Raw genomic sequence first — 288,358 nt, 5'->3', positions numbered from 1 at the left:
ACATAGGCTGACTCTTAGACTGTGTTTCTTTGACCTGCTTATCTGGGAGGGAGAGTTTCTGTGTTTGTTCCCATCTTCTTGCAGCTGTAGGCACCCCCTCTAGTCTGCTTTTAGCTTCCCTATCTTAGTGTGCCCAAAGGGAAAAGAATGTGCTTATTAAGGGCCACTGTTTTATTGGGGGGTCCATTGTACAAGTGTGAAGTTTGGTAATTACCCAGGAGACCTTCCCCCCTCCTTCTGTGCCGAAGCTGTCTTATCTGTTTCGCTGTCTGCTCTTTTAGGCTGCTTGTTAGAAGAGAAGTGATTTCCTTGAACTGCCTGGGGTTAGAAAAGGAGCTATCTTTGAGCTGCTTTTTTTAAAAGGAAAGTTTTCTGCTGGGGACTTGCTTTACCCTAACTGTCTATCTAAATAATTTCTTTCTGCCTCCTATAACAATTTTAGTATAGCTGAATCATCTGAACTACTGCATAGAAGTAGCATCTTGCTTTTTCCTCAAAAGTTAAATCTCTAATATGTATATGGTTCTTTCATATTACTTTTAGGCTCTTTGGTTGTTGCGCCTACTTTTGTTACACTGTGGATAATCAAATTGCCTCTAGGCATCATTTTTAAAAAGGTATGTTATGCTGGTGCGGTGGCTCACGCTTGTGATCCCAGCACTTTGGGAGACTGAGGCAGGAGGATTCTTTGAGCCCAGGAGTTTGAGACTGGCCTGGGCAATGTAGCAAGACCCTATCTCCAAAAAAAATTATTTTTTTAAATTAGCTGGGCATGGTGGCATGTGCCTGTAGTGCTAGCTATTTGGGAGGCTGAGATGGAAGGATCCCTGAAGCCCAGGAGTTCAAGGTTACAGTGAGGTTACTGATTGCGCCACTGCACTCCAGCCTGGGAGACAGAGGGAGACCCAACCCTGTCTCAAAAAAAAAAAAAAAGGAAAATAAAAAATAAAATAAAAATTTTAAAGGTATGCTTTATAAATTTAAAAATGAAAAGGACTATGAAACATTTTAGTAGGAAAATATTTTTAAAAAATGCCTTCCTCACAATTACTAACATTTACTTCAGTTTCCTTTAGGTCAGATCAAAGTCTGGGAGGCTAAAGTGGAAGAGGTTGACAGATCTTGTGATTCAGATGAAGATTATGAAGCCAGTGGACGTAGTCTGTTATCCACACATTATACTATCGTTATCCATCCCAAAGACCAAGGTCCGACTTACCTCCTAATTGGATCCAAGCATGAAAAGGTATTCAAAGACTTATTGGTTGATTTAGAATGATGTAGACTAATATTATTCAGATATTGGTAATAATTATCAAATCAATTTAATGGAAATAAGGAAGAAAATTTTGCTATAGACTTTCAGCTCTGTTTTCAGAGATTCTTTACCTCCCCAGAAATGAGCCTTGTTCAAATATGTCATTTTCTAATCCTGTTGGTAAGAGTGGTATCAAGGCTGAAATTAGTGCGTGAAAGTGGAGGGCTAAAGGAACTTATGTTAAAAATGTGGATCTCTCAGATTGAACATTTTTTGGTAAATCTAAGGACTCTGTTTTATATTTTTGACTAATCTTTAATAAAATTTGGGCTTAGATACAGTTGAAAATTAATTATTTTATGTATTATATGTACATGTCATTTATGTCATTTATGATAAAGGAGGTATCACAAATTAATGGGGAAGTAATATATCATTCAATACATATGATTATGTATTTATTATATATTGAGGAAATTGGCTACTTAGGAAACATTAGTTTTTCATCTCATACAGATAGCAAAATAATTTCCAGATGAATTTAAAGAGTTAAAAGAATTCAATGAAATTATTTTTTAAAAAGGCCTTTATCTGATTTCTGAATCAGAAGTACTTTCTAAGAAAACAAAAAGGCGGGCCGAGTGCGGTGGCTCACATCTGTAATCCCAGCATTTTGGGAGGCCGAGGCAGGTGGATCACAAGGTCAGGAGATCGAGACCATCTTGGCCAACATGGTGAAACTCTGTCTCTACTAAAATACAAAAATTAGCCAGGCGAGGTGGCGCGTGCCTGTAATCCCAGCTACTTGGGAGGCTGAGGCAGGGGAGGCTGAGCCAGGGGAATCGCTTGAACCTGGGAGGCAGAGGTTGTAGTGAGCTGAGATTGCACCACTGCACTCCAGCCTGGTGACAGAGCAAGACTTCATCTCGGAAAAAAAAAAAAAAAGAAAGAACGAAAACAAAAAGGCAGTGTAAGAAATCAGAGTGCAAATGGTTGACAGATTTGACTATACAAAACTGAAATAATTCTTTATGTCAAATATTATCATAAATATGACTAAAAAGGTAACACAGAAAACAAAATATTTCATGGATGGCTACTGTATCCTTAACAGATAAACAACTCTTTATAGATTATTATTGTTACTATTGATCATTGTTTTTGAGCACATGTATCAGGCCAAGTGCTAAGTATATCTCTTCTTCATCCTTCCAATTACCCTCTGTAGGAGGTGACCTTATTCCCATTTATAGATGGAAAGACTGAAGCACTTTCCTGTGGTCACACATCTGGCAAGAGGCAGAGTTGATATTAGACCCCTATCTCTAACCACAGAGCCTGTGTTCCTGAACACTTGCCTCTGCTACCTCTGATTTGATTGGAAAACGACTATGTTTCTAGTAGAAAAATGGAAAGGGTCTGATGAACAACTTACTGAGGAATTTAATGGCTAATGAATCTTACACTCATCTGTAATCAAAGATACGCACATTTAAAAATGATAAAGCTTTTATTGTCTCTGAGATTATCAAAGATTTAAAAAATTATGCTAGTGAAGCTATGAGGAGGGAAGCACTCCTATACACCACTGGTGGGAATAGAAATTAGTGTAAATGCTTTGGAAAGTACTTTGAAAATATGTTTCAAGAGTTTCTAAAAGTTTTTATGCCGTAGTAATGACTCATAATTCTATTTCAAAAAATGTATACTAAGAAAATGTTGGCCAGGCGCTGTGTCTCACGCCTGTAATCCCAGCACTTTGGGAGGCCGAGGCAGGTGGATTACCTGAGGTCAGGAGTTCAAGACCAGCCTGGCCAACCTGGTGAAACTCCATCTCTACCAAAAATACAAAAAGTAGCTGGGCGTGGTGACAGGTGCCTGTAATCCCAGCTACTTGGGAGGCTGAGGCAGGAGAATCACTTGAACCTGGAGGCAGAGGTTGCAGTGAATCGAGATCATGCCATTGCACTCCAGCCTGGGTGACAGAGCAAGACTCTGTCTAAAAAAAAAAAAAAAAGAAAAGAAAAAGAAAATGTTAGTAAATGCAGCCAAAAAATTATGTATCGTTTGTTCGACACAATACTCTTTTTTTTTTTTTTTTTTTTTTAAACAGAGATTCACTCTGTTGCCCAGGCTGGAGTGCAGTGGCGTGATCTCGGCTCACTGCAACCTCCGCCTCCCGGGTTCAAGAGATTCTTCTGCCTCAGCCTCCCGAACAGCTGGGACTACAGGCATGCACCACCATGCCCGGCTAATTTTTGTATTTTTAGTAGAGACAGGATTTCACCATGTTAGCCAGGCTGGTCTCAAACCCCTGACCTCAGGTGATCCACCCGGCTTGGCCTCTCAAAGTGCTGGGATTACAGGTGTGAGCCACTGTGCCCGGCCTACAATACTCTTTTTAAAAATAATCTTATTTTTGAAGTATTTTAAACACGGAAAATATAACATTTTCTTTTCAGTTAACAAATGATAGCTGTCACAGTATTTTTTATTAGTGAGAAGTTAGTAACCATCATAATGTTCAGCAATAAGAAATTGATTAAATAAATATGGTACGTCCATATGTGTCGTAGAATATCCTGCAGCCATTAAAACTTGTTTATAAAGAATTTCTAGCAACAAGGGAGTGCTTGTACTATATTACTAAAATTCAGAAATTATCCTCTACTTTTAGAATAATTCAACTATGTAAAAATTTAACCTACATATATATTTTCATAGAGAAAAAAAGACCAGGAATCTTTGGTGAATGGGATAAGATGGGTATTATGTTTTCTTTAAATTTTCTGGATTTCCAAAATATTCTGAATGTATCACTCTGGGAGCCAGTTTTTTAATTTAATAGAATTTATTTATTTTGTAAAAGAATATCAGCTAGTTGTATTTAGTCTCTTAACGTGTTATTCTTCTTAATTTTGTCATGCTTTTCTAAGACGCATCTGAAGAAAATAAGAAAAATGTAAATAATGGGAAAAGGTAATATAAACACAGTTCAAGTTAGCATGCCTCAGAATTGTTTGAATAAATGGCTTTTCATTATTATTTAAAAATTAAAGCAAGTGGTTCATTTCCATCTCAAAGTTTTCTAATGTTTATGCAAGTTGTTTTTTTTTCTGTAAGTAATCAAAACTGTGTCTTAACATTTCATTAATGTGTTCTGGTTTTAAGGACACTTGGCTTTATCATCTGACTGTTGCAGCTGGAAGCAACAATGTAAACGTTGGATCTGAATTTGAACAACTGGTTTGCAAATTGCTAAATATAGACGGGGAGCCTTGTAAGTTCATAAACATATAAATAAAGCTTTATGGTTAATGAGATGGACCTCAACCCGCTTAGCCTAATGGAGTTTTCACTTAATGGGTTCCTGTTTCCCTGAAATATACCCACCTTTTCATTGCCTTTGCTCATCATGGGAGAGAATTCTCTCTGTGGCTCTTTGGCTGCAGGGACACCATCATTCCTCATTAGGCTGTGTCAGGTCACCTCCCTCTGCCTTTGCTTCCATTGCTCCTCTGCTTGGAATGCCCCCGTCCTTGGCAGTCTTCACCAACATAATGAAACCCCACCTAGCCTTAGGAGATCCCCCAGCCAGCCCCCTGCAGCTCAGCATCTGGCTCATAAAAGGTGCTTCATCAGTGTTAAAATTATGTCCTAATGCGCTCTGTCACTTAATTCTTTTATAGCAAGCTTGTCCAACCTGCAACCCACAGGTGGCCTGCAGCCCCAGATGGCTTTGAATGTGGCCCAACACAAATTCATAAACTTTCTTAAAACATTACAAAATTTCTTTGTGAGTTTTTTGTTTTTAAGCTCATCAGCTATCATTAGTGTTAATATATTTTATGTGTGGCCCAAGACAATTCTTCTTCCAATGTGGCCCAGGGAAGCCAAAAGATTTATAGCATTTGTAGTTTTGCATTGAAATTAAGTTGTTGTTTTGTTTTTGAGACGGAGTCTCACTCTGTCACCGAGGCTGGAGTACAGTGGCATGATCTCAGCTCACTGCAACCTCTGCCTCCTGGGCTCAAGCAATCCTCCTGCTTCAGCCTCCTGAATAGCTGGGGCCACAGGCATGCACCACCATGCCCGACTGATTTTTGTATCATTGGCAGAGATGGGGTTTCTCCATGTTACACAGGCTGGTCTCGAACTCCTGAGCTCAAGTAATCCACCCACCTCAGCCTCCGAAGTGCTGGCATTACAGGCATGAGCCACTGTGCCTGGCCTGAAATGAATTTTTATGGCTAAGGTTTCCCCACTCAGAGTCTAACTTCTATCCTATGCTTTATATACTAAGAGAGACCACATTTTATTTGCTGTGTCCAACACAGGAATTTAATAAGTGTTGATTTTAGGAATGCCTTCAAGTTCCTCTTTATCTTTGTATCTCTTTCTGCTTTGGCTTCTCCTCCCTAGAGAAGTTCTAGATCTTTCCCCAGCTCTTTCTCATATATAGTCATGCCCCCTACCTAGGTCACCAATCTTTAGCACATTTAAGCAATGTGATAGTGCCCTGGTAGACTTATTGCAGCCTAGTAAATTAGGACCCAACTCTTCTAGATTATCCAAAACAGGAACATGTCTCACTCATAAATGGGAGCTAAACTGTGAGGATGCAAAGGCATAAGAATGACACCGTAGACTTTGGGGACTCGGGGAAAGGGTGGGAAGCGGGTGAGGCAAATCAGGTTCAGTATATACTGCTCGGGTGATGGGTGCACCAAAATCTCACAAATCACTAAAGAACTTACTTGTATAACCACATACCACCTGTTCCCCAAAAACCTATGGAAAATTTTAAAATTAAAAAAAAAAACAAAACAGTAACACGAGAATCCCAGTGGCCTGGCTACCAAAATAAAATAATGTTGCCAAAGAGTTTTTTTCTGACCTTTGTGACTTAAAGTTGTGAGCCAAGCCTGAATGAGCTAATGTCTAAAGGATTAATTTAATAAGAGGCCAAAATAAGTGGTTTATTCAGTTTTCTGTTCATATTTTATTCTGCATTTAGCCTCTCAGATATGGAGACACCCCACTTTGTGTCACAGTAAAGAAGGAATCATTTCTCCTCTGACAACTCTACCTTCCGAAGCCCTACAGACAGAAGCTATTAAATTATTTAAGGTAAAATATTTATATGTTGTTAAATGATTTAAGGTAAAATACTTATATGTTGTTAAATAATTGGAAAAAAATTAAAAATAACATTTTGGGTTACAAAATTTTACTCCAAGAAAATTCAAAATGTGTTTATTATTGTTATTAAGAATATCCTTGAAATAAAATTAGGTGAATTTAATATGCTTTCTTAGTGAGGATTTTGGATTTACTGAAATAAACTATTAATATATATGGTTTGGGCAATGTGAAATACTTGGTATCAGATGAATTATTTCCCCTTTAACCTCTAATTTTCCACATCACACCAGGCACAGCCCTGGGAGAGGGGTCAGCACTCTCTTTCCTCTCTAGTGTTACTCTCAGTTTCTTATTCCTCAATCTCTATTAGAAATCCCAGATCACTCAAAACTTGCCATGCAACTTCGTACTCTTTATCCTTCTATCCCTATCATCAGTTACCTTCCAGTAACTCTTCAGATTTCTTGAAGGGCCAGGCGTGGTGGCTTACTCCTGTAATCCCAGCACTTTGGGAGGCCGAGGAGGGTGGATCACCTGAGGTCAGGAGTTCAAGACCAGCCTGGCCAACATGGTGAAACCCCATCTCTACTAAAAACACAAAATTAGATGGGCGTGGAGGCGCATACCTATAATCCCAGCTACTTGGGAGGCTGAGGCAGGAGAATTGCTTGAACCCAGGAGATGGAGGTTGCAATGAGCTGAGATCACACCACTGCACTCCAGCCTGGGCAACAAGAGTGAAATTAAGTCTCAAAAAAAAAAAATTATCTAAGAATTTTAGCTCCCAACTCACATTCTCTACCTGAAATCTTGCAAATGACTGTTATCACTTCACTCACCAATGCCATGATTTTAAGATTCTTGACCTTCTAAATTCCAGTAAGCTTCACCTCTGGTCTCCTTCATCATCCCATTTGCCATGTCCACACCTGACTTCACCATTCCTCACAAGTATGTCACCTCTAAAAGCTTCAATTCGAACATCTCTTTCTTTAACCAGAATCCTAGCCTACAAGCTCTTATTTTTTTTTTTTACTCTTCCATTTTTTCTTCATCTCTAAGACCTTTGTTTTGAACCATTAGCTTTTTTTAAGATCATGATAACTGCGTCTTGGCTTTTCTTCCTTCCTTATCCAGTCTGGTTTGTTGCTATTAATTCTCGTAGTCCCTTGGGACCCATGCTTCCATGCACTCTTCAGCCAAATCCCAACCTAGATCAGTGCTAAGTTTTCTGCTCCCAGTAAAACCAGATGTGCAATGCTGCAGAGCATCAAACAGCCATGTCGTCTGACACCAATATAAATTCAGGGTCTTCCTCTCTCACAGCCAACTTTCTGCCTTGTGCTTGTCTTTGGTCACATCCCCCTCAAACTCTCTACTTAAGAATACAGCAGAGAAACTTAACCTTCTATTTCACCGAGAAAATTAGAGGACATCAGACATGACATGACCACCTCAAAGCCCTCCCCTTGCAGCCAGGCGCGGTGGCTCACGCCTGTAATCCCAGCACTTTGGGAGGCCGAGGTGGGCAGATCATGAGGTCAGGAGATCGAGACCATCCTGGCTAACACCATGACACCCCGTCTCTACTAAAAAAATACAAAAATTAGCCGGGTGTGACGGCATGCGCCTGTAGTCCCAGCTACTTGGGAGGCTGAGGCAGGAGAATCACTTGAACCTAGGAAGTGGAGGTTGCACTGAGCCAATATCGTGCCACTGCACTCCATCCTGGGCAGCAAAGCAAGACTCCGTCTCAAAAAAAAAAAAAAACAGAAAGCCCTCTACTTAATAGACAACCCTTTCGCCTCCACTCCTCCAGCCTCAGAATACGGTGGACCTTCTGTGTTTCCAAGTCTGGACTCTACACCAGGATCTTGGTACTTCATTTTTCCCTAGTCTCTTGGAGCTCCATCTCTTTCTTTTGGCTTTGTCTTGCCTAAGTTTCTCCCATCTCAAAAAATCTATTTGTTTATTAGATAATATGGAATTATTGTTAATTGTAGGGTCATGGATGGCTATAGAAAAAATCTTTATCAACTGGAGATCCAGCCTGAAGTATTTATTGGTAAAGTAATATGATATACATTAAAACACTCCAGAGGAAAAAAAAGTAGAGGTGGGGAGGTGGTGAAGTTTGGAAAAATGCTGATAATTATTGACACTGGGTGATGGGTACATGGGTGATTATTATGCTGTTCTTTCTACTTTTATACATTTTTTAAATTTCTATAATGGAATATTTAAAAATACCTACCTGTAGAGTACACCAATACCTAAGGCAAGAAAGACTATACAAATATATTTGAAAATCTAGATGATGTGGTCAATTTTATAAGAAAATATAAATGACCAAAATTGATTCCACAGGAAAATGAAAATCTAAACAGAGGAGTTTACCAAACATTATGTGTAGATAATTTCAATGCTGTTTAAATTGTCCCAAAGCATAGAAAAAGAAGGAAATTTTCCAAATTCAATTTTTCTTTTACTTTTTACTTGGGACAATTTCCAACATATGTGAGTAGAGAGAATATTACAATGAGGCCTAAAGTACTCATCTTTCAGATCTACAGTCATCAACACATGGCCAATTTTGTTTTATTCTTCCATTTCCCACTGTACCCTAACTTTGGATTATTTTGAAGCAATCCTCAGTCATTTTATCACTATATTCTCTTGGTTAAATAAGTATTGCTTTCATACGAGAGTGCAGCAAAGATTGTACAAAAATAATAAAATATTAGCAATCAGAATCCAGCATCATTTTAAGAATATTAAATCATTCAACTCAATAGCAAAAAACAAATAATCCAATTTTAAAATGGGCAAAAGATCTCAATAGACATTTCTCAAAAGAAGACATACAAATGGCCAAGTATATGAATAAATGCTAAGCATCGCTAATCAGGGAAATGCAAATCAACATCATAATGAAATATCATCTCACCCCAGTTAAAATGGCTGTTATCGAAAAGGCAGAAAATAACAAATGCTGTCAAGGATGCAGAGAAGGAGGAAAACTCATACACCATTGGTGGGAATATAAATTAGTACGGCAACTTTGGAAAACAGTATGGAGATTCCTCAAAAAACTAAAAATAGAACTACCATGTGATCCAGCAGTCTCACTGGGAGTATATCTAAATGAAAGGAAGTCAGTATATTGAAGAGATATCGGCATTCCTGTATTTATTATAGCACTGTTCACAAGAACCAATATATGGAATCAACCTAAGTGTTCATCAGTAGATGAATGGATAAAGATGGGCCAGGCCAGTGGCTCAGGCCTGTAATCCCAGCACTTTGGGAGGCCATGGCAGCCAGATCACTTGAGGCCAGGAGTTCAAGACCAGCCTGGCCAACATGGGGAAACTGCGTCTCTACTAAAAATACAAAAATTAACTGGGCGTGGTGGTGCATTCCTGTAATCCCAGCTAGTTGGGAGGCTGAGGCACAAGAATCGCATGAACCTGGGAGGTGGAGGTTGTAATGAGCCGAGATCGTGCCAACTCCAGCCTGGGGGAAAAAAAAGAAAACTTTTGCTAAAAAAAAAAAAAAAAAAAAAAAAAAGGTGGTATATATACACAATGGAATATTATTCAGCCATTAAGAAAAACAAAGCCCTGTCATTTGCAACAACATAGATGGAACTGGAGAACATTATGTTAAGTAAAATAAGCCAAGCACAGAAAGACAAATATCTCATGTTTTCACTCAGAGGTAGGAGCTAAAAAAGTGGATCTCATAGAGGTAGATGGTAAAATAGAATGGTGGTTACCAGAGGCTGGGTAGTAGGGGGTGGAGGGATGAAAGGAGGTTGGTTAATAGGTACAAAAATACATTTATATAAAAAGAATAAGTTCTAGTGTTCAACAACACAGTAGGGCAACTATAGTTGACAAGAACTTAGAGTATATTTCAAAATACTTAGAAGAGAAGATTTGGAATGTTCCCAACACAAAGAAATTACAAATATCCCAATTCCCTTGATTTGATTATTACATGTTGCATGCATGTATCAAAAAATTCATATACTCCAATAATATATGCAGCTGTTATGTGTCGATAACATTTTTTAATGTTAGAAAATATTAAATCATGACTGAAAGGGATTTATTCTGGGAAATCAAGGATGGCTAAGTATTAGGATATCTATTAATATTACTTATTATTAGGGAGATAATCATATCTGTAGATGCTGAAAAGGCATTTGACAAATTTAACATTTATAGAATAGCAGTATTGCTATTTCAACATGATAAAATATTCCTGTTTTAGCTAAAAGCAAGCATCATGCTTTACGGAGAAATTTTAGAAACATTTCCACTAAAGTGAGAAAAAGACAAAGATATGCCCCATTATTTTTAAAATTTTTCAATTAAAGTATAAATTATATAAAGTTTGTTATTATTATTATTGAACATTCTTTTAGGGAACTAACCTATGTTATTAGGCAATAAATGAAAATATTTACAGATGATATATTTATATACCCAGAAAACCCAAAAGAACAAACTAAAAAACTACTACAAACAAAAAGAGAATTTGATAAGATAGTGAGAGGTACAAAATAAGCAAAACACAGACGCTTTTATGTGTGCAAGCAACAACCAGTTAGAAGATAAAAAGGAAGAACTACTTTGGGCCATGATGGAGCCACAGGGACTGGATTTGCCCTGCCAGTGGTTTTCAGATGTTGAATGTAGGCAGTACCGGACAGATTCTTCGGAAAACTAATGACATACGCCCTCTGATTGATGCAGCTTACTGTCTAGAGAGATTCAAGACTGCTATGCAGAGAGGGAGCACCCAAATAGAGCCTGGCAGTCTTCCTGAGTTGCAGAGACAGAGTTCAGAATTTGAGAAGGCCAAGGTATTTAGACTTCACAGGGCTGATCGGGCGTGGTGGCTCACCGTGTAACCCCAGCACTTTGGGAGGCTGAGGTGGGTGTATCACCTGAGATCAGGAGTTCAAGACCAGCCTGGCCAACATGGGGAAACCTGTCTCTACCAAAAATAAAAAAATTAGCCAGGTGTGATGGTTGGTGCCTGTAATCTCAGCTACTCGGGAGGCTGAGGCAGGAGAATCACTTGAACCCAGGAGGCAGAGGTTGCACTGAGCTCTGTACTCCAGCCTGGGCAACAGAGCAAGACTCCGTCTAAAAAAATATATATATATCACAGGGCTGAGAGGAGAGAGCTAAAGAGAGGGAGGGAGGGAGAGCTCCGGAGATTCGTGTTTTCACATGAGAACTGATAAGCATGTGTGTATGTGAGGAAAGTACCTGAGGCTGAGGACAGAAAGACACAGGCAAAAAAAATTCCAGCTCACACAGAGCTGGAAATAGTTTTCCCGTCTTTTAGAATGGAAAAATCTCTGATACATTGGACATCAAATAGAGTGCACAGAAGGTGATTGCCTCTGGAATGGGGCCCAGATAGTCCTAAATATAAGGCTGTTTTGGTCCACTCTGAGAAATTTAAAAGAGACCTTGGAAGAACCGAACCATTTCCAAGTAATTTAACTGTCATCTCAGAGCAAAGCTAAAAAATATTTAAAGCATACCAAAAAGTCCAGTGCCAAGAATATAACATTCACAACATCTGCATCCAGTCAAAGATCACCAGGCATACGAGAATCGGGTCAAGTACGACATACAATGGGTAAGAAAAAGTAATCATAGAAACATATCTAGAAATGATGCAGGTCATGGTAGATAAGGACATTTCTGTGTATCTGTTGTCTATTGTTACATTTAAAATTTCCCCAACACTTAGTGACTTACAACATTTGGTATTTCACACAGTTTTGAAGGGTCAGGAATCTAGAAGCAGTTTAGCTGGGTGGTTCTGACTCCTAGTCTCCTGGCAGTACCATCAAGCTGTCAGCGAGGGTAGCAGGCATCTGAAGATTGGAATGGGGCTGGAAGATTCCAAACTCTCTCACGTGGCTGTTGGCAAAGAAGCCTCAGTACCTCACTACATGGGCCTCTCCAAATGAATGCTCAAGACATGGCAGCTGCCTTCCCCAGAGGAAATGATCTAATGGGGAAAGAGAGAGAGTGACCAAGATGGAAGTGCATTGTTTTTTATAAGCTAATCTTAGAAATGGCATGCCACATGCTAAGAGTCACACAGACCAACCCTTGTAGAATACAGGAGGGAATTACCTATGGATCCGAATGTCAGGATATGGAGATCACGGAGGACCACTTTGGAGATTGGCCACCACACTTCACATGTTCAGGAAGGTAAAGGAAAGCATGAGCATTTTAAGAAGAGTAAGAGAAGATATTAAAAAGACTCAAATTGAATTTTTAGAGATGAAAAATGCAATGACTAAAATGAAAAATACGCTGGATGAGATTCACCTGTATTCTGAAACTCTGTTATTAAGTATGTAGATGTTTGGGATTGTTATGTCTTCTAGATGAACTGACCCCTTTATCACTATAAAATGACCCTGTTTATCTCTGGCAGAATTCCTTGCTCTGAAATCTGCTTTGTCTGCTATTATTGTAGCGATTCCAGATTTCTTTTGATTAGTGTTATCATAATATATCCTTTCCCATCATTTTAAACAAAAACTACTGCTGAAAAGATAATCGATATAATTCATGCAGAATAAATCTAATCACTCCTCACCTTGAATATATCTTTTTTTGTTTAATTCAGACCTGCCAGCTTTTTATAAATGCTGCAGTTGACTCTCCTGCAATTGATTACCACATATCTCTAGCCCAGAGTGCTTTGCAAATCTGCCTGACACATCCTGAGCTGCAGAATGAAATTTGCTGTCAGCTTATTAAACAGACAAGACGAAGACAGCCACAGAATCAACCAGGACCATTGCAGGTAGATATTAATATTGATACATATACATGCAATTTAAAGTGATATTGTTTTTCTGATTGTAAGAATGATACACATTCAGCATAGACATTTGGAGAATACAAAAAGTGCAGAAGGAAAAATAGGTATTAATATTTTGATGTCTACCTTTATGGTTTATATATTTATATGTTTATATATAAATGTGTGTATGTTGGTGTGTGCACACTCACAGTTTTTTATATTGCTGGAGTTACAGTATGCATACTACTTTTTTAAACTATAGAAAATAATCATTTCCCCTGTATCCTTAGACATTCTTCAAAACATTAATGGTCATGTTAACATTAAGTACTATACGTTTCTATATTTTTTCTATAATAAATACCTCTACAGTAGACATCTTTGAACCTAAATGAGATGGAGTTTCACTCTTGTTGCCCAGGCTGGAGTGCAATGGCACAATCTCGGCTCACTGCAACCTCCGCCTCCCGGGATCAAGCAATTCTCCTGCCTCAGCCTCCCAAGTAGCTGAGATGACAGGCATGTGCCAACACTCCCGGCTAATTTTGTGTTTTTAGTAGAGATGGGGTTTCACCATGTTGGTCAGGCTGCTCGAACTCCTGATCTCAGGAGATACGCCCACTCTGGCCTCCCAAAGTACTGGGATTACAGGTGTGAGCCACCGTGCCCACCAGGAACCTAAATCTTGTGGACAGGCCCAGCGAATTCCTTTGAACTCATTTTTAGAATTTTCCTATATCTTCAACAACATTCAGTATATTTTAAATTCTTACCAGGTAAAAAATGATATTTCACTATTGACTCAGGATGCATTTCTTTATTAGTGCAGTTGAATATATTTTTCAGGTGTTTGGTAGTCATCTGTGTTTACTCTTCAGTGAACACCTGTTTTTATCTTTGTGTATTGACTCCCTGTTAGCCACAAGATAAATCAGAAATTTCTTACCTTAGCATATAGGACTCTCAGGGTTGGATCCAGGTTTTGTGAGACTGAAGCTTATACAGTTTGGGAAATGCTCTTCAAAACAAAGACTTGAAAATGGATTACTTTTGCACATTTTAGAAATCATATGACCATGTAAACACAGTTAATAAGCCTTTCCCAGGACCTGTGCCCAAGAGGGAATCTGAAGCTTAAGCTTCACCTGCATCACGAACACTTCGTAATCTGGCTCCACTGGCCCCCTCTTTCTCCACTTCCTGCCTCCAGCAGACAGTGAATGAATAAATGCGCCCCATCCTTTAAACACACTCCGCCTTTGCAATATTCTCCACCTTGCACCTGATGGTATTCCTGTTACCTGGATCCCTCCTCTTCCTTCCCTTCCATAAACTTTATAGCCCAGCCCAAGCAACATATTCCTTGTGATCCCTTCCCTGACTCCACAAGAAGTTAGTCATTCCTTCCATTGGTTGTGCTTTAAAAAGTTAATACATGGTATTACCATGTTGTATTATAATTTACTGTTTAAATATGTAACTGTCTCCTACTAGACTGTAGGCTCCTTAAGGGCAGGGACAATGCCTATTTCTCCCTCTTTTTCAATATAACATTTTAAAAATGACTGAAAATTATATATAACAAACAAAGGCAAATAAGATCTCTATCCAACTTTTTTAATATAATGTTTTAAAAATGACTAAAAATTATATATAACAAACAAGGGCAAATGAGATCTCTATCCTACTTTTACATTTACTTACTCTAATGAGTTTGTCTAATGCTTAACATTTTTTAACAAATGCAGTGTTTTATAGGATAAAGAAATAAAAAAATTTTTTTTGTAGTTTGAAGACATTTTTTTACCTTGTTTAGTGGTTGAGCATTAACCATGTTCTTCAGAAGAGAATTCTGCTGTAACATGTTTTATACTTCCTTGAAAAAATATAGAAAGAAGAGTACAGAACAGAGCAAAGGAAAAATAAAAATCACATATATTGCTGCTACCTAAAGATAACCTCTGTTAATATTTTTATACTTGTCCCTTATTTAGGTATGTAGATACATACGTATGTGTAGGTAGATTGATTTTGATTTAGGGCATGTGTTGTCTACTGTTTTGCAATCTGCCTTTCTCAAAACTATTACTTGTATTTTAAGGAATGAGTAAATACGTAAGTGAACAAAAAAGAAACAATGTTCCTAATCTTTGAGTGTGATGTCAAAAAGGAGCACCTTGTCTGCTTGTGCTTTGGTTCCTCAGTTGTAGATAACCATACGCACAACTAGATGGATCATAGATCTGACCCATTGTAGAGTGTTTTGTTTTTAACCTATGATAAATGCTGTAAACAGATCATGCATATGTGAAAGAAGCAAAATGTTTTTGGGTTAAGATAGACTGTCATCAGCCCATTGCACTCACCCAGATGTGGATCTCTGACTGGCACGTGGTATCTAACCTATGGTGCTTCTCCCTGCCCAGGGCTGGCAGCTCTTGGCACTCTGCGTTGGGCTGTTCCTTCCCCATCATCCTTTCCTGTGGCTCCTCAGGCTTCACCTAAAGAGGAATGCAGATTCCAGGTGTGCAGAATACTAGCCAGCTGAACTGTTTATGTGGTCTCTGAAAGTCTACGATAAATCATAAGTATTTAATGATCTGCCAGGTACATTTTCAGAAGAATGTATGAAGCAAATATTGGTACAGGAAGACTTTGGTTATCATTGATGTGGAGCTAGGAAAATATTTCCTTTGTTAAATCTCTTAGGGAAGATTGCAATAAATACTTGAAAAACTGACAGAGAATATTTTTAAGTGAAAAGTGTATTTGCATTTCAAGTATGAATGACTTAGCATTAGTGGGTGTTCATTCAATAAAAGCAACTATTTTGTTTCCTTAGTTTTCCCTTTTACTATTTTTCTCCACATTGAATTCTTCTATGTGAAAAATTTCCCCCATGGTCTTCCCTCCTTTTCTAATTGTATGTATTTGAATTACTTCAGAATTGTTACTCCTTTGAAAAACACATTTAAAGTTCAACTTCCAGAATGGCTTTCTTACACTGGGACCCAGGTCACTCAGCCAAGGCTTATCCAGGGTCATTTTGTCCACCAAGAGGTTTGTGTCAGGTTGCTTAAACTCTTGGACTAAAACAAACACAGTAAAAGAAACAAACAAATAAACAAACTCAACTTGGAAGCAATAGGAAAATATTCTACAGTTCATAATACATTTGGGGGCCTCTGTGATCAAGGTCATCTGTTACCAAGGTAATGTAATTTCAGTTGCAGTCACTGAGGAGCCCCCAGACCAAGGATCTGCCTACAGGGCACTTGAATACAAACATATTTGACAGGTGTTATCAATCTGCTTGAATAAACAGTAAAATTTATGTATAACAAATAAGGGCAAATAAGATTTCTATCCAACTTTTACATTTATTTATTCTAATGAGTTTTTCTAATGCTTAACATTTTTTTACAAATGCAGTGCTTTTTATAGAATAAAGAAAGAAAACATATTTTTATTTTTGTTTGAAGATTTTTTTTTTTTTTTTGAGGCAGGATCTCACTCTGTCGCCCAGGCTGGAGTGCAGTGGCATGTTCTTGGCTCACTGCAACCTCCACCTCCAAGGTTCAAGCGATTCTCCTGCCTCAACATCCCAAGTAGCTGGGACTACAAGTGTGCGCCACCACACCCGGCTGATTTTTTGTATTTTCAATAGAGACAGGTTTTCACCATGTTGACCAGGCTGGTCTTGAACTCTTGACATCAGGTGATCTGCCCACCTCAGCCTCCCAAAGTGCTGGGATTACAGGCATGAGTCACCACGCCTGGCCTGAAGACATTTTTTTTTTTTTTTTACCTTGTTTAGTGGTCAAGCATTAACCACCATGTTCTTCAGAAGAGAACTCTGCTGTAACATGTTTTTATAAGTTACTCTCTACTATTCTTCATGCAATTGCTTTCTTTATATTTGTTAATATTAAATCACTGTATATTGACTTATGACTGGTAATTTTAAATTCAGCTTGTGACTATAATAATACAGTAAAGATGAAGAATGCTTTGTGGGGAGGTTTGAGTGAGGCAATTACAAAAATAAAGAAGTTGGAATTTGAGGAAAGTTACAGCAGTTTAGTATTATCATTCAAAAAAAGTTACTGTCAAAATTAGCCTAATGCATTGTGATAATGTACAGGGATGCTTTCTTAATGGTTGCACATATTAGGTTGTCAATTAAATTTATTCTTAGATTTTATCTTAAGTTTTGTATTACAGGACAGAATTTGGAAAATATGCCATTTACTGCCAGCGTTGTGTAGAAAGAACGCAACAAAATGGTGACAGAGAAGCAAGACCCTCAAGGATGGAAATTCTTTCAACTCTTCTCCGAAACCCTTATCACCATTCTTTGCCCTTTAGTATACCTGTGCACTTCATGAATGGGATATACCAGGTAGGTTACCTGATGAAAATATGCTTAGCCGACAATCCTGTGTACAACCTCTGTTACAGGGAACAGAGACTTCTCTGCCTACTTTTGTCAGCACCTGGCAGTGACAAACATGCAAATATATTAGACTTACTATCAGAACAGCTGAGTTGTGAAACAGTTTTGCTATAAAGGATTCACACTAATAACAAATCCATATTGAACCAAATAAGGGATAGGCTTCACAGCCATTATGATTCTGATGGACAGAAAAATCACAAACACTTCGGTTGGGGCTTTTTCTCATCAGTACTCCTGCTGGGTGTGGAAATAATTACTGATGCTGGCTGTGTACAATTTTGGTCTCTTTTAAAATCTCCAAATCTCAGAAGTTATCTGGGAAAACTTCACGGGGCCCTTCCAATTCTCAGATCTAGATGCTTGCTTATTAATTGAAGCAAACATGTTCCCAAACTAGCAATTAGTCTTTGTAGCCATATGCCTTTTATCACAGAATTCAGATACTTAACTCCCTATTAAAGAAACAAACATTAAATACATAAAAGTGTTCGTTTATTTAAACATATTTCTTGTTTATTTTCCATTTGATTAAAGTTTGCGTATTGTACTATAGTTCTTGGTTTGCTTCTAATGAGTAAGCATAATATCTTTGCAAAATATTTATAGCTGTCAACTGATCATTCTATTTTGGATTCATGTCTGTTGGCTGAAGCCGAGATTTTTGAGTTCTTCAGCAAGCTAATTTCTGAGGTAACCTTGTTCATTTTCTCCAGAGAAGCTTTGGGAAAAATAGTTAAAGCACCTAGAAAAATGTTATCATTAATCATGCATCAAGTGTGCTCTGTTTCATCCTTAAAATCTCAGTTTGAAACTATGTATTTCTTATTAAGAGAACTGCTTTGTTATTTCTGTCTAGGTAGTTGGTTTTGATGCATCTACCACAGTGGAAGAATTTTTGAATACTTTGAACCAGGACACAGGAATGAGGAAACCAGCGCAGTCTGGATTTTCATTGTTCACTGACGATCCTTCTGGCAGAGATTTAGAGCATTGTCTTCAAGGAAACATCAAGGTGAAACCAAGTCCTTTTCAGGAGCCAAGCCCAACGAATAGCAGAGAAGCTGCTCTTTACAAGAAGAGTAAACTTTGCAAGTTTAATTCAGGAGTTTTCCAAAAATTTAACCAATCTAATCTCCATGATAAGAAAAAAAAATGCAGGACTTTGTTAAACCCATAGAATTCTTAAAACACAATCTCTACATATACACATTCCATATTAAAGAGAGGAAAAGTGTTAGTAATGGAAATGATACTCTAAATATTAGGATAATAAGGGTAGATATGTAGAAGTGCTAATAAAATGGCTTTCCTTTTTTTTTTTTCATTTATTCAGCAATACTTACTAAGCTATTTTTTTGTATCCCAGGGGCTGGCTGGACTCTGTGGGGAATACAAAAGGACCAGAAATAGTCCCTGCCCACAGTGAACTTAAAATTTGCCTACGGAAGAGCAGCTTTATACACAGCTAACCTTGAACTAGGGTTGACAGTGATGAAAGTTTTGAGAGTGCTGTGAACTTTGCACGGAAAGAGAGAGATTAAGTTCAGCATTGGGAGTTAGGGAAGGCCTGAGCTGGAGATGAAAAATGGTTTAGGAAACAGACCTGTGGCCAGGTGCAGTGGCTTACGCCTGTAATCCAAGCACTTTGGGAGGCCGGGGCAGGTGGATCATTTGAGGCCAGGAGTTTGAGACCAGCCTGGGCAGCATGGCAAAAACCCATCTCTACTAAAAATACAAACATTAGCCAGGCATGGTGCCACACGCCTGTAGTCCCAGCTACTCTGGAGGCTGAGGCACTAGAATCTCTTGAGCCCATGAGGTCGAGGCTGCAGTGAGCCGTGATCATGCCACTGCACTCCAGCCTGGGCGACAGAGCAAGACTGTCTCACCAAAAAAAAGAAAAAAAGAAAGAAAGAAAGAAAGAAAGAAAACAGACCTGTGGAAATGAAAAGGGAGGGATTTTAAAAGAATCTTTTCCAGATCATAGTAAAATAACTTTAATAGAGCTTCCATTTAGTAATGGCAATAATATATATAGAATTAGTCCGGGTGCGGTGGCTTATGCCTGTAATCCCACCACTTTGGGAGGCCAAGGCAGGCAGATCATTTGAGGTCAGGAGTTCAAGACCAGCCTGATCAACGTGGTGAAATGCCATCTCTACTAAAAATACAAAAAAATTAGCCAGGCATGGTGGTGGGTGCCTGTAGTCTCAGCTACTCGGGAGGCTGAGGCAGGAGAATCACTTGAACCTAGGAGGCGGAGGTTGTAGTGAACTGAGATCGTGCCACTGTACTTCAGCCTGGGTGACAGAGTGAGACTCCATCTCAATTTAAAAAATAAATAAATAAAATAGAATTATAGAACCACAAGGGACCTTAGAGAAACAATGCACTTATTTTGCAAATGAGAAAACTGAGGCCTAGAGAGGGAAATGAGTTACCCAAAATCAAATAGCTAGACCTGGGTCTAGACCCTTTCCATAAATTATATTTCAGATTTCTTTGGTATAACTTTAGTTATTACAATCTTTTTGAACTCGGAAGGTGAAAAACTTGCTTCTTCAGTGACCAAATCATGAAAAAATCCCTGGAATCTTCTTGTTTCCAGTTTCAGGCAGTCATACATTACGATTCCTTTTTGAGTAAAAAATGCATGGCCACAGTCCAAAGTTAATGTGTGTCCAAAAGGATAAGTGGACCAAATAGCAATTTATAATTACATACTAAACTCGGAGCCACACGGAGGCTGAAAACAAAAAGCTTGAGTATATTTGGTTTGATCATATTAATTGAAAAATTTCAGTCTGCAGCACAGTTGTCTTCAAAAAATGTTGATTTGAAAAGTACTGTAAATCTCAGTTTTCCACTTCCTTTCTAGATTTGTGACATTATTTCCAAATGGGAACAGGCTTCCAAAGAACAGCAGCCTGGAAAATGTGAAGGTACAAGGACTGTTCGTCTGACATACAAAAACAGGTGTGTAATACTGTATCCAGATGCCAAAGTATGAGTATACAATATGTTCAAATGATGCACCTACTATTTACCTTTCTATCGAATGCCTTAAAAGTTATTTATTTGTAAGTTTGTCTTACTATAAATGATAACTCTGTTTCCATAGGAAAAAACCTTGTCACATAAAATTTCGTTTCTAATTCTAGTCTCTTAATGTCATAAAGAATTATATTTTATAAAAATATGCTTTTAGACAAAGATCAGAAACACTAGGTCTCAGCTGAGCACAGTGGCTCACGCCTATAATCCCAGCACTTTGGGAGGCCAAGGTGGGCAGATCACCTGAGGTCAGGAGTTCAAGACCAACACTTTGAGAGCCAACATGGCAAAACCCCGCTTTACTAAAAATACAAAAATTAGCCGGGCATGGTGGCATGTGCCTGTAATCTCAGCTACTCAGACAGCTGAGGTGGGAAAATCACCTGAGCCCAGGAGGTTGAGACTGCAGTGAGCCGTGATTGTGCCACTGCACTCCACACTCCAGCCTGGGCAACAGAGTGAAACCCTGTCTCAAAACAAACAAAAAATATATACACACACACACACTCAGGAAAACTACAGAAAAAAATAGCTGCTCTCTTAGAGTAGTTGATACAAGGATGCATTTTTCACTTTCATAATTTCCTTTAGCAGTATTATTACATTTTTCATAAAGACTGAATACTTCAATACCCTACTAAAGATCTGTAGTAAGAAGAGATACCTATGTTTCTTTGGGAGGCTGAGGCAGGTGGATCACGAGGTCAGGAGATTGAGACCATCCTGGCTAATATGGTGAAACCCCGTCTCTACTAAAAATACAAAAAATTAGCCGGGCATGGTGGCGGGCACCTGTAGTCCCAGCTACTTGGGAAGCTGAGGCGGGAGAATGGCGTGAACGTGGGAGGCGGAGCTTGCAGTGAGCCAAGATCGCACCACTGCACTCCAGCCTGGGTGACAGAGCGAGACTCTGTCTCAAAAAAAAGAAGAGATACCTATGTCCTATGTTTGCCTCAGTCTTTTGGAAGTCATATATTGTTTATACTCATATTTATTCCTTCTCAGTCTTTCATTCTCATTTTTCTCTTTCTGTCTCTCTCTCTCTCTCTCTCTCTGTGTTCACCGAGCTTCAACTATAAGGCCTATCACTTAGCTAGATGCTATGAATAAAATTGTAATAAATACAGACAGACCCAGTCCCTGATCTTTGGAATCTGTGGGTTAGTGAGGAAGACTATTGTTGGGCATATCCTCACTCTAATGAGTGTGTAATGACACAGTGTGTTCTCTGAAGGGAGAGAGAGGTACTGTGAGGGCACACAGCAGTGAGCCTGACCTAGACAGGAGACCTCGGGAGGCTTCTTTGAGGAAATGATGTTTATGCCAAGTTCAGAGGGAGATGGGAGTGGGAACATCAAAATGCATAGAAAAGAATGTTCAAAGGCCTGTAGAGGGAGGCTGCTCAGCTTGTGTCAGGAATTGAGAAAATGCCAGAGAAGCCGGAGCACACACCTTCTCTACAGATAAAATGGTAATGTACTTTGGCATGTAGTCAGGAACCAGATTTCCTTTCTTTCTTTTTAAATATTTTAATTTCTTTCATGTATTAGCAAAAGGTAGTACTTAATAAACACTGTTAACTGACCAGCTCACATTAATTATAACAAAATAATGGTATTTTGCTGGTTTTATTTGAGTCTTATACCCTGTAAATTAAGGAATCTATAAAATGTCAGACCTAGAGCCTGGTAGAATTATTGGAGTGGTACTCAGAGGTCTCTTTTTGGAAGATGTTCAGACTTAAAATTGGAATGTAAGAATTGAAGGCACTGTACAACATAAAGAATGTAATAGCCTTTGATCCACTTTAAAATTTCTTGTTCTAGGCCAGGCGCGGTGGCTCACGCCTGTAATCCCAGCACTTTGGGAGGCCGAGGCGGGCGGATCACGAGGTCAGGAGATCAAGACCATCCTGGCTAACACGGTGAAACCCCGTCTCTACTAAAAAAATACAAAAAATTAGCTGGGTGCGGTGGCGGGCACCTGTAGTCCCAGCTACTCGGGAGGCTAAGGCAGGAAAATGGCATGAACCTGGGAGGCGGAGCTTGCAGTGAGCCGAGATAGCACCGCTGCACTCCGGCCTGGGCAAAAGAGTAAGATTCTGTCTCAAAAAAAAAAAAAAAAAATTTCTTGTTCTAATAGTCTATCCCACAGAAATACCCAGATAAGTGGGCAGAGTATTCCAGTATGTCCCAGTATCTTCCTTGCCATGTTTTTGTCATATTCTTTGTCAATGTTTTTGTGAAAAACGTGGGACAGACACTTACATGTTTATTGATAGGGAGAACAGTTAAATAAATATGGCACATTCATATTTTGGACTCTTCTCTCATCCAGTTGGCCACTTAAAGGGCCACCCAGTATTTGAACAGACTCTGTTGATCTGAATAAATGGTGGTTGTGAACACTGGAGCTTCTTTATTCAGGGGCTCATGAGCTGTGATGATTTGCCAGAGGTTCAAGTAATAAGAAAGTGACTATTAATCTTTGGTATCTAAGGTTTTAAAATCATACCTTCCTAGAGATAAGCAATATTGCATAGATATTGGAAATCTAATAGGCTTCACCCCTGGAGGGACCTCTTTCCCTTGAGGGCAAACTTTATCAAGGTATCAATGGCCCTTTGGTGACTGGCAAGGACAGCAGGCTAGAAGATTTGGACCTTCTAGATTATTATTGTAGTTCTGTTTAATGTGGAGCAGTAGTTCCCAATGTGGGCCCCACACTAGCAGCCTCAGGACCACGTGGAACATGTTAGAAATGCAAATCATTAGGCCCCACTTCAGACCCACTGAGTCAGAATTTCTGGGGGTGGAGCCCAGGAGTCCGTGTTTTGACAGCTCTCCAGATAATTCTTATACGTGCTGGGTTTTGAGAAGCACTGACCTAAAGGTCCTCATTGCTGCCCCTGCCTCTTGGCTTCAGCCTTTGTGGAAGGAGCCAGCTCCTGGACCTGGCCTGCCAAAGACATTTACAGAGAAGAGGTTCAGGCATGCTTTTTTTTTTTTTTTTTTTTTTTTGAGACAGAACTTCACCCTTGCTGCCCAGGCTGGAGTGCAATGGCACAATCTCAGCTTACTGCAACCTTTGCCTCCCAGATTCAAGCAATTCTCCTGCTTCAGCCTCCCAAATAGCTGGGATTACAGGCGCCTGCCACCCCGCCCAGCTAATTTTTGTATTTTTAGTAGAGACGGGGTTTCACCATGTTGGCCAGGCCGGTATCGAACTCCTGACCTCAGGTGATCCGCCCGCCTCAGCCTCCCAAAGTGCTGGGATTACAGGCATGAGCCACCGCACCCAGCCAAGACTATTCCTAATAATCTAAACCTTATGAATGCTTAATACATACCAACTCAGATTATGATGGCTGTGACTGGAACTGAAATGAAATTTGGATAAAATTTGGATATGAAAGACAGATAAAAATAATGCTTCAAGTCTAACAAACACCACAAAGAAGGACAAAGAGAATCATGAATAAACATTTTTTGGTTGACAATTGGTTGAGTTTATCCAAAGACCTGGAATCAATAGAAAGGAATGTCTGGGTTGCCATAAGAGGTTGTGGAGTCCTCACTTCAAGTTGTTCTGCCTTCCTAGACCAAACCAATAGATTTCTTTAGTGGATTTGATTGAAGTCTCATGCCTCCCTAAAATGTGTAAAACCAAGCAGCTCCCCGACCACCTTGGGCACATGTTCTCAGGATCTCCTGAGGGCTGTGTCACAGGCCATGGTCACGCATATTTGGCTCAGAATAAATCTCTTCAAAAATTTTTTTAAAAAAGAGAGAATTGTGAATAACAGATGATGATTACCTTGTTTAAAGGTAAAACCTCATGACAATGCCTTTGACAGCAGGAAAAAAATTAACTCAACTGAAAGGCTTAATTTTTAACAGAACTCTGAAATGGCTGGATAGCCACAGCTACAAGAAAGTACTGTTTCTAAACATGGCCGTGCTTTGCATGTGTTTATAAGTAGCTTAGACAATGAGCCCTAATTTCTAGTGATACAGTTAGGAGGGAACCTTGCTGTGACCTGTCACACAGCCAAGGACCTGATGCTTCATCTGCCAAGCAGCAGGGTAACAAACAAAGCTAAAATATCAATTCTCTTTATCATGGAATTTTAAATTGATACTTAGCAAGTGATGGAATTTTAATTATTTAGATTCAGGTATGAAAGATCTAATTAATAGGTTTTGAACTTGTTCTCATAGACAACCATTGTCAACTAACATTTAAATTCTATTCATAGTTAAGCTTCTTATTTAATTTGATTTCTCACTGTGTTTTTGAAGTTGTAAGATCCAAGGCATGTTTTTAAAAAAACAACACTGGCCATAGCCAAGAAGTTTAAGCCAAGAAATGGAGTTTATCCCATTTCTCCTAGCTATGTTCACACTAAAAAAAATTCCAGGATCAAGAGACTCTCATGTGGACCAGGCACAGTGGCTCATGCCTGTAATCCCAGCACTTTGGGATCCGAGGCAGGCAGATCACCTGAGGTGAGGAGTTCAAGACCAGCCTGGCCAACATGGTAAAACCCCGTCTCTACTAAAAATACAAAAATTAGCTGGGCATGGTGGCATGTGCCTGTAGTCCCGGCTACATGGGAGGCTGGGGCAGGAGAATCGCATGAACCCAGGAGGCAGAGGTTGCGGTGAGCCAAATCGTGCCACTGCACTCCAGTCTGGGTGACAGAGTGAGACTCTGTCTCAAAAAGAAAAAAAAAAGAAAAGAAAAAGAGACTCTCGTGATTCCAGAGACCTCTGGAGAATACTACTACTAGTACTACTAGTACTACTAACCTGCATTTGTTGAACCTTTACCTAACATCAGGCCCTATTCTGAACCCTTTGTATGCATTCTTATATAATCCTTACAACCCTTTGAGGTACTATTATTATTTCCATCTCACAGATGAGGTAACTGAAGCTTTAGAGAGTTAAGTCACTTGCCTAAGACTATGAAAGGGAATTCTTCAGGCTTTTTTGGCAAATAATTCCTATACTTAGCAATTCTCACATACCATTTATTTGTCCATTCATGCCATCTACCAGTGCCAAGCCTTGTTTGAAGCCTTGGGAATTCCAAGGTCAATAGAGTTTCCCTACCCTTTAGAATCTTCCAGTTTATAGGGAGAGGCAGACATGAAGTCTTAGCAATGCAATCAGTGCTGTAACGGGAAGAATGTAGCCCGGGAGTGAAGAACATGGGCTGGAGACAGGCTGCCTGGGTTAGAATCCTGGCTCTACTTGACATCTCTGTGCCTCAGGTACCCTGTAGGTGAAATGGAGGTCAAAACGACTCCCACCTCTAGGGTTGTCTGAAGGATTAAATGTTGGCAATTGTAAAGCACTTGGTTCAGAGCCTGCCACATAGTAAATGCTTCTTAGATATTTGTCATTACCATGAATATGACGTGTATGTACAAGAAGTTGTAGGGACATAGAGGAAGACTTTGCAGAGTGGTGACTTCTGAGCAGATGACTGGAGGCTGGATGCCACTGAGGCAGGAAGAAAACAATTGCAGTTTTAGTAGAGTATCACCAGTAGACCATGGTGGACTGAGGAGTGAAGGAAGGGTGAACGGAGAGAGATTGCAGGCTGTCCCCCTAGTAAGTTTACAAGACGATGGGAAGGGCAACAGTAGGAAATAAATGATCTAAAGAATGAATATGGATCCAGTTGAGGGCAAGCAAAAGGATTACCCAGCGGGGCTGAGAGCCCTGCTGAATTTGGAAGCAGTGTATTTGTGTAGTGGTACTGGTCCAGAGTGATGCGATTTCCATCCCACAGTATTCAGCTTCCGGGGTGTCCAATGAGGTGGTGGAGATTTGGGAATACCCCTGCGAGCTAATCTAAGCCTTGCCTGCTGTCATAGAAGCCCATTCTGTCTGCTCCAGGCCTCTTCAGGATATGGAAGCAGCTGAAAGCTGGCCATATTGTGAGAGGCTTAGATCACATTCCTCTAGTGCCTTTCCTATTCAAGCTCGATGGATTTGATTTTTGTGACTTCTTGGTCATTTTTGTTCCTCTTCAAATTCTCCCCAAATCCCTGGATAGCTATTGGAGCCAAAACTGTTTCATTCGGGATTTGAGCCTATGGTTCATGTCCAGTATTGTTTTTCTCTCTCTCTCTTTTTTTTTTTTTTTTTTTTTTTTTTTTTTTTTTTTTTTTTTTTTTTTTTTTTTTTTTTTTTTTTTTTTTGCTAATGGTGCTTCCTTTTCCCCTCTCAGGCTCAATTGTGTTGCCTGCTGGGAATAACAGAAAATGCACTTAAGCTCTTCTTGCCTGTAGCCATTTGGTTCTTTTTCTTTTAGCCGTATTACCAAACCTTCCAGTGGTAACACTTAGCTAAACTCTAGTGGATTACAGTGATGAGTATGATACTTCCTAACTTCAAGTAGGGAAAATAAGCTATGCATACAAATGTAAGCATGCCAAAAAGGAAGGCTTTCATCTTAAATTTTCTTCTGTTTGTTTTATATGGCTTTGCTGATATCATTTTGGATTTGGCATCTGTTTCTGTTGCCCAGCCATATTCTACTACCAGTTTAACAATATAATCCTGCATTATTTGTCATTGTGTAGTCATCATAGATTAAAATGGAGCTTAGGATTTTTCTGATTTGTAAACTGGGTAGAGAGGAAAGAATGAATAGAATCATGGGGTAGGAGGAGCTTTTCAAAGTACACCCACCCATGCTTGCCCAGAGATTCAGACCTGCTGCCCTCCCCTTCCCTGCTATTTGAGAGAATTACTGGGAGAGATACTGTAAATGATAGGGATGTGTCCTCTCCCCCAAGTGTGTAGGGGGAAGAAAAGGCTGAAAATGCAAAGTTATAGCCAATTGAGCACACACCTAACAGCTACTGTATCTAAATCTCTCTTTTCCAGCCACTGTGTTGTCATGGCAGTATTCAGGTGTGTCAAGATGTTGCTCACCCACCCCATTGTCACAGCATTTAGAGCCGTTACAGCACCTGTGCCTGATCTGCAGCCTGAAGTCAGAGCCCCACAAATCTCACATATAAATAGGTGACACAGTGAATAAATAAATAGAGTCACTGATTTGATGAAGACCCCGCTAGGCAGACAAAAGCCATGTTGTGTTTCAGTGAGTAATAGTGATAACATGTAAACTATTTTTGAGCCCCTAAAGCTGCTTATCAGATTGTGGCCAAAAAGTCAAAACACACTTAAATATATAAATATTATCTTTTAGATTCCCAGAGAAAACTCACCTTCTCCCCCTCCCCTTATTTGATGTTGATTTGGGGGTGATTTTGAGTTGAAACCTTCACTTCCTTTTCCGTGCTGTGTCCAAGGTATTCAGGAAGGATGATGAGGGTTTTGAAGACTGGGTTTATACAGCCCATTGAAATCAAGGCCTGTATCATACATTCCTTGCAAGAGAGGGCATATTTAATTTCGCTTGATGTCTTAGGTCCTTCCTCAGGAACATTTAAGGATTTGGTGTTTCAAAGCCTAAAAAATTGCTTCATCCCTTTACTTCTACTTATATATTTTTATTTTTATTTAAAGTGGATTTCTTATAAGCACCGTATAGTTGGGTTTTATATTTTATCCACTCTGACAATCTGTCTTTTCATTGGTGTATTTAGACAATTGACATCTAATGTGATTCAACGTCACCTCCAGCAGTTCCTCAACCTCAACCTCAAAGTAGTTTTTTCTTATTTTGCTGAAAGTACTAAATAGAACAGAAACAGAAGTCATTGACAGTAGTAGTCTAAGTTCATACCACTTAGAGTACTGTGTTAAAACAACCCCATCTCAGTCCTCTGGATTTATCTTTACTTTATTTCCTTGTAAGAATATAATTTAATGAGAAATTTACTCTTTTTTTTACAGACTATATTTCTCAGTGCAAGCTCGTGGAGAGACTGATAGAGAAAAGTTGCTGTTAATGTATCAGACAAATGATCAAATCATAAATGGACTTTTTCCTCTGAACAAGGATCTGGCATTAGAAATGGCAGCTCTTTTGGCTCAGGTAACTTCCATGTTATATAGAGTAATATATTGAAATAGTAAGGTACTCATTTCTACACTGAATTAAACGTAAAACAATATACTTCAGTAATTCTTTACGTTCATTTTGCTACGATTAGCACCTTAAAAATTACAGGCACTATAATTACAGTTTGCCTGTAAACTGCTGACATTTGCAATGACGTAGAATGAGACAGTATTCCGTAAAGAGAACCCAGTTTCTTAACTATTTTGAAAATATATCTCTAGGCTTTGTATTTAATAAAGGAATTGGAGTGTAGAGCTGTGGGCTTGAAGATGTCATGCCGAAATCGCTTGGTAGTCTAATAGGAATAAGTCCTTGAAAAGCCTAGAGCACTTTCTTTTATTTGCCTATTGTATCAGTTAGGATTAAGTTCAACCTTCTACACACACACACACACACACACACACACACACACAAATTAATACTGACTTAATCAGAATAGAAGTATATTTAGCGCTCACATAGAGAGAGAGGCATCCTGGCACCTCTGTGAAGCCACTAGGGGCATGGGCTTTATCCTGTTCTCTCTTCTGCTGTCCCTAGGGTGTCATCACCATGGTCCTGGGAGTCTGCCAGAGCTCCAGCTAACGTCAGTGTTCCAGGCTTCAGGGTGGGGGAAGGGCTGAAAAGGGCATGCCCTCCCACACTTGAGAAAACTTCTCAGCAGCTGCATAGAACGCTTCCATTCATGTCTCTCCCATCAGAATTTAGTCACATGGCCTTGTCTACTACCTACCAGGGAGTCTGGGGAATGTGGTCTCAGCGGGGTGGCAGTGTGCCCAGCTAAATTTAAGGTTTTTCTTAAGAAGAAGGAGAGAATGGTCATAAGATGCAACCCATAGTCTCAACCACACCCAAGTCTTTGCCTAGGTTAATTAAGGAAAATGTTAAAGCAACTCTGTGATATGACATCTGGACCAAGGCTTAGATTCCCCAGGGTCTTTGGCCTATGGCTCCTCACGCTACACTCTGTCCCAGGACATCTCAGTCATTCTTTTTATTCTATGCACCACCTATGCCAATGTTTCCCAGATCTTTTCTCTTCAGTTCGTAGTTTTTTTATGGGCTCCTTAAAATCAACTTTTTTTTTTTTTTTTTTTTTTTTTTTGAGACAGAGTTTCCCTCTTTTGCCCAAGCTGGAGTGAAGTGGCACAATCTCGGCTCACTGTAACCCCCACCTCCCAGGTTCAAGCGATTCTCCTGCCTCAGGCTCACTAGTAGCTGGGATTATAGGCACTCACCACCACGCTCTGCTAATTTTTGTATTTTTAGTAGAGACGGGGTTTCACCATGTTGGCCAGGCTAGTCTTGAACTCCTGACCTCAAGTGATCCACCTGCCTTGGCCTCCCAAAGTGCTAGGATTACAGGAGTGAGCTGCCACGCCCAGCCAAAATCAGCATATTGAAAACCAAACTAATAATCGTCCCTCCTCTGTGTTCACATTCTGTCTCCTCTTTATGATACTGCCTCCACCTGGTCCCCCAAGCAAGCTTCACACCCAGGAATTATCATGACTCTTCCCTCACTTTGGACATTTCCCACCAGTCACCACATCCTGCGAATGTGAACTCTTAGGGATGTTTTAGTCTGTTCTCTCCTCTGTATGCTGACTTCTGTTGCTAAGGTTTGGATCATTGTCTCATACTGCCTGCTGTCCTGCAGCAGGCTCCTAAGTAGTGTGCCTTTCTCTGGTCTGGTCCCTCAAAAATTTATCCTTCACACAAATGCTAGAGAGATTTTTTCCACTTATCTATTGCTACATAACAAATGATGCCCAAACTCAGCTACTTAAGACAGTAATTTGGGCAGGGATGTGAAGGGACAGTGTGTGTCTCTGCTTCAGGTGGTATCAGCTGACATAGCTTGAGAGCCAGTTGTCACTCTATGGCTGAGGGCTGGAATCATTTGAAGGCTCCTTCAGTCATGTCTGGTGGCTGATTGATGCTGGCTATTTGTGGGGACTTCTGCTGGGACTGTCAGCTGGAGCACCTTACATGTGGTCTCTCCATGTATATGACTGCTTGTGCTTCCTCCAAGAATGGTGAATGGGTGACAGCAACAATGTCCCAGAAGACAGACAAGAAGTGGAAGCTGCTATTTTCTTAAGGGCTGAGCCTGGAAACTGGCACAATGTCACCTGTGCATGGAGCTTTATTAGGCAGCACTAGTAACTGGGACAGAGATACAGCAAAAATGTGAATCTAGCTCTGTCATTCGTTTTTTTTTTTTGAGACGGAGTCTCACTCTGTCGCCCAGGCTGGAGTGCAGTGGAGCAATCTCGGCTCACTGCAAGCTCTGCCTCCCGGGTTCACGCCATTCTCCTGCCTCAGCCTCCCGAGTAGCTGGGACTACAGGCGCCCGCCACCACGCCCAGCTAATTTTTTTTGTATTTTTAGTAGAGATGGGGTTTCACCATATTAGCCAGGATGGTCTCGATCTCCTGACCTTGTGATCCGCCGGCCTCGGCCTCCCAAAGTGCTGGGATTACAGGCGTGAGCCACCGCGCCCAGCCTGTCATTCATTTTTTACATGCAAGGACTTTCAAGATCTGAACTCTGCTTGCCTCTCCAGCCTCAACATTCCCTTAATACTGCCTACATTGAACTTCATGCTCCAGTAAAGTATAAACTGTGGTTCCATACACAACTCTATATCCTGGGAAGGACTCTATTCCCAGGATTAATGCTAGTAGAATGAGAGTATGAACACAATAACATGGAGAAAATCTAGGAACAAAGTAATGAGAATATGGTTCTTGCTCCCATTACATTCAGGAGAGACCCTCAAAAAGTCCAACAATAGTTTTTTGAAATTTCTTTTAACTTTTTTTTTTTTTTGAGATGGAGTCTTCCTCTGTCACCCAGGCTGCGCAATGGCATGATCTCGGCTCACTGCAACCTCCGCCTCCTGGGTTCAAGAGATTCTTCTGCCTCAGCCTCCCGAGTAGCTGGGATTACAGATGCCCGCCACCATGCCCGTCTGTTGCCTTTTATTTTTAACATCTATTTCATCTTATTATCAGCAATTAAAACAGTGCCTTAAAAATGAAAAATTGTCCTTGCATTACAGACAATAACAAAGTAGTGACCTTTAGCAAGTACTACTAGATGGTGATAGTAAACTAGGAAGGTTAATGTAGAAATGGAACTCGAATGTTTAAATTACAGATTTTTTTCAAAATTAGAATTCAAGCCAGGCGGTGGCTCACGCTTGTAATCCCAACACTTTGGTAGGCCAAGGCAAGTGGATCACTTGAGGTCAGGAGTTCGAGACCAGCCTGGCCAACGTGGTGAAACCCTGTCTCTACTAAAAGCACAAAAATTAGCCAGGCGTGGTGGTACGCGTCTGTAGTCCCAGCTATTCGGGAGGCTGAGGCAGGAGAATCACTTGAACCTGGGAGGCAGAGGTTACAATGAGCCTGGGTGACAGAGTGAGACTCCATCTCAAAAAAAAAAATTAGAATTCAAATGTAATTTATAAAAATTCCTACATATGATTATAAATTTCATAATCACATAATCATGACAAATAGATTTATGTATTATGTGTTAAAAAAGAATGTTTAGAAAAAATAAAACTAACTGATTTTCTGTCTTAAAATTCTTTTCCATATATTTTCACTTTTTTGGATTTCCAATTAGGTAGAGATTGGAGATTTTGAAAGACCTTTCTCAACTCCAGCAGGGCATGTTACCAATCAGTGCAAAGCAAATCAAACTCTAAAGCAAGTCATAGAGAAATTTTATCCTAAAAGGTATAGAGATGGCTGTTCTGAAGAGCAGTTAAGGTAAGGAAATCTTTGTAACTCTTTAGAGGGTAGGGTCATGCTAGTTTTTTGGTAATATTTTTCTGTTCAAATTTTAAAGGTGAAAAACATTTTGACAGCTTTCTCAAGATTTTTTTAATACTATTGAGCCACAGGAGAGTATAGATTTTTTTTTTTTTTTTAAGACAGAGTCTCACTCTGTTGCCCAGGCTGGAGTGCAGTGGCGCAGTCTCAGATTACTGCAAGCTCTGCCTCCCGGGTACACGCCATTCTCCTACCTCAGCCTCCCGAGTAGCTGGGACTATAGGCATCCGCCACCACAGCCGGCTAATTTTTTGTATTTTTAGTAGAGACGGGGTTTCACCATGTTAGCCAGGATGGTCTCGATCTCCTGACCTCGTGATCCACCCACCTCGGCCTCCCACAGTGCTGGGATTACAGGCATGAGCCACCGCGCCCGGCCAATATTTTTATTTAAGATAAGCCCAGAAGCTTTAGAATCTATATTTAAACTTTCTTTAATTAAAAAAAAAGCCTTTAGATGTACTTTTCAATTGATCTTTTTCGTTCTTGTCCAGAACAACCCTGATAATAAATAAGAGAAAAAATTTGTCAATAATATGTTTAATTTTATGAAGTGCATAACAAAAAATCATATTTTGTATATTCTATTATGAATAAATTGAAATAAAAATAAACTATCTTCTTACATAAGACTTTTTAATATAAAAGTTTCTAATTTACCTCAATTTGGAGTTTCAATTTCAGAGAATATATAAAGAGAAGCTGATTAGATTTAAAAACAGAGGCAAATCCAATTTATCATGAGCTTTTCTAAAATAGAAACATTTAAGATCAGCCTTTTGTCTATGTAGAATAAGTGCTTGCCTTTGTGATTTGATTTGACAAGTTTCACCTTGCATCTAACATCTCTCCAGGCCAGGGGTGGTAGGACCTAAAATTCTACCATCAAGGATTCATCTTTGGGCTCTAGTAGTTGTTTTTTTTTTTTTTTTTTAGACAGAGTCTTGCTCTGTCACCCAGGCTGGAGTGCAGTGGGGTGATCTCAGCTCACTGCAACCTCCACCTCCTGGGTTCAAGTGATTCTCCCGCCTCAGCCTCCCGAGTAGCTGGGATTACAGGCACCCGCCATCTTGCCTGGCTTATTTTTGTATTTTTAGTAGAGACAGGGTTTCACCATGTTGGCCAGGCTGGTCTTGAACACCTGACCCCAGGTGATCCTTCCGCCTTGGCCTCCCAACGTGCTGGGATTACAGGCGTGAGCCACTGCACCTGGCCTGTACTTTTCTTTTAAAATGAAAATATTCCCATGAGAAGTTATCTTTTAAACTAATTTACGCTAAGTTTTGATGGTAGATATTCAGATTTTAAAAACGGACCTGCTGGGGGTACCTAGTTCATGCTGAAAACATGAATAGTATGAGAATTTGGTGAAAGGAATATTCCAGAAAGGACAAGTGGTGGACAGTGGTATGATGAGAGTCACAAAATCTTTACCTGGGTTATGCCTAAGGGTCACAGTTATGCTTAGGATTGCTCAAGGACAGTTTTATCTTAAGACTATGACACACTGTTTATGTTTTTGCTTCAGTGTTTTTGTTTTTGTTCTTTTCTTTTTTTTAGGCAGCTTTGCCAACGACTCTCAACCAGATGGATGGCCCTCCGGGGACACAGTGCTGCTGACTGTGTGCGCATTTATTTGACAGTAGCCAGGAAGTGGCCATTCTTTGGTGCCAAGTTGTTTCTTGCAAAAGTAAGAAAGAATGGGAGAGAGATGCATAATGAAAACCTTTGTGTACATAGTCGACCAGATTTACCCCAGACTTAGTATATTTGGCTTTTGTAAAAAATGAAGAAATAACCAATAATGTAAAGAAAACAATGAAGAGATACTAGGGAAAGGGCAAAAAAGCTTCTCTGTCTTTTCCTCTCTGCCCAACTTTTCCCACCCTAAATCATTTCTTGGACTCATTAGGCAAATCATGAGTCCTAAACCACAGCTGAACTCTGCATTCTTCTGTTCATTCATTCATCCATGCACATGTTTACCTTGTCACTCATTTGCTCATTTATTTAGTATTTACTAAGTTCTGTTTGCTAAACATTGGTCTAAGCTCTAGGGATACATAACCTATTGTTTCAGATGGATTGTACATGAACTTCCAGGACTATTTTACTTTGTAACAACAGGCCTATAAACAAACCACTGTATGGCAAATATCACTATGAGTCACATGAACAGACTGCTGCAGGAACACTGAGGAAGGAGACCCGCCCTGCCTGGGGATGGCCAGCCCTTTCCCCAAGGGAAAAATTGTGCCTTTTGATCCCTTTGCTTTCTGTTGAACCATGTCTCTTTGTACTTTCTCAGGCTCTTAAGATACATCTTGCCTTGTGTTATATTTTTCTGTGTGTTTGTTTTATACTCACTATTAAATTGCATGCTCCTTGAAACTATAAACTCACTGATCCTAAAATCTTCCTCTTGTACCTACCATAGTGCTTTGCACGTAATTAATAATTATCACTTAATAAATATTTGCTGAATAGCTGTGCAACTTTGGGCAAGTCAGTTTACCTCTCTGGACCTCACTTTTCCTCATCTGTTAATGAAATACTTAGACTAGAAAAGTAAAATCTGAGGTATCTTCTAACTCTGATTCTATGAGTGACTATATTATTGATAGGTAAGAATTAATTTTTTCTAGTGGAACTGAAAGCTGTATACTAATTAAGAAAAAGATGATAAAGTTAGTATTCTTAAACATCTATAAAATTAATGTACTTACAGGAAGTTGAATGTATATTTTTTAAAATTACAAGGAATAGATTTGAACTATAGAGCAGCATGGATTTTAATTCTAACTTCAGCGTTGGAAATAATATTAAATACCCTTTTCTGTTCTGATAAAATGTGCTTGCTGGCACAAAGTGTTATTAAATAATAATATTGCTTTTCAAATTACATGACAAGCATCTTTTTTGCTCACTTTTCTTTCTTTATAACAAGTGACACCTCCTTTGTTGCTTCATGGCATCCTATTTTCTGTGTGTGGTAAAATACACATAATGAAATTTACCCTTTAACCTTTTTTTCTTTTTTTTTGAGACGGAGTCTCACTCTGTCACCCAGACTGGAGTGCAGTGGCGCAATCTGGGCTCACTGCAACCTCCGCCTCCCAGGTTCAAGCGATTCTCGTGCCTCAGCCTTCCAAGTAGCTAGGATTACAGGCACACACCACCACGCTTAGCTAATTTTTATATTTTTGGTAGAGACAGGGTTTCACGATCTTGGCCAGACTAGTCTTGAATTCCTGATCTTGAGTGACCCACCCACGTCGGCCTCCCAAAGTGCTGGGATTACAGGCGTGAGCCACCACACCTGGCCCATTGTAACCATTTTTAAGTGTATAGTTCTGTGGCATTAAGTACATTCTCATTGTTGTGTTGCTGTCACCACCATTCATCTCAGAACTTTTTTATTTTCCCAAACTGAAACTGTACCCATTAAATGCTAACTCCCCAGTCCTCTCTCCTCCTCCCAGCCCCTGGCAACCGCCACTCTACTTTCTGTCTCTATGCATTTGACTACTTTAGGAACTTCAGGTAAGAGAAATCGTGTAATATTTGTGCTTTTGTTATTGGCTTATTTCACTTAGTGTAATGTCTTCAAGGTTCATCCATGTCGTAGCATGTGTCAAAATTTCCTTCCCTTTTGAGGCAGAATAACATTCCACTGTATGTATATATATATATACCACATTTTGTTTATCCATTCACCTGTCAGTGGACACTAGAGTTGAAGGGCATCCTTTTGAATTGAATTCTCCCTATCCTTTGCAAATCAGCCCTCAGTAGACAATTTCTAACTCAGGGTTTTGTATATATGAGATGCTAACAAGTTTTATTATATAAAATAACCCAACATTCATTCCAGTTTTATATCTATAGTCTTGACATTATTTTGTAAAATTTAAGGGAAGTAGTTAAGATTTTTTTTAGGATTTCATTTGTTAATGGAACCAAACAAGCATCATTAATTGCTCAAGAACATTCATGGGTTTCAGTTGGGTTCTAGTGGTAGGAGATTCTTTTTATTAATATAATTTCATAGCTTTTTTTTTCTGTGAAAACCAGGAGTAGCTTTTAGATTTTTTTTTTTTTTTTAATGGAGTCTCACTCTGTCACACAGGCTGGGGTGCAGTGGCGCTATCTCAGCTCACTGCAACCTGCGCCTTCCAGGTTCAAGCTGTTCTCCTGTCTCAGCCTCCCAAGTAGCTGGGATTACAGGCATGCACCACCATGCCCAGCTGATTTTTGTGTCTTTGGCAGAGATGGGGTTTCATTATGTTGCACAGGCTGGTCTCGAACTCCTGGCCTCAGATGATCCACCCACCTCGGCTTCCCAAGGTGCTAGGATTACAGGCGTGAGCCACCACACCCAGCCAATTTCATAGCTTTTACAATAAAAAATTCGGTGGAAATTTTCATATTTCTCATTACTATTGATTACACAGTTTCATATTTTCTTTTTATTGTGTTTTTATTACATATTGAATATCAGATTTAATAAACTTTCAGGAAAGATGTGCAATTATAATAATAATCCTTTACCTTGTAATAGCACTACACAATTTATCAAGCACATCAGTATATTTTGCTTCATTAGGATTTTGGTCATCATAGAAACCCTAAAAGCTTTGTTGACTATTAACGTCTTAACGCAGAAGAAAAGTAAAATATAAACATTATTGTTCCTATGCTAAAGACGAGGAAATTCAGCCTGAAATAGATTCAGTAGTTTATCCAAATGCATACATTAATAAATGGCAGGTTTGGGTCTCAAAGCTAGGTCTCCTAATACCAAATTCACTCTTCGTGCCAGTATTCCACCCTGCCTCTTTCCTAGGAGAGATTTTTAATAAATTTTTGTTGTTATTATTGTTGTTTAATGGCAAATGTTACATGACATTTAGACTGAAAAATATTTCTGTAATTTTGCTTTGTATTTATAATATAGTGTATTTTCACCTCTTCATAGCCCATAACTCCATCATCACTTGGAAGTACTTTCATGTGGCTGGCTGTACATGAGGATGGTTTAAGCCTCTTAGAATACAACTCCATGGTGAGTTTAAACGCTCAAGTTTTGCATTAAGTCAACTGTTTCCATTGCTCAGTGTACCGTAAACAGAAGGTAATGATATCTTAATCTGATTTTTCTCTTACACAGAAAACACTCTTCCTAAAACTATGTCATGAACAGTCATTTTACAAATACAGCTATGATTATAATTTAACCTTTTAAAACAAGATAAGACAGGTCGTTTATTGTGTATGAGAAAAATCTTGATACCATTACTAAATTGTGATCATGGTTATATTCGCAAAATGATTATATTTTTAAAAGTGTTAAGAAGATTGTTTCCTGTGTAAAATAAAAATCTGTAAGAAATCATTAAGGTGGGAACTTTAATTACCAAAGTTTAAGTTCACTTTCACTAAGGTTTCTTTAACAATTTCTATAATTTCCTATAATGTCATTTATATAACATCTTAGCACTTTTCACATAGTTTAAATTCAAACTATGATATCTATATGTGTTCATTTATTTACCTGAAATTTACATTATTTTTTATCGTATTTCATGTGTCTAATTATTTAATACAATTTTATTCTCTTTTTTGTTTAATCTGGTGGGCAGGAATTACTAGATTCACCCGGCAGGTCTAATCCTGTGCTATAATCAGAAGATCACTGAAAATTTTCTGGAAACCAAACTATCCTTTTGTGTTATAGTTACTGTTTCCCCTTATAATTGCTTAAAAAACAAACACACACACATTTTTTTTCAAGGGTTTATATTTTCTGAGTGCCTTTTAGTTCTTGAATGGATAACTTGAAGATATTATAAAAATCAGTGACTTAAAGTAAAAACAAACAAACAAACCAAAAAACCTATACACCAGTATTGAGTTACCTTAGTTCAGAAAAGTAGCTCCCTAGCTCCCAGGAGGTAGCCAGACAGGCCAGGAAGCACACACAGGTGAGTTGCAGGTCTGAGGCATTCAGTCCTGGAATGGTCTGCTCAGTCTTGCAAGGTAATCATTAGATATGCAGAGTCCTTTCAGGCTGTAAATTAGTTACATTTTATTTTATTGATTTATTGATTTTTTTTGAGACGGAGTCTCATTCTGTTGCCCAGACTGAAGTGCAGTGATGTGATCACCGCTCCCTGCAACCATGACCTCCTGGGCTCAAGCAGTCCTCCTGCCTCAGCCTCCCAAGTAGCTGGGACCACAAGCGTGTACTACCATGCCCAGCTAATTTTTTTTTATTTTTTCGTAGAAACAGGGTCTTCCTATGTTGCCCAGGCTAGGCTCAAGTGATCCTCCTACCTCAGCCTCAAGCGTGAGCTATCAGACCCGGCCTAAGTTATATTTTTACATTGTTTTGGAAACACATTAGAAAAAAAATTTGCTGCATATGTGACAAAGGGTTAATACATGATACTGTTTCTGTTTATGGATTTCAAAATCCATCTATCAAGGTGAACTATGTAGATTTACCAATACTTGACCATTTTTACCATGAAAAGTATCAGTAATATGGCTTAACCTCACATATATATAAGAGATATATGAAAGGGCATATAAAAAATATTAACAGTGGCTTTCCACTAGATGCTGGAATATAGATGTGTTTTATTTTTTTCTTATATTTTCTCATTTTTCTGCAGTGACTTGTTTTGGACTCAACATTGTAAAGGTAGATGATGCCTAAATAAAATTAGTACCACTACTATCTATTTTGGATCATAATAGATTTTATTTTAGAAAATAATTTTGTATTATACCATAATTGATATCTGCCTTTTAATGGAGATATATTATTAATTATTTTTCATCTCTCTTTGGAAGTAAGAGCATATAACATATATACTTTTTCTTCTCTTTAAAGAGGTTAATAGTCAGCTATGTGTACAAGAGTCTAATGACCTTTGGAGGCTATCAAGATGATTTTATGGTAGTCATTAACAATACACATTCAAAGGACAAACCAACAGAGAAATTACTTTTTGCCATGGCAAAACCCAAGGTGAGTAGAAGCCTTTCTGCCAACTTCTTTGTGCTATTTGTTTTCACTTAATCTTAGCCAAAAGGCCAAAAAGCAATGCTAGTTGTTTTCATACTAAAACATTTATTCAGCAAAGACTGCATTCCAGATGGGGAAACAGACGTTATTTATAGTCAAACAAACATGGGTCCAACTTACATCATCTTTCCAAACCCTAGTTTCTTTGTCTAAAAATATGGTAACATACTCCCTACTTCTTTTGGCTTAAGAATAAAATGAAGGAAGTTTGTAGGGTACTTAGCCCAATGCCAGGTATATAGAAGATTCAAAATAAATGGTTGTGGCATTAAGTTATTGCTGTCTGGTACTTTATACACATTATCTTATACACTTGGGGTTATTTGCTTTATGGACTCATTAGAGGAAAGACTGGGGTTTTATAATTAAAACATACTTGCTCCTTTATGACTTTTAACAAGCTATGTAGTTTTAACATCTCTAAGTAAAAGCAATAAATAAATGGATTACATTCTAATGTGTAATTCTAATTGAAAGTGATTTTCCTAAAACTTTAGCTGTCTTAATGTTATCAGATAAAAGAAATTACTTCTTCAGAATCTGAAGCTTTTTTTAAAAAATAGATGTCTTTCTTAATTAAGCCTCTACTGAAGTGAAAGCAGCTTACCATTAAATGCAGATCAGGGAACTCAGTCTTTAGTGAAAATAGAGAGTTCATATGACACTAACTTTCTTAATTCATATATTCACTAATGTGGCTTTATGATAATTTGATAGAGTTGTACTACTGACTGTCACATTTCTTAAGAATGCCACTCAATTTGATTGTTTTTGAGATTCACTCTTTCTGCTGGTTTAAGTGATGAAAAAACGTGTGGCTGCCTTGATGGTGCTGGACACGTAAGCACTTCATTGTTTGATCTAGAAAGAAGGGAATTCTGGTAGCCTGGGCACTTGCAAATGGAGCTCACCTGTGGCCAACACTTTACTCTCTTCTGGAAGGGATGGGAATTTCTCAGGAACATAACAATTCTGTTTTCCTTGTTTTAGATTCTTGAGATCACTCTTTTGATCGCCAGTTACATAAACAACTTCCATCAGCAAAAGGCAGCATTTCACCACCTCTCTGCTCCAGCACTGCTCTCAGCCCAGACCCAGGGACCCCAAGCCAGAATGATGGGAAGCCAGCCTCTTCTGTCAAGCAGCAGACCGACCAAAGGCCCCACCTTACTCTGAAAGCTGGGGAGCCTGAACATTCACTCCTTGTCCTCCATGCCATGGCTGTATCAGCTCCCTACAAGTTCGTTTACACCTGGCAGCACGGCAGCCACACACCGGTATTCCAAACTTTAACAATGAAGGGGGTTAGTCTCTTTTATTTGATTCTTAAATATTCAAATAAATATTAACAGTAAAACATAAACACAAAATTTGCCAACACACTAATTTTCTTATAGGGTAAATGAGTAAGAATTCATCATTTTTTCCATCTCCCCTCTCCCTTGTCATCAGACACATTGTGCAATGTGGCTTTTCTTTTCTTTTTTTCCCCTTTTTAATATTCTGGCAATCTTTAGAAAGGGAGATTCCAAACTCTCATTTGGTAAACCAGTTGATTATTTGGAAATGTTCACTGCCAAAATAGTAAGTTCTATAATTAAACGTGCTTTTAATTAATGATATAATGTTTGGAAAGGAGTAGAACATGCAGCATAAGAAACAGCTGCAGAGTGGTGTGAGGAGTCCATTTTCAGAGCAGGTGCGGTGCATCTTCTGGCTCTATGAATCATTATGTGAGAAAGCAGGATAATGTTAGGTAACTGAGCCTCCTGTGTGGTATTAGAAAGTATACCATCACCTTTTCACATCACTGGAGTGTAAAATTTAAAACAACATGGTGATTCCTGACATTCCTTGGCTGTCAGTGCTGCCCAGGTTCACAAGAATATTGCCCACATTTCACTGTATTTGGTGCTGGGTCATCTTGACCTTGCTTTGTTAATAATATCTTTAAAAACAAAGACCATCCTTAAAGCTTTGCTCCTCACACATTACCTTCTAATTATAGTTTAAAAATAGATTCCCTACACATACATACATATGTATATACAGATAGGGTCTTGCTATGTTGCTCAGGCTGGTCTTGAACTCCTGGCCTCAAGCGATCCTCTCTCCTCAGCGTCCCAAAGTGCTGGGATTATAAGTGTGAGCCACCACACCTGGCTCCAGAAATTTTATTTTATTTTTTTGAGGCAGGGTCTCACTCTGGTTGCCCAGGCTGGAGTGCGGTGGTGCCATCATAGCTCACTGTAGCCTCGACCTTCTGGGATCAAGCAATCCCACTTCAGCCTCTTGAATAGCTGGGACTAGAAACATGCACCACCATGCCCATCTAATTTTTGTATTTTTAGTAGAGACAGGATCTCCCTATGTTGTCCAGGCTAGTCTCAAACTCCTGGGTTCAAGCAGTCCTCCCACCTCGGCCTTCCAAAGTGCTGGGATTACAGGCATGAGCCACCATGCCCAGCCTCAAAAATATTTTTTAAAAGAAAAGAGAAAATAATTCTTCTGTCAAAGGAGGTTAAATTTTAGTTGATAGAGTACTTAAATGCATTACTTTATTAGGTTATGTAAGTGGTCAGTGCATTCCAGTATGTGTCACAACAGTGTAGTTCATATTCATGATAAAAATGAAACTGTGATAAGACATGAAAATTATATTATTAAAATGTTCAATTGTAATGGTAATCATGAGTATACTTAATTTTATTTATGTATAGAATATTTGTATTTATTTTTTGGACATATATTTATCACTTTGTCATTTTTTTAACCAATTTGAGAAATGTTAGCTGCTGAATTAATTTGTTGGCCGAGCCTTCGTATTTTCTTCTTTGCTGCTTTCTCCCTGTGGCAATGTACTGTTCTCACATTAAGCCTTTAAAAAACATTCCATACTGTATTAGCATCCTTAGAAGGGACAGAGCTAAGAAATACATTGCTCAAATAATATTTTACTTTATTGATAATGACAAAAAGAATATTTTTTAAACCCCATCAAAATAGACTTCCATTGACTGTTTTGCCTACGTCTTTTGAGCCACAGTCGCCCACTGAATAAGCAAATTTGTTTTTGAGAATAAACTGGTAACCAATTTGTGATGACTCTCAGAAGGCTTTTGGCTGGGATATAGAAGAGTTTCTAAGTTTCCAGAGAGCCATTTAATAATTAGTTGGTGAGCCAGAGGCTTGACAGAGCTGTTACTTATGTGTGAGGGCTTTATTCTCAGGCAGTAGTTTATTCATCATTTGGTAAGCCCCTCCCCACAATCTTCTAATTTAAACAAGTAGTGAAGGCTTAGCTTAAACTGTGCAGTACCTTAGACTTGGCATTTATATTTGATAGAGCAGAGATAAAATATTTTGATGGAAGGAAATCAATTTTCTGTAACTGATGATGTGAAAATTTTATTTTCTGGGAAATTACATAGCCATTCAAAAATTCAAAGTATGTTATTATGATTGGTTACAAGAGAATGATGTTACATGTTTAATTGTAATATTTGTCTCCTATCATTTTCTTCCCTTTCAATCATAATAAATGATTTACAAAACCCATTTTGAGCATTATCTTTTGAATAATCTTCAAGAAATACCTAATGTTTTCATTGTCAAAGCTGAGGTGTAGTACCAGCGAAAATGGTAGTTATTACCTCCTTCTCTTGCATTCATGCTTTGTCTTCAGTGTTGCTTTGTTTTATCCATATAAAAGGGAGCTGTTTTGGCGAATTGTAATTTTAATCCATATGTGTGCATATTGACACATAATATGTAAATAGGTAAATAGAAATATTGGTTCTCCCATGATTTCATATTTCATATAGGTGAGTTGAATGAATTGTGTTCCAAAAATTTGTCTTAAATGTTCTGGATTGTGTGTGTGTCCTTAAAATCAAATACTATCATAGCTTAGAAATGAATTTAACTCTCAATTTACAAGAGAAGTTAGTCACAACTTATAAAGAATCTTTGTTTCAAAAATGTGTTTAATAGTTTGCTGTTTGGATTTTTTTTCATTAAAAAGAAATACATGTGCTTACGTCTACCTGCCAATTAAAAAAAGTACACAGTGATCAAGTTCCTAGAACAATACATTTAACCCTTAATTGTACCTGAAGCATGATCCTGAAGAAGTAACCACCGTGGATAACCATATTTCTCTAGAAAAAGGCTTTACCTGTTGGTGGGATGCCAAGAACATATTTCCCCCACCCACTCACCCCTCCTGCAGCTGATTTCTAGGGAGGCACAGCTCCAGTAATTTGAAAATTGAGGAAGAGAAGTGATAAGCAAGAAGAAGTGGACAGAGCAGTTTCCCTGCTGCCCACCTGATTTATGCAGAAATGACATCTCCTCTCACATTTCCCCCCATTCTCTTTTCCCTAAAAGAAGAAAGTGATGGCTGGGCATGGTGGCTCACGCCTGTAATCCCAGCACTTTGGGAGGCCGAGGCGAATGGATCATGAGATCAAGAGTTCAAGACCAACCTGGCCAAGATGGTGAAACCCCGTCTCTACTAGAAATACAGAAATTAGCCGAGTGTGATGGCGGGCGCCTGTAATCCCAGCTACTTGGGAGGCCGAGGCAGAGAAGTGCTTGAACCCGGGATGCAGAGGTTGCAGTGAGCTGAGATCATGCCACTGCACTCCAGCCTGGGCGACAGAGTGAGACTCTGTCTCAGAAAAAAAAAAAAAAGAAGAAGAGGAAAGGGATTTAACTGCAACAAAAAGAATTTTTTCCCCTTTAAATTCCAAATTAAGATAAGTCCACATGTAGATATTTAGAGTGAAGCAAGATTTATATTTCAGTGAGACCAACATACAGGCTTTTCTTGGGTGTTTTTTTTTTTCAATATCTTTATGACACTCAATTATTGGGGATTTAAGTGGGAAGATCAGTCCTACAAAGAAGAGTTGGTGGGTCTGGGCAGAGGCTAGGGTGAGGAGACAAGCTAAGCATTTACTTTATATTGTGATTTTATTTGTTGGATTTCATTTGACCTAAATTGTACATAGTCACAGTGACTCTGGATTATAATTCGCATAATTCCAAAAAACTTTATTGTATGCTTTATATTATTTTGCAGTCCAGTAACAGGCAAGGAATACCAACTTTCCTAGGGAAAGGTCTATTAGCAAATAACTCCAAAATAGGACACAAATGTTCAGCACCGCACTTGAATACTGAGTACCCTTCCTTCCTGTGCTTTGCCAACATCATTTTCTTTTTTTTTTTCTGTCGCCCAGGCTGGAGTGCAGTGGCGCGATCTCCACTCACTGCAAGCTCCGCCCTCCGGGTTCATGCCATTCTCCTGCCTCAGCCTCCCGAGTAGCTGGGATTATTTTTTGTATTTTTAGTACAGACGGGGTTTCACCATGTTAGCCATTAAGGTCTCGATCTCCTGACCTCGTGATCCGCCCTCCTCGGCCTCCCAAAGTGCTGGGATTACAGGCGTGAGCCACTGCGCCCGGCCCATTTTCTTTTTTTTTGAGACGGGGTTTTGCTCTTGTTGCCCAGGCTGGAGTGCAATGGCGCGATCTTGGCTCACTGCAACCTCTGCCTCCCGGGTTCAAGCAGTTCTCCTTCCTCAGCCTCCCAAGTAGCTGAGATTACAGGCACCTGCCACCACGCTCAGGTAATTTTTTTTTTTTTTTTTTTGAGAGGAGTCTCACTCTGTCGCCCACACTGGAGTGCAGTGGCGCCATCTCGGCTCATATAAGCTCCGCCTCCTGGGTTCCCGCCATTCTCCTGCCTCAGCCTCCCGAGTAGCTGGGACTACAGGCGCCTGCCACCACGCCCAGCTAATTTTTTGTATTTTTAGTAGAGACAGGGTTTCACCATGTTGGTCAGGCTGGTCTCGAACTCCTGATCTCAGATGATCTACCCGCCTTGGCCTCCCAAAGTGCTGGGATTACAGGCGTGAGCCACCGTGCCCGGCCTGCCAACATAATTTTCTAATAAACAGAGTGGGGGTGGGAGGGGAAGGGCAGCTCTTTCTGAACGTGCTGCTAGGTTATATTGTGGTTTTATGAAAATCAAATAACTCTTCTTTAGCAGTGGCAGTGGTAAGAGAAGGCTAATTCCCTCTGTCACTATGTGGCTCTAATGAATTCCCAGGAGTTCCTAGGAACTGAATATTGGGTAATACCAGAGGAAATGGCTTAGATGTTATTAACTTCTTGAGTTTCTGGAAAATGCTATCAAACCCCAATAAGAGTTGCCTTTTATGAGAGAAAAGTTTACAGAAAGTGTAACCTTAGGAAAGCTTGTGGAGAGTTCTTGGGTTTTGGATCATGTACAGATTATAAGATGTTCCCCTCAGGGATAGGGTATCATCAACACTGCTTTCATGTTCTGACTATTCTACCGAAACATCTTCACATGAGGTTATCACTGACCACTTAACTGCCAAGTCCAGCAGACCCCAAATGGTCCAAGTGTCTGCTGGATGATATCTCAAACTCACCATGTCCTCTAAACCTGCTTCTCCTGCTCTGTGCCACTCAAAATTGGTTAAGAGGATCACCAGTTCATCAATCAAGAAAGAAACCTTGACTTTTCTCCCTTTTACCAACGTCTTACTCTCTACTGTCTGGTAATTGTATTAGATAGAACTCTTTTTGCTGTAAATTCCAAAATTCAACTTGAACTAGCTTAGACAAAAATGAGAAATTGTATTACAAGGATATTAGGATGTCTCATATAATCAAAGAGCAAGCTGAACAACCAAGCCATAAGAAAGGTGAGGACACAGGCAAGCCTTAGGGACAAACTAGAGCCGTGAGACATATGCCAGCCCTTTCCCTTCATATTGATGTGTGTCTGATGTGTGCTCACTAACTACAAAATAATTCATTTAGCATAAAATATGCTAATTTCCTCTAGAGGTAGAATGACTTGCTTTTCCCAATTCTAGTTTGAAAAATTTCAGGGAAGGACTGTGATTAACCCAGCTCATGTTAGGTGTTTACTCTGAACCACCCCAAACATACTCAACATTAGGAGAATGCTTAAGTAAATTATGAAAAATCTATGCAGTGAAATATTCTGCAACCATCAAAGTTATGTTTATAATGCATTTTAAAAATTTGATATGGTGCATTTTTTAAATTTTATATGGGGAAATACATGTTAAAATCAGGATATTAATTAACTTTACAATTAATCTCAACTTTGTAAGAAAAAAGATTAGAATGAAACGTATCAAATGTATTTCCAAAATACCTAATAGTTATTACTTCTGGCTTATGCTTATTTTACCCTCTTAATTTTCTGTGCATACCTTTTTTCCTCTACAATTAGCTTATATAACTTTGAAAACAAGGGAAAAAAATTTAAAACTCTGCCTGTCACTTTCCTAGCTATTGTTAATAGCCTCCACATGGTCTTCTAGATGCCAAACCATCCTTCACACAGCTGCAAAAAATTGTCTCACTGAAACTCATGGCTAATCATGACACACTCCTATTTTTAAACCCTGTTTGGTTTATCATAACCAACACAGTAAAGTCTAGACTACAGCATCCTTCACAGTAGCCCCATCTACCTGCCCAGTTTGCTCTTCCACTGTAGCTCCACCAGGCACTTTATATGATCGCAACCCAAACTATTCAGTTTCCCAAACACATCTTGCACACGCCTTTACCCTTCTGCACTGTTGCTCATTCCATCCAGAAAGCAGCATAAAATTGTCTCCTTCTCCTTCCATTCTTACCTTAAGAACAATCTTCATCTACCCAGGAAAGTCACTTTCTTTGCCCAAGTATGAAGGCCTCAAGAGGAATGAAGGAAGAAAGGGGAACTCACCTGCTCAGTCAGATCAACTGAATCAACCCTGAATCAATGCTGCTGATCAGGGCCCAGCCGGGTCACCTTCACTTTCCTCATTACCAAGCTCCCTCCTTCAAACACCTCTCCCAGTTATTCAAACAAGTGTGCTTTTGAAGTACTAGTACTGAGTACTGTGCCCAATACAAGCACTTGGCAAAAATGTTAGCTGTCGTTATTGCTATCAGTATCAACAGGCCTTCCTAACTAGCATGCAAAAGTATTCTGAAGTTCTAGAACCCAAATCATTACAATTCATTACAATCTGTCCCATATCAGTTTGTGAGCTTAAAGGCTGGCTTAGCACCAGGCTATAGCTGTTGATTCAATGACAGATGTATAAGCCTCCTTTGAAAAATCATCCTTTCTTCGGTGAGCTCTACTCCCATTAATTCCCTTCCTATGTGCAACTTAGTGTTCTTTATGTCTCCAAAATATACCTAGATGTTGGGAGGATTTTGTTCCCAATGACTTTGTCTGAAATAAACACCCTTTTATCAACCATCAGCCTTGTTTCCAGGAATGTGTTCCTTGTGTTTCTTTGTTCCAAGTTGCTGACCAGCAGCTTATCACACAATAATAACAAGCATTAAGCAGTTTTTTTATTATTATTATACTTTAGGTTTTAGGGTACATGTGCACAATGTGCAGGTTCGTTACATATGTATCCATGTGCCATGTTGTTTTGCTGCACCCATTAACTCGTCATTTAGCATTAGGTATATCTCCTAATGCTGTGCATTAAGCAGTTATAATGTGTCAGACACACACGTAAGTTATGTTTTACCTACATTTATCTCTCATAAGATTCACAATCTTCCCCGCTTTACAGGATCAGAAACTCAGTGATTTACCTGATGTGGCAATGTGACAACTTAGCCAGCGCGGCCGAGTCAGAACTTGAACCTAGGTCCATCTCACGCCAAAGCCCATGTCCTTGAACATCACACCCTAGAAATCAAGCGAATAGTAGAGGATTAGAAGCAGGGTATCTCCTTCAAATATTCAGGGCCTCTTAGGCTAGAAAGCCTGAGTCTACTCAGCATTCAACACAGACCAAATACTATCAGTGCCATGAATGTTTCACTATCTCCTTCAGGCATCATTAGTCAGTTGCCCTCATGAAATTTTTGTACCTCTATACAATAGCTTAGATCACTCACTTCCTTAGGTGCTTATAATTAGCTGAGTATGTCTTTCTTAAGGGTAGTGATCTTTTCTTACTCATCTCTTTATTCCTTATTCTGTGTAGCATAGGGCCTTGCATATTCAATGATTGTTATTTATTTCAATGTTCGTTATTTATGGACACTCCTGGAGATCTATAAAGAGACCACAAAGTTCCAAAAGAAAATAATCTACATTCATAAAGTAAATGAAGTATGTAGGAGATGCACTGGCTTCATTAATTTATTAATAAATACACAATGTGCTATTGAATAAAACTTGAAACAACTAAACATCTAGAAAGTTGGAAAATATTAAAATTACGTGCCTTATTTTAAATTTTAAAGTCCGAATATTCCTTGCTCCTAGTAAATTACTAGAAAACAGCTCAAGAGATTGTTACACCCTCTATTCCTAAATCATGGCGATTGGGAAGAAAAGCAGTGAAAGATGAGAGAGGGCAGAGACCCTTGGCATATAGTTGACACCCAGTAAAAAAATTTTAAAAGAAAAGAACACTTCCAGCCCAGAAACAATTGCTTTTAGATCCCAGGTTTGTAATCACTTATCATCTCGTTCTAGGAGGTAACAAGGAGTTACTAACTTGGGATCTAAAAGCAATCCTAAATCTTGAGGCTGAGAATGAGATGTAAAAGGACTCCTGAGAACTACACTTCCCATGATGCCCCTCTCCCACGCAACGGCGGCCGCGACGTCGCTCCCATGGCAACCCAGAAGGTCTCACTTCCAGACTCCTTGCGGAGCTGGCCGCCTGGTTCTAGGCTGGTCCCTATTCCGAGCGTGTGACGTTTGCTGCAACCCGGCCGTCGACGATGTCCAGGTATTCCCTGAACCCGGCTTGCGAGGGAAAGGCTGCTGAGAGTATTCCTGGCGAGAGGAAGCCCAGGCGGGACCAGCTGTTGGAAGATTGTGGGGGTGGCTACTTGCCACCAGGGTCTGCAGGGTCGGGGACCTAGGAACCAGCCTTGAGCATAAAGATTCTGCCGCAAACAGGAAAGAAAGTTCCCTAGGTAGAAAAGTGAGAGATTTGGAAAGATCAGCAACGCCACCCATTCAATGATTGACTAAAAGTTTCTTGAAGGCCAGAGACTACTTCCGGAGCAGGACATTCCGCGATGAGCTAGACCACAAAGCCTCTTCTCCCCAGGGGCCTCCCCTCCTGGAGCGGAGGTTCGCAGTAATAAGCGAGGGGAAACTTGGAAGGCACTGTGGAAAGTATAACATCACTTTTAAGGGGGGAAATCGGGAGAGGCTTTGTAAACTATATTCTAGCTCTTCAATTCTATGGTATTCATTTTAATTACCTATTCTCAAGATATTCCTAAACCTTCTCTCAACAATTTATAAGCACGTCAGGGAGAGGGGTCAGGGAGTGCATCACAGAGCAGGAGAAATCTTTTTCTTTCCTTGGGATAGTGTGGAGAATTGTCAGCTTTCCATCACGGGATAATTGGTTACAGTTATAAAGCTATGGTTATACTTCCCGATTTCCGCAGGTGAAGTGGCTGATTGAAGCACCTCCGTCTTTCCTCTCTGCTGGGTATTTGGAAAGCAGATCCTCACATTTTGAAAGAATGTTGTGTAAATGAAGAGCAAACAGCCCCAAACTGAGTTCTGAAGGCTCACCTGTGAAATAAATGCATGAATTTTAGTGCAAACATTTAAGGACTCCTGTTTTGACCCTTTTTCTTTTTTCCTCGTTCTTGAATAGTAATAATTACAAGCCCTCAATAATTTTTGTAATTGTATAGGCCATGCCCTAAACTACATACATATTTTAACAATTATGACAATCCTATAAAGCTGGTATTCTTTTTTATTGGTATTTTAGAGATAGAGAAACAATTGAGCCTGGGGAATAGCACAGAGGATTGCATATATTAGGTGCTCAATAAATATTTGTTTAATTAGGGAATGAAAGATTTAAAGAGGTTAGGTAATTTTCCCAAGTTCACATACATAGGAAGTAGCAGAATCAGGCTAGGACCTATCAAGTCTTGCCCATGGTTAGTTTTTAGTTTAATATTCCATTTTCACTTAGGCTTTAATTAATATATATATGATTTTATTGTGTAAAGTTATGTATCTGTGTAAAGAAATGAATGAAAGGATGGTTTTCAAAATGTTTGTCGTTTTAGGGTTTTTTTTTCTTTATGGTTTTTTTTTGGTGGGGGGCGCACAAGGTCTTGCTGTGTCATCCAGGCTGGAGTGCAGTGATGTCATCATGCTTACTGCAGCCTCAACCTCCAGGGCTCAGGCAATCCTCCTGCCTCAGCCTCCCTAGTAGCTGGGACCACCAGTGCATGTCACCACACCCAGCTAATTTCTTTTCTTTTTTCTTTTTAGACAGAGTCTTGCTCTGTCGCCCAGGCTGGAGTGCAGTGGCGCGATCTTGGCTCAATACAACATCCACCTCCCGAGTTCAAGTGATTCTCGTGCCTCAGCCTCCTGAGTAGCTGGAGTTACAGACATCCGCCACCACACCTGGCTAATTTTTTTTTTTTTTTTTTGTATTTTTAGTAGAGATGGGGTTTTACCATTTTGGCCAGGCTGGTCTTGAACTCCTGACCTCAAGTGATCCACCCACCTTGGCCTCCTAAAGTGCTGGGTTTACAGGTGTGAACCACGGCTCCCAGCCTCAGCCAATTTTTTTTGTTTGTTTCTTTTCTTCTTCTTCTTTTTTTATACTTTAAGTTCTAGGGTACATGTGCACAACGTGCAGGTTTGTTACATATGTATACATGTGCCATGTTGGTTTGCTGCACCCATTAATTTATCATTTGCATTAGGTATTTCTCCTAATGCTATCCCTCCCCCATGCTAATTTATTATTATTATTATTTGTAGAGATGGGGTCTTCCTATATTGCCTAGGCTGATCTCAAGTGATCCTCCTGCCTCAGCCTCCCATATACTTTTATATTTAAAAAAAAGATTTTTTTTTTTACCCAAAAACATAATTTAAAAAACAAAAAAGAAATGTTTCAGGGAGGAAAGATTATTTGATACACTGGTATTGTACTTTTACCATCTTCCTAGGTGACTTAAATGTTTGTGGTTTTCAATTTGTACATTCCCAAAGTCATTGTACCTCCATGTGTGTCTGAGAAGCTAACATACACAGCTATGAACCTTAGGGGAAGCCCCAAATAAGACAGCCTCAAATCCTGGCAATAAAGGCTCTGCTTATCAATTTCAGTATTCTTCAAAGAACTAGTTCAAAGCAAGAAAAGAAAAACAAAATCATAGAATGACTAATCCTCAGATGTTTTACCAGATTATTGTTCCTCAGAAAATAATGTTCATTTGTTTCATAAATTACACTGAAATAAAATTTCTCTGAGCTTGAAATAAATATTTGAAAGAATTCTTTTTCCCTCAATTTTGTTTTTTCTGCCTCTCATGTAGTGAAACTCTCTGGGAAATTGCAAAAGCTGAAGTGGAAAAAAGAGGAATTAATAGAAGTGAAGGTGATGGAGCTGAAATTGGAGAAAAATCTGTTTTCTTCATTGGCAGTAAAAATGGGGTAATGCTTTCTTTTTTTCAATTATTGTGATGATTTAACAACCATTGGTAAAATATCTTTTAATACTTTGATTAAAATGTAGATACTTCAACACTTTAACCAGATGACCAATCTGGTTTAGCATGAATTAAAAAGTGCTTATTATTAATCTAGGAAAAACTATAATAGTAAACAAAATTTTAGAAAAATATATTTAAACTTTTTTATTTCATGATTTGAAAATATTCAGGTCTTCTACCACAATTGAATATAAAAGCTAGGATTCATTTAAATATCTAAGTCAGTCTGTAAATCAGTAAGTCAGTATCTTAACAATTTTATATTTTAGATTGTTACTTTACTTTTAGAAATCTCATTAAAGGAATAATTGAACTGTGTCAATGATATTTGTTACAGGGTTATTAATTATTTTGAAAAATCGGGGGAAATATGGCAGCATTCCCATTGGACCACTGATTGGTAGGCAGAGACCCCTCCCCACTTGCTGTAAGTCTCTGTTTTACTTGGCCAAGCATACAGAAAGGCTTGGAAGTGGCCACACAGAGCAGGAACATATGCATCATATCTTCATGCAGCTTTGCCTGGCCCACAGAGTTCCTGCCAGGAAGGCAAAATGGCTGGTGACACAAAAAGGTCAAGGCTTGCCAGATGCAAGACGCTGAAATTCATGTAGTGCCATAGCTCATTTCTGTGTGGGGTTCGAATTCCTGTTCACTTTCTGTGCTCCATGCTTCCACTTAAGTGCATTGACAAATAGGAAGCTTTCAGAAACTAAACTCTGCATCAGCAAGACTACATGTTCACTGGGCAACGTCAGTGCCCAGGCTGCCTGAGCACCCGTCTTGTCTCCAGATGAGTCCCAGAAGGTCCTCCCTGCACAACCGGACACCCTCCATTGGGGGTTTTATATACAACATTAAGATTACATATATTGGGAGAAATACCTATACAACCATGAAAAAGGTTTTAGTGATGTAAGAATGTAATCTGAATTCAAAAAGCAGGACACAAGTGTCAAACATGACATGATCCCAATTATACAAATATGTAAATAAAACATTCTAAGAAAAATTAGAAATATGGATAGTAAAATTCTAATCACTTAATGTTTTTATTTTGTTTTTAATTTCTTTATTTTCCAGAGTTTTCATATTGGCCCACTTTTTAAAATTCAAACTTAATTCTTTAAAATAAAATTATCAGAGATCGTTTATATTTTAAAATTTTAACCCAACTATATAAGTATATATTTTATAAGCATGTTATTTCTTTTTTTGAGACAGGGTCTCGCTCTGGTTGCCCAGGCTAGAGTGCAGTGGTGCGATCTCAGCACACTGCAGCCTTGACTTGCCTGGCTTGGGTGATTTTACCTCAAGTAGCTGGGATTACAGGCATGCACCGCCACCACACCCGGCTAATTTTTTGTATTTTTAATAGAGACGGGGTTTCACTGCGTTGCCCAGGCTGACCTCGAACTCCTGGACTCAAGCAATCCACCCATCTCAGCCTCCTAGAATGCTGGGATTACAGGCATGAGTCACCGCATCTGGCTACGCGTTATTTCATGAGTTTACTATTATGATGCACGTCATTTTCATATTAGGCATAGTACTTAACAGTTTCCTACATTTTATCTTACTGCCATGTAGGTACATTCATGGATTTAAATAAATGAGTAAATAACTAGTACTATTCTTATGGTACAAATACATTTCTATTACAGAAAACATTCTGTACACAGAATATTAGACAGAATGGCTTATACTAATGGTACTGATTACTGACTCCATCATACAAATGCTCACATACAAAATACCCCTACCAATATCCTCTTAGCACTCTCTGTAACAGTTATTCTTGACTCCCTTGTAGTCATGATACCCTGTTTTGTCTTGTTTTGTTTTTTTTTTTTTTTTTGTTACTTGTGAAACCACCCCTTTTTCTTGATGGCAATATGTGGCATATACAAACTGTTTTTTGTTTTTAGTAATAAAAGTAATTTTGTTTCTGATGATTTGGGAACTCCCTTGATATCTAAAACTTTTGAGGATACTGTTCTTTAAAAAGTATGTGATTCTGCTGAGTGCAGTAGCTCATGCTTGTAATCCTAGGACTTTGGGAGGCTGAGGCAGATGGATTGCTTGAGCCCAGGAGTTCGAGACTAACCTAGGCAACATGGCAAAACCCAGTCTTTCAAAAAATAAAAAATAAAACAATTAGCCGGGTGTGGTGGCGCTCACCGGTATGTAGTCCCAGCTTCATGGAAGGCTGAGGCGAGAGGATCACTTGAACCCAGGAGGTCAAGGCTGCCGTGAGCCACCGTGATTGTGCCACTACACTCTAGCCTGGGCAACAGAGGGAGACCTTGTTTCAAAAAAGAAAGAAAAAAGTATCTGATTCTGCTTCATGGAGAACATTATTTTGGAAGATAAAGAGAAGCAATTAATGTTTCTTTCGTTCAATTAATAGTAATTACCCTTTACCAAAGAAGCCCACTGCCCTTCTGCCTTCTCTTTCTCCTTCCAACCATCTGTTCATCCATTCGGTTGACATTGATCCAACATCTTTTATATGCTAAGCATCCTGCTAGACACTGTGGAAACAGGAATGAAAGGCATTCTCTACTGGGAAGGAACTTGTGTATCAGGACTTGTACACCAACAATGACAATACCATGAGACAAATGCTGTGGTGGAAAACAGAGAGGGCACTTAACTCACCCCAGAAAGTTGAGAGACTAGGAAAGCCTCCTGAAGAGAGTGATGGCTAAAGCTTGAAGGTGAGAAGTAAGGAAAGAGAAGTAATTCAGGTGAAGAGTGTGGAGAATTCTAAGATGATCAAGAAAAATGTATGAAGCAGATATTCCAACAAATGGGAAAGAGATCATACTAGAGGAATGTAATAGGATTGCCAATCATCGTTGACTGCCATTTTGATGATGGGTGTTAGTTTGATACTAATCTGCCCAGAGTACATGGTTTTTCTCCACCATCACTCACTTGCACGGGTGCAGGCATGGAGAAGGAAGGTGATTACCCGGGGCGGTCTTTGCTGGTTGGGTACAGTGCAAAGTGAGGGAGCTCAGGGCATGGATGATATTTACCAGAGATGATTGTAATGATAAACTATGGGCTCTGAGATGGAAAAGGAGAAAAGCGAAGGTAGGAAGAGGCTGATGGAGTAGGAGCGACTCTTAGTGGGGGGAAGAGGGATGTCAATGGACATTTGAGACCTTTCACTAAGGTCAAAGAGTTATTACTGTGGGGATGCCTGAAGAAGTGGTTAGAGAATGTGTTGTTTGTACATGTGATTTTGGAAGCAGTGCAGTTTCCAGTGAAACTGGAAAGCTTCAAGATGTCACCTTGGAAGTGACCATGGCAGAAGTAGAGTGAGGGAAAAGGCCTCCATTGGGAGGCAAATGCACTGAGAGCTCCAGTTGTCAGGTGGATTGCCAAGACCCATGTGGGTGTGAAGAAGATTCATGACAGTAGCCGAGCAGGTAAGGGAGATTGTGAGCCAAAAGAGATGACAACAACCCTGGTGGTAAACTGATACGAGCCTCTGAGGTTTTTTCAAGAGGAGGGAGGTAGAGTAGTTGTTTATAGGTGGCACTGGGGAGCAAGGAGGATCCTAATGTATATAGGGTAGTGAGAATAAATAGCTTCGTTGAACAAGGCTGCAGGGGAAGGGGTTCAGGGTAAGTCATATTTCCGTTAAGGCCAACAGGTGGAGAGAATATTCTGAAAAGGCTGAGATATCGGGGAGTTTGCCAGTCATGGAGCTGAAGTCATAGAGTGGAAGGATTTTAGAGGAAGGGAGGACAGAAGGGGATTATTGGGCCAGATTAAGGGATGTTTAGAGAGTTCGGAAATTCAGAGTTCCAGGGATAATGGGTCAGAGGAGAGGGCTGGACATCTGGGGCGACTGAGGCAATGGGAGGGAAGATGGGATTCATTTCGATGGTCTCTAAATGAACTTGTACTAGGTCAATGTTTCTTGAATTAGGAAACCCACAAGACTATGGCCACATTCTCAGGGGACCACAGTGTACTAAAGAATTTTTAAATTTTGGGTTGTAATTTTAATGATAATCTAAAACTTGATTTCAGTTCCCAGATTAGTTTATGTTAATTTGGAATTGTTACCATATAGTATTATACATTTATATGAAATAATAATAAAAGTGATTTAAGGCCAGGCGTGGTGGCTCAAGCCTGTAATCCCAGCACTTTGGAAGGCTGAGGTGGGAAGATCACTTAAGGCCAGGAGTTCAAGACCAGCCTGACCAACATAGTGAAACCCCATCTCAACTAAAAAATACAAAAAATTAGCTGCACATGGTGGTGCATACTGGTAATCCCAGCTACTCCGGAGGCTGAGGCATGAGAATCACTTGAACCCAGAGGCAGAGGTTTCATGAGCCAAGATGGTGCCACTGCACTCCAGCCTAAGCAACAGAGGGAGACTCTGTCTCAAAAACAAAAAATTAAAAAAAAAAAAAAGAGGGAGGAGTGATTTAAATCAATCAATACTAGTGTACCATGAAAATTTGAGGAAATTGGCTAGATATTATTTAAAATTCCTCCCAGTTCTTATTCTACTTTCTTGTAGAGTACATTACTTTTTAGGTAATGTAGCCCTTATTAATTTAAAACGTTTGCAGCATACTACATATGATACAAGTTCACTGTAGGAAAATTAGAAAATCCTGATTTTCTTCTTTTTTTTTTCTTAAAAACATTAATTACCTTCAAATCCATCAGCTAGAAATAATCATTATTAACACAGTGATGTCCCTCTACATTTATTTGTGTGTTTGTTTCTCTCTATGTATGTGTGTGTGTGTATGTGTGTGTGTGTGTACTTCAAGGAAGCAGGAAAAGTATTTTTTAATTGAAAAGAGTCATGCTGATCTATTATGAATGTCTTACTATGTCAGTAAGTATATTTCTACATTGTCATTCCTAATAGCTATATATTATTCTATTATATGGTTTACCATAATTAATTTAGCCAGTCGCCTATTTGGGGACATGTAGGTTGTTTTTAGTTTTTCAGTTTGATATAACACTGGCCAATAAACATCCTTCAATAATATACTTTTTATATTGTACAATTCCAGTTATTTATTTATTTTTTTTTTTGAGACGGAGTCTTGCTCTGTCACCCAGGCTGAAGTGCAGTGGCACAATCTTTCGGCTCACTGCAAGCTTCGCCTCCTGGGTTCACGCCATTCTCCTGCCTCAGCCTCCCGAGTTGCTGGGACTACAGGCACCTGCCACCATGCCCAGCTAATTTTTTGTATTTTTAGTAGAGGCAGGGTTTCACCATGTTAGCCAGGATGGTCTCGATCTCCTGACCTCATGATCCGCCCGCCTTGGCCTCCCAAAGTGCTGGGATTACAGGCGTGAGCCACCGCGCCCGGCCCCAGTTATTTTTTAATATATCTCATTACAAAAAATTTACTCAATTTGATCATGTTCCAGATGTAATCTGGAGTAATTATCTTTTTTGTCAAAAACTGTAGGTTTTTTAGTAAAAACAAAAACACATATAATAAGTGTTCTGTGTTTTTGGCAATCCAGAGTTCTCCAAATTATTTTCTTTAGAGCCTGAAGGTTTCCTCCAGTGGAGCTTGCCCTGCTGTTTCTCTTTTATCTGTTTCCTTGCAAGGGGTCTTTTGTTTAAAAAAAAAAAAAAAGGATTTTACTATTTTTTAAAAATGATATAAATCACTGAGCTAGTCCCTGGCTAAGCTGTGAAGTTAAGTTGCATGACAAGTGGTAGGAACTAGGCCAGAACTTGTATTTCCTTACTCCTAAAAAGAAACTTGGGGCCAGGTGTGGTCGCTCACACCTGTAATCCCAGCACTTTGGGAGACCGAGGTGGGCAGATCAGATAAGGCCAGGAGTTCAAGACCAGCCTAGCCAACATGGCAAAACCTTGTCTCTACTAAAAATACAAAAATTACCCGGGCGTGGTGGTGTGCACCTGTAATCCCAGCTACTTGAGAGGGTGAGGCAGGAGAATCACCTGAGCCCAGGAGGCAGAGGTTGCAGTGAGCCAAGATCATGCCACTGCACTCCAGCCTTGGCGAACGAGTGAGACTCTGTCTCAAAAATAAAATTAAATAAAATAAAAATAAACAGAAACTTGGAATAAGTACATCCTCTGGACTTAAAACAAATTACTCTAATGCAGTATCTGAATTGCTTACTTTGAACATATTTACAATGTATCCTTTATTTGTATGTTACCTTTTTCTTTATTTCCACTTCAACAATTGGAATTAAAACATTTTAAAAGACACTAAGCATCAGCTTAACCAGTAATTAACATTGATAAGTAGAGAAAAAATTTAAGACAGCTGCCAAGTTGACCACTTAAGTGAGGTATGATTTGCTAGTATTTGTCATCTGTGGGACCTTATAATTATAATAATAGCAGTGTAGTTACACTGTGATGGAAAGTTGACAGTTAACTTTTTCCACTTATCAAACTTGAGAACAATTCTGAAAGTTTCTAGTTTTTAGTTTCCAGGTAATTTATCATTCAATTGACTAAAAATCTATTTTGGGCCACAATTATGAACAATAATACAATTTTTACATATGAATGACATTAACACAGTATTCCTTCTTTTTTAATTTCCAGGGAAAGACTACTATTATTCTAAGGTGTCTTGACAGGTAAGTGTTATGTTAACCTTTAAACTACATTTATGCTTACTCTAGTTGTGTAGGGCAAGTTAGATCTAAAAGACATAAGGAAGGGGAACGATTTTAAGACCCAAACAAAATATTTAATTCTTAGCAAATCCTTAGTATAACCTTTAAGAGTGCCTTTAAAGATAAAACTAACAATAAGCCAAAAATTATATGAGACTAATACTGGATTTCCCTATTTGAGGAAGAAATGTTACCATAATGACCCAGCCTACAATAGTATTTACCTTCTTTTTGACTATGCTACTCTGATATTTAAATTATTTTTATTCTACCTAATCTATAATTATTTGAACATTCATTGTAAGCTTTAGTTGCTCAGGGGTACATTTTTGAAGCACAGTGTTGGTCCTCAAACTGGATATTTTATCATTTATTTTATATATTTCCTAACATATACTGTAGAAGCAGGCCGTCAGATTAAGATTGAGGATTATGATTGGTAGATGTTTCAGGAAGCTGATGAGGAAAGCCTTCAATCATTTTTGGAAGATATTTCTCTATTCCCTTCATTTGAATACATATAGCTTATAACTTCTCCAAAATCATCAAAAGAGATGGAATTTGGTGTTAAGGTCACATTAAAGAAACATCACTCATTTGAAAAATATTATTAAAGGATACAAATAATAAATTCCTACTTTTATGTAATTCCTTTCACCAACAATATTGTTTCTCAGAGGAACTATCAACAGTAACACCTGTTTTATCTTTCCATATCCAGGAATCGTGGGTCTTTTTAGACCACATTTAGATGTTTCCTGTCAGAAACAAATCATCTAATACAACATCAGCTTAGGATAAAATACTACAAAATAGTACATTGAGTTGAAAAGTATTAATTTCTTTCTTTTTTTTTTTTTTTTTGAGATGGAGTTTCGCTCTTGTTGCCCAGGCTGGAGTGCAATGGCGCCATCTAGGCTCACTGCAACGTCTGCCTCCCGGGTTCAAGCGATTCTCCTGCCTCAGCCTCCCGAGTAGCTGGGATTACAGGCATGTGCCACCACGCCCAGCTAATTTTGTATTTTTAGTAGAGACAGGGTTTCTCCATGTTGGTCAGGCTGGTCTCGAACTCATGACCTCAGGTGATCCGCCTGCCTCGGCCTCCCAAAGTACTGGGAATCCAGGTGTGAGCCACCACACCCGGCCCTGAAAAGTTTTAATTTCAATTCTTCAGTAGTCTACTTAGGAAAAGGTTAATTTTCTAAAATATAGTTAAATATCAGATCTTATAAATTTTGTCTTAAAAGTAGCATTTTGCTTGATAAAATTTCTATCTTTCAGGAAATATAACCAAATATTACTCTCTATGTAATGTATTCAAAAGATGTATGCAGGGGTGATATTCAGAATATTTAATAAACATAATTATATAAGTCACAAATTTAAAAATCATTTCTCTTTCTTCTCCAATCCAAGGATAGACATGGGGCCGGGTGCAGTGGCTCATGCCTGTAATCCTAGCACTTTGGGAGGGCAAGGCAGGCGGATCGCTTGAACTCAGGAGTTTAAGAGCAGCCTGGCCAACATAGTGAGAACTCGTCTGTACCAAAAGATACAAAAATTAGCTGGGTGTGGTGGTGCACACCTGTAGTCCCAGCTACTCAGGAAGCTGAGGTGGGAGGATTATTTGAGCCCGAGAGGTTGAGGCTGCAGTGAGCTGTGATCATGCCACTGCATTCTAGCCTGCATGACAGAGTGAGGCCCTGTCTCAATAAAATAAAATAAGAAAGTAAAATAAAGATATGTAGCAATATAATTTGGCCTTAAAAAGGAAGGAAATTCTGTCACATGCTACAACATGGATGAACCTTGAGAGCATTATGCTAAGTGAAATAAGCCAGAAACAACAACAAAAAAAATATATTGGGCTGGGTGCAGTGGCTCACACCTGTAATCCCAGCACTCTGGGAGGCTGAGGTGGGCAGATCACTTGAGGTCAGGAGTTCGAGATCAGCCTGGCCAACATAGTGAAACCTCATCTCTACTAAAAATACAAAAATTAGTCAAGCGTGGTAGCGGGCCCCTGTAATCCCAGCTCCTTGGGAGGCTGAGGCACGGGAATCACTTGAACCTGGGAGGCAGAGGTTGCAATGAGCCAAGATCGTGCCACTGCAAAAAAAAAAAAAAAAAAATATATATATATATATTATATATATATATATATCTCAATCATATGATTCCACTTATATGAGATATCTAGAATAATCAAACTCTTAGAAACAAAAAGTAGAATGGTAGTTACCAAGGACTAGAGGGAAGGGAAAATAAGAAGTTGTTTAATGAGTATGGAGTTTCAGTTTTGTGAGAGTTTTCTGAATATTGGTTATATAACAATGTGAATATATTTAATACTACTGAATTGTACACTTAAAAATAGGTAGGATAAATTATATCTTATGTGTTCTTTACCATAATAAAAAATTAAATATATATATACACCATAAAACTGCTTACCAGCAATATAAGCTATAGTATAAATAATTCAGCAAATTGTTTTAATATTTTCCTAATCATTACTGATTTCAAGGACTTGTTGATATAATTTATTACTATCACTATCTAAATGATGCCCGTGTTTGAGCTGTGATTTAAGATAAAGAACTGCTAGAGAACTGCATTAAAGTCTTGCATTGTTTTCATTTTTTTGAGACAGGATGTCTCTCTGTCACCCAGGCTGGAGTGCATTGGCACGATCTGGGCTTACTGCAGCCTCAACTTCCCAGGCTCAAGTGAGTCTCCCACCTCAGCCTCCTGAGCAGTTGGGACTACAGGCATGTACTACCTTTTTTTTGTAGAGACAGGGTTTTGCCATGTTGCCCAGGCTAGTCTTGAACTCCTGGACTCAAGCAATTTACCCGCCTCGGCCTCCCAAAGTGCTAGGATTACAGGCATGAGCCACCATGCCTGGCCAAGTCTTGCATTGATGTTTTAAATTGACAGTCATTAGGTTCCTAGCTCCTCACATCACAGCTGAGTATAAACCCAGTGTCACTTTGGGAGGCCGAGGCGGGCGGATCACGAGGTCAGGAGATCGAGACCATCCTGGCTAACATAGTAAAACCCCGTCTCTACTAAAAATACAAAAAAAAAAATTAGCCGGGCGTGGTGGCAGGCACCTGTAGTCCCAGCTACTTGGGAGACTGAGGCAGGAGAATGGCGTGAACCCGGGAGGCAGAGCTTGCAGTGAGCTGAGATCATGCCACTGCACTCCAGCCTGGGCGACAGAGCGAGACTCCCTCTCAAAAAAAAAAAAAACCCAGTGTCAGTGCTTCCTGCATGGCCTGGATGTGGAGATCTTGTGCCCAGCGTGGCCATCCACACTGCCAGCCTCAACGCATTCTCTGTTTGCCCCAGCAGTGCCTTTAGGGGCTACCAAATCATGCATGCGCCGCTAAAATCCACTAAGATGGTGTTTTGCAGGTTTATTTCTTTTGTATATATAATTTATTTCAATGCTATTATACAAGGTAACTTCTCTACTAATAGATTAAAGTTTTTAAGAGGAAAGAAAAATGAATCAGGTAAGATGGTAGCATAAGAAACTAATACCACCTACAATGATAATACTATCGGCTTTCATTATACAGAGATGAGCCACCAAAACCAACCTTAGCTTTGGAATATACATATGGAAGAAGAGCAAAAGGGCACAACACAGTAAGTGTCTTTTAAAGTGGCATTGCTGTGCCCATAGATGGGAAAGTAATGCTGCTGACTTTGTTTTACATTTTCCATCTTATCTGTAATCAATAAACATATCCAGTTGTACACTTCATAGCTGTCTACCATTAAACTTCAAATGCAGTGTGGCAGATAGAAGCCAACCCAAACTGTGAAAAGATTTTAGCCTTCTCGTTTATAATGTCTTAAAATGCTAGAATACGATACCTTTTTAACTTTATCATACAGTTCATGAGAATAGTATTGTGAGTTACTTTCTGTCTCTCAAAAAATCTGCTAAAATACAGGTTTGACCTGTGGAATATTTATGAAAATATACTGTTTAAAATCTAACTTATTAGCATTTAAAAATGCATCTCGAAGTTTGATAGTACTAGTTGAGATCATATGCCCTACTTGATTATAATCCATTTTCACTTGTTTTAATGTCTCTTTAGAAGAACATTATAAACTCTTCAGGATAGAAGGAGGGTTTATAGTATATGTTGGCAGGGGATGGGGTGGGGAATTCCTAAATAGAATCTTTTTGGAGTTGTCACCTGAAAAGAGGTCATTTCTTAAATAAAGTTAAGTGTGTAGAAGGACAATCTAGAATGGAGCATCCCGCTACTCCCCTAACAAAGGCACATTTTTATGCACTGACTTAGTCCAAATGTTTGCTCATGAGACAGTGTATAAAGAGATAAAACTGCCTATTGTTGCATCCAGGATTCACCAATGAAAGTGGGTTATTAAAACTGAAATTTAAAGAAAAAAACATAATATATAGAGATACAGGAGAAAATCATTTTTGTGACTCACTTGAATTTTGACATGAGTAATAAGCCTAGAAATGTAATTATGCTTTTCATTGGAAGCTTTGAGACAGCTCTCATAAGCTTAACTTTTGAGAAGAGCTCTAAAAACTTCCCTTTATCAAATTGTGAATTGAGGGAGATTTTCCAGTGAAGAATTATTTTCCCCACAAATATTAATGATTCAAATATGAACAGCCAAACAATTGTAGAGATTACAAGATGAAATTTTGTCAAAAATCCAAAATAATATATATTCACCTAAAACTTATTTTATTGACAATCTGTCTCTTCCAGGCTCATGGGAGCAGATACATAAAAACTTGTGTGATTTTTTTTCTAAACTTTGTACTATCAAGTGGGATATTTCCATATTCATTCTGGAAGCATCATGTCTTTCTCAGATTTAATTCCCTAAGAGTCCTAAATAGAAGCACTTTGTCAGCTCCTCACAATTTCAGTGACCTGAAGGGTCTTCAGTGTCAGGACAGAAGCAGAAATGCCATTAGCCAACAGTCTAGGAACGTCTTATGGAATCGATGGTCCTGTTTCTTTTCTTTTCTTTTTCTTTCAGAGACAAGGTCTCACTTTGTTGCCCAGGCTGGAATACAGTGGCAGGATCATAGCTCATGGCAGCCTCAAACTCCTGGGCTCAAAGAATCCTCCCGCATCAGCCTCCCAAGTAAACTGTCCCCGCAAATTCACTACAAACATGCACCACCACACTCAGCTAATTTAAAAAAATTGTTTATAGTGATGGAGTCTCACTGTGTTGGCCAGACTGACCTTGAACTCCTGACTTCAAGTGATCCTCCAGCCTTGGCCTCCCAAAGTGCTGGGGTTTACAGGTGTGAACCACTGCACCCAACCCTAGATGGTCTTATTTCTGAACTTCTTGGCTGCCTAGCCCTGTCAGTTTCCTATTATTTTGAGGGTCCTATAAAAAGAGAAGCAGTTGTTTGATGTCTTGTTCCCCCACCTACCGTGTATTATTGTCAGTGGTAGCCTGTCAGATTCTCCACAGGAAGCAGGAACAAATCGTCTGCTTATACTTTTGCTCAAGTAATCTTGATCCACAGCCAGGATTGCCATTTGTTCGTCCCTTTTCTTCATGCTTTACGTGTGTCTAATTCATTCTGCGAGCTTCTGTCTTCCTAAATAGGAATGTTTTCCTATTCACCTGTTTTATTCTATCTAGAATTATAAATGTTTTCCGAAAGATAATACGAAATTTGTTGAATGGGTTAATTTTTATCTAAAATCTGCATAAGTATATGCTACATATGTTATTTACGAGATTGACGTACTGTTTATGTCTTCTGTTAAGGTATTACTAGAATTAAGGCATTTATATACACATATAAACAATTCTGAATATTTCATCATTTTTCTTTAGAATAGGTGCTTTGATGCATTTTGAGGGATGGGATAAAGGAAAAAATTTTGACTGCCAAGAAAGGGTTGATTAAGGACTACAATATTTTGTATGTATAATTATTACTGGCAAGTGCTAATGACATATAAGAAGTACTTAAAATTCAAAAAATCAAAAATTTTTGTTTTTCAGCCAAAAGATATCGCTCACTTTTGGGAACTCGGTGGAGGAACCTCTTTATTGGACTTAATCAGCATACCCATCACAAGTGACACCTTACGGTAAGTGAGCCAGCTCCAGGAAAAGCTGTAAGTACACAGGAGTGTCCCCAGGAGGAATATGAGTTGGCTTTTCTCATTCAGAATTTTGGGGCACAGTTTTATGTTGCTGAAGGCTTATGCCCACTTCCTTTCTAAATGCCTAAACTGTAATACTTTCAAAGAAGTTTTAAAAGAACCAAGATTTTGGCCTGTGCTGAACTGAGATAGCTGACATTCTCCCCAGTAACATATTTTGCAAGCTGAAAACAAAAAAAATACGTCAAATTACACTTGGGCAATGAATTCATTTTGTAAAAATAAATTTGAAAAGCTTAATTCTTTCCATTATCCGTCTCAGTATGAGTTAATTCCACTCTGAGTTTTTTCTTCAGCTGAGTATTATAAGCTACCTTTGAATTTAATGCTAATTAATATTCTTGAAGCTTCATTTAAAGGAAGACTATTAAAGGAAGACTATATGTCGGAGAAGAGAGAAAGTCTCTCCGTCTGCTGACCTTAGAGAAATAGAACTTTGGGGAAAACCTCAAAACGCTTGAGTGATGTTTTCCTGACAGTAACTCCCACAAGTTGGCCAAATATGTGGAAAATTGTGACATTTCTTACAATGTTCCTGGGAACTGGTCTTAGCTAAGAAAAACAATTTTTTTTTAATCTGTAATATTTTGTTCTTAGGGTTTAACATTAACCATTGCTGCTGCCCAGATCAAATTCAAAGGGCTTGACAATTAGTTGTTACATGTTGGTCATTAAGCTCCTTGGAGGATTAAATTATTTCTTGTTAATGGGACAGTTGTTTTTCTAGAACTGGCTGGATACAGTTGGCTTTATTTGGTCTTTTTTTTTCCTTTTAGTGAAATATGATTTACTTTCTTTCACTTATTAGAAAAGTAATATATGCTCATATAGAAAACTTGTAAAAATACTGAAAGACACAAAGTAAAAGGAACCAGAATCACATTAAAAAATAACCACTTTAACATGTCGAGGTATTTCTTTCAGCCTTTTCAATGTCTGTAAATAGACTTTGTACAGGCTTGGGATATTTTATATACATATTTAGATCTTGCTTTTCCACTTTTAAACACTTTTCTCTATGATTTTATTTTTCAGAAACATGGAATTTTACAGTTACATAGTTTTTCATTTGTCTCTCTTTAATGGTGACAAATAAGTGAAGCTGCCAGGGAATAGTGCCTAGTGGTGTGGTTGAGAAGAGATGGTGAGGGGCCAGGTGTGGTGGCTCAGGCCTGTAATCTCAGCACTTTGAGAGGCCAAAGCGAGAGGATCACTTGAGGTCTGGAGTTCAAGACCAGCGGGCAACATAGTGAGACCTCTATCTCTACAAAAAAATTAAAAAATAAAATTAGCCAGGCATCATAGCATAGTCCCAGCTACACAGGTGGCTGAGGCAGGAGGATTGCGTGAGCCAGGGAGTTCAAGGCTGCAGTAAGCTATGATCGTACCACTGTACTCCAGCCTGAGTGACAGAGACACTGTCTCTTTAAAAAAGAGAGAGAGAGAGATAGTGAGGGTGGGAGGAGCTTCCAGTTAGAGTGGCCAGAGGCTGAAAGGGTGAAAATACAGGAGCTGGCTCTTACCCGGGTTGGGAGTCGGCTCCTATTCGACTGACTTGTTATGTTACCTCACTCCCCTTCTCGAAGCCCAAAAGGTTTTGGCCTGCTGGGGTTGTGGAAATTCTAGGTTCTGCAGGAAGCCAGATCATCCCAAGGGTTAATACCTCATTTGTGAGGTCTTGGTCTTCCTTTCCCTGGAGCTCCAGGACAGCTGGGACCTGCTTTAGGAGAGAGGAAGGGTCAGGGTTATGATCAACAGAGGGAAAGGGAAAGGGAGCCCTAGGCTTGGGTCTAAAGTAGGTTGCTGGGTAGTTAAATAATTCATGGAAAAACATTTCACTCATCATGTCACAAACACTCAGTGTTTTTGACTGGAATTAGTGTGACACATAATTTCCTTCTGTTGGATGCAGTCTCACAGCTTGAGAAAACAATATTGCCAAATACTGTTAGATACTGTTTATCTTTGAAATAACTGTTTATAGAATTATAAATGCATTGAACATTTCCACAGACTTTAGACAATTTGTAATAGAACATTTCCTGTAGTCTGAATCTGTTTTAAGAGTTTATTAAAAAAAATTTTTTGGCTATCATTTGCTGTGAAATAGGTAAAAAGTAACAAAAGTATTTCTAATATACTGTAAACAAAAATTTTAATCTTAGAAAAAATTTGAGTAATTTATTTTTCTTTTGCTTAAAATAATTTTTCACTTGAAAAAATAATAAATTTTATGTTATATCCATTTCATCACAATGAAAAAATGTTAAATCATAGTTGAAACATAACCATACCAAAACCCTAAAAATAAAATTAGTACAATTAAAAATGTATGTTATTTTTACAGTTAAGCAAAACTGTTTATGAGCTTATTAAAATGACCTAAATATAATTGCCTAGACAATGTAATAGCACAATAATTTTTAGAAAATTTGATAATTAATGTGTAAAAGACTACTTTCTGAATTTAGACCAACAGAATTGTTGCTGTTTTGCTTGAATGATACAAAATAGCCTGTTTACTTGAACTAAACAAAATAATTAAATAACATATTATAATTTTGTGCTATGTCTTCTAGCAGAATGTTTGCTGTGTTGATCAAGGATATATTGGTTATATTGGATATAATCCTAAACCATCAAGGATCATGGTTCTACATACTTATTATAACCATTTTTAAAAATACTCCTAGATTTATATATATGTTTAGTTTTTATTGTGGTAAAATATACATAGCATAAAATTTTAGTCATTTTTAACTGTGCAGTTCAGTAACATTAAGTATATTCTCATCACCATCCATCTCCAGAACTTTTTAATCTTCTCAAACAAACTCTTTACCTATTAAACAATAACTCCTTGTTTTTCCTTCCCCAGCTCCTGGAACTATCATCCCTACTGCCTGCCTCTATGAATTTGACCACTCCAGTACCTCATATAAATGAAATCATTCATTATTTGTCCTTTTGTTATTTATTTCATTTAGCATAACGTCTTCAGGATTCTTCCATTTGTAGTATGTGTCAGGATTTCCCTCACTTCTAAGGCTAAATAATGTTGCATTGTGTAAACAAATACCACAGTTTAGTTATCCATTAATCCATGCAGGAACATTTGGGTTGTTTCCATCTTTTGACTATTGTGAGTAATGCTGGTATGAACACTGGTGTACACTATCTGTTTAAATCTCTTCCTTCAGTTCTTTTGGGCATAGACTCAGAAGTGGAATTGCTGGATCATCTGGTAATTCTATGGTGAATTTTTTGAGGAATCACTATACTATTTTTCACAGCAGCTGCACCATTTTACATTCCCATAAGCAATGTACAGGGATTCTAATTTCTCTGTATCCTCACTAATACTTGTTATTTTCTCATTTAAAAAAATGCTTTAGGCCAGGAGCGGTGGCTCACACCTGTAATCCCAACACTTTGGGAGGCTGAGGTGGGTGGATTACCTGAGGTCAGGAGTTCGAGACCAGCCTGGGCAACATGGTGAAACCTCGTCTCTACTAAAAATACAAAAATTAGCCAGATGTGGTGGTGCATGCCTGTAATCCCAGCTACTTGGGAGGCTGAGGCAGGAGAATCGCTTGAACCCGGGAGGCAGAGGTTGCAGTGAGCTGAGATCATGCCACTGTACTCCAGCCTGGACGATAGAGACTCCTCCAACAACAACAACAAAAAAATGTTTTGACAATAGCTAGCCTAATGGATAGGAAGTTGGACATCTTTTCAGGTGTTAATTGGCCATCTGTATATCTTCTTTGGAGAAATATCTATTTGAGTCTTTTGCCTTCTTTTTTTTTTTAATATAGTTGAGATGGGGTCTCGCTATGTTGCCCAGGCTGGTCTTGAACTCCTGGCCTCAAGCGATCCTCCTGCCTCAGCTTCCCAAAGCTCTAGAATTACAGACATGAGCCACCATCCCTGGCCTCTTTGCCCATTTTTGAACGGGAATGTTTGTTTTTGTTGCTGAGTCTAGGTTTGTGTTTGATGTGCATGAACAGAATACAAGTGCATATGGTGATGGTGGTCGTGTATCTGGTGGTCAGGAGTGTGCTTTCAGAGAGACAGAATGGTATTGCAGAAAAACATGTAACTTTGGATCTAAATACCAGTTCTACAATTTACTAGTTATATAAATCTATCCCTTAGACTTCTAATCTATAAAATGGATGTTATAACATCTTCTGGAGAGGGTTATTGTGGAGATTAACTAGGTAGTTCCCTAGCAAGGTCCACCCATAAATCTATTTTCTTCTCCTTTACCTGATTATTGTGTTACTGTTTTTGCTTCTTTTATTATTTTTGCTTCCCTTTTTTGGAGCACACAGTAAAACTGGATGTGAACATGGCATTGTGGACCCAAATGCTTGGAGCGTCTCTATTTGAACTAAACTACTTTTAGTTCAAACAGAAACTTAGTTCCACTATTGTAACACTTAAATATTACTAGAGTAAAGTATTGGAATAAATAAGGCTATGACTTTTGTTTTTGTTTTTGTGGGTCTTAGAATAATGCTATGGTTTTTTTTCCCCTTAAGGTATATTTTAGTTATTCTTAGATAAATTTCAGTACATTAGGATTTCAAAATGGTAATTATTTTGAGTCTTTTTTGAAAAATGTTTTTATTTCTTTAGGACGTTTTCTGTTGTTCTCATTCTGGATCTTTCAAAACCTAATGATCTTTGGCCCACCATGGAAAATCTCTTGCAAGCCACAAAAAGCCATGTAGACAAAGTGTTAATGGAACTGGGAAAGACAAATCCTAAAGCAGTTTCTGAAATGAGACAGAAGATCTGGAATAATATGCAGAAGGATCATCCTGTGAGTTGCTGTTTGGGATTATTACTGGAATCCTTAGTCCCATATATAGTTAATGATAACATCACAAACAACTTCTTTAGATTTTTATGCATGACTTGAAATTCATTTGATGTGGATGAACCTGTTCACTGGAGAATTACAGCAATTTATTAAAACCTTAATAAGAGCAAAACAGGGAAGAAGATTCCTTATATCTTCTTGTTAGACATCTTCTGTGATTGTTATGGCATATTACACCAATCAGAGAAATAGAGTTTTAAAGTAGTGGTTTGATATTGATTTTATAATCTCTGTAAAAATGAAGATAAAAAGCCAGATTGTAGAAAAGTCACCTGACAGACTAGATGAAGCTACAACTTGAAGCAAGGGGTAGAGTTTTAATAGCCTTCACCATCACTCTATATTTTACATTCATTTAGTTTTTGTCACTTATTCAGTATCTTTTTATCATCTGACAGCTAATTAAATTATAAAGTTGCTATGATAGTAACACAAGTTCTTCAATACAATAATAAATATCATCATCTAGAAAACTAAGAGCAGCATTTTATATTATCCAGAGTTTATAAGAAAGTGTAGCCGAGTGCGGTGGCTCATGCTTGTAATCCCAGCACTTTGGGAGGCCGAGACAGGTGGATCACGACGTCAAGAGATCAAGACCATCCTGGCCAACATGGTGAAACCCTGTCTCTACTAAAAATACTAAAATTAGCCGGGTGTGGTGGTGCGTGCCTATAGTCCCAGCTCCTCGGAAGGCTGAGGCAGGAGTATTGCTTGAACCTGGGAAGCGGAGGTTGCAGTGAGCTGAGATTGCGCCACTGCACTCCAGCCTGACTCCAGAGCAAGAATCTGCCTCAAAAAAAAAAAAAAAAAAAGAAAGTGTTTTACATAGGAAATAATGGAACAAAACAAATCTATGCCAGATAAATACTATTCCAACAAACAGTTAACATACAATAGAAAAAAAACCAGGAAGGTAATATGTTATATAAGGAAATAAAAGGGTAGAAAAAGGAAAATAATAAATATCATAGTAATTTGGGGAATTGCCATTTCTAGTTTTACACTTATGAAATATAGCTTAGGAAGTGAAAGTTAAATATTGGAACAAATTCTATGTCAAGCAAATTAAGTAAACATCTATGAAGAGACTGCAAATGGAATGTTTTTGGAAGTAAATAGAAATTGTTAAGCACCTAGCAATAAAGAATTACAATAAATCAGTGAAATATGTTTATTAACAGGATCGTGAATTAATTGACCCATTTCCAGTACCTCTGGTCATAATTGGAAGTAAATATGATATTTTTCAGGTAAGCTCTTCCACTTCTAGCTGAGTTTGTTTTACATACATGGCTGTGCTTTTTATGAGGGAGGTACAAAAATAATGTCAAAATAAGAAAAATAATTATTGAAGGAATAGGTTAATAAGTCATGCATCTTAAAGATTTTGGAAAAGACATTGTTGGGACAGAAAAAAATAGGTAAAGAAAATAAATGCAATGATTAGAATGGGGATAAGGCAGATTTAGAAAATGAATCTTGCCGGGCACAGTGGCTTATGCCAGTAGTCCCAGCAATTTGGGAGGCTGAAAGGGGAGGATCACTTGAGCCCAGGAATTTGAGGTTACAGTGAGCTGTAATCACACCACTGTACTCCAGCCTGAGTTACACAGTGAGTCACTTGTCTCTTAAAAAAAAAAAAAAAGGCTTCAACCCAGTCACTGGGGAATAGGACTTCCCAACTTTTAATGAAGAAAGTAGAAAATTAGTTCCTTCTTATCTTTGCTTGTCGGAGAATCGTTAGGGTATTCCACACTATGAAATGTGTGCTTATATCTAAATTCTATTGAGCTGAGTATTTAAACAAAGAAAAATCTGATAGCTGTAGCTCTAAAAAGGCTGCAGCTATTGTTCAACTGTCTATGAAACAAATACCAAGGTAATGGAATCCTTTTCCTGAAGGTGAGTTTAAAAAAATAAGAAATAATCTATTTCTACATTTAATAATTTGAATCTTCCTGCTATAGATATTTGGTTATCTTGACTTTTTTAAATAACATATTTCTACAGGATTTTGAGTCTGAGAAGAGAAAGGTAATATGCAAGACACTTCGATTTGTTGCACATTATTATGGAGCATCATTAATGGTTTGTACATTTCTTGTCCTTTGGGCTTGAATGGACAGTACCAAATTTGGGGAAATTAGCAACTTGATGCACAGCTACGAGGAATAAATGCTTTTGCTAATGCACATGGTCCCGTTGCTTTCCCACTGCTGAAGACCTCTCCTTACAGAATGTTTGATAATGCATCTGTTGAACATGCACTGCTAGATGGTCTCCCCCTTCTTTGGAACAAAAGTTCTAAATTGCTTATATCCATAAATCCCAACCAAGTTTAAAGAGATAAGTTGATCTATTTATTCATTTTTGGTATCCCCTTAAGAATTAGAATCTATATTCCCTTAAAAGAAAAACAAAAAACAACTCTAACAGTGTGTGTATTGGGGATGGGGGCTCTTTAAAAAAGTGCTGTTTGTTGTAAAAGTTAAAAACATGAAATCTGAAGTCATGCTCCCTGGGTTCGAATCTCAGGGTGACCATTTGTTAGACGTGTGATCTTCAACAAGTCACTTAATTTCACTTAAGCCTCATTGTCCTCCGGGGTAAAATGGAGAAAAATAGTACCTTCTTCATAGGGTTGTTGTAAGGATTCAAAGAGAGAGTGCATGTGAAATGCTTAGCACAGGGCCTAGAACAGAATATTACTCAATAAATGTTGGTTATTATAATCACTGTTATCATTATCTCCCGTAGCAGGACTAAACTTTACTAAATGTCCTTTAATGCAATAAAATATAACAACTTTTTTTTTTTTTGAGACAGTCTTACTGTGTCACCCAGGCTGGAGTACAATAGCATGGTCTTGGCTCACTGCAACCTCCACCTCCTGGGTTCAAGCGATTCTCCTGCCTTAGCCTTCCTGAGTAGCTGGGACTACAGGCACGTGCCACCACACCTGGATAATTTTTGTATTTTTAGTAGAGATGAGGTTTCACTATGTTGGCCAGGCTGGTCTTGAACTCCTGACCTCGTGATCTGCCCTCCTCAACCTCCCAGACTTCTGGGATTACAAGCGTGAGCCACCATGCCTGGCCAAAACATTTTTATTTAAAAAATTTCCAGCTGGGTGCAGTGGCTCACGCCTGTAATCCCAACACTTTGGGAGGCTAAGGTGAGAGGATCATTTGAACTCGGGAGTTTCAGACCAGCCTGGGCAACATGGCGAGAACCTGTCTCTACAAAAAATTTTAAAAATTAGCTGGCCATGGTGGCACACACCAGTTGTCTCAGCTACTTGGGAGGCTGGGGTGGGAGGATCACGTGAGCTCAGGAGGTCAAGGCTGCAGTGAATCAAAATCACACCACTGCACTCGAGACTGGGCTTGTCTCAAAAAAAAAAATTTCCTTTACGTTTGAATAATTATTTAATGGTCACTTTTTTCCTCCAAATTAAAGCACTCAGAGGAACCTAGAGACAACATGGTTTAGCCCTTTGCCTTCACAGCTAGAATATTTTGACTGAAAGTAATATGTACAAAATATGTATTCTCAGTTTTTATACCTTTCAAAACATTACACATTTCATTATGTATTTTCTTAAAAATGAACACCTTTTATGTTTGAATCGTATTTGCTTACATATTAGGTTGACATAGTACTTTGGGAAATGTTCTTTACTATTTTGAGAGGATATGGGGAATTTAAAGTGAATGGCTCATCGAGGTTAGAGGTAAAGATCTTGCAGTTACTTATTTTTGCCACTAGAGAGGGTCACACATTTAATTCTGGTTATAAAGTTAGCTGAGGGAAATCCCTGTATTTCTTTAGGAACAGATTACATTTGATGGAGGGTCCAGTCTGGTCTCACAAGTACAAATTTAGATGAAGTCAGGTCAACGCAGGCCATAGCAAGCCTGGGATTAACCGTGGCCCAGGAGATCGAACAAGATCAGGGACCAGGGAATGGCTTTGAGAAGGGCTTCATCTCAGCTTTCAATAAGCCCAAAGGAACAGGGTTTGGGTTAGTGGAGTACTTCTGGACCACCAAAGGAACCATAATGCCTTTCAGGAAGAATGTAGCCAAAGTGATCAAAGCCCCATCTTTCAGTTTCACATCTCCTCTTACCCTCTGCCCCATTTAAGGAAGAAAGTTGGGTACTGCTTTGCAAAATTCCATGATATTTAGCAGGGTTTTTTTTTTTTCCCAACACTATAGTTGATCCTATATAGTGCAGTTGAGAATATTGATTCAATATTATGAACAATCTAATTACGTTAATAAAACAAAACACAGGCCAGGTGTGGTAGCTCTTGCCTCTAATCTCAACACTTGGAGGGTGAGGTGGGAAGATCACTTGAGGCCAGAAGTTCAAGACCAGCCTGGGCAACAAAATGCGACCTTGTCTTGACAAAAATTTTTTTTAATTAGCCAGTCATCATAGTGCATGCCTGTGGTCCTAGCTACTCAGGAGGCTGAGGCAGGAAGATTGCCTGAGCCTGGCAGTTTGAGGCTGCAGTGAGTTATGATCACACTGCTGCACTCCAGCCTGGGAAACTGAGCGAGACCCCATCTCTTAAAAAACCAATATGCTCCTCGACCCCCAAAAGAACAGGAGAAGACTGATAAGTAGAACCAGATTCAGAGAAGAGCCATGAGGATGGCAGGGGCTTAAAATTATTATGTATGAGGACCAGTAGAATATCACCTAAAATGTGATAACTCTCTTATATAGTTGAAGGAATGTTCCATGGAAAAGTGACTAAATTCATTCTTTGCTATTCTAAGGTCCAGAAAAAGGAATCAACAGAGTTTACTCAAAATATGAAAGCACTTTCTAATACTACCATTATCTGAAAACAGAATGAATTATTTGGGGAGATGAGTTCCCAGGCATTGAGTTTGTTTAAGCAGAAGGCCTACAGTTCTTTGTGAAGGATGTTTTAGAAGTGATTGATGCAGCAGATGGAGGAGTTGGGTTAGAAAATGTCTAATGTTCCCCCAGCCCTATCTTCTATGAAATATGTTTGTGATTAGGTTTTTCCTTTCTCATAAAGAAAATAAAATTAAACAGAACAGTTATATTTCTAAAATTCAGTTAAAGTTTTCTATATGTATTTTAAAACATGGTCTCAGTAGAAGCATTACAATTATTTCAATGCTTTCTTTAATAAATGCATCAGATCTTATATATACACGAGTATTCTCATTTGAATACTTTCTCTGAGAGCATTAAGAACTTTCTGTTCTTAATCCAGAATGAGGCTTATCTTGTGGAATTGCCATTGGAACCATAACGCTGATATCTTTGCTTCATAATTAGATTTCATTTCAGTTCAAAGTTTTTTTTCCCAGTTCCGTACCTCTTAGTCATTTTGACTTGGCTGTGAATGACTTTTGGTAGCTACAGAAATCCAATCTAGTTTTTAAAGATTTGTAGGATAACCATATGTCCTGGTATTCATCTGATGTCACAGCTTAATTATTAATAGTACCCAACTCCTTTCATTCTCTGAAATGTTCTGGTTATGGTTTCCCTAGTTATATACCAGCACTGAAAATATTCAGTAGCTTAGGCACCAAAAGCAATTTAAAAAGAAGTTAAAAAATTACCTTAGTGAGTATCAGCATCTTTAGACCAGTCTGCAGTCCCACAATGACTATTTGGAAGGCAGCAATACGCCCTTGGATGTGAAAGCTACTTTTGAGGTATACCTCTTATTTTCTAACCAACCCAACTGCATTTTGCAAAATTTTTCTTTTAGACCATAATGAGTATGTTTACACACATACAGCCCATAAACATACATTCATATATATTTTTTTTAAAGAAATTATTTGACAGTGATTATGGTCCATTTGTGTGAGTAGCTGAAATGATGAGTACATAAACACAAGTCCTTTCCACATAATGTACTCATTAAGTTTGAAGAACGAGTTAAAGTTACCAAGATTTCTTTATTCAGGTTTTGTTTTGTCTACTCAAACAGAAGTATTTGCTGGGCAACTAAATAGTGATTCTCTTTGTAATCTGTATTTGTTCAAAGCCATATTTATTTTACCTGTTTCTGTGATTGGAAAATAGAGCATATAATTTGTTCTCCTGATTTGTTTAAAGTTTACCAGTAAATCAGAAGCTCTATTACTAAAAATACGTGGAGTTATCAACCAGTTGGCATTTGGCATTGACAGAAGGTACTGCTAAGATATTTTTTATATCATTTATTGAGTGATTGATTTAGCCAGTGTTGTCTCATCTGATTATTGTTCTACTCAGTCTCTTGTGTCTTGACCAGGAAAGTGACCCAGATGGCTATTCTTAAAGGGATAATTTCTTTTTTAATTATTATTTTTTATTTTATTTTATTATATTATTTATTATTTTATTATTATTTTTAATTATTAATATTATTTATTTTGTCAAGACTCAACATAAAGGGGATAATTTCGTATTATTTCCTGCTTCTTATATTCTTTAAATATTTCTTAAATTTTACAACCAAAATGTTACATAACATTTAGTTTGAGGCTGGAATAAAATAATGATAATATTATACTAGCTCCCTGATTTCTTTTACTTCCTTTCTCACACTTTAGTAGCTTCCCTCTATTATCACTTTCTTTTATTGATTTGAAATGGAATTGAAAATTTTGGTATGTATCTTCTTAGCCTTGCTACTTCTCTTGGATTTGATTTAAGGTAATAGGGTCTGTCACTTTTTTTCCTGTAAAATGTTTATTTATGCTATACGTTAATTTTTGATATCACTTAAATTGATAGTCACTTATTCATTTGGGGCAATGCTCTCATTAGTGGCTAAATGTAAAACTAGCCCATAATATTGCTCTCATATTTACAGGAGAGCGTGGCAGCAAATTTAATTGCTAAACTAAATTTAGAATCTTTCTTCTCCACGTAGCAAATCAAAATGTGTGGATCAGAATAAACCGCTGTTTATCACAGCAGGATTGGATTCTTTCAGTCAAATAGGTTAGTGAACTTATTAAGATTGTTCAATCTTTTTTTAATTGCTTATTGATTTTGTCCTACTCCATGTTCACTTTGTCTCCAACATACTCCTATTTCTGGTTTCATTATCATTGCTGTTATTTCCTGTGTGTTTGTTTATATGCCCAGTATTAATGTAACATGCATCACATTGACATGTTTGTGATGGAAGGGATGTCACCACATATGAGACTGATTTCTCATTTCTGATCCCTATTCCACTGAAAAACAAATTGCATGTATTTTCTTTCCCCCCACTGATTTCCAGGTACTTTTAAATTTTAGCTCCTTGGCTTTAAAGAAGCCAGGAGCATAGAGTAGTGAGGAAATTCAGAGCTACATATTACGGGTAATTAGCAAGTATATGGGAGATGGAAGTGGTCGAGTAAACCAAAAAGAACACAGTTGTAACAATTAGGTATGATTTGATTTTTTGTTATGAAATAGCATGCCTCATCTAATGGAATGTATTTCCTAAACTCATAGACTCTATAGGCTTCTGAATGAAAAGGAAGTTTAAGAGTTTATATCTCAAGGCCCTTACCTGCCCACAGAAACTGTTTTCATTGTGAAGATCTTTGAGCCTCGCACTTCTTTATCCTCTGCAGGTGGCATAGTTTGCTTTTAACACTCTAATGGGCAGTAGGGGTTTTTTTTTGTATTTCCCATCCTCTATTAGTCCTACAAGCTAAAGGTGACTTGACTTCAAATATAGAAATCTTTGTAATGAGATTATAGATTAATTGGAATGAAAGGAATGGAGGTGATTTTGCTTAGTGAATGGTCATGGAGACTGATGTTTATGATTATCATTAGCACCAACTTAATTCCAGTAGCAGTGAGAATCACTGTTGTACTGATAGATAATGCTGATGGAATTCTTTTGCTTCTGTGAATGGTTGGAGGCCAGAAGAGAGTTCATAATTGCTGAATTTAAAAATCATGGAGCTTAGATCTCATCAGAATTAAAGACTTTTGCTCTGTGAAAGCCCATGTGAAGATGAATAGACATGCCACAGTGTGGGAGAAAAGAATTTCAAACCACATACATGACAAAGGACTAGTGTTTAGAATACATAAACTCAACAGAAAAATAAATAAACAATCCAATTAGAAAGTGGGCAAAAGACATAAGCAGACATTTCATTTCAGAGAGGACATAAAAATAGCAAAGCAGCACATGAAAAGGTGTTTAATATCATTAGTCGTTAGGGAAATGCAAATTGAAACCACAATGAAATATCACTATACATTTAACAGAATAGCTAAAAAAAAAAATAGTGACACCACCAAATACTGGCAAGGATGCAGAGAAACCAGATCTCTCATACATTGCTGGTGGGAGTGTAAAGTGGTACAGCCACTCTAGAAAACAGTTTAACAGTTTCTTATGAAACTAAACATGCAACTACCATATGACCTAGAAATTGTGCTGTTGGGCATTTATCCAAGATAAATGAAAACTTAACTCTCACACAAAAAATCTCTAGGCATATGTTCACAGCAGCTTTATGTTTAGTAGTGAAAACCTAGAAACAGCCCAGAAGTTGTTCAGCAGGTGAATGACTAACAACTGTGGTACATCTATCTGTACCAGGGAACACTACTCAGCCATACAAAGAAACAAATGATTGATACACACAGCCTGGATGAATCTCCAGGGAATCATGCTGAGTGAAAAGCAGCCAATTAGAAAAGATTACATACAGTGTGATTCTATTCATAAAGAATTTTGAAATGAAAAACATTTTAGAAATGGAGGCAGATTAGTGGTGGTCAGAGGGTAGGGATAGGACTATGGATGGGGAGACCAGGGGAGGGGTCGGGAAGGAGGAGGTTATGTCTATAATAGGGCAACACAGGATCCTTGTGCTAGTGGAATTAAGTTGGTGTCTTGACTGTGGTAGCAAATACATGAACCTGTGCAGGAGATAAAATTGTACAGAACTTAATATACACACAGACACACAAAGGAATACAAGTAAAACTTGGCAAAGCTGAATAACATCAGTGGAGCATATCAGTGCCTTTCCCACCAAAGTGGTAAGGATGTCCTGGAAGATCACCAGTAAAACAGTTTTGGGGAACAATATAGATGTTGGAAATAGAAAGATGGGAAATATCCAGTTACAAATTGCAAATGGCAGCAGAGTTTTAAATTTTTCAAATTAAATTATACAAGTAATACATAAAGATATCTCCTTATAAAAAGGTAAAAGAGTACATACAAGGAGCAAATTTGTGTTCTTTCCAATTTCCTATGCCTTTACACACATGTGTATATAGTGTAGAAAAAACTATTTGCTTTAACATAATTATATGTTCAGTCTATATCATTTTGGAATTTCCCCGTTTTATTCAATATGCCTTATTATTCAATACCTTTTTATTCAATATACCAATATACCTTAGTAATTTTTCCATATTAATGCTACACATGGGTCTATGTCTTATTTTAACTGTTGGATAGTGTTACAGAGCATGGCTATGCATAGTAATTAATGCACTGTTCACCACTGATGAGTATTTTGGTTGTGGGTCAACTTTACACTGATAACAAATTATGCTACAGTGTGAAATCCTTAATACAGTACCAGTTTGCAGGTGTTTCCAGGGCAAACACTACCAAGAACTGGAATTACTGGTTAACAGGATATAGATATAGGTATAGGTACAGGGTGTGGAGGATGAGAGTTACAGTTTACCCATTGCTCTTTCCTTCCTCTTCTTTCAGTATTAGAATCTGTCCCAGTGACCTTGCTGTGCTGGGTAGGGTAAATTTTAATGGTGACTATATTAAGGAGAGGGAAAATGAGTGATCTGAGATGTATACCTTTGTTGGTGTCATTTCTTTTATTGGTGGAGTTTGTAATATTTTAATCAATGCAGTCATTTGGAGTAAAACTTGCTATTTTAGGATGTCCTCCTGTTCCTGAAAATGACATTGGAAAGCTTCGTGCCCACTCACCAATGGAGTTGTGGAAAAAAGTGTATGAAAAGCTCTTTCCACCAAAGGTACATATTTCTAATTTTTTTAAAAGCAAGATTTTTAGCACTATCTAACAGTTATAGCAAATGTGCCAAAGGGCCTATTATGATAACTTTTTTATCGCTTATGCTCAAAATTAAACATTTGCTGAAAATGTAAATAGGCACTGTGGGGGTTAAAAAAAAAAAAGTAAGACATGGTTCCTGCTCCACTTTCAAAGAGAGTCATCTGGCTGTTAAAGAAGGGAGAGACAACTCAAAGGGGACCTGGTGGAATGGGAAGCGGGCCTCAGTGGTGATGAGAAAAGCTAGAAAGATCGTAGAGAGACTTTGTGGCAGGCTGAGGGATGGGAGCTTGGTTTATTAGGCAGATGGTAGCCACTGAATTTTGGGTTATGGGCATGAAGTGATTTGGAGATTTGTAATTTCAGAGTAATAGCACGCTGAAAGATATCAAGGACCCTGCGAGAGATCCTCAGTATGCTGAAAGTGAAGTCGATGAGATGAGAATTCAGAAGGATCAGGTATTATCCTAAACATTTACTTAATTTCATCTGAAGTTTTATCACAAAACCTGGAGTGCCTTGGGAATTCCGTACATTTTTCTCAATGTATTTACTTAGTGTGTCTTCTTTACTATTAAAATTATTTAAGTAGTACATCTATTTAAATAACACACTAATAGTATACTGTAGAAAAAAATAAAAATTTGATATGAATAAAGAAAAATTTTTAAATCACCTGTCATCCCACCACCCAGACATGACTTAGTGTTCACATAAACCTTTTTGATTTTCCAGTTTACATCATATTAAAGATGAGTAGTGATTCTTACCTTGCTGCTGGAGAGACATTTTCTTAATATTCTTTGGTTTGTGGAATTACATAAAGAGCTTTGTTTTTGATAGGACATTCAGACATACCTATACTTTCCTTGTACCAGAAAACGTATCTTGCCCTGTTAAGGACTGAAAGCACAATCTGAAAACACACAGACATGCCTGACAGAACCCAGGTTCTCTCAGGAAAATGCTTAAAAGTGGACGCCACCATCCCATGTATCCCTAGATAGCCCCATTTGAACACACAAGTCTGATGTAAGAATGTTAAGAGTTGGCAAATTCACCATGACCCAAATACTTAGATTTTTCTTTTCTTTTTTTTCTTTCTTTCTTTCTTTTTTTTTTTTTTTTTTAAGACGAGTCTCGCACTGTTGCCCAGGCTGGAGTGCAGTGGCATGACTTCAGCTCACTGCAACCTCCGCCTCCCGGGTTCAAGCAATTCTCTGCTTCAGCCTCCTGAGTGGCTGGGATTACAGGCGCCCACCACCACACCCGGCTAATTTTTTTTGTTTTTTTTTTAGTAGAGATGGAGTTTCACCATCTTGGCCAGGCTGATCTTGAACTCCTGACCTCGTGATCCATCCGCCTTGGCCTCCCAAAGTGCTGGGATTACAGGCATCAGCCACCACACCTGGCCTAGATTTTTCTAAAAACAAACAAGCAAACTTAGATTTTAGTTTGATTTGATAAAATGAGACATTGTACAGAATCTGTCCTTATATGAGTAAACTTATGTATGGTAAGCACTAGATCGAAAGCCCCGGCAACTTCTCAGGCGGCAGTCACATTGTTGCGAGGGTAACCTGAAAACAGCTATCAGCTGGGAGTAGGAGCCAGGGTATTTTTTTCAGTATTCACCTTCAGGGGGCTCTTGGAGAAGGAAGCAAAACATTTTATGTAAACGGTCCAGAAGACTTTTGAAAAATATGCCATGAATATTCAGAGGTTTTGTAGCTGTAGCAAAGTGAGAGGCATGTTGTAGAAACAGGAAAATGACCTCATGTAACCCTTATTATGTTTGCAGCTTGGCTGTAAGGATTAGTTGGAAGTCATCCCTGATTAATATTTATCTAGGAGTCAATGGTTAACTGTCGTTGTTGATAAGAATATCTGTTGATATTGCATAATGATCACTTTTATTAAGTTCATATACATCAGTATTATTAAAGGATTAGGGTATTTGTGAGCATCATGAGTTTTCACATTCAAATCTATCTTCTCTAAATGACTTAAAACCATAAGAATTTTGTGTGGAAAAGGAAGGCAGCCCCACAGTACCCATATCACCCTTTGTTCATCTCTTGTATCTCACTGCCAGCAGATCACCAATTCCTATCATCTCTTGGTTCGGGATTTTTTTTAACCTACCTGAAAACTTATGCTATCCTAAGTTTGCCTCTAAACCACTTTTATTCATGTGTTTTTAGATGAATTGCATTGATTCCAGATTGCGCACATAGGACCTTAACATAATTTTATGCTTTAGCTTTAAAGATACCCTAATGATTATCAGCGTTGTTGCTATTATTTCATTGATAATCTGAATCTAAATTTTGACATTCTACTATATAAAATTTTTAATTTGAATATTATTTCATACTATTTCACAAGTAGTTGTGAGACCTTGTTTCCAATTGTGTGCTGTGAAGTCAGTCCTGAAGGATCTGAGGATTGGTAGGAAGACCCCTTTCGTCTTTCCTGCAGACTTAGGTAGGGTCTTTCGTGATTAGCCCTCTTTAATTATTTAAAGTTCTGTCTTTTGCCAGACTTTACATGGGCACCCGAAAATCCTTCAGTTTTACTTGCTACTTTTTAAAAGCCCTCTAGCTTTAAAGCATTCCCAATTTTAAGGGAATGTGAATGTGGAAAGCACTTGCTGAGCCCTTCTACCTCTTTTGTGTTTTTTTCTTTTTCTTTGATGCTGCGTCTTGCTCTGGCATCCAGGCTGGAGTGCAATGGTGAGATCATGGCTCACTGCAACATTGAATTCCAGGGCTCAAGCAATCCTCTCATCTTAGCCTCTCAAGTAGCTGGGACTACAAGCACACATCACCATGCCCGGGTAATTTTCTTAATTTTTTCTTGCCCAGGCTGGTCTTGAACTCCTCACCTAAAGCAATCCTCCTGAGTTGGCCTCCCAAAGTGCTGGGATTACAGGCATGAGCCACTGTGCCCAGCTTCTTTTCTATTATTTTGTTAAAGCAAAAAAAACAAAAAAAAGTTTACAGTTATTTATTTTTAAGGTCTTCTTGGCCAACCACAGATATCTTTTGAAAACTTTCTTATTTGCTATCCCTTTAAAACATCAGTGTATTATTTTGAGGCCGTATCATTGTCATATTGAAGATGTAGTGGAATTGGTAGGTTCTGTCTGACATTGGTTATTCCTTTTTCTCCCTCTGGCATGGCCTTTGTGATAGCCCTAGTTTTCTCACAGTCTGGTGTCTGGAAAAGGGAGATACTACTAGCAAAGAATCTCAAAACAACGTTTTCACCTTTGTCGTTGGTAAAAATAATTTAACTTCCAGTTAAAGACAAAGTTCGCAGTAAACGATTTGTTTATTCTTTATGAGTTAATCTTTAAAACCACAAGTGGTAGATAACTGGTGAACCGAATTAGCTTTATTAGAAAAAAATAAAACAAGCTGTAAAGACTACATATGATTATTACCATGAAAATTCTTCCTAGAATCCAGTGAGGAAGTTAAAAAAAAAAAAAAAACAAGGAAAAATTCTTCCTAAGTCTATATACCATTTTGAAACATTTAACTTTTACATTTTAGAAACTTAGGGTATAGGTATGAAAGGTACAATCTGCAATTTTTCTGAAAATTAGAATGGATTTTCTTTTCATAGCAACTGTGAACTTCAATTATGTTAGCCAAAGGGCAGTGATTGCCTTATCTTGCAGAGTAACCACGTTTTGTTTATTTGAAGTGATTACAACCTTTGTACAGTTATTTAGACATTGAACAACATGTAGGAGGCCGAGAGGCATCCCCTTAGATGGTCCCTTTTACATGTCAGTTGCCTTGTGCAGGATAGCCACCTCCACTAAAGTTTATTTATGAATTGTAAAGGTAACATATACTCATTGTGAAAAAATTCAAGAGATATAGATAGATGTATATAAAATAGAAAATGGAAGTATCCTGCCCTCTCCCTACCTGTGTGCTTTTTTCATGTGGCATACATTATGTTTTCATGTGGCCACTGTTATTTTTGCTGGCTGCCTTGGAAGCCACCTGTGAATGAACGCTAATTATTTAATCAGTCCTTACTGGGGGACATCAAAGTTGTTTCCAGTTGTGCTGAGATAGAGCAATTAGTTTCCTTCTTTTACATCCTTGTGCATTGTTGTATTGTTATGGATGATAAATTTCTAAAAGTAAAATCACTGGGACAAAGGATACACACACACACACACACACACACACACACACACATTTTTTTGTGACAGGATCTCACTCTGTCACCCAGGCTGGATGGAGTGCAGTGGCACAATCACAGTTTACTGCAGCCTTGGCCTCCCAGGTTCAAGCAATCCTCCCACCTCAGACTCCCAAGTAGCTGGGACCACAGCGCACACCACCATGCCTGGATAATTATTTTTCTCAGTTTTTGTAGAGACATGGTCTCCCTATGTTGCCCAGGCTGGTCTCAAATTCCTGGGCTCAAGCAGTTCTCCTGCCCCAGCCTCCCAAAGTGCTGGGACTATAGGAATGAGCTATATATTTTTAAAATATTGTGCTAACTTCAACCAAGTTTTTGATAAGAGCTGAACAGCAAACAACTAAAAATAGGATCACTTTTGAATACTTGAAGGATGACAGATGTCTAGTTCATTAGTTGAAAGACAATTCGTATGTATTATGCAGTTTACGTACATAATTTTGTCTGAAAGTTTAATAAATTCATCTCTGAGTGCTGCTTAGCAACACAGAAACTCTGAAGACTGTATTTCTAGAAAATAAGTCCTAAGCATAATCATTTACAAAATAATTGTCAAGAAATCTTTAGAATGACAATGCTACTAAGGATACATTGTTATATCTAAAAAATGAGAAGGCAGTTTTAAGGTGCCTCCTTGAATTAGTAAAGTTGATTTTTCTTAAAGTAATATATATTTTTGTTTTAGGAACTGGAACAGTATAAAAGAAGTTCTTCCAAGTCTTGGAAACAAATCAAGCTTGATTCTTGAACCTAATTCAATTATTGTATATTTATTTCTTCTCTTCCAAATACAAATAAGATTATATTGTGGCAATATGTGAAGAAAGTTAAACTGTATAATTTGTTAAAGGACAAGCTGAATTTCTTGGACTAGTGCATCTCCCTGTATATCTTGAAGCTTTTTAAAAGGAAAAAATATTGTAGAACCACATGTAATATTTTTTTAAATAAAAGAATCTTCTACTACCTAGCTCTAACATGTTTAAGTGGTATATACTCAATTCAGCATGTATAAGTTTCTGCTTATATGTTTTTAGGAATATAAAAGTAAGAGTATTTGGTTACAGTTTTAAATGCAAGGTTAAGTGCCCACGTTAGACACATTCTTTCTAAAAGGCGTTCTCAGCTGTAGCTGGGAGGAAACCGCAGTTGGGGTCACAGATGTCAAAATTTTACTCTTAACAGTGAGGTGCAAGAAGCACCTGAAATAGGAGATGCACATTCCTGGGTCGCCACACCTAGAGTGTTGCCATCAGTGGTCTGGAATGGGGCATTTTTAATCAGCACCCATTTCACCCCTCCGTGAGACTGACACATTTATTTTAAATACCACTTTTTGAAAAACAGGCACATCTAAGGAGATATCCTATCAAGAAGCAGCACAAAACATCATGTGTTGGGGATAACCAGGATTATTTCCAAAGTGGGATAGCCTTTAAGAAGCCGTTCCAATCTGTAGATTTGTGTACCTGCTAGCCAAGTTCATTTTGAGTAAGTATAATTGCTATGATTAAAAATGATTTATTCTGTGTTCTTCCATGTCCACGTAAAAAATATATTGACTCTCAGCTTCAGATAAGCACATTTACTACCCCAAGGGAGTAGTGTCTGAGCAGATAGCAAGCCATCTGCTTATTGCAATGAACTAGGACTTCATAAATTATTTGCAGTATGTATGGTTCTGACACCCTTGAGAACAGAATTTTCAGCATGTTTCCAAGGAACCTCAGTCTTAAGCACAGGTTTCTTGCTGAGTGCTATGGAAAAAGAGATCCCTTTAAATTTACAGTGAACATTATGATCTCAGAAACATCACTGACTTGGTGGGAAGAAACAGCCTATTCCACACGAGTAATAGGAATTGTTATTATGTAATTTGATTTTCTTACACATCACTGTCCATTTTTGACTTGAGACACAAACTGTCACATGTTGAAAGCCATTGTGTTTTTCTAAGGTGCTATCACTAACATTTAATAGCTTGAAGTCACGTGTGATGTCAGTTTTCCAAATGTTTCTGAGCTAGAATGAAATTCATCTGCATATGAATAGTAGAAAATGTTTCCACTTATGTTGTACACCCATATCTTTAGTAAGTTGAAATCAGTGATTTCAAAAGAGGTTCCTGTGGGACTCTCTTTGAACTACTTTAATAGATTATCATCTCCAGAATTGTCTATAACTGATGTGACATATATAATCTGTAAGACATTGTGTAACTATTACACCATAATCATCCATGTCAAAGACCTTTTATAAAAATTGACAATACTAGTCTGATAATTTACCAATGCCTCCACTTCCTTAAATACTGTTCTAAGAAATAGAATTTTACTGTGGTTTCCTTAATGAAATGATCTTTCCTATTTCAGTGTGAGACATTTCAAATGCTATAATTTATCTTTCTTCACAAGTTAGGTCACAGTCAGTGAACAAGTTCATGCGCTCTCTACCATATTCTCACCCAAAGTTACCATAGTAACACTGAGACAGTTTCATTTCGGGTTTGTACATGGAATTACTTGAAGATCAATCAGAAAGAGAATCAGTAATTTTAATACAGAACCTTTTTTTTTTTTTTTGAGACAGAGTTTTGCTCTGTTGCCCAGGCTGGAGTGCAGTGGTGCATTCTCGGCTCACTGCAACCTCCACCTCCCAGGTTCAAGCGATTCTCCTACCTCAGCCTCCCAAGTAGCTGGGACTACAGGTGCCTGCCACCACGCCCAGCTAATTTTTGTATTTTTCAGTAGAGACGGGGTTTCACCATGTTGGCCAGGATGGTCTCGATCTCTTGACCTCGTGATCCACCCCCCCTCGGCCTCCCAAAGTGCTGGGATTACAGGCATGAGCCACCTCGCCTGGCCAGAACCCATTTTTAATAACCTATTTACATATTTTATCCTTGAAAATGTGTAATATAATATACGTGTCTGTATTTATACGTATCAGCACCCTTTACAGTTCAAGAATGTGAATTTCTAGTGTGTACCCTGTTCTTTGTAAACGGTATGTCAGCACTTTTTTTCTTTCTTTTTTAGAGACAGGGTCTTGCTCTCTGTTGCCCAGGCTGGAGTGCAGTGGTTCCATCATAGCTCACTGCAGCCCCTACCTCCTGGGTTTAAGCGATCCTCCCACATCAGCCTCCTGAGCAGCTGGGATTACAGATGCGAGACACCATGTCTAGCTATGTCAGTATTTTTTCTATATGGACTTTAAATAACAGCTGATCTCCAACCTTAGCGGGGTTATTTCTCAGTGCATATACTTTAGTAAAGTTTACTTGTAATTCTATAAGTAAACTCAGCTGAAAGTGAAAAATAGCAAATGAATCTTTAAAAACATAACCAGAGGTTTGTCTGGTGTGCTTTGTTCACTGTTGAGCTCATTCCTACAGTTTTTTATTTTAATCCTCAGTAAAATCACTGGGTGCTCTGTAGCAGTGGTGCTCACCATCCATCTGCCCAGCATTCTCTCGATGTGATCCGGTAACTCCGACCCCTCATGTGGACATCTGCATTTAACTCTGGGTCTTCCAGGAACAGAAGCATTCTTACCCAATTCTGCATGATAACCTTGCTTCATCTAAACGCACAACTATTTTTCTCTGTCACTTACGGTCAGTAATCCTTCATACCTTTTATTTTTGCCTAATCCTTTATCAAAAGTAAACATATTTTTAAGCTGACCTATTTTTTTCTGTGCCTAGAACAAGGAAAAAAAATAGGCACACAAGTCTCCCATAGGTTTATGAATGATTATTATTTACATTCTTGGGTCCGCTCAGTCACAATTTCCAAATACCACATGTCCCTGCAAGTTGTAACAGCAAGGGACTATAAACCACTTCCATTGCATTCAAGGCCTGCATGGATCCAAGAGGCACAAATGGAGTCTTAATGGTTAAAAGACTTGAGATGTCCTATCAAGAAAGAAATACATGGCACTCTCAGACATTCAGAGCAGTCACGCACAGTCGGCAGCTTCACTTCCATTTTCCCAGCCATGGCTTTCACTACCTGCTAATGAGATGATCCCTTATTTTGAAAACAACTATTCCTAGAATGACAAGAGCTGGAATAAATGAATACAAAATCAGAAAGTTCGTTGTGAATCTAGATGTTGCACCTGGGCAGGTGTTCTCAATGAATTGAATTCCTTGAGTGAAGGCACACATTGGATTAGTTGTCACAGAAACATTTGAGCTGCCTGTCAAGGAAAAGATTGACAGTGTCAGGTGTGGTTTATCTCAGGTAATTTAATCAACAAGTATTTACCAAATGCTTGCTAAGTACCCTTAATGAAAAATACACGACACTTTCGCAAGCCCAGAGTTTACAATTTGATGAAGCAAGAGTGAGCGGTTCTGGCCTTTGGCTTTATTTGAAGATGGACATGCTTTCGTTTCTATTTTGGGTATAGATTACCATATTATTTGTGATAAAAATCATGATCCCTTAGCACAGGCTATCCTAAAGTTACTGACATTATCACTTAAAATTATTTAAAACACTACTAAATTCAGCCATATTCTTTGGTTGTCTTTGGAGTGGCCCTGAGATTTTTTTTGGTTTGTTTTTTTTTTTTTTTTTTTTTTTTTTGAGACACAGCTTCACTCTGCCGCCCAGGCTGGAGTGCAGTGGCTCGATCTCGGCTCACTGCAACCTCAGCCTCCTGGATTCAAGTGATTCTCGTGCTTCAGCCTCCTGCGTAGCTGGGATTTACAGGCACGCACCACCATGCCTGGCTAATTTTTGTATTTTTAGTAGAGACAGGTTTTTGCCATGTTGGCCAGGCTGGTCTCGAACTCTTGACCTCAAGTGATCCAACCTCAGCCTCCCAAAGTGCTGGGATTACAGGCGTGAGCCACCGCGCCCAGCCACCCTGAGATTTCTAATGGCCATGAGGTCCTTGTCCTGGTTCTACTTCCATCTGTTGGGATTGAGGAATAGAGTTTTGCCAAAAGTGGCTTTACTTAGCTGTGTACGATGTACATTTTGGGAAACAAGCCACTTCAGCCTGCTTGAATGTGTTCAGTAGATAGAGGAACTGAGTCTATCCAGAATATACTAGAGTTTACCTCAGTGTACATAAGATCTGTCATTTTCTAACAACATCCAAGTGTCCCTTACCTATTGACCTTTGACAGGAGACTAATGACTACTGCTTATTTTCTTTCATACTAAAAATCAGAGAAAATGTTGGATTGTATTTCAAAACAGAGTTTTAAATTGAATAATTATAAAACACAGTTTTTATTTCAAAAATACATTTCCTCCAAGAAATTGCTTCCTCAGAGTAACATGCAAAAATAATATCCCCAAATAGAATACTTACCACAAGTGAAATTCAGTCCGTAGAACTCATTGACTACAAGAATCTCACTGCAATATTTTTGGAATGTAAAATAACTGATGATTTTAAAAGGAATGGGCATTTCTTGTATGTTTCTTAAGAAAAAGAAAACAAAAATGAAATTCAGTAGGTTCTGGCAATAGTCCTACCAAATGAAAAGAAAGGCAATCCTTATGTTTTCCAACAGGAATATAGTTTTCTATCTCCTTATTATAAAAACGATGCTCACTATAAAAAAACCTTCAAACAACATTGAACAATATAAAGAAATACCATTGCCTAGAAATAACTATTGTTAACATTTTGGTAATATACATAACATGTGTGTTTAAAAGTTTTATATAAATGGAATTAAACTCTTCATGCTCTATCCTAACTTACTCTTTTTCTGCCAAATATATGTCTCAGACATCCTTCCAAGTCACTAAGCATAGCACTTTGTCATTTTTAGTCACAGCTTGGTGGCCTGTTATAGTGAAGACCTTAATTTAACAGTTCTCTCAAGTAGACGATTACTGTCTACCTATTTTGGTAAGCACTATTGATATAAACCTACAAGAAAATGCAGACCTAACACATACCAATTGGAGGAGGAGACTTGTGATTAAACAGAAAGTTGAAGGTACCAATGTAGAAAGTTAGAACTAACCTAGAATACAAAGGAAAAAGGAAGGAGAGACCGAGCCAACATTCATTGTGAAAATGAAATATGTCTCCTCTCCAATCTATTTCAGGTGAAACTGTGTGCTGACACTGTGGTCTTCTTAGTCCACTATATATTCTCTGTCAATCAAAATATATAAAATTATTTCTGTTTGCAAGGCACTAGTTCTAGGAGCTTGAGAACTTCAAAAGATGTATCCTATCCCTAAGAACTCATAATGTATTTGCAGATATAGAATATATCCTTAAAACTATAAAAATACACAATAGTGAACTATTTGTGCCAAGAAAGTATAAAAAAATGTGTACCACACATCCATGATGTTCTTGTATTTAGTATTTATGGTTTCACCTATTTCCAAGTTGTCCTCAAACTTTCAGTTTCCTAAGGCACAACATTGAATTAACCACATTGAGAGGCTGCTAATTGAAAAGGATATGTGGGACTCTGGGAAGGAATTAGGGGAAGAGGATGGAAATTCTAGGAAGGCAGAAATGGTATGAGTACAGGCATTCCAAGGGCTGCATATGGGACTGACTAGACCAGAAAGACTGGAAGAGAGGATGTGAAGAAACAGTGGGAGGGGAGCTTGGAACAATAGCCAGAAACAGCCATTTCAGAGCCTTGCTGTGAGTTGAGGTTGAATGACCCTGAATGAGACAGGTCACGTTGAAATCAGCATTCTGAGAAAATTAACGTGACTCCAGCAAGAAGGATGGCCAGAATGAGGGCAGAGTAAGAACAGGAAAAAAAAAGGAGCAGACTACAACAAAAGTTCAAGTATGAGATGACAAAGGCCTGGAGTAGGATGATGGCCAGGAGAGGGTGGCTGCCTGTGGCTAGGGTGCTATGTTTTTGAGGTAGGAACTGTGAACCTTTGTTTCTCCCTGTACCACACAGAGTCAGACACAAAATGTCCCACATGCACCTATGGTTTGATATCAGAAAAGAAAACAAACATGATTTGGTGAGTGATGCAGTGTGTATACAGTTCAAAGAACATAGTCATTCACTTACTCACTCAACAAATAATGCAGGCCTAATTGGTCCAAGGCCTAATTGGGCTGGCTGCTGAGAAGGTCTAAAATGATGAATGAGACACAGCTGCTGCCTTCAAGAGGCGGATAATCTATTACTGCAAAGGAAGACCGTGACAGGAAGTAGTGTGTGATAGGCTGAGAGAGAAAACAAAGGGGGCCTTCAGAGAGAGTGCTCCTCTAGCCTTGGGAACAACCAACAGACTTTGTGCAGGTGGCAGAGACATATGGATCAGTGAAAGGCACAGACAGAAGGAGAAGCAGTGGGAGGAACCATAGATCTAGATGTATGTACATGGCATTGTCCACATTAGGTTGGTTTGTGCTTTGTCTTGTTTTTTGTTTTTTTTGTTTTTTTTTTAAACAGAGTCTTGCTCTGTCACCTAGGCTGGAGTGCAATGGCGTGATTTTGGCTCACTGCAGGCTCCGCCTCCCAGGTTCAGGTGATTCTCCTGCCTCAGCCTCCTGAGTAACTGAAATTACAGGCAAGTGACAGCACACCCAGCTAATTTATATTATGTTGTTAAATGGGAAAAAATATATGCGTATTTTATATCTTATACAACAGGATGATTTCATCTTTGTTAAAAATTATATAAAATTCTAGCAAGAACTACAACAAAATTTAACTCTCGGCTCTGATACTTCAGGTAACTTTTACTTTCTTCTGCATCCATATTTATATTGTGAGCATTTCTTCCCCCAAGAACTTGCATGATTTTGTAAGCAGAAAAAACAGCAAAGCTAATTTCCTTTGTGTTTAAAAGAGAAGGGAGCCAACGGCACAAATGCCGCAGGCAGTTCACCTAGAAAGATGATGACTGGGGAGAAAAATGGGTAAATGGAATGACTAGCAGGTTGATGTGGCCTTTAAAAGCGGAGTTTAATTTTCAGTGATGGGAGTGGAATTCATGTGAAGCCTTGGGATGTTAAGATTTTGCAACTAATCTGAGAGCATTTAGTATTCTTTGCCACTGTCTACCTTTTAAGAGCAATTAACCACCAGGCATAGTGGCTCACGCCTGTAATCCCAGCACCTTGGGAGGCCGAGGCAGGGAAATCACTTGAGGTCAGGAGTTAGAGACCAGCCTGGCCAACTTGGTGAAACCTCATCTCTACTAAAAATACAAAAATTAGCTGGCCGTGGTGGGGCGCACCTGTAATCCCAGCTATTCAGGAGGCTGAGGCAGGAGAATTGCTTGAACCTGAGAGACAGAGGTTGCAGTCAGCTGAGACCGTGCCACTGCATTCCAGCCTGGGTGACAGAGTGAGTGGGACTCTGTCTCAAGAAACAAACAAACAAAATAAATAAATAAAGAGCAACTAACCTCCTTTTCCTAAAAAGCCAATACAAATGCTTCTTATGATGGGGTTACTTCCAGATAAACCCATCATAAGTTGAAAATATTCTAAGTTAAAAATGCATTTAAGGCCGGACGTGGTGGCTCACGTCTATAATCCCAGCACTTTGGGAGGCCGAGGCAGGTGGATCACCTGAGGTCAGGAGTTTGAGACCAACCTAGCCAAAATGGTGAACCCATATCTCTACTAAAAATACAAAAATTAGCCAGGCGTAATGGCAGGCGCCTGTAATTCCAGCTACCCGGGAGGCTGAGGCAGGAAAATCGCTTGAACATGGGAGGCGGAGGTTACAGTGAGTCGAGATCGCGCCACTGCACTCCAGCCTGGTTGACAAAGCGAGATTCCCTCTAAAAACAAACAAACAAACAAACAAACAAAAAAACCACATTTAAGACACTTAGCCTACCAAACATTACAGCTTAGCCTGGTCTACCTTAAATGTGCTCAGAACACTTAACGTTAACCTACAGTTGGGAAAAATCATCTAACACAAAGCCTATCTTATAATAAATTGTTGAATATTTAATGTAATTTATTGAATCCTGTTCTGAAAGTAAAAAACAGGATGATTGTATGGCTACTCAAAATACAGTTTCTAGGCTGGTTGTGGTGGCTCACACCTGTAATCCTAGCACTTTGAGAGGCCGAGGTGGGCAAATCACTCGAGGTCAGGAGTTTGAGACTAGCCTGGCCAACATGGCAAAACCCCATCTCTACTAAAAATACAGAAATTAGCTGAGCATGGTGGTGCACACCTGTAATCCCAGCTATTCAGGCAACCGAGGCACAAGAATCGCTTGAACCTGGGAGGTGGAGGTTGCAGTGAGCTGAGATCGCGCCACTGCACTTCAGCCTGGGCGGCAGAATGAGACTCCGTTTCAAAAACAAAAACAAAAACAAAATATGGTTTCTACAGAACGACTATCACTTTCTCAAAAAATCGTAAGTCGGGGATCATCTGTACATGAAATGGCACCAGATTAACTGAAACAATGATTCAAATAATATAAAAGAGGAGATGCTGCCCAAGGTTGGCTCTGTACATTGCTGGCTTGATTCTGTACTCTGGCGTGATTTGATTTCTGCATTTTTCATAAATATTAACAATCCACTTAAGCAACAAGGACAAATACGATATAATGGTCTTAGTGTGAAAAAATATCCTCCTTGATTTATCAAAGCCTAGTTCACTTTGCTTTATAATATCTCACCTTTGTATAACTCACTACAATTTATAATGTTTTCATATTGATTATTTCCTTTCCTGCTCATGATCCCTTAAGGCTGATGGGGCTAAAATAGTGATCTCTTTTTTATAAACGAGGAAACTAGTTTAGATAGAAAAGAGACTGGCAAGTGGTAGAGGAAGTTTCTGCCTCATAGGTCAGCCTCTCTCCACTAAGTCACGTGCGTCACAGCCTTCATAGTGGTGCGACTTGAGCAAAGTCAAGTCTGAGCTGCATTTTCTTATCTGAAAATGGACTGCTCCGAGAGTTAAATAATTAAACACACACATATAATTTTATATAGTAGATGCTCAGTCATGCTTTTGCTTTTTGACTCAATTTTTAAATTTTTAAGTCAAAGAAACAGCCTTCATGTTTCCTTGGGGACCCAGAGATTACTTACTAGATCCCACTCACACCACCTGCCTAGGATCATTTTTAGCCTTTTAAAATTTTCTGCCCTTTTTGCTGCTGCTTTTTAAAAACGTGTGTGGATACATTTTTTCCTGGTTATAAAATACTTGTCCATTACAGAACATTGATAAAATACAGAAATATGAAGAAAAAAATTAAAATCAGTATCACCTAGAGATAATTACTGCTATCATTTGGTGCATGTCCTTTAAGCCTTGATGCTCTTTGGAGCAGTCTTTTATCCTGCAGGCTTTTTTTTGTCTGACTAGTCTTAATTCCTAAGAATAACTGGGAATTGAGAACTGCAGTACAAACTCAACAGTACCAGGTCAGAAATGAACTAATGCATGCAATTTATTTAGCCTATCATGTGGGCTGTGAGTTTTTCCTGGAAGATCCGGGCTGGTTTTCTTCTCTTGGTATAATGGTTTATTACATGTGAATCATATCATAAGATAAACTTGTTAGTTCCTGATTCCCGATAAAAAAGACATTTTATTGAACAAATGAACAGTTCAAGGTCTAAGACAGTGATTAACGAGCAGTATAAACGCTCCAGACTATAAGGTAATATCCATAACCACTACCAGTTCTCTGGTATTCCTTTACTTCAGTCATTATTAGGTGATCATTAATAACAGGTTATCCCAATCTAAATTTTTTGAATTATGATATCTTACCTGAGGAATCCAGATCCAACAAGCACCCCCGCAATGGACAGCAGAGCCACTACACTGTTGACTATATTTGGATTTTGGACGATACCAAGTAGCACAAGAGTTAGAAATTCACCAATTAAGTGGGGGGCCAAGAGAGCAGCAGAAAAATATCCAAATCTGGCAACCTCAGGATGTAAGCCCAGCGCCCTAGAAAAGCATAAGCTCTTTAGTTTCCTCTCCAAGGGCTATCATTTAAGAAAAATACTGCACTTGCCTCTGTGAATAAATCCTTGGTGGTGAGTGGGTGGGAGAAGTTTGCAGGGCAAGCCACATTCCCCTTTGAAAGGCCTTTTTGGAATGGAGCCAACATGAGACTATTTATTACATCAAATTGTTCCCATTGGCTGCAACTCACTGGGAGCCACCTTTTCCCTTTCACAGCTCCTTCAGCTCTCACAGGAAAACATTAAATTACTTAGACAATGGTCACAACTAACTGCAATAAGCAGGCTTGTGGAACTCTACAGGCTTCTTCATAAATAACCATGTTCTGCCTAGCCAGCACCACACCTACCTTAATGTTAAAGGGCTCACCCAACCCGCTTCCCAGCACCCTCTTCCCTGAACCTCATCTCTGTTATGTGGGATTATTGCCCACGTGAAAACCCCTCACTTCTTTTGTCCTCGATCAGGTTAGCCCTCCCCAGGCCTACTCCATTCCATTCTTGTCTTTTATTCTACCAATGCCTTCCACTAATTTGACCTTCGTTTTCTTTTTTGAGACAGAGTTGCACTCTGTTGCTCAGACTGGAGTGCAGTGGCGTGATCTCGGCTCATTGCAACCTCTGCTTCCCGGGTTCCAGTGATTCTCCTGCCTCAGCCTCCCAAGTAGCTGGGATTACAGGTGCACACCACCACACGCAGCTAATTTGTTTGTATTTAGTAGAGATGGTGTTTTGCCATGTTGGCCAGGCTGGTCTTGAACTCCTGGCCTCAAGTGATCTGCCCACCTCAGCCTCCCAAAGTGCTAGGATTACAGGCATCAGCCACCATGCCTGGCCTGACCTTCATTTTCTTGTAAACAAACCACCCTGTATCCATGTACCTTTCCTCTTATATTCCTTTCTCCAAATTACATTTCCCTGGTGATAGCGTATCTTCAATGACCATTAGGCATGGCTGCTCTTTATCCCATTTGTAGAGTAAGCAAAAAATGTTGGCATGTCTTATACTCGCCCCTCCTTACCACTTACTCTTCAAGGCCATCTACTTTTCCTCTGTACAAATCATGAAGTTTGCTTATGCTAGCAATGCCATTCCTCACTGTTGTCTTCTGTGACGTTTAAAACATCCTCTTGCCTTTGATGATTTTATAGCATCTGGACCAGAGTCATTCTTTTTGCTCCTCTCCCCTATTGTTTTCCTCAAGCTCTTTAACCTTCTTGATGAGCCTTCCACATCAGTGGTTCCTAATTAGCTAATCTCAATTCCAGTGGCTCCATCTACCTAATCTGCATCACTCACCATGTCTTGGACTTAAATATTACTCAAAATGGTTTCGCTCCCAGGATTTCAGAGTCTGAGGACACCCTCTCCGATCACAGCCTCCTGCCTTTCACTTCCCCAGTGCCCTCACTGCCGCAGATGCTGGACCCCTTCTGCCCTTCTTTGCCTTATCAATTCCCACATCTGGGGACCCTATTCTCCCTTAAGCAATGGAAGGTGTGCTGGACAATGCCTACTGCCGCACTAACTGGATCCCCTCTGCCACTTTGCCTCAGCTGGCCCCTGGACCCCTAAGATTTCCTCATTGTATCTTGAATTCTAATAGCATGTCCCATTATGACTGATATAACTCTACTTTAAAATTTCCCCCTCCCCAATTTCAATCTCTCTCCCCAGTGCTCAGCAGCTGAATTCACCTCCCATTTTGTGAATTTCTTGATATCTTCATCATCTCTATTTTTCATTCTCTCTCTCTCCCCCTCTCTCTTCCCACACCCCATCTTTGAAAGTGTGACCCTAGCTGCTTGCATCCTTGATCCCATGTTATTCTGATTCCCCTATCCCTACCTTGATCTACTCTGGAAACTTCCTCTTTGACTTATCCAAATTTTGGCTGCATTTTCATCTACTCTCAATCTGATGTTTTTTGATGGTCTTATTTACCACATCCTAAAACAATCATTTTTTGAACTTGATCATCATTTAAGTAACTGCCCCTCTTCATCCTACCCTGTAACACCAAGTTTCTCAAAACAGAATCTGCTTCCTCCGTCTTACACCTTCCCTTCTTGTAAACCTGACTTGCACCCCCATGACTCTACCGAAGCTCTTTTTTGGAAAATTGCAATGGCCTCCTCCCCTTACGCCTCACCTCCTTTAACCCCTGCAATATTGAAGTGTTTACAACACTTCCTTGAAACTCTCTCCCTCATTGTCTCTGATGCTGCCCAATCCTGCTTCTCTTTCTACCTCCCTGATCACCCTCTGCCTCCTCTGTTGGTTGCTGTCCTCTTCCCACCCTCTGAATGTGTCTGTTTTAAGGTTTTACACTCAGGCTGCTTTCTCCCCGCCCCCGGGCCCCCCATGCACCTGGGTCCCAGCTACTTCAGAGCCCTCTTCTCTGGCCCAGGCCCTGCCGTGAATGTGGGACAGGCCATTGCCAGGCACATGTCATCTTGTTGGTTTGTTCTCAGGTCTCCTGCAGCCCACAGTTGGGCTGTTTACAATAAAATTAATGTCCTGGAAGATACAACATTGCACTAGACACTGATGGGCAAAGTGTAGATCCTCCAGAGCAGAGAACTTCACGCTGGAGCTCTCCCTGCATGAGTCCCACTAGCTCCATGACTCCATGGGAGCCCGGCCCTGGGTGAACTGAACAACCCCTCACCAGTAGCACACACTGCTGAAAATCATGGTGGCAACAACGCTGAAGGGGAGGACGTGCAGCGCATAGGCCAGCATCATCTGCCACTTCTGGTAGAGGCCGTCCTGACTCTCCTGGTCGCTGACAGCTCGCAGCACAGGAACTGGGGATGGAAGGCAGGTTTCAGAACAGCCAGTCACCACCCAGCTGAAAGAGGTAGGGCTAGCCCAAGCTGAACGTGAGGTCTGTCAGGGCTGGATGGTGAGGACCAGCTAGGGGGGTTCCCTAGTCATAGAAGGAGGGGACCTGCCATCCACAGGACAATAAATCCCCACCCTGGAAATCTACACTCTACCTGAATTGCAATACAATTGCAAAAGATGTCATTTATTTCCTTCTCTCTAAAGTGGGGAGTTGTCACCAATTCACGAAAAGTACATGCAAAAGGGGCGTGAATAAGTGATTTGAAGCACTTTGTCTCCTTTCTGTGCAGGATTCCCCCCGCCCCACCCCGCCCCCACCACCAGCAGCAGCCTGCATTTTAGACTTGCTCTCGGAAGGCCAGGCAAACCCCGCAGATGCAGACACTTAGCATTGCCCCTCATGTCAAGCTCTAGAGCAACTTCACAATAGCGAAGTCCTTCCCTCTTATTCCCTAACAAACAGTGTTGCCTTTGGGGAATCCCTCTAACATCCGCTTCCTGCAACGTTAGGCAACCAGGTTTTGTCTCTGGAATTCCACGGAATTTGAAAATTAGGTGCTGCTGGCTGTCCTAAAATCAGCTCCAAAAAGAAGCTAATGGTGCAAAGTTGGCCTGGTCGCTGAGCCCCCATGGGCTGTGCATCTGAGATGGCCAAGATGAGATAGGAGGAATGATCTTTTGAAAAACTCCTCAAACTCTCCCCACCAGTACATGATCACTTTATGTTTCCCTGGATTCTTAGCCCTCAGAGAGATGCACCTGGTGAGCTCATTCATATGAATGTGTTGATAACTCAATAGTTGCCTTTCCCCAGAGAGAGAATCTGGAGAGAGCTGGGTTTAGCTCAGAGAAATACCCTTAATAATGGTGGACTTTTGTAAGGTTACAGCTGGAGAAGGGAGGTATTTAGGAAGAAAGAGGTGCACCTCCAGCACGTGGGCACTTACACAGATTCACAGCGTTGAGCATGCCTGTGTACGGGGTGGCGCCCACAAACTGGTAAAGGAGACCCACGCGGTCCTGGATAGCACCCTTTAGCACATTGCTCTGGACCCGCAGAACGAAGAAAAGGAGGAACAAACCCATGATCAGATTCTGAAGGAGACGCATAATCACTGCCAGCTTATTTCTCACCAAGTTTCTTGTCACTCTCCTGAAAACAAACAACCCTGTTTTAATTCCTTTTCAGATTTGTTATTGGGGGATGGCTAAAGACCTCCAACGGGCATTGCTCACATTTGTGAGCCTCTTACCTCAGGAGAACACCCAGTTTAGAGAAAACTCCAGGAGAATCTTTGGTTTTGAAAGGAACCATTGGTAATGTTTTCAGATGTTTCATTCTTTCAATATTCTCCAAAGTTTTATGACAAATTGCTGATTTCTTGTAGGCAGATTCTATCATCTGGACTCTCTTGGAGGTTTCTATTTCTCGTTCCTTGCTTTGAGTATCCACTGACGTCAGGTCCACTAAAAGTTTTTCCCAAAAGATGTCACCCATGTGTTTTTAAATGCATGTATGTACATGGATATACAATTGGTACAGGAGTACTGGCCATAATACCTCATCCCATCAAGATAAAATACGTGGTTAATGCCCACCTATAAAATCAGAATACTTTAAAGCATCCCAGCAGGGCCTTGAGAATCCCATTGGGATTGTCTGGGAGAATTCAGAAGCTCAGCTAATTATGCTCTGATAAAGTAGTAGCAGTGCGCCAGTTTGTTTGAGAGAGATCCCCAACCTCATTCTGATAGTCATCTCTGGCAAGTTAATTGACCTGGCCAAATCGACTCCTTGAAGAGTATAAAACACAAAAACAAAAGCAAAAATCAAATCCACTAGAGTTGGTGTCATCTAGGCAGAAGTCTGAGATGAGAAAGTTTAAAAAACATTCATGATGGGGAATGTGAAAGAAAAACTTACTATAGAAGTCAAAAGGGTTTGAATGTTCAGGACAAGGGTAACCGCACTCATGGAAGAAATCAAGCATTTCCGCTGGTGTGCCACAGAAAATCAGCTCTCCGAAGCTCAGGATGGCAATTTTGTCAAAGAGCTGACCAGACAACAGACGTAGTTAGTGTGTGATCACAAGGGTAGCGATGCACTTTGAATGTCTCCGGGAACACTGATTCAGGGCCAAGGTCAAGTATTCCTTATGGTCACCAGATCCTTATGGGAAATGCATTTCCAAGCAGTCAGTCCTTCGATGACCTTGGCCCTGCGTCAGTATTCTTGGAGACATTCGAAGTGCATCCCTACCCTTGTGAGCCTAGGCTACCACTGTGGGTCATGCTGACTCCCATCCTGAGGCCCAGCTTCATATCTGGGATAGACAAGCATGACTGGACCTGGGCATAAGTCCCAGCCAAGCCAAGTGAGTGACCTCGGGCGAGCAGGGGTGGGTCTTAGTTTGTTTTTTTGTTTTCATTTTAAATCTCAGCTCCTCCTCTATAAAAAGCAAATAATAGCTAACTAAAGGGATACTGGGTGGAGAAAGTGAGATTTTTTTGGAAGGAAATCTGTATGATTTCGTGGAAAAACACAGCCTTTGAAGCCAACTTGGCTGTGAAAGCCTAATGCTAGCTTTTTACTATTAATAACTGTGTGATCTTGGCTCAATTTGTTGTTGTTGTTTTGTTGTTGTTGTTGTTTTTGAGACCGAATCTCACTCTGTCACCCAGTCTAGAGTGCAGTGGCACAATACCGGCTCTCTGCAACCTCCTGGGTTCAAGTGATTCTCCTGCCTCAGCCTCCCGAATAGCTGGGATTACAGGCACACACCACCAGGCCCAACTATCAATTTTGAATCATTGCTAAGTTTCACTCTTTTCCTCTGTAAGGTGAATATACTGAAACACACCTCATAGGATGAAATGAGCTATGTACAGAAAGTATTTGGAACATGGTAGGTGCTGAAAGAAGTGAGTTTTCATCCTTTGCTCTTCCCCTCTCAGGAGCTGTTGGCTCCAATTGCTCTAGCACTAATGGTTTTTTGTTTGTTTGTTTGAGATGAGGTCTTGCTCTGTCACCCAGGCTAGAGTGCAATGGCATGATCACGACTCCCTGCAGCCTTGACCTACTGGGCTCAAGCGATCCTCTCACCTCAGCCTACCAAGTAGCTGGGACCACAGGTATGCACCACCATGCCTGGCTAATTTTTCTTTTTCTTTCTTTTTTTTTTTTTAGAGATGGGGAGTCTCACTTTATTGCCCAGGCTGGACTCAAACTCCTGGCCTCAAGTGCTCCTCCTGCCTCAGCCTCCCAAAGTGCTGGAGTTACAAGTGTGAGCCACTGCGCCTGGCCACTGGTACAAATCTTGCCCCTGCCCCTGCAATTCCCAGCTCAACACACCATAGACCCGGCCTTTACGAGTTGAACCCCTTACCTGAAAAAGCTCAGAACGGGGCTGGTGAATGGTGAGAACCACAAGTCGGTTCCTGCGAGCCAGTTCCACCAGGAGGACGACAATCTGATTAGCAGTCATGCAGTCCAGGCCTGTGGTCGGCTCATCAAACAGCATGACCTCTGCCAGCAAAGAAGGGCCAGACTTCTGTGGTACTGCAGGCTCTGTGCTTAAAACTAAGAGTTCTGAACTGTTCCTTATTGAGTTTGCACCCCATTCAAACAGTGTGCGGTGGGAGATAAACATGTAAACTGGCTTTCACCCTGAGCTCAGGAGAAAGGACCTGACGTGGAAGGGCCTAGTTCCCAGTTCTGGAGCACATGTGGGGCTCAAATCCTCCAGGGCACAGGGAGTAAGGAGATGAGGCCTCTTATAGGGTACTACGGGCCATCTGGGCTCTGCTCAGGGCACCCTGTCAGGGAACAAGGGCTGGCAGGCTGGCATCAAGTTGTTTTAAAACAAGACTGAGTGGAGGCTGGTCAAAAAGACAACCCCATTTCATGTCTGTAACACTTTCCAACACCAGCAGGGTCTTTGCACAGAAAAGAAAAAAATCTGACCAATAAAACAAGGTCTGAAGTGTGGCAGGCATTCGGGTTCTTCAGAGGGTTTAAAGTAACTTGTTTCTACCTAAAAAGTGACAAGGGGGCCGGGCGCGGTGGCTCACGCCTGTAATGCCAACACTTTGGGAGGCCGAGGCGGGCAGATCACCTGAGGTCAGGAGTTCAAGACCACCCTGGCCAACGTGGTGAAACCCCATCTCTACTAAAAGTACAAAAATTAGCTGGGTGTGGTGGCGGGCGCCTGTAATCCCAGCTACTTGGGAGGCTGAGGCAGGAGAATCGCTTGAACCCGGGAGGTGGAGGTTGCAGTGAGCCGAGATGGTGCCACTGCACTCCAGCCTGGGCAACAAGAGCAAGACTCTGTCTCAAAAAAAAAAAAAAAAAAAGTGAAAGGATCCAGATGCAGTTTGTTCTCTCCAGCTGCATGAGTGGCAAGGTTTCCCCAGGTGATGGGGAAAAACATGACCAAACCAGGCAGAGGACCAACTACTCTGTTTTGATACTCCCTTCCCCACAACATATACACTTTTGAGTTTATCATTCAAATTCCTATTTTAATTCCTGCCATTTCATGAACACCTGTGGTCATACCAAAACTCATTGGCTTTCCCCAGCCCACACAGTGGTATTGCCCTGGTGAGAAGAAATGATTGGCAGGGCAAGGCTCCGTATTCATGGAAAACCCCGATGGAACACTTCAACACCAATGCAACGCTTCCGGGTCCAGGAGCTGTTTTGTTTGGATGATGGAATTGCATCAGGAAGTGAACTATACAGCATTTCTGAAAAAACTGGGTCCTCAGTTTGAAAAACCTGCGATTTCAGTTGTACACAAACCCCTTTCCAAATGAGGACTGTGAAGAAAGGGCCCAAAGTATCTGCAGACGCACAGAAGATGCCCAGACAGCAGCTAGTAACAGTTCTGGATGCCACTTACTGGGATCCTGGAGCAGCTGGGCTGCGATGGAGACCCGGCGCCGCTCACCAATGGAAATGCCCCCCAAGTTGTAGTTGCCAATCAGTCGGTCTGCCACGTGGCTCAGACTCAGCTCTGCCATGACGGCCTCCACCTGCAGGAGACACAGATTATAGGAAGGCTGGGCGTGGCTGTGGCTGCTATTTCAATTCATGGGCTGGGGAGGGCATGAAAGAGGCAACACACCCCCCAAGAATCCAAGGGCCACTTCCAGACTCACCACACCCTGGGGAAAGCATGTCTTTGATAATAATGTGATCCAATTTGGCTTAAATCATAATACATGTGTCAGATTTAAATAAATAATATGAATTTTTTAAAACGTCCCCAGAAGCTGGGTGCAGTGGCTCATGCCTGTAATCCCAACACTTTGGAAGGCCGAGGAGGGAGAATTGCTTGAGGCCAGGAGTTTGAGACCAGCTTGGGCAACAAAGAGAGACCCTGTCTCTACCAAAAAAATAAAAATAAAAAAAATAAATTAGCCGGGCATGCTGGCATGTGCCTGTAGTCCCAGCTACTCGGGATGCTTAGGCAGGAGGATCGCTTGATCCCAGGAGGTTGAGACCACAGTTAGCCATGATGGCACCACTGCACTCCAGCCTAGGTGACAGAGCAAGACCCTGTCTCAAAAATAAAATAAAATAAAATGGGCCTGGCATGGCGGCTCATGCCTGTAATCCCAGCACTTTGGGAGGTCGAGGTGGGTGGATCACTTGAGGTCAGGAGTTCGAGACTAGCCTAGCCAACATGGTGAAACCCTGTTTGTTCTAAAAATACAGAAATGAGCTGGGTGTAGTGGCGGGCACCGGTAATCCCAGCTACTCGGGAGGCTGAGGCAGGAGAATTGCTTGAACCCGGGAGGCCAAGGTAGCAGTGAGGCAAGATGGCACCACTGCACTCCAGCCTGAGTGACAGAGTGAGACTCTGACTCAAAAATAATAATAATAAATAAATAAACAAATAAAATAAAATGAGATTCCCTAGAACAAAAACTGCTTACACTTGCTTCAGGAAAATTAACCAGGAAACAACGGATACTTCATTAAACTCCTATTTGCAGGAGCCACAGTCACTGCAGCCCATACAGAAAAATCCCCCAAAGTCATGATTACAATATCGCTTACTTTTATAAGTGTTTGGGTTTTGAAACTTTAATGCTTTATGTGTTTAAAAAAATCCAACCTGATTTGAACTAAACCTGTTTCCCACTATATAACCCGAATAAGTGATGGGGTCCCATGTGGTACAATCTCAGTGTGATTTCACATCAAAGACATATAATCCAGCCTTCAGAAGTAATTAAAAATAATTCCAATCTTTACTTGAATTTCTTTAAGGACTTTAAGGGGGACCCAATTTATAACCCCCAGCCACATTTAAAATTCCCTTTCTTCCAATTCTCTTCGCTCTGCTTAAACTCTGTAGCTCCCTGAAACCCTTTTTCTTCCTCATTCTCAACTCCCCCAAAACAATAACAACTAAAAATATTCTTTACCGACTTTCTAATCAAGAAGCTTGGCTTTTTTCCTCCCTCTCTGTCTTTCCTTCCTCAGCTTATCTCCTCTCCAGAGACCTGTTCACAAATCTGTTTCTGTCCCCCTGTACTGATTACCTCTATCTGCAGAAACCCCAGGGGGAAAGCAGAAAGAGACGGAAGATACTCATATGGTAATGAGTTTTGTTTCCAGACACCCCTAATAAGGCCGTGTTATGAAAATGGAAACAAAACCATTGCATTAAAAAACAATAAGCTAGATTGCAGAAGAAGAGGGAATGACTTGTGGACCAACATTCAAGAGGAGTCACGGACTGGGGTTGACGGCATAGATGTAGCTTTGACCCACCCAAAGAATGGACATATCTGAAATAGGTACAAAGGAATACTGAAAAGGTAAAAATGCATAAATAAACTAGATATAAATATATTCTGGAAAAAAAGAAAGGTCTTCTCTTGCCATCAGGGTAGAAGGATCCTAGAATTAAGCTTTGCTTGACACAGTGAGATTTCTGTGCTGACCAGCCAGGGTAGGTTCCCGAGCCTCCTTCTCATCTCTGTAACATCATAAGGAGTAAGCTTCCCCCTCCTGGCTTGGAAGGGATGGACAGAGAAGACATTTACTTAATTTGTCTCAGAGGTTTCACACCCCAGCAGGAATGCTCTCCCATATTTTGGGAACACTACTGGAAATGGAATTCAGAGTCCTTGGAAGGACTATTAGGATGATCAAGTCCAACCCTCCATCCTCTGTGCTTTCACATAATCTGATATATTCCTCACATCAAATCCAGGAGAAATGCATTCTTATTGTATTTTTTATAGAGGAGAAAACAAAGTTCCATAACTTGCCCAAGATAATGCCATTAGCAAATGGCAGGGCCAGGATTGAGAGGACTCTCTGGGCTCTCTCAAGTGGTCCAGGAAGCCTGAGCCTTAGCCAACAGCCCCGCAGACACAGCCTGCTCACATTGGCCATGCTTTATTTCCAGGTTCTTCCAAGGACAGAAGCAGATCTGCCATGCTATCTCCTTTATTATCAGCAGCACTTCCTTCCCACTGAATTACTTGTCAGGATTTTACACGCTGTGGGCTGGATTTGCTCAGAAAGGACTCTCAATTGCTCCCAGGGAGCTGTGCCCCTTGAAGGAGGCATGTCCACCTGTCATTGGTTCCCTGGGTGCTCGTGGGCCTTCCCAGTCTAGAGAGAAATGAAGCAGTTTCCAGGTAAGGTCCCCGGTGGGTTTACCTGTGGCTACGTCCAAACTGGAGACAATTAAGAAAGAGATTGGAACCTAGAAGGAGTTGACAATTCAATCGTTTCTTCCTTCATTAACTCAGTCCAGTTTGGATGAGGCACATTCAAGATGCCTCCAAGCAAGCTGAGAAAAATCAGTGACAAAAATAACTATATCTGTTCAAACAGGGAACTTGTAGAACAGCATGGTGCCAGAGAAGGGTAATGCAAGCCACAGACAGAAGTGAAATATTTTAGTAGCCAAATTTTGTAAAGTAAAAAGAAACAGGTGAAATTAATTTTAATAACATATTATTTATAGCCAAAAATACCATTTCAACCTGTAATCAATACTTTTTGGAATTTATTTATTTATTTATTTGGTTGGGAGAGACAGGGTCTCCTTTTGTCCTTCAGGCTGGAGCGCAATGGTGCAATCATGGCTCACTGCAGCCTCAACCTCCTGGGTTCAAGAGATCCTCCTGCCTCAGCCTCCTTAGCAGCTGGGAGTGGAGGCACACGCCACCACACCCAAATAATTTTTGTATTTTTTGTAGAGACTGAGTCTCGCTATGTTGCCCAGGCTGGTCTCAAACTTCTAGACTCAAGCAATCCTCCCGTCTTGGCCTTCCAAAGTGCTGGGATTACAGGTGTGAGCCACCCTGCCCGACCTAAACATTCTTAATGGGCTTTTTCACGTTCTGTTTTTCTCAGACTCAGAGTCTGAAATCTGATGTGCATTCTGCGCTCAGAGCACGTTTCAGTGTGGACTAGTGACATTTCAAGTGCTCCAAAGGCACATGTGACTAGGGGCTGCCCTCTCGGGCAGCACAGGGTGCACGGTGCAGGGCGCAGGGCGCGCTCTAGAGTGAAGGAGTGACGAGCAAAGGGGAGGAATGGTCAAGCGTAGGCGAATAGAGGAGTGCAGCGCGGGGTGCAAAGGGACTCAGTTTGCCCGCTGTGAGCAGGGGGCTGCACCCACCTTCTTCTGGAAGAAGCCGGGGTTGCCGCGGCGGATGGCCAGCAGCGCGGTGTAGCGCAGCGTCTCGCGCACGGTGAGGCTGCTCAGCAGGGTGTCGCTCTGCAGGAGACTCGGGCGTCAGTGTAGCCCGAACCCCCGGGGCGGGCGGGAGGCCAGGGATGTGGGGGAAGCGCCCACCTGCAGGACGTAGGAGAAGCAGTCCTGGAACTGCTCCCGGCGCAGCGCCCGGCCGTTCACATACACCTCCCCCAGGAAGGTCCCCGTGCGCCGCAGCCTCCCGGATATGGCGTCCAGCAGCGTGGTTTTCCCGGAGCCTGCGGGGCGACAAAAGAAGGCCCTGGAGGAACCCCTCTGTGCCAGCCTTGGAGGAGCTTCCCGAGACCCTCAGTGCGGGCATGACCCCGCGGGCCAGGGGTGCTACGTGACGGACCCTGTTCTAGTTATTAAGGATACAGCAGGATACAGCAGGATACAGGCCCTCCCCTGTAGAACGCGCACTGTGCATGCAGCAGTCTCACGCGCAAATGAGTCTCTGGATTGTCCCCTGAGTGAGAGGGGACATACCATTTCTCTCATCTGGGTCAAGACCGAACATGCTTTCTCTGCTTGTTTATTTGCCTTTAAAACTGTTTTGGATTGAAAAACAAAATACTTATAGGTATCAGAATAAGAGGAAAGCCAAGACTCTTGGAAACGTTTGGATCCTAGGACGGATTTCTTTCTGTGCCCCGCTGGATGGTCTGGTTGTACCTGGATGTAGGTGACATTGTCTAGAGCCTTGCTCACAAAGCAAGCAGCATCAGCAACCCCTGAGAGCTTGCCAGGAACGCAGAGCCCCAGGCCGCACCCGAGACCTGCTGAGTCAGATCTGCTTCAGTCAAGTTTGAGAAGCACTGGCTTGTTAAGTCCTTTGGTAAGACCAAGTTGGCCACAGCCTGCACTAGAGCCTGGGGCATAGCCTAGCTGGATGTCACTAGGAAGGTTCCCACAGAGGGGTTGTGGTGAACTAACCGCCTGCTGGATGTGACTGGGGGATGATGCTTCCCTTGGTTTGCTTTTTTCTTAAGTGAGACTGAGTCTCCCTCTGTCACCCAGGCTGGAGTGTAGTGGCACAGTCTCAGCTCACTGCAACTTCCGCCTCTCAGGTTCAAGCCATTCTCCTGCCTCAGCCTCCTGAGTAGCTGGGATTACAGGCATGCACCACCACACCCGGCTAATTTTTGTATTTTTATAGAGATGAGGTTTCACCATGTTGGCCAGGCTGGTCTCAACCTCCTGACCTCAGGTGATCCTCCTGCCTCAGCCTCCCAAAGTGCTGGGATTACAGGCATGAGCCACTGCTTTTTTCTAAGGTTAAAGTTTAGGTGATGCCTTTAGGACAGGAGCCTGAGGGCCCCTCAGTCATATTGGACACAAGTTTACCATAGGCCCAGAGTTCATGGAGACAGAATAGACCTCCTAGGCCTTTCCTATCCAAAGAGGCTGAGAAGTTGGGATTCGTAACAGAGAAATAGGCAGGAAGTTCTGAACTATCTGGGAAGATAGCAAGAGAAATCTACTGATGAGATGGCTTGTGCAGAGCCAAAGAGATCTTTTGTTGAAATATTATTATTATTATTATTATTATTTTGAGACAGAGTATCCCTCTGTTGCCCAGGCTGGAGTGCAGTGGCGCAATCTTGGCTCACTGCAACCTCCGCCTCCCAGGTTCATGACATTATCCTGCCTCAGCTTCCCGAGTAGCTAGGACTACAGGCACCCGCTACCACGCCCGGCTAATTTTTTTTGTATTTTTAGTAGAGATGGGGTTTCACTGCATTAGCCAGGATGGTCTCAATCACCTGACATCATGATCTGCCCACCTTGGCCTCCCAAAGTGCTGGTATTACAGGCGTGAGCCGCCGAGCCTGGCCCTTTTATTTATTTATTTATTTATTTTATTCATTTATTTATTTATTGAGATGGAGTCTCACTCTATTGCCCAAGTGGGAGCGCAGTGGCAAGATCTCAGCTCACCGCAACTGCCGTCTCCCAGGTTCAAACAATTATCTTGCCTCAGCCTCCTGAATAGCTGGGATTACAGGCGTGTGCCACCACACCTGGCTAATTTTTGTATTTTTGTAGAGACGGGGTTTCACTACGTTGGCCAGGCTGGTCTTGAACTCCTGACCGAAGGTGATCCGCCCGCCTCGGCCTCCCAAGGTGCTGGGATTACAGGTATGAGCGACCGCACCTGGCCCTTGTTGAAATATTTTAAAGAAACTTGCTTGTTGCTGTGAGAGGTACAAAGATGAATCAACTCCCTTAGCAGTTGTCTTCTTTTCTAATGCATCACTGACAAAACTCAGAATTAGCCCCTGCGTGTTCAGGGGGTGGTCAGAGTGGGGAAAGAGAGGAAAAGTCATTATAAAGAAACAAAATGTGACTTCATTGGGATTGTCTTTCAAAATGTGCACTGTAATTTCCCAGTCGTGTGGTTCTTCTCACCAGAGCCATCCTGGCTTTACATTTTTTGGATCCAATCTGAACTCTGGCAGAAGCTGCAAATATCCTGCAACCTGGGTCGCAGCCCCACCACTTCATCAAAACTGGCTTCCCCAGGGATATTAAAGCCACTTTATTGTTGCCAAATCCAGTGTGTACTTCTCTGGGAGGGATCCCAAGACAGAACTACCCAACCAAGTCACTTCCAGAGTTCTGATCCATAGACATTCTGAGAGATCATGAATGGTGTTGTTTTAAGCCACTAAATTTTGGGATACTTTTTTTTTATAATAATGAATTTAGTTTTAAAAAAAAAATGTGTCAAGTATTTGTTAACACATTAATGAGGGAACCAGCAAGATGACAAAGCTCATTCAAAAGAGGATATGAGAGCCTGGGCGTGGTGGCTCATGCCTGTAATCCTAGCACTTTGGGAGGCTGAGGCAGGCGGCCTGAGGTCAGGAGTTCCAGACCAGCCTGGCCAACATGGTGAAACCCTGTCTCTACTAAAAATACAAAAATTAACTGGGTGTGGTGGCGGGTGCCTATAATCCCAGCTACTCAGGAGCTGAAGCAGGAGAATTGCTTGAACCTGGGCGGGGGAGGTTGCAGTGAGCCAAGATCACACCACTGCACTCCTGGGTGATAGAGTGAGTGAGACGCCACCTCAAAAAAAAAAAAAAAAGAATATGAGAAATTGTTATGTATAGTCAGTAGGGAAAAGAAGGTTGGAATAAGATAGCAAAGTTAGACACAAAAATGAAAAATGGTTAATGCCCTAAAGAGCAATAAAACTATGACATTTGCAACTAAATAATCTGCAAAGAAGCATCCAACCCAGAGTCTACGCCCTCCTCAACAGCAAATAACAATTCAAATAAGTTGGAGTTCCCCTGGAGTCAGATGGCTGTATGCAGGCTTGCTTTAGACTATACTCTAGTGAGACTTTGAACATATATGTCATCATCTTTTGCCTCGCTAATAAAGATTCGATAGATAATACTGCTTGAGATAAGACACCAATGAAATTGTCATTTTTTGCAATACTATGGAGTAATTCATGAAATTATTTTACTCCTTTATTCAACAAATATTTATTAAGCACCCACTACGTGACCGACCCTGTTCTAAGTGATAAGGATACAGCAGAATACAGTCCCTGCCCTTGTAGAACTTGCAGCCCAACTGTGGATTCATTTAGTATAAAGGGTAGGCATTGTCCGAAAGCCATGATTAGGCATCTCATCAGAAACCAGCCCACTCCCCCACCCCAATCAAGAGCCGCTCCCACTGTCCTGCTGTATGTGCATGAAACACGACAATGGCCTTTGGGGTGCACTTCTGAGATGGGGGGTTCCATTTCTTGTTGTTCTTAGAAGTGGGACACACTTCTGAGAAGGGTGCTAAATGCCACCCTGTTTACTTCTCTATAAGGACTGCAACAGGTGACAATTTGTTAAAGGAGAAGAGGCAGTTTTTTTTTTTTCTTTTTAAAGAAGCACACTTTATTTATCAAAAGGAAGCTGAGAATGACCTTGGATGTTACGGTACATGTGTATAGCTAGATATTGGTTAAAAATGGAAATAAGAACTGACAAAATCTTTGAAAAGTGTAACAGCTTTAGTCAGTGCTATGGTCTCCATGTTTATGTCTCCCTAAAATTCATATGTTGAAATCTTCACACCCAAGATTATGGTATTAGGAGGTGGGGCATGCAAGGAGGTGATATTGGGAGATGATTAGGTTATGGAGAGCTCTTAAAATTGGGATGAATGCCTCAGAGACCCCTCCCCACTTCTGCCATGCAAGGTTAGGGTGAGAAAATGGCTCTCTAGGAGGAAGTCTCCCTCACCAGACACTGAATCTGTTGACCCCTTGATCTTGGACTTCCCAGCCCCTAGAACTGTGAGAAAAAAATGTCTGCTTTTTATAAGCCACCCAGTCTATGATATTTTGTTTTAGCAGCCTGAATGGACTGAGACAGTCTGGGAATTCCTCTTTTTTCTTTTTTTTTTTTTTTTAAGATGGAGTCTCACTATGCCACGTAGGCTACAGTGCAGTCGCACAATCTTGGCTCACTACAACCTCTGCCTCCCAGGTTCAAGCGATTCTCCTGCCTCAGCCTCCCAAGTAGCTGGGATTACAGGCACCTGCCACCAGGCCTGGCTAATTTTTTTTGCATTTTTAGTAGAGACGGGTTTCACCATGTTGGCCAGGCTGGTCTCGAACTCCTGACCTCAGGTGATCCGCCTGCCTGTGCCTCCCAAAGTGCTGGGATTACAGGCGTTAGCCACCGTGCCCAGCCTGGGAATTCCTCTTAACAACACTACTGTTGGCATCTGGTTGTGCACCTGCTGTAGCAGGTAAATAGCCATGGATTCAATTCCCTGGGTCTAAGGAGGCTGACCATATCTACATTTGGTCATAGATTTCAATGGAGTCCCCATCTCCATTGAAGAGAATAACACAAGTAGAGAATGGCAGTGAATGTCAACAATTTGCAAACAATAGCTCAATCAAGAGGCTTCTGTGAAGCCAATTTGTCAGAAGATTTTAACCTTAAGATGTACATGGTAATCCAGTGTAGCAGACACTGTGGTGTGCCACACAGATCCCCTCTTCAAGGCCAATGCAGCCGTCCCCCAGCTGCTGGGAACATCAGCTGCAGAGGATTCACCACAGGGACCCTCCCAGGGAATTGCCCTCGGCCACAAGGAGCTGCCTCACCAAAGGCTAGACTCTTTGGGGCAATGACTGGCTGATGCAGGGGCACAAACACCGACTTTAGGCTCAAATGCAGCTCCCCTTGGAAAGAGGAGAAGGATGATGTGGAGAATGGGCAGTGGATGACCTCAGTGCAATTTGTAATGTTTAATTCCTTAAAAAAGAAAAGGAGTCTGGGAAACATAGCAAGAACCCTGTCTCTACAAAAAAAAAAGATAAAAATAAATTAGCCGGACATGGTGGTATGCACCTGTAGTCCCATCTGAGGTGGTAGTATCACTTGAGCTCTGGAGGTTAAGGATGCAGTGAGCCGAGATCGCACCACTGCACTCCAGCCTAAGTGACAGAGTGAGACTCTGTCTCAAAAAAAAAAAAAAAAGAAAAGAAAAGAAAAAGAAAAAGACCAGATAAGATCTGATAAGGACTGATGTTAATACATGAACTTTTAAATATTATTCTCCAGTCTTTTTCTTTTCTTTTTTTTTTTTTTTTTTGAGACGGGGTCTTGCTCTGTTGCCCAGGCTAGAGTGCAGTGGCATTATCTCAGCTCACTGCAGTCTTAACCTCCCAGGCTCAAGCAATCCTCCCACCTCAGCCTCCCGAGTAACTGGGACTGCAGACATGCACCACCATGCCCGGCTAACTTTTGTATTTTTTTGTAGAGATGGGGTCCCACTATGTTGCTTAGGTTGGTCTCGAACTCCTGGGCTCAAGCAGTCCTCCCACCTCAGCCTCCCAAGCTGCTGGGATTACAGTCATGAGCCACTGTGCCCAGCCTATTCTCTATTATTGATTGTATGTCCAAAATATACCATCATAAAAAAGGACCACTGGAATCAAAGATAGGGGCTTAATGGGCATTTTTGTGCTTATTTAATTCCTTTTCCTGTCTCTCAGCAGGGTACAGATAAGGGAAATTGTGTTTTCTGAGTACTTTTATATGCCATGGAACTGTGGGGGCTTTTTATATTTTGAAATACGAATTCACGTACACGTTAGGCAGGATTTTATACTCTTTCAAGGATCTTTCTAAAGATTTCACGTTGGTAGCAGGTTCCATTCACAGTCAGACATCATTAGATTTCATTCTAATATCAAACCTGTGGCTTTCTTGCTACAACTTAATCTGTTTCTTCAATGTAGAGTTTAACTCAAGCCAAAGCCTTTTAAGAATCCTCCTTCCCAAGCTTACCTGAGCTTCCTAGGATGCACATGATCTGCCCGCTCTCCACGTACAAGGAGACGTCTTTGAGGATCTGCCTGGTCCACTGCTGCCGGCAAGATGTGATATCCCACCAGGGCCTCACGCGGTGGCTTTAAAGGAAACCCCAGGAAGGCAAAGGCAGCTTGGGGCTCTGGAAGGGGCTGCACCCGGTTCCCCAGCATTGATCCCACCTGTGCCCCACCCCAGTTGTCTCCGGACAGGCTCCTAACGTGTTTCAGCCTCCGCGCCCTCCTCTGTAGAACCTGGCAGATAGCGACTGAGGCTGTCTGTCATGTAGGGAGGGGGCCTGTGCTGGAGTTGCTCTGAATGTCCTGTCCTTTTGGCTGGGAGGTGGCTGTCCCTGTATTCTTCCACCAGGTTTCAAGACTCTTTGCATTCCCAGTACTCCCATTCCCATCCACAGAGGGCAGGCCGTAGACACTGGGGTAGGCAGGGCACTGCTGCCACTTTGTTTATGCCCAGGCCCTTCCCTGGGCAGGGGGAGGGGGCATTCACTGTCGCTCCACGTTTCCCAGCACAGCCCTTCCCCCTCTCCTCTCTCCACCCGATCCACTAAAGAGAGAGCCCAAAGTGCCCAGGCTGGCACCTAAAGAGTGAAGAAAGGCAGCAGAGGGGTGAGCGCAGGGCCCTGCGCTCCTGGGGGAGCAGCAGCAGCAAGGGCTCTGCCTTACCTGACGCTGTAGGAGGCATGGAGGATGCCCAGGCTGTGAGGCTCCGAGGCAGTGGCAGGAGCCCCCTCCAGGGAGCTCTGGGAGCCTCTGTTTACTTGGAGACCCATGGACCCTCCGGGGGTCAAAGATGAGAGGTCACCCATGGCCAACAGGCAGCAAAGCTGGGCAAATTTTCTGGTGGCCTGACCCTCCCCAGAGTGGCTTCAGTTGGGGAGCCCGTGGCAGACTGCCCTGCCTGCTCCACCTGACCCCGGAGTCCCTCAGGACGGCAGGACTGGGACTTGGCCACGGAGACCATTATCTGATGTACCTTTAGCCAGTGCGTCCTTATCTCGACAGTGGGCAGAACACACACGTTTGTAGGTGGGCTTGCCAGAGAGGAATGCTGGGAGAGACGGGCCCAGGGCAGGAGGCCGAGGTGTCCCTGTTCCAGGAAACAGAGTGAAGACACTGGCCCTGGCAGACAGCAGCTGGGTCTAAGAGAGCTGCAGCCCAGGGCCACAGACCTGTGGGCCCCATGGCTGGGAAGGCGGCAGAGGAGAGAGGGCTGCCGAAAGGGGCCACTCCCCAGGATGCCTCGGTGAGTGTGCGATGGGGAGTCGGCCTGGGCCTGGTGGGCGGGCAGGAGAAATCAAACCTTTCTCTCTTCCCTCTGGAGCCTCTGTCGTAGTACCACCCAGACAGCAAGCAGTGTGAGGACATGGCCGCAGGACTGTTTCCTGCATGTCAAAGGGCTGAGGGGAAGAGATTCAGGGTCCCAGAGGCCTCTGAAGTCACTTCCTGCCCTAAGAAATGCTCCTTTAGGGAAATGATGTTCTTATGTGTGATGTGGGACAACTTCACTTTTTCTTTTTTCTTTTTTGAGACGGAGTCTCGCTCTGTTGCCCAGGCTGGAGTGCAGTGGCGTGATCTCGGCTCACTGCAAGCTCTGCCTCCTAGGTTCAAGTGATTCTCCTGCCTCAGCCTCCCAAGTAGCTGGGATTACAGGCACCTGCCACCACACCTGGCAAATTTTGTATTTTTTAGTAGAGACAGTATTTCACCATGTTGGTCAGGCTCAAACTCCTGACCTCAGGTTACCAGCCCTCCTCGGCCTCCCAAAGTGCTGGGATTACAGGCATGAGCCGCTGTGCCTGGCCAGTTTTGCTTTTTCCAAATGAGACTCCATCATAGAAACGTGTTCACACATGCCAGGGACTCCACTGGTGTCTTCTCCACCCATGTGGCTGTCAGGTTGGTCTCGGTAGTGAAGTGATGTGTGAGGCAGGGTGACAGATGGCTTTTGTGGGAACATCAGCATGTGTGGCTCTAGCAGGCAATCGTAAGGTCTGGGAGAAAGCTAGAAGGGGTAGAAGCAGCCAGGTGGCAGGAGGTGGAGGTACGTTTCCTTCCTCATTTTACCTGAGAAGTGTTTACTCAAGAAATAGCCTTTGACTGAATTCAGGATGTGGCAGGATTTGAAGCAGGAGGCTAAACTGGAAGACAGGCGAGAAGCAGATCTCCACTCCCACCGCCTCACCCCATCCCACCTTTCCATCTTTGCCTGTTGTGGGTAGGAGGGAGGAGAGAAAGACAAGCATGATTGAGGACTCCACACCCAATGGGGAAAACCACCTGGACTGGCCTTGAGTTTCCAGGACTTGACTCGGCCAGACCCAAGGAGCCCACCATTTCTAGTCAGTTCTGCAACCACCACACCTGACCAGCTCTGCTCTCTGAATACCCTGTGGGGCCCAGCACTTCAGGAAATGTTTAAAATCTGAATAGAATAGAAAGTCAGCGGGACTTTGGGAACACTTCCTTCCTGGGAGGGCTGACGATTCAGCCACCACAGCTTGAGAGGCAAAGAAATGCTAGGACTGCACCAGAAATGCACGCAGGCCCTGCCATTTCTGCTTCCCTTCTGTCCGATCCTGTCACTCCAGGTGCTGAATGAGGGTCTGCCCCTAACACCTGTGGGGCTTGGAACAAGAAGATGAGGGACACATTTCCTATGTCTAGATATATAAAAGTCATCAGCCAAGCTATAAGAACAGTCAAATAAAATAGTTTCTTTCCTCTTATCTTGACATATCTTCCTCACAACCTGAAAGGCCAAGTGTAAATCGAGACGTTCTAAGGCATCTTGGCTAGAATGCACTGGTATGGGGGAACCACTTCTAGACCAAGCCACAACCTGTCCCCCTTTTCTGGCCGCCTCAGCTCCATCCCGCTCCATGGGGCCCTCAACACCCTGGATGGTCACCCTCCTGCCTACCTGCATTGCAGCCCTGACCTGCACAGACAAATACTTCTCTGGCCTAAAGGTCCTCAGGAAGTTGGGCCTGGGAAGAGGTATACAGACCCTGGGGATGGACTTGGGGCCATTTGCACAGAGAATTCTGGCATCTTGGGCACCTGGAGTGGCAAGTGCCCTTAACCCACAAACTCCTCATGCCATGGGCAGGAGCAGCGACAGAAAAGGACAAGAGAGACCCTGGCAGCAGGCAGAGCTGTGTGTGACCTAGGCTGAATGTTTCGATAAAATTTCTTCAGCCAGGAACAAGTCCTGCGTGTCCCCTCGCCAACCATCCAGCCGTGAGTGTCAGCACATCACTCCCCCGGGGGCACAGGCTCCTCATCTCAGAACTAGAAACATGTGCTCTGTGAGTTTCCTTCTTGCCTAGGTATCTGACTCAGGAATTCGATCAGAAGTTAATACGAGGAGAAATTACAATGTAGCCCAGCATGAGCAGAGCTGGTTACCTACAAATAAATCTGCTTTTGCTTTTTTGGGTGTCACCTGTCAGAAATTCAAGTGATGTTCTGACAGTCGTACTGATTAAGATGTCAGCCGAATAGATATTTAAGTATTTGAAAAATACAGAGAGTTTGTCAAAACCTCAGGAAGAGTCTAACAAATCCTTCCTGGGAGCCAAGGAAAATATTTTAAAATGGAACAGAGGTTTTCCCCAACCCAGGCATGAATTTTCTTCCTCTGAAAGATGAGCTGCCTGTGCAACTCCTGGAAGGCACAATCCCTCAACGGTGGTTGGAGTCAGGGCTGGCCCACACCTGCTTTCCCAGCCCACAGTGAAGGGGCTTGGGGTGAGCCTTGGAACAAGGAACCAGGCACCTCTCTCCTTCCTCTTACCCAGTTTCTGCTCTGCCTCCTCTGTCCGCCAGCTCCCTCCCCTTCTCAAAGCACCGCACAGTGGAACCCAGTTGGGCTGCAGGTCACTTCCACACATCGCTCCAGACTCCAAATGTCTGATCTTCCTTCCTCAGACCCTCCTCCACACCTAAATCCGTCCTGGGGATGTTTTGGCCAGCAGAAGTAATTTCTCAGCTCATTTACATTGTCTAATATCCCTCCTGCAGACATTTGTTTTAAAAACAACAACAGCAAGATGCATGTTAGCCCGCATGAGTCTCTTAGCAATGGGTAAGATTTTTTTTTTTTTTTTGACAGAGTCTCACGCTGTGGCCCAGGCTGGAGTGCAGAGGCGTGATCTTGGCTCCCTGCACCTCCACCTGCCAGGTTCAAGCAATTCTCCTGCCTCAGCCTCTCGAGTAGAGTAGCTGGGACTATAGGGGTGTGCCACCATGCCTGGCTAATTTTTTTTTTGTATTTTTAGTAGAGACAGGGTTTCACTGTTTTGGCCAAGCTGGTCTTGAACTCCTGGCCTCAGGTGATCTGCCTGCCTCAACTTCCCAAAGTGCTGGGATTACATGAGCCACTGCGCACAGCTGGCAATGGCTAAGATTCTTTTGATGATTCAACAACAACAACAAAAATGGGACAATGAAGCAATGTGTACAGTGACAGTGGAGAGGGCGAGTGAGGGGCAAGGCCAAAGGGCTGATCTGCCAGGAGTCCGGCATCTGTCCGAGCTACTTTCAATCTCCCCAGGAGCTTGGGGCACAGACCTTCTTACCTCCTCTCTCCCAACCTCCCTCCTGCTTGGGGGCTTTGGCAGCTGGGGTTGAGGTGGGAATGGAACTCTAGAGTTCTACTCACTGGCTTGCTCTCTCAATTTGACAACATATTGTAAAATATCATACACAAATCAGCTTAAAGAACTCTCATGTACACACCACCAATTACCAAAAGCTTTGAAGCTTGATCCCCGCACTCCTACTGTGTCCCCTTTCTCCTTTCATCTCTCCCCGCTCCCCACAGATAACCCCTCTCCTGAATTAGGTGTTTATCTTTCCCATTTTTTTCTGTATAATTTTGGGTCTTTACGGTGATAATTCAAACATTAAGCAATGGAAGTCACTTTCGTCTGCTATTTTTCATACTCTCCCAGAACTCTAGGGGTTCCCCACAGCACGCCTGCGGCATACTGTCACCGAATTTCTTTCCCTCCACCTCCACTGACCTGGAATGTTCTTTCCGAGGACTTCTGGCCCGCATCATTGCAGGGCGTACTTTGACAAGAAGACTGCTGTATGTTATTTGTTATTTTCACGTAAGGCATAAGTCATGTTAGTTTCACCTACAGCATGTGTGTGCGTTGTGTACATAGTGAAAATAAACCCTGGTCAGATGCTTGAGGTCATCCTCCCTCTCTGCCTGGTCTGTCTCGCTCCATCCTAATCACCTGTCTCACCTGCCAAAATCTAAGCTTTTCAACCGCCTTTTCATTGTCATATCCCAAATTCCAAGCCCGAAGGATGTTCTGGGCTCCCCATAAGTGTTTGTTGGGTGCGTGGTTGATTGAAGGAATGTATAGCGTGAGAATGGTAGCTTGAGGAGGAAAGTCTATGGGAACTTGTTAATGAAAGTATACTTGTTCCTGCCTGACAGAAATGTAAGAAAAATTGAATGCAGTAAAAAATGTAGGTCAGGCGAGGTGGTTCACCCCTGTAATCACAGCACTTTGGGAGGCTGAGGTGGGTGGATCACTTGAGCCCAGGAGTTTGAGACCAACGTGGCGAAACCCTGTCTCTACAAAAAATACAAAAATTAGCTGGGTATGGTGGGGAGGCTGAGGTGGGAGGATTGCTTGAGCCTGAGAGGTTGAGGATGCAGTGAGCTGTGATCCTGTCATTGCACTCCATCCTGGGTGATAGAGCAAGACCCAATCCAAAGAAAAAGAAATGGTGGGGGACTTCCTAGTTGCTTGTTTGGGCCTCAATGATTTAAATGATTGAATTGTCAAAATAGGAGGAATTCAGATCTGCAGGTGGTTAATACCATTCAAAGGTATCAGCTGACACCATGAAACATTTTTAATGTACATTCAAATATACCACCACTTCGACAATAACAACAACATGATGATGATGATGACGATGACGATGACGATGATGAGAGGGACTTCCTCTCAAAGATCCCAGCAGCATTTTCAATCACTTTGTTGCATGAACTCCTCATCAAAATCAGATGTGAGGAGAAGTATGCCAGATGTTAGCGAGGACTAAGATGTTTGTTAGAACTTTTCTCAGGGTGGTGTCTTCATGAATATTGGGCATTAACTCTCAACACCTGCTTCCCCCTCACGTGCTGCATGTGTCATGTCTGTTTGGCATCAGGAGATATTAAGCCAGCTGCAGGGAAGAGAAAGTTAAAGGCAAAGGGTTTGCCTGCTCCAGTCAGGTCCTCTCAGAGCACAGAGGTTTGTTTATAGAGCTCTCTCCAGTCAGGAGTCTGAGTCTCTTTACCAGAAGCTGCTTGGCTTCAGGCTCCACCAGCCTGAGGTTGAGGTTCTCTAGGAGGTGCCCCGGGAGAAGCCCCAAACCTCTCTCCGAAGGGAAGAGGAAATGGGCCTTTGTCAACGCTCCTATTTTCCCAAAGCCCCGAGGCTCCAACTGTGCAATCCCATCTGTTGCCAATTTGAGATTTAACCACATCGGCTCTAAGAAGTTGCTCTCACCTGTCAGTTTCCTCCTTGTCTTCTCCTATGTTCTCAGCAGCTTCCAAAGGAGCCCCTCACCTGTCCTGTCTCCCACAGGGCCTCCAGGATAGATTGTTCTCCTCTGAAAGTGACAACAGCCTGTACTTCACCTACAGTGGCCAGCCCAACACCCTGGAGGTCAGAGACCTCAACTACCAGGTAGAGGCATGCCTGGGTTCAAGGGGAGAGGGGCAGGCAGGGACAGCCAGGAGATTCCCCAGGTGGAAATAAAAGGGTGGGCCCACCTTGCAGGCCCTCCACCCCCAAGGACAGAGTCCAGTCCACATTGATGCCTCACGTGTCAGGTGCAGTAGGTGTCATCAATGGCATATATCAGAGCTGGAGGTTGAGAGGCTTGAAAAGAGAATGAAACTGTTGTGTAAACATAAAGCAAAATGCGTGAACCTATAGAAAAAATGTCTCTGGGGCTCTTTTTAAACTGTATTTTGAAATAACTTTAGATTTTGGGAAAAATTGCAAAAATAATACAGTGCTTCCATATATCCATTGTCCAGCTTCCCCTAATGTTAACATCTTGCATACCCATAGTATAATTATGAACACTAAGAAATTAACAATGTACAATGCTATTAACTACAGACTTTATTCAGATTTCATCAGTTTTATATATATATGTGTTTTTTTTTTTATATATATATATTTTTTTTTTTTTTTTTTTTTTTTTTTTTTGTAAAATGTACTATCCCTGGAGCTTATAAAACATCCAGAGTGCAAAGACAACGACTGACCTTTCAGAGGCACCCAGGAACCCCCTGGTCAGATTCAAGGATCCATATTCCCACACCTCCCCAGGGACCCAGATGGAACATGGTGGGGCCTGGGATGGTGAACTTCAGAGGCCTGAGTCTGGCTTCCTGTGGGTGTGAGTTGGGACAAGCCAATGAGCCTCTCTCTGCTCTGCCACTTACCAGCTGTGTGACCTTGAGCAAGTTACTTAACTGCCCTGAGCCTCATCTGTAAAACAAGGATTCTGATCGTATCTGTGTTATAGGTTTGCAATGAGGATTGAATAAGGTGATGGATGTTAAGTGATTAACACAATGTCTTGCACATAGTAAACATTTGATAAATTATTAGTAAATTGCTAGTATCAAGTGAAGACATTTTGCTTTGTGTTTTATTTTTATTTCTGTACCACTATTGCACATGATTTTCTTTTTTCCTTTTTTTTTTTTTTTGAGATGGAGTCTCACTCTGTCACCCAGGCTGGTATGCAGTGGTGCAATCTTGGCTCACTGCAATCTCCGCCTCCCAAATTCAAGTGATTTTCCTGCCTCAGCCTCCTGAGTAGCTGGGATTACAGGCACCCACCACCACGCCTGGCTAATTTTTGTATTTTTAGTAGAGACAGGGTTTTACCATGTTGGCCAGGCTGGTCTCGAGCTCCTGACCTCAGGTGATCCACCTGCCTCAGGCTTCCAAAGTGCTGAGATTACAGGCATGAGCCACCATGCCCGGCCTGTACATGATTTTCATTCTTCTTATCTTCAGACCTGGAAACAGCAGCTACAGGTTCTCAACATGGGTCCCGCTTCCGTGTTTGGTAGAACCTGGGTTGGGGCCTATTGTGTGTAGGTGAGGACATATCCTCTGTGGAGAGGGGCCACCTGGGGAACGAAGACGCTGAACAGAAGTTGCTGAAGCCCTCTGAACCATTCAGCTCTCTAAGGAACCTTCTGATATCTCCCCACAGGTGGACCTGGCCTCTCAGGTCCCTTGGTTTGAGCACCTGGCTCAGTTCAAGATGCCCTGGACATCTCCCAGCCGCCAGAATTCTTGTGAGCTGGGCGTCCAGAACCTAAGCTTCAAAGTGAGAAGTGGGCAAATGCTGGCCATCATAGGGAGCTCAGGTACCGGAAAGGCAAATCGCTGGGCAATGGTTTCTTTCCGGGGATGTAGAATGGTCCTTTGGACAAATGGATGCTTCTTAATGGAACTCTTTCCTGACTAGTAGAATAATACAGCAGAATGGTTGAGAGCACAGGTTCTGGGTCAGACAGACCTGGGCTCAAATCCTGGCTCCTCCATTTGCTGGCTTGTGGGTAGGTGCTGTTGTTCAGAGCCATGAGTGCGCCTCTTGTCCACCCGAGGCTGTGGCCAAAGCATCTGACTTTGGCTGACACCTGGATGGAGAGATCAGCAAACAGCTTCAGCATGTAATGTTCTTTTCAGACTCCTCCAGCCATGAGGGGCATTGGTTCAGGTTGTTCCTCCACAATCACATTCTGATTATGGCCAAACAGCCCCTGCCACACTCTCACCTCTCAGACAGCCTCTCCAGCGTCTTACTTAGCACAACTTTCATTCGTCTGCAAACAGCCAGGTTCTTGGAGTGCCTCAAATTGTCATTTCCATGGCCAAATTTAAAATGAGAGAATGTCTGAGCTGAAAGGGGGCTTGGGGAACAGAGTTCATTCTCATCATGTTCCACCTTTCTTTCTCCCTACCAGTTTGGAAGCATTTTCAGAGGAAGGTGTTCAAACTCCCTACTCCTCAGTGTGTCTAGAGTATCCTCCTGTGTGTGCATGCACGCGCGCACACACACACACACACACGCACACTCCCCTCCATTTGACAGATGAGGAGACTGGAATCCAGAGAAATTGAGGGATTCTCGTAAGGACACATATTTAATGCAGAGCTAGAACTAGAACTTTGGTTTCATCATTCTCGGATCAAGGCATTTCTCCCTTACATAGTGTTAGAGAGAGCATTTTATATCTTTTAATTAATCATTTCCAGAGGTAGAGATTACTTAATTTTTTAAACATCTGCTCCATACTTTTACACCCGTCTGGTAGATAAGTTCTGTTTACTGTATAACCAAAGATCAAATGAAATCTTATGTATAAATGCACTTTGTAACTGAAACAGCATCACAGTCATGAAGTCCCTCTCACTCTGTCCCTGTCCCTGCAATCCTGACCTAAATAAGGAAAAAGTAGATTCCGGCCGGGTGCAGTGGCTCATGCCTGTAATCCCAGCACTTTGGGAGGCTGAGGCAAGCAGATCACGAGGTCAGGAGATTGAGACCATCCTGGCTAACACGGTGAAACCCCGTCTCTACTAAAAATACAAAAAATTAGCTGGGCATCGTGGTGGGCGCCTGTAGTCCCAGCTACTTGGGAGGTTGGGGCAGGAGAATGGCGTGAACCTGGGAGGTGGAGCTTGCAGTGAGCCGAGATCGCGCCACTGCACTCCAGCCTGGGTGACACAGCAAGACTCCATCACAAAAAAAAAAAAAAAAAAAAAGAAAGAAAGAAAAAAGAAAAGAAAAGAAAAAAGTGGATCCCTCATGGGCCCACTATTGTATTTTTAGTTATAACATCTGGTAGTGTTTCTTGTTATATCTGCCTTCTCTTCCTGAATCCAGCATCTAGGGGACACGTGGGTCTTTACTTAGGGTCATCATGGTTAATACTTTGCACATACGACCCTCTAGCTGTCAGTACCCCTGATTTGTGGTTGAGGAAAGTTCAGAAAGGCTGAGCAAGAATTATATTGACTATTTGGGAGGTTGAGGCAGGAGGACTGCTTGAGGCCGGGAGTTCAAGACTAACCTGAGCAACATAGGGAGGAGACTCCATTGCTAAAATAATTTTTTTTAATTTAAAAAATTAGCTGGGCATAGTGCCATGCCCCTGTAATCCCAGCCACTCAGGAGGAGTGCTTGAGCCAGGAGTTCAAAACCGAAGTGAACTATGACTGCGTCACTGCACTCCAGCCTGGGCAACAGAGCACGATCCCGTCTCTTAGAAAGGAATGAATAAATTACATTGACTAGTCTTCTGTGTTTTTTGTTTTTTAATTGGTTTGGTTTGGTTTTGTTTTTTGAGACAATCTCACTCTGTCGCCTAGGCTGGATTGCAGTGGTGTGATCTCGGCTCACTGCAACCCCCACCTCCTGGGTTCAAGTGAGTCTCATGTCTCAGCCTCCCGAGTAGCTGGGATTACAGGTGGGTGCCACTATGCCTGGCTAATTTTTTTTTTTTTTGTACTTTTTGTAGAGATGTGGTTTCGCCATGGTGGCCAGGCTGATCTCCAACTCCTGGCCTCAGGTGATCTGCTTGCCTTGGCCTCCCAAAGTGCTGAGATTACAGGCGTGAGTCACTGCACCCAGCATCTCCTGGTTGTTTATAGATTCAGTGTTGTTTGGCTTCAGGTTTACTTGCCTGTGTAAAAAAAAACAAAAACAAAAAACAAAAAACAGAACAACAACAAAAAACTTTAGACAAATAAATTGTAGAGTTATCTGAGCAAACAATGATTAACGAATCTGGCAGCACTCAAAAACAGGACCAGTTCAGAGAGCTCCCCCAAGCAATTTGGTCAGGCAGTATTTATAGACAGAAAAAGGAAGTGCCCTACAGAAATAGCTGATTGGTTACAGTTGCGTGTTCACCTTATTTATTTGAGGGTGATGTGATCAGGTGTTGGGTATGGACAGGATCTCATCAGTTGGTAGCCTGTGATTGGCTGATGCTTGGCTGCCATGATTGGCTGAGACTCAGCAACTTGTTTCAGCCCGTCTCTGTCTTAAGAGAATATACTGCTAAGATAAGTTGCAGTTTGTTTACATACTAAGTTTGCTTGCAGTTTGCTCTGTGGGAACTCAAAGTATGCAGGCAGTCTCAGGCCATATTTAGTTTAACTGAGCAGCTGAAATTTTTAAAATGATTTATTAGAAAAGTTCATCAACTACACTTCCTGTGACTTTTACTGCCGTCCCCCTCTCCCCCTGCCCAACACACACACAAAAGAATGCTGGCCATAATTTTTAAAATATAAAGAAAACAGCCAGGCTGGGTGCAGTGGCATGTGCCTGTACTCCCAGCTACTTGGGAGGCTGAGGTGGGAGAATCGCTTGAACCCTGGAGGTGGAGGTTGCAGGGAGCTGAGATTGCACCATTGCGTTCCAGCCTGGGCAGCAAGAGCAAAACACTGTCTAAAAAAAAAAAGAAAATAAAAGAAAACAGCCCTAGGCATTTTAGTTTCTTTTATACTCTCAGCAATGCCAAAAGTGGTTTCCAACTGATGAGTTTACTGATTTGGAGATTCCAGCCATTGAATAAGGGTCTTGAATGCCAGTGGGTGTTTTGTCTTAGTTCATGGAGGGTGTATTAGTCCATTTTCACACTGCTCTAAAGAACTACCTGAGACTGGGTAACTTATAAAGAAAAGAGGTTTAATTGACTCAGAGTTCCTCATGGCTGGGGAGGCCTCAGGAAACTTACAATCATGGTGGAAGGCAAAGGGGAAGCAAGGCATATCTTACATGGGGGCAGGAGAGAAGAGTGAGGCGAGGAACTGCCAAATACTTTTAAACCATCAGATCTCAGGAGAACTCACTCACTATCATGAGAACAGCGTAGAGGAAATCTGCCTTCATGATCCAATCACCTCCCACCAGGTCCCTCCCTCGACACGTGGGGATTACAGTTTCGGATGAGATTCGGGTGGGGACACAGAGCCAAACCATATCAGAGAGTCTCCCCAGATGCCACAAGCATCCTCCATTGGAAAGGCTCCCCACCTCTCTCACAAAGTTTTGCTCAGAAAACGTGGCCTTCCTGCTTTCTGAGTGGGAATCCGTGGTCCCTGTGAATGTTGGTGAAGTCCCCTGTGCCCCTGGAGCCTGGCTCTGAAGTTTTTCTCCCAGGTTTCTCTACTGGCTATTTTGCTTCACTCATGTTCTCAGGGATCTTAAATGAGGTACACCCAGAGGTAGCGCACAGGCCCCTCCTACCCTGAAAGCCTCTGCACAGTAACCAGAAAGATCACATGGGGAAGCTTCTTGGTTTTGGGGGTTTGCACTGGGTGCTGTGGGGCTTCCTGCAAGAAGCACATAGTGTGTAGCAGGAAGGACTTATCACATGTGTATTGGCTCAACACGTGACAAGTCTGTTTGAACACAACTTGGAAAACTTGCCCTCCAAAAGGAATATACAGTAAGGAAATCAAAACTCTATCTGGGGCCGGGCACAGTGGGTCACGTCTGTAATCCCAGCACTTTGGGAGGCCAAGGCAGGCGGATCACCTGAGGTCAGGAGTTCGAGACCAGCCTGGCCAACATGGTGAAACCCCGTGTCTGCTAAAACTACAAAAATTAGCTGGGTGTGGTGGCGGGTGTGGTGGGGGGCACGGTGGCAGGTGCCTGTAATCCTAGCTACTCGGGAGGCTGAGGCAGGGGAATATCTTGAACCTGGATGGCAGAGACTGCAGTGAGCTGAGATCATGCCACCTCACTCCAGCCTGGGCCACAGAGGGAGACCCCATCTCCAAAACAAACAAGCAAACAAGCAGAAAACACTCCATCTGGGGGAGTGGAAAGAGCTCGTTCCTAGCTCCACGGTAGGAAGATGTTCTGAGCCTGAGCCCAATCGGCATTCACAGCTTGAACAGCTGTCACAGACAGGGCCTTGCCGAAAGCTTTTGGAAACTAGATCCAATCTGATGCTTACTTTCTCAAATCAATAATAAGTAGTACATCATTCAGAAGAGGGTGCTGTTAACTCGAGTGCAATGAATCTTTTTTTAACTTTTATTTTAGGTTTGGGGGTGCACAAGTAGGTTTGTTATATAGGTAAACTAGCGTCACGGGGTTTTGTTGTACAGATTATTTAATCACCCAGGTACTAAGCTTTGTACCCAAGTGTTTTTTCCTGCTCCTCTCCCTCCTCCCATCCTCCACCCTCAGTTAGGCGAATCTTTTTTTAAAAAAGAGAATTAAAAATACCACTGATGCACTTTGGGAGGCCGAGGCGGGTAGATCACCTGAGGTCAGGAGTTCAAGACCAGCCTGGCCAACATGGCGAAACCCTGTCTCTACTAAAAATACAAAAATTAGCCAGACGTGGTGGTGCCTGTAATCCCACCTACTCAGGAGGCTGAGGCAGGGAGAATTGCTTGAACTCGGGAGGCAGAGATTGCAGTGAGCTGAGATCATGCCATTGCACTCCAGCCTGGGCGACAGAGTAGGACTCTGTCTCAAAAAAAAAAAAAAAAAAGTACCACTGATGAAAAGAAGAGAGATGGGTGTAGATACAGTCAGAACATATATGTATACTGTGCTGTAGTTTTAAATCGTTTCCACTTCTATTATTTCTCTATTTTTTCCTCCATTATTTCTCAAAATAGATTTGGTTTTGCATTTTTAAAAGACACTCTATAAATGCTCCAAATTAGTCCTCGCAAAGCCAGCTTCTGAGCCAACCGACATTGAACAATGAGACATTGCTGGCATGTTTGCCAACCAAAAATAGTTATGTTAACACCAGCCTGGCTTGGGGAGAAAGGGCCTTGGTTGGTGGCAGGAGGGGACAAATGCTCCCGGCACCAGCTGGCCCTGTGGCATCTAGGACTCTAGCCTTCTCCTGTCGGGCCACCACTGGCTGGCCTGGCCTGAACCCCCAGCACCATCATGCCTCGCAGCCCCACGGGGGTGCTCATGTTGGTTGCAGACAGAAGGCTTGGAGCTCCATGTCCTGGGCCCACCCCATCTAGGTCCAGGGACTATGCCACCTATCTAGGGGCTGGCCACATCTGCACGGACAGAGTAGTCTGGGGTCCTGGAGAGTGTGTGGGGAGCAGTGGCTGCCAGACTGGCCCTCACAGAAGCTCTGCTCTCAGGGATGTCTCTGGTGGCTTTGCAGGTTGTGGGAGAGCCTCGTTGCTGGACGTGGTCACCGGCCGAGGTCACGGTGGCAAGATCAAGTCAGGCCAGATCTGGATCAACGGGCAGCCCAGCTCACCTCAGCTGGTGAGGAAGTGCGTGGCCCACGTACGCCAGCACGACCAGCTGCTCCCCAACTTGACCGTGCGAGAGACCTTGGCCTTCATCGCCCAGATGCGGCTGCCCAGAACCTTCTCCCAGGCCCAGCGTGACAAAAGGGTAACTAACTGGCCCCAGTGGTGACCCCGGGTCCAAGAAGCCACAGTGTCCATGCCCCACTCCTCCCCTGCTGCTTTGCCTCAGGACCGAGCCACAGGTCGAGTTTGAACGACTCAGCTTGCCTTCCGCCCACCCTGGGCTGCAGCCCGCCCTCCGCCCTCCTTTCAAACCCCACAGCCTGCCAGAAGCTAGTTCAGCCCATTGGTTCCCGTCACTGCACTTGTCAAGATGTGGGATGAGTGTATTTGTTTGTGTGTTTTCTGGGCCTCCATGTGGGTAGAGAGCCATGGTCCCCAGTACACGGCCACGTTCCTAACACAGGGCACTATGCCCGGCACGTCGAGGCGCTCGGGACCTGTGGAAAGAATCGGGGGAGCCAATGTTGCAGCTTGGAACTCAAGTGCGGGAGTTGTCTCGCTTCACTTTCAAACCCAGTCGGAGGAGCGGGCGCCTTTATCCTTGGGGTCACAATGTGTCCAGCCCTGAAGGAGGCCCCTGGGGTGGCCTCAAAGCTCCTTCTGGCCCACAGGTGGAGGACGTGATCGCAGAGCTGCGGCTTAGGCAGTGCGCTGACACCCGCGTGGGCAACATGTATGTGCGGGGGGTGTCGGGGGGCGAGCGCAGGAGAGTCAGCATTGGAGTGCAGCTCCTGTGGAACCCAGGTGAGGGCCTGGGGGGCAGACAGGGGCAGAGGGACCTGTGTGGTCCCCTCAGGCTTGGCTTGGTTGGGCCAGAGCCCCACCGACTCACCAGGCTCCTCTCTGTGTTGGGAAGGAATCCTCATTCTCGACGAACCTACCTCTGGGCTCGACAGCTTCACTGCCCATAACCTGGTGAAGACCTTGTTCAGGCTGGCCAAAGGCAATCGACTCGTGCTCGTCTCCCTCCACCAGCCTCGCTCCGACATCTTCAGGCTGTTTGATCTGGTCCTTCTGATGACATCTGGCACCCCCATCTACTTAGGGGCGGCCCAGCACATGGTCCAGTATTTCACAGCCATCGGCTACCCCTGTCCTCGCTACAGCAACCCCGCTGACTTCTATGGTGAGTCCCCAAGGCCAGCACTCAGGGCCCTGGCACACGGGGCCTCCCCAATGCTTAAACCCTGCCCAAGCTTGCTGAAAAGATTCAGGGGAGAAATTCCCAGAGGTTTCGGGAGAGGAGGAGCAACGATGGGGAAGAACGTGGGGTGGTTTGCCAAGTATCAAATGCTGGAAATGAGGGCCTGGAAATAGAAGCTTCTGACAAAGAGCCACCCTTCTGTGCATGATAGATTAGAAACTTGCAAGCTCCAAAGATGGGAGGGCGTGGAATCCAAGAGGATGGGGATCAATAAAGATCAGAGTCTTTATTCAGGCTCGGTAGGGAAGCAACCTTTAAGGTCAAGAAGTCACCAGATCTTAAAACATGCCCTGCCCCACAGCGGCAGGGAGCCTGAAGGTGCAGGGTGGCAGAGGGAGGGGCCCAGGGTCGTGGCCTTCGCCAGAGAATCTCTAGATATGAAAATTGCTCTGGCAGCCCCAGGCTTGCCCTTTGTTTGGATCCTGAACACTCAGCATATTACACTCAAGGAGCATGAGCCGCTTCCTTCATTCTGCAGGGGACAGTTTCCTTCCCAGGTGCCTGGCCTGAGATCCTGAGTGCTGAGGAAGGGCATGGCTGCTGGATAGGCAGCATGGTTGTACCAGGTCCCAGGGGAACAGCGGTCATGGCTTGTCCTGTAGGTCGCCTGAGCCCCCAGCTTCCACCCAGGATGGCAAACTGTAGCAAGGACCCCACCAGTAAACAGGACAACAGCGATCATCTTGAAGGCAAACACAGGGCCCGAACATGCCAGGCTCAGAGGGTCTCCTGTTTGACTCTCAAGCCTCTGCCAGGCCAAGGCTATCTCTGTCTTTACAGATGAGAAGCCTGGAGCCTGCAGAGCTAAACACCTGCTCCAGCACAGTTGTAAGGCACAGAACTGGGACTGGTGCCCAGCCCTGGCCATGACTTCTCGTCTAGCTGCCCACGCCCTCCCCCTAGTGTCCCAAGTTCTCCACCATCCTTCCCCCAGGAGGACAGGCCGCCCCTTGCCCTCTGTACTCACATTCTGCATGAACTCACAGAGAGGTCACCTCCCTCCCTGGGCTGAGGTGGCAGCCTGGCTTCCTGACGGCGTGTCATCCTCAGGCCAGCCATCCCCTGAATAGGGGCCAAAGGGCACCTGCCAAGCTGGCCACCAGGGAATAATTTAAAGTAACCCCAGAGAGGGGTTACCAGAAGTTGAGTGTCCACAGCAGACCTGAAAACTCTTTTTTACATTTTATATTGTTATTGGAGGGGGCTGTGGCCTGCAAGCCCTGGGGCAGGAACCCTTCACCAACCTGGGATGCAAGAGCTACACGGGGCCTGGGGTACCCAAAAATCGGATGTTTTGAGCTACAGTGCTATACACTAGGGGGCCACATCGTGGTTTGTAAGACCCCACCTAGACATTATCTTGTCTTAAGATGTGTTATGAAAATGGGAGGAAGGGCCGGGCACAGTGGCTCACGCCTGTAATCCCAGCACTTTGAGAGGCCGAAGCAGGCAGATCACATGAGGTCAGGAGTTTGAGACCAGCCTGGCCAACATGGTGAAACCCTGTCTCTACTAAAAATACATGAATTAGCTGGGTGCATGATGCATGCCTATAGTACCAGCTACTTGGGAGACTGAGGCACGAGAATTACTTGAACCTGAGAGGTGGACGTTGCGGTGAGCTGAGATTGCACCACTGCACCCCAGCCTGGGCAATAGAGTGAGACTCCATCTCAAAAAAAAAAAAAAGGATATGGGAGGAGGGAAGGGGAAGAGAGAGGAGTGGGGAACCTCTAGCCAAGCCAAGACTCTGGGAAAGGAATGGAGGGAGGGTGGGCAGGCATGCATGGGCCTAGACTGAGCTGGGTATAGGGAGATCCTGGCTGTGGCTGGGCTCAGTTTGCCTTTTCTGGCATTGCCAGGGCCTTGGAGGTAGAAGGCAGAGGCACTGCAGGAGGATGGCTGTTGTGTGGGGCTGCCTGGTGCTCCCCACAGGTTAGCATCCCAGGGATTTAGGAGGCAGGGGCTGATCAGATTGGGTCTATAGCCAAGTGTGTTGTCTCCCTCCTGGGGCAGAGCAGCTGACCAAGGAGTCAGTGAGAAATCCACCCAAAGTTGGCCGGTCCCTAGAACCCTCCAGACAGACATTCTCCTGCTTTCAGCAGGGTGCCTGGGAGGCCAAGTTATTAATTTTCAGTGAAAGATAGAACTCTCACTATCTGGATAGAACTCTCACCATATGGATAAAACTCTCATTATCTGGATAGAACTCTCTCTGGCTAGAACTCTCATTAACTGGATACAACTTTTGCCATCTGGATAGAACTCTCACTATCTGTCTCGATAGAATTCTCACCATCTGGATAGAACTCTCACTATCTATCTGGATAGGATTCTCACTATCTGGATAGAACACTCACTATCAGGGCCGGGCGCGGTGGCTCACGCTTGTAATCCCAGCACTTTGGGAGGCCGAGGCGGGCGGATCACGAGGTCAGGAGATCGAGACCATGGTGAAACCCCGTCTCTACTAAAAATACAAAAAAAAAAAAAAAAAAAATTAGCCGGGCGTGGTGGTGGGCACCTGTACTCCCAGCTACTCGGAGAGGCTGAGGCAGGAGAAGGGTGTGAACCCAGGAGGCGGAGCTTGCAGTGAGCCGAGATTGCATCACTGCACTCTAGCCTGGGCGACAGAGTGAGACTCCATCTCAAAAAAAAAAAAAAAAAAAAAAAAGAACACTCACTATCTATCTGGATAGAATTCTCACCAACTGGATAGGACCCTCACTATCTGTCTGGATAGAATTCTCACCATTTGGATAGAACTCTCACTATCTATCTGGATAGAATTCTCACCTTCTGGCTAGAACTCTCGCTATCTATCTGAGTAGAATTCTCAACTTCCGGATAGAACTCTCACTATCTGAATAGAATTCTCACTATCTGGATAGAACTTTCACTATCTATCTCGATAGAATTCTCACCATCTGGATAGATCTCTCACTATCTATCTGGATAGAATTCTCACCATCTGCATAGAACTTTCACTATCTATCTGGATAGAATTCTCACCAACTGGATAGGACCCTCACTATCTGTCTGGATAGCATTCTCACTCTCTGGATAGAACTTTCACTATCTATCTGGATAGAACTCTATCTATCTGGATAGAATTCTCCGTCGCTGCATAGAAGTCTAACTATCTATCTGGATAGAATTCTCAAAATCTGTATAGACCTCTGACAGTGTGTCTGGATAGTATTCTCACCATCTGGATAGAACTCTCACTATCTGTCTGGGTAGAACTCTCACTATCTATCTGGATAGAATTCTCAACCTAAGGATACAACTCTCACTATCTATCTGGATAGAATTATTAGTTTCTGTATAGAAGTCTCACTATCTGTCTGGATAGAATTCTCAAAATCTGGATAGAACTCTCACTATCTGTCTGAATTGAATTCTCACCATCTGGATAGAACTCTCAATATCTGTCTGAGAATGAGAGATAGCTCACTGGATAGACTGAGAAATCTATCCAGATAGATAGTGAGAGTTTTATCCAGATGGTGACAATTCTATCTAGATAGATAGTCAGAGTTCTATCCAGAGTGAGAATTCTATCCAGATAGTGACAGTTCCATCCAGATAGTGACAGTTCTATCCAGATACATAGTGAGAGTTCTCTCCAGAGACTGAAAATTGTATCCAGATAGATAGTCAGGATTCTACCCAGATGGTGAGGATTCTGTACGGATAGTTAGAGTTCAATCTAGACGGGGAGAATTCCATCCAGATAGATAGTGACAGTTCTATTCAGAGTGTGAGAATTCTATCCAGATAGTGAGAGTTCTATCCAGATGGTGAGAAGTATATCCAGACAGTGAGATTTCTATCCAGATAGATAGTGAGAGTTCTATCCAGAGACTGAGAATTCTATCCAGATAGATAGTGAGAATTCTATCCAGATGGTGAGAAATCTGCCCAGATAGAGTTCTTTCCAGATAGTGAGAATTCTATCCAGATAGATAGTGCGAGTTCTATTCAGATGCCTCTATCTGCCACTATCTGGAACTCTCACTATCTGGATAGAATTCTCACTCTCTGGATAGAACTCTCACTATCTATCTGGATAGAATTATCACCATCTGGATAGAACTCTCAGTATATATCTGGATAGAATTCTCACCTTCTGGATAGACCTCTCACTCTCTATCTGGATAGAATTCTCATTCTCTGGATAAAACTCTCAGCATCTGTCTGGATAGAGTTCTCACCATCTGGATAGACCCCTCACTATATGTCTGGTAGAATTCTCACCATCTGGATAGAACTCTCACTATCTGGATAGAATTCTTACTCTCTGGTTAGAACTCTCACTATCTTTCTGGATAGATCTCTCACCCACTTGGTAGAACTCTCACTATCTATCTGGATAGAATTCTCACTCTCTGGATACAAGTCCACTATCTGTCTGGAAAGAATTCTCACTATCTGCATAGAATTCTCACTATCTGTCTGGATAGAATTCGCACTACGTATCTGGATGGAATTCTCACTCGCTGGATAGAACCCTCGCTATCTGGATAGAATTCTCACCATCTGGATAGAATTCTCACTATCGATCAGGATGGGATTCTCATTCTGTGGATAGAACTCTGACAATCTATCTGGATAGAATTCTCACCCTCTGGATAGAACTCTAACTATATGGATAGAAATCTCACTCTAGATGGAACTCTCACTATCTGTCTGGATAGAATTCTCACCATCTAGATAGAACTCTCACGATCTTGATAGAATTCTCACTCTCTGGCTAGAACTCGCGCTATCTGTCTGGATAGAATTCTCACCCTCTGGATAGAACTCTCACAATCTTGATAGAATTCTCACTCTCTGGATAGAACTGTCACTATCTGGATAGAATTCTCACCAGCTGGACAGAACTCTCACTATCTATCTGGAATGAATTCTCACTCTCTGTATAGAAGTCTCACTATCAGTGTAGACAACATTTTCACCATCTGGATACAAGTTGCAGTATCTGGATAGAATTCTCACTCTCTGGATAGAACTCTCAATATCTATCTGGATAGTATTGTCACCATATGCATAGAACTCTCACAATCTATCTAGATAGAATTCTCACGATCTGGGTAGGACTCTCACTGTCTGTCTGGATAGGATTCTCACCCTCTGGATAGAACTCTCACTATCTATACGAATAGTAGTCTCTCTCTCTGGATTGAACTCTCACTATTTATCTGGTAGAATTCTTACCCTCTGGCTAGAACTCTTACTATCTGGATAGAATTTTCACTATCTGGATAGAACTCTCACTATCTATCTGAATAGAATTCTTACTCCCTTGATAGAACTCTTACTATCTATCTGGACAGAATTCTCACTCTCTGGATAAAACTCTATTTGTCTGGATAGAATTCTCACCATCTGGACAGAACTCTCACTACCTACCTGAATAGAATTCTTACTCTCTGGATAGAACTCTCACAATCTATCTGGATAGAATTCTCACTCTCTGGATAGAACTGTCACTATCTATCTGGATAGAATTCTCACAATCTGGATAGAACTCACACTGTCTGGAGAGAATTCTCACTCTCTGTGTGGAACTCTCACTATTTATCTGGATAGAATTCTCAACATCTAGATAGAACTCTCACTATCTGTGTGGATAAAATTCTCACCATCTGGATAGAACTCTCATTATCTGGATAGAATTCTCACTCTCAGGATAGAACTCTCGCTATCTGTCTGGATAGAATTCTCACAATCTGAATAGAACTCTCACTAACTGGATCGTATTCTTACTCTCTGGATAAAATTATCACTATCTTTCTTGATAGAACTCACTATCTGGGAGGAAATCTCACTATCTGGATAGAATTCTCACTATCTATCTGGATAGAATTCTCACTGTCTGGATAGAACTCTCACTATCTGTCTGGATAGAATTCTCACCATTTGGATAGAACTCTCTCTTTCTTGATAGAATTCTCCCTCTCTGAATAGAACTCTCAGTATCAATCTAGATAGATTTCTCACTCTTTGGTTAGAACTCTCACTATCTATCTGCATGGAATTCTCACTCTCTGGATAGAACTCTCACTACCTGTCTGGATAGAACTGTCACCCTCTGGATAGAACTCTTACTATCTGGACAGAATTCTCATCCTCTGGATAGAACTCTCACTACCTATCTGGACAGAATTCTCAGTCTCTGGATAGAATTCTCACTATCTGCCTGTATAGAATTCTCACTCTGTGGATAGATCTCTGACTATCTATCTGGATATAATTCTCACCCTCTGGATACAACTCTCACTATCTTGATAGAATTCTCACTCTCTGCATAGAACTCTCACTATCTGTCTGGATACAATTCTCATCCTCTGGGTAGAATTCTCACTATTTAGATAGAATTCTCACCATCTGCACGAAACCCTCACTATCTGTCTGGATGGAATTCTCACCATCTGGATAGAGCTCTTAGTATCTGGATAGAATTCTCACCCTCTGGATACAACTCTCACTATCTACCTGGATTGAATTCTCACTCGCTGGATAAAACTCTCACTATCTGTCTGGATAGAATTCTCACCATCTGGATAGAACTCTGACTATCTGGATAGAATTCTCAGTCTCTGGATAGAACTCTGACTCTCTGTCTGTATAGAATTCTTACCATCTGGATAGAACTCTCACTGTGTATCCGGATAGAATGCTCACCATCTAGTAGAACTCTCACTATCTATCTGGATAGAATTCTCACCGTCTGCATAGAACTTACACTATCTGTATGGATAGAATTCTTGCCATCTGGTAGAACGCTCACTATCTGTCTGGATAGAATTCCCACTCTCTGGATAGAACTCTCATTACCTGTCTGGATAGAATTGTCACCCTCTGGATAGAACTCTCACTCTCTGGATAGAACTCTCCCTATCTCGATAGAATTCTCATCATCTGGATAGAACTCTCACTATCTATCTCAATAGAATTCTCACCCTCTGGATGAGATAGATAATTCTCACTATCTATCTGGATAGAATTCTTAGTCTCTGGATCGAAGTCTTACTATCTGTCTAGACAGAATTCTCAAAATCGGGATAGAACTCTCACTATCTGTCTGGATAGAATTCTCACCATCTGGATAGAACCCTCACTGTCTGGATAGAATTCTCACCATGTGGGTTGAACTCTCACTATCTGTCTGGATAGAACTCTCAGTATCTATCTGGATAGAATTCTCACTCTCTGGATAGAACTCTCACTATCTGTATAGAATTTTCACCATCTAGATGGAACTGTCACTATCTGGATAGAATTCTCACTCTCTGTATATAACTCTCACTATCTATCTAGATAGAATACTCACTCTCTGGATAGAACTCTCACTGTCTATCTGGATAGAATTCTCACTCTGGATAGACCTCTCAAATCTGTCTGGATAGAATTCTCACTCTGTGTATAGAACTCTCACTATCTATGTTGATAGAATTCTCACCCTCTGGATAGAAATGTCACTCTCTGGATAGAGTTCTCACCATCTGGATAGAACTCTCACTATCTGGATAGAATTCTCACTCTTTAGATAGAACTCTATCTATCTGGATAGAAATCTCAGTCTCTGTATAGAGCTCTCACTATCTGTCTGGATAGAATTCTCACCATCAGGATAGAACTCTCACTATCTCACTATCTGGATAGAATTCTCAGTCTCTGGATAGAACTCTCACTGTCTATCTGGATAGAATTCTAACTCTCTGGATAGAACTCTCACTATCTGACAACGATAGAGTGGATTAAGAAAATGTGGCACATATACACCATGGAATACTATGCAGCCATAAAAAATGATTAGTTCATGTCCTTTGTAGGGACATGGATGAAACTGGAAACCATCATTCTCAGTAAACTATCGCAAGGACAAAAAAACCAACACCGCATGTTCTCACTCATAGGTGGGAATTGAACAATGAGAACACATGGACACAGGAAGGGGAACATCACACTCCAGGGACTGTTGTGGGGTGGGGGGAGGGGGGAGGGACAGCATTAGGAGATATACCTAATGCTAAATGACGAGTTAATGGGTGCAGCACACCAACATGGCACATGGATACATATGTAACAAACCTGCACATTGTGCACATGTACCCTAAAACCTAAAGTATAATAATAATAATAATAATAATAATAATAATAATAATAAAAAGAACTCTCACTATCTAATCTGGATAGATTTTTCACTCTGTGGATAGAACTCTCACTATCTCTCTGGATAGAATTCTCACTATCTGCATTGATCTCTCACTCTCTGTATAGAATTCTCACTCTCTGGATAGAACTCTCACTATCTAAATAGAATTCTCACTCTCTGGATAGAACTCCCACTGTCTATCTTGATAGGATTCTCAGTCTCTGGATAGAACGCTCACTATCTGTATAGAATTCTCACCTTCTGGGTAGAAATCTCACTATCTGAATAGAATTCTCACTCTCTGGATAGAACTCTATCTGTCTGGATAGAATTCTCGCCATCTGGATAGAACTCTCTCTTTCTGGATAGAATTCGCCCTCTCTGAATAGAACTCTCAGTAGCAATCTATACAGATTTTTCACTCTATATCTGGATAGAATAATCATCATCTAGATAGAACTCTGACTCTCTGTCTGGATAACACTCTCACTACCTATCTAGATAGAATTCTCACTCTAGATAGAACTCTCACTCTCTATCCCGATAGAATTCTCACTCTCTGGATAGAACTCTCACTATCTGTCTGGATAGAATTCTCATTCTCTGGATAGAACTCTCACTATCAATGTGTATAGAATTCGCACCCTCTGGATAGAACTCTCACCATCTGTCTGGATAGAAGTCTCACCACCTGGATAAAACTCTCACTATCTGTCTGGTAGAATTCTCAAAATCTGTATAGAACCCTCACTATCTGTCTGGTAGAATTCTCACCATCTGGATCGAACTCTCACTATCTGGATAGAATTCTTACTCTCTGGATAGAACTCTCACTATATTTCTGGATAGAACTGTCACCCTCTGGATAGAATTTGCACTATCTATCTGGATAAAATTCTCACTTTCTGGATAGGAGTCTCACTATCTGTCTGGATAGAATTCTCACCATCTGGAGAGAACTCTATCTGGATAGAATAATCATCGTCTGGATAGAACTCTGACTCTCTGTCTAGATAGCACTTCACTACCTATCTGGATAGAATTCTCACTCTCTGGATAGAACTCTAGCTATCCGGATAGAATTCTCAGCATCTGGATAGAATTCTCACTATCGATCAGGATAGAATTCTCACTCTGTGGATAGAACTCTGACAATATATCTGGATAGAATTGTCACCCTCTGGATAGAACTCTCACTATCTGGATAGAATTCTCACTCTAGATAGAACTCTCACAATCTTTCAGGATTGAATTCTCACCCTCTGCATAGAACTCTCACAGTCTGGATAGAATACTCACCATCTGGATAGAACTCTCACTATCTGTCTGGATAGAATTCTCACTCTATGGATAGAACTCTCACTATGTATCTAGATAGAATTCTCACCCTCTAGATAAAACTCTTACTATCTGTATAGAATTCTCACTGTCTGTATAGAACTCTCAATATCTCTATGGATAGAACTCTCACTGTCTATCTGCATGGAATTCTCACTGTCTGTCTTGTTAGATCTCTCACTATCTGTCTGGATAGAACTCTCACTGTCTGGATAGAACTCTTAATAACTGGATAGAACTCTCACTGTCTGGATAGAACTCTTAATAACTGGATAGAACTTTCACCATCTGGATAGAACTCTCACCATCTGAATGAAACTCTCACTGTGTAGGAATAGAACTCTCACTCTCTGGATAGAAATCTCACTTTCTATCTAGATAGAACTCTCACCATGTAGATAGAACTCTCACTATCTGGATAGAATTTTCCCCATCTGACTAGAATTTTCACTTGTCCCCATCTGGATTGAACTCTCACTATCTGGATAGAATTCTCACTCTCTGGATGGAATTCTCACTATCTGGGAGCCCAGCTACTCAGCCTCCCCCGACCAGCCCTACTTCTCCCCATGGTGGGGCACTGAGTCTTCATCAAAAGTTTCCTGGACAGCTTGAGTTGGAGCCAGAGCATGACTGTGATGTGGACCTTGGCCCTGAAGGCTCTTGCTCTGTCCTAAGATGTCCTCAAAATGAGCCTGGGTAGTGGGACTTGGGCGGGGCCTCTGCTATTTCCCATTTTTTGATCCACTGCTCTTCCCCTGAGGCTTCTGCAGATGTGGTCAGGCCTGGCAGGGTGAAGGCCCAGTCCTTGGGGTCCCTCTGCCTCTCTCTGCTCTGCCCCTTGCTTCATGGCTGAGGGTGGGGAGAATGTCCCAGAGCCCCATGAGAGGTGATCAGCATTGTGAGCTGGGCGTGCACCAAGCTCGTCACCTGTGAGCAGGTGCCAGGGAACAGGCCACCTGTGACTCCACATCCCCTGCTTGCAGTGGACCTGACCAGCATTGACAGGCGCAGCAGAGAGCAGGAATTGGCCACCAGGGAGAAGGCTCAGTCACTTGCAGCCCTGTTTCTAGAAAAAGTGCGTGACTTAGATGGCTTTCTGTGGAAAGCAGAGACGAAGGATCTTGACGAGGACAGCTGTGTGGAAAGGTAAGGTGGTGGGCGACTCTGAGAGGAGAACTCCCTGCAGAAGGTGGCTGCACGCATGACCTGGCCACATCTTCTGCCTCCCAGCAGCCTGACCCCACTAGACACCAACTACCTCCCGAGTCCTACGAAGATGCCTGGGGCAGTGCAGCAGTTTACCACGCTGATCCGGTAATTATCTGTCATTTTATTACTGAACCCGCCCCCACCAAGTCTTTGTATATCACATTAAGCCCTTTCTATTAAAGTGAATTTAAAGGAGAAAGTGAGAGGTAGAGTCATTTGAAAAAACAGCATCCAGCAGGGCGTTGGTGGCTTATGCCTGTAATCCCAGCACTCTGGGAGGCTGTGGTGTGTGGATCACTTAAGTTCAGGAGTTCAAGACCAGCCTGAGCAACATGGTGAAAGCCCATCTCTACAAAAAATTATAAAAATTAGCGAGTTATGGTGGCGTGGGCCTACCTGGTAGGCTGAGGTGGAAGGATTGCTTGATTCCTGGAGGTGGAGGCTGCAGTGAGCCATGATGGCACCTTCACTCCAGCCTGGGCAGCAGAGCAAGACCCCATCTCAAAAAAAGAAAACAGCATTGTTGGGACCAGCACTAACCTTCAGTGTGACACAGAACACCCCTATTGCTTTTATTCTTTAAACAAAATTAAGATATCCTCACGGGCTGGAAGATTGTAGAAATAGCATATGGTCATTGAGAAAAAAGGAGACAATAGGAGAGAATGTCTAGTAAAAAGGGAAGTCCCTGTCATACCAGCCCTCAAAGAAAGCCAGACAGCACTGTGTGGCGTGTGTCTTTCCTGATGTTTCCATGCACACACACGTTTTCAGTTAGGGCAGCACCTCTACCTCCTATCTGATTGGGTCTTCCTCGGCATTCCAGTCAGTCTAGCCATAATCACCCACCCGTTAAGTCCATCTTGATGGCCAGATTATCTTCAGGCTTTTGCTACTACAAGCAATGAGGCAGCAGACATCATTGAGCGTACATTTTTTCTTTTTAACACAGAGTCTCTCTCTGTCACCCAGGCTGGAGTGCACTAGGGCGATCTCAGCTCACTGCAACCTCTGCCTGCCGGGTTCAAGTGATTCTCCTGCCTCAGCCTCCCAAGTAGCTGGGATTACAGGTGTGCGCCACCACGCCCGACTAATTTTTTTGTGTCTTTTTAGTAGAGATGGAGTTTCTTCACATTGGCCAGGCTGGTCTCGATCACCTGGCCTCAAGTGATCCACCTGCCTCAGCCTCCCAAAATGCTGGGATTACAAGCGTGAGCCACCATGCCCAGCCTATCCGTACATCTTTACGGACATCATTGATTTTTTCCTCAGGATCATTTCTTTGAGTAACATTGCCAAGCTGATACATTCATGATAAAAGTAACAATCATTTATTGAGTACCTACTGTGGGACAGATGCTGTCATCAGTTTTCTGATTTAATCCTCAGAGCCACTCTATGAGGCAGGTATTACCATGCCCATTTTTCATAGGAGAAAAACGAGGCTTACAGAGACTGTGACATTCCCAAGGTCATGGGGCTGGTGTATGCTGCTGCCTGAGCATCTCTTCCTTTTGGTTTTTAAGTCGTCAGATTTCCAACGACTTCCGAGACCTGCCCACCCTCCTCATCCACGGGGCGGAGGCCTGCCTGATGTCGCTGACCATCGGCTTCCTCTATTTTGGCCATGGGAGCGTCCAGCTCTCCCTCATGGATACAGCCGCCCTCTTGTTCATGATCGGCGCTCTCATCCCTTTCAATGTCATTCTGGATGTCATCTCCAAATGTGAGTGTGGCCCACTGGCATGGCCAGGCAGGACCTCAGCCACCTCCAAGCTGTGTTCCTCTCAGCTCTTGGGGAGCAGGTTTGATTTCATTGTGATTGTGATACACAAGAAGACAATAATGTTTTTAAAGTTTGCATGTTAATATTAGTATACAAATGAAAGTAAGTTACCGAGTCTTAGCTGTTCCTATCCTAGCAGGATTTACATTTAACAGCAAAACATGAGCTACAGACTTGCAAAATCTGAAGAGCCTCGTCAAACATCTAAATTAGGATGGCTTTACTGTGCCCATTTTTTAAAAAAACATAAGAGACTTGGGCAATATGATAACTACTTTGAGTTGTATTAAGAGAGTCTCCAAAACAGAAACACTGTAGATTTATTCTACCTTTTCGTTCTCTTTTCCTTTCCCTTATTTTTTAGGTTACTCGGAGAGGGCAATGCTTTATTATGAACTGGAAGACGGGCTGTACACCACTGGTCCATATTTCTTTGCCAAGGTGACTGGGCAGGGTTGAGAGCAAGTGCCCCCCACCCACCAGGGTGGGGGTAAGTGTGGAGAAAACATTGCTACAAGGAAGGCTTTTCTGGACCATGGGGCCATGGGTCATGTGAAGTCACAGATGCCACCAGATGCCACATTTTCTAGGGAAGTTTCAGAGACTTGAACTTTTATTTTAAACATTTACCAAAACGCCAGGACTGTGGACCAGGAATGATAGTTTTCTGGTCAGAAGGAATCTAAAAAATAGAAGTCCTCATTGTATTTTACCTCTTCAGAGCCTCACTGTGGAGTAGGCCAGGCAGGTGTTTCCAGGAAGCAGAGGTTCAGAGAGGCTACGTGGCTCTCCAAGGCCACACAGCTACTTGATCTGGTCAGGGGGAGTAGGGACTTGAAACCAGGTCTTAGGACAGCAGGTGCCCATTGATGCCCTGGGGGAAACAGGCTGAACTGCCCTAGAGGGAGCACTTGACATCTGCAAGGGGGAAGCCAGCACTGAGCTCATGCTTCTGGGTCCCAGCACACCCTCCTGCCACAGCCTCATCACCACCAGGAGGGAAGGTGGGCATCGGGGGGCATTGCTACTTTTAAACGTTTATAATAACGGCAGTGAAGGTGTTGGCTTCATATCCTTGCAAGGGCTGTTCTTTGCAGATCCTCGGGGAGCTTCCGGAGCACTGTGCCTACATCATCATCTATGGGATGCCCACCTACTGGCTGGCCAACCTGAGGCCGGGCCTGCAACCCTTCCTGCTGCACTTCCTGCTGGTGTGGCTGGTGGTCTTCTGTTGCAGGATTATGGCCCTGGCCGCCGCGGCCTTGCTCCCCACCTTCCACATGGCCTCCTTCTTCAGCAACGCCCTCTACAACTCCTTCTACCTCACCGGGGGCTTCATGATAAACTTGAGCAGCCTGTGGACAGGTAAGGCCTGTCCCCCGGGCCTGGGCCAGCTTTGTTAGGACTCATGGGGCTGGATGAAGCCTGCTTTCATCTGGAGATGGATACTTATCACTTAGATCCAACTCGAGGCTGGCGCTTCTGGAAGCAGAGGCCTTTGCCCACTGCCGTGGAGGCCAAAGGGACGATTCCATTAGAGATTCCAGATGCATCTCCTCCTATCCCACAGCTGATATCCAGAAGTCGCCCTTGAATCTCTCCCTCCCTCTCCACATCCACCTGTGAGCCAGGTCGATTCTGCCTCCTGTTTCTCTGAAATGTCTACTTGGCTGTGTCCCCAACCCTGGCCACCATCGTTTGAGCCTGGGCCACTGCCATAGCCTGGTCTCTGTAACCTGGGCCCCTCCACATCCCTCTCAACTCAGCCATGCAGAGTGAGCTTTCCAAGGTGCAAACCCATGCCCCTCTTTGTTCAAATCCTCCTAGGGCTGCTCAATCCCTGCGGCCTCCCCAGCTTTCTGAAGCTCCCAGCACACCCCACCCTCTCACCTCTGAGCCTGCCCAGCTATCTCTGGGAATGTCATGCCCATCTTCCATGGGGCCTCTCTTCTGCCAGGGCTTTCCTGATGCACCCAGGCAAGGCTCATTTCCTCCTTCCCCTCTCCATACCATGCCACCTCCATAGGATCAGGGCACAGGCTCCATCGTCTCTGGTGTGGGGCCGCTGAGTCTCCTCAGCCCACACAGTCCATGAAGCTGAGCACATGCAGGGATGCCTCATCAAATCCCTCTCGAGAATTGCTATGGATCAAATGTGTGGGTGACCCCATGGCCTCTCAGCTCCCTTGGCCGCAGTCCGTGTCCACAACCCCTCTGCCCTTTTGTCTCTTGGTCTCTCTCCCCTCCTTGCTCATCAGAGAACTTGGGCCAGAGCCACCACGGCCCTGTCTCAGAGTGGGATGTGCCGTTGTACAGGTCAGAGAGACTGTGTGAATGTGAGGAGACCATGGGAATATGGGGAGACTGAATACGGGGGAGACTGTGTCAATATAAAGGAGATCATGGGAATACGGGGAGACCATGAGAATAGGAGACCATGGGAATATGGGGAGACGGTGAGAAGATGCGGAGACTGTGTGAATATGTGGGAGACCGTGGGAATATGGAAAGATCATGCAAATATGGGGAGACCATGGGAATATGGGGAGTCTGTAGGAATGTGGGGAGATCATGTGAATATGCAGGAGACCGTGAGAATATGGGTAGACCATGGGAATATGAGGAAAGTGTGAATATGGGGGAGACCATGTCAATATAAAGGAGCCGTGGGAATATGGGGAGACTGTGGGAATATGGGAGAGACCATGTCAATATAAAGGAGATTGTGGGAATAGGGGGAGACCGTGGGAATATGAAGAGACTGTGTGAATATGGGGGAGACCATGTCAATATAAAGGAGATTGTGGGAATATGGGGAGATTGTGCAAATATGGGGAGACCATGGGAATATGGGGAGACCGTGGGAATATGGGGAGATCATGTGAATATGCAGGAGACTGTGTCAATATAAAGGGGACAGTGGGAATATGGGGAGACCATGGGAATATGAGGAAACTGAATATGGGGGAGACCATGTCAATATAAAGGAGACCGTGGGAATATGGGGAGACTGTGGAAATATGAGCAGATTGTGTGAATATGGGGGAGACCACATCAATATAAAGGAGATCGTGGGAATATGGGGAGATTGTGTGAATATGGGGAGCCCATGGGAACATGGGGAGACTGTGTGAATATGGGGGAGACCATGCGAATATGGGGAAACTGTGAGAATATGAGGGATACCTGTGAGTTACGCGGCTCTCTGTCTCCAGTGCCCGCGTGGATTTCCAAAGTGTCCTTCCTGCGCTGGTGTTTTGAAGGGCTGATGAAGATTCAGTTCAGCAGAAGAACTTACAAAAGGCCTCTCGGGAACCTCACCATTGCGGTCTCAGGAGATAAAGTAAGCGGGGAAGTCCTCAGGTTCTAAATTATTGGACATCCGGCTGCCCATCCTCCTAATGAACCCACTGCATGTCTGTGTCTCCAGATCCTCAGTGCCATGGAGCTGAACTCGTACCCTCTCTACGCCATCTACCTCATCGTCATTGGCCTCAGCGGTGGCTTCATGGTCCTGTACTACGTGTCCTTAAGGTTCATCAAACAGAAGCCAAGTCAAGACTGGTGATTCACGCCAGACGCCTGCCCGCTGGTGGGGAACCTGAGCAGACCCTTCAACTGCACTCCCTCCTCAGGAGCCCCTTCCTGGGGACAGTGAGGACAATGACCCTACAGATGCTCAGCTACATCCGGCCCATGGTGCTGCAGTGGCACAGACCAGCCACAGGATGGCAGTAGAATAAAGACAGTCGAAAGGGATTTCTGCTCACTGGCAGGAGACTGCGATGACTGGGAGTGAGAACACCTGCACTCGGTGGCACCTACAACGTTGCTAATTTATTTCCTTTTGATATGCATTTATATAGGCAACTCGATATAGGATGGGAGCAAACTAGGAATGCATTGAGTAGCTAGACTGTGCAGGAATTGTTGGAACCTGGAGGGAACAATAACAGTAGCTAGCAGATTTGGCTTCATCTTCCAGGGGCCCCACACTCTGTGGTGAGCCACCATCAATACAGAAAGTGACCTAAGATGTACCAGCAAGATGCCATCCCTTCTTTTTGTGTGGGGTCGTGGGCTCCAAAAGCCAACGTGAACAATTAAAAATTTATTGAGCATCTACTCTGTGGCAGGTCCTGTGCAAAACACTTTAGGTGGACAATCCTTTGAGGTAAGTGGTATCCCATTTTATAGGTGTGAAAACTGAAGCGAAAATTCATTTTCCTAAGGGCACATGGATACTTTGTGGTGGAGTCATATGGGGATCAGAAAAGCCTTTGAGGCCTTTGGAGTTAGAGGGCAGAAGGCAAGGCCTGAGCCGCTGTAAGGCTTAGGAGTTCAGGAAGGCTCCAGAAGACAAATGGGGTCTACGGAGGCTGTGTTAACTCAGCCAGGCTTCTTAGAGTTGCATTTCACTAACTGATATGGTTTGGCTCTGCGTCCTCACCCAGATTTCACCTTGAATTGTAATAATCCCCACGTGTGAAGGGCGGGACCAGATGGAGATAATTAAATCATAGGGGTGGTTCCTCTGATGCTGTTCTCCTGAGAGTGAGTGAGTTCTCATGAGATCCGACGGTTTTATAAGGGGCTTCCCTCTTCGCTCGGCTCTCATTCTCTCTCCCGCTACCCTGTGAAGAGGTGCCTTCCACCATGATTGTAAGTTTCCTGAGGCCGCCCCAGCCCTGCTGAACTGTGAGTCAATTAAACCTCTTTTCTTTATAAATTACCCAGTCTTGGGTATTTCTTCATAGCAGTGTGAGAGCAGATGAATACACTGACCCTGCCTGGGTTTCAGGACCAGCCTTGAACCTTTCACAGTGGCCAGAGGATGTGGTGGCAGAGGCCCAGGGTGCACACTTCATGCCTGAGTGTTGGGGACTATCTGACCCAAAACAGGTGCACAGAGGTCAGGAGAGGATGTTCCCAAAGGAAAATTAGAGTTTAGATCAAAAGAAGGGGAAGGTGGGTGTTTGGGAGGCAAATAGCAAATACTCTTCGTAGGTTCACTAGAGCCTTGCTACTCCAAGTACCATCGCTGGGCCAGCAGAATGGGCACAGTTGGAGCTGATTGGATAGGTCCCATGAGCCTCAGGCCCCACCCAGGCTCAATGAGTCAGTCTGCGTCTTAAGAAGACCCCCTGGTGATCTGTGTACATTCAAGCATGCTGCCGTTTTCCAAAGCACCTGCAACACTCAGGATGCTTGCACGGTCATGTTGCCACCATCCAACCTGCAGACCCCATTCTTGAGATTCACTGGGAGGTCCTATCGTGTCCTCCATAGCAAGGGGATCTAGATCAGAATCAAGCCTTGGATCTAGTTCTCAAGTCTCTTTGTTCTCTTTCAGTTTAGGAACAGTTCGTCAACTTTCCTTCACTTTCTTGACCTTGATACTTAATTTTGAAGGCTGTCTCTCAATTTGGGTTTATCGGATGTATTTTCATGATTAAGCTCAGGTCACACACTTTGGGCAGGAATATCACAGAAGTGATGTTGTGTTCTGCCCGGAGGCACATGATTTCAACTTGTCCCACACCAACAATGTTCACTTTGATCACTTGGTTAAAGGGGTGTCTGCTAGGCTTCTCCACAGCCAAGTTACTATTTTCCCTCCCTTTATAATTAATAAGCATTTTATAAGTGGGTACTTTGAAACTATGTAAATCGTAAACTTTCCATTTATTGATTTTAAAATTTTGATTGATGTAAACTTGTGGTTTCTCATTGTATCCAATGGATTACAACCCTTTACTATTGTGATTAATTCTGATGCTCAGCTTGTCCCTGATTTGGCCAGTGGGAACCCCGTCGAGCTGGCTTCTGCATCCTTTTGATAGGTCCTCATCATCTTTTAAGGGCTGAAACAACCAAGAGTTTCAGGCTTTTTTTTTTTTTTTTTTTTGAGACAGAATCTCATTCCGTGGCCCAGGCTGGAGTGCAATGGAACGATCACAGCTTTACTGCAACCTCTGCCTCCCAGGTTCAAGCGATTGCCTTGCCTCAGCCTCCCAAGTAGTTGGGATTAACAGTGCCCACCACCACACCTGGCTAATTTTTGTATTTTTAGTAAAGACAGTGTTTCACTATATTGGCCAGACTGGTTGTGAACTCTAGGCCTCAAGTGATCCACCTGCTTCGGCCTCCCAAAGTGTTGGGATTACAGGTGTGACCAGCTGCACCCAGTGTCACAGGTTCATCTTATATTTTCCTATCCCAGCCCTGGAATCAGATGTTTCTCCAGAGAATCTGGGTTCCTCTTAGTGGAAAACGGTATTTAGAAGCCAAGGTTTTGGTGATAAGTATGCTCATTGCTTTTGGAACATCTCTGCTGCCAGGGTCTCAGTGAACAGAGTTAGGGAGTGTGTGTGTGTGTGTGTGTGTGTGTGTGTGTGCGTGTGTGTGCGCGCGCGCGCGCACGTACATACCTAACTACACGAGTTTACTCTGATAACATCCAATTCCAATCCAGCATCACAGAGTTGATCCTCGGTTCTTCCCTCTTCTCTAATTGTGAGAAACCTGGCTTCCATTACCCTTAAGTTATTTACTCATTTGATTAACCGCCTGCATGTAAGTGATCTCCCATCTACACTGCCACACCTTCCCCTGTGTGGACATCCTGCCTACCCTGCTCAGGTTCTAACTCCCATGTCCAGCTTTCCCTGAGTCTGCAGCTGTCTTCCTCGCCCTCCCCTGGCCCACCACAGCTTCCCCCCACCTCCCTGTCACTGTGGTTTCCTAATGGCGTTAGGCCTGAATGCAGAAGGGGGAAGGATGAAGAGGACCTTGGTATCTTGCCTTAACTCCCCAGGTAATTCTTTTTTTTTTTTTTTTTTTTTTGAGACGGAGTCTCGCTGTCGCCCAGGCTGGAGTGCAGCGGCGCGATCTCGGCTCACTGCAAGCTCCGCCTCCCGGGTTCACGCCATTCTCCTGCCTCAGCCTCCCAAGTAGCTGGGACTACAGGCGCCTGCCACCATGCCCGGCTAATTTTTTTGTATTTTTAGTAGAGACGGGGTTTCACTGTTTTAGCCAGGATGGTCTCGATCTCCTGACCTCATGATCCGCCCGCCTCGGCCTCCCAAAGTGCTGGGATTACAGGCGTGAGCCACCGTGCCCGGCCCAACTCCCCAGGTAATTCTAATGTGCAGTGATTGACAGCCACTAAGATATATCACCTGACTTTGTGAGTTCACCATTCGGTCTACAATGGGTTTTGGTAACTCAGTGGCTCTGTATGCCGGGCTGAAGGGGGAAAAGGGCAAAGTGCAAAGGCAGGAGGGTTGGAGAAACTATAGCAGCTGCCATTTATTTGTGTTTTTTCTACAGCGGTGGTTCTCCACCCTGGTTGCCCATGCTGGAGCTTTAACAAAAGCCGATGTGGACCCATTGCCCAGAGATTCTGATCCCATGGGTCTGTTTTGTTTAAAATGCTCTTCAAGGCATTGTGAGGCCAGGAAAACAAAGAACCAAGGCTCGCCCGGGCACGGTGGCTTACGCCTGTAATCCCAGCACTTTGGGAGGCCGAGGAGGGCAGATTACGAGGTCAGGAGATGGCGACCATTCTGGCCAACATGGCAACACCCTGTCTGTACTAAAAATACAAAAATTAGCTGGGCATGGTAGTACGTGCCTGTAGTCCTAGCTACTTGGGAGGTTGAAGCAGGAGAATCGCTTGAATCCGGGAGGCAGAGGTTGCAGTGAGCCGAGATTGAGCCACTGCACTCCAGCCTGGGTGACAGAGCGAGACTCTGTCTCAAAAAAAAAAAAAAAACCCCCAAGGCTCTCAAGGCATGCATGCTGTTCAGCAAGCCCTGCCCTGCATTGTGAAAGGGTAGAGATTGTTCGTCAGTATTGAAAGCATGGCTTGCAAAGTTTTCCTGTTAAGAGTCAGATAGTAAATATTTGGGACTTTGTGGGCCGTATAGGCTCTGCTGCAATTACTTAACTCTGCTGTTACAGTGTGAGAGCAGCTGTAGACTATAGTAATGTACAGCTGGTGTGGCTGTCTTCTGAGAAAATATTATTTACAAAAACAGGCAGGTTGCTAGATTTGACCTGAGGCTGTAGTTTGCAGAGCCTTGGTAAAGGTTTTCAAATTTGCATTTTAAGCCCTCCAATTTCAAGTTATGCTATTGGTGGGGAATTTTAATTAAACAGAAAATAATCACCAATATTGGCTCAAATATTCCCTGATTTAAAAAAAAAAAATCTGCTCGTTCCTATAAATAGTATATAAGATGTCATCTTGCCCTGAGTTAAACCAGTCTACAGAGGTAGATCTCGCATTTACTTTTGTTTTCTTCTACTTCCACTCTTGTCTTGATCCCAAATTAAACAGCTAGCAACAGAAATGTTTAAATCTATGTCAAATCAAAGTGTTAACAGACCTGGGAACAGGGGTTCCTCATAGTGGCTTAGCACAGCATACAAACCCCTTTCCTTTGGCCCAACTGGCCTTGGGGTCTGGAGCACCAAACAGGCCCTGAGGAGGTGTGCAAGGGACTGGAATGTGGGGAAAGTGATGAAATATTTTGTTGGTTGGCCTTTGCTTGTTTGCAAAATATATCCAATGCTCACACCTGAGAGACAACAGACATCCTTATTTGCAAATAGCCCGCACTAGATAATTTAGATTTCAAGTCATCTGTCATTCGTACTTGATAATGATTTGTTCTTGATTTAAAGTGGCCTGGGTACAGAGCAACATCCTCTGTCTTTATCACATGAGCTCTTCTGAGGCAGCTTCAGCAGGGTAGGCAGGCAGGCGGATGGAGCATAGCCCATTTTCTGCCGGTGCACTAGGAACAGCAGCACGTGTGGTGGTAGCAGCTAATAATTAAAACAATGTTTAAGCAGTGGGTTGAGATTCTTAAACACATACCAACTCAAAAACACTTCTCTGCTTTCTATGTAATAGTGCTCACATCATTTGTATGATTGTCTCTTTAAAATTGGAAATATTCTTGTTTCCCCAAACTGCTAATAAGTGCTACTGACCCAGGCTAAAAATCTTTCAGCTGGGCACAGCGGCTCATGCCTGTAATCTCAGCACTTTGGGAGGCTAAGGTGGGTGGATCACTTGAGGTCAAGAGTTCAAGACCAGCCTGGGCAACATAGTGAAACACCACCTCTATCCCAAATACAAAATTAGCCAGGCACAGTGGCAAGTGCCTGTAGTCCCAGCTACTCAGGAGGCTGACGCAGCAGAATCACTAGAACCCGGGAGGCGGAGGTTGCAGTGAGCCTAGATAGCACCATTGCACTCTAGCCTGGGCAACAGAGTGAGACTCCGTCTCAAAAATAAATAATAAACAAGACGCTACTTTAGAGAACTCTCTGAGGATAGATCTCAACAGCCAACCATTGTCCAAACAACTGTGCAAGGGCAGGAAGACTGAAGCTGGTTGAATACTTTTGCTTTACCTGGACCTGATTTTTTTTTTCCCCTCCATGCAGAAAAGAAAAAGATAAGTGCGTATTTTCGATTTGCTAATGCAGCTTTTCTTTATTTGTACTAAGGCTGCATAATGTGGGCTTTGTAAAGTCCGCGGGCCTGAAAGCAGGATACATTTCTAATGGAAACACTCCCATGCATGATTGTACAATAGCAAAGCGATAAATTACCGTGATTTTGTACTCTCTGCAGCTATTAGTTCGGCCCTCCTTCAGGAATGTTGCTTTCGGTTATAGAAATTCTACAAATATTGGTTCATCAGAAAGACAAATATTAAATGAAAATTATGCTCAAGGACATGAGAAAGTGTGCAGAGTATACACATTGCAGATTTGAGAAAGAAATTGTCCTGAGAACAATTTGCAATACAAAGCTTGCTTAATAATTTACTGGAACTCGTAAACTCAGCAATTATGCCAGGCACTGGATCTTCAATTAAGTGGAAGAAAATAGGCTTACGGTGTAAGGTGTCTGGAAACTGGGAACACTTGTATTAACGTGAATGTGAGGGTTGTTTTTTTTTTTTAAATTAGAATATTCTTACAGTTTCAATTCCAATTTGACTTTAACTTTAAACCGGATTGCTTCCATTTCCTATTCATAGGAAGTAAATGATTTTAGTCAGAGTCCTAGCCATGCAACTTACCAAGTTGATTCTGGGCAAATTCACTGCTGTGAGCCTAGGTTTCTCACGGTGAATTCTCATTGTAAAAGGGCTGCCTGACCCATAGTAGTAGGTGCAGTGTTTAGAACCCACAGAACTGACTACAGACAGCTTGATTTACTGTGACAGGATTATGCTAGGTGTGGGGACAGGCAACGAGACCAAGAACTGGTCCCTGTGGAGTTAAGAATCTGTGTGGAAGATAGTATGTGTGATACCTGCTCTGCTCAAGCAGCCGTGGAAGCCCTGGAAAGGGAACGATATGCTGGGTGAGGGGCCCAAGAGGCAGAGGAGACACTGACAGTGATCTCAGCATTCTGGAAAAAGGGTGCAGGTGCTGAAGGCGGCCTGTCCGTGAGGTGGGTGGGCCCCAGCCATCTATGAGGATGTAAAATGCTCTGACACAGATAGAACCTCCTTCATTTTAGGTGTCAATTTACTACACACCCAAGCTCTACCTTCTAATTTTTGCCAACTTTGTCCCACAGAAGTCTCAAATTATCTGCCTGTCCTTAAAACAGGTAAGCAGTGACTTTTGTCAGTTGTCTACATACAACCTATAGGCCATTTAACAAGGAAATTCTAGCCATAACGGAGGTCCCTGCCTAAGTTTTAATTTATAATTCTAAGACTGAAGTCTTGAAATGGCTTAAAGCACTTGTGCAAACATTTGATAAAATAAAAATGAAGGTGCTAGTTGGGTGCAGGGCCTCGTGCCTGTAATCCCAACATTCTGGGAGGCCGAGGTGGGCAAACTGCTTGAGCCCAGGAGCTCAAGACCAGCCTGGGCAACTGGACAAAACGCCGTTTCTTCAAAATAATACAAAAAATTAGCTGGCTGTGGTGGCATGCACCTGTAGTCTCGGTTACTTGGGAGTCTGAGGTGGGAGGATCACCTGAGCCTGGGAGGTCAAGACTGCAGTGAGCCGTGACCACACCACTGCTCTCCAGGCCGGGCAACAGAGTGAGACTGTTTAAAAAAGAAAAAAAAAAAAAAGAAAAAAAAAAAAAAAGGCAGCAGCCCACAGATAGAGTATACTTTACTCAAAGCATTTCAGTTAAAATTATATTGGGTTCAAATACATGAACATATAATTATATATAAAATACTATAGTTCTCAATAGTTTACAGTGACATCTTCTTAGAATTAGCTGCTTATAATTTGAGTGTAAATATATTACAGAAAGCTGCTAAATTTTTTTACTCTATATTTCTACTTATTTCAATTTAGCTATTAGATATTTAGAACACTCATAAGCCCACCTACAGTATAGTTATTATACTTCAAATATTTATATTCAATAGGGGAAGCAATACAAAAGATATTCGAATAGCTAGTCCTTTGTAACACTCCCCACCCACCCCGCCCCGCTGTTGAGGGGGCTAGATAAGGGGGTCTTACCTATTTCCTCTGTACTACACTCACATTTTATCAGAGTCCATATACAGGGCCAGTGTGGAGTCACTTCATGCAAATGAGATGGTACTTTCAGTTTCCCCAAAGATGACTGTGAAATCGATTACACCCCAACGTTATGCCTCACCTTGGAGACCTATTTTAATGAATGTCAGTTAGTGAATGTTGACTAACTTGTGGTTAGCATGACTGCAAAAAATGAGGCCTGCTTCAGTGCAATCACTAAAGACAGGAGTGAGCCTCTTGGCCAGGCGTGGTCGCTCACACCTGTAATCCCAGCACTTTGGGAGGCTGAAGCGAGGGCAGGGGGAGGATCACTTGAGACCAGGAGTTCGAGACCAACCTGGCCAACATGGTGAAACTCCATCTTTACTATACAAAAATGAGCTGAGCATGGTGGCGCAAGCCTGTAATCCCAGCTACTTGGGAGGCTGAGGCACGAGAATCACTTGAACCCAGGAGGTGGAGGTTGCAGTGAGCTGAGATTGCACCACTGCACTCTGGCTTAAGCAACAGAGCAAGACTCTATCTATCTATCTCAAAAAAAAAAAAAAAAAAAAAAAAGAGGCTTTGGCAAACCTGTAACATGTGCAGGTCCTGCACCTGGGCAGTGCTCAAGGGAAAGCCGTACTATGTCCACTGGGCCAAGACTCAATGTTGGCCACGCCCCCTGCTTCCTTAAATCTAATGCCACAAAAAGAGTTGAAGTAAAAGCCTGGCTAATACCATGATGACATCTACTTCCTAGCTTCCCGCCATCAACCCTCCCTCTCGCACCATCTACGGGTAGTTAGCAGATGCAGGAGAGAGAGTTCCACAAGACAGAAGGTCAACAGCATAAGTTGCAAGACGCCCGCCTACGTCCCCTGATGTGAACAGTGTGACCCAAGTTGGCACTGAAACTGGAACAGTAGGGAGTCACCAAATTCAAATGAACAAGGAATACCCCAAAACGGGGAGAGTTCTCAAAACATTTTCAACATTTCGGTAATTAATTACCTCATCTGCAGTTAGGTCAATATTCCATATGAAGATACCTTTTATAATGGCAAACTCTCTTGACTACCTATCTTAGAATTTTTTAAGTCACTACTTACAGTGTAGATATTAACAGGCATGAGATTCAATATAGGGATCACTTTTATTTCAAACAATAATACAAACCAATATTTTACCCCTTCATAAATGAAATCACATCTTTTCAGGATATGAGTATAAAGTAACAAGCCTAGGGCAGAGCTTGTGCTGACAAAATCCTGAAACTATAATGAGAGGAAACACATCGCTCTACTTCGGGATAAGTCATGACTGAGATTCAATTTCAGAGACACTCTGTGAACAGAGGTGCTTGAAGCCACGGTGGCAGAAGGGAAAGATGAGGAAGTGTGCCAAAGAGCCTCCAGGCATGACAGACAGCCTCCTGACCAAGCACAAGTGACAGGCCCTTTGGGTCTCTGCTTCTCACTGGAAAATGATGAAGGCTAGATCTGATGACTCCTAGTGCCAACATTTAACAAAATTCAAAAGTTATGCAGGACTTCACACATGTAAGGAATTGCTGTATTGCAGAATACTATGCGTTAGAAAGTTCACGATCACTATACCTAGCTCTAAAATTTTTCAGAGAAACAGCAGACTAATAAGCGAATCTTAAATAAAGGAATAACATTTTAATGACATACATGAATCAGAGCAGGGAAACCAAAGAGCCAATTAGGGGAAGAATCCTGAAAAAGGATGGCTTTGCACAGCAGCATTGAAGAAAACGGTATCAATTTTTGCCAGAGAAAAAAACTCCAAAAATGTCCAATAACCAAGTGCACAGAGTTATGATCAGTAAGACTTTGAACATGTATCACACATAAAGTACATAAAGAAAATTTTCATTTATTTTTCCCTCAAATATACTTCAAAATAACATGTAGACACAGAATCACAAATATATACAAAACAAAGTATCGCCTGCTTATTTCAGGAGGAGTTTTCCCTCAATTTTCTTAGCTTCTGTGCATAAAATTCAAAGCTTTCCTGTTAAGGAGAAAAAAAGAGGGAAGTTAGAGATACCAGCAAGAGGTGATGGTACAAAACTTAAAAAATCGTAAAACACTACCAACTGGTAGCTAAGACTGCTGGGCCCATGGAAGATGCTGCCCCTCAAGCTTCAGTACTCCTTCCTTGTTTCATGAAATCACAAGTTCAAGGGCCTCGGGTTTCAGAGTTAAATCTAGCAGCAGGAGGTAGGGTGTGTGTGTGTATACATGTGTATGTGCACGCATGTGTGTACATGCACATATGGAGGTATGGATATGGAAGGCTGAGGTGTTGGAAATAAACATGGTGTAGTGACTCTCAGTTCAATGACACAACAAAAAGGAATTGTGCATATGTGATTTCTCTTATTAAAGAAAACAGGCTGGGCACAGTGGCTCACGCCTGTAATCCCAGCACTTTGGGAGGCCGAGGTGGGCAGATCACAAGGTCAGCAGTTCAAGACCAGTGTGGCCAACATGGTGAAACCCCATCTCTACTAAAAATACAAAAATGTGCCAGGCATGGTGGCAGGCCCCTGTAATCCCAGCTACTTGGGAGGCTGAGGCAGGAGAATCGCTTGGACCTGGGAGGCGGAGGCTGCAGTGAGCCAAGACCGCACCATTGCACTCCAGCCTGGGCAACAGAGCGAGACTCCATCTCAAAAAAAAAAAAAAAAAAAAAAATTTCCTACATGAAGAAATAAAAACCAACTCATATGAATGAACAAGTAATTACCACTGATAAAATATGCCTGGCTGTTGAACTACAGGCCATTAAATCCTATTTCAAGTTGGAATGATGAGAGAACTGCCCCAAGGACATGATAAATCCATGCCTATAGCTGAAGGTCTGAGACAGACCTTGTATTTTAAACTGTGGCCCCAGAGAGCTATGTTCTCCCACTGCCGCAGCCAAGGCACGCTGCTCAGTCCCTCAAGCCATCCCCTGAGGGTTCTTCACAGAGATCTAATCCTCATGTAATTAAGTCTTCAACTGATTTTCTTACACATTGTTATGAAGCGTACATAAATCTGTAGAGGTATTTTTTCCCCTTAATTAAGAAATACTCACAGGGGGTTCAATGAAAGGGACAGGCTCTCCAGCATTCTTCAGCAAAGATGCATAACGCTTTAGAAACAGATCATCCAATTTTGTATTCTTTGCAGTCAATCGTTCATACAGTGCTTTAGCAGATGTGACATCTTTCTCTGAGACTGACATAAAGAAAAAAATGTATTAATCAGAGATAAAGACAACCTATCTTACTCTTTTCACTAAAACACTTAGCCACTCAGGGACGGCTGGGTCCCTCCATCCCATGGCAAATGAACACTTACCTACTTTCAGTAAGAAGCCACATTCAGAGTCTACCATCTCCCTCACTTCTCTACATCCCTCATTCAGCATCACTCACTTTGAAGGAGAAGAAGATGACAAATATGGCTACATTTAAAGGCCTTTAGAATAATATTAATGGTACCATTCACTTAAGTTATTACATTACTTTGAAGACCTATGATAGTTCAAGTGACCACAAAGTGAAGTCCTCAGTTATAATACACACCATTCAATCCCCTTTGGCTTAAAACCACTTTGAAATCAAGATAATCCAGGGACTGTTGTGGAGAGGGACATGTCAATTATGTAGAAATCTACATCAACACCAAGATCATCAGCTCAACACCAAAAAAGCTTTTCATTTTTCTATTGTAAAATAAACAAATATGGAGTTAGCGATAATGATACACACAGCTAACACGGTGAAACCCTGTCTGTACTAAAAATACAAAAAATTAGCCGGGCGTGGTGGTGGGCATCTGTAGTCCCAGCTACTTGGGAGGCTGAGGCAGGACAATGGCGTGAACCCGGGAGGTGGAGCTTGCAGTGAGCCGAGATGGTGCCACTGCACTCCAGCCTGGGCGACAGAGCGAGACACCGTCTCAAAAAACAAAAACAAAACCTATAAGGAGACATTAACAAGTTATGCTAGTTTCACTTAAGTGAATGATGAAATACATTAGGAGCCAAATTTGGCTGGCTCTCTACTTGTGGCTGATTTGTGGAAATTATTTAGTTTACCATCGAGATGGTAAGGGCTCTGCTAACAATTACTGCGGGTAATTCAACTCTTTAATTTTGCATTAGATTGTTAGCATCTAAGCACCAAATAAACCCCTGCCCTACACTGACTCTAATATAGTCAACCGCAACTCCAGCAGCACCAGGGGAACCCCTAAGACAGACGTGAGAAGTTCAGTAATCAAAGAGTCTCCCAAAGTGGAATGAGGGTGAATGACTCATCAGCTCTTAGTGGAGTTGGAACACATCTTTGCTGTTTCCATGAAGTCAACTTCTTGTGTAAATCCTTTATTCCCCTCCCTAAGGAGCGGAACCCTTTAATGGCTCAAGCTCTATTTTCTAGGAAGCTGCTCCGAAAATTCTGGCATCTTGCCTTTCTTCTTGATTTTCTACCTTCCTCCCAAGATGGATTACCTAATTTAGTAGTAACACATACAGATTTATGCGCTTGACACTATTTCACATTACAGGCATACCTTGGCTTTAATGCACTTTACAGATGTTGTGTTATTTACAAATTGAAGGTTTATAGTAACCCTGCCTTGGGCAAGTCTATCAATGCCATTTTTCCAACAGTGTGTGCTTACTTTGTGTCTCTGTGTCACATTCTGGTAATTCTTGGAATATTTCAACCTTTTTCATTATTGTTATATCTGTTATGGTGATCTGTGACCAGTGATCTTTGATGTTACTATTGTAATTTGGGGATGCTACGAACCACACACATGGAAGATGGCAAACTTGAGAAATGTGTTCTGACTGCGATGCTTGACTAGTAATTCTCCCGTCTTCCTCTACTCAGGCCTCCCTATTCTCTGAGACACAACATTGAAATTAGGCCAATTAAAAACCCTATTATAGCCTCTAAGTGTTCAAGTGAAAGAAAGAGTCATACATCTCTCATTTACATCAGAAGCGATAAATGATTGATTAAGCTTAGCTTACTGAGGAAGGCATGTCAAAAGCTGAGATAGGCTGAAAGCTAGGCTTCTTGCGTGGAACAGCCAGTTGTGAATGCAAAGGAAAAGTCCTTGAAGGAAATTAAAAGTGCTACTTCACTGAACACACAAATGATAAGAAACTGACACAGCCTTACTAGTGACATGGAGAAAGTTTTATTGGTCCAAATAGAAGATCAAACCAGCCACAACATTCCCTTAAAAGCCAAAGCCTAATCCAGTGCAAGGCCCTAATACTAGCAGAGGCTGGTTCATGAGGTTTAAGGAAAGAAGCCACCTCCATGACATGAAAGTCCAAGGTGAAGCAGCAAATGCTGATGCAGAAGCTACCGCAGGTTATCCAGAAAATCTAGCTAAGACCACTGATGAAGGCGGCTACACTAAACGACAGATACTCAATGTAGATAAAACAGTCTTATATTAGAAGATGTCATCTAAGACTTTCATAGCTAGAGAGGAAAAGCCAATGCCTGGTTTCAAAGCTTCGAAGGACAGGCTGACTCTATTTTCAATGGCTAATGCAGCTGGTGACTTTAAGTTGAAGCCAAAGCTCACTTACCATTCCCAAATCCTAGGGCCCTTAAGAATTATGCTAAATTTATTCTGCCTGTGTTCTATAAATGGAACAACAAAGCCTGGAGGACAGCACGGATGTTTATACGTGGTTTACTGAGTATTTAAAGCCTGCTGTAGAGACCTACTGCTCAGGAAAAAAAAGATTCCTTTCAAAATATTACTGCTCAGTGATAATGCACCTGGTCACCCAAGAGCTCTGAAGGAGATATACAGGGAGATTAATGTTGTTCTCAGGTGCCCTACTATAACATCCATTCTGCAGCCCATAGATCAAGGAGTAATCTTGACTTTCAAGTCTTACACATTTTGGGCTCACTTTGGCAACACATATACTAAAATTGAAATGATACAGAGAAGATTAGCATGGCCCCTGCACAAAGATGACACGCAAATGTGTAAAGCATTCCATGTTTTAAAGATAAAATTAAAAAAAAAAAAAAATCAGACATGTTTCATAAGGCTATAGCCCACACAGTGATTCTTCTGATGGATCTGGGCAAAGTAAACTGAAAACCTTCTGGGAGGGTTCACCATTCTAGATGCCATTAAGAACATTTCTAATTGACAGGAGGTCAAAATATCAACACTAACAGGAGTTTGGGAGAAGCTGATTCCAACCCTCATGGATGAATCCCTTTGAGGGTCTCAAGATTTCTGTGGAGGAAATTGCTGCAGATGTGGTGGAAACAGCAAGACAACTAGAAGGAGAAGTGGAGCCTGAAGATGTGACTGAATTGCTGCAATCTCATGGTCAAACTTAACATGATGAGAAGCTGTTTCCTATGGATGACCAAAGAAAGTGGTTTCTTGAGAAGGAATCTACTCTTGGTAAACATGCTGTGAACACTGTTGAGATGACAACAAAGGATTTAGAATATGACATAAATTTAGTTAATAAAGCAATGGTATGGTTTGAGAATACTGACTCCAATTTTGAAAAGACGTTCAATTGCGGATAAAATGCTAACAGACAAAATCGCATACTACAGAGAAATCTCTCATGAAAGGAAAAGTCAGCTGATGTGGCAAACTTTATCGTTGTCTTACTTTAAGACACCTTAATCATCACCTTGATCATTCAGCAGCCATCAACATTGAGGCAAGACCTTCTACTGGCAAGATTCCGACTCACTGAAGGCTCAGATGATTGTTAACTATTTTTAGCAATAAAGTCTTTTAAAATTAAGGTATGTACTTTTAAAAAACATAACGCTATTGCACACTTAATACACTACACTATGGGGTAAACGTAACTTTTATATGCACTGGGAAACCAAAAAATTCATGTAACTTTGTCCATTATATTTGCTTTATTGTGGTGGTCTGGAACCGTATCTATCTTCCAGGTATGCCTGTGTTTAGTTACTGTAAATTTGATAAATTTTATGACTATTAGCCCTATTTTGAAATACAGAATGTTCTCCTTATAAGGATGGAAAAAGAGAACTGACCAACTAATTCTGATTGAGTCTCTTGTCCTCCCATAGGTAAAATCAATGAAGTAATTCTTTATTTACCCCATGCCTCCAGTGAGCAAATCAGTGGGCAACAGATGGAGAGGTGATCATGATTGAGAAATGCTAACATTTATTCTGATGACTGAGGAAACTTTAGACAAGTTTCCTTTCATATGTGATGGTCTGGCAATCAGGGAACAAACTGGTTAAAAGACCAGAATTTGAAAAGGGACATAAAAACCTTGGGCTACTTTTTGATCAAGGGTCTGTCATTTCAAAGGAGTAGCAGGCAAGCAGAGAGGGTACTGAAGGAGCAAGAAGGCCGGTTAAGTGAGTCTCAAATGTGTACTTGTTTCAGGTGGCAGGCCCTTGGGGAGACTGAACTGGTTTCTGATATATAAGTCCAAGGGGATTTCCAGGTCTTCCCAGGAGCCTGGGATTCTACTCAATATACCTGGACTCCTCAGAAGATGTTCAGTGATACTTTTTAATGTTAAAGTTATATGTATAATTTCATATTTTTCTTAATATATAGTTTAAAAACATACTCCAGAACTGAGTTATTTATATCATAATTATCTGATATTTAGGATTACTGCCTTTGAGCTGAAGACTAAGACTTAGTTGACTATACTACAAGTCATTTACATAATATAGTCACTTAAAGCCATTTAAATAATCAAATAATATAGTCAAATTAAACTTATATTACCATAGCTTTTCATGAGGGAATTATATGCTTCTTCCTTTTCATTTAATTCAGGAATCAATTCTAACATAGATTTCACAGTTGATGCCTGGGAAATTAAATAAAGGTAATATTACCAAAACATCAAATTAACAGTGAAACAGAACACTGACAAATCAACACTATATTAAAAATTTTCACAATTATAACAGAACTCCCTATTCAATTTAATGCACTATTGTCCCTTGTATATTAGCATTTGATATTGACTCAATAATCTACAGCTAAAACAAACCAGCATTTTTCACAGGTTAATGCAATTCCACTTACATTTCTATGAATATTTTTCTAGAATATGATAAACACTGCTTCTTTTGTCAAGTGGTGACCATACCAAGAAGTTATGAGATCCCAAGGGTAGAGAGATAACAACCCTATCTTTAGATGCCACAACTGTTTGATGAAATTGTAAAGAATTCAGTTAAAACATTCTGAAGTGTTACCCACTTGACATACAAAAAAGAGCATTTCCAGAATCTCACTGAAATTTTTACTTATTTCCTCCAGGAATATGCAGACTCAGCTATGGTTTTATTTCCTGTAGCGAGTGAATACAGAACTGGTATGCCGTAATGAATATCTGCTGAGTATTTCCCGCCCTACTCCAACGTTGCTGGGTAAATCCATGATGGATATATAAACATTTATAACCTCTTCCCATCTCACCAAGAGGAGCAAAATCTGGCTTAACTATTCTACTGTCAAACCAGGCATCTTAAAAATCCTAACTACTAGGCCGGGCGCGGTGGCTCACGCTTGTAATCCCAGCACTTGGGAGGCCGAGGCAGGTGGATCACGAGGTCAGGAGACCGAGACCACGGTGAAACCCCGTCTCTACTAAAAATACAAAAAATTAGCCGGGCGAGGTGGCGGACGCCTGTAGTCCCAGCTACTAGGAGAGGCTGAGGCAGGAGAATGGCGTGACCCCGGGAGGCGGAGCTTGCAGTGAGCCAAGATCGCGCCATTGCACTCCAGCCTGGGTGCCTGGGTGACAGAGCGAGACTCCGTCTCAAAAAAAAAAAAAAAGCAACAAAAAAACCTAACTCCTTTTTATAGCATGTTTATTCAGTCAATCCACACCTGGACCTGCATCCTCCCAGGGCTTCTTCTATTTTAAACTCTCCTGGGTGGAATGTTCTAAGCAGACATATTACTGTGCATTTCCCGTCCCATCTCCTGGACAAGGCAACAGGGACTTGGCACACTCCCCCATGTGGACTGACAAGTGCTTTTCAGATTCCTTATACTTTTTAATTACACATATAAAAACGTAGCCTCTCTGAAAGGAAGGGGCAATTAAATATTTTCTAAAAGTTGTTTGTAGTAAATAAATACACGAGTCACAGATGCAATGAAGCAAATTTTTTAAAAGTGTAGGTATGTTTAGGGGAAGTGTATAGAAATTAAGGAAAACGTAGACCTCCCAAACTGGACACAGCCTAAATGTTTCAAATAAAACAAGCATCACAGTTGGCATGTGGTTTGAAACTTCATGAAGAACCCAAATAAACTAAGAATGTAGTTTCTGGTATACAAGAGGTAAAATCAGATCTAAGAGAAATTTAATTTTATACTTACTGTTAAACATCAAAGTAGAATGTGATATACCTACTATGTACCCATAGAAATTTTCTTAAATAATAAAAATTTTTTCAAAAGGACTTGGTTCTATTACACACCTACCCCTTTTAGAGTGTAAATAAAGTAACTGTACGAATTAGAATTAATTTGTGGCTCCATATCAATTTGAAAGCCAAGTGGCTCATTTACCTGAAGGTTTATACCTGATAAATGCTCAAAAGTAGCCACGTGCTGGGAGACACTCTGGAGTGTACATTTCCCTTGGCAGTGCTTCTGCATTGTTAAATGTCCCAAGGTGACCTAAGCAACATAATTTTAATCTTCCATTTCTTTGTGTGTGTGTGTGTGTGTGTGTGTTTTAGTAAAGACAAGGTTTCGCCATGCTGGCCAGGCTGGTCTCAAACTCTCAAACTCCTGACCTCAAGTGATCCACCCGCCTCGACCTCCCAAAGTGCTGGGATTACAGGTGTGAGCCACCATGCCCGGACTAATCTTGCATTTTTAAGGGCCTTTTCTTGGGGCTCTCAATGCGTAACTGTGTAAGTGGAAAATTCCTGCATGAATTTGTTTTACATTTCCAGTACAGCTAAAAGACGACAAAAAGACGACAAAACTGACTCTATTAACATCCTATAAAAGTAAGTAGAGACAAGCAAAGTCTTGAACCTCTATAGTATTCTCAAATAAGGTCCTGAACCAACAGGCTTTTAGGTTAAATTCAATACTTCTGAGCAAGGCACGTATAGTATCATTGATCTGTTAGCAAGTAAAGCACAGTACCTTTCCTTGTTTCCCAGAAATCCTAAGGAGGAACAACAACAAAATCGGGGTTTGTTCAGCAATTGCACCACATCTCTAAAAATTAAAACATTCAGTAAGTGAAGGTTTCTGATAAACAAGCGGATCAAACTGAATATTTCCAATTAAGAAAGTTCACAATAATACAGTAGTGTATTATTACCAATAGGAAGGCCTAATAGTCGACTATTATTTTTTAAGGCAAGAAAAAAGAAAACAAGTGCAAGCTATGCCAAGCTTTGGTGAATGCTGTCCTTGGCATTGCAAGTATAAAGTTTGTTTAAAAAGAAAAGGGAAAAATTAAACTAATGCTTCAACAACCACAGAATAAGGTTTAGGACTGCAAAGAAAGAGGAAAAAAAGAAACACTATTCCTCTCCAATTATACTGCCAAGCATTCACAAGTGAGCTAGGGATCATAAGGTTAATTATACATTTAATAAGGTGTCAGGGAGATAACTGCTCGTTTCTTTATAAAAATTAAAATGTACAAAGCAAGTTCTCTTTAAAGTATAATTACCTACACTTATGCATACAAAAGGACTGATTTCAATCTCTCTATTTTATAAAAGGCTTTCATTGCAACAGACAGCCAGTGCTTGAGAAAGAGACCAAAGTTAAACTCAAAAAAAGTTTACGTGACAGACCAGATAAATCAAGTGTCTATCCAATCTTAGATGCTATAGTCAAATCAAATATGGCAAGACAATATTTTAGTTTACACTCATCACAGATGTCATTCTTTTAAGTTTCTAAAAGAACACTGCTCTTTCAAAGCTTTAAAACACTTGTCAATACTAAAACGAATGGTATAAAAAGAACTTTTTGGGGACACACAGAACATTTACATTATGCACTGATGTTTCTGACATCTGTGAATAAAGTATTCTTCGCTACAGCAAGAATAATCTTTTACTGTTTGACAAGCAGGTAAAGGATGGGTGAAGGGTTTATCATCTGAAACCCCAGTCTAGTGATGAGATGGTAAATGAAAAGACTCTGCTGTGGCATCAACACTCAGCTACCACCAAGAGCCCTTCGGTGAGGTCACTGCAGATAACGCAGTTCTTTCTGAGGGAGCAGGCGCCATCCCTGCTGCCTCCCACCCAGGTGGCTGTCAATCGTGCTCTTCAAGAAAAACCTTGATTATGGCAGAGAACAAGCTAGTAGATGAAGTACCAAGTGCCACTTTCTAAAGAACTATCAAAAGGATGTGTTAAAACTGATTGCATACCATCATGTGTATAATTAGATATGTATATGCTTATTATACCCCTAGTAGGTACTTAGATATGTACATATGAAGATAAAGCATGAGTATCTTCCTTTTTTTTTTTTTCCCCACCACGGAAGACAGCAAGATAAAACAATTTTAAAAGTCCTGAAATCCCTATCATAAACTGCCTTTTCCTTAAAATTTAAAAAAAAAAAAAAAGGAAAAAAAAGTAAACAAGCCAAGCAAAACAAGAAAATTCCCAGTGAACTGGAATTTCTCTTCTCCAGCAACAAAAGTAAGAGCCTGAGAAGCAGTGCTAATTCACCCTTTATAAAACTGTTAACAGAGACACAGTTTTTCAGGAATTCCTTTTAAAAATGGCTTAGATTCTACTGTCAAACTAGATGAACTTTAAGAATCAAAACTGGAGGTCAAGCACATGGGTACAGTTTTACCTTCCCTATCTACTACTTAAGATCTTTCACAGCTGGTAAAAATATAAGGGAATATAATACTATTTACGATCAGAAATTGGTCCCAGGCCTCAATTTGACACAGGGAGTCTACACAAACACAGCCACTGGCAGGATCACGGTGACTGTTTGACTGCCACCTGCTGGGAAGGGGCTCCCCGGTGGTGCCTGTTTGTGTACATTGCCGGTGGCAGCTCCAATCACCCACCGTTCTGTCGGCACTTGGCGTAGCTTTGTATTTAGTGCTGTTAAAATTGCATGAATGCAGTTGTCTCCTTCCCTGAAGATTGCTAATTTAACTGAGTGTGGGCCACAGAGACCTGCATTTGTCATTTAATGTGTCTGTGACACACAAGTGAATAGAAAGCATATTCAACTCTTAATAATCCTCGAATAAGGCACTGAGAATATTTGAGTATTCAAGTGAGAAGCTGTACTTGAAAAGCAAACATTTCCTACTTTTTGTTTGCAAACTGTGTTGCCATGGTGATGCACAGCATCTAGAGCATTTGAGAAATTAAAGTAGAAAATCAAAGGAATTGTTGTTTTGCATTATCTATCTGCACAGAAACATTTGTCTTTAATCATTTCAGCAAAACTCGCTGCCCCATACCTACACCCGCGCCGCCCGCCGCTCCCCCCCACCTCAATTCTAAGGACATTTCTAGTTTGATCTGGCATCTTTAAAACCAGTAACCTAAAATCTACCATCCAGTCCTTGTCCTGCAACCATGATTCACACTGAATTTAAACAGGCTAGCTGCACACCACACTGAATTTCCAGTATTCCACCACACACCTATGTCTAGTAATCTCTCAATGTACTTCTTGCAAGCCTCGAGCCCCACTGCTCCATGAGTGGAGGGTCATTACCTGTAGGAGAGCTCTGGCATCATCCACCTTGCCTGCATCCACAAGTTGAAGGAAAAAATCAGTGACAGGTTTATAAATTGCAAACTGATTGGCCAATCTCTCTGCCATGATGCTTACTGGAAAAATGACAGGTAAGAAAAATCTCTCATTAGAACAGTGGTATAACTCACCTACCAAAGAAATTTGGTCTAGTCTCACTAGAGAGAAAATGTGCTTGTGTGTTCTTTAGCACAAACAACTAACTTACTCTTTTCAACTGCTGGTTCCAACTGCTCCTCTATTACTTTTCTGAATAAGTATGCCAAGCCGAAGTATTGGGGTTCAATGACTTGATTCTCTGAAGTAAGCATATTTTCAATGTTTTCTATTGCGACATCTATGTTATTGCTGTTAAAAGCAAAATAAATTATTTAAAAATTTGCTTTTATATTAATATTGCAGGCAGTTTAGTATAAGAACTTACTTTTATATCCACTCATGCTAATACTTTAGGAAAAGAAATGAAATACATTTACAATTAACCAAATAAAAACACTAGGCAACTGAAACCCAATCACATTTAAGTAGCAAAAACAATCACCAGCTGGTTCGTGCTACAGCGGTTATTTTGCTTCACAGCAGTTGAAATAGTTGCTTGTTTTAACAATGCTGTACAGACAAGATCAAACAACTATATACAGGAGAATTAATGAAGATAACTTAAAAAATTCTGTATCTTAAATATTTAACTTAATTTTTGCCACTCTTTGGATATAAAATGAAAACTTGTATAAATGCTATAATTTTGGCTTTATGATCCACAACTGGTCACTACTGCATAAAAATAGTATTTAACATCTCAGGATTCTTAAAGATACTGATGATGTTTCAAAAGGCATATATGCATATCTCTAACTTATGGTTGCCTCAATTTCTTTTTGTCAGGTATTATACATTTGGAAAATAATTTATACTAAAAATATCAGGAAAAAGTATCTTCACACTTTACCATTGAAAAAAATCAGTTACATGGTCTTATTTAGCAAGTTATGGTACAAATTATCTCTATGACTATCTTTTTGGTTAAGGTAATCTATAATGAATACCTTACTGTTATGATATGGCATACTAAATCCAATCAGTCAATATTGTGTTGAAATTATTAAACATAATTCTCTAACTAAAAATAGTTACATTTTGCTTATAAGTTTTAAAGAATTACTTAATAGTGAATATGTTCTCCAAATTATATAAAACTGTGTTTATATGGTAAAACTTTAAAATTCACCCAGTTCTTAGATAATTTCCTCAATCTTCTAATTTAAAACAATCACATTTTCTTATTAAAGGGCAGTTCTATCTGGAGAAATAGTTTGAAAAGGTCAAAACAAAACACAACTGTTTCTCAAACAAACAAAAAAAATCCTACAAAAACAAACATTATGTTTTAATATCATGTCCCATTAAATGTACGCAAGATTACTAAAGAACATTTTTTCTAAAAGCATATTAAGAGTATCAAATTCCATAAAGTATTTTGCTAGGAAGCTTATTAAAAATCAAGTCCTTATTTATTTCTACAGGGGTAATTCTCAAAAGGAATCTAGAGACAGTAGTAAGAAAATCAGCTCTAAATACCTCCCTTTTTGTGGGGGGGAGGTGTTCACGGGGTGGGTAAGGAATATACGGAAATGCACATTTTTAACAAGCTTGCGGGGCCTTCTGCTTCACAATATTCTACTAGTGTCCCTGTCAAATATTACTGACAAACAAATGAGATCATTTTTCACTTCTGAACAAACTTTCGACAACAAGAGGTATGGCATATATACACAGCAATGAGAAAGGTTATCAACTGTGGAGCAAGACTTACGAATTTGGTAAATGCTGTTTATTCTAAGATTTAAGGTAAAGAAAAAACATATTTTTCAACATATAATTATTCCCTAATCAGCAACTAGCATTAACATTTCCTCTGCAGTTGATATGGTTTCCACATGTCTAAAAAAGTTTTTAAAAGGTGGTATCTGAGGCAATGCCCATTCTAGTGACCAATGAAGGAAAAGAAGGCTTGCAATACTCACTTCTTTATTTGTGCCAAAGCAATGTTATTGATGAAAACCATTTTTGAAAGTCCAATGGAGTCTTCGAGTCCATTTAACATCTTCTGAACTACTTCTATGTTTTCAACATCACCCTTCATGGCCAATGCCTGGATGACGCGGGTCACTGCTAACCTAGAAGGGGTCTGCTGCTGATCCAATACTGTTTTCAGCGTTGTCACAGCCTCTAAAATACAAGAGCAGGAGACGGCTTTTCTTATATGACCTGTGCTGACTTTAATGCATTTTGAAAACCAGCTTTTAAATATGAGCATCAAATGGCCATACACAAAAAGCTATGAATAATTAATTTTAGATTACAGAAAATATTAATACTTCATGAGATACCCCCCAAAATTATTTACTTGACTACATAAGATATTAGAGGCCTGAGGAATTTCTTCTTTAAGTTACAGAGAAAATACAAATGTTACCAACAATATGAGTTCCATTTAGGGATAGCATTTAGTGACTAAAGTTGCTAAGTTCAAATGAATATAAATAAGAAAGACTTTCTAAAAATTAAGAGTTTCCAAAAATGTGTGACTTCTATCCATGTTCATACTTGTCCAGATTTTATTAACTCAAAGATTAAATGATCATCAAAACTTAATATCCCAACAGTTCTTTCTCAAAAACACTATTTTCCTCTAGGATCAATGTTCCAGACTGAAACATTCAACTTTCACACCAACAAATTTATTTTATGATTAGATGCCTTGTGATTATTTTCTTGCACTAAATTAAAAAATAAATAAATAAAGCCTATTGATTTGCATGAATACAGACAGTCCCTGACTTACGATGGGTTTATGGGGTAGTTAATGCATTTTCGACTTTATCCGGACTTAGCCCCATCGGTAAGTCGAGCATCTGTATGATCAATGGAGTTTTGTTTGTATGTTTTTTTGAAGTATCACGCTTTCAAGTACTTGATTATAAATAACTACGGAATAGCCTTCTAGCTAACTGACTCATAAAACTGTAGCAAAATTATGGTATGAAATAAAGTGGTAGACTGAGGAGTGGCCTAACAATCACCCCTACCATTATCGAAGAAAGCTTATAGCTTTATAGCAACTAAAGCAATGTAACTTAGACAACACTAAGACTCTCCAAACAGCTTTCCAAATAAGAACAACTTAGTTTTACAGAAAAATGGGGAAAGTGTGTTAATTGAAGTGTACTAAAAATACAGTGGAAAGACACGATGAATTTAGTGTTCATTAATGAATAAACAATTTATGATTTTTTGAAATCTACGATCTTAAACCACTTATTGTCAAATGAGAAAAAAGAGAAAGTTTAAAAAGCATAATCAATAAAAATTTAAAAATACACATGCACATATAGGAAACAAAAAATGTTTTTATACAATTTAAAAATACAATAAGCTTGATAAAATTTTGCTAACGGGTGGTCATACACAGATAATTATAATAATAGTCTTATTAACCAAGAATATTGTCAGCTAGGGAGGATCTTCCCACAGTACATCAAAACAATAATAACAAAAATAAGATTAATGATGGTGACGACAGTAACTCAAACTTATTGAGCATTTACTACATACCAGGCACGGCAGTTTAAACAGCTACTCTCACAACTACCCTTCTGAGACAAGTACCAATTTTACAGATGAGACACCTGGCACAGAGATTAGTTTGCCCAAGGTAAAGTCATATTTTCAGACAAGACTCGAAGATTCCAATGATCCCAGAGCATCCGTCTATGAGTGCATGTGTGCACGAGAGAGCAGAAGGGTGGGGAGAACAGACGATTTCACATCTGTCCAAAGACAGCACAGGACCTTGTGACCTAAATCCTATTCTCATATAAGGCTTGCCTTCTGTACAGTTAATGGCTTCAGGGACACCAAAAATGTTACCCATCCACATCCCTCCCCCCAGGTCCTTTCCCACTGTCACCGAATTCCAACATTTACTCAATTACTCACTAGTGATACTAATTACACTGTACAAGTGCCACGTATCAGCTACTAATATTCACCAACAGTAAAATTTAATCGGCTTTATTTTTTCTTCCTGCTTTAGATGGCGCTGAGAAAAGGAAACCTAAAAGAAAGGCAGAAGAATGGAACAGGATTTTTAAAAATCAACAGCTCTCATCAGCCATGGAGCAAAAGAAGAAGATGGGAATAGTGCAAACACTACTCCTGTCCTCACTGATGATCATTTTACTGTAACAACAGGTTTGTGGTGATATGCTCAGGAAGGGGGGTGGGGTGGAGGAGGTAGTGCAGGAACAGTGCGCTCAAGACTGCTGCTCTCAGGCAACCTCCAATTGAGCTGAACAGCTCAGAAGAGTAGATGAGAAATTATACCATGTCCTTTCCTGTAGCTTACACAGGGCACCTAACATAAAAATAAAGGGTACCAATCAAGCTGAAGAAATCTGAGTCAGGTTCAGCTGAAAAATGAACCCCCTGAAATTAGAAAAGTGTTTTGTTCTTATCTCCATGTCTACAGAAACAAAAGCTATTTATGACAATGAGCTTATTTATATGGCGAGCAAGTTTAACTTTTCATTGTTTTAAAATTGTTTATCATTTTATTACATAAAATACTAACAGGACATAAAGTCTTTTTTGGGGGGGCCAGGGAAAGGGTTTTGTTCTTGCCCAAGCTCAGTGCAGTGGCACCATCATGGCTCATGGCAGCCTTAACCTCTTAGGCTTAAGCGATTCTCCCACCTCTGCCTCCTGAGTAGCTAGAACTACAGGTGCACACTAACATGCCTGACTATTTAAAAATTTTTTGTAGAGACCAGGTCTCGCTACACTGCCCAGGCTGGTCTTGAACTCCTGGACTCAAGCAAAGTGCTGGGATTATAGGTGTGAGCCATTGCACCTAGCCAAAAAAGTCTGGGCACAAAAAGTGTTTTCTATTCACTTACATATTCAGTATTAATCAATTAGGAAGACAGCTAAAGACCAGTACATTTAGGTATTATTAGCAACATTAAAGCTGCACAACTAAACAACTTCCTCTCAAGGATGTGAACTTATGTTATAAACATGCAGGACGGGCGTGGTGGCTCATGCCTATAATCCCAGCACTTTGGGAGGCCGAGGTGGGAGAATCATTTGAGGTCGGGAGTTCGAGACCAGCCTGGCCAACATGGTGAAACCCCGTCTCTACTGAAAATACAAAAATTAGCTGGGCGTGGTGGTGGGCGCCTGTAATCCCAGCTACTCAGGAGGCTGAGGTGGAAGAATCGCTTGAACCCAGGAGGCAGAGGTTGCAGTGAGCCGCGATCCCACCACTGTACTCTAGCCTGGGCGACAGAATGAGACCCTATCTCAAAAAAAAAAAAAAAACCAAAAAACCCAAAACAAAACCAAAACATGCAATGAGGAATAATACCATTATTACAGAGAGAGGAAGCAATGAGGTTACATTTCCAGAGCTTTTTCAACCTTTCTTGAAGATCTCCTGAGTTTTGTTGTATTGGCAAAACTGCAGTATCACTGTATTCACTCAAATTCAAATGTAAATTTAAAGTGGAAAGCTACTTACCTAATTTTAAGAGATTCATCACAGTCCCCTTTGGGAGATCATTCCTAAGACCTCCACATCCCAATTCATCCCCTTGAAAACTCATAAACAGCCTCTATCAAACCAATGGCCCCCACCCCAATCCCAATCCTCCCCAAAGTCATGTCCACATCTTTCAGGTGTCATTCTCTTAACATTAATCTGAAAACTTTAAACTTTAAACAAACACTGTATTTTATTGCTGTTGGTATTATGAACTATTAAAAAAGTATTAGATTAAGTTTTAAAAATCAATATTATAATCATTTGGTGCACAATCCCACACATTTAACACTCAATTTAACTCATTTGCTATCTCACACACAACCAACACAATATGCAAGAAACAACTGCTGGGAATTGTTTCAGATGCTCTAAAGTATGTTAATTTCCAAAGCAAAATGACTTGTGCTGTGAATTTTAACGCACTTGAAAGCCTGTACTTTCTCTCATTCTGGAACACAAATTTTGCATGTCTGAAGAGCTGTGATTCATCTTAAGAAAACCCATCTTGTGTTAAATGGAATGGAAACTGGACTAAGTGGTCAAATGACAAGTACATTCATATTCAAGCTGTATTATAAATGCATGTACAGTAATTTACGTCTCTCAGCTACCACAAAAGGCTCTTGATAAGCAGGTAATTTGCTAAATGGACTCCTTTATCCAAGTATTCGAAGGGCGTTACAAGAAAAATCTGCAGAGGCATTAATGTGACGTAAAGGTCAAGCATTGTGACATACCTTTCAAATAATCCCGCCTAACTTGCGTTATGATGAGGCGGCTGTTGGCAGCATCGTTCAGTGTGAAGCCCTTGATGTGGGTCTCCGCGCTAAAAGAAGCAGACATTTAGAAAGGAATTACTGACATGCTTCTGATACGATAATAAATGGTTGAGCACCAAGGTGAAATTATAAAAACTACTGTTCGTATGTTAAAAATATTGCTGCAAAATATCGACCTGGAGACAGCTTTTGTGTTATCCTGTCAATGGTTATAGAAGGATAATTTTTTTTTGCATTCTGACAGATGACAAAGTTGGAAATGAGCAACAAAAGAAACAAAGTACAAGATTTTTTTTAAACAATCGGTTCAGATTCTTGAATGCTGACATATTAGATGACTAAAATAACTGCGTGCCCCGCATTGTTCTGCCATATCCTAAGCTGGATACTTTTTTTTTCTACATTCACAGTAATTATAAAATGTAAAACTCTTCTTCCAGAAACAAAAATGAGGATTTATTTTCAGCACTGTACATTTTAAATATAAACTAAAGCAGATTACTAACACTGTATCATTTGGTCAATTAATTTTCAAATTTCTGCCATCTAGATTCATACAGTTTCTGAAGCTGAACATACTGCAGAACTCAAACTATTGGTACTTTAAAATTAAAAATTTCACACAACCATCTTGCCCTAGCCTTAAGTTTGAAACAAAGCACCAACTTTTAAAACTCAAGAGCAAAAAATCACTTGACTTTTCAATAAAACCTACAGGATTAAAAAAAAAGGCAAAAGGAAACAACAAAAACAAACAGAAAACCCCAAAACCTAGCTGGAGATTTCTGTTTGCTACACTGTTTGCGCATCTCCTGTGATGAAATTTCTGCATCCTTAATGCTCCCAGAGTTCATCTCCGGATTAGAAAATCTAAACAGGTCAAAAGGAGCAAAAGCAATTGCTGCCATTTGCCTTATCGAGCTCAGTGATGACCCTGTTGCAACAACAGCATGCCCTGCCAACATGGACCTACAAGCTGGGAAGATTGCAACAAAAGTGGGGTCACTGCTAAATTATTCTCTTCAATCCCAAGAAAATCCCCCAGAGAGACTATAACATGCCCATTCTCTCAGTCACCTTCAGCCTCTAAGGTCCACCCCTGCAGTCCCTGAACACAGGATTTTCTTATTCCTCCGACCAATCCTCTTAATCCCACCAAAGTACCCATTGCTCAGTTTGACTTTTCTCCTTTGTCCCATCTGTCAACAACTTAACAACTCATGCACGAGAGTACGAATTGCACAAAGGATTCTTTCTCAATCTTTAGCATGATTAAATAAAAATCAGACACTATTAAAAGCTCACTTCTAATATTATTACATGTATTATACCGTATTAATTTAAAAATATTCACCTACAATTCATTAAAACCGCAAGGTAACAAAACTTCTCTTTTAACTGACACTAAGTATGAACTACAAACCTTTCAAAAACCTCAAAGCCTATAATGTTTTTTTAATAATCTCTTCCTGTCTCAAGCTGCCTGCTCATTACAAATATGAAAGTGGAGATAAATATCAGGAAGAAGAAACCCCAGGTCTATTCTATAATAATATATCCTACCTATGTAGAAACTGATCAATTACAACCAAAACAGATTCCAAAGTGGCAAAAGGAAAAAATTTTAAAAAGTTGCAGGTAGAGAGCTTTGTATTGGAATCATTTATACAATACAATAAAAGACATTAACTTTTGACTCCTAATTTTGATCTTTCCTTCTGGAAAAAATCGATCCAGAGCTCTCAAATCAAACTTCCTGTGATGATGGGAATATTCTTCACTTGTGCTGTCCAATAGGGTTAGCCACTAGCCACATGGCTACTCTGATGAAGAAACAGAAATCTTAATTATATTTTATTTTAACTAATTTAAATTTAAGCAGTCACATATGACTAGTGGTTACTGAACTGGATAGCAGAGAATTCTAGACATTTTATTTTTAGAACTGTCAAAATGAAGGGAAAAAATTGTAGGGGAAAAAGAGCACCCTCTTTCAATTTACGACCAACTGCAAAAATTAAACTATCTTAACCAAAGAAGATAGTATTATAGGGAAACTTTCACATTAGACATTTCAGAGAATTTATTGCTCTGAAATGACAGCATTTCAAATTTAAGAGAAGTTTTGTTGCCTTATGGTTTTAATGGATTTTAGGTAACATTTTAAAGTAAATATGGTATAATACATGTAATAATATAGGCATGAGAAATGAGCTTTCGTGTAAGCAATGACTGTGCTTACATAACATGCACAAAGGACATTAGTTGGTGATTATATTATTTAGGATAACAAAAACAGGCCAATTCAACAAAAATCATCAGTGACAGATACAGCATTATTTCCGAACAGAATGATACAGGAAGCCAAGAGGAACGAGAGAAAATCAAGTGCTACTCTCAAAAGATAAAGTAGGGTTGTTGTTACATGATTCCTAAATTCCCTAACAATATGGTTTAATGTTAGCAGAGATTTAAAACAAAGAGGTTATATCCCTTACTGCCCTTTGAATAAGTGGTTTCCCTCCCTTGAAATAATTCACTACAGATAAATTATTTTGAAACATGAAGAAACTAAAAATGAAAGAAAGATGGTTTATTGAACGTTTTTTAAAGTTACTATTACTTTTGAGGTTCCATGGCTTATTGGGAAGGTTAAATGACTCTGTAAATAAAATTTAAGAAATCTTATTAGACGTCAAGTGTATCTGTAACACATTAGATGACAACAAAAGCAAAATAAAAAGGATATTCTTTTTAATTCATAGGAAAACTATAGCCTTTTTTTTTCTTCAAACTCTGTTACTCAGGCTGCAGTGCAGTGGCGCAATCTTGGCTCACTGCAACCTCCGCCTCCTGGGTTCAAGCCGTTCTCCTGCCTTGGCCTCCTGAGTAATTGGGATTACATACAGGCATGCACCACCACGCCTGACTAATTTTTCATATTTTTAGTAGAGACAGGGTTTCACCAAGTTGGCCAGGCTGGTCTTGAACTCCTGACTGCAAGTGATCCACCTGCCTCTGTCTCCCCAAGTGCTGAGATTACAGCCATGAGCCACTGAGCCACCATACTCGGCCAAAACTATGGCTCTCAAGGTTGACCAAGTGACCTTATATAGGAAACTGTAAAAACAGATAGCTATTTATGGACCCAGAGAAAGACTGCCAGAATAATACTAGGGCGGTACCGCCACTTGCTACAGTAGCTCATTTGACCACCATATTATAATAAAGTTACCTATAAAAAAGCAGCAATTGTTTTTCACTTTGATCACTGATACAGAATGGGAATGGGAAGAGAGGACATAGTTGGCAATAAACAGGAACCGAACCTACAAAATATCTCTTGAAATATCTCAAGTAACATAGTTAGTTGTAGAATTCATAACTTGAACTTTCACTTCTGAATTTCCAGTCCAGCCTTATTTTTAAAAGTACTCAACAATTTACCCTATGAAACAATTCTACATAGTTAGATAAAACATTTTATTGGTTCAAGGGAGAGGACATGCATCCAAAGCCCAGACTGACTTCAGGCTTTGGATCTTGGGTTCTCTTGGGTGCACACAGATGCATGGAGGAAGGCAACTCCCAAATAACCCTGGTGGATAACACAGCTAAAAGAAAAGTCTCACTTGTATGTCAAACTCAGAAGCAGAGTATGATGGTGGACACCAAAGACTGGGAGGAGGAGAAATGAGGAGATAATGGTTCAAGTACAGAGTTTCAGTTATGGAAGATAAGTAAGTTCTGGAGCTCTATATAGCATAGTGCTAACAGCTAACAATACTGTATTTATACTGAAAATTGCTAAGAGGATAGATCATAAGTGTTCTCTCTCACACACAAAACCCAATTAATAATAATAGTAATATTGAGGGTGGGAAAAAACTCTGGAAGGGGAAGGATATGTTTGCGGCCTTGAAGTAGGCAATGGTTCCAAGGGTGTATACTTATCCCCAAACTCACTGAGATAGATACATTAAATATGTATCTTTTTACATGTCAGTCATACCTCAGGAAGGCTTCATAAAGATCTAGAGAAGAAGGGAAGAAGATAAACCTATGTTTCACAGGTTGTAAATTTAAGGCAAACAGACAGTCATGCTTACAACTATCTTCCAGGTCAGCAGTTTCAACCTTGGTAGATCAAGATCCATGGGAGGACTATAGTAAGAAATGATGTTTGACATAGACAACCCAATCCACAGATACATACACACACGCATAACTGAAAGCAACTTTTCATGAAATAATATCTTTACTGCAGGAAATACTTTGAAATAGTCTATACTATTCCATTGAAACAATGTTGGTTCTGTCCCACTTAATAGATGTCATGACCCACTAATTGGCTGCAACTGCAGTTTTGAAACTACTCTAGACCAGTGGTCTTCAATGAGCGGCATGCACACTGCATGAACACTCCAGGGTGAGGCAAGGAAACCTTTACATCTCTCTCTCTTTTTTTTTTTGAGACAGAGTCTTGCTCTGTTGCCCAGGCTGGAGTGCAGTGGCGCGATCTTGGGCTCACTGCAACCTCTGCCACCCAGGTTCAAGCGATTCTTCTGCCTCAGCCTCCTGAGTGGCTGGGATTACAGGCACCCGCCACCACACACGGCTAATTTTTATATTTTTAGTAGAGACGGGGTTTCACCATGTTGGCCAGGCTGGTCTCAAACTCCTGACCTCAAGGGATCCTTCCGCCTTGGCCTCCCAAAGTGTTGGGATTACAGGCATGAGCCAATGTGCCTGGGCTTAAATCTCTTTTTAAAAATTTCACCTTATTAAGATTTTATATTTTGAGTATGTTTTATAATATAGTTACATGTGATACATCAAGTACAATTTGTTAATAATAATCATATGCGATCAAAATGCTTAAGACACGATTCTTCAATCACTTGGGCTATGGAGTAAAATGTACATTCTCAGGCCCCACACCAAATTGGCTAAATCAGAATCTTTGTGGTGAGCTGTGAGGAATCTTCTTATGCTACCAGAGTAAGTATCACTGTTCTAGAACAAACCCAATGAAAATGAAAAAAATAAAAAATTAAATTAAATTAAAATCTGTACTTTTAGGAAGCATTTCAAAGGTCTTTGTGACCAAACTCAAAATCTAATTTTTTTTTAAGTTTTCTGTCTTTGCTTCTATCTCATCACTTAATCATACTTAATTCTCAATACAAAATGCTTCTCTTGTTTTCTGGCTCTCCTTCATTATCATAGAGAGGGTTGGGATGGAGAGTTTCATAATTTTCTGAGAAAAGTAATTTTAGATGATCCACACCCTTGACCTAGTGGTTACAGATGACAGGATACTGCTCAATGTCAAAGTTTCCAAGTTACTAATTAAGGGTATATCAAGTGTTCTAGATATAATTTGATTAGGAATTGAGAAAACACACAAATGACACACAGAGTACATTAAAAACCCAACAGTCTTAGTGCGACTCTCTTGTATCAAGACATACAAATGATGATTCAAGACAACACACATATACACACAGACAAATACAGTCATACAGAACACGTTTTTCAACATTAAAAACAGACAGTAAATACGGTCCTATGATGCATAACTTTAGCAACACTAAGACACTGCCAGGTTTTCTTGTGATGTGAAAGGATGGCAGGCATCCATTTTCTCCTTAGGATTCTAATAGTCTAAAAGTGCTGTGGACTTAAAATTTTTTTCAGATTATTCCTTTACTTTTCTTCTTCTTTTTTTTTTTTTTTTTTTTTTTAAGACAGGGTCTCGCTTTGTCACCCAGGCTGGAGTGGAGTTGCGCAATCTCAGCTCAACGCAACCTCCACCTCCTGGGTTCAAGTGATACTCCTGCCTCAGCCTTTTGAGTAGTTGGGACTACAGGCACATGCCACCACGCGCAGCTAATTTTTCTGTTTTTAGTAGAGACAGGGTTTCACCATGTTGGCCAGGCTGGTCTTGAACTCCTGACCTCAGGTGATCCACCCACCTCGGCCTCCCAAACTTGTGGGATTACGGGCGTGAGCCACCGCGCCCAGATTTTTTTTTTTAATCCAAAAACAACATGAAAGGAGGGGGAAACACAAATAAAATGTGTTCAGTACCTATGTTTTCTCTACTTCACTCTACCTTCTTCAACACATAGAAGAAATCTTTAATATTAATATTATCATACACTCATCATATGGAAGAAAACCTAAGGATCAGAGATAGCAGGTAATTTTCCCAAGGTCACAGAACTTTCAAGTAAGATTCAAATCTTAGTCTAAGTTCAAAGTCCATGGTGTCTTTGTTTTCTCAGGCTGCTCCCACCACAAAAGGTACATGGATTCAGATGTTGAACAAGAAACAGAATATAATAAAATTACTTTTCTGTGCATGGATATCTTAAATGAATTATGATGGAATATAACTTAGTAAGCAAAATGTACTACATTGTATATATGGCCAGTAAAGGTGTTCTTTTTTTTGAAGGTGAAAAAACCTGATAAAGTTAGTTAACCATTTCGTATGATTTTTATGGGTAGCTGAGGCCAATCAAGCAATTGCACTACACAGCACATTATTATTATAATTATTGGCTAATGATAGCCAATATTCTTTTTTAAACAAGAGGTTTAATAAATAGACTAACACTTACAATGCTTTCACTTCCATTGCTTGTGTAAAATAATCTTCTGACATCAGTAATTTAATGAGTTCGTTGTAGGTTTCAGCATTAAACACAACGTTTTGCTCTTTTGCTTTCAGGAAAATACCATATGCCCCTATGAGAGAAAACAGACAAAAAATGAGATGACATTATTCGGAAATGCCAAAAGGATGGAAAAAATCCTGAAACAAAGACCTAAACCCAAATATTTTTGCTGTTTAATACCAACCCACTGTTACCACTCCACAGAGAGACACACTGACATAATTCTTCAAATATTTTAAAGACAAAGCTACAGTTTTGGAAACTACACCTTAATCTGAATGGATGGTGCCTGAAGGGGTTTCCTCTTAAAATGGTTTCTCATACCAGCTTTCTTGATACATTATTTTCTTTATAATAAAAATGAGAAACAGCTCTTCTGAATTTATGAAAAGATACTAGTTTCAAAATAAATCGCAAAATGTGTGTTAAAGTCCAAATAAACCAGAGGTATAATTTAGATTGAGGGGAGCAAAAGATGCATTTTAAAGCAATCTTTAATCTATAAGTGGGTGGTTACAATGGTTAACATTTCAGCACAATAGCACTAAAGAGAATATAGCCTATAATTCTAAAATTAGGAGATCACATTATTTGGCTACGACAGGACTTATACAAAAACATACAATTTTCAAATATACAGATATCTAACAAGTAAACTAAGCAACATTTGTTTGACTGATTAACAGTTTTATTTCACTTGTTCACAATAACTGTCAGTGAATGAAAAGATGTTACCAAAAGAGAAGTAACTACACTTTTCAGTCACTTACTTTTCTGAAATAAAATTGCCTGGCTATAAACAGCCAACTGAAACTACAATCTATTCCCTTCTGTGTATAAACAAATCACAATAAAGATGGGGCATAACTGAACTATCACGTACGGGATTCTACGAATATAGGGCTCAATGTAAGGAAATATAAAACTTCTAATTAAGACAGAACATGATATTATTTAATGTTCAGAAGAACATTTTAAGCTACTTTAGAAGTTTCTGAACAGGCGAAAATTGTTATGCTTCTATGTATGAGTTAGGGGATGTGTGCATTAGTCCCTTAATTAAACTTAAGTGGCACTGTCAAAGGAATATTTATCCCTTTAAGCTGAATCTGGAGAAAAAAATATACGGCAACATTTATATTTGCATCTTAACTAAGGAGAACAGTTTGGGCAAGTGAAAGTAACAATGGCAGAGGTTTATCACATTTCAAGTCAATCTTCCATAGAACAGTCCCTGTTAGTCATTAAATTTCCAAGTGCTTTACACTAGATTTCTATGGTTGTGAACAACTGTATATTCCAGGACACTGGCAAAAAATGGAAAATAAAAACACGCTAATATGCAAGAAGAAACTCCACTATCATTTACTGATTATTCCATCAGATACCTAGTCTATTCGGTGTATTTCACTTTTCTGAAATGGGAGAAAATAAAGACATATCTTCATGTGAGTACCAGTGTCAATGCATCACAAATTTAAGAATGTTTTATTTACTTATTAAAGTCACAGAACAGCTTTGCTAAATAAAATATTTAAACCATGACACACAATAAGATGACTGCAATAAAATCTGCCATTCAATACCCAATGCTTTTTAGGGGGCTAAAAACTTAAGATGTAATGCAATTATTGTCAACTTCCTAATGATCATATATAATATTTCACTTGTTTGGAAACTCTTGTTGTTTTCTAAAACTGTGGTCTTCACATTAACTTGGTGTGGCTGTGTAATTAGTCCCTATTAGTTTTTTTTAAAATTAGCATTTTAATATACCAAACCCATTCACAACACGTTTGTTTCCAAGGTGACAATCATGATACACCTTTAAGTAGACTGAACTACCAGAAAAGTGTTAATGTAAGCATTCAATTTTCAAAGCATTCATATTTTACTAAACATTCGAATCCTGAGATATACAAAAAAAGAAACAGAAAACTCTGAAGAGTTATGGCCAGGCACAGTGGCTCACGCCTGTAATCCCAGCACTTTGGGAGGCCAAAGTAGGAGGATCACTTGAGGTTGGCAGTTCGAGACCAACCTGGACAACATGGTGAAACACAGTCTATACCAAAAATACAAAAATTAGCTGGGTGTGGTGGGGGGTGCCTGTAATCCCAGCTACTTGGGAGGCTGAGGCTGGAAAATCGCTTGAACCCAGGAGGCAGAGGTTGCAGTGAGCTGAGATTTGCACCACCACACTCCATCCCGGGTGATAGAGCAACATTCTGCCTCAAAAAACGAAAAGAAAAGAAAAGAAAAGAATTAACAGGATGAAACCAATTAGATAAATGAAAATTCCAGAATAGAGGTAGCTCTACATTTATAATACACACTGTACTGTATTTAATTATTTAACTACTTAAATGTTTTCACTTAAACTGTACACTAACCATATATTCATTTTAGTCAAATCAAAGCTTCACCAGAGGACGGGCATGGTGGTGGCTCACACCTATAATCCCAGCACTTTGGGAGGCTGAGGCAGGCGGATCACTTGAGGTCAGGAGTTTGACACCAGCCTGGCCAACATGGTGAAACCCTGTCTCTACTAAAAATACAAAAAAAAAAAAAAAAAAAATTAGCCAGGCACAGTGGTGGGTGCCTATAATCCCAGCTACCTGGGAGGCAGGAGAATCACTTGAGCCCAGAAAGCAGAGGTCGCACCACTGCACTCCAGCCTGGGCAACAGAACGAGACTCTGTTTCTGTCACACACACACACACACACACAAACTTCATCAGAACATTTACATAGTATTGATCAAGCTCAATTTTATACTTCGCTTTCAAAGATGCATAGTGTGTACTCAAAGATATATAGACTGAATATGCAGCAAAGGAAAATGCCTCAGAATGGGCCGGGCATGGTGGCTCATGCCTGTAATCCCAGCAACTCCAGGAGGCCAAGGCGGGCGGATCACGAAGTCAGGAATTTGAGACCAGCCTGGCCAATATGGGGAAACCCTGTCTCTACTAAAAATACAAAAACTAGCCGGCTGTGGTGGTGTGCCCCTGTAGTCCCAGCTACTTGAGAGGCTGAGACAGGAGCATCACTTGAATCCGGGAGGTGGAGGTTGCAGTGAGAATGCACCACAGCTCTCCACCCTGGGTGACAGAGCAAGACTCTGTCTCAAAAGAAAATGACTCAGAATGAATAAAAAGTTTTACTATAGGTAACTGAGGAGGCATAAGAACTTATTTTTACTTCATGCCTTTTACATCAATGCCACAAAATTTCTTTCTTTTTTTGAGATAGGGTCTCACTCAATCACCTAGGTGCGATCATGGCTCAATGCAGCTTCAACCTCCTGGGCTCAGCTGATCCTCTCACCTCAACCTCCTGAGTAGCTGGGACTATAGGCCTGTGCCACTAAGCCAGGCTAATTTGTGTATTTTCTGTAGAGATGGGATACCACTAAGTTGCCAGGCAGGTCTCAAACTCCTGGACTCAAGTGATCTGTCCACCCTGGCCTCCCAAGGTGTTGGGATTATAGGCATGAGCCTGCAAGCCTGGCCAAACCTTCTAGTTAAGTTATGAAATTAAGAAGTTCTATAAATTTCTAAATTGACTCCTTTCTAATAAACCTCAAAACTATCAATACTAAAATAAATCTCTTGTATTTATTTCCTTAATGGTAAACTATCATAAACCATCCTTGAAATCCACCCCAAAACTGAAGGAATCATTCTATGGAAAGCTAGAATGAAAAGAAATTAACAAAAGTAAAGAAAATAAGAGTAATATATGATTCTGGAACAGTATAAGAAGTCTAAGTAAAAACATAAAATTCAACTTACAAGCTCATAACAGAGGGTTAAAGATGGTCATAAAAAATTTAAAGTAGGCATAATAGCGGTGAAGACGTCTTCAGGAAAGTTTAATACCAGAGAAAGGGAAAAAGTCAAGAAACAGACCTCTAACCTTGAGATGTTGCTGGATCACTTCAACACATACTAGTATAGTAATTAATGCCTTAATCATTTTTTGCTTTCAAATAAGTTATAATATGTGCCACAAAAAGTTATTTTCAAAAAATACTTTTTAATAAAAATGCCAACAACAGCATTTATTACGAAAAATTTCATATGTACAGAAAAGTATGAAGAATAGTACAGGTTGGGGGTGGTGGCTCATACCAGCAATTCCAGCACTTTGTGAGGCCGAGGTGGGAGGACCACTTGAGCTCAGGAGTTTAAGACCAGCCCGGGCAACATAGCGAGACCTTGTCACTACAAAAATTGGCTGAGTGTGGTGATGTGTGCCTATGGTCCCAGCTACTTGGGAAGCTGAGGTAGGATAACTGCTTGAGCCCAGGAGGCGGGGGGCTGCAATGAACCATGATTGCACCACTGCACTCCAGTCTGGGTGACAGAGTGAGACCTGTCTCCAGGAAAAAAAAAAAAAAAAGAATAGTATAATGAACCTCACCTTCCATATACCCATCACTTATATGTAACAATTAACATCTTACCAGATTTGCTTTTTTTTTTTTTTTTTGAGACGGAGTCTTACTCTGTCGCTAGGCTGGAGTGCAGTGGTGCAATCTCGGCTCACTGCAACTTCTGTCTCCCAGGTTCAGGTGATTCTCCTGCCTCAGCCTCCCGAGTAGCTGGGACTACAGGCATGCACCAACACGCCCGGCTAATTTTGTTATTTCTAGTAGAGATGGGGTTTCACCATGATGGCCAGGATGGTCTCCATCTCGACTTTGTGATCTGCCAGCCTTGGCCTCCCAAAGTGCTGGGATTACAGGCGTGAGCCACAATGCCCGGCCTGCTTTGTTTTTTATAGCTTAAGCATTTTAAAATAAATTATAGAAATTTTGACTTTTTTCATCCCTCAGTAACTCATGTGGATCTCAAAATTTCAGAACATTTCCCTATAAGTAAATCATAATACCATTATCACATCTAATAAAAATAAGAGTAATTCCAGCCAGGCACGGTGCCTGACGCCTGTAATCCCAGCACTTTGGGAGGCCGAGGTGGGCGGATCACGAGGCCAGGAGATCAAAACCATCCTGGCTAACACAGTGAAGCCCCGTCTCTACTACAAATACAAAAAATTAGCCGGGCGTGGTGGTGGACTCCTGTAGTCCCAGCTACTCGGGAGTCTGAGGCAGGAGAATGGCGTGAACCCAGAAGACGGAGCTTGCAGTGAGCTGAGATCACGATACTGCATTCCAGCCTGGGCGACAGAGTGAGACTTCATCTCAAAAAAAATAATAAAAAAAAAAAAAGAGTCATTCCTTAATATTATCTACCACTCAGTCAATAGTTAAATTTTCCCAATTGCCCCAAAATGTTTTCGTTAAAGTATGGAAGGGGACAAGAAATATATAAAATTTAAGTACTATTTCTATTCTAGAGCACTTCTAATTGGTTGGGCTTACACCCCACACTGCTATCAGAAAGAAGACCAGTACCCCCGACACATCCCCATCACCGTATGTGCTTGCCTTCTTTTTGCTTCAATCGGCAGGCATTCAATATATCTTTCTGGAAACCAGGTTCTGTGGTTGAAGCTGATGAAGAATTCAGGGAATGTTTCTCGTCTTCATACCACAACTTTAAAACAAAATTATTCTGTTAAATAAAAACTGGTAATCTTTTCAATATAAAAGTAGGCTAATCTATGACCTAGTCATACTGACAACAAAATCTGTTACGATTATGCCAAAAACAATTACCTCAGGTACGTCAAATGGAACTTCCTGGTTACTCTCTCTAAGGATTTCCGCTAATAATCTTAATGTCTTTGCACGAGGAATAACATTTTCTTCTTGGATTTTATTCCAGACAGCATCAGCTCTTTGCCAGTCACCGTTTATTTCTGTAGAATTTGATTAAGCAGAAATTAATCAATAAATATACTAAACAGAATTCACAAAAATATTTAGAACTTTTTCTTATTTGATGTTGAAGAAAGCATTATTCCAAAGGCTACCTTTAGGGAAAGGAACCAAAAGTGACTGTGACCCGAAGTCGAGAAGGGAACTTTTCTCTATATTTCTGAATTACAAACCAAAAATACCCTACCTATTAAAAAGCAATAACAAGAAGCCCCCATCACACTTTATTAAACACTTTCAACCATGTTGATAAAAAGTTTGTCTTTTTAATGTTACTGAGAAAGTGCCTACTGCTGAAATCAAAATCAGAAACAGGTAACAATTCAACTACGACCTTTAGCCTTTGCAAAGATCCTGGAGATATATATACATATATATATATATACACACACACACATATATATATATACGGCATATGGCACCATATACATACATACATACGTGTACCGTATGTGATATACATATATCTGTGATTGTATGCAGTGCATACGGTATACATATATCTATGATCTTTGCAAAGGCTACAGGTATTCGTCCGTGGTCTGTTAGGAACCGGGCTGCACAGCAGAATGTGTATGGTGGTAGGCAAGTGAGCATCACCCGCTGAGCTCCACCTCCTGTCAGAGCAGCGGCAGCATTAGATTCTCACAGGAGTGCAAACTCTGTTGTGAACTGTGCATGTGAGGGATCTAGGTTGTGAACTCCTTATGAGAATCTAACTAATGCTTGACGATCTGAGGTGGAACAGTTTCATCCCCGTCCCCCACCACAACGTGGTCTGTGGAAAAATTGTCTTCCAAGAAACCAGTCCCTGGTACCGAAAAGGTTGGGGGCTGCTGCCGTATAGTACACAGCTGTGGTGTGTACTAAAATGATTTAAAGTGTGTAATTCTCTTTACAAGTGACAAATCTACAAACCTTTTCACTTAGTTGAATAGAGAATTATCTGTTTCTTCTGTTGATATGAAGAATTTCTATGACCGTTTGTGATACATGGAATCTTCTTAGATTTCTTATCTCAACTGATAATGTTATCAGACTATTACAACGGCTGGGAAGGAAATAGGCAGATCCCTTCATATTGAAAAGCCCATTTCCTTTCATGTGGTAATCTAGCAAAAACTCCAGAACCAAAACTTTGTTTTTAGAAATTCTCATGGTTGGAAGAGGAAAGATCAAGTCATTTAATATAATAAATTAATTTCTGCTTGTGAAAAACTGGGACAAGATATGAAAAATGTCACATGACACTAAGTGCAATACAATTATTAAATGCACAGAAAAACTGCTTTAGATGTCTTTTTTTTCTTTTTAATTTGCCAGTATGTATAAGAAATATCTGGATTGTATGGCGTCCAGCTCTAGGAAGGAGGGGTTTGTTTTAGAGCACAAATGTTCCAGACTACATGAATACATTTGTTCCTCAGCATTTTAGAGGAAAAATACTAAAACATGTAGGATTTTCCTAGATTATTCTCCCCAAAACCAAAAAGTTAAGTTTTTTGATAACTAATGACTCCTAAAAGTAAAAAATTCAAAGAACAAAAAACAAAGCATACTCATTCTTCATGGAAAATCAGCAATTAAAAAAAAAAACAAAAAAACAAAAAAAACCTTAGAGAAATTCCCCTGGGCCACACAGATTGCAGCCTAAATATTTTTTTTTGAGATGGAGTCTTGCTCTGTCGCCTGGAGAGGCTGGAGTGCAGTGGCCCAATCTTGGCTCACTGCAACCTCCACCTCCAGGGTTCAAGCAATTCTCCTGCCTAAGCCTCCCGAGTAGCTGAGACTACAGGTGTGCGCCACCACACCCCACTAATTTTTGTATTTTTAGTAGAGACAGGGTTTCACCATGTAGGCCAGGCTGGTCTTGAACTCCTGACCTCAAGCAATTCACCGGCCTTGGCCTCCCAAAGTGCTGGGATTATAGGTGTGAGCCACCTTGCCCGGCTGCAGCCTAAACTTTCACACAGACTACGTCGCAAGGAGGCCCAGATGGCAGAAATTAATCTAAAGTGCAGAGTGATTTTATACATATACTGATAAAATTAGCCCAACTAATATAAAAGCCTTACATTTACAACCAATTTTCAAAACAAGACTCTCATTAACTAATTATGCTTTTTCTTCATTAAAATGTTCTTATGTAATATAAAATTCAAGTATTTCAAGGATGTGAAAGTATAAAACTTATTTGATTTAAAAAAAAAAAAATTCAAGCCTCTGAATCTTTATTCTGTAGCGGAGCACTTCTGTTGACTGCCAAAAGGTCCTTGTGGACTGTGGGAAGACAGGGAAAGTTTCCAACAGCTAGACACAATACTGCTAAGGACCTTTAAAAAGGGATTAATTATTCTGAACAATAAAAAGGTGGGTGGATAATCTACAAGTCTGTGCCTTTAGGCTGCAAGAATTCTGGGAACATAATTTTCTTTGTTTAAAAAAAGCACAAATTATATAAAAAGCTTCTGCTTTGGGAAGACAAGGATATTACAGAGATGCAACTATTAAAATAGACTTGTGGGCAGGTGCAGTGGCTCATGTCTGTAATCCCAGCACTTTGGGAAGCCGAGGTGGGCAGATTAGTTGAGGCCAGGAGTTCGAGACCAGCCTGGACAACATGGTGAAACCCCTATCTCTACTAAAAATACAAAAACCAGCCAGGTGTGGTGGTGCATGCCTATAATCCCAACTACTGGGGTGGCTGAGGCAGGAGAATCACTTGAACTTGAGAGGTGGAGGTTACAGTGAGCTGAGATCGGGCCACTGCACTCCAGCCTGGGCAAGATGTGAACACTAAAACAAATAAGGACTAAAATAAAACACAAATACATGTTAAGAACCCATAAATTCATTTTTTAAAAAAACCATTCATCAACTTCAGAGGTTTTAAGGATACCAGCAGTTAAGATTCGTATTAAAAGGGAGAAAAAGCAAGTATTCTTCTTGTGAATTTATTTCATATTGTTAAGTAAAACAAAAAGGAGCCACAATGTAGAAATGTAGAACGTGAAACAAGTAGAGTATAAAACAGGATATAAAAGAATCAAAATAATAGGTACGTACATAAAAAATATATGGATATAAAGGTAGAGAGAGGGCAATGTACAGAGAAGACATGGAAAGGATGGCCAATTCACAAAGTTATGTCTGAGATAAGCGGTTAGGGGGTGGCGGTGGACACAATGACATTTTCACAGTTAGCTAGTATAGTGTTACATTGTTTGAATCTTTAGTAATCAGAATATGTTCATTTCATTTGTGTAATAATGGAGGAGGAAAAGGCCACACAATATGAAAAGAAATGTAAATGGCTATACATACTTGAAGAAATAATATATGAATCATTACTGAGATGGAATAAATGGTGAGGTTATACATACTTTTTAAATAGATTCAAAGAATTGTACTGCAAAATTACAAATGTAAGGCAGCTTGACTCTTGGATAGACTACTATACAAAGAAACTAATTTCTACTTTCTACCTGTAAAGAAGTGTTCAGAACATAAGAAAATATTTGTCATATAGAAATAATAGAAAATTCCTTAAGCAAGTGAGGAAGTCACTTCATTCATGTAATTAATGTTTGCTATAGGTTCTAGAAACTAATTTTGCAACACTGTCACAATGAAAGGTCAAAATATATTGGAAAGGATAGAAATGAAGTTTGAATTATGACAAAATTTTGTAACAGATCGTGTTATATTGAGTCCTCAAAATGAAAGCAGTTTTATATTAATAAAAGCTAGTATTTAAATGTATGTAAGACTTACGCAATTCCATGGGTGTTGGCTGAGCTACGTATCTTTGTTTTGTGCATGTTTCTGTAGTATGTTATGATTTACAACAAAATAAAGTGTGTATTAAGTATGTGAAAGGTACTGTTTTAAAATAAACGAAGGAAAGTTGCTTTTCAACAAATATCCAAAAATAACTACTAATCCAATCTCTTTCAAGGGCTAAAATCACATCCTAAGAAAGAAATTCACAATGCAAAATATGGATTTTTAAAAAGTATAATGAGGCCGAGGCGGGCGGATCACGAGGTCAGGAGATTGAGACCATCCTGGCAAACAGAGTGAAACCCTTGTCTCTACTAAAAATACAAAAAAATTAGCCAGGTGTGGTGGCGGGCGCCTTAGTCCCAGCTACTGGGAAGGCTGAGGCAGGAGAATGGCGTGATTCCCGGGAGGCGGGGCTTGCAGTGAGCTGAGATCGCACCACTGCACTCCAGCCTGGGCAACACAGCAAGATCCAATTCATATCATATGCTCCATTTCAAAGCAACTGAGTCCATGTAACAATATTATTTAAATAGTGGCCCAAGTCGGAAGGCAAAATGCAGAAGGGGATAGCTTGCTTTTTCTTCAGAAAGGAAAGGATTAGGGCTATTATAACCAGATTATCTATTTATAGCACGGCAGAAGGTAGGAAGTATACAAATGTGGTTAAAAAGTATATATACTTCTCTATAGGATTCCACTGGCTTCCAGCCTCCTAAGAAGCTAACCACACTCTGCCAACCTCCTCAAACTATTGACTCAAATACAACGCAAGAAGGAATTGGAGACAGGTGTCCAATAGGACACATAGAGGAAATTAAGGATAAGAAAATAGTATTAAACTCAGATACCATATATCCCTAATGGAAATTTTAAGATGAAGCTAAATGTTGTACATTTTTTTGTTTCTTAAAAAAAAGAAAAAAAAAAAAAAGGCCAGGCACTGTGGCTCACGCCTGTAATCCCAGGACTTTGGAAGGCTGAGGCAGGAAGACTGCTTGAGCTCAGGAGTTCAAGACCATCCTGGGCAATGCAGTGGGACCCTCTCTCCACAAAAAGTAAAAAAAAAAAAAAAAAAAATATTAGCAGGGTGTGGTGGCACATGCCTGTAGTCCCAGCTACTTGAGAGGCTGAGGTGGGAGGATTTCTTGAGCCCAGGAGGTTGAGGCTGCAGTGAGCTCTGATCGCACCACTGTACTCTAGCCTGGGTGACCCTGTCTCAAAAACAAAGCAAAACTAATAGTAAAAGTTCTTCTGAATAGGAAGAGTAAGTTTGTGTGGCTGGCCACCTCTCACCTGGCCCTAGACTACCACATACTTACAGTTGTTCTTACCCGCTGCAGTGTTAAGACTTGGTGATGGGGCTGACCCTTTCAGCAAAGCACTACCTTTACATCTGCAGTGCCTACCACAATGTCTAGCACACAGTAAGGGCTTCATAGGTTTTTTTTTTTTTTTTTTCTGAATCCAAGTTTATATAGTCTTCTATGAGGACTACTTGAAATAATAAGACACATTTAGACATATAGTCACTGCTTCTTTTGAAGTTGGCACATTAGAATTTCATCATGAAATTGTTTTTAAAAGGAAGAAAAAGTAGGTAGAGTGGAATGTTAGTGCTCACATACAGATTATAATTTGCAATTTCAGGACCAACTGCCTAAAATACAGGTTTTTAATTTTATACATTCAATACCAACCTCAGCATTGTGTGCAAGAATTTGATCATCGTTCAAGCCAAAGTCTTAAGAATTACACTGTGAAGTGTGTATTTCAATACAACCAAAAACTGGAATGTAAAATTTTAAGCAAGTTTAATTTTATTTACATCATCGAGATGTAAAATAAAGCTTTCAATGGTAATAAATGCAAGTTTGAAAAGACAAATAAATCCCCTTATTCGTTTGGTGAAGGGAAATTTGCCAAGAGAAAAGAAGAACAATAAATCTAGATAAATATCCATGAAGCAAATAGGAAAAGGTCACTGGCTGTTCTAAGTGTTATTCCTCTTTACCGAAATATCCTAAAAGAAACTGTAAAGCTCCAAATGTGTACACTGGTATAAAAGTACTAGAGCATTGTTTGAAAAGAGAGATCAAAAGTTTCAGAGATGTCAAATACAAAGATTTCAGCCTCAGAAAACAGTTAAGGATATGAATGAAGATTAAGGCACAAAAATGAATAACGTAGTGTTGTTTGAAAAATGGAAATCTATTCACAAACCCAGTAATAGGACATGATAGGCTGAATAAATTTTAGTACATCTATGCAGTATATTAGTTATTTGGAGGTGATTAAATATAGAAAAATGTTTGTAATATATAGCTGACTCAAAAATATACAATGACATTTAAAAAACTGTTTAACAATGAGTTTGTATACAGATATGCAAGATATGTATCTTTTTGCAAAAAGAAAAAAATCTCTACTTACATGAATGTGTTGGTGGTTACCTATTTATAAAAGTGACCAATAAATTTACCTGAAGGCTTAAATAAAAATAAGAGAAAGACCGTTCTTACCTCAAAAAGTCCTATTAAATTCTGTGATTCTGATGAAGGTTTTCGTACTTTCTCATTATTGCAGTAAGAATGTCAGAAATTATGAAGACATACAGTGTCTAGTGCTATGATATAACATTCTGTGATAAAATTCAATCTAGCCTCTACTTGAGCCTCTGTTTAATGAAAACTGCCTTCTGACAATCCCTGGAGCTCCCTCAAAACCAAATACTCCTTTCCTGCCACTGCCTTCAACAGAATAAGTGAAAACATGAAGAATAGTTAAATCACTTACTGTACAGTTTTAGCAGATTGTAGTACATCTGGTCTCTATCACATTCAAATAGCTTCTGTGTCAGCTCCACTAATTTTTCCAGAGTTTCAACCTTAAAAGTAAGATTAAGAGATAGATCTACCTTGGGTAAAGGATATATTTTATAGTTAACAAATAGCAGTGGAATAATCTTTCAAATTAGCTTTACCAAAAGGGCAGTTTAACTTCATTTCAAAAGTTAATGGGCTGAGCACAACAATATGAATGAACTTAATGCCACTGAACTGTATACTTATACAAGGTTAAATCATAAATCTTACATTATACTTATTTTACCACAATTCTAAAAAAATTTGGAGTCAAGAACACAACATGAATAACTAATTCAAAGATATCTGGGTGGGAAAACTCAATGAGTGTATCGTACATTAACAAAAATATTTCCCCCTCCAAACTTTAGACTCTTCTTGCCCTGTGGCTTTTACTTGGCATGATGCAAACAGGTACCTGCACCAGAGAAGGGCAAGCAGAAATTCCAGAGCTCTGGGAAGCAACTCCTCCTGCTACTAAGGACTAATGCAGGCGTAAAGTGCCAAGGACATAAGGTCGGCCTGCTCCAACCAACTAGTTAAAGATAAAATCATCAGGGCCCAGGTTAACAATTTAGGGTTTCTACTGCACCACAGGAATAAGAAATAAGCCATTGCTTATCTGGCAAACAATCAAGATAAACACTGCTTCCACAATGCCCTGTCTCTTGAAGTCCCCAAATGTTCATGTGACACAGAGGACCCTTGCCTTCTACTCACAGTTTTAGGTGATTGAGACATCAGAATCAAATACAAACCCGATTATTTGCAACACATCTGTCACAAAACCACTGAAGCCTTGCAGATCGAGCTCTAATCCCTGGAGTCTGTAAGATAAAATAATCACATAGCACCCAAGGTAAGGCTTCAGCTGAATATTATTTTTTTCCTCAACGACAGTTTCTTTTCTTATGAATTTGCTGCCAAATATATATACTAAATTATATACTAAACTATATAATATACTGGTATACAATCTATATACTAAATTTATACTATAACTAATACAAACTATAATTAACCCCATAGTTATCAAAGACCTTTAAGTAAGAGTAGAACAGAGCATAAAACACAACCTATGCTTAACCTGTGCCTAGAAGATGCCGATTATTTCCAAATGCTGCACTGCAGGTCAAAGTTCATTCCATAAATCTTTAATTAATAAAACGGTTATACTTTCTTTAGTTCAAAAATAAGCGATAAACTAGAAAATGTCAAAAAGTGTGTGTCAACATTCACATGCATGTGCTCTTTATTTTATTTTTTTTTAGACAGAGTCTCAGTGGCATGATCTTGGCTCACTGCAACCTCCACCTCATGGGTTCAAGCAATTCTCCTGCCTCAGCCTCCCAAGTAGTTAGGATTACAGGTGTGTGCCACCATGCCTGGCTAATTTTTGTATTTTTAGTAGAGATGGGTTGCACCACGTTGGCCAGGCTGGTCTCGAACTCCTGGCCTCAAGTGATCTGCCCACCTCAGCCTCCCAAAATGCTGGGATTACAGGCATAGGCCACACCACACCTGACTGCATGTGCTCTTTCTCATTTACACACTCTCTTGAACACACACACACTTACTTTATTCCAATAGACTCAGGAGACAAAAATTATCAATGTTACACAAAATAACAATTGTCACAATAATAAACCACTGGCTTTCGTTTTTAAAACAAAATGCTTTGCAAACTTCACAGTGGTAAAAGTACTCTAATGACTTTTGCCTAGCACCTAAAACTAAATGTTTAAAGAGCAAAACAAGCTAAGTACTTTAAAATTGGTTTATAGTCTCAGTTAATTTAAACAATTGAGACATATGTTATATCCTCAATTAGAAATTACTATCATTTGGTCAGTAAGTCTGGCTTCAAAGCACTTAGTTTACAATTTTGGATACTGGAATAAAAGACAAACCATTTCAACATTAATTCCAAGGATTTGTCACTCTATAGTATTTTCATCATCTGCAAGAGGGCTTCACCATTAAATACTACATTTCAATCACAGCATTATGGTAAGAAAACTACATACTCATTAGCCCTGGCTGCTTCAGTCTAGAGGAGGTATCTTTACTGCTTTCTCCACTCACTTCTGTTGATCAAACCAGGTATCCCTTGAATCTAATCTCTTATTTATAAGTCCTCATTATTTTTAATTTTAAAAAATAACATTGTACAATGTTAAATTAAGAACTGAAGTGGAAACTAACATCTTGCAGCTTTGGTGGGATGACAGAAAAATTGGTAGACTAGAAGTTGGATAACTTGTTCTCGTTTCTTGTATCCACTTTTTGGGATACAAGAAATCAGTGATGAATAAATTAGTCATTGAAATATAGTCTCAAATACTATTAATATCTACACTCACACACAATTTCTTCTCAAGGATTTTTCTTACATTATTTGTTTTGTTTCACAGGCGTAATACTGAAAATGAAACTAATGCCAATATATACTAAAAGCCCTTGAAAAACTATGAAATAATCCTCTTCAGAACACAGCAAAATGCAAGGGCTACATTCACTTACAACTTTCAATATTATTGCTGATCCAAATGCCAACAATCTAAACAGCACAACTTTTATGACATACTCTTTCTGTTTGTGGCTGATTAATCTGCCTGTCTTTGGCAGGACAGCTGATTTATATGGCAGATCTTCCCATGTTTCATTTTGAAATTGAGAACTGTTTTCATATATAAATCTCAATCATCAAAAGAACATCTAGGTCAGATTAACTAAATCTCCTAGGCTGCTGTAATAGTCAAGATTTCTGGCTTATCTCTTAACATCTTATTGAATTTTAAACACTGCAAGTTGAAAGCAGAAATAGAAAATGTAATAAAAACATGGAGAAGAATAGAATTCTAATTGGGATGTTAAATATAACATGAAAAACATTTAATGTTAATTAAACTCATCTTTAGTTCTTTCTGTGTTGCTACACACAATCTAGCTAATGAATAGTGAGGATACAATAATTATTTTTATAGAAACAATTGCATGTTTGTTTCCACCTGAGCTACTGTGCTTCAAATCACAACTTTCTGCAGTTGCAATTCACTACTAAGTTTACTTGTATAGGGGAAAAAAGTAATCCAAAGTCAAAAATAACTGCCATTACTTTAATTTCATTACAACACTCTGATGTAAATTTACCATAAAAAGCTTATCATAAGCTTCTATGTATACTAGTAAAAATAGATATCCAATAATTATTACCTGTTAAGTAAAAAGAAAGTTTTTCTACTGCATTTCAAACTCTGTCTCAAGGAAAATTATCCTGAATTTAACTCAAATAGAAATTTTCACCTGTTCTGATTTTTCTTGCCACTACTGCTGGAGATGTCACATGAAAGCCGCCCGCCCTAGCCTCATGTCCCCTAGTTAACATAGTAGGAGGAAAAATCATGTGCACAAAGGCTTTAAAGAAGGGACAGACAAAGACAAAAACATGCTGGAGAAGGTGGCATGCACCTGTAGTCCCAGCTACTCGGGAGGCTGAAATAGGAGAACTGCTTGAGGCCAGGAGTTCAAGGCTGCGGTGTGTCATGATTGCACCTGTGAATGGACAATGCACTCCAGTCTGGGCAACATAGTGTGACCCTGTCTCTTAAAAAAAAACAACATCCCCACCCCAACCCAAGTACTGTTCAAGTACAACTGACCCTTGAACAATACAGGGGTTAGAGTTTGACCATCTGGTGCAGTCAAAAATCCACATATAACTTTTGACTTCCCGAAGACTGAACTACTAATAGCCTACTGTTGACTGGAAGTCTTACCAATAGCAAATAGTCGATTAACACATATTCTGTATGTTACATGTATTAAATACTATATCCTTATAATAAAGTAAGCTACAGCAAGAAAATGTTAAGAAAATCGTAAGAAAGAGAAAATACATTTACAGTACTGTATTTTTTGATACCGTAAGTTTGTGACATACTTTTACAAGATGAATTTCTATCTGAAATGGCAGGCAACCAGAGCTGCAGACCTCTATCTACAGTACATATCAAGCAATTCATCCTTTTCTTGAAATGTCACAACTTTACTTCTTAGAAGCACTTCCAGCATCACTAGTGATACTGTGTATGGATGTCATGGTGTTATTCAAAATAATTACACTAATACAATAAGTACTATAGTGAATTTTATGTACTTATGACTAGTACTTTGTTACTTTTGTTTACATTTCTCTCAGCTGTGAATGGCAGCATGTATAGTCTATGTGTGTGTAAGTTTTGATAACTGTTAACTTTTAACAATAGATTTGTATATGTTTTATGGTAGCAAATAAGATAGACTAGAATTTGCCTATATTTTAAGCATTCATGACATACCTTTTTCTTAATTTTTTCAGTATTTCTAGGCTATGCAGTTCATTTGCAGGTTTTTTCAAATCTCCAAAAACTTTTCCAGTATATTTACTGAAGAAAAACCTACATGTAAGTGGACCTACACAATCCAAACCTATGTTGTTCAAGGATCAACTATATTTATCCCTACAGCTAGCACAGAACAACGGAGCAAAAAAGGTCTCATGGCTCTATTAAGTCTTTTCGCATTTGTCCTTTTCTCTAAAAGTTTCCAAGACAAACTTGAAGACCATGTATAATAAGGAGGAAAATATGGCTGAGCAAGTCCAATTAACAAACTATCATGAACTAAAAATTATCCACTTGACCAGGTGTTACAGGAGATACTAAACTAACTCACAAAAGGGGGTATATATTTACATGAAAACTGACATATCTTGAAATTTTGGAGGACAAGACAAAAAACAAAACAAAAACAAACAAACCCTAGCTCTAAAATCCACTGTCTGTGTATACAATCCACGCTGGCTTATTAAGGAAGGCAAATGGGATAACAAGTCCTGAATTAGATCTGGAAAAGAACAAAAGGAAGAGTAACAAAGACTGGGAGATCACTGGAATCCAAACTTTTGGTCTTAAATCAAAAGCCATCAAAAGAGTTTTTTCCCTCACTGAGAAGACATCAAAATTTACTCTCGCTGCAGTGTGATGGAAAGGCAAAACAGCAGATAAGGAGAGAGGGAAAAGTCAAGAAAGAGGAATTCTGGAGAAAGGGTAAGTTGGTTTTGATAGTTCAGATATTGAGGGGTCATGAGATCATGGAAGTAGGATGGTACAGGGGAACCAACAGAAAACAGAAACTCAGAGCCTGGTTTCAAATTCCATAACTACTATACATTGAGTATCCCTTATCCAAAATGCTTGGGACCAGAAGCGTTCCAGATTTCAGATTTTTCTGACTTTTGGAATATCTGTATTATTTACTGGTTGAACATCCCAAATTCGAAAATCCAAAATCTTGTAAGCATTATTTTTAATGGCCACATCATTCCATTTCATAAACAAACTGAAGTTCATTTGCGCCCTTTCTCCTTTGAGAAAAACTTTCACTGTTACAGGTAATAATCATAATTTACATCTTTACCTACTTTGGTTTTCAGATGATTTACTTAGGATCATTTCTCAAAAGTGGGTCAAATGTCATTATCATTTTGAAAGCCCCGATACATAAAGACAGCAATGTTGTTATGTCTTTAAGGATGGGACCTCCTTTATGGTTCCTAGTAGCAGAGCCAGAACTAAAACTCAGGGTTCCTGAGTTCTAGTCCAATACTCCTATTGCTAGAAATTATGGTAAAAGAAGGTATTTCTCGGTAAACAAACAGAAAAATGACTTCATTCTTTTAGTCTACGACCTTTTCAGGTACTTCATTTACCTCCCAGGAAGACAGTATTGCAGACCATATAAATAAAGTATCACTTTTTGGGTTACTCATTCTTTTTTTTCCAAGACCAGACATTAAATCCAGGGAGAGATTATATACACAAGCAAAAAAGTTAAATAATGTATGAAACGTTACCATATTAGAGGTTTCTATCAAGAAATATATTATTTAATTTAACTCTTAGCCCTTTGAGCAGTTCTGCAATCACTTACTAAATGCCTGCCATGTGCCAGGCACTGCTAGGTTCTCAGAACCAACACAAAGATGAGAAAAAAGTTCTGCTTTAAACTTAGCATTTCTTATTCTAACCTCTTCCCTTGGGTTTGATTCCCAAGAGTTCTTAAGACAGCCTACAGAGGATCTATCTGCAGAAGAGACAAAAGGGTTGATCTCTACACAGGAAAGAATGGCATAGAGAAGGGAATCAAACTAGCATTTATTAAATGTCTGATAATGTACCACACTCCAGATGTCATTTTATTAGTGTTACCTAATAAGAGTTCTAAGAGGCAGAAGAAGGATAAAGGGAGGAACCTCTTTGCTGCCTGAGGGTCCTTGCACAGGCAGTTCCTTCTGCCTAGAATGCTTTTTCTCACCCTAAACATTGCTACACTCAAAATTAAGGTAATGGTGGTGGATTTCTAAGACACTTTACTCAGTCATCTCAAATGCTATGTAAATGACGGATAGAGACCTGAGTTAACAGAAAATAGGGTGAATTAACATAGGTACAAGATAAATGGAGCTCTTAGATCTGACACAGTATCTCCTATCATGAACCCTTAAAGATGGCATTGGCAGATTTCTTCATCTGAAATCTCCAGAATGAAGCTCTTTAGTGAAGGTGATTGAAAGCATTTGCATGGCTTCCCAGTTGGACCAGTTTCTCCTTCCCTCCTTCCTTTCCTTCTCAGTCTTTCTCCTTTCCCTTCATTCTAGTCGAAGAGATAGACCTTTAAAAAGAGAATCTACAGAATGTAGTAATTGCTGTAAGATGAAGTGTTGTAGAAAGGACTTTTTTCAGGCTAGGTGTTTCTGAGGAATGCTTGTGCCCAGGAGGTCAAGGCTGCAGTAAGCTAAGCCACCGCTGTACTACAGCCTGGGTAACAAAGCAAGACCCTGTCTCAAAAAAAAAAAAAAAAAAAAAAAAAAAGACTGAAGACTGTCAAATATATTACATATAACATGATACGTGTATGCCAACTCATCTTAAAAACAAACAAACAAACAGGTGGTATTTACACATTGAACCTTGCCTATATCTTTCTTCATTTAATATGAGCTTATGACTGGTTTATCTAATTATTTCCACAATGCTTCAAATACACAGCAGCTCTGTAAATTCAACCACAGTGAATCTACCCAATGATAAGACACTATTGCTTTTTTCGGGAATGATAAAAATGTTGCTCATGACTTGTAGTATTCTTTCTGTAAACCTATTCTTCACCCTTTAAAAAATTTTGTACACACCTACTACGAAAATTCTGTCATCAGCAGACAGCCATTCCTAAATGTGGTTGTATTCTGGCAAAGCTCTAAGTAATTAAGAGGTAGTCTTCTCTTGCCTATTCATGTGGCAAACACGTACCTTATGCTGAACATCATATTTTGAATTACGTGAGGTAAAGAAGACAACACAATCCCTACCTTTAAGGGGCAAAGGGAATTAATATTATTGATCACTTACCATAATCCAGGAAACATGCAAGCTGCTTTACATACATTATGTGATTGAATCTTAAAGACAGATATTATGTTCTCTTTTATACATGAGGAAGCTTAGAAAGGTTTAATAATTTGTCCATTATCACAAAAGCAGGTAGATGGCAAAACAAGAAATCACTCTTCTGTCTCTGGCTCTATTACATCTTACTACACAAAGACAGGCACATGCATTCCTCCTGTAGAACCTCTCAAAGCTGAGCTTCATTTCCGCTCTGATCAGTGACCTGCTAATACTGACACTGTACCTACAGAGCAGCAGAACTCAACAGCCAAACAGCTCTTCTCACGTTTGGATTCACTGTACTTTTGGAAGTGAATGTGGAAGAAAAATTATACCATTTTCTAGAAAATGTAAATGAACCACTTAAGCTACAGAAGCGCCTGTCCAAGATAGCACGATAGCATGCCCCACTGTCCGCTGACAAGCGGGCAGATTGAGTCATAAAATGGAAAGAGAAGAAAGTTCTGAATTGATTTCACAGTCCTCCTTTTCTATACTACACCGTTCTCTTCTTCAAAAAACATCAGGAGGAAAAAAATAGTTTTCTGGGTTGTGTGCCTACATTTTCAGTTTCATGATAAGCAGTCATCAATACACAAATAAAGAGGGCAAACACCACTTTTGCATCCTGTCCCCTGTGTATTTTTGGAAAACGACATTGACTAAAAGCGAAGTGTAATCTGAGAAAACCCATGATTACTGATGTATTTATAAATTAACAGTTTTAATCACATGAAATAATTTTTCTTAAGGCAATGGGTCCATCTTCTGCGGAATGTTTTGTTTTCTTAGTGGACACAGAATTGTTTAATAGTGAAATTAATCACAATTTGGACAGACTTTATAGTTGGCCCTTGACTTATCAATTCCACTAAGCAAAATTTAGTAAAGCCTAGATAAAATATAATCCTAAATAGGCCAGGTTTGTCACCTACCATTTCCCATAAGCTGCTTACCATAGTGGAAAAAAAAAAAAAAAAGAAGAAAATTTAAATTAAATGCCAAACAGTTGCAGACAGCACTTGTTTGGCTGATTAACTTGTAGACAAGCATTACAAATAAATCTGAGCATGGTCTGCAGCAAATTAAATTCCACTGCTTTTAAGAACAAAGAATTCTTTGGCAAAGAGGATTAGCAACTTTACACCCAGGAATGCCAGTTTAATTTAATTGTTCCACAATCCAAGATTTAATATGCAAATATCATTTTGATATATAATAGTGAATTTAACAAAGTGAGGAAACAAATTTAATATACAACCAGACTGCCTTTTCTGAACTGTAATTATATACAATAAAGAAGCTGGCCGAGATCCCCCTCCCCCAGCATTACTGGGATTGAATTCTATTAACATGAATCAGAACAAGTGTAATTAAAGGTTAAAATTTTTAAATGTATTCTAATTAAGAGTCTAAATAGCTCTACAATTAGAGTACTGTAGTTAAAAATCACACCTCAATGATCTTCTTGGCCTCTTTGTAATTTCCTGTTTGTAGGAAGGCAAAGAAGAGATCATAGAGCATCATCATTTCACCTTGTACTTGGCCCACAAAGTCCATTGCTAGATAGGAGAGAAAAAATATATATATTAGGAGAAAAAAATAACCAGAAAAACAATATCATATGAAGTTCTAGACAAATACAAGAAAAATTTAAAAACAAATATTAAGAATAACTTAAAGAATATAGCTATATCGACTAATTAAGTACCTAACAGAGTAGCTTCAAAGAGAACTAGTGAGGATAAGGGTAAAAAAAATGTTCATAAAGGCAGATCACCAAGTAGAACACAAGAATAATAGACATTTTTTCAAAATGAACAGTTACTAAAATCAAGAACATGTATAATATTGGAAATCTACCTGATATTTTTCTTTTAGATTTCACAAGTATAAAGAAAGTTTATCTGAATGTGCTGGCCTTCTGCTGAAGTTTCTCTTAACAATACACTAAGATTAAATCAGCAAGAAGGGAAAAAATCCAACTACATTAAGATATTAGAAAGTGACTCACCTTTCTGAATTAGATCAGTCTCGCCTTTCTCTACCAGTTTACACAAGACATCATGAATCCTTGGTAATACTTTATACTTTTCATAGCAGTCAATGATGACCTCAAGAGCAGTAGATAGGTCACCCCTTAGAAACAGAAAAATTAACAATGAATAAAATAAATCTAAGTCAGCTTAGTCTCTCAGTAATATTTTAGAGAGATGTTTAATGACCAGTTAATATGTAAACAACTGAGCTGTAAGATAGAAAACCACAAAGCTAAAATGGGGGAAAAAAGAAAGAAACAATCTTTTTTTTTTTTTTTTTTTTGAGATGGAGTCTTGCTCTGTCGCCCAGGCTGGAGTGCAGTGGCACAGTCTCGGCTCACTGCAAGCTCCGCCTCCCGGGTTCACGCCATTCTCTTGTCTCAGCCTCTCCGAGTAGCTGGGACTACAGGCGCCCACCACCACGCCCGGCTAATTTTTTTTGTATTTTTAGTAGAGACGGGGTTTCACTGTGGTCTCGATCTCCTGACCTCGTGATCCGCCCGCCTCGGCCTCCCAAAGTGCTGGGATTACAAGCGTGAGCCACCGCGCCCGGCAACAATCTTTATATATAAGTAAATGTTCAGAATACATACACCATCAGCAATCCACTATTTACCCTGCTTCATCTTTTATTATTTCATGTGTTAAAGGGTACTTTTTAAAAAAGTCCAAATAGATTAAGGCATTCTCTGATTTTATTATAAATTCTGACTTTATGTAGAAAGTTGCTGTAAGAATGTATTATTTCTGAAAGCAAGGACTACCGTCAAATACTTTTTTCCAATCACCTACGTGCCTTTAACAATTGTACCTCAACAATTTCAGATTTGGTAAACGTTATTAAATGTCCACCAATAGCTACTAAGGAATTTTCAAGAACTTTTTCATCTTTATCATAATATTTTTTGTACTGTCACCTTACTAGCCAAGTAGGAAATAAACCACAAGTTTCATATATATAGGAACTTACTATTATGAAAACTAGGATATTTGTGTTGGTCAGTGAATTCTAGAATTCTAAATACTTTTTTCATTAAAGGGTAAGCTTTTAAAAATTATTTCCAGTTATAAAGTCAAGCCTTCTTTTATGTGGTGAGAAATTAAAATAAAAAGACACTGTCATTAAATCAGTTTCTTAAACAACAGTGTGGTACTATATTCTTGTGGGTCCTTAAAAAGTATTTTTCCCCCTTTAAAAGGACAATTTGCTTTCAATTTACTTTAACCCTTTCTTTATTAAAAGTTATTTGTAATTTCTCTCTTACCATACTGAAATAAAATTCACAGGTAATATAAAAATAAATAAATAAAAGGACAATGTCAGTATGAGAAATATTTAAGACCTTGCAAGACCAGGTGTGGTGGCTCATGCCTGTAATCCCAGCACTTTGGGAGGCCGAGGAGGGCAGATCACCTGAGGTGGAGAAACCCCATCTCTATTAAAAATACAAAATTAGCCGGGCATGATGGCGCATGCCTGTAATCCCAGCTACGCGGGGGGCTGAGGCAGGAGAATCCCTTGAACCCGGGAGGTGTAGGTTGCAGTGAGCCGAGATCGTGCCACTGCACTCCAGCCTGGGCAACAAAAGTGAAACTCTGTTTCAAAAGCAAAAGAAATCCCTTGGAAGAATTATAGAGATTATATGATCCAATTCTACTTGCCACCCCCTTTTACTTTCAAAGAAATAATGAAATTGGGGCATCTAGAGACTGGCTGATTTGACTAAGGTTACCAGGTAAACAGAGGAAGGTACTAGCAAGTCGCTGGACTTCCCATTGTCAGTTCAGTACTTCTAATTACACATTATGCTTTACTAAAAGCACTGGTATTTGAATAATGTAATAAAGTGGTGCAATTTGGAATAAGAAATTAAAGATTTATGAAAAGAGAGTATGAAAAGTATTTTAAAAAGAGGCATGGGGCCGGGCGCGGTGGCTCACGCTTGTAATCCCAGCACTTTGGGAGGCCGAGGCGGGCGGATCACAAGGTCAGGAGATCGAGACCACGGTGAAACCCCGTCTCTACTAAAAATACAAAAAATTAGCCGGGCGTGGTGGCGGGCGCCTGTAGTCCCAGCTACTCGGAGAGGCTGAGGCAGGAGAATGGCGTGAACCCGGGAGGCGGAGCTTGCAGTGAGCCGAGATTGCGCCACTGCACTCCAGCCTGGGTGACAGAGCGAGACTCCGTCTCACAAAAAAAAAAAAAAAAAAAGAGGCATGGTTAGAGACATGGCTCCAAAGTACAACTAGTGACAATTAGTGAAAATCTTTGTAGAGAATATAAACTTCTCATACACATAACAGTTTTCAAAACCAGAAAGTCCTTTTATACTTCCTGTTGAAGGCTTCACATTTTTGTCTATTATACAAATGTTACATTGCCCTAAATTGAATTACTATTTTATCAAGATCTGATTTTAAGCTGTACCAAAAAAGTAAAAGACAACGAAGAAATGTTAATTTTATTGCAATAATAGTGACATAGTGAAAACGAGCCTATCCTGATGGAACTCTTACCTTATCCCCTTACTAAGCCCTGTTTACAGTGCATCTTCTGGCACCCCACAGAGTCATTTGAATTTTTGTCATTTGGGGTGAAGACTAAATTACAGGTTAATTTCAAAACCGCAAGTAGATGTTGCAGGCTAGATTACTGTCATACAAGAGAAATGGTACAGTAGCTACCACATATGATATAAAGCTTTATATAATCAGTATTTTCCCTTACTTCAGACACAGGTTCAGTTATTGCCTTTCTATAATTCCGCTTAACAAAAAACTACTAAAACATTTTTTAAGAGCAAAGCTAACACATACGATTTTTTTTTTAAGCGGCATGACTTGCTTCTCCAGATCAATTCCCAAACTAGAATAGTATTGTCTCAATTGTATTTCCCCCTACATTAGGTCAAAGCTATCAATAAATGAATGAATAATTGCTCTGTCAATCAAAGCGACACATTAATAGTCTTTGGTCTCCAAATATACGCTTCTGAAGATTATACATGTTCAGAACAACAACAGAAAAGACAAGAATAGCAAAATGGAAATAATTCATATATTTGTTAGTAATTTTAAGAACCAACGTTACTGCTCTTAGGATGCCAACAAAATGAATTAGAAATTTATAATGAAATACCTCATACAAAGTGTACTGGAGATAAAAATAAAGTAAATGACTAGTCAGTTCTTCAGTCCCTATTATCTAATTCTGACTTGTGGTTGGATCATGTCATTTTAAAAGATAAAAATTTACATTCCCCACATAATTTATGTCACTATTAATCTTTCATATTAAAGCTTGAAAACTTAGGTGATGGAAATAAAAAATATATTTAAAAGCACCTAAAATTTGCATTGCTATGAAGATAGCTATGTAGTCATAGGACTTTGGATTTCCATCCCAACTGATAAGAGTACTTATGCTACTCAGCTGTAGCAACGTGATACATTTCTAGAAGTGGTGATGAAAAGCAGATTATCACAACAGCTGAACTCAAGGACATTTGGGTTCTCTCCTAGTTCTAACAGGTTCTATGACTGTGCTTATTAGGTTCATCTAAAGTGTTTTGCACAAGCAGAGAAAATCATCAGGTGAAAATACCACTTTTATTAGGCAGGATGAAATCAGTAAGGGAAGCACAATATCAAAACATAAAAATTGCTTTACAGCCAAAATGTGTGACAACACATTACCAATCAGTCTACTTCTAGCTTCTGTGACCCCAAGTGATCTGTGAATTTCTTTGAGCACTAGAAATGATTTAAATCCTACTAAGAAATAATAATCCTTTGAAGAAATTAATGTTGACACATTAATTTTGCATTCAAAACTTTGAGCCCATGCTTGTATCAGCATATATGCATAATTCCTAAAGCTTCACATACAAATATTTAAAGGCTCACTCCTAATAAAAATTTAGTCAATGCTTTCACAAATGACACTAAAAGAAAATCAACTCTATAGCATACTATTACCCTTTATTAAAAAAAAATCAAGACACCCCCCCAAAATTTCAATAGACTACATAATTTTCATGCATAAAACTACGTACACTAATAAAAAGTAAGCAATCATTTTAAAAAGCAGTATTTTGTTTGGTGCAAATGAAAAATATGAGCTTTACCAAAATTCTGTAAGTCTATGAAATAAAGGTAAAATTGAGGAAAAGATTCTGTAATCCTAAATTTTAAGAACATATATATGAGATAGGCTGGGTCCAGCAAGAAATGTGGAAACTTAAAATGGAGTTAAATTCATTAACTTGAATGGACTCACTTGGCCTGTACCAAAATTCATTCCAGAATCTAGAAATCACTTCTTAAGGGAACATGACTACACAGAACTACTACAAACTACAATTTTTCATTATTACATGGAAGAACATCCAGAAAAATAAGCTTGAAGCTCAGATGGCAAATCCGATCGTACCACTTGTTTGAGTCCTCATTCTGAAACTGAAGTATGCTATAACGTCAATGACAGAAAAACAAACACCACGTAGGATGTAAGTTTGCTGGACAGACATTTCTATGGGACATACACCAATCATAAAATTATCTACTTTGAGATACCAAGAAACATGTACTTCTAAAACTCATATACATTCCTCAATACATATACCTGTAAAAATCATAAATGTGCTTCATACAATCTGGAATTGTTAAAACAACCACGAGCGACAACTATCTATCAGTAGCTTTAAACTTAGTCTTGTAACTTATACTAAGTAACTTTCTAATCCCAGAGAGTATACTTAAACAACAAAAGAAGGATGATAAATATTGATTTTTTTAATTGGAATAAAGTACTTCAAACTTATACATTGTTAGTGAAGTGGCAATTTATGTAAAGGGCTTCCTTATTGAAATGCGCTCAAATCCGAAATCACTACAGAAAAGAACGGCTGTCGGGGGAGAAAAAAAGTTTAAAAAAGAAAAAACAAACAAACAAAAACCAAACTGAACTCCTTAAAAACAAACTATCTTACAAATCCTAAGCAGATGTTCAATATGGGAAGAAACCAATTCAAGAGAAACCATCATCTTCACAAAAATTATTCTGTTAAGAGAACCAGCACTTGAAAGAGCTAAATGTTTTTTTTCTGTTCATCATCTATAAATGAGGAATCTTCAAGGAGACTGGTGTTGCAATTACAACTAATCCTCCCCAAAAAATTAACTGTGTTGAAGGCTTTGTAATTTCCCTAGGTACAATTTAGCTGTCACTTACTTTAAAATTTACTCAAACATGCGTTCCGAACAGCACTAACTTCACATGTCAAGTGCTTTCCAGCCAATTGAGTCTAAACTGGAAGTCGGTGTTAAACAACTGAATGATTAGACAAGATAGCTCATTTCCCTGCTCTTTTGTTCAGAATAAAATGCCACATTTACATTATCAGGCTCAACAGGATTTTCTGACAGAGGGAGAAAAAACCCTACTGCACACTGTCCGTACTAAGCACATGAAGCCTGTCATTTACCAATCATCCTTCAAAAAGCAATAGCCATGAATGTAACTTAATTACGACCCAATGATCCTTGACGAAAAATCATCTTATCACTGTCCTGTCCCCCTAGGGCAAATGAACCCCTTTTTGTCCTTTGGCACTGATGATGCTAAATTCTTAATTGCAATAATGGAGTAAAAGAGCCAAACCTCCTTAATTTCCTTTCAGCACATAAGGAGTTTTACTCTAGAAGGCAAGCATTCCCATAAATAATAAAAGTATCCAGTACAAATGAAGATGCTAAAATTGAAGGGCAGCATGTGTAACAGAACCATCAACATTTTAAAAAGCTTATTTCCCATTTATGTAACATATTAAAGTGTTACAGTGAGTTCCAAAAACATTGTTACAAGTTCATCTTAGAGAAATTGTGACCTTTATGAACTCAAGATTAATTTAGCAAGAATTCTGGGAGGATAGTATATATGAAGTTCATGATACACTTAAATGAAATGCATATGTATATACACAGATTATAACACAAACCAGCACAAAAAAAAAAATCCTAATGGAAAGCAGAAATTAAAGCTGCTTTGATCACTTGCACGAACATAATCCAGTTAAACAGCTTCAGTTATTTTTTAACGCATGCAATGAAACAAAAATGCATCAGGTATAAAACAAGTGAATCTGAAACTGCATCATACAAATTTTTATGCTTTAATATCTGATGGCCCAGACTTTATTAATTTCATTTCCTTGCCCATAACATGAAGACTAATAAAAAACTCTTTTAACCTATTTTAAAGCATTTCTTTCTTCCTTAATGTGACGGATTGCTGTCATCTCCATGAATCAGGCATGATTTCAATAAGATAAAATACTTACAAAAGAAAATGTTTGAAATAATACTCATTTGTACTACATGTAAAATATGTGGCTTAGAGACTGTAATGTAATGTAAATGAAACACAAAAATTTTGTTCAACTGCAAATTTTTTTCTGTTCAATGCAAGTATTTTCATTTTGATAATACAAAAGCAGGTTAGCTTACCAACTTCTTTATAATTTTCCAAATCTGTTATTGTTTTGGATTTCCCTTGGCAAATGAATAAAAACAAAGTGTACTTTTTCTATACCCATAAAGCTTTTTTACATTGTCTAAGCAACACAAACTGACACAGTATTAATTTCTCCTGTGTTTTGTCCAATGCTGGAAAAGTCGGTTTCAGAATTAAGATCCACTGAAACTTAAAGAGATTATCTTTCTAAGGAACTCAGTCTCATGGAACTGCTTCAGAATTACAACACGAAAGTGATATTCTCTTTAGAGTCTTTTACAGTGGCATGCCAAAAAGATGCTTGCCTTTGAATGAAAGGGTGAAGATTTATGATGATGTTTCAAAATGTTTTTTATAGTTTTATCACAAGTTTGAATAAATAAAGCTCATTTGCCAGATGAGCTCATACCTGCTGAGGTCAATTACATGATATTACTGAAGATTATACACATTTAATCAAATCAAATACACGTGGACTTTTTGGCAGGCTAGTGTGGTTAATCCCAGCACTTGTCATGATTCTGAATTAATTAGCAATCTTCCATCAGTTGGAGAAAACACAATCGAGAGTTTCAAAGTCAGAGTTCTACTCCAGGCTTTCCCCTGACTATGAATGTTTCTGCTGTTTTCTGTAATTTTATAAATATAAAATTTCCTTTATCTTTTTTTTAATTATACTCATGACCCTGAAAGAGTCAATAGCCCTTTTTATTATGATAGATGAAACTGAAAGACCTCATCGTGAAGATTGCATTGGCAAAGTAGTGTAAAAAAAAAAAAAGAAAAAAAAAAAAAAAAAAAAAAAAAAACTAGGCAAATAAAAAATAGAATAATTAAAATAAAATAAAAATAGAAGACATACATATCTGAAAGTAGTAAAACACCAAAAATGAAAAGACACTAATTTAGATTTCCTTAGCTCAATTAGCAGGGAGAGCCAAATGTGACTGCGACACAGAAACATCTGACTTCAGGATATAATCAGAAGCACAGAGGATGCTCTAGGTTAACATCTGAATTCCACACCGTTTCCATTTTCCCATGGGTAAGCTCTCCTTGGTTCATGAGCCCCATCTGCAGACCTCTTTCGGAAAGCTTTCACATCTCCTCTGTCTTCAAAGTATTTCTATTTGTAAGATACTTTTCTATGATGGCCTCATTTTCATTGTTAATTATTTTATTTTTGCCCGGTAGTGTAGGAGGGCCTAATTCTTCTGGGCACTGGGCCCATTTCTTTCAAATCCTTCTGTAGAGTTGCACATGCAATTTGCAGAAATGGGTCTTCAAAGCAATTGAAAAAAATTCTAATAGGAAGCATATTAATTATAGGATTTCTATATAAAGTTGGCTATGAATATGATAACTCAATAACACAGTCATTATTTGAATCGGACTATTTCTTTTTTTTTTTGAGACGGAGTCTTGCTCTGTCGCCCAGGCCGGAGTGCAGTGGTACGATCTCAGCTTACTGCAAGCTCCGCCTCCCAGGTTCACGCCATTCTCCTGCCTCAGCCTCCCGAGTAGCTGGGACTGCAGGCGTCTGCCACCACGCCCAGCTAATTTTTTGCATTTTTAGTAGAGACGGGGTTTCACCATGTTAGCCAGGATGGTCTCGATCTCCTGACCTCATGACCCACCCGCCTCGGCCTCCCAAAGTGCTGGGATTACAGGCGTGAGCCACAGTGCCCAACCTACAATCACTATTTCTTTAAAAAGATGTAATGCTGAGACTGTGGAGGTTAAGATTTGGCCAGTCATCTAACCTGGTAATTGTTTTTGATTGGATGGCAAAGGAATTATTTCATGTGTGTGTATACGCACATTTTTTAACAGTTAAAAGAGATGGTTTTTATTATACATTTAAAATTCAACACTAAATCATTTATTATATTCAATTAATTAAACTCTCTAATAAATAAAGAAAAACTACCAGAAATTTGGGAAAAACATGAGAACCGTTAAAATATATATTTTATTTTTCTCCTGGCATCAACAGGACAACGTCCACACTACATCAACAGCGAGATATTTCTGTGTTTCAAATTCGGCTCTCCCTGTTAATTGAACTAAAGAAATCTAAATTAGTATCATTTTCGGTGTTTTACTACTTTCAGATACATGTATCTTCTATTGTATTTTAATTATTATCTTATATTTTTGTTTGCCTAGGGTTTTTTTAAACTAATTTGCCAGTGCAGTCTCCATGTGATGCAGATTACAAACTATGTTAAGCTATGAAAAAGCTGACAAAGAAGATCTAGGAAATTTAAAAAGCAAAACAGAAAACAAAAACAAATACAAAAGAAAAAGATGATAAATTATGCTTAGTCATCTTACTAAAATGTTTTATTCATTATAAAATAGACTGACTTTATGATTTACATTGCAAATAATGCCTTAAATTGAGCACCAACAAGAGCATTTCAAATGGAAAAATTAACAAACTCAGTAAATCCTGCCCTATCAGCAAAATTCATCTCCTATAACATTTATCAAAGCTAGAATAACTGTAATGGTATATGTATTTAAAATACCCTGTGAAGAAAAGGAGCACTGAAGATGCTTCTATACTTATTACCTGAATAACTAACAGTCAAGACACATACTCAAAAGCCCCAGAAGATCCTTTTTTCTTCTATTTATTAATAACACTTATCAGACTCAAAACTGGGAAAAACTAGATTCAATTTCAAGTAATCACATGCTCCTACCTACACAAAAGCACCAGGGACCATTCCACTGATATGTAAAGCCACAGGACCACAGGGCTGCTAGTGATTTTAAAGGTCACCTAGTTCATATTAGTTTTCTTACTCTGTGGTAAATGACCTCCAAGGCTTCCCCATCATGAGGGTATTTATAAAGTATAATCCGAAAATTATTAGACTCATTCTTTTAATGCCAACATTTAAAATTCAAAATTCAATTAACTTACTTTTCCAGGTATACAGTGACCAATGGGAAACTTATGTTGGTGGATGGTTCGGCTAACCCTAGAGTCACGATGGCTTCATGCAACTGTTTTACTGTTTCAATTTCACCTCTTAAAGCTGCGCCATTTAGGATGTGGAAAAAGGACAAGGCTGTTGTATCTTTGATAAGAACATCCTTCTCTTTCATCTCCTTCAGAATGTTAATAGCATCTACAATGAAGTAACACAAAAGACCCTTAGGTAATTTCATGTAGGGAAAACAAACTGCTATTAAAACAGCATTTCAAGCCCAGCAGGAATGTAAATTCTAGTGTATAATGCCGATTTCAAGTTAATTACTACTTGCATTTCTAAACGAGACTACAATTATAAATCCACAATAGCATGGTTTTATCATTTCCCTGCAACTTTGACTACAAATTATAGATAGGGACTGTGTGCCCACTCTGTACCACATAACCCTGTACGGTCTGCCCTATAGCTGTAAGATCCTCCTAAATGGATGCTTTTATCGTTCAGAGCTAACATCTGCTAAATCACACCATTGTTTCTTCAGCAGATGGCTTGTCAGGAGGCCAGATAATAAAGATGTGTTTACACTGTATATACAGCCAGACTAATGGTCTGATACCGATAGGGCCTGTTTGCTATGTCGATACTAATTAGCCAAGCAGAGCCAATGAAAGCTTTCCAAAAGACTGCATGTTAATACATTAGATTCATTAAGCTTCATTAGGAAGGCAGAAACAAACATTTTAGGATATGGAATAAGTGCATTTTTATAATGTTGTTCTTAATTATTACACAGACAAAATGTTTTGACCACTTTACAAAAAGTGATTTTAAAAAAATAAGCTAATCCTTATAAACAGTTAGAAAGGCATCCTAGGAAAAAATTCAATGTTCTAATAAATGATTTTCTCCATACATTTTTCCCTATAATAAAATTAAAACAATCTTTTCTGAAAATCAAAGGAAAAGAGGAAGGCTAAAAAGGAAATTTCAAAATAAAGCCAAATCAGAAAGTTAAGAAACAAGAAAATAGCATGAATGTATTATCAAGTGTAATTAATTTTATAGGCTTAGCATTATCTCAACGAGAAAATTTGAGTATGTAAATCAGCTGTGTAATCAGCTATGCTTTTTCCATGAACCATTAAATAAAAACCTTAAAGTAAAAACTTTACATATTTTGTTAATGTTATTAAAAAGTAAGGCAAAGACTACTACAAAATTCAGGCACATATATTAGGTTACGTTTATAGGTTTTATGTTCAGCCTTCAAACCTTCTTAAGCAAAAACAAAGCCATTAGTGCAGGCACATAAGCAAATTGTGCCATAAGTCATGATCTTCAAACTCAATCCAAACAGCAATGCTAATAAAAACTAGCTGGAGAAATGCAAAAAGCACTGAGCTGTGCAAATGTAAATGACAAGCTTGCCAATCCATTAAAACTAATGGCCTACACTGTCCATGTAGCTCTGGTTGGATTCACATGCAAATTTGTATGCAAAGTGTTCAAGCACTTTGCAGGACATGATATCCATTAATATCAATTCACATGTTATTCCAGTGGCAAGATACTTGCATCACATATTTCCTTTATGTGCTGAGGCTTACCTTGGAGCTTGCCATGCTTTGCCAATACTCTTACAAGGCCTACATACTTGCCGGTGTCAAGGACAGCAGATGAATCTAAGCGGTCACTAAAAATTAAAGCCACATTTATATTATTTTAAAAGTCAATTAACTGCTAAAAGAACAGCAACATCCATTTAATCACTTTTCAAAAGCTCATCAGAAGACCTGAACTAATGTTGGCCTCTACGCTTCAGTTAGGATTTCTTTTTGAAGCCATATACAGGTTCACACGAAATTATATTCAAAGTGACTAGTGAAGTAAAAGCCCAACACTACATATATATTGCATCACTCCATCTGCAAAGGATACTTATGAAGAAACTCTTTGGCTTTAAGTGATTCTAAACTTCATCACGAATATTTGACATTTTTACTTGAAAAATCTAACAGGATGGGAAACCAAAGGTACCTGAGAAATGGATAGAATTTTATTTACACTACAATATAGAAAGGGAAATGTTATCAAGCCTCATAAAACAGTTACCATCACCACTGTTGTGAAGATATATAATCAATGGAAAAAACCCTTTGGTTCTAAGGACTAGAATGTCTTATACTTAAAGACACCTTGCTGAACATAAGCCACAATTAATTAAAGAGCCGTATAATACGAAATTTCAAAAACACTGACAACAAAAGAATTTTTAAAAATGACATTATATAAGAGAGTAATATTCTATCTAGATAATCTATCAAGGTCTGTAGAGCAGAATAAATGTTGACAACTTCTTTCAGTGCCAGGGTACTCACAATTCTTCTTTCAAGTTCAAGGCATCTTCTATATTATCATGTCGACAGCATAAATTTATTAAAGCTGCATAGCCACCAGTAACCATGTCGGATTCATATTTTGCTTTCAGTTCAAGGGCTTTTTGCATATTCTAAAATACAGCATAGATGTGAAAAAGAAGAAATCAGTGTGAAGGTAAAAATGTCACATTTTTAGCTTTAATGTTCAGAGTTTAGAAAAAGTTAATAGTACTTTAAAAATAAACGGTTTCATGTTAACAACCTGACTCTGCCCCTTGGTATTTTTTATTCACCTCTAAAAAGTGGGCAAGTCTTATATGTGTAGGGGTTAAAAGGTGTTATCTGTAATATAAAATAGGCCATTATTTATGCCAAATTTGATGTTTTAGGCTTTGTGTATGGTATTACTTAAAAAAGACTTCCAGATTAAGTAATTCCCAAATCAAACCCTAATCACAGTCTAATTTCAGGATGCAGAAATATGCATCATTGAAAAGTTTCTCAGTCTAGTTTAGTATCCAAGTAATGTGAAGAAATATTTTAGAATTTAACAGTAGCAGGTTATAATCATAAAGTTAGTCATGATATTTTCCCTAAAACTACAAGTTTATGGCTCAATTATATTGAACTAGAAAGTGAAAAATAGTCTAGTGATATCCCTCGAATTGCAGACATACACTAAAATGAACACAAAGTACAGCTGGATGCCCGCTGAAAAAAGGGAAGGGACCCTTTATCTCAGAAAGAGCTTTTTTCCAGCAGGAAAATGGAATTTCAATCCCTGCATTAACAACCTAGTAATATTTGACTTGCAAATGACTACTGCGTGTATCAGTTGCTTGACAATCTAGATATGAGACCGGAGCCATGGCTTGAAAGGACATTTGGCATGTATGATAAACCTATCACGGCTGTTACTATCATTCACTTTGCAGATTATCGTAAACAAACTACAGCAACCCGAAAACATGCCATTCAAGGTGTAGCTGAAATTAGTTAACCTTTCATTTAATTGCATTCTTTACAAGCCTGACGTATAATGATCAATCGTAAAAATCATAAATATTATATTTGATTTTTCTTATTGTTATCAAGAATTTTTTGCCTTAATAACATTTAAATATTAAAACAAATGTTACCTCTTCTGAACAAAGCACTAATATGAGTTGCTTTAGGACATCTCTTATAGGTTGATTTTCAGCTTTTAGTGTTTCAAGTGTGGACTCCAATTCAGATGACGTAAGTTGCACAGTCTGCAGAAAAGAAAAAAGAAAAGAAAAATTTCCTGAAAAAGTAAATATAGTACGCCTTTTGTCACTCTTCCCTTTAAACTGACTTTCCTTTCTACTTTCCTAAATGTCATAAATGCTATCAGTGATACTAATTGGGGAATCCATGGATGGACTCCAGGAGTTTACAAACCTCCTGAGATTATATGCAAATTTCTTAGATATGTTGATTTTTCTGAGGTGGGGAACAGGTTTTACCAACTTCTTAGAGGTATACAAGATGATAAAAATGTGAGGAATCACTGGTTTTATAAGTACACAATCCAGAAAACTCATTAAATATGGTTATTATAGCACGTAGAATCTAGTCAAAATCCTACTTACTTTTTGAAAGTCTAAATTCTTACTGTCAACCAACAAGTGAGCATCCTAAAATTGAAATTTAAATTAGCCCAGAATTAGAAAACAAACGTAAAAATACATCAGCAAACATCAAAAGCAAATTTTATGTCTCACCTCATATTACTATTTTTCATCTTTCCAAAATTTTAGACATTCTCTTCATACTTCATTAATCAATGTAATTAATGTTTTAAATATATTTATGAATATATAAATAGTATTAGTGAACAATCAATGAAAAGCTTCGTTTTAATGGCTTCATTGAAACAAATTTTTTTTCGGGCCAAAAGCATCATATTTAAATAAAATTTTAACACGCTGTTATATATAAATTAAGCATTTAATCCAGTTGATTGCTATTTCACACACACCTTAATCAATTCAGGAACATGGTAGCTACCCAGTAGATTACGAATGCCTCTGTAGATATTTTCAGGAATTTTTACATTCTGTGAGAAGGGAAGGGAGGGGGGGAAAAAAACTGAGTTTTAGACAACCAAACTGAAATTTGTCTAACAGAAATTATCTCAGACATAATTTAAGTCTCCAACTCTTGCATGTCATTGAGAAGTGGTCTGGTTGTACTTAAAAGCAGCAATTTCAAATCTAATAGATACATGTCAGGCAGGACAGGCATTATATAGCAAAAAATGAAATGGTACCATCTTCTTCAGCTGATGGAAGTATTGTCTCAAATGCTCCTCCTTGGCCTGTACCTCTGAGTCACTCATGCTGTCAATCAAGTTATAAAGAAAATAGCCAACAGCTTCTGTGGAAAAAAACAAGAGAAAGCATTCCACTAAAATTACCGAGACTGTCATGTTATCAAGATTAATTTATAAGAAATCATTTTGGTGTGAGATGTCACCCTGATGAGAGGCTCTGAAATGGCAACAATGATCACTGAGGCATAGAGATTATGTGGTTTGGGAGCACATATCTAACTGGTGAGTGAAAGGAATATTAATTATTTTCAGACCGAGTGACAGCTTTTCAGTACTGAATCTTACTTCAATCTATTTTTTTCCACCACTCTGTGACAGAAGTGGTCCTGCCCAAGGCCTTACCCCTTTCCTGTCCAAATCACACGTAATAAGAATAAATAAATGTCTTGTACACATTTCTATACTATTTTTTTTTGTGGACAATATTTAGGGACGCACATAAAATTAGAAAGGATTGTTAAATGTTAAGTATAGAAAGCTAAATAATTTTAATAAGCAGATACAGTAATCCTGTGGAGAGCTGCCTATTAGCCAATGAAAAACCAAGATTAACAAAGATGTTTTGTAACAACAGTAATTTTCCTTTGCATTCAAGCATAAAATGTATAGGGCCATGTTACAACAATACCTAGGATAGAAATGTAAACTTTCAAGAGGGGTACCATCTTACAGAAAACTATATATTCTAGCTTCATTATATGAAAAATGAAAATCATTAAATGTCAAAACAATGTATTTGGGGCAATAAATTACATTTAAGCAGAAATCCACAAGAACATTCCCTACATTTTATGTTTAAAATTAACTACACCTGCAAAACATTAAAAGCACATAAATACTAACAATCACTGATTTTTAAGCCCATTTCCATAGGTGTTAGAAGAAACATTTCCCCAATATCTGAAAAGAAAAAGCCTCCCAACCCCATCTTTAGAAAAAATAATTATAACAAAATCAAGCACTTTAGATCTCAAAATGTTGTAATCAATATAAAGACTAATAACCAAATGTTTTCAAATTCCACTTTTAAAAATAAAGTGTTTACTGCTGTAATCCTCCTAACCCATCATTACACAGAAAAATGGATTTGTGGATAAGTTATAATCATCGAAATTGAAACGCTACCCGTTGGTCCTGGAGGCTCCTGGCAATAACGTCCATCCTTGTACAACAATTCTGTTATCTGATAAGACAGAAAATTCGTGCATTGCAGCAAGAGAAGCAAACAAGAACAAACACAATCTGAAATTGAATTCTTGAAATAATAAAACCTCTCCCCAGTAAGGTATTATTCTATATCACAGTAATTCAAAACCACCCCCACTCGCCAAGGAGATTGTTTTGTTTTTAAATAATAGGTTTGTCTTTTTTAAAAACAAAAACAAATCCATGTTGAAGGAAAACTGCAATGTTTTGTGAAATGTCACACAGAAAGACTCTAAACTGATTTATACATTGATATATAAACATCACTTTGAATGAATTGTTATAAATAGAAAAGAGCTTATAGGAATTATTGACCAATATTATTCCTCATTATATTGTTTTTGATCTTGTTGACACTGCACTGCTTTCCTCATTTTATATTAAGTTTTACTGAAATATAAAGTAAAATATCCTGAACTGCTAAATAACTTATGTTTTTTAGATATTTAATAACAATTTCCATTCATCTTAATGAGACTAAAACAAAAGGGACCTAAAGATTAAAGGGTCTATTCTCATGGATTGTTTTTTGTTTTTTTAATTTCCAACTGTTATTTTAAGTTCAGGGGTACATGTGCAGGATGTGCAGGTTTGTTACATAGGTAAACGTGTGCCACGGTGGTCAGCTGCACAGATCACCCCATCATCCAGGTACTAAGCCCAGCATCCATTAGCTATTCTTCCTGATCCTCTCCCTCCTCCCATTGGATTCTTATCAATTGAATTCACAAACACTAAAAGACATACATAACAATTATTTTTCAACATCAACTCTGCCAGCAAAATTTTAGTAGAAAACCAAATATAGGTTTCATGATAAAAATTATTATGTAACCTATGGTATTGGCTTGTAACGTTAAAAGCACCTTATGATTTGCAATATTAGGGGGACTTACCTCGCTCCAAAGATTTATATTCATAGACCTGCAGAGGGCAGCAAAGGATCGAAAATAAAACCAGGTTTATTTTCAAGTATATGCATACTTGTAATATGTACAGATCAAAGTATGAAAATTAGTAAGTAAATAAATGCTTGCTGTATCAGGATGAATTTTCAGGACAAAGGTAATTTAGAAAGGCTGACACTGACCCATTTCAAATATTCAAAATAGGCCAGGCCTGGTGGCTCACATCTGCAATCCCAGCACTTTGGGAGGCCAAGGCAGGCGGATCATCTGAGGTCAGGAGTTTGAGACCAGCCTGGCCAGCAAGGTGAAACCCTGTCTCTACTAAAAGTAGAAAAATTAGCCAGGCGTGTTGGTGGATGCCTGTAATCCAGGCTACTCGGGAGGCTGAGGCAGGAGAATTGCCTGAACCCGGGAGGCAGAGGTTGCAGTGAGCCGAGATCGCACCACTGCACTCCAGCCTGGGAGACACAGTGAGTCTTAAAGTGACTGCCCACAGATTGCTTGTTACTTGTAATGGGAAAAATAGTAACTACATAATGGAGAAATCCCAACACCTGGACCGGGTGATCAAAACTAATGTGCCTTTAAATATAATTCCCTGAGAAGACAGGTATCACTTGCGGTCTTCCAGCAGGGGATAACTTGAAGCTATAACAATGAAGAATAAAATACAGTAAAATGAGATAAAAATTAGGTATCTTTTTTGGTTAGGCTACAAAGAGCTTTAATTCCAAGGAATCTTAACCTGCCAGTAGCCTACCACATTTGAAAAACAGGACAAGGGAAGTAGGGAAAAATCAGTTTGCAAGAAAGTGAGGGGCTAATGTGCCAAAGTGCATCATATTAAGTGGTAAAACTTGCAATGGTTCCTTTGCTGTATCCCGGACCCATTTGGGCATTTGATGAATTCTGATTATCAACTAGGATTAAATTTGTCAGGTATGATATTATGGTGGTTATGTTGTTTTATTTAAAATAAGTTCTGAGATATATACTGAAGTATTTATGGGCAGATGACAAAGATCCATAGTTATTTTTAATAGTCCAGGAAAGAGAGAGAAGGGGAATGGTAAAACAGGACTGCCAAAATCTTGGCTGTTAAAGCTGGGGGATGGGTACATGGGAGCTCTACTTTCGTGAAGGTTTAAAAATTCCAAAATAAAAAAATAAACACATACCATGTCCGTTCTAAATTTTGTACTTCTATTTTAACTCTCAACATTAGAAAGCTGGGCTTCCTTTTTTTAAAAAAAAAGTTACTTTAACCATATATTTTTATCAAAGTATCAACTTACTGTCAAATAAAAAATAGTTAAGGCTGGGCACGGTGGCTCATGCCTGTAATCGCAGCACTTTGGGAGGCTGAGGCGGGTAGATCACCTGAGGTCGGGAGTTCGAGACCAGCCTGACCAACATGGAGAAACCCCCATTTCTACTAAAAATACAAAATTAGCCAGGCGTGGTGGCGCATGCCAGTAATCCCAGCTACTCGGGAGGCTGAGGCAGGAGAATCTCTTGAACCTGGAGGCGGAGGTTGTGGTGAGCTGAGATCGCGCCACTGCACTCCAGTCTGGGCAACAAGAGCGAAACTCCGTCTCCAAAAAAAAAAAAATTGGATATTAAGCTGCCCTCAAAACTGGCATGAAGTACCTAAGGAAGACATGGAGATAAACTTTCAAAATTTCACATATACCTAAAACAACTGAAAATGACTAAAAGCACTATCTTGAATGTGAAGCTTCATGGTGAATCACACAGGTTTGAAACCAAAACAAAAATATACAGAATCCTTCAAAACCAAGTTGTTGTAAGGAATAGTTACCAGTGCCCACACCAGTGCAATCTGACTTCCGGCCCAAACTCCACTGAAACTACTCATGCTAAAATTGCCAGTGATTTTTAATTCAAAATTCAACTAACATTTTTTTGGTCCTCTTTGACTAAGTTTTGGAATTTCTGTAGTTGTTAGCCATTATCTGCTAGATGCCACTCAATCTCTTTCAGGAACTGTCCTTCCCTACGTGCCCCTTAAAAGTGACCCAGACTTTGTACTAGGTTCTAAGTGCATTATATTTTTTATCTTAAAGACAATCCTGCATGTAGGTATTTAAGTTCTTTGTTTCCCAGAAGAGGAAACAAATTTGGTTAAGGCGACGTAAAATACCTTCAACTGGAAATTCCATAGTTCCCTCAAAGGATCCCATAAATTGTGAATGATCTCCTGTTTCCTGTCCCGCTATCTACCTTTACCTGTACTCTCCCCTTTGAATATCTGTCAATCTTAACTTCATCATGTAAACCTTTCAATGGCTTGAAGCCATGTGACTCAAGGTTCAAATATCCTAATTTAGAATGAGACTACTCATAAAGACCCCTGGGCTACCATTTTGGCTTTATTTCTTGTAATTATTTCATAGTTTCTTAAGCTACTACCAATCTACTTACACTTCCCCAGAACCGCTGTTCTCTCAGCCTCAATGCCTCGGCCTAAAAATCCCTTCCCTTCCCCTCTACAAACTCAATATGCATCTCAGCAATTTCTCTGCAGCTCCTGCCCTGATTCATCCCTTCCCCAACCTTGGCAAAAGATAGAGTACCTTCTATAAACATTCATAGTTATGAAGACTAGTTTACGGTTGCTTTCTTACTTTCGTATTGTGAACAACGCTGGGGTAGAAGTTTCCTATTCATATTTGAATGGTCCATTATGCAGCATTCATAGCCCTTGGCACACCCTAATAAGAACTAGTATTTTCTGAGCACTCACAAATGCATTAAGCAGTTTTCTAAGCACTTTAACTTATTTAATAGTCATAACATCTTCACTTTAAGCACAATTATCAGAGCCATTATAAAGATGAAGAAACTGAGGAGCAAAGTAGTTTTAAAACTTATGCAGGCATTTTCTGAGTTAGCTGTGGATGCGAGACTAACAATTTGCATCTAAATTTGCTCCTTTCCAATACCCCACTGCAATAAAAGGATTTTTTTTTCAATGACACATAAAATAACTGGGAAGTACAGGTAACTAGAAATAAACATTACAGGTTAAAAGCAGACAGAGAAGTGGTAACCAATTTAGTAGTAAAGAGAATGTCAAATCTCAAGACATCAGTGAAGAAATCTGGAACCAAACTTATACAATAAAATCTCCATTACCAAGGTGGAAGAAAGGAGACTACACTGAAAAGGTCCCTTAGATCCTCTCCCTCAGCTCCACAGCTGGGAGGCTACACCCCTCTCTCCAACAGCAGCAGCAGACATCTGGAGGATTCTTCTCTGGAGGGTAAAACAGTCAATCCCTGGAGAACTGAGAATTAAGTAACTATACATCCTACACGATAAACACAGGAGTCCCTAGTACTCTCCCTCATGCAGTGTCCTTAAGACTTTTCATTGGGGAACGCCCCATCCTATGAGGAAAGACACAAAGATACAATGACAATCTCAGCAGCCACTTAGCTATCCCTAGAACAAGGCACCAAGTCAACACACCCCACTAACAAACTCAGAGCTTCGGATGGCTTTTTGCATTTCCTACTTTTAAGGATTCTCAGACATTTAGGGGGGAAAAAAGGAAAACAGTACACACTCACACAAACTTGGAGACAGTAGACAATAAGCATGAAGAAGCAAGAAAACTATTACTATATTTCGTATGAGAGGCCAGGTGTGGTGGCTCACGCCTGTAATCCGAGCAGTTTGGAAGGCCGAGGCAGCCAGATAGCTTGAGCTCACAAGTTCAACACCAGCCTGAGCAACATGGAGCAACTCCATCTCTACAAAAGATACAAAAATCAGCCTGGCGTGGTGGCACACACCTGTTAATCCCAGCTACTTGGGAGGCTGAGGAAGGAGAGTCGCTTGAACTTGGGAGGTTGAGGTTGCAGTGAGCCAAGATCACACCACTGCACTCCAGCCTGGCAATAGAGCTAGACCTTGTCTCAAAAAAAAAAAAAAAAAAAAAGAAAAAAAGAAAGAAAGAAAAAAATTCCCATGAGAGATAAAGACAATATCTATGAGACAGTAAGATGTTATTTCACAAAAGAAACACTTTGAGAATGCAAAAGAGATGTTGGAAATAAAAAAGTGATAGCAGAAAGAAAAAATTCAACGGGAAGAGGTAGAAGGTTGAAGAAATATCACAGAAAGTGGAAACTAAGAACCAAGAAAAGCGAAGTAGGAGAAAAAAAGAAAGCACCAGTCTAAGAGTTTCAAAAAGAGAGAAAAAACTATTTCTAAAACTAAAATTTTCCAGAGCCGAGGGATATGAATGGCCAGATTAAGAGGAGCCACTGAGCATCCAGCACAATTGACAAAATACCAAAAAAAAAAAAAAAACCACAAAACAAATAAACTCATACATAAGGTTGCTCTATAGTGACAGGTCAGAACACTAGTGGTCAAGAGATTCTTCACAAGTTCCAGAAGATTCTAGAAACTTCCAAAAATCATTCTAGAAATTCCAGAATACTAATGATAAAATGAAGATACACAAATTTCCAGAGATAAGTAAGTTGCTTAACTGTCAAATGTCAAAGCAATAGAGATAAAGGGAAGATTCTACAAACTTTCAGAGGACATTCTATAAAAATAAGTTGGCCGGGTGCAGTGGCTCACATCTGTAATCCCAGCACTTTGGGAGGCCAAGGCGGGTGGATCACGAGGTTAACAGATTGAGACTATCCTGGCCAACATGGTGAAACCCCGTCTCTACTAAAAATACAAAAAATTAGCCGGGCGTGGTAGCGGGCGCCTGTAGTCCCAGCTACTTGGGAGGCTGAGGCAGGAGAATGGAGTTAACCCGGGAGGTGGAGCCTGCAGTGAGCCGACATCCTGCCACTGTACTCCACCCTGGGCGACAGAGCGAGACTCCGTCTCCAAAAAAAAAAAAAAAGTCACATATAAAGGGTCTGGAATCAGAATGGCTTAAATCTTTCAACAGTAACACTGTAAAAAAAACATGGAGCAATACCTTCAAAATTCTAAACACAAATTATTTCCAACTCAGAATTCTATATGTAGGCAAACTATCGATCGTATCTGAGGCTAGAATCAGGTATTCAAGGTCTCAAAAAAATTTACCTTCCATATGCTTTTCTCAAGAAGCTACTGAATGTTGTCGTCTATAAAAAGACTAAACTGAGAAAAAGGAAAAGTATCAGATACAGAAAGCAAAAAGATTCAACTTGGAAGAAAAGAACAAAAGAGAATCTCCTGGATGAAAATGTAGTGAGAACCCAGTGAAGGAAAGCAACTAACCAGTCCAGAGTGTGGGCCCTCACCACCAAGGTATCTGTCACTATATCTCTTTTCTAACCTAAGGTAACAATGGATCTACATTGTCTGTATTGTTTTCACCACGTAATGATACAATCCTTCCTCTGCCTTTCATGCCCTGCTGCTTGGACAGACTGAGAACATTCATTTCACCCACAGAAATGTTCTACTCTGACATATTCCTGAAAGTTTGAGGAAATGAGTTTAGGTGCAGAACACATTTAAGTATCTGTAGATACTCCTGCTAGATGCCTAGTATTTAGCCATAGACTTCCCAAATATGGTAAATTCATCCTGTTTCTCAGGACTCACTCATGCATGACCTTCCCCACTGACTTCCCTAGAAGGGTCTTTTGTAAACTTTTAGCAAAACTGAAGCCAGACCCTAACCCAGAGTATTCAGACTATATTTTCTGGCAGTGTTGCTTCTTCCTTATTGCCAGGTTTCTGTTTTTTAATCAGTCTTTCCAAACTAAATTAGATATTGCTTGGGAGTTAGATAAAAGTGGCCTAATTATTTAGGGAAGCAAGGGAATGATATACACAAGCCTCAAAAGCAGGCACCTCAACAGCAGGGGAAGGCATCATGGGATTGAGAAGGAGCATACGAGAGGCTTTTAGGATCCCACTGACACTCCATGTCCTGGTCTCAGAGGTGGGTACCACGTATTTGGTTTATCTTTTTTATATGGTACATTTAAGTTTTAGATATGCCTCTGAATGTATAACACAGTTCACAATAAAAAAGAAAAAATTAAATTTCCAGGTTCTCCAAAGGAATAGAATAGTGGAGTCATTTTGAACCTAGGCAGTTTGGCTATGAGCTTTGGCATTTGCTATTTGATAAACTAACAAATTTTAGGTAGAACTCACTTAAGTCAGGGTTCTACATTTTATTGATGTCTTACATACCATGTGATCATGGCAAGTTAAGGAACATTTCAATGTCTCCATTGTCTAATATGAACAATAGAAAGACAAATGCTTGTCTTCTCTTCTGCCCACAACCAAATGAAGTTTGTGAGCAAGTGGCATTTAAGAAAAGACATTGCTTTCTCTACACCTAATTCCATTTACACTTTTCTTCCTGTTTGAAGAACAGGTTTGGAGAAAAGGTTAACCCCATATGTCTGCTGAGATCCAATTTCAGCTTTTGGTAAGGCGATGGTAGCCTTTGGTGAGGAGATGTAAAATACCTTCAACTGGAAATCCCACAGTCCCCTCAAAGGATCCCATAAATTGTGAATGATCTCCTAATGTTTCCTGTCCCCCCATCTACCTTTACCTGTACTCTCCCCTTTGAATATCTGTCAATCTTAACTTCATCATGTAAACCTTTCAATGGCTTGAAGCCATGTGACTCAAGGTCCAAATATCCTAATTTAGAATGAGACTACTCATAAAGACCCCTGGGCTACCATTTTGGCTTTATTTCTTGTAATTATTTCATAGTTTCTTAAGCTACTACCATCTACTTACACTTCCCCAGAACCACTGTTCTCCTCAGCCTTAATGCCTCAGCCTGAAAAACCCTTCCCTTCCCCTCTACAAACTCAATATGTATCTCAGCAATTTCTCTGCAGCTCCTGCCCTGATTCATCCCTTCCCCAACCTTGACAAGAAGACAGAGTACCTTCTATAAACATTCATAGTTACCAAGACTAGTTTTTGGAGTAGAAGAAAGAAATCACCTGTAGTCACACAAGTGCTCTGAATTAGGCACATATTCTTATGAAAAATGCCAAGTTACCACAACCTAAAATTTTTCTTTATCTACAATAAGAAAAATTAACCAACAGTATACAGTTTTAGGACTTACATGTTGAAATATGTTCCTGGAAGGAATCCGCTTAAACTTATTTTTACTATGTCAAGAATAAAGACAGATTTGCAACTGTGCAAACACTGGAGGCTCCTGGGTAGTGTCCCCTTTGTTAAACATATTTAAACATTTTATCTAACTTTGAAGTGGAAAGTTAAAAAACTGACCAATCTGTGGCTATTTTTAAACCCAGGAATCAATTAAAAATTTTAGATGCTAACAAATAGGGAAAGCACCAAAAAGGATTTAAGTCAGGGGAGACACAAAGCACCTAGCTTGGTGTGGTTTAAAGATAAGGTAATCCATTTTCCAATATTTTCAATGTATCTATTCAAATAAAAATATAAATAATCTAAAAGCACAGATAAATTCAGTTATAGTATACATAATCCAATCACTAAAAACAAAACAAAGACACCAAGATTCTCAGAGCTTCTAGCTGAGCTTCTTCCGCTACAATAGTATCAAAACTCTTCTCTTAAAGATACTCAATAATGGCCAGGCCAGTGGTTCATGCCTGTAATCCCAGCACTTTGGGAGGCCAAGGCTGGGGGTTCACTTGAGTCCAGGAATTTGACACCACCCTGGGCAACATAGTGAGACCTCATCTCCATTTTGAAAAAAACAAACAAACAAACAAAACAAACAAAAACTCAGTAACTTTTTCAAATACCAAACTGAACACCCTCTTTTTATAGGGCTATCTCTCCTACATCTCTGTAGCTTCCGACACTGACTACAAACTCCTTTGACTCCTTCGAGTAACTATCCAAGATCTTATCCTTACATTTCTCTCTCATCTCTGCAACAAGGTTTAAAAAAAAACATATTTCACATGTGATAGTGTATAGATAAATATCCCTCAAATGCAGTACCTTACAAATTGACAAGAAAAATTCTATGACCTAGTAGAAAACTGGCAAAGCATTTAAATAGGTATTTCATAGAGTAAGAAATCCAAATGGCCAACAAGTATGTTCTAACCCTGCTTAATAGTTAGGAAGATGCAAATTGAAAATTATACATTAAGATGTCATTTGTCATCCATCAGCTAGGCCAAAATTAAAAAGCATTATAATGTCTAATACCTGTAAGTTTGCAGGAAGTGGGTACTCTCATACATTGCTGGTAGAAGTGTGAATTGCTAATCTAAGTATGAGCTAATACAACTTTTTCTGGAAAGTAGTATGGTAGTAGCTATTAAAATAAAGAATACATACACTCTTGAAAACAGATGTCTCTTTTTACATTCTAGCCATTGAGGGAGGATAAACTAATGCATATATAATATATATACACACATGTGCATGCATGTGCACAAACACACATATACATGGACATAATATTTAATGTACCACTTTGTTTTGGTAGTGGCAAAAATTAGAAGGAATCTGAGTCCATTAACAAAGGGGTGATTGAAAATTTATGGTATAGCCCTACCATGGAATCCCCTCCACATATAAAACACTTAGATTTATATCAGCAGATCAAGAGATGTTCATGCAGTATTGTTAAGTGAAAAATAAAGATGAGTAGTATGTAAAGTATGATGTATTACTTTTGTTTAAACAAAACAAAACAAACTTCAAACACCTCTTACAGGTCTCTGCTTCTATACAGAGAAAAGCATGGAAGGATACACTCCAGGCTCTTAATTTTGGCTTCCACGATAAGGGTTTTTATAGGGAGAGGGAGAGCACTTCATGAACTCCATTAAATTATAGTCATAATTTTATAATATGCATCTTTTGCAGGGAAAGATGAGCCATAGCTTCCAACAAATTCTCAAAGGGATCAATGAATCAAAAAAGATTAGGGCGGCAGGTGCAGTGGCTCACATCTGCAATACCAGCACCTTGGGAGGCAGAGGTGGGAGGACCACCTGAGGCCAGGAGTTCAAGACCAGCCTGGGCAACATGGTGAGACTCCATCTCCACAAAAAAATTTTAAAGTTAGCTGGGCGTGGTAGTGCACACCTGTAGCCTCGGCTAAATGGGAGCCTGAAGCAGGAGGATTACTTGAGCTTAGAAGATGGAGGCTGCAATGAGCCATGTTCATACCACTGCACTGCAGCCTGAGTGACAGAGCAAGAATCTGTCTCAAAAAAAAAAAGAAAAAGAAAATTATGAATTACTGTGCTACATTGCTTCTCTCAACAGAACAGCCTGGGCAACACAGTGAGATCCGGTCTCTACAAAAAAATTTTAAAAATCAGCCAGGCATGGTGGCACGCGCCCATAGTCCCAGCTGCTCGGGAGGCTAAGATGGGAGGATCGCTTGAGCCTGGGAGGTAAAGGCTGCAGTAGGCTGTGATTACACCACTGCACTCTGGACTTGGGGACTGAGCGAGACCCTATCCCAAAAAAAGAAACTCATCCTTGTGTTAACTACCAATAGCTGATTCAACAAGGATTACCAATGGCTGCTAAAACCAAGGAGGGAAAAGTAATGGAAAAACAGGGTAGACACAGTCTCAAATTATCACCCCATAGTCTTCTTAGTAATTACAAAGTGGATGAGGTGCCTCTGCAAGAGAGATGTGGGAATCACCATCTTAACCAAGTGATCAAACTGTGGTGGTGGCATCATTATTGCACACCTGCCTTTATATCTGTTGATGTGATACAGTATAAGACGTGCCCATCACCTATGAAGTATTCTTGCTAAAAATGCTTAATCTGAGTCTCATCATGGGAAAAAAAAAAAAACAAAACACAGAAAAATACAAAATATGGAAGAGACATTCCAGCCTGGGCTCTTCAAAAAAAAAAAAAAAGCCAGTGTTATTAAAAAACAAACAAAAAAGCTAAGGAAATTGTTCTGAATTAAGATAATAAACAGATGTAGCAATCAAATCCAATGCATCAATTTAATTGACTCCTCAGTCAATAAGTGAAACATCTATAAAGGAAACTTGTTAAAGTGGGAAAATCTGAACATGGACTACATATATCAGATGGTGGTACAGTATTGTTAATTTTTTAAGAGTAATACTGATGTTGTGATTTTAGAGGTGATGACTTTACTCTAAAGAGAAATATGCTGAAAGATCTAGTGTCATTATGGCTACAACTTCAAGAGGTTCAGCCAAAAAGAAAAAACGTGTGCGTGTGTGTAGGTACTTTCTGTGTAAAGAGGGTATGAGAGAAAGTAAACATGGCAAAATATTAACAACTGGCAAACCTACACAAAGGGTAGTACGGAGGACAGGCATGGTGGCTCACGCCTGTAAACCCAGCACTTTGGGAGGCCGAGGCAGGTGAATCACCTGAGGTCAGGAGTTCGAGACCAGCCTGGCCAACATGGTGAAACCCCATCTATACTAAAAATACAAAACTTAGCCGGGTGTGGTGGTGGGCACCGGTAGTCCCAGCTACTCAGGAGGATGAGGCAGGAGAATCACCTGAACCCAGTAGGCAGACGTTGCAGTGAGCCGGGATCGCACCACTGCATCACAGCCTGGGCGACAGAGCAAGACTCTGTCTCAAAAAAATAAATCAAATAAAAAAGGGTGGTATGGGAGTATTCCATTTTACTATTCTTTCAGCTTTTCTTTATGTTTATCTATTTTCAAAATAACAAAATTGGAAGGGCAAGGTCATTAACATTCTCTGAGCACACAGAAGGGGAGAATGATACTTTACTGAATAAAAGTCACCTTATAATTAAATGCTCAAAGAATAAGCTGAACGTACATATGCAAATTTGTCTGTAACTCCAACTTGCCCTTTTGAAACAGGACTTTCTTCCTGAAAACAGGATCTTTACCAAACCTGTGTGCATTTCTTCGAAAAGATGATACAAAGCTGCCTAAATTTAATTCAATGACTTAAAAGGAAAAATTAAACAGGCAAAGGTTATTTCAGGTAAACTGAATGTACACTGAAAGATAAGAATATTTGTATTTTTCCTCATGCAATAAGTCAAAAGGACAGGATAAATCAGTCCATATTCAGGCAAGGAACATTTAAGTTGATCATCTTACCTCCTAAAGCCTAGCAGTAGGCTACTTCTTACAGACTGCAGCGAGATAGGCAACGTATTTGATTTCACTGCAAAAGAAAATAACCATCATTAAATCTCAGACCAAACAAATTTAAAAACCCTGTATTATCAAATTGAAAACATATTTATATCAATACCTTTTAGTTTTCATTTTGGAAATTGTATTTAAAAAATAAAAATGTTTTCATACAAAATTAGACAATGCAGTAATATATATATATCTGCAATATAAGCTACCCTTTTAATGTATTTTTAATTTTCATGAATATATACAACTAATTTATAAATATCCTTTCCTATAAATGGCAATTACTAACATATCAGCAGACTCAGAGTCAGCCTAGTACACACATTGAAGCTGTATGTTGTTGGACATGGTGGCACCATGAAGAGAGAGACTGTACAACCCTACAGGACTTTTGTTCTTTAAAGACAGCAGATGAGAGGAAAAATCCTTTTCTCAGACAGGTGTTGGGTTCTGTTGAACCATTCATACTTTCTCATTTCATTTTCCACTATGATCAATGACCTGCACTCACACAAGAGTAACCACCTAAAGTAATAATAAAATAGGTCATACGTATGTTATGTAATTGACTTATATTATCTTTCTTTTTCTGAGTATTTGTTTGCTCTACTACTCATTTTGACATTTAACAGTGTACAACCTTGTATGTTTCAATACTGACATTATAAGCCTGATTTGCCATTGTGTAAGAATCACACCTTACACTGACTCTTCACATAACCCTTGCCAAACTACCAAGGGATGAGATCACAGTAGGCATTCCCTGAATTTATTTTTCCCTGCAATTGTATTAAAATGGGACCGTGTTATAAGTAATAGAGTTAATCTTTTCACTATAAACGTAACGTGGCTACTGAATAATACAAAAAGGACGGGATTAGAGAGGAATTCATAGTAGAAGCAAATTCTGAAGACAATAAATACAGTTTAAGTGAAGGTTAAGATACCTGGTTTCATTAAAGAAAAATCCTATGGGAAAAGTCACGGCCCATTTTAAGTGTTCATCTCCCCAAAAATAACAAATTAACCTACACACATAAGGAGAATTGTTTTAGATCAGCTGCTATATTCCTTGAACAAGGTGCCTAAGTTTCTCAGTGCTTTTATAGCATTTGAAAATCTGAAAGTCATTTTTAAAATGACCTGCACTGAGTCACTGAAGGAATTTTAAAGGGAACACAACCACATGCCTCTCAGCAGCTTTTAGTTTTATGTGATCAAATTAATTTTCCATGCCTACAGACACACGTGGGAAAATGTTCTCTATTACTCCAGAACTTAATCAAGATAATCCATTTGCTGTTCTCTACTGCCTGACATTTCCTGTGATGTAGTAACCAGTAGTGCATTCCTAAGAGCTGCCTAAAGCACATACCAGCAATTATAGAACGAACCGCTCTTCAAAGACTTGTAAATCAAAGCTGGAGGGGAAGGCACTGACAGGAAAAGCTCAAATACTTGGCAAACTTCTTGGCATTTTTCTTTTTCAAATCTAATAAACAACCTCTTGAAAATTCATTTTTATACTATTCAAAATAGTATTCTACAGAATATTGTCAAGTTTTTATTCATTAAAAAGGTGACTAGAAACATCTCAGCTGGAAGGCTGCTGACAAAAAGCATCTAGTTTCCTTAGCAACAAACAAGCCTGAAAAATCAAGAGGTTGACAACGAAGTGGAATGGATAATATGATAAAAGGAAAAGGCAGCTCTCGTGTATCCACCTTGTGAGCCCAGATTCCTCTGCTAATGCTCCTCTGTTTTCTTCTTGCCAGATTGGAAAATCTATATATTATACAGAGTGGAAGGCAAAATCAATACACTCAGATAGCAGCCAGCAATAATACTCAATATTTGACTCAAATAACTACAACAGTCACCATTTTTCATACTGGACACTTTGGCTTTCCCTTACAATATTACAACAAATATTTTAAGTGACATGCACAAGTAATACATACCAATAACCTGGTTTGTATAAAGCTTCCACCTATACAGTTTGAATATAATATTAATGAGAGCTTAACTGTTAACATTTTAGGGAGCTAAAAATTAATGTATGTGTTTTGTTTGTAAATGACATATTTTTCAGAAGATCTGAAAAACTGTTAAGCAACACCCTGGACGTGTTAAAAAAAATAAGGTCTCTTAAGAACATCTTATTTATTAATTAAAAAAAAAAATACAGGTCAGGCGCAGTGGCTCACACCTGTAATCCCAGCACTTTGGGAGGCTGAGTCAGGCGGATCACTTGTGGTTAGGAGTTCGAGACCAGCCTACCCAACATGGTGAAACTCTGTCTCTACTAAAAATACAAAAAATTAGCCAGGCATAGTGGCATGTGCCTATAATCCCAGCTACTCGGGAGGCTGGGGCAGGAGAATCGCTTGAACCCAGGAGGCGGAGGATGCAGTGAGCCAAGTTCGCACCACTGCATTCCAGCCTAGGTGACAGAGTGAGACTGTGTCTCAAAAATAAAATAAAATAAAATAAAGTGCAGTATGGTGAAAAGAACAAAGTTAAAGTCTGAACATCTTACTTCTGGTTCAAATCGCTAACCTTGGGCAAACCATTTAACTTCTCTACGCCTTTAGTCATCTATCAATGGAGATAATTGTATTAACATGTGATGAGCATTATAAAGCACCCTAGCAGTTAAAAATGTTTAGTAAACATTTGCTGTGTTTTTGTTAATGAAGACTAGAAGTCTTTATAATAGATGTTAGTTTAAAAAACACTTCAGAAACAACATCGCATTTGATTTTCACAACCCCCCCAAGTTAGGTAGTACTATCCCTGTTTAGTAAAAGTGAAGCAGAGAGGTCAGAAGACGACTTCTAAATCACATAATCAGTGGCCAGATTATAAAGAATGTCCACGTCTTCAGGGTCTCCAGTTCAGCCTTCAGTCTAACACCATATTACATATAATATTCGATGTCCTTATAACATTAAAATTACTTCCAAATTATCCACAAGTTCAACTCATAAACCGTTTTATCAGTCTGGCTTTAACAAAACATATAAAACCTTCCTTGCTTTCATCGCATGAACCACCCTGCATGCCCTCAATAGTAACTGAAATTAACATCTAAGTTTACTGCTAATGTTGTATACTTACAAAATGATAATATAAAGTCTAAGTTCCCATTTGCTGCTTCACTTCTCAATTCAGCTTGAGAAAATGTATCACTATCAGACAGACATCCATTTTCCTGGAGATAAAGCAGATATCAATGAGAATACATCTCAGCTAACAATATTTTGATATGCCAAAGTTCCTGTTTTCCTGATTCTTTGAATCACCATATTCTCTGATTTTCTAGAAAAATACATAAGCTCAGTAATTGAATTTTAGCAAAAATTTAAAGATGACATTTCAGCATTCCAAATTAAATGCTTATCTTCAAATACAGATGATCTGATGCCTTTAGAGGGCCTTACTTCCAGGATGAGTTTATTACTGAGGACACTACAACAATTCTCCCATTCAAGACAAAACAAAAATTCAATGCATTAATCTAAAATATTTTGGGGCATACAGTTTGGCCAGGATCTAATTTAATTTAATTTAACTCAGAGAGGCTCATCACTTGTCCCAACATCATTTGTTTAACAATTTAAATATATGAGTCAAAATTTAGCTCAAATACATTTATTGAATCAGTTTATTATAGTGTATTTAAAAAACACCTAATCAGCAATAAGCAATGATAAAAAATAAATTATGGCATACCCATACAATGAAACAGCATACAAGCATAAAATATATTTTGTGGAATTAAATACTGCTATGAAAAGTGTCAAATGAAAAAGAGTTCATCATGAAACAAATATGAGAGAAATGTAATTTTTCTTCAGGTCTCTAATAGGCCAGAAACAGAGAATTTTATGGGGAGTCTGAAAGTAATGAAGCCAAAAAGAAGTAAGTTTTTAAAAGGAAAATAAGAATGTTCTTTCTTTTTATTAAACTATAGCCTCTGTCAAGTTAGGTGGATAATAGGAACAGTATAGTAAGAGTTGCTCGATAATATGAACAGTATACTTTTTTGCTAAAACAGATTTCTCCAGCCTATTAGACATCTGAAAGAATATACATGCTAAGCAATGACTATCTCAAGAAACTATGGACAGATTGTACAGCCCTACCACTTACTTGTGTTCTCTAATTTATCAATAAATATTTATTATGTAATTTCTGAAAACTGATTAAAAAATGTACTTTTTAATGTACAGCTGAAGACAAAAGGCATTATCAAGTCAGGCGCAGTGGCTCACACCTGTAATGCCAGCACTTTGTGAGGCCTAGGCAGGCTGATCACCTAAGATTAGGAGTTTGAGACCAGCCTGGCCAACATGGTGAAATCCCATCTCTACTAAAAATACAAAAATTAGCCGGGCATGGTGGTGGGCGCCTGTAATCCCAGCTACTTGGGAGGCTGAGGCAGAAGAATCGCTTGAACCCAGCAGGCAGAAGAGGTTGCACTGAGCCCAGATCACACCACTGCACTCTAGCCTGGGTGACAGAGAGAGATTCTGCCTCAAAAAAAAGAAAAAAGAAAAAAGAAAAAAAAGCAGATCAATACTGTGAGTTCTATTAAGCACTTAACAGAGTAGTTGTTTTCAAGCCCAAAACACTCAATACTACTGAAATTCCAGCAATGAAGGCAACATAGTTGAGATGAGAATGAATGTAACCAAATTTGGGATAAGTTTCCAAATTAGATCTGCAGTTCCCTAAGATAAGTCACTAGTGAGAAAGCCAAAGCAGTAACCACGAAGACACTGGATCGGGGGGCTATATTTCTGCAAAGAAAGAAAACATCTGAAAAAGTAAGAATATGTGGGAAAGTTACTTAAAAAAATTTTTTTAACAGTAAAATATGTATAGTACAGGCTCAACATACTCCACTAAGAACTTAGGGAAACAGGTGAAGACAATGAAGATATAAACCCTAACACTTCAGAAGACTGTAATTATGTAATTATTTTAATGAAAGAAACACTGTAACATTATTAGAAAAATCAAGGTATTATATGAATGACTGTGTAGGAAACATCTTTTAAACAACATGTTCCTTATTAAGTATTAGGTGCTCTGCCATCTTGTTCCTAACTGCACAGCACTTTTTGTTTTGTTTTTGTCACTCATATATTCAGCGCTAAGCATTCTGTTTTGAAAGTGGAAAACGCAACCTTTGCTAATCCAATGCACTGTCCCAATTAACATCTTCATGTGCCTCTTCATCAACAGCTTGCCTACTCTGGTAAGGACCAGAAGTATTTGGTAGAAAAACGAAGGTTTAGAGTTTAAAAAAAAAGAGAGAGAGAGAGAGAAAGACTAGTATATATACTATTAGTGCATTTATGAAAATTTATGGGAAGTGAAAAATAATATTCAAAGTGAAAACTGAAACAGGGCACAGTGACATGTGCCTATAATCCCAGCTACTCAGGAGGCTGAGACAGGAGGATTGCTTAAGCCCAGAGTTATCCAGACCAGCCTGGATAACATACTGAAACCCCTGTTTCTTTAATAAAATAAAATAAAACCTAATTTATAAATGAAAATTGCAGGTGCATTTCAGGGCGGGATTAGGGGTTAATATTGTTTTAATTTTTCCCGATATTGGCATATTGTCTTTTTAATTCACAAGAAAAATGCTGCTTTGTCTTTTTTAGTTTTGAAAGTTTAACCACTATAAATGTTATACCAACTAATATTTTTACAAAGCTTTAGAAAATTGTATACAGGGCCGGGTGCGGTGGCTCATGCCTATAATCCCAACGCTTTGAGAGGCTGAGGCAGGTGGCTCACCTGAGATCGGGAGTTCGAGTCCAGCATGACCAACATGGAGAAACCCTGTCTCTACTAAAAATACAAAATTAGCCAGGCATGGTGGCGCATGCCTGTAATCCCAGCTACTCGGGAGGCTGAGGCAGGAGAATTGCTTGAACCCAGGAGGCAAAGGTTGTGGTGAGCCAAGATTGTGCCATTGCACTCCTGCCTGGGCAACGAGAGAGAAACCACGTCTCAACAAAAAAAAAAAAAAAAAAAAGAAAATTGTATACAGATTTGACCACTTTGAGTCCTCAGTTCAATGACTTTTTTGTGTGTGACCACTAAACATTAAGGAGGAAAGATATTCTCTTCAATTATTAAATTAAAACCATACTTGTACTCACCTGCAAAATGGCACGTGCTGAGTTTACACTGTCAAAGCATGGAATCACATAATCTACATATGTTTCCTGATCAGGATGTACTCCCAATTCTTGCATTCCTTTGAGGATTTCAATTATACCTACCAAATAAAATGTAGAAGCACAGAGATAAAGAACTTAGAATAAAGTAAGAAAAGATCAGTAAGTTCAGTTCAATTATTTTCTGAATCATAATATAAGAAAATTACTCAGCAATTCGTTTGTCTAAAAGGCAGAAAAGCAATGGAACTGTGAGATATAATGATAAAAAAATTAACTCCTCCTTTCTTCATCCCCCTCTGTGAAACAGTGAATTTCAAGAAAGTATCCTTGAAATTGTAAGTATAAAGAAACTTGAAACAATTAAGCAATGTGCCCAACATTTATGGCACCCCAACAGTGATTATAATACAATGTTGCTATTATAGAGCAATGATAGACTTGTACAAAAAATACTTGACCAGAATAAATGCTGCAAAGAGAAGTGACTGATTTCAAAACATGTTTTCAATTAAGCACTTATGTAAAAAGTTCCCTAATTGTTACTAATTTCTAATTTCATGTTACAATGTAAGAATGAAAAACTAATAGCGAACAATTTATTCTAATGAATTATTGTCTAATTGTATTTAAAACTAACTTAAATGTCAAATAAGTTGCTTCCTCTATCTGATTTCCCACTCACAAAAATCTCTTTTAATAACTTCTTAAAAATTAAGTCATTTCATGTTTTCAGAGCTACAGTGAGTTTCAAATAGATCAGTTAATTCTAGACAACTGTTAAGACAACTGTCAGATTACTCAAGCATCACCTAATTTGACAGAGGCTACAGTTTAATAAAAAGAAAGAACATTCTTATTTTTCCTTTTAAAAACTTACTTATCTTCGGCTTCATTACTTTCACATTATTAAAATTTCCCCTAAAAGTCCCTGTTTCTGGCCTACTAGAGACCTAAAGATAAATTACATTTCTTTCAAATTTGTTACATGATGAACTCTAGTACAAATAATTGACAGTAAATTCCTGAGTACAGAAAAACACAAGCAAGTCTAACTATATTATAAATACCCGCACATTTCTTTTAGATAAAATTTAGATTATGTAAAAAGAAAAAAACTAAGTATAATTTTTTTAAAATTTAGGTTATGAATCAGAATATTTTAACTTTAAACAGTTCATCATATACAAAATTACCTAATACTAGCCTAAAAACAGACAAATAGACCAATGGAACAGAACAAAGAATCTAAAAATAAACCCACACACATATAATCAACTAATTTTGACAAAGGCACCAATAAATGGTGCTGCAGCTGCAGGCAGTGGTACACACCTATAGTTTCAGCTATTCAGGAGGCTGATGCAGGAGGACTGCTTGAGCCCAGGAGTTCAAGTCCAGCCTGGGCAACATAGCAAGACCTTGTCTTTTTTTGAGACAGAGTATTGCTCGGTCACCCAAGCTGGAGTGCAGTGGTGTGATCTCAGCTCACTACAACCTCTGCCTCCCCGGATCAGGCAATTCTCCTGCCTCAGCCTCCTGGGTAGCTGGGATTAAAGGCGCACATCACCATGCCCAGCTAGTTTTTGTATTCTTAGTAGAGATGGGGTTTCACCACGTTGGTCAGGCTAGTCTTGAACTCCTGACCTCGTGATCCTAGAGATGGGGTTTCACCATGTTGGTCAAGCTGGTCTTGAACTCCTGACCTCATGATCCGCCTGCCTCGGCCTTCCAAAGTGTTGGGATTACAAGCATGAGCCACCATGCCCGGCCTGGACCCTTATCTTATACAATACACAAAAATCAACTCAAAATAGATTAAAGACTTAAACTTGAAACCATAAAACTCCTAGAAGAAAACACTGGTCTTGACAATGACTTTTTGACTTGAGATCAAAGCACAGACAATAAAAACAGTGAAGTGGAACCACATCTAACTAAAAACCTTCTGCATGGTAAAGGAAAAAATAAAATGAAGAGGACCTGTGGAATGGGAGAAAATATTTGCAAACCACATTATCTGATAAGGAGCTAATATCTAAAATATATAATAAGGAACTCACACAATTCAATAGCAAAAAAAACCCAAATAATTCAATTAACAAATGGGCACAGGATCTGAATACACGTTTCCAAAGACATATAAAAATGGCCAACAGGTTTATAAAAAGATGCTCAACATTACTAACCATCAGGGAAATGCAAATTGAAGCCACAATGAGATATCACCTTACACCTGTCAGAATGGCTACTATCAAAATTCAAAAGCAATTAGACAGTGGTGAGGACGTAGAGAAAGGGAACCCTGGTCTACTGTGGGTGGGAGAGTATGGAGATTCCTGAAAAACTTAGAAGTAGAATTCCCAACAATCCCACTTCTGAGCATATGTCCAAAGGAAATACAATCACTATCTCGAAGAAACATTTGTTCATCCCAGCATCGTTCACAGTACCCAAGATGTAGAAACATGCTGTCAACAGATAAAGAAAATGTGGCATATGTACACATATAGAATGGAATACTATTCAGCCTTAAAAACAAAGAAAATCCTGTCATTTACAACAACATGAATAAACTTGAAGCACATGCTAAGTGAAATAAGCCAGATACAGAAAGATAAATACTACATCATCTCACTTATATATGGAATCTATTAAAAAAAAAAGTTGAACTCTGTTATGGCCCTGGGGGGTGAGTGAAAAGGGATGATGGTCAATAAGTATAAATTTTCAGTTATACCGTAAATAAGTTCTGGACACAATGTACAGAATACTTGATATTTGCTGAGAGAGTTGATCTCAAGTGTTCTGGCCACAATATTTTTTTTTTGAGACGGAGTTTTGCTCTTGTTGCGCAAGCTGGAGTGCAATGGTGCGATCTCAACTCACAGCAACCTCCACCTCCTGGGTTCAAGTGATTCTTCTGCCTCAGCCTCCTGAGTAGCTAGGACTACAGGCGCGCACCACCATGCCGAGGAATTTTTGTTATTTTTACTAGAGACGGGGTTTCACCATGTTGGCCAGGCTGGTCTCAAACTCCTGACCTTGTGATCCGCCTGCCTCTGCCTCCCAAAGTGCTGGGATTACAGGCATGAGCCACCACGCCCGGCCAATACAAAATTTTTAAAAAGGTAACTAGCTAAAAAAAAAAAAAAAAAAAAGCCCAGCACGGTGGCTCACACCTGTAATCTCAGCACTTTGGGAGGCCAAGGCAGGGGGATCACCTGAAGTCAGTAGTTTGAGACCAGCCTGGCCAACATGGCAAAATCCCATCTCTACAAAAAATATAAAAATTTGGTGGGTGTTGGGGGCCCAGACTTTTGGCCCCAGCACTGGCCCCCCCAGCCCCACACTCTATATCTCTGTGTGCTCCTCGGTGTTACTTCCCTTTCATATGAGGGGACCCTGCGCCGGGGGGAGGAAGGAGGGCGTGGGTGTGGGCGCAGAAGCTTTTCCAGTGTGTATAAATCCATGAAAATAAACGCCACCTGCACCCCACCCAAAAAAAAAAAAATTTGCTGGGTGTGATGGCACACGCCTGTAATCCCAGCTACTAGTGAGGCTGAAGCAAGAGAACTGCTTGAACCCAGAGGTCAGAGGTTGCAGTGAGCCAAGATCACACCACTGCACTCCAGCCTGGGCAACAGGGCCTGCCTAACTAGCTGAGGTGATGGATATGTTAGCTTGACTGTGGTAATGACTTCACAATGTGTACATATATGAAAATGTAGCCAGGTGAGGTGGCTCATGCTTGTAATCCCAGCACTTTGGGAAGCCAAGGTGGGAGGATTGCTCGAGCCCAGGAATTTGAGACCAGGCTAGGCAACACAGGGAGACCCCTGTTTCTACCAAAAAAAAAATTTTTGAACTAGCCAGCCATGGTAATATGTGCCTGTGGTCCCACTGAGGCTGAGGTGGAAAAATCTCAAGCCTGGGAGGTCAAGGCTGACAGAGTGAGACATTGTCTCCAAAAAGTCATGTTGTTTATCATATAGATAGATGATCAATTGATAGAAAGATAGACAGACAGATATAGATTTAGCTACACAATTATTCATCCTTCATACCTCAGTAAAGTTGGCTGGGAAGAATAAATAACCTAATATCTTCAAATCTTAGAGGTTTACATGTATTTTTCAAGATGTAAAAATAATGTTTTTAATTAGCCAGGCATGGTGGCAGGCGCCTATAATCCCAGCTACTGGGGAGGCTGAGGCAGGGGTATTGCTTGAACCCAGGAGGCAAAGGTTACAGTGAGCCAGTATCACGCCACTACACTCCAGCCTGGGCAACAGAGCGAGACTCGGTCTCAAATAATAATAATAATAATAATAATAATAATAATAATAATAATAATAATGTTTTTTAAAATCCCTAAACAAAGCATGTGCTTACTGAAATTTAAGAGAACATGCATATAGAGTTGGTCCACACTGTAGACAGAGGCCTAACAATACTTGTAAGCGAAATTTAAACCATTCCTCTAATAATTCACTGGGTATCACTACTAACAACCATAATAACTACCATAAAAGATGGCAAATCCCACTGTGCTCTTCTTCATATGAAAAGATTACTAAGCACCTCACATGATGACATAGCTAAGTTGTTTCTGAATTTCTAGTAATAGATTTGTGTTAATCTTATGTCCTCAGTGTCCTTTCTGACCAGTAATAATTGTTTCCAGGACAATTATTATTTACTTAAAGTAAACGGCTAAGTTGCTGGTGAGATACTCTGGTGAAATGACAAAAAAAAAAAAAAAAAAAAAGGACTTGAAAGACCCAGCTCTCCCCCTTGGTTCTGGTACTTAATAGCAATGTAAATCTAAGCAAGTCATCACACGTTTCTGAGCCATAATTTCGTGGCTTACACACTAGAATGGAAATATGCCAGGAAGTGTGCTTCTAGACGCTTTTACACATATTGCTTTGCTAAATCTTTCTAACTACCATCCATGGACTATGCAAGGCAATATGTGTCGAAGCACTTAATGAATAATTTTCTGACCTATAAGAGTCTATGCCTATTGAATGGATGAAAGTTCCAAGAACTCAAATATTATTCATAGGCATGGAAGAAATTCTTGTGGTCTAAATTCTTAGGGCAAGATTGAGGACAACAGAACTATAACATTCTGGAAAAAAAGGATTTCAATATTACCACTTGGCTTAGATCAGTATGTCAAACTCCAAGGTTTCAATCAGGGTTTGGGTGTGCTTCTCTACATAAAGAAAGCTGAAATGCCTTTAGAAGTCAACTAATCAAGTGAAATAAGCTAGACACAGAAAGACAATACTGTCTCACTTATATGTAGAATCAAAAACAGTCGAAAACTCACAGAAGCAGAAAGTAGGACAGCAGTTGCCAGGGACTAGGGTGAGGGAGATATTGGTCAAAGGGCACGAACTTTCTGTTAATAAGATGAGTAAGTTCTAGGGTTCTAATGTACAGCATGGTGGCTACTACTAGTAATACTTAATTGTTTACTTGAAATTGGTAAAAGAACAGATTTTAAGTGTCCTCACCACACTTATGGACACAGGCATACACACAAATGGTTAACTATGGGTGTTGTATGTTTATGGTTGTTAATTAACCTGACTATGGTAATCAGGACACAATGTACCTGTATATAAAATCATGACATTGTACACCTTGAATATATACAGTTTGTGTCAATTTTTAAAAGTGGGGGAAAGTCAATGAATCTTCTAACAAAAGTATAAAGTAATTTCTCCAAGATCACAAGCATAACTTGAATAAGAAACCAAGTATCAGGCCAGGCGCAGTGGCTCACGCCTGTAATCCCAGCACTTTGGGAGGCCAAGGTGGGCGGATCACAAGGTCAGGAGATCGAGACCATCCTGGCTAACAGGGTGAAACCCCGTCTCTACTAAAAATACAAAAAATTAGCCGGGCGTGGTGGCAGGCGCCTGTAGTCCCAGCTACTTGGGAGGCTGAGGCAGGAAAATGGCGTGAACCCAGGAGGTGGAGCTTGCAGTGAGCCGAGATCACCACTGCACTCCAGCCTGGGCGACACAGCGAGACTCCATCTCAAAAAAAAAAAAAAAAAAAAGAAACCAAGTCTATTAATTCCTGGCAGGTGCTTGTTACGCTACAAAAAATGCTAAAGCCTATATGTTTTTCCTGCAATCAGAAGGAACTGGGATCAAGTCCTTGTTCTGCCACCAAAAAGGATGCTTTTCAGTGGCTCCTTGTTGCCAATATAGGAATGATGATAATAAAGATCCCCACTTAACTCTCAGGGTGGTCACTAAATTAAAGGAAAAAATATGTGCAGAATCCTAAAACTACTAAATAACTGTGTGTGTGTGTGTGTGTGTGTGTGTGTGGTGTTTTGTTTTTTTGTTTTGTTTTTTGAGACAGCGTCTCACTCTGTCACCCAGGCTAGACTGCAGTGGCAGCGATCAAGGCTCAATGCAGCCTCGACTTCCTAAGCTCTAGCAATCCTCCCACCCCAGCCTCCCAAGCAGCTAGGAGTACGCCACCTCGCTCGGATAATTTTTCTATTTTTTTGTAGAGACAGGATTTTGCGAGTTGCCAAGGCTAGTCTCAAAATCCTGGGCTCAATTAATCCCCCTACTTCAGCCTCCCAAAGTGTTGGGATTACAGGCGTAAGCCACCACACCCAGCCTAAATAAATGTTAATAGGAGCAATAATAACTTAATTTTTCTCAGCTGTATCAAAATACTGTAATAATACATAATCCTGGAAAGTTTCTCGGATAATAGATTTTCCAGTGTTTGAAAACTGGCCACCAAATTGACTACAGCTACAAGATTCTTATTCTTATAGGAAACCCTTCACTCCATCTTCTAAGCCTCAAATATGTTTCATTCTCTTAATTCTTCATTTTTCCAGTAACATTTATCAGAAGGAGGAATATGTTCTGCTCATTTAGATTATCTATGTTGCTGGCATTTTTAACTTACATATCTTTCTAACTGAAACTAAAGCAGGCTCAAGAAAACCTGGGATTACACCTTCTGCTCAATCACTCCCTCAGGCAGCCTGAGAGAGCACACAAAGAAAGATATTCTGTTCAGTAACTATAGTCAGATGGGAGGAGAGAAGCACTTACCAATAAGAAGGAAAGACTGATCTATCTGAACAAATTCTAATAAAAAATACAATTCACATTTCTTTTCACAAGAAAAAGATTAAAATAATCTTATATTAACTTAGATATAAATAGATTCCAAACCTCTGTGAACCAAGAAAGTCTAAACTAGGACTAAATAATCTAAGAAAAATATTTAAATACAGCCATGAGAAAGTTGATCAATCTGGAGGAAAGTCTCCATTTAAAAAGTTTAATGAGAATTATAACAGCTCACAAACTATGAGGAATGACGTACGATTTGCCTGAACAACTTTCACCAACTATGACTGTTTAATTCCACAGGATTTTACACTCTAGCCAGCGCACTCACTTTATTAGGATGCAACTGCTTCCAAAAAGTAAGTTCCGCCAAGAGTGGTGGCTCACGCCTGTAATCCCAGCATTTTGGGAGGCTGTGGCGGGTGATCACATGAGGTCAGGAGTTTGAGACCAGCCTGGCCAACGTAGTGAAACCCCGTCTCTACTAAAAATACAAAAAATTAGCTAGGTGCAGTGACGCATGCCTGTAATCCCAGCTACTCAGGAAGCTGAGGCAAGAGAATTACTTGAACCTGGGAGGCGGAGGTTGCAGGGAGCCAAGATAGTGCCATCGCACTCCAGCCTAGACAACAAGAGCGAAACTCTGTCTCAAACAAAAAAAGTAAGTTCCTTCTATTCAACCACTTCACTCAACTGGCATTTGGGCTTCCTGATCGGCCCTTCTTTATGTATTTTATCCCTTTCACATTCTCATTTTTATGTTTTCTAAATATACCCAGGGATATAGATCCATATTCATTATAGGTTATTTCCTGAAAGTCAGGCCAACTGGCTAGAGATGCATTATTCTAAGTGATAACTTTTCACTTGTGCCACAGAGATAAATACTAGTAAGATGAGCCATGAGGAAGTAATTATAAATATCTTTCTTGGAGGTTGGTGATGGCTAAATTTGCAGCCAGAAAAATTCAACAGAAACTTGATTATTATACAGGGCACATGCCCTCAGGACCTCCTGAGGCTGTGTCACACTAAAAAAAGGAAATATATATATATATATATATATATATGTGTTTAAAAAAAAAAAAAAGAAACTTGATTATCCTATTGTTGAAAACTCTTGGTTCCACTTTGTCTGATCCCCAAATATCTTTCTTTGATTTTCTGAAGAGATTTATTTATTCCTTTTTTTTTTTTTTTTTTTACAAGAGGATAAATAGGTTAGATTTTCGCCCCGGCTGGAGTGCAGTGGCGCAATCTCGGCTCACTGCAAGCTCCGCCTCCCGGGTTCAAGCCATTCTCCTGCCTCAGCCTCTCCGAGTAGCTGGGACTACAGACGCCCGCCACCACGCCCGGCTAATTTTTTGTATTTTTTAGTAGAGACGGGGTTTCACCGTGGTCTCGATCTCCTGACCTCGTGATCCGCCCGCCTCGGCCTCCCAAAGTGCTGAGATTACAAGCGTGAGCCACCGCGCCCGGCCGATTTATTTATTCCTTATGAAACACAGCACATCCTCCATCACTGCAGTCACTTTCTTCTGTGATTTCTACCATTTTATATAGGACTTTCACTGGACAAAGAACAAGTTCACTGCATTAATAAGAATGTTACTTTCTTACCTTACACTAAAGAAACTATAAAGAATGCATACAGCCATTTCTCTGTTACATAAAAGAAGACTGTAGAATATATACTTTACTATCTTTCAGGACCTTCTGCAAAGGAGAATATATTGTTTTTAAAAATTGTAAAACTGACAATCTCTTGCACTCTCAGAACACCAGAATATAAAAGCATAAACTTTTATATTTTTTCAGACAAAACCTTCATCGATTAAAAAATTCACTATCTCTTTTAGCAATGTTCTTCGCGTAAAAACTGGCAACTAATTTTTAAACAGTAGCTAAGAATTTTTAGAAAATAAACGCAGTATAGTACTTACAAAAGTTGAATATGGAAGGGTTATAGTATAAAAAAGGATATTTTAAAAGGAGGACAGAAACCCTCTGTTCTAATCCCAGCCTAATGACACCTAGACGTGGAAGCTAAGGTCAGTCACTGAATGTCTGTGTGGCCCTCAGTTCCTTCATTCATATAATGTGAGCTTTCAGTACGGCACCTTTAAAATCTAAATTCTGAAATTCTAAGACAAGACGGATTTGAGATAAAGCCCATTTTCTACTATTTCAACTGCTACAACCATAGAAAGAAATTACCTAACTCTTTCATGTTTACTAAGTAGTAAAAATGTAGTAACCAATTCAACTGTGACATGGTTGTGGAAAGCAGATTAACCTGATGAACAAACATTTCAACTGGTACCAAAAAAATTTTCATACTTGTGTAAAGATGGACAATACTAACATGCCCAAAGAGTTTGATGGAATGATGTAAACTTTCTGTGGTTCCAAAACACTGGGTTATAGGTTACCTTTTGGAGACTTCAGACTGGAGGATATACAAAGAGTTAATCAAACTGGCATATTGTTTTCACAAAGATTTTTCTAAAAAGGATTTAGAGACTTTTATAGCCAGAAACAATTAGGGAATACTTGTTTCACTATTTCCTTTAAACCACAAGACGGCTGTACATTTAAAATAAAATTGCAATATGAAAGTCTGCTAAAAGCACTTTTTTTGTTGTTTGTGCATTCTGTTTGTCACCCAATGTCACACTAACAATTCTGCATCTCATTCCAAAGCACATTATACTTCGAGATAAAATGAAAAAGACCATTTTTTGTTTCCCCAAGGGGAAAGTACTTCTGTTAAAAGCATCTTTTTATGAGACTACTCTTTCTGAATTACCAATAATGCAAACCAAAGAATTAGATACTGTACTCTAAAATTTAATATTTGTTCAATTCTTATTCATATCCTATAGACATCCCATGTGTACAAGGGAAAAGTATGATAAATGCTTAAACGTACTTAAGAACCTGAAAGATTGAACATTTTTGTCCTTCAATCAGCAGGCTGTCAGGTCATGAGTACTCATTTTACAATAAAAGTTTTCCTGCCTTTCCTATTATTCTAACTAAGCTCAGTTAAAAAGAAATAGATTGGCCCACAAAGAAAACGGCCACACTTTTTGTTTTCATGAACCTGATTGTATACACAACTTTATCTTTATTAAAGGTAGACAATCTGATTTCAAACACTATATATAAAATCAAGAACTAAAGAGTTTTTTTAAGAACTTAAAAGTAATGAACTGCTTAGAACTACGTTCATTAAGTTTGAATATCAAGATCAGAAATGAAATTAATGAAATTTGGATGAAAGAAATCCATCATGTTTTGTTTTTTAAAATGCTTACACATAATACTTCATGATGACTTAAAACAATTCCAATATCTCATAATACTCAGGAATAAGTATGCTTTTCCAAAGAATCCAATTAGATGTGCGTGCAAACCGTCATACTGGCTCTGGGAACCATTACAAATCGGTAAAAGGCAAAATCTAACCTTGAACATTTTCTTCCTTCCGATGTCCAACTAGCAATGGCCAGAAATAGTGAGTTCTGATAGGAAAACCTTCCTCCTTCATAGCCTTCATTAAGGCTTTTGCCAAATCTGAAAGAGATATCATAAAAGATCACGAAGCTACCTCAGCAAAACTTCCTTACTTGGCTTTAACTTTAAGAATGTAGTACCAGTTTTATTGGCGAGTAAAGCACAATGGAGGGTGAACTGCAGAGGAAAGGAGTGCATCTGGACTTCCTTTAACTTCTTACAGTAGTCTGTTAGCTTCTCCACAGGCTGTGGGAAAAAAGTCACCACATTAGCTGGATTGGCAAACACCCCACCGTTTGATCTGCTGCAAATATTCTACCACTTCTGAGATGAGCAGTTTAAATCCCGCATCCTCTTTCTACCCAAAAATCTTGCAACACAAGAACAAGGTTGTTATAATATTTACAACTGGTCTAATCTCATCAATGTTCCTATACTTTAAAGAATCTTATTTCCCTGCCAATTACATTGTCTACAAAGTAAAAGTGGACAGAATACCGTATTCATAGTCACACAGTGTCGTAAAAAGAAATTCCCAAAGACAATTGAGCCATCTTCATTTGATACGGGGCATGCTAGTAAAATTTGCAACGCTACATCTTCCAATTTTTCAGTGACTAAAAGTAAAATGAGGTTCATTGCATCTGGGAAGAAAACAAAGACATCTTTTTTTAGTAAACTGAACAGTATTTTTACACTGCAACCAATGTTCCGATACTAAAGACAAAATAAGAATTGCAAACATCAAAAGCATGTATCTGCCTAAATAACAATAAAACACCTGCAAATCAAATCATCCCCATGTGTTCATTAACTCATGTTTTTGGGCTTACTTAACTGACTTTAAGAGTTCCATGTTCAGCTCCCACAATGCCCATTGTTAGAAAATGTCCTTTCCATCACGTAAGAATAGCAATTCGGATTTTTATAAAAATCATGTAAATAGACTTTTAAAAAACTACCTGGAATATATCTTCTTTCACATGTAACTTTTTCCAAAATTTCTGAGACATACTGAGGATACCCAGCTTTACTGAAGCTAAAAATAATTTGCAGTAAATCACGGTCCATAAGGTGAAGCTCAGACTTCTCCACCTTCTCCAGAGTCTATAGAGAGTTCCAGAAATTAGAAGACCAAGTTAGAGTGTTTTTATTTAAGTATTAAAGCTAAATAAAATATCCAGATTCAAAAAAGTAGGAAAAAATACCATCTAAAGGTTTAGGACTTCTTTTAAAAAACAGGAAATACTCTACTTCAACAGTAACTGTTACATACCAGCACCAAGATACTAAACTATAATAATTCTCCATAAATAGGCCAGGTGCAGTGGCTCACGCTTGTAATCCCAGCACTTTGGGAGGCCGAGGCGGGCGGATCACGAGGTCAGGAGATCGAGACCACGGTGAAACCCCGTCTCTACTAAAAATACAAAAAAAAATTAGCCGGGCGTGGTGGCAGTCGCCTGTAGTCCCAGCTACTCGGAGAGACTGAGGCAGAAGAATGGCGTGAACCCGGGTGGCGGAGCTTGCAGTGAGCCGAGATCGCGCCACTGCACTCCAGCCTGGGTGACAGAGCAAGACTCCGTCTCAAAAATAAATAAATAAATAAATAATTCTCCATAAATACTACTCTCTGCAAGGAAACATCTTTGAAAACAGGTATAAACTTCACTTTCCTGCCTCATGTAAAACATAACACAAATTTTTACAAATGATTTTAAAGTATGTTTGTTTAGACGTAAGTCATACCTGCCTAACATGGTCAATGTCGCCCTTCTCAGCATATGCATTCAATAATGCGAGGTATGTGTCTGGACCAGGCTCAATTCCGGCATCTCTCATCACTGTGAGAATGTTTTCTGCATTCTCCATATCACTACAAGTTAATTCAAAAACCAGATTACTATGCTTTTGCCAAATTTAATATAGTTATTCAAACTAAAACATACGCTTATTAAAATAAAAAATGCTAAATACCATTTGGAATTATGATGTCAGAAAAGAATGAATGTATATGAAACTGGATATATGTTTCTGAAATAATAAAGATCATAAACATCTGATCCCCCATTAAAAATAATAATAATTACGGAGACATTAAATAATATGCCCTCTTAACATTATGTAGGTTATGACTCAGACTTATTTCTTTTTTTTTTTTTTTTTTTGAGACGGAGTCTCGGTCTGTCACCCAGGCTGGAGTGCAGTGGCTCAATCTCGGCTCACTGCAAGCTCCGCCTCCCGGGTTCACGCCATTCTCCTGCCTCAGCCTCTCCGAGTAGCTGGGACTACAGGCGCCCGCCACCACGCCCGGCTAATTTTTTGTATTTTTTTTTAGTAGAGACGGGGTTTCACCGTGGTCTCGATCTCCTGACCTCGTGATCCGCCCGCCTCGGCCTCCCAGAGTGCTGGGATTACAAGCGTGAGCCACCGCGCCCGGCCCAACTCAGACTTATTTCTGAGGTAAGAATAACATTTAGTAAATTACTCTTCAAAAATAAAAATATTTTCCAGAGCAGTTACTTCAGATCAAGACCAGTTTCTTTTTTCTTTTCTTTTTTTTTTGAGGTGGAGTCTTGCTCTGTCTCCCAGGCTGGAGTGCAATGGTGCAATCTCGGCTCACTGCAACCTCTGCCTCCCAGGTTCAAGCAATTCTCCTGCCTCAGACTCCCGAGTAGCTGGGATTACCGGCACCTGCCATCATGCCCAGCTAAATTTTTATATTTTTTTAAAGACCGGGTTTCACCATGTTGGCTAGGCTGGTCTTGAACTCCTGACCTCAGGTGATCTGCCCACCTCAGCCTCCCAAAGTGCTGGGATTACAGGCATGAGCCACCACGCCTGGCCTCAAGCCCAATTTCTAAAAATTCAAATAAAAGATTTGTGGAACAAATGTAAAAGCACATTATAAAAATATTAGTATGCTCTACCTCATATACTACAGATTTTTTTTTTGAAGGGGTAGACAAACGTATTTTAAGAACTATCTACAAGAATTTTCTCTAATTTAAACCCCACTTAACAAACAAAAAAGGAGTAAAATGACCACTTTAGCATCTCAGCCATCTATCACTTAAGAACCAAAACCTTAGGTTGAACATTACCCAGCTCTGGCATGCCCTGTCACAAGGGCACTGAATACTGCCTCTGTAACTGGGAGATCCTTAGTTTTCATAAATCCAAGAATCTTGCTGCAAAGGAAAAACGAAAATACTCATTGAAAGTATTTATCAAGAACACTCTTTACAACATGTACAGAATTAGGCCTTCAGTTACTTTTGTTTTTAAAATATAATAGTAACACACACTTGTTTTAGAAACCACAAAGAAAGAACTGATCCCTTTGATCCCCTTCCCACAAAACCTCACTCTCTAATGTATCAACAGTCTTGAAGTATTATCGATACAAATACTAGATTTTTAAAAATCTGATTATCTGATTTGTCTTACACTACTAATTACCCTTTTAAAAGCATAGTTTCATAAGATTCTTTTAGATAAAAATGAAATTATGTATTCCAATTTATCCCTTATTTTCCAAACCTTCCATTCATAAGTAGTAATAAATTTTACATAAGCAGAGAAATGGTGCAACTGATTTTCTAGACTACTCCCAGTTTTATAAATGAACACAGCTTAAATGGCTAAGAACATTTCCCTTAGGAAATATTTAAAAAAAAAAAAAAAAGCGAAGTCAGCTTTATAGCTCAACAACTTTATACCTCTCTCCAGTAAATCAAATTTTTAATTAAAATAGCAACTTTTACTTATCTTTTCTCTCTTACACGATAATTTTATATTTTATGTAAGTCAGATTACCAGATTTGCTAGATTAAAACAGTTCTGAAACAATTTCCTTCATTAGGAAGAAGCTTTAAAATAAAGAGTGAACAGACATTAGATTTACAAAATGTACAAATTTGTTCGCTTAAACATGTTCATACAGATCCATACCTGGCACCTTCAATATCTCCCACATTACAATAAGAAGCAATCAATCTCTGGTATGTCACCTGTCAATGAAATGGGCCGGTTAATTTTAAATATACTTATTTTTCTGAGTAAAGAAAAAAAATTATGGATGTGAAAACATATTCACAATAGCAACTACTTACTCGATTTGGTTGAATGTTTGCTTCCTCCATTTTTGCCAGGAAATCAGTTGGTGAGAATTTATATTCATTTTGAAGATAGACTTTAAGTAAAGCATTATAGTGACTCACATCATACACAGCACCTACAAATGAAATTTAAAATGAATTTTTAGAAAAGCATTGAAAATCCTATGCTTTAAAGTGGACCTAAATTTAACAAACAAAAAGAGTAAAACTATCACTTTAGCATTTCACCCATCCACCTTGGCGCTCAGACCTATCTACACAGATACTCTGTCACACAGAGCAAGCTAAGCATGTAAGACAGTAATTACTGAATTATTGTATAGTTACAAGTAACTGCCTATTCAGATATTAAAAGGCCTCTTACTTATGAAGCACAAAATTATCTTCCTGTTAGAAAACGCTGACAATATCCCTACATTTAAAAGTGACTGTAAGATTTTTCTATATAAAGCAGTCCTCACATTACAGACACACTGTGATGAATGGATTGTAACTTCAGTTCTTTCACACAGTAGGGCTGTGCTGGCAATTCTGTCACTCAAAGCCTTCATCTGAAGGATGCATTCCATTTTCAGCTGATGAATATGATCTATGGTCTGCTCTTGTTAATTATCTGTATTCTAATGCCCTTTGTTTTCTTTGTATCCCTACTGTTTAGGGCCACATCAAATAAGGTTACCACACAGCCTTCCTCTACTCAGTCATGACATCATGGTCCTTGTATCAATTTTGTGGTAACATGTCTCACTACATTTTCATGCATTAAATTTCACATCTTTATTCAACTGCCTGTGACCGTACAGGGCTATGGTTAGTATCTGGGGGTCAGATTATGAGATTTTAGGCAGCAGAGACCTGTTGCGTTAAATTAATACACATTTTTATCTTAACAGATACGTTTCTTTCATACTTACTATGTTTCAGGCACTACGCTAAGTGTTCCACATATAGTGGCTCACTTAAACTTCACAACAACTTTGAGACACTATTATCACCCCCATCTAACAGATAGCTCAGATCTGTCAACAGCTCATTCTGTAATTTTGGACAAGTTACTTAAGCTAAAAGATCTCTTGTATCTTTATAAATCTGTAAACAAGAGTCAAACTGGCAAACTACAAGGTTTCTGGCAATATTAACTCAACAAGTATGTATCAAATGCCATTATACAAAAAGCATCATGCTACTGGCAAAGAGGAAAATAAAGAAGCTATGGATTCCATCCTCATAAAGCATACACTTATACAGGAGAGACTTATTTGTAAATAATTTTAATATAATAACACATTGTTAATCTTTCTATGGAGGAATTAATGTTATTACTGCTGTGTAATGCTTTTTTCTATTTTAGAATGTAACCTTTTCTGCGTATATTTCTCCCAGTTCAATGACTTACTGACATACAGAAATTTCAAATTTTTAGACATTTAATACTTTAGCTTTACTTTTCTGCTCCTTTTATACTTATAAAATCCTTTTCCATTCTGAAAGTCATTTATCTATATATTTAACTTAAAAAAATCAACTTATCAAAATGTATTCTAGATGTATTCAAAACTGTGAAGGAAGAATCTGTCTTTATCCTATAGTTTTTTCACATAGGTCCTACACACTTTTTGAAGGATAGTCCTAAATATTTTTATTTATTTGTAGCTATACTTTCTTGGATTCTTTTATCTATTTTATTTTATAACTAGAAGAGGTATGGATTCTTAAACATTTAGTAAGTCCAGCTAATTACTGTGAGCTGATTTTCTGGGATTTTGCAGATTAAACAATCACATCATCTAAAAATAATAATTTCTTGTATTGTTTCACATCTTATTTCATTGCATTATACATGATTGTTGTCGGTTTTTGATTTTTAACATATTAAAGAAGCATCTTTCTATACTTTAAGATTTTTTTTAAAGCAGGAATGAACATTAAATTGTATTAAACGATCTTTTTTCAAATTATTTTTTGAATATGTACTATGTTACATGATGTAAAATTGAAAAGGTATAAAAAGGCAGAGTAAAACCTGTATCCAGTGTTCATCATCCTTCCAGAAATATTTTAATATTGTATACACACACACATGTATAAACACTTTTCTTCAAAATGGTATCATTCTATACATACTGGTCTACACCTTAATTTTTATTTATACTCTGGAGAACACCCCCATTGGTATATAAAGAGCTTCTTCATTTCTTAAAACAGTTACACAGTAATCTATTTTACGGGTACTCCATAATTTATTTACCTAATTGCCTAGAGGGGAATATTTGAATTGGTTCCAATTTCTTACTATTACAAACAAGCTACAGTGAAGAATATCCTTTTGCATATGTGAGTATATCTGTACCTAAAATCGAACAAATGGAACTGCTTGGTCAAATGGTATGTGCATTTATAACTTTGACAGACAAACCGGCTATTTTGTTCTCTTTCTTTTTTAACTTACCATACTTGTAAGTAATACTTGTTATGAAAAATTATTTATTGTTAATGTCCCTAGATGTCACTATACCTCACCAAATAAATATTACCAAAAAATTATGAATCAAGTTTCCCTTCCATAAAACTGAATTACAGCATTTATGTAAACAAACACTTTTTTGCAAAAAGAAAAAATATCTACACCTTTTATGCACATCATATATTTAAACAATCATACCTAATTTCTGAAGTGTGTCCCATATCCTATGAGCAAATTCTGTTCTCTCTTCAAGCTTTAGTTCAGGCAAGAGAGAACCACAGCTGCGTAGTAGCAGCAAGGCATGACTACCACCTGGGCCACCTGTGGAGAAAAGGTTAACAGATAACATTTAACACAGTAGCAATATCATATAGATAAATATCAAAATTTAAACAGAAATCTATAAGCATTCAAAAATCTTCTGGCTCAAACTGAGAATATCCATAAACTAGAAAAATCCTATCCTAATGTACAGTGTTACTAAGTTATAAGTCAAACTTTTAGTATTAGTCTGCTTTCTTAAGAAATCTAAGGTTATAAAATCTATGTAATCTGCAAAACTGTATCAAATACAAAAATACAAAGAACCTAATTTATAGGCAGTGCTTGCTACAATTGAAAGGCTAAACTTCTCAGTATCTTATGAAAATAGTATAAAGGGCCAGGCATGAATCCCAGCACTCTGGGAGGTTGAGGCAGGCAGAACACCTGAGGTCGGGAGTTTGAGACCAGCCTGACCAACATGGAGAAACCCCGTCTCTACTAAAAATATAAAATTAGCTGGGCGAGATGGCGCATGCCTGTAATCCTAGCTACTCAGGAGGCTGAGGCAGGAGAACTACTTGAACCCAGGAGGTGGAGGCTGCAGTGAGCTGAGATTGTGCCATTGCACTCCAGCCTGGGCAACAAGAGCAAGACTCCGTTTCAAAAAAAAAAAAAAGAGAGAGAGAAAGAGAGAAAGAAAGAGAGAGAGAGAGAGAAAGAGAGAGAGAAAGAAAGGAAAGAAAAGAAAGAATACTGTAAAGCAGTATAATTAACATCTATGAATAGAAAAGTTAGGTTCATAATCAGCTACAATATAAGCTTCCCTTTCCCTATATCTGTAAGCTTTATCTACATATCCCTGAAAGCTGACTTTAAAACAAAACAAAAATAAACTACTTAGTATGATTCCATTTATATGAAATATCTAGAGTAGGGCAAACCTACAGGGACAGAAAATACACTAGTTGTTGCCTAGGGCTGGAAGGGATGAGGAGTTGGGGAATTTCTTTTTCGGGTGATGAAAATGTTCCAAAATTGATTGTAGTGATGGTTGAATAAATAAGTCAGAGAGAGAATGTGACACAGGTCTTTAAATGTACATAACTATAGTAATAATTGATACTTCTTTGGTATCTCTCACCATCAGATTTTATATCTATGCTTCTGAGTGTGTCTGAAACCCATGAATAGGCTTTAGGAAGCTACTGAATCCTCTTAAACTGCATGCAAAATTATGCATATGTTTGCATGAGGCTTTTGGGGGTCGGGGGCAGGGAGTGAAGGACCTATAGCTTGCATCAGGCATTAGTGACTCAAACAGATTTTTAGTAGCTAATTGAAAATGAAAGGAAAATAATGGAAATCTGTCTTATATGATCATCTTACAGAAACCCGACACTCTACAATGGAAGGTAAGAAAAACTAGTTATCTTCCAAGAAACTTACTACTAAAAGTGACTCAACAAACTAGGAAAAGCAAAAAGGCAATTTTTATTTTCTGATTTGGAATAAACATCTAGACCAGGCATGGTGGCCCATGTCTGTAATCCCAGCACTTTGGGAGGCCAAGGCGGGTGGATCACGAGGTCAGGAGTTCAAGACCAGCCCGGCCAACATGGTGAAATCCCATCCCTACTAAAAATACAAAAATTAGCTGGGCACAGTGGCATGCGCTGGTAGTCCCAGCTACTTGGGAGGCTGAGGCAGGAGAGTTGCTTGAACCTGGGAGGCAGAGGTTGCAGTGAGCTGAGATCGCACCACTGTACTCCAGCCTGCTGGGCGACAGAGTGATACTCCATCTCAAAAAAAAAAAAAAAATCTAAAAATGTTTTAGTTACTCCAAACTTTGCCCAGATGAGTTGACAAGATAGAAATCACAATCATAACATAAATGACAATCAACAGAATATAACAAAGAAAATTAAAGTGTCAAATAATCTACTCCGTAATGAGCTTACCCTCAAACAATTATTTATTTAGGTTGATGCAAAAGTAATTGCAGCCATTATGTTTAATGGCAAAAACCGCAATTATTTTTGCACCAACCTAATATTTAAGACTTTTTTTTGTTTTAAAGACAGACGTGTCTCTCTATTGCCCAGGCTGGAGTGCAGTTGTGCAATCTTAGCTCACTACAACCTCTGCCTCCTGGATTCAAGCGATTCTCATGCCTCAGCCTCCCAAGTAGCTGGGACTACAGGCACGCACCACCATGCCTGGCTAATTTTTGTATTTTTAGTAGAGATGGGGTTTTGCCATGTTGGCCAGGCTGGTCTCAAACACTTGGCCTCAAGAGATCTACCTGCCTCCCGAAGTGCTGGGATTACAGGCCTGAGCCACTGTACCCAGCCAAAAGTCAATTTTATAAACAGGAAATTTTGAAATACCTGAGCGGCAGGTATCATCAAAAACTTTCTGTAGAAGCTTCTTTGGAATGCAGCCAGTTCTTCGAACAGAATGATCTAGTCTCATTAGAGCCCAATCAAATTGACTGGAAATCCTCCTAGAAGAAAAAGTGGACTCCTCTTGAATATCCTTTTCTTTGGCAGCAATGGCATACAGCCTGGCTGGGCTCAGTAGTCCTCTAAAAAATGAAACATAATTAATAATAATCAGTTGCTATCTATTTAGGTCATTTTTTGAACAAAACTTATACAAATTTTAAAATTAGTTATTAAACACCTAAAGTCACAGTAAAATACCAAAAACAGAGGTATGAACTAATAGGAAATAAAGTTTTAGCTTTTGCTTCAGACAAAATCATATACACACATACATAAATAATATGCACAGTACATCTCCTGAATAATTGACAGCATCTTGATAACTTTGAACATGGAATTATTTCAAAATCAGATGGAAATATGGTGTGTTTTAAGTGTTTTTTAGATCTCTCCTTAACCAAAACAAGGTAATGAAAGATGAAGCAGTTTATGCTGCAAAGCTCTTCTCACTTCTGTAAATAAGAGATCTAAAATATATCCAAAATTTGTATAACTACCTTTAAGTTTTCTAGGTATAAGCTTACTGTGAATTTAAAAGAAGACCAATGTCCAGGCTAAAACGACGCAGGTTTTTTTTTTTTTTAAGGATCACTGAGGCCCAAATGATTTCTAATCTGTCCAAATAAAGTTGAAACACTTTATAGTGATAATGCTCTTAATTCTTATCTGCTGTACAACTGTCAAAATGTTAGCTGTATTCTTTCCTGATTATTTAAAACAACTGCCACCAAAAATAAATAAAGTGTTAAAAATCATTAATTTTAAGGAAGCCAGAAGGGAAAGAAAAATGATTACAAATTAGGTATGGTCAGAATAGTACGTTACGTGTTCATAAAGAGCAAGCAATCTTTAAACCATTCACTATTTTAGTAATGGAGTCTAATATGCAAGTCAAATGCTCTCTAACATGAAATCTGAGGGCTTCCAGGCTGTACCATTTTTTTTAAATAAACACAATTTTTTACAGACTAGGGAAAAAAAACCACAATTTTTTAGAAGATTTTTAGGCTTATAGAAAAATTGTGCATTAAGTAGAGTTCCCATATACTTTCTTCTCTAGGCTATTCTAGGTAAAAATATAAGCTGTACCTGATTTAAAAATATCAGATAAAAAATAATTCTTATGTGTGAAGAATACCTGTTACCAATCTGAGTTGCATTTAAAAATGCTTTCTCTGTATTTAAACATCACTTTTAACGAATGATTTCTAATTATCAGTGGTTTACACATTTATTGCAAATATCTTAGTTACAGCAGCCACTAAATATAACTATTATACTCTATATAATAACTAAGTATAATATAATCACATTTTTCAGACATACACATTTTCATCACAATGGTGACTTTAAAAATAAAACTTACGTTTCTATCCTATGTTATTAATCTGAAAAAACCAGTCACAAATTGAATGATCAAGTATGTGATGTTTTACTAAAGGAAGCTATACTAGAGGTTTTGCCTCAAGACTATATAAAACGAGGCTGTAATTGATAATAGACTAGAAATTCTACCACTGTGATCTGGGAGAAATGACACTAACCACTGGTGATTCCACCATCTAGGTGGAAAATAATGGAAAAAATCAGGATACTGACTAAATAAGACAATGTCTTATTTTTTAAGACCAATGATGGCAGCACATTGTAGATGGCTAATTGACTCGAGTTTGTTAAATGAGCTGAATTAAGCTACAAACCACAGAAGATATACTCTTATAAATAATATTTATCCCTTACTTCCAAAAGGCATTTATCTAGTTGCCACATCAGTTGTTACTAAACTATCCCCTTCTTAATGTCCCGCAAGCACAAAGTGACATTATTTTTAAATTATCCAGGACAACATGTCAAGTTTGGAGGAGTATGCAACAATATTAGTCAACAACAAAAGCTGATTAATACAGAAATTTCAAAATTGTGAAGTCTATTTGCCAAAGTTTTTTACACAATGCAAATCTGATAAACTGTTAAAGAGCAAAAATAAAACTTCCGCTACAGGATATTTTTTAAATATAAGAGGAGACCAACTCAAATTTCAGGCAGAAAACAGATGTTTATAAACTAGCACATTGTTCTGAACATTCTAGGCAAATTTTTCTCATATACATGTCTTTACTGCAGCTGAGTCTCCTCGTAAGTGTGCTTGGATTTAGTTAAGTAGAAACATGAATCTATTATAAAATAAATTGGGATAGAGGAAGGATTACACATTTAACCAAAGAAGTCTTCACAGTTATATGGTCCAGAACTTATTTTTAAATTCACTCTAATACATCCTGGAAACAAGAGTTTCACAGCCTGGAGCAATGGGTATGTCGTGACAGAAAGGAAAGAACAGAACAAGTCCAGGGGTGACGGTGGGGCCCGGCAAGAAGATCACACCCACCAGGCTTGCACAGGCTGGAGCTCACTGCCTCCAAATGCTAAGGACCAAAATTGATATAACCACATAAGGGGAAATTATTGCATCATCTCATCCGAGTATCACACTGGCTCCTTTACACTTCTTAGTTAAATGTCTCAGGTTCCTTCCAGACTCCAGCTCCTACCACTAATACTCAAATTACCCATAAATGTTTTCTTGTAAAATCTGCCATTTAAAGTTACTATCTCTCAGTTTTTTTAAAAAAATTAAGGTGGGGTTTTTTTTTAACTCTTTAATAGAAAACGACCTTATAGTTGAATGTCCATTAAAAAAAAAAAGATATAAGGGATCAGACTATCCTACCAAACAGGCTTCCATGGGACCCTCCCCACTACTTTTAAGCCTGTACCATTTTTAAAAAAAAACAAAACACAATTTTTTGATAAGCAGAGACTGACTACAAAAAAACCCACAATTTTTTAGTGTTTTTAGGTTTATAGAAAAATTGTACCGAAAGAAGAGTTCCCACTTTCTTCTCCCTCCTGTGTCCCCTAGTAACATTTTGCTGTAGTGTAGTATATTTGTTACAAATGATGAACCAACGTTGATACACTAACCATCAACCAAGGTCCATAATTTACATTAGAGTTCACTGTACGTATACATGTTTTGACAAACATATAACATGTATCCACCTTTACAGTATCATACAAAATAATTTCACCACCCTAAAAATGCCCTGTGCTCTATCAATGCATTCCTTCCACCCTCCTTCCGAACCCCTGGCAACCACTGATTTTGACCTGTCTCTAGTTTTGCCTTTACTAGAATGTCATATGGTTGCATCATACAGCATGCTGCCTTTTCAGATTGGCTTCCTTCACCTAGCAATATACATTTACAGTTCCTCCGTGTCTTTTCACAGCATGACGGCACACTTCTTTTCATTGTTGAATAATGCTCTTTTGTAGATATACATGATTCGTTTACCCATTTGCCTACTGAAGGACATTCAGGTTGCTTCCAATTTTTGACAATTACGAATAAAGCTGCTATAAGCATTTGTGTGAAGGTTTTGGTATGGACATAAATTTTGAACTCATTTGGGTAAATATCTAATGGTAAATCTATGTTTAGCTTTGTAAAAAACTATCGAACTATCTTCCAAAATAGCTATACCATTTTGCTTTCCTACTAGCAATAAATAGAGTTCTTGTCGTCCTACATCCTTGCCAGTATTTGGGGTTTTCGACGTTTTGCTGGATTGTTGCCATTCTGATAGTGGTATCTCATTGTTGTTTTAATCTATATTTCTCTAATGACATAAGCTGTTGAACATCTTTTCCTATGCTTATTTGCCATCTATATGTCTTTTCTGGTGAAATATTTTCTGCCCATTTTTATTTATTTTGAGATGGAGTCTTGCTCTGTCACCCAGGCTGGAGTGCAATGGCGCGATCTCAGGTCACTGCAAGCTCTGCCTCAGGATTCAAGCGATTCTCATGCCTCAGACTCCTGAGTAGCTGGGATTACAGGGACACACCACCATGCCCAGCTAATTTTTATATTTTTAGTAGAGACGGAGTTTTACATGTTGGCCAGGCTGGTCTCAAACTCCTGACCTCAAGCGATCCGCCCACCTTGGCCTCCAAAGTGCTGGGATTACAGGTGTGAGCCACCATGCCCAGGCCATATACGTTCTTAAAACTCTTCTCTCCACTTTTTTTCTTCTTCACTGATATTATGAATCAGTGTAGTGTCACTTTAGAGCTATCAAGAGTTTAAAAGGAGATACAGGTAGAAGATAGAAGAGGCATTATTAATAGCTAATGTTTATCACGTGTTTAATTTGTGCTGGGTATGAGAAAATTGTAACTTACAAATGAAAAAACTGAAGCAACTTGCCCAAAGTCATCACAGTTGAAGCTAATGATAGGGCCAGGGTTAGCACTCAGACGGTCTCATTCTGAAATGAACTCAACGTGGCAAAAGGGCATCGAAGAAACTAATCTGGCTGCAATTGGGTGTTCACACTGGAAAGTGGTAAAAAATTAAACCTACACAGTGAGAGTGAGACTAGAGAGCGGAAAGTCTCCAATGGCAGATAAATAAGGGATTTGGATTTTATGACACACTTGTAAAGTACAAAACTAGTTTTCATAGAGCTGCTCTCAACTTATTTTGTTGCACTGTAATGTAGAAAACGGGGAACTCAAATTTATCTCCTACATTTTCACCATTCCCTAATTTAACTATTCCACTTGAGTTTTCTTTAGCCTGCTGATACGCTGGATCACGTGGATTGATTTTCAAATGCTGAACCAGCCTTGCACAGTTGGAATAAATCCCACTTGATCACGGTACATAATTCTTTTTATATACTGCTGGAGCCTCCCGAGTTTTAATGTATCCAAAATTCAAAAAGATAATGCCTTTTAAAAATGTTTGGTAATGAGCCGGGCACGGTGGCTCATGCCTGTAATCCAGCACTTAGGGGAGGCCAAGGCGGGCGGATCACGAGGTCAGGAGATTGAGACCATCCTGGCTAACACGTTGAAACCCCGTCTCTACTAAGAATACAAAAAATTAGCCAGGCGCCGTTGCGGGCGCCTGTAGTCCCAGCTACTCGGGAGGCTGAGGCAGGAGAATGGCGTTAACCAGGGAGGCAGAGCTTGCAGTGAGCCGAGATAACGCCGCTGCACTCCAGCCTGGGCGACAGAGCAAGACTCTGTCTCAAAAAAAAAAAAAAAGGTTGGTATTCCCTTCAAATTTCTCCACTGCAACCAACTATTCCGCTAATACCCTGTTCCCTCAAACTCAAAATTAATTACTTTATTGGGCAAAGTCTCTCAGCCTTTATATCACATCTAGTGAGTGCTTAGATATCTGAGGCTCTTGATGAACTCAGAACACATGGATTTCTGCAACAAATCTTTAGTTTCTCAGGCTTCAGCCTCTCTTCATACAACTGCCAGATCAACCATCCTCAAAACCATCTTTTTTCAAAAATCCTATCATTGTTCTTTACTTATCACATCAGTTCTGTTCTTCCATTTATTAATTCAAAAAATATTTACTGAGTGCTTTCTATGTATAAGGCACTGGCTAGAATATTCTTATCTAGTAATAAATCTAATAAATTAGACCTTTAAAAAATATTAATTATGGTAAATGTAATTAAGAAAAGAAACAAGGGGCCAGGCACAGTAGCTCAAGCCTGTAATCCTAGCACTTTTGGAGGCCGAGGCAGGCAGTTCACTTGAAGCCTGTTCGAGACCAGCCTGGCTAACACGGTGAAACCCCATCTCTACTAAAAATACAAAAATTAGCCTGGCATGGTGGCAGGTGCCTGTAATCCCAGCAACTTGGAAGGCTGATGCAGGAGAATTGCCTGAACCCAGGAGGCAGAGGTTGCAAGTGAGCCAAGATCGCCCCACTGCGCTCCAGCCTGGGGGTGGGGGGAGAGAGAGAGAGAGAGACTTTGTCTCAAAAAAAAAAAAAAAAAAAAAAAAAAGCTAGGCGCAGTGGCTCACACCTGTAATCCCAACACTTTGGGAGGCCAAGGCGGGCGGATCACCTGAGGTCGGGAGTTCAAGACCAGCCTAACCAACATGGAGAAACCCCGTCTCTACTAAAAATACAAATTTAGCCAGGCATGGTGGTGCATGCCTATAATCCCAGCTACTCGGGAGGCTGAGGCAGGAGAATCGCTTGAACCTGAGAGGCAGAGGTTGCAGTGAGCCGAGATCACACCACTGTACTCCAATCTGGGCAGTTAAGACCGAAACTCCATCTAAAAAAAAAAAAAAAGAGACGCCACTGCTCAATAAATAATAGCCGTCTTATTACAGAAGGTGCTCAATAAATGCCTCTGAGTTTTTGTTTGTTTGTTTGTTTTTTGAGATGGAGTCTCGCTCTGTCGCCTCCCGAGTCGCTGGGACTACAGGCGCCCGCCATCACGCTGGGCTAATTTTTTTGTTATTTTTTTCAGTAGAAACAGCATTTCACTGTGTGAGCCAGGATGGTCTCGATTTCCTGACCTCGTGATCCACCCGCCTCAGCCTCCCAAAGTGTTGGGATTACAGGCACGAGCCACCACGCCCAGCCAAATGCCTCTGAGTTTTTACAATAACTTTCCTGTATCTTTTTTTTGAGACAGGGTCTCGTTCTGTTGTCCAGGCTGGAGTGCAGTGGTGCAATTATGGTTCACTGCAGCTTTGAACTCCTGGCCTCAAGCAATCCTCCCACCTCAGCCTCAGCTCCCAAGTAGCTAGGACTACAGGTGCATGCCACTACAGCTGGCCAATTTCTTTTTTTCTGGAGATAGGAGTCTCACTATGTTGCCAGGCTGGTCTTGAACTCCTGGTTTCAAGTGATCTTCCTGCCTCAGACTCTCAAAGTGCAGAGATTACTGGGCCTGGCCTAAAAAATCTTTCATAAAACTAAGTCACAATGAATTTTCTCCCTCTAAGAATTGAATTCTCCAAAAACTTTAGACAAATTTAGCTGCCCCAGTTTTATGCTTTATGGCAAATCACAGAATTTTAGACTAAAAAAGCTACTAGCCACCCTTCTACCCTTGGTAACAACCTCCTGGCCTGAAATACCAATCCACTCCTTTCCACCTATCCAGATTTCCCTTCCATCTCCCAGGATCCTCCAGTCAAAAGGGATGTCTCCTGTGTCTCACCTATGGAGGAAGTGATGCAAAGTCAGTTAACCAGATTGGGACCGATGACGTGACATGGAGAAAGACACTCTTCAGAATCTATGAAGATCCCTTCCAGATACATTCTGAGATCTATGTTTACTTACCTGTGAAAGTCTCTAAATCCCAAGTTTATATCATATATTGCCTTTTAAAAAATGCTTTTGTCCATAAGTAATCCTTTCACCATCTAAAACACAACAGTCTGGACCTCATTCTGCACCCAATGGAAACTACCATGGCACTTAACTGTAAACAGGAAAACGACAAGATCAAATGTGTAACATATGTAAAACACTTGTAACATATGTTGCAACATATGTAAAACATTTCAGAAACGGGAATCATGGTATCTGGAGTTGAATCTCAACTTGAGGTCTTAAATTATACTTCTAACCCTGTTTCCTAATTTGTAATAACCCACGGAAGTTAAAATGTTTGTATGATGTTATGTTTACAAACACACTTTGACAATAATAAACAACAGGCCAGGTGCGGTGGCTCACGCCTTTAATCCCAGCATTTTGGGAGGCTGAGGTGGGTGGATCACCTGAGGTCAGGATTTCGAGACCAGCCTGGCCAACATGGCAAAACCCATCTCTACTAAAAACACAAAAATTAGCCAGGCATGGTGGCATGCACCTGTCGTCCCAGCTACTTGGGAGGCTGAGGTGGGAGAATGGCTGGGACTACAGGCGCCCGCCACCATGCCCTGCTAATTTTGTTTTTTTATTTTTAGTAAGAGACGTAGTTTCACCATGTTGGTCAGGCTGGTCTCAAACTCCTGACCTCAAGTGATCCACCTGCCTTGGCCTCCCAAAGTGCTGGGATTACGGGTGTGAACCACAGCACCCAACCGGACCCATCAGATTCTTAATATTTGCACGAGATTTTTCTAAAATGAGAGTTTTCTAGAAGTTTTCTTCCAACTTTAGAAATAAAAATCACACCATCCCATCAAAGAACAGTATGTGATTTTCACCTTTAGGCCAATCATTAGTCTAGATCTACTTCCAAACAGATTTAGCTCAAAGCTTATCTTTCCTCTGAAGTACACAAGCATTATGCTAAAAACCATCACACAAAGAATATATAAGCAGCTCTCATCCAGAAATGCAAGGAAAATGTATGTGACAAAGCAAGAGTATGTATCTCCTCACAGAGAAAAGAGTAAGAGCTGGTTTTTAAGAAAGCATCTATTTGAGGCCGGGCGCGATGGCTCACGCCTGTAATCCCAGCACTTTGGGAGGCCGAGGCGGGCGGATCACGAGGTCAAGAGATCGAGACCATCCTGGCTAACACGGTGACACCCCGTCTCTACTAAAAATACAAAAAATTAGCCGGGCGATGTGGGCGCCTGTAGTCCCAGCTACGCGGGAGGCTGAGGGAGGAGAATGGCGTGAACCCCGGGGGACGGAGCCTGCAGTGAGCCGAGATCGTGCCACTGCACTCCAGCCTGGGTGAAAGAGCGAGACTCCTTCTCAAAAAAAAAAAAAGAAAAAAAAAAAGAAAGCATCTATTTGAAAAATAGATGTACTGAAATGGGAAAATGAAGAGCAAGACCACATATTACAAAGGAAAAGGGTATACTTCTTGGTGCTACAATTTTGAAAACAGATTACTAATGTCTAATAATTTCACTCACTAAAACTCATTTGTCCTCAGATAGGACATTCCTGGAAATCAAGCTCAGGGTGAATTTGTGTAGACACACTGCACTGCATGGATGGGTTAAACATCCCTTCAATCTCCTCCAGTTTACCATATTCCTTCTTCAATGTCTTAAGATTTTCATTGATTCACTCAACAAACATTTGACACCTACTATATGCCACAAAGTTAAACACCAGGGAAAGCAAAAGGAGTAAGACACAGTATCTGCCTTCAAGCAACTTACAGCCAGCTCCAGAGTGTTGCTGAGTGCACATGTCATAGCGTTAATGGGTGCTTTAGTAATACACGGTCTAAGAGGAGGCACAAGAAAGGAGCCAGTCAAATGGAAGAAGCAGTCAAGTTAAGGTTCAACAGAGATGGGGGACACCTGACTAAGGGGGAAGGGGAGACACATTCCAACAGTCAACATTACACTCAAAGGCATGGAAATATACAACATGGCCCATCAAAGCCTTGCAGATCCACAGACAAGCACTAGACCTACAAAATCAGAATCTGCAGTTTAATAAGAGCCCCAAGCAATCATGCTCACTAGAGTTTGAGAAGCCCTGCTGTAGAGCACTTCAAAGTAGTAGTCTGGTATGGCTAGAACACAGGATGCCACGGGAGGGAAGTCACAAGAGATGACGCTCCAGAGGCAACTCCAGCTCATAAAGCACCTGTGCTAAACAGTCTGGATCTCTTTCTGGACCCAATGGGAGCCACAACAATGCTTAAGTGTAAGTAGGAAAATGACATGATCAAATTACCAGGGAGACTAGGGAATGATGATGGGGTTGGAGGAAAAGGGATGCATTCCAAATGAAGCAGATCTAACAGGGCTTAATCATTTGTGCAATCAATAAACGGGGGGTGAAGGGAGTGAGAGATGAATGCGAAAACAAACGTAGATATCCAGGATCTTTCTGGAAGGCAGGTAGAAACAGTAACATTCACGAAAACAGGGAACACAACAGGAACAGATGTGAGAAGAAGGAGGGGTCCAATTTGAGCTGTGTTGGCTTTGAAGTACCTATAGCTCAAGCAGGTGGATGTGTCTAGTAGATGGTCCATATCTGGGAGAAATATCATCAGATAGGTTAAGTAATGCCCTGAAAAATGGAAAAGGTCACAAAAGAGAATGAAAATGTTGAGAAAACATATAAGGACCACAGGTAAAACTACCAAGAACATCAACATTTAATAGGTGAACAGAAGAAAGAGGAATGAAGCAAATGAGAAAAATCCTAAAGAGAAGAGAACCTAGAAAAATGGTGTCATCAATACTGAGAAAAGGGTCTCATGAAGGGGAAAATGGAAGACAGAGTAATATGCCAGGTCAAGGCCTATAAAGTAGATCTGGTAATTAAAAGAGGTCCTTTCAAAAAGTTAAATAAACATACATCTTACACATACATAAGTCATTAGAAGGATAGCTATCAATGAATGGCTCTCTGGTTGATATAATTAAGGGTGATTTTTAGTTTATTGTTCCCACCACCCAGGTTTTGCAACTGTCCCTCAAGGCACTTTGAGGAATAATTTTTGCAACTGTTCTTCAAGGCACTTTTGAAATAATTTTCCAAAAATACAATAAAAAAATCAATAAATGAGATAAAATGGCCTTTGACAGTGGTGTGACTACAGTGGGTAGGAAAGTGAATGAAAAGTGAGGACATTAAAGGGACAGAGAAGTATGGACAGGGATGAGACTGAGAAGTTTCTAGAGTAAATAGAGTTCCAGGAAACGTTCTGTGTTTCAAGTGGGCAAGATCTGGGCATGCTTACAGGATGTCGGGTAGGAGACTATATACAGTGCTCAGAGTCCCGGAAAAAGAGGGAACAATTACTTCTTTATTGCCTGCTATCACCTGAACACACAGTGGTGAACAAGACAAAGTCCTGCTCTCATGTAGCTTACCTTCTACTAAGGAAAAAAACAAGTGACGTATGCCACGAATAAATCTACAATAGGACGGGCATGTTTTGGATTGAGTGTTGAGGTAAGGCTTCTCTGAAGAGACATTTGAGATCTGAACGATAAGAAAGCAACTTTACAAAGATAAGGGGTTAAGGCCTTTACAGATTATGAAACAGAGGAACAGACAAGTTAGTAAGATGTCTGAGATTATGCAGTAAGTAAACAGAACCCAGGTCTGATGAACACCTAGACCACCCTTTCTACCAAACCGTGTTCTCTCTTTATTCAGTTCTCCCCAAATGCAACAGTGAAGATAAAAGAAAATGCGGACCTTCCCCTGGCCTCACAGAAATGCTGAGGATTAGAAAAATAACAGTAATAGGCACAACTTTCTCAAAAGACACTCTGAAAACCAAGAGATGTATATAGTTCTGTGCTCAGAGGCATGATTTCGGAAAGTTAACTGTTCAAGCCCAATAAGAAAATACAGGCAGACTCCAAATTACAAGTAGGCTCCATTCCAAAGATTATAACTAAGTTGTTAAGAAATCATAAATTATTTCCTCCACGTAATTTTATGGCGAGATTAGGTGTTCAGGCTGGTCCATGAAGGTCTGCATAACCGTAGATGTTATGACTACTGCAGTAACCAACAAAGCACTTACTAGGTATCAGGCCCTATACTAAGTGCTTAATACAGATAATTCTGCAATATTCCTAACACTATTACTACTCCCATCTTATAGCTAAGGAAGCTGAGGCCTGGAGATGTTAAGAAACTTGTCTAATGGCATAATGCAGATAAACTGAGGATAAAATGCAGATAAATCTGGAGTAGGCTGCAGTCTGGGCCCAGCCTACTGCAGATCCCTGGCTCTCGGTCCTTATGCGAGCTCTCAAAGTACCTTAATTTACAAGCATCAGTCTTTCAAGATCATGTTTTCTCCAATGCTAAAAGCTCAGCACCTATCTCCCCTTCTCTGGTGGTCAGAATGCTATTAATAACCAAATGAACACCTTCACCAACTTTCCTTATCCCCTCCACTACAAAAGTCTATACCAAACCTATCTCCGATAAACCTCAAACCATGAGAGCATTTATTCGCCTGACACCCACTGAGAGTTTAACTTGCCTGTGCATCCCCAGATTCCAACAGAGTGTCTTGCATGTGCTCATTCATTCAAAGACACTTACAGGCCGGGAGTAGTGGCTCACACCTGTAATCCCAGCACTTTGGGAGGCCGAGGCAGGAGGATCGCTTTAGGTCAGGAGTTCGAAACTAGCGTGGCCAACACGGTGAAACCTAGTCTCTACTAAAAGTACAAAAGTTAGCCTGGCATGGTGGCGCACACCTGTAATCCCAGCTACACGGGAGGCTGAGGCAGGAGAATCGCTTGAACCCGGGAGGCGGAGGTTGCAGTGAGCCGAGATCGCGCCATTGCACTCCAGCCTGGGCGACTGAACGAGACTCCGTCTCGAAATAAATAAATAAATAACAAAGACATTTACAAATCCTACCATGACAGTTCCCAACTCGTGCAACACCTTCCTAAATGCTGAAGGAAAACTCCATTCAAGAGAACGCAGGCAAAAGCCCAAACTGACCATAATCCAGCGTCCAGCTTTAAGCCATCCGTGGCTCACCCAAACTCCCAACCCACTCCCCGCCGCCCCATCCCTCGCAAAAAGCTAAATTTCCAATATCTAAATACTAGGTGGTTACTGATCACCAACAGTGACCACACGTGGGACACCACCCAAGCTGGCCAACTGTAAGGAAGAGACCACCACCCGACTCCCCAAAGCAGTCTTCAAAGCCCCCTCTCATCTTCGTTGACCGTGGGTACCCCGAGGGCAGTAAAATCCAGGCTGAAGTGGCGAGGGCAGGATTCAAGCCGGAAGCAGGCCATGCCCGCAGCCATGACCTTCTGAACGCGCTTAACCCTATCACCCGAAAACCCCTGGTAGGCAGCGTGGTGCGGGGCCCGGGGAGGCTAGGTCCTGGGGTGGCGAGAAGGGTGGCGAGCACAGGCGGGACCCGGTCCCTGCCGGCACCCATGACCCCGGGGGACCCTCGCGCCGCAGCCTGGCTGGAGGAAGGGCCTGGGCACTCACCCGGCCACGGGCCTGGCGCGAGCGGCGGGCAGATAGGAGGCGGCATGCGGCCGGCCTGGGCCGCCAGAGAGGAGGCGCAGGGAGAGCGGGAGGCGCGGGGCCGCCCCGGCACGCAGCAGCCAACGCGCGGATCTCAACAGGGCTGCCATGGCTAGAACGTCCCCGCCGCGGGAAGCACGCTCCGCCAGAAGAACAGGAGGAGCATGTGACCGCAGGGTCGCCTGGCGCGGCAGAGACCAACTGCCGCGCGCGCCAAATGTGGGGGGATCCAGGGATCGTTTTAGGTTGGAAGATGGAAAGCCGCACTTCTCTGAGAAGAGTGGAGCCAAGGTCATATTCATATAAACGATGTTTCTTGTTTCATTATCGAAGCTTTTATTTTCCGTCTTCCCTCTCCGATCTGGGCATCGTGTTCATTGGTTGCACCCCTGCACTCACCTGTTGGTAGAGCCGCAAGAGGTCAACTCCTCCCAGGTTGGCGCAGAGGCTTGTGGGAGGCCAGCTAGTAAAAACACCGAGAACTCTCGAAGAGAGCCGACTATGAAGATCCCAGGAAATGGGACGGTTTCCCCCGCCCCCGAGCGCAGATGTTGCAGCTAACGTTCAGCGCTGACTCGATCTCCAATAGGAACTGCCCTTCACTCGCAGAAACGCGGGCCAGAGAAACCGTGGAGGTCTTTTGCACCTTGCCGTTTGCCTCCCAGGTTCAACATGGATGTGGATTATCAGGGCCTGGGAACAGTGTAAAGGAACGCGCGGGTCCCCACCCAAGCGCGTACGCCGGATCTCCCTTTAGAAAATAAATGAATTCTACCAAAAATCCTGTAGTTTTAAAGCTGGAATTGAACTGACTCTCTTCCCCAACCCTCCACCCCTACCGCGCCTCTCCCTTCAGTAAATGCACATATACATGTGAGAAGTAAAAGAACAATGTAATTAAGAGTCTCCAGCCAAATCTGGGGAGAAAACAGGCAAGTTAAACCCATCCCTGGCGCGGTGGCTCATGCCTGTAATCCCATCACTTTGGAAGGCCGAGGCGGGTGGATCACCTGAGATCAGGAGTTCGAGACCAGCCTGGCCAACATGGTAAAACCCCATCTCTACTAAAAATACAAAAAATTAGCCGGGCGTGGTGGCGGGCGCCTGTAATCTCAGCTACTCGGGAGGCTGAGGCAGGAGAATTGCTTGAACCCGGGAGGTGGAGGTTGCGGTGAGCCAAGATGGCGCCATTGCACTCCAGCCTGGGTGACACAGTGAGACTCTGTCTAAAACAAAACAGAAAAACCACGTCGCTGCCTTCAAAGGGCTTACGGACTGGATCGGTTCCCTGTGCACACGTGGGAAGCTGAGAACGGCCTCCCACTCCCTCTCCACCTGCCTGTCCCCTACCTATCACTAGGTGAACATGCGGATATTTCCTCTGGAAGCCCTCCCACGGTCATTTCCCATGTAACTGTTTATCCCACTGGACCATGAACTCCTTATCAGTAGGGACTGTGATCTCTTATTGTAGGCCATACACCTACCCAGTGCCAGACACACAGTAAGTCTCATTAAATATATGTTAAATTAATGTCTATTTTGAGATGACCTAGCTCACCTCTCCTTTGAGAAATGAGGGAACCAAGCCCCCAAAAGAAGCAAGGTGAAATGATTGATTCTGGGTTATATTACTGAGCACTGGGAATACAAGTTATTCACCTATTCAACACGTATTTATTGAACACATATCCAGTGCCATACACTTTGAAATCCTGGGAATACAGCAGAGAACAAAACAAACCAATCCTAGATTCTAATTAAGCTGTTTAAAGTTTAATTTGGGAAGACAAAAAGAACTGTGATGCAAAATACGCCAGGGTAAAGGAATTGAGGGTGTCATGGGGGGAGTTGCTTTTTTTTTTTTTTTTTTCTTGAGACAGGGTCTTGCTCTGTCACCCAGGCTGGAGAGCAATGGCGTGATCTTGGCTCACTGCAGCCTCGACCTCTGGGCTCAAGCGATCCTCCCACCTCAGCCTCCTGAGTAGCCGGGATTACAGGCCCAAGCCCTGGCTAATTTTTGTATTTTTAGTAGATATGGGTTTTTACCATGTTGCCCAGGCTAGTCTCAAACTCATGGCCTCAAGCAATCTGCCTGCCTCGTCTCCCAAAGTACTGGGATTACAGACATGAGCCACCACGCCCCAAGAGTTGATATTTTAAATAGGAAAAACGTTGAAAAGAAACCTGAAGGAAGGAAAGGAGGAAGCCAGGAGAATTTTCTGGAAGGAGAAAAAAAAAAAAGAGTGGTTAAGGCTTAGAGAACAGCAAACACCAAAACCCAGAGGCAATAATAGGTGTAACCTACTCAGAGAACTTTAAGGAGGAGGACTGTGTGGATGAGAGAAAAGAGCAGGGGGTAGAGAGCAGGGGGTAGGAGTAGAGGAAGGAGCAGGGGGTGGAGAGGGGCCTGGAGGTCAGAGAGGTAGTTGGAGGCCATATCAAGCAGGGTGTTGTAGGTGGCCGTGAAGACTGACTTTAATTTAGACTGAAGACTGACTTTTACTTAGAATGAGATGAGAAACCATTAGATAGTTTGGTGTGTTGCTTTTAAAGAGATGGAGTCTTGCTGTGTTGCCCAGGCTAGAGTGCAGTGTCTAGTCACAGGTGCAATTATGACACACTACAGCCTTGAACTCCTGGGCTCAAGCAATCCTCCTACCCTGGCCTCCCAAGGAAGTGGGACTACAGGTGCATGCCATCACCCCTGTTTGCTTTTTTTTGTTTGTTTTTTAAGTGCAGTGGCACAATCTAGGCTCACAGCAACCTCTGCCTCCCTGGGTCCAAGCAATTCTCATGCCTTAGCCTCCCAAGTAGCTGAGATTACAGGCATGCACCACCACACCCAGCTAATTTTGTATTTTCAGTAGAGATGGGGTTTCACCATTTTGGCTAAGCTGGTCTCTAACTCCTGGCCTCAAGTGATTCACCCACCTCGGCCTCCCAAAGTGCTGAGATTATGGGCATGAGCCATGGCACCCAGCCACCCATTTGCATTTTGAAAAGGTCACTGTATCTGCTGTTTGGAAAGGAGATTTTAGGGGAATGGGGATAAATAAAAATAGACCAAAGAGAAGGCTAATCCAGACTAGAGATGGTGGTGGCTTGGATTAGAGGGTAGCAGGTGAAATGATGAGAAAGGGTCAGGTTCTTACTCTATTTAAATAGTAGAACCAAGGGGATTTACTGATGCATTGGCTGTGGATTGTAAGTCAAGAACGGCTCCAAAGGTTTTGGCCTAAACAACTGGAAAGATGGAGATGACTCTGATTTAAAGGGGGAAAACAGAGAGAAGCAGATTTAAAAAGTGAAATAAAAAATGATCTTCTAGAATATTAATCTTGTGCCTGCTAGACATCCAAGTGTCAAATTTGAATAGGGGTTGGCTATATGTCATACAAGTCAGTTAGGGGAAAAGTCAGAGCTAGCGATACATTTGGGAATCTGCAGCTTGTACCTAATATTTGAAGCCACAGAAATTGATGAAAGCATCTAGGAAGAAAATGCAGATAAGAGAGGGAGTCCAAGGACTGAGGCTTGTGTCATTTAATCTTTAGAGGATGTATAGATGAAAATCTAGCAAAGGAAACTGAGAAAGAAGAGCCAGAGATGCGGGAGAACTAAGCCCAGTGAGGTCACAAATACCTGAATGAAAGAAGTCCTTCCAGGAAGGAATTATCAATCACATACAATGCTACTGTTAGTTCCAATACAATGAGCATGCAACATTGACCATAGAATTTGTTGTTTGTTTATTTGTTGAGACTGTCTTGCTCTGTCAACCAGGCTGGAGTGCAGTGGCATGATCTCAGCTCACTGCAACTTACGCCTCCTAGGTTCAAGCAATTCTGCCTCAGCCTCGCAAGTAGCCGGAACTACAAACATGCACCACTATGCCTGGCTAATTTTTGTATTTTTAGCAGAGACAGGGTTTCACCATGTTGGCCAGACTGGTCTCAAACTCCCGACCTCAGATGATCTGCCCGCCTTGGCCTCCCAAAGTGCTGGGATTACAGGCAGGAGCCACCGCGTCCAGCCAATTATTGCTAACTTTCTAAGGCGTGATAATGGCTTTGTGGTTATGTAAGAAAAAATATGTTTAGAGATACATGTTGGCACTGGAATATGTAGAAGTAAATTAACATGATGTCATGATGTCTGGAATTGTCTTTTTTTTTTTTTTTTTTTTTTTTATGAGACGAAGTCTTGCTCTGTTGCCCATGCTGGAGTTCGGTGGCGCCATCTCGGCTCACCGCAACCTCCGCCTCCTGGGTTCAAGTAATCCTCTGCCTCAGCCTCCCTAGTAGCTGGGATTACAGGCACCAGCCACCATGCCTGCAAATTTTTGTATTTAAGTAGAGACGGGGTTTCACCATTTTGGCCAGGTTGGTCTTGAGCTACTGACCTCGTGATCCACCCGCCTCAGCCTCCCAAAGTGCCGGGATTACAGGCGTGAGCCACCGCGCCCAGCCTGGAATTGTCTTTAATATACTTCCCCAAAGAATAAAAGGCGGGGCGCAGTGGCTCACACCTATAATCCCAGCACTCTGGGAGGCCGAGGCGGAAGGATCACTTGAGCTCGGGAGTTTGAGACCAGCATGGACAACATGGTGAAAACCTGTCTCTAAAAAAAAAAAAAAAAAAAAAAAAAAAAAAAAGGCAAAATTAGCCGGGCATGGTGGCGCACACCTGTATTCCCAGCTACTTAGGGGGCTGAAGCAGGAGGATTGTTTCAGCCCGGGAGGTGGAGGCAGCAGTAAGCTTTGTTCACGCCACTGCACCCCAGCCTGGGTGACAAAGTGAGACCCTGTCTCAAAAAAATAAAATAACAAAAATATAGAAAAAGGAAATGTGACAATATCTTGATAATCGATGAAGCTAGGTGATGGCTATATGGGAGCTCATTTTACTATTATATATATATATATTTTGAGATGGAATCTGGCTCTGTTGCCCAGGCTGGAGTGCAGTGGTGTGATCTCAGCTCACTGCAACCTCTGCCTCCTGGGTTCAAGCGATTCTCCTGCCTCAGCTTCCTGAGTAGCTGGGATTACAGGTGTGTGCCACCACACCTGGCTAATTTTTGTATTTTTAGTAGAGACAGGGTTTCACCATGTTGGCTAGGCTGGTCTCGAACTCCTGACCTCAAGCGATCCTCCTGCCTCGGCCTCCCAAAGTGCTGGGATTACAGGTGTGCACCCAGCCTATTCTATTTTGTGTGTGTTTAAATATGTTTACAAAGAAAAAGAATTTAAATGCTGGTTATATTTTGATTTCACTTCTCACTAATACAGCATGACATGGAGTTTGAAAAACATTGTATTCAAATAGTCAATATAAATGCAAAGTAGACAAAAGCACCAGCTAGACAAATGTACCAGACTGTACCCTGAGAACTGCAGACCTGTTCATAGGAACATGATTAATTGACTTCTCCAACAAATAATAGCTCAAACATCAAAACTTGCAGTTGTTGCTAAACCATTTCACATAAAATATTAAATCTCCAAGATTGTAGCTATTACAATCTAAGAAAAAGATTTGCATTTAACATGAAAGTTTAAAAAGAAAGAAAAATTTAACTTTGAAATTCTGAGCCCGAAGTATAGTACTCAGCACCCTAAATCGGAAGCTTACAAAATAGGTGGCATTACCCTTGTTTCTCTTAGATCAATTAATTTATTTCTTGCCTCCTAATAATTTTTTATGAATCACAAAGATCAGAAAATAAAACTGATTCTTCATAACTGTTTGTCAGCCTTTTTGGAATCTATTCCAATTTTGACGCAAGCACATTCAAAATAGTGTGAGCAAAGAACCAAGCGATTGCCTTAAGTTTAAAAGCCTGTTTTACTCAAAAGACTTAACATATTTTAAGCAGCAGAGTTAATGTTTAGCTGTGATTATGTTTTCTCTTAAGGCAACTTGTCTGATGAATCAAGGGCTTCTCCCATCTGTGACTACATTTTTCATATCCAAATGTATTCATGTATGTAATTCCCAATTATTCAAAAATTATTCTGCTCAGACCTTTGTTTGCACACAGCTTCAAGATTCTCACTACAAGTGGAGATCCAATTTGCCATTGTTACACCCTTCAGCAACACTTCTGTCAAACAATGACTCTTTCCGAAGCTTACAAACCAGCAAGACAGATGCAGGGTCATGTACTGTAAGAAAGTAACCAACGCTGGCAACAAGGAGTTGTTGCTGATATTTTCCCAGTGTTTCCATGTGTGAAGGCTGAAAAGTTTATGTGTTTCCCACAGGGCAGATAGTGTCTGGATAAATCAATACAGAATAGTAGTCAAACATAATTGACATTTCAATGTACTATACAACTGAGTCCCTTTAAGACATAAAATGGATATAATTCTTATATTACTGAAAATAAACTTTAGGACATCTTTATTGAACAATCATTGTTAATGCCTAAAATGTAACATGGATCTCTTAAATTTCCTGGTTAATGGACGGTTTCTGTATGTCTTGTTTTGTTTTTAAGGAACTAGAAAATGTATTTAATTTTCTTTGAGCAATGGATAATGTGGAATTTCCATTTTAGCTTGTGTATCTCTGAGGGTTGAAAAATAATTTACATTGAACACTTTTATGCAACTTGCCTTCTGATCATTTCAGTTTAATTGGGAGAGGGAGGACTAATAGAGTTTACTTGGGCTAGTACATTATGGATTTTCTGGCTGGGTGCAGTGACTCACGCCTGTAATCTCAGCACTTTGGGAGGCTGAGGCAGGCAGATCACCTGAGGTCAGGAGTTCAAGACCAGCCTGCCCAACATGGCGAAACCCCATCTCTACTAAAAATACAAAAATTAGCCAGGTGGCCGGGCGCGGTGGCTCACGCTTGTAATCCCAGCACTTTGGGAGGCCGAGGCGGGCGGATCACGAGGTCAGGAGATCGAGACCACGGTGAAACCCCGTCTCTACTAAAAATACAAAAAATTAGCCGGGCGTGGTGGCGGGCGCCTGTAGTCCCAGCTACTCGGAGAGGCTGAGGCAGAAGAATGGCGTGAACCCGGGAGGCGGAGCTTGCAGTGAGCCGAGATTGCGCCACTGCATATTCAACCAACAATCTCTCAGAACTCCGAAATCTTATGAATAGGCATAGTGAAACCTTCAATGGGTCGATCATAACATGGGACTCATATAAAAGTAATTTTTGTGTTTTGATTTAAAAAAAAAAAAATTAGCCAGGCGTGGTGATGGGCACCTGTAATCCCAGCTACTCGGGAGGCTAAGGCATGAGAATCACTTGAACCCGGGTGGCAGAGGTTGCAGTGAGCCAAGATCAAGATCATGCCATTGCACTCCAGCCTGGGCGACAAGAGCAAAACTCTGTTTTAAAAAAAAAGAAAAAGAAAAAAAGAAGTATGGATTTTCCATTTAATTAAGTTGCAAGACACTGATGTGGCTCTTGTTCTTGGCTTCCCATCTTGCTTTTCTTTCTCTTTTTAATAGATCCTACCTCTGAGCCCAGAGATGGACACATGACCAGGCCTGACTAATATATCACCCTGGTCACAGTGATGATTCTGTAACAATCCTAGAGTTGAGACCCAATCTACCCTAAACAATGTTTTTCCCTTGAACTAAAGGAGCTAGTAGGGAGCGTGTTTTGGTTTTTTAGGTCATGGAGCCTGAAGGAAGTGAAGATCTGCCTGCAGACAGACTCTTTACCATGTGAAGAGAGCCCATTTTCTGTTTTTTGTTTTGTTTTTTGAGATAGGGTCTCACTCTGTTGCCCAGGCTGAGTGCAGTGGCACCGTCATGGCTCACTGCAGCCTCAACCTCCAGGGTTCAAGCAATCCTCCTACCTCAGCCTCCCAAGTACCTAATTTTTTTTTTTTTTAGATGGATTTTCACTCTTGTCGCCCAGGCTGGAGTGCAATGGTGCGATCTCGGCTCATTGCAACCTCTGCCTCAGCCTCCGAAGTAGCTGGAATTACAGGCATGCACCATCACGCTTGGCTAATATTTGTATTTTTAGTAAAGATGGGGTTTCACCATGTTGGCCAGGCTGGTCTCGAACTCCTGACCTCAGGTGATCCACCCACTTTGGCCTTCCAAAGTGCAGGGATTACAGGCATGAGACACTGCACCCGGCCTATTTTTTGTATTTTTTTGTAGAAACAGGGTCTTGCCATGCTGCCTAGGCTGGTCTTGAACTCCTGGGATCAAGTGATATGCTCAAGTTGGCTTCCCAAAGTGCTGAGATTACAGGTGTGAGCCTTCACACCCAGCCAAGAGCCCATTTTCAATGGAAGATAAAAAGGTCAACATACAGAAGGATACAGATGAGAGGGGGAGAGAGAAAAAAAAGAGAGGACATTCTGATGACCTATTTTGTTCCCCTAGATATAGCAGGACCTGAATTCCATTCTTGGATTCCCCAGCAAAATGAGTTAATAATTTTCTGTTGATTTTACCTAACTTGAGTAGGGTTTCTGCTATTTGCACCTGAAAGAGCCCTGACTAATGTATAAATTGGTAGGAAGAAATAGAGTGGTACAATGTGCTTACTAAAGCTAGAGTTTCAGGAAATTTTTTTAGAGAAAAATAGCAGGATAGTAGAGTTTGTCTGTTTGTTTTTGGCCTTCAGTAGCATTCTGGATAAAGGGAACAAACTTCACTCCACGCTAAATCATCTGAAAGCAGGAGAATGGCAACAGCTTTGTTGAGCAGTCCTCTCTCCAGTTGCCTCAATCTCAGACCACTGACAGTCAGATAAGCTAGGTCTTGGAGAATTACCAAGGCTGAATTCTGTGCCTGAGCTTGCATTTAGTGTGAACAAAGTCAAGGAAGTGGACATCACAAGAGGAGATTACTGGGTTCCAAGAGGGGTCAGAAAAACAGGGAGAAGCCTTAAAATTCAGGTTGCTCCCAAACCCTCCTTTTCTGTACCCCTTACCTGATAAAAGCAACAATTCCTCCATTTGTAAAGCATCATCCGCTAAGGTTCATCTTGGAATCAAGTGACATGTCCAGAATTATATTACCAGTTTATAGGTTGGGTGCCCAGGGAAACAGATTCTAAGACTCAGATTTGAGCCCAAGAGGTATATTAGAGAGTGCTGTAGGGAATCATATTTGAGGGATGAGGGAAAACGGATTGGGGAGAAGGAGAGATCAAATTACGATGCAGTTGCAACTGAGGCCTCCCTCAGATCCTACAGAGAACTTTGGATCTCAGAAGACCCTTCGAAGTTATTCTGCCTTCAGCCAAGGCAACTGGGCCTTTATACTCCATTACTGAACAGTCATTGGCTGTAGACTGTCTTCAGGGAAGAAGCATGGCCTTGACTTAAGTGAAGGCAGGGGGGTTCCCAAAGAAACTCAAGCTGAGAGCCATCAGCTGCCGATATTTGCAGCAGCTGAGGAAGAGTACCTCAGTCCTAAAGGAGGAAACCCAGGTGGTGAACCACATCATCTGCTATGCCACTCTATTGTGTCATATCACTCAGAGGAAAAGGTTGTATTAAAGTTGTTAAGATACAACCAAGAGCCAGAAATTACAAGGACAGGGTCCAGATACAGGGACTATGACTTGATAAAGTTTTGGCATTGGTTACTACCTAATGTAAACCGTAGCAATTAGATAGTCAGTTGACTAGCGTTTTAAGGGAAATGTATTAGCAGAGAAACTATGACTCTTGTAAATAAGGACTTGTAGTTGGCTCAAAGCCTTAGGCCATCTCTTATGCAATCTCTATGCCCTCTGAACACACCAATAAGAATTCTCTTCAATATTGACTTAAGATATGGCCATGGTGGTAATGGACATGAAAATTATTCCATCAAGTAGAATTGTTACAGTCAGATTGTAGACCAAGAAGTCTTTATAAGCCCTGCCCAACAGGAAATGGTATTTGCTGTGCACTTACTGTGACTACTGTTGGTTATTTCCCCCTTTTCTCATTCTTAAATGTGAATTTTTATTGCGATCCGCCTGGTTTTCTTTTTTTTTTTTTTGAGACGGAGTCTTGCTGTCGCCTAGGCTGGAGTGCAGTGGCGCAATCTCGGCTCACTGCAAGCTCCGCCTCCCGGGTTCACGCCATTCTCCTGCCTCAGCCTCTCTGAGTAGCTGGGACTACAGGCGCCCGCCACCACGCCCGGCTAATTTTTTGTATTTTTAGTAGAGACGGGGTTTCACTGTGGTCTCGATCTCCTGACCTCGTGATCCGCCCGCCTCGGCCTCCCAAAGTGCTGGGATTACAAGCGTGAGCCACCGCACCCAGCCTGCGATCCGCCTGGTTTTCTTCACACCACTATGTATTGAGCCTGTTAGGATAGATAAATTTATAATTTAGCCATAGATTATTAGATCACAATAAGCCACATTCAGGAAATGGGGTACAGAAAGCAGGATGTATAAACGATGTCTGTCTTGGTGATGTCTCCCACTAAAGAGTGAGTGGCATGTTTTCACTTGAGTGTGGTTCAGTTGAGTTGTTAGATTAAAGCGCTTTTTGAATTAATTACAGAAAGAAAGATATGTGTTTGTGTCTGCATGTTAGAGGTCAAGGAGGAGATTGTGTCATGTAGCTGTCATTCCACACTGTTTCCCCTACATGCATACTTCTTCTGATTTCCAATATCGGCCCCCACCTTTGGCCACAGGGATCAGCACATGATGCTGGAGTAGTATATGACAAAGTCACATCTTTTTGGCTAAAGTCATTCTTTTTGGGGACCCAAACTAGGCAATCTGAATAATTCATTTGATTTTACTAACTGCAGCTAGTAGGAAAGATGTCTGATCTTTGAGTCATAAGCCATGAAAATGCGAATCAGTAAGTGCTGGTGGCCACTCTCCCTGCCTCCTCCCCACCCCCTGAAGAAAGCTGTGTGCAGTAGGAGAATGAGGGCTACAAAAGAGAAATGGAGCCAAGGACTAGAAAGAGGCCTGATGATGACTTTACTGGGGTTTCTACATTCAACTGTGTCCAAAGCCAAAGTTACCCCCGGACTTTCCAGTTACATGAGCCTATACTTCACCTTTGTACTTAAGCTAGTTTGAGAGAGGTTTTTACTGCTTGCACTAGGAAAAGGCCTGGGTTGGGTTTTGGATAAGACCACCATTCTCCCTAGTATTAGATTTAATTTTTTTTTTTCTTAGATCCCAGGATGGACTGAATAGGTTTAATTCTTTAACAGCATGTTTCCTCTAAACATGAATAAATGTGTATTCTTTATTCTTATTATTATTTAAATGTTTTAATTAATTCTCTGTGTTATCATTTCTTTTTATCATTTTGTTGATTATAACTTCATTACTTTTTTTTTTTTTTTTTGAGACGGAGTTTCGCTCTTGTTGCCCAGGTTGGAGTGCAATGGTGCTATCCCGGCTCACTGCAACCTCCGCCTCCCGGGTTCAAGCGATTCTCCTGCTTCAGCCTCCCAAGTAGCTAGGATTGCAGGCATGCACCACCACGCCCAGCTAATTTTGCATTTTTAGTAGAGACGGGGTTTCTCCATATTGGTCAGGCTGGTCTCGAACTCCTGACCTCAGGTGATCCGCCTGCCTCGGCCTCCCAAAGTGCTGGGATTTCAGGCATGAGCCACCGCGCCTGGCCAACTTCATTACTTTTTTTAAAATGATGTATTAAAAATGCTGAAAGATTAAAACAACCAATTAGTATTCCAGAGTTTCAACAAAAGGGCCGGGTGCGGTGGCCCCTGTCTGTAATCCCAGCACTTTAGGAGGCTGAGTTGGGTGGATCACTTGAGGTCAGGAGTTCGAGGCCAGCCTGACCAACATGGCGAAACCCCAACTCTACTAAAAATACAAAAACTAGCTGGGCGTGGTGACGTGCGCCTATAATCCTAGCTACTCAGGAGGCTGAGGCAGGAGAATCGCTTGAACCCAGGAGGCAGAGAATGCAGTGAGCAGAGATCATGCCACTTCACTGCAGCCTGGGCAACAGAGCAAGACTCCATCTAAAAAAAAAAAAAAATAGGGAAGCAAGTCAAGGATAAGTGAACTTTAAAAAAATCAGATTTTTTTTTGTTTTTTCATTTTAAATTCAAATGACAAAATCAGATGTATTCTAAATTGAAACTAACATATCAAAGATATTCCACAGCAAAATAGTGCAAAGGTTAAGGAAGGACACCACAGGGCAAAGTTGAAATGGTCTGCCAACCAAGGGGCTTGGAAATAAGACTTTCAAAAATAAAAGTCTATAAGCCAGGCACAGTGGCTCACACCTGTAATCTCAGCACTTTGGGAGGCCGAGGCCGGCAGATCACTTGAGGCAGATCACAGGAGTTCGAGACCAGCCTGGCCAACATGGTGAGACCCCTTGTCTACTAAAAATACAAAAATTAGCCAGGTGTGGTGGTACATACTTGTAATTCCAGCCACTTGGGAGGCTGAGGTGAGAGGATTCCTCGAACTCAGGAGGCGAAGGTTGCAGTTGGGCCGAGATTGCGACACTGAACTCTAGCCTGGGCGACAGAGCAAGACTCTATCTCAATAGATAAATAAATAAATAAATAAATAAATCTCAATTAAATTCTACACTACACACTACCACTGTCTCCCCAGATATAATTAGATGCTCTAGAGGCCTTAGTTTCTTCAACTTCCACAGATCCCATAACATATATAACATATATATATATATATATATATATTTTTTTTTTTTTTTTAATTTTTTGAGACGGAGTCTCGCTCTGTCGCCCAGGTTGGAGTGCAGTGGCGCAATCTCGGCTCACTGCAAGCTCCGCCTCCCGGGTTCACGCCATTCTCCTGCCTCAGCCTCTCCGAGTAGCTGGGACTACAGGCGCCCGCCACCACGCCCGGCTAACTTTTTGTATTCTTAATAGAGACGGGGTTTCACCGTGGTCTCGATCTCCTGACCTCGTGATCCGCCCGCCTCGGCCTCCCAAAGTGCTGGGATTACAAGCGTGAGCCACCGCGCCCGGCCATAACATATATATTATATGAACTCCCCAGGTGATTCTGTTGCACACTGAATTACAAATTGATTGAGCATATTATGTAAATTAACTCATAACAGTTAATTTACATAATACCTGAATTCTATTACCACTTTTTACAAATGAGGAAACTTAGGTACAGAAAGGATAGGTTGCTCAAGATCATACAGCTTAAGTGGCTGAGCCAAGTTTGAAACCTTGGCAGGCTGGTTCCAAAGCCAATGAGTTTAACCACTACTAAGTACCGTTTGGAAATAACGGCCTTAATGCAAAGGCACAGCACTAACGGTGACAACTGCAGGTAGGCTAGTAGAAGACATATTTGGGTTTGTTTGGGGTCGTTCATTTAACATTTTATTAGTCCCCCTTTTATTCAGTTAGTCCTGCCTTCTCAACTATATCAGAGCTTCCTGAGAACACAGGTCCAGTTTTACTTCTCTCCTTGCTTATAACACCCGGCACAGTACACTGTTAGGTGTTGGCCAGATTTGGAAGTGCTAAATTGGCTTTAGAAATCTGTAAGTTGGCCGGGCATGGTGGCTCACACCTGTAATCCCAACACTTTGGGAGGCCGAGGCGGGAGGATCACCTGAGGTAATGACCTCAGGTGGAGCGAGTTCAAGACCAGCCTGACCAACATGGAGAAACCCCATCTCTACTAAAAATACAAAATCAGTTAGGCGTGGTGGCACATGCTTGTAATCCCAGCTGCTTGGGAGGCTGAGGCAGGAGAATCACTCGAATCCGGGAGGTGGAGGTTGCAGTGAGCCGAGATAACGCCATTGCACTCCAGCCTGGGCAATAAGAGCAAAACTCTGTCTCAAAAAAAAAAAAAAAAGAGAGAAAAGAAAAGAAAAAAAGAAATCTGTAAATTTTAGATTCATTGGGGCCTAAAATAATGAGATTTATATTACATATGATCAGTTCCTACCTTTTTGCAATTTTAGAAGTTTAGCTAGACACTTTCTTACTTTAGTCACATCAGATATCCTTTTGTTGATCTGCATTACTCAAAATTCACATTAATTTTACCAAATTGGTGCAAGAACGTTCCCTTCCTGCAGCTGAAAGCAGTTCTTGAAAGATTTTTCTTTTGCGAAAGCTTCCAACAAGCTCTTTGCTCTTTGACTTTTGTTTGCTTCCTAGAAATGCACATGCTGGGACAAAATTACTTTATCCGAATGCCAGTGATTGAAAAGACATTCTAATTATCTGTTGATGATAAATCATAAAAGTTGTTTGGAAACCCATTTGTTGAGTTTGTGAATGTTCAGAGGAAAGAATGGTCTACCTAGTACCTCTAAAATAAGTCTGGTATTTGTAACTGCTGTAGGCTTGATTGCATTGAATTATAAATTGAATCATTACTAACTTAACCTCTGGGAGGTTTTCAGTGATTGTTTTATTCAGCTTTACTGACTATGCTGCCCATAGCAACTCTGGCAATGATTCCCCTAGTGGTACGAAGGGGCTGCCCAGCCATGCTGCAGAAATTCATGACGGCTGCATTTGCCTGCAGAGTTTGGAAAGATCTAAGGTCTTTGGAGACTAGAAATGTGTTTTTTTCCTTGTCTTAACTGGCAGTATGAGCCTCTGGCAGTTCATAGTGCAAGTCATTAGTGTCCACCAGGGTGATGTTAATCTGTCTGTGTTTCAGTCTCAGGACATTTTCCAGTTGCTTCTGCCACAACAATCTCTGCCATCTCAGTGCTTTTGATGCCCCTTGTGAATTCAGGAAGTTCTGCAGTGCTAGCAGGACTTCACAAAAACTAGTTGCTGACCGATCTTTCTTTTCCGTCGTTCAAAGTCATCCTTAAAGAAGCCTTGATGCTTGCTTAAAAGGTGGTGCTTTTGTTGGGCATTTAAAAATATAAGCTGAGAGAAACCTGTTGTTGTTTTCAGACAGTTTCGTTCTGTTGCCCAGGCTGGAGTGCAGTGATGTGATCTCTGCTCACTGCAACCTCTGCCTCCCGGGTTCAAGCGATTCTCATGCCTCAGCCTCCCAAGTAGCTGGGATTACAGGCACGCACCAACACGCCTGGCTAATTTTTGTATTCTTATTAATAGTAGAGATAGAGTTTCACCATGTTGGCCAGGCTGGTCTCGAACTCCTTACCTCAAGTGATCTGCCCGCCTCGGCCTCCCAAAATGCTGGGATTACAGGCATGAGCCATAGCACCTAGCCTGTTGTTTTTAAATTCTCAGGGGAAAGAAGACTTTTTTGTTTTGTATTTAGGGCTTGAGTCATGTAGTCTGGGGAAGTTAAGCTGATGTTGATAACATTCAGGAAAAATACAATACTAGAGGAGAAAGATGTGGGATTGCCAGAAGGCAAACAAAAACAAGAAGCTTGAATAGTTGGAAGGGACTCAGGAAAGCCAGAGGGTCCAGGTGACAATGAAAATGGCTGTGAGGGGCAGGAATTGCCAGGACATCCTTTCTTCCTCCATCTTCCTGGCATGACTGAGCTAAACCTCCTGCTGTCTGAGCTGTGGTTTGGTGGGGGACCAAAAGCAGGGAGAGTGCTCTTCTCCTGTCAGGTCTTTCCAGACTCCCCAGTGTGTTAATATGACATGAAGCCAAACCAAGCCGAAGAGCTAGCTGGCAATTTTGAAGAGCCTTGGCCTTTTATTTAATCATCAGAAAAACCAAGGCTCGTAAGTGCTGGTAGAGTGCCAGATTAATTATTCAGAAACGAGTGACTGAGATTGGACCAAGTATTGTCTCATTAGCATGCAGTGTCCATGCTGGAGTCTGGTTAGAAAAGCCACAGAGACTATAGGAGGGGTCGATGGGAAGGGAACCAGAAGAAAAATAAAACTTTCTCTTTATTGTACTGTGAAATCTCACACTATTAGAATATTCCCCTGCCCCCAAATATAGGGTACTCTCCAGTAATATGCCTTGGCCCAGACCCTGTTCTGGAAGATGCAAGACAATTATTCTACCAGCCCCTTGCATCTGTGCCCATAAACTTGGCCTTCTTTCCTCTTACAATGCATTGTGTTTAAGGCCAGCACCCCTCTCATTTACATTCAGATCTCACCTCCTCCTCTTGCCTACCGAAGGACATACTTTGCTTCTGAAATTCTTTCTCCTGCACAATTCATTCCTCCTCTTTGTTAAGTGATCTCCATCAGCATGCATTCTCAATTTCTATCTTTAAAAAAACCTCTTTAGCTAGGTGCAGTTGCACATCTGTAGTACTAGCTACTCAGGAGAGAGGTTGAGGCAGAAGGATCACTTGAGCCCATGAGTTCAAGGCTGTGGTGTGCTGTTTAGTCTGAACAACACAGCAAGACCCTACCTCTAAAAAAAATAAAAATTTAAAACTCTTTAGACTCTATTTCTTCCTCTAGAAACTCCTTCTTTTTCCCTCTTTACAGTGAAAGTCCTGAAAAGAGTTTTCTCTACTGGTTTATCCTCTGCTTCCATTCACTCTTTTCTGGGGCGTGGGTGGTGGGGGACAGAGTCTCTCTTTGTCGCCCAGGCTGGAGTGCGATGGCACCATCTTGGCTCACTGCAAACTCTGCCTCCTGGGTTCAAGCAATTCTCCTGCCTCAGCCTCCCGAGTAGCTAGGATTACAGGCACACACCACCACACCTGGCTAATTTTTGTATTTTTAGTAGAAATGGGGTTTCACCATGTTGGCTAGGTTGTTTTTGATCTCCTGACCTCAAGTGATACACCCACCCCAGCCTCCCAAAGAGCTGGGATTACAGGCGTGAGCTACCGCGCCCTGCCCTCCATTCACTCTTGAACTTACTCCAAGCAGACTTTTGTCCCTGCCATTCCACAAATAACCTTCATGTAGCCAACTCCAGGAGTGAATACTTTTCCTAAGTCTATTTGCTGGCTTTCTTCCTTTTTTCAGCCTCTAAAAATTGCAGTGCCCTGGGATCTTTGGGTTTCTTTTCTCTGAACACTTCCTCCCTTGACAATTTCCTCTAATGCTGTGGCTTTATAGACCATCTTTATGATGATGACATCAAAATTCCTATCCCACTTCTCCTCTGAGGTCCAGTCCCCAATCCCCACTGGAATGGTTAATAGATATATTAAACCTCAGGTTCAAAGCAGAACTCTTCATTCCCTACTCTCCCTGACTAAAACTGCTTCTCCCACAATTTTCTCTTTCTCAGTCATGGCTCTTCCTTTGTTTTTTGTTTGTTTGTTTGTTTGGAGATGGAGTCTCACTCTGTCACCCAGGCTGGAGCCCAATGGCACAATCTCAGCTCACTGCAACCTCTGCCTCTTGGGTTCAAGTGATTCTCCTGCCTCAGCCTCCCTAGTAGCTGGGATTACATTCACCAGCCACCGTGCCCGGCTAATTTTTTTATTTTTAGTAGAGACGGGGGTTTCATCATGTTGGCCAGGCTGGTCTCAAACTCCTGACCTCAAGTGATCCACCCACCTTGGCCTCCCAAAGTGCTGGGATTACAGGTGTGAGCCGCCCAGCCGGGCCACATTCATAGCTTTCCTTCTCCCACTTGCCCCAGGCAAAAACCTAAAAATCATCTCTTTCCTCCCCTCTCTCACACGCAGTGCATCCTATTTTTCAGTCTGTCAGCTCTACCATGAAGACACCATTCCATTCCAAAACACTTCTCACCATCTGATCATCATCTCCCACCACTGTCAGCTCTCACCTGGACTACTGGAATAGCCTCCTAACTGCTCACCTACAGTCTATTTTCCATATGGCAACCAGTCTTATGTTTTGTTTGTTTGCTTTGAGAAGGAGTTTTGCTCTTGTTGCCCAGGCTAGAGTGCAAGGGCATGATCTTGACTCACTGCAACCTCCTCCTCCCGAGTTCAAGTGATTCTCTTGCCTCAGCCTCCGGAGCAGCTGGGATTACAGGGGCCCACCACCATGCCTGGCTAATATTTTTGTATTTTTAATAGAGATGGGGTTTCATCATGTTGGCCAGGCTGGTCTCAAACTCCTGACCTCAGGTGATCCACGTCCCTCGGCCTCCCAAAGTGCTGGGATTACAGGCGTGAGCCACTGTGCCTGGCCCAAAGTAATATTTTAATTACATAAACTTAATCATTTTATTCCTCTGGTCAAAACTCTTTATGGCTTTTCTATCACACTTAGAACAAAAAGTCCTCACCAAGGTTGCAGGAGATGCCACGTCACGTGCTTTCTGTTCATTTCTCCATTCTCACCAACTTGCTAGCTGTTGCCACCTCTTCCTGCTCGCTGTAGCCTTCCTGTGGTGTCTCCAACACTTAAATTTTGTCTGTCAGATGACATAGTATCAGTTTTCATTTATAATAACAGCATACTATTTGCTGAGCTTCAACTATGTGCAAGCCACTATACTAGGCATTTTACATACATAACTTTTAATCCTAACCATGAGTTTTCAGTGTAGACATTACTATCTCCTCTTTGCAAATGAGGAAACTGAGGCTCAGAGAGGTTAGGTAATTTGTCCAAAGTAGCAGAGATAGATAAACAGTGGTAGAGCTGGAATTCATATCTACATGTTTGTGATTTTATTTTTATTTTATTTTATTTTATTTTAGAGACACGGTCTCACTCTGTCACCCAGGCTGGAGTGCAATGGCACGATCTTGGCTCACTGCAACCTCTGCCTCTTAGGCTTAAGCAATCCTCCCACCTCAGCCTCCCTAGTAGCTGGGACTACATGCATGCACCACTGTACCTGGCTAATTTTTCAGTCTTTTTTTGTAGAGACAGGAATCTCGCCATGTTGCTCAGCCTGGTTTTGAACTCCTGGACTCAAGCAATCAGCACACCTCAGCTTCCCAAAGTGCTGGGATTACAGGCATGAGCCACTGCGCCCAGGCTTGTGTTCATGATTTTAAAGTCTAAACTCTTTCCATTACATTATACTACCCGTTTGTGACCAGGATACTGACTTAATTCTCTCAGGAAAATTTCACTTTTTTCTTTCAGGATTGGGGGCTGGGTTTATGTCTGGGTGCTCACCATAAAGCTGACCTACAAGCTCTTGAAAGAGGTTGCTGAGGTAATTGATCCTGTTTGTAAACTCCTTGGATCTCCGGGAGAGAATGTGGAGGGAAGTAGAACATCTTCCCACATGAGTGATGGGGCCTGCAGGACTGGGGAAAACAAGTTCCTGGGGAACGGCTGCATTGAAGGCTCTCTTTTGTCTCTAAATGCTAATAGTTCTGGATTCAAAATCTTTTCTCTCTTTGACTGGACCCAGATATAATAAAACAAAAACCTTACAGCATATAATTTGGCATTTTACTGGTATGGTAGGCTCACAAAAATTTTGTTCTCCCTGACAAGGCTCAGCTAATTCTATCAAAATAAATCTCTGAAGGAAAAAAGCTTTCTTTTAAAGTCAATGAGAAGCTTTTTAAAGAACAAAAATAACACTTTAAAACTGATATTCTATGTATCTTCTTTTTCTTCTCTTTTTCATAAGAAATTCTGCCCTTTTTGATAATAGAAAATAAGAAATGTCCAGGAGAAAAATGTCAAAATTTGGCATGCTATGAAGAGTGGAAATTTCTTCCAACATTACATTTTGAATTTTAAAGCGTTTTGAGCACAGATTATGCAGGGGTCAGGTTTCCACAGCCACATGTATGCTTTAACAGTGACCATGCCCATGAATGGCCTCACAGTATTTTTCACTCACCAGACCTTGACTAAGAACAAAACTATTATGAGAGCCAAGTATTTCAGCATCTTCTCCAACTGATCTCTCTTATGTTTGCTCTCTCAGGCTTCATGGACACTTCTCTGTCCTAAATGTGTTTGATCAGAGATATTTTTCCTGCAGGTGAATGGCACAGCAAGGTTGAGCAGACAAACTGAATTTTGTATTTCAGTAGAGCCACATTGACTGTGTATGTGTTCAACGTTGTGCTACATGGTATAAACGCTACAGTGCAGAAGAGGAAGATAGCAAAAACACATTTTTGAAGAGTCTGTTGTGTGCCAAATAATTTATACTATATATAATTTCATAACATATTGGGTAAATATTATTCTTCATGGTTAGAGAAGAAAGGAAGCTGTGACAAATTAACTCACTCATAAGCAAGCTAGAGTGAGGGGGAATGGAGGAGCTAGGACTGAAGTCTAGAATTGCCCGATACAAAAACACCCCACCCTTTCCATTATACTACATTAGTACAAAATTTAAGTTGAGATTCCCTTCCGAATGTGCTATGGTCCAATAAAATTTTGCCAAATTTGCCAAATGCCATTGATAAAGTCTGAAGGAAACTGGAAAAGAGGAAGACGCAAACATGTCTGGATTTCCAAGGAAGGTTTCATGGAGGAGGCAGGGTAGGGGCTGGGCCTCAAAACCGGGCGGGGCTTGTACAATGAGGGAGGAAAGTCATAGCAAGGGAGGGGAATTACAGGCTGGGAACAGAAGTTGCCAAGAAGTAGAGGGGAATTACAGTGGCATGTGAAGAGCGAATAGGTCATTGCTATCACTGCTGCTGAGGGTGTGTGCTGAAAGCAGTAGCAGATAAGGATATGCAGGTATTAGGACCAGATTGCAGAGGACTTTCAAAGCCAGGCGGAGTTTTAAGTAGAGATATGTTAGAAGGTAGTGCAATCAACTGAATGATTGTGTAACTTGCCAATTCGTGTGTTGAAATTTAATTCCCAATATGATGGTACTTAGAGGTGGAGCCTTTGTGAAGTGACTAGGTCATGAGGGTGGAGCCCAAAAGAATGAGATCCACACTTTTTTTTTTTTTGAGACGAAGTCTCGTTGTCTCCCAGGCTGGAGTGCAGTGGTGCGATCTTGGCTCACTGCAAGCTCCGCCTCTTGGGTTCAAGCCATTCTCTTGCCTCAGCCTCCCGAGTAGCTGGGACTACAGGCGTCCATCACCACGCCCGGCTAATTTTTTGTATTTTTGGTTGAGACGGGGTTTCACCATGTTCACCAGGCTGGTCTCGATCTCCTGACCTCGTGATCCGCCCTCCTCGGCCTCCCAAAGTGCTGGGATTACAGGCGTGAGCCACCGTGCCTGGAGAGATCCATGCTCTTTTTTTTTTTTTTTTTTTTGAGACAGAGTCTAGCTCTGTCGCCCAGGCTGGAGTGCAGTGGCACA

The 288,358-nt window shown here is 40.3% G+C and overlaps 5 protein-coding genes and 1 non-coding gene across 12 annotated transcripts in view; 4 read left to right on the top strand and 2 right to left on the bottom strand.

The window, feature by feature from the left end:
* The window catches only part of PLEKHH2 (pleckstrin homology, MyTH4 and FERM domain containing H2), a 130,306-nt gene extending 86,804 nt beyond the window's left edge, over positions 1-43,502 (top strand). The window contains exons 17-30 of the mRNA XM_058428925.1: positions 1,067-1,246; positions 4,430-4,538; positions 6,276-6,388; positions 13,079-13,258; positions 15,685-15,782; positions 17,483-17,664; positions 18,578-18,729; positions 20,596-20,693; positions 28,655-28,796; positions 32,463-32,608; positions 34,232-34,361; positions 37,650-37,736; positions 39,570-39,707; positions 40,755-43,502. Of these exons, the coding sequence (XP_058284908.1) occupies positions 1,067-1,246; positions 4,430-4,538; positions 6,276-6,388; positions 13,079-13,258; positions 15,685-15,782; positions 17,483-17,664; positions 18,578-18,729; positions 20,596-20,693; positions 28,655-28,796; positions 32,463-32,608; positions 34,232-34,361; positions 37,650-37,736; positions 39,570-39,707; positions 40,755-40,940 (1,941 nt within the window). The 3' untranslated portion in view covers positions 40,941-43,502. The remainder of the gene's footprint in view (positions 1-1,066; positions 1,247-4,429; positions 4,539-6,275; positions 6,389-13,078; positions 13,259-15,684; positions 15,783-17,482; positions 17,665-18,577; positions 18,730-20,595; positions 20,694-28,654; positions 28,797-32,462; positions 32,609-34,231; positions 34,362-37,649; positions 37,737-39,569; positions 39,708-40,754) is intronic.
* A 5,944-nt stretch (positions 43,503-49,446) lies between these two features.
* On the top strand, positions 49,447-121,650 carry DYNC2LI1 (dynein cytoplasmic 2 light intermediate chain 1). 7 transcript variants are annotated; one of them, XR_009210120.1, is made up of 15 exons: positions 49,447-49,599; positions 52,187-52,304; positions 58,959-58,993; positions 62,620-62,689; positions 65,075-65,163; positions 69,883-70,069; positions 71,314-71,382; positions 72,143-72,220; positions 76,252-76,328; positions 77,054-77,124; positions 80,060-80,157; positions 80,562-80,654; positions 85,773-85,916; positions 119,916-120,017; positions 121,573-121,650. XR_009210120.1 is itself a non-coding variant. In XM_032177993.2 (14 exons), exons 1-13 carry the CDS (start codon positions 49,592-49,594, stop codon positions 85,899-85,901), a joined length of 1,122 nt encoding a protein of 373 aa, XP_032033884.1. In that variant the 5' UTR covers positions 49,447-49,591; the 3' UTR covers positions 85,902-85,916; positions 102,796-103,690. The 7 variants fall into 7 exon arrangements, 6 of the variants coding, with proteins under 6 accessions (XP_032033884.1, XP_058285028.1, XP_032033886.1 ...); XM_032177993.2 differs by lacking the exons at positions 119,916-120,017; positions 121,573-121,650 and adding an exon at positions 102,796-103,690; XM_058429045.1 differs by lacking the exons at positions 119,916-120,017; positions 121,573-121,650 and adding an exon at positions 101,402-101,620.
* On the bottom strand, positions 87,796-114,279 carry ABCG5 (ATP binding cassette subfamily G member 5). The gene is made up of 13 exons (XM_032177991.2): positions 113,977-114,279; positions 113,273-113,394; positions 107,049-107,185; positions 106,872-106,970; positions 103,119-103,251; positions 101,601-101,740; positions 100,139-100,268; positions 99,468-99,681; positions 99,162-99,367; positions 98,036-98,174; positions 95,161-95,346; positions 89,760-89,872; positions 87,796-88,631 (listed from the first exon to the last, which is right to left on the bottom strand). Exons 1-13 carry the CDS (start codon positions 114,117-114,119, stop codon positions 88,438-88,440), a joined length of 1,956 nt encoding a protein of 651 aa, XP_032033882.1. The 5' UTR covers positions 114,120-114,279; the 3' UTR covers positions 87,796-88,437.
* On the top strand, positions 114,494-146,149 carry ABCG8 (ATP binding cassette subfamily G member 8). The gene is made up of 16 exons (XM_058428117.1): positions 114,494-114,556; positions 116,512-116,621; positions 118,277-118,430; positions 119,916-120,017; positions 121,573-121,729; positions 127,532-127,770; positions 128,300-128,432; positions 128,545-128,814; positions 139,381-139,543; positions 139,628-139,711; positions 141,133-141,332; positions 141,757-141,833; positions 142,490-142,757; positions 144,608-144,735; positions 144,823-145,566; positions 145,847-146,149. The coding sequence occupies exons 1-15, from the start codon at positions 114,494-114,496 to the stop codon at positions 144,958-144,960; spliced, it is 2,286 nt and encodes a 761-aa protein (XP_058284100.1). The 3' UTR covers positions 144,961-145,566; positions 145,847-146,149.
* A 7,907-nt stretch (positions 146,150-154,056) lies between these two features.
* Positions 154,057-267,468, bottom strand: LRPPRC (leucine rich pentatricopeptide repeat containing). The gene is made up of 38 exons (XM_032177990.2): positions 267,278-267,468; positions 254,395-254,591; positions 251,942-252,064; positions 249,274-249,395; positions 249,113-249,171; positions 248,263-248,349; positions 246,908-247,034; positions 246,121-246,265; positions 245,657-245,802; positions 245,299-245,404; positions 245,111-245,218; positions 234,495-234,613; positions 231,430-231,523; positions 228,262-228,328; positions 217,163-217,190; positions 216,186-216,243; positions 214,998-215,104; positions 214,707-214,784; positions 214,318-214,362; positions 213,844-213,957; positions 212,705-212,835; positions 211,934-212,019; positions 210,314-210,521; positions 200,840-200,964; positions 200,281-200,387; positions 192,094-192,162; positions 191,268-191,358; positions 184,527-184,669; positions 184,296-184,404; positions 178,778-178,904; positions 172,107-172,195; positions 167,789-167,993; positions 165,973-166,112; positions 165,726-165,841; positions 163,146-163,220; positions 160,749-160,833; positions 156,037-156,179; positions 154,057-154,962 (listed from the first exon to the last, which is right to left on the bottom strand). Exons 1-38 carry the CDS (start codon positions 267,424-267,426, stop codon positions 154,906-154,908), a joined length of 4,185 nt encoding a protein of 1,394 aa, XP_032033881.1. The 5' UTR covers positions 267,427-267,468; the 3' UTR covers positions 154,057-154,905.
* On the top strand, positions 158,888-158,994 carry LOC116484441 (U6 spliceosomal RNA). Its single transcript, XR_004252598.1, has one exon. It is a non-coding gene; the product is annotated as a U6 spliceosomal RNA (small nuclear RNA).
* Positions 267,469-288,358: the final 20,890 nt, after the last annotated feature.

This window comes from Hylobates moloch, unplaced genomic scaffold (assembly GCF_009828535.3).
Source record: "Hylobates moloch isolate HMO894 unplaced genomic scaffold, HMol_V3 SCAFFOLD_15, whole genome shotgun sequence".
Taxonomy (NCBI): domain Eukaryota; kingdom Metazoa; phylum Chordata; class Mammalia; order Primates; family Hylobatidae; genus Hylobates; species Hylobates moloch.
This window is presented reverse-complemented; position numbering and strand designations above follow the sequence as displayed.

Excerpts from the sequence above, each read along its gene's own strand:
- ABCG5 (XM_032177991.2), bottom strand. The coding sequence starts at position 114,119 with ATGGGTGACCTCTCATCTTTGACCCCCGGAGGGTCCATGGGTCTCCAA. Across the intron at positions 113,395-113,976 it reads CATGCCTCCTACAGCGTCAG|CCACCGCGTGAGGCCCTGGT; the intron begins GTAAGGCAGAGC and ends TTTCCTTTAAAG. Across the intron at positions 89,873-95,160 it reads GTTGGATCTGGATTCCTCAG|AAACATACAAGAAATGCCCA; the intron begins GTAAGATATCAT and ends CTTTTTCTTAAG.
- DYNC2LI1 (XM_032177993.2), top strand. Across the intron at positions 58,994-62,619 it reads ATTCTAAGGTGTCTTGACAG|AGATGAGCCACCAAAACCAA; the intron begins GTAAGTGTTATG and ends TTCATTATACAG. Across the intron at positions 71,383-72,142 it reads GTAAATATGATATTTTTCAG|GATTTTGAGTCTGAGAAGAG; the intron begins GTAAGCTCTTCC and ends ATATTTCTACAG.
- ABCG8 (XM_058428117.1), top strand. The coding sequence starts at position 114,494 with ATGGCTGGGAAGGCGGCAGAGGAGAGAGGGCTGCCGAAAGGGGCCACT. Across the intron at positions 139,712-141,132 it reads CAGTTTACCACGCTGATCCG|TCGTCAGATTTCCAACGACT; the intron begins GTAATTATCTGT and ends TTGGTTTTTAAG. Across the intron at positions 144,736-144,822 it reads TTGCGGTCTCAGGAGATAAA|ATCCTCAGTGCCATGGAGCT; the intron begins GTAAGCGGGGAA and ends CTGTGTCTCCAG.
- LRPPRC (XM_032177990.2), bottom strand. The coding sequence starts at position 267,426 with ATGGCAGCCCTGTTGAGATCCGCGCGTTGGCTGCTGCGTGCCGGGGCG. Across the intron at positions 245,803-246,120 it reads TGAAAGAAGATATATTCCAG|ATGCAATGAACCTCATTTTA; the intron begins GTAGTTTTTTAA and ends TTTTCTTCCCAG. Across the intron at positions 200,965-210,313 it reads GTCACTGTATACCTGGAAAA|GGGTGACCTATCTACTGCTC; the intron begins GTAAGTTAATTG and ends TCTGTTTCTAAG.